This window comes from Lampetra fluviatilis, chromosome 8 (assembly GCF_964198595.1).
Source record: "Lampetra fluviatilis chromosome 8, kcLamFluv1.1, whole genome shotgun sequence".
In the NCBI taxonomy this organism is placed as follows: Eukaryota; Metazoa; Chordata; class Hyperoartia; order Petromyzontiformes; family Petromyzontidae; genus Lampetra; species Lampetra fluviatilis.
In genome coordinates this window covers 7,328,486-7,551,768 of record NC_136282.1, presented here as the reverse complement: position 1 = coordinate 7,551,768, position 223,283 = coordinate 7,328,486, and the positions used below count along the sequence as shown (strand labels likewise).

General features: G+C 43.6%; 3 protein-coding genes across 24 annotated transcripts; 2 read left to right on the top strand and 1 right to left on the bottom strand.

The window, feature by feature from the left end:
* Positions 1 to 1,376: 1,376 nt before the first annotated feature.
* On the bottom strand, positions 1,377 to 40,961 carry LOC144933810 (carnitine O-palmitoyltransferase 1, liver isoform-like). The gene is made up of 19 exons (XM_078858988.1): positions 40,698 to 40,961; positions 32,742 to 32,902; positions 32,023 to 32,162; positions 31,503 to 31,674; positions 30,437 to 30,538; positions 29,692 to 29,829; positions 29,123 to 29,200; positions 28,483 to 28,590; positions 24,053 to 24,140; positions 22,868 to 23,063; positions 20,799 to 20,987; positions 16,453 to 16,558; positions 11,946 to 12,062; positions 10,691 to 10,855; positions 9,187 to 9,321; positions 7,314 to 7,466; positions 6,732 to 6,845; positions 6,069 to 6,161; positions 1,377 to 5,374 (listed from the first exon to the last, which is right to left on the bottom strand). The coding sequence occupies exons 2-19, from the start codon at positions 32,880 to 32,882 to the stop codon at positions 5,291 to 5,293; spliced, it is 2,319 nt and encodes a 772-aa protein (XP_078715114.1). The 5' UTR covers positions 32,883 to 32,902; positions 40,698 to 40,961; the 3' UTR covers positions 1,377 to 5,290.
* An 8,383-nt stretch (positions 40,962 to 49,344) lies between these two features.
* LOC144933724 (uncharacterized) lies at positions 49,345 to 71,989 on the top strand. The gene is made up of 16 exons (XM_078858791.1): positions 49,345 to 49,665; positions 50,769 to 50,835; positions 51,005 to 51,082; positions 52,302 to 52,417; positions 55,688 to 55,806; positions 57,197 to 57,333; positions 58,260 to 58,313; positions 59,171 to 59,283; positions 59,377 to 59,482; positions 60,520 to 60,582; positions 61,640 to 61,761; positions 62,350 to 62,456; positions 63,929 to 64,062; positions 64,598 to 64,651; positions 66,094 to 66,206; positions 70,281 to 71,989. The coding sequence occupies exons 2-16, from the start codon at positions 50,779 to 50,781 to the stop codon at positions 70,297 to 70,299; spliced, it is 1,392 nt and encodes a 463-aa protein (XP_078714917.1). The 5' UTR covers positions 49,345 to 49,665; positions 50,769 to 50,778; the 3' UTR covers positions 70,300 to 71,989.
* A 13,224-nt stretch (positions 71,990 to 85,213) lies between these two features.
* On the top strand, positions 85,214 to 222,583 carry MICAL3 (microtubule associated monooxygenase, calponin and LIM domain containing 3). 22 transcript variants are annotated; one of them, XM_078858987.1, is made up of 43 exons: positions 85,341 to 85,573; positions 109,678 to 110,072; positions 123,764 to 123,971; positions 129,096 to 129,212; positions 129,879 to 129,980; positions 130,430 to 130,585; positions 134,947 to 135,047; positions 136,520 to 136,777; positions 137,727 to 137,842; positions 137,982 to 138,108; positions 139,724 to 139,814; positions 140,686 to 140,833; positions 142,343 to 142,539; positions 143,922 to 144,037; positions 144,773 to 144,841; positions 145,515 to 145,676; positions 146,543 to 146,638; positions 147,408 to 147,500; positions 149,857 to 149,922; positions 150,953 to 151,075; positions 154,641 to 154,754; positions 160,294 to 160,480; positions 161,247 to 161,338; positions 164,375 to 164,507; positions 171,860 to 172,178; positions 177,452 to 178,266; positions 183,888 to 183,974; positions 185,424 to 185,552; positions 186,794 to 186,850; positions 189,262 to 189,486; positions 196,502 to 196,630; positions 198,736 to 198,827; positions 198,971 to 201,533; positions 202,104 to 202,222; positions 204,337 to 204,390; positions 204,900 to 204,950; positions 206,749 to 206,856; positions 207,407 to 207,500; positions 210,531 to 210,584; positions 213,760 to 213,831; positions 217,759 to 217,858; positions 218,518 to 218,591; positions 219,428 to 222,583. In XM_078858987.1, exons 2-43 carry the CDS (start codon positions 109,809 to 109,811, stop codon positions 219,610 to 219,612), a joined length of 8,463 nt encoding a protein of 2,820 aa, XP_078715113.1. In that variant the 5' UTR covers positions 85,341 to 85,573; positions 109,678 to 109,808; the 3' UTR covers positions 219,613 to 222,583. The 22 variants fall into 22 exon arrangements, 21 of the variants coding, with proteins under 21 accessions (XP_078715093.1, XP_078715113.1, XP_078715091.1 ...); XM_078858967.1 differs by lacking the exons at positions 85,341 to 85,573; positions 154,641 to 154,754; positions 183,888 to 183,974 and adding an exon at positions 85,214 to 85,330; XM_078858965.1 differs by lacking the exons at positions 154,641 to 154,754; positions 183,888 to 183,974.
* The last annotated feature ends 700 nt before the right edge of the window (positions 222,584 to 223,283 follow it).

Genomic DNA, 223,283 nt, shown 5'->3' with positions numbered 1-223,283 from the left:
GCCGAGACACACTTTTCTGCAGCGTGCCACTCATTGACATGCTAATTTCTCTAACCCCTCCCTCTCTCTCCGCCCCCTCTCTCTATTTAAGGCCTCGACACAGAGGCGTGGTTTCTCTGTGTGTCTATCTATCTCTGTGATATCTGTCTCTACTTATATGTCTGTCTATATGTCTCTGGTCCTGTGTTTTATCTCTCTCTCAAATTTAGCATTCTCAGGAAGAACGTAATCAACCAGGTTGGGTGTTGACTGTTATGTTATCAGACTCTCTGTTGTATTACATTACATTTCTAAGTTTACTAGATTTGTGTTTCTATTTCGTTTATACCTGATGATGATTGCTTGTGTTGCAATCGAAACGTCGTATGCTAGTATTTAATTTATTATTTTCTCTTTATACGTGACTTTACCGAAATAACCAAAGAGTAATTCCCGCAGTCACGAAAGCTCCAAATTAAGAATGAAGGTTATGATTGACATCGAATTAACTTTTTCAGGGAATATTAAAGTCTGCCCTTCATGTGGATACAGAGGTCTATTGATGGGACCACAAGTACTTTTATAACATCTTCCTCATACAATTTATGACAAGGTGGACAACTGCTTGTTTTACAATTTTTAAAGTGCATGAAATATCAATGCCGACACTAAAACTACCTCAAGCATCAAATGCTTAAAAAAATTAACCCGTAAAAACAAAGTTTTTCACTATAAATCCTTTATATGCATGGCATCGGTTTTATTTTATTATTCATTTCTGTTTTTCTTGAGTAAGAGTTTCATTTTTATCACGTTGGTATTTTAAATTAAATATGAAATTTTTTTTCCTAAAAAGTGGAAAATTTTGGAAAATGTTTTCACGAAAATAAATTGTCACGTACAACGAGTCTGTGTGCAAAATGTCAGCTCGATTGGATCACGGGAAGTGGGTTAAAAAACGACCGAAAGATTTGCACGGTCGTAAGCGTGCAAGCAAGCACGCGAAATTAATATAAAGGATTTAACAAGTAAACCCGTAAAAACAAAGTTTTTCACTATAAATCCTTTATATGCGTGGCGGCTAGAGTCCTCTCGTCCTCTGGCTTGAGATGGCTGCCACCTATGGGTCAGATGATTGCATTGTACCATTAAGCAATTGGTAATTAAATATATTTTTGTCCTAAAAAGTATAAAATTTTGGAAAAAAATTTCACGAACATTAATTGTCACGCACAACGAGTCTGTGTACAAAATGTCAGCTCGATTGGATCACGGGAAGTGGGTTAAAAAACGACCGAAAGATTTTCACGGTCGTAAGCGTGCAAGCAAGTGAACTTGCTACCCTCAAAATTGTGTTCTCATTAAAGTTAATCTTAAATGACGAAAACAAGCACAACTTTCGTGATCACAAACACCATAAGTTTATTCCCAACATTGCTAAATAATGCCACAGTTCACAATTGCATTGATCAGACAGTTAAACAACACAAAACACCCCATGTGATGATCTCAGTAGCTTCAAGGAAGTAACCTATAACTTGAGGACAGGAAAGCACACAAGCCAAATATGATGTGTTCTATTATCATGTTTCTTTTATCAACAGCGTCACGTATGGTCAAACATCCCTCACAGCCAGAAAGTTGTAGGGGTGGCTCATGTTGCAGTGGAATGCTGATAAAATGGGCCGGGCACGATCTATTGTTACCTGCATCACAAAGCTTCAGCAGGAGGTATCAACTTTGAATTATCACTGCACAGGTAGTTGTGGTCCTGGCCCTAGGTTACAGTGCATGGTAAAGCATTGAATGGAAACACCAAAAGCACCAAACACCATTCTATTCCTCCACCTTAAAATTCACAAACATAGCATGAGTAGCATGAGTGGACTTAAAACGGGGCAACGCAGAAAGTGTGCAAAAAAAGAGTCCGGTTGCTTTAATATTACAACTATATTGTGTTAAACACTAGAAAACTACTTTCAGTCGATGCGTTAATATTTCCGATGTTGAACCTTTTCTTAAGCAAGCACAATTCAATCTGATGTAATTTTGCTTAGAAATGGGATTTTAACTATGGGTGTCAACACAACTGTAAATAGTATTACAGGAATTAACCATTTACACATTTTATATTTACGCGGTATATTAACGTGTTCATGTCCATCTCAGTGAATATGCGAGTCATGTTCAAGGAGACACACTGCTGTTAATGTTATCATCTATTACACCCTTGAGATTGGAATGAGGTGGCAGCATGGTATTTGCTGTCAAGACAAAATTTGAAAAATACCATAGAAATTGTGATAAAATTCCATGTAAATGTAGCATGGGAACCTAAATAAAATAAATCTATTGTACAAGCGAAAATATAAATCAAGCCATGGTCAAATCAGTCCGTATCTTCACTTGCATTGTTGTTTTCTTCTGTGCACATCTAACATTGTTCAAGATTACAGGATCTTCGAATCATGCAAGCCACGGGAATAACTCAACTTTGCACACACTGCACGACTTTGCTTTAAGACAAAACACCCATCAGAAATCCAAGTCTTTGCATTGCTCTTGCATCACAATAACACACACATTTATATAACATCTAGGAATGGACACTACTCGTCGCTTGCATTGAACGGCTTTTCTTGTGCGTCGGCGATGTGAATAGCTCCAGCAAGGCATGTGTTAGCGAAGTTTAGTCTCTTAACTTACCAACATTCCACTTCAGGTGGAGCTAATTTAGTCCGTGCGATCATTCAGTAACTTCAAATAGCTTTAAGAGTAGCATGAATGGTAGTAAAGACAGACAGTACTCCCCCTCCTATATGACTTCTAACTAAATGCAATCGAATGGCTACATCTCAATGTGGCTCTCAGCGAAGTGTACATTTTCTTCATTGAAACTCTGCGTGCACTGGGAGAGATGTTTTGCCAAGTCAGCCAAACGATGACATTTAAAGCATAGCAATACAATTTATGATTTTATATGCCGAGTGTGTTTCATAAAAATGCAATTCTTTAGTGGGGAAAATGCATATGGGATTAGCATTGTTTACATCGAGTAAAATATTTAGTTCTTAAAACGTGGAAGTTTGTATAAGTTACATTTACTTTAGGTTCTCATCCAAATTTTACAATATGGTAACTGTGGAAGACCACAAAATTCAAACACCGCATTTTTTCGAAAACATTCCCTTTAAATTAAGTTTGTTGTTTTAAAACAGGACCACTGGGGAGTTCCTGGAAGCCTGATTCACATCAGTTTGCATCGTGTCTAAAATATAGGAGTGTGTCTCCAAATGTAAATCTTCAGGGCAATCATCGAAGTTTAAAAAGAGAAAATATAATGACCAACATAAGTACAAAACTATAAATGTATAAACATTAAATCTGTTGAGTCCGAAAGAGTTATTTATAAATTTATAATAATCGCAGTATAACCCCAAGTTGAGTGACATTCTTTTGATGTTTAACAACAGAAGGCATCTATGAGATGACGCATTTGTATAGACACCCAAACAGTGTATATACACTTGAAATGAAAGTACTACAAAATAAAACATTTCCTGCTAAAATGTTCATGTTGCATTCACCAACAGGATGCTGGTATTATTACATTACCTGTATACAACAAAGTTTTGAAGCAATAAGAACACTTTACAATTATAAACGTCAACATTAAATTTGTTAAACATCCATAAAAAAGTATGCTTTACGTAACAAGTTAGCATTGCATACAACTGGATTTTCTTCCAATGAATGTTCAAACAAAACTTGCACACGGATGTTTATTATGCATGTCTATTTCCACTGGTGGTAAAGAAAAGATGCTACGTCATTATTGCGTTCCTATTGGATGTATATAGAAGTTATTTCGCACCATACGTAGCCAACTGTGCGGAACAAACCGTCTGCTGAAATTACATGCAACCCTCGCCTATCCACCCTGGAAAGGCAGCATTCAACCATATTCAGTCACAAGCTCCAGAAGCCTACAAGGAGAGGCTGGGAGTTTGCCGACAGATGGTATTGCAATACAAAAGGGGCCAATACTGCGATAAAAAACTGAAAGCCATCAGTGCTGGCAGAAACATTTCAAAATTGAAGCATTGACAGCAGAAACATTTGGGATAAGAATACACAAGTAGGATTATACATCATATGCCGAAATACTAAAAAATTGGCAAGTACATAGTAATTATGTGGTGGTGTAATTTTGTTTTGCACTAAAGTGCCACAACGACCATTACAAGTTGTGCTCTGTAACGCTCTTGCAACATTTCTAAACCCAGTTTCACAAAAGTACCAACTATCAAGCAGCTACACAATCACAGGACTATTGGGTGCATCCCGGGATGTGCATGATATAGACTGCATGCCGTTGGTGTTGATGATATGCAAAAAAAAAAAAGTCCCGAGTGTTTATTTGGAGACACCTCTCGACAATATGAAAATTACATTTTTATAGAACCATTGCATTTCCACCACACAGACCAACAACCGGGCTAGAACCAGTGCCCGTATCGCTAAATATGTTCACGAGGGATGCGTGGACGCTAGAAGGCAATCACGATGTGCAAGGGTTTACCAAGTGCTGTTAGGTGCTCGCTAACAGCATTGCCCCAACAGCCTGTCAACAGTCTATCCGGGAGATCTTTGTATTTGTAGCACAAACCTGTTGCCATCTAAATCGTCGCACCCTGTAGCCATGGTTGTGTATTTTGGCTCAATTTTTTACAAAAAACTAACTTGGTTCCATATGAAAAAAATCTATTTTGTAAACTTTTATTTAGCATTCTCAGCTTTAAAAGATACAGCATAACCAAAACCGAAGGCACAATGCGTTTTAATAAATGCATTGAACAAGCAGTGAATTAATTTAAAAAGATAAAATATTTTATAACATGAATAATGCCCACTTCCCCCACTGAAGCAAGAGAGAAGAACTCTATGCACTGTTAGTATAGTGAGTGTTGTATTATATGCTGATGTGGATAAATAAATGTACGTGTACATTTGTGTCATCACTGCTTAGATGCCCACCTGCTTATATGGAACTTTACCGAAAACACATATATCGTTATTATGTACTGGCAATTCTACTTTAATGCCATATTAATGCCCAATGAATGTAACACTCCTCATCTCACCAGTAACCAGTCATGCCCACCTACGCTAAAGTTTTGGCATTCATTCTGTATTTGAGATATATTTAAGTTTAAAAAAACTACAAAGTGGCCCTTCTCTGTGAGCACTGGGGATCTGCATGCTAACAAGGGGTGCATGTGGGTATGCAGCAGACAGGCTGCTCACACCCCTACTTAGACTTTAGCTCCGATTCGATCATGTCCTTCAATTCCTGGAGCACCTTGCGGATGTTCTGTCCGAACCGGCTCGAATCCTGTAACAAAAAACACACAAAGTCTGTTCCACAAATGCTCTCACAGTCCCTTATTCTCACAAGTAATAACTGCTTTAAGTGCCTGCACAAAGGCCAAGATCACCCATATGGTCATACAAACTGCTAGGGCACCTTCTCTTTAGTGAGAACCTACCAAGGCTGATATGGCACAGAATGAGGTTGGACAGCACCACGCCAGAGATGATATGTACACTGTGCACGAGATACTCATTGAAGGCTGGCTAAATGTTGACCTCAAGAGAGGTCAAAAATATGTTCAGACATCACTTGCACCACCCACTCTTACCCTATTCTAATTCTGGGCCAAGTGCTCAACAATTATCTATTTATATAATTGGGATTTTTCCATGATTAAATTTAGGGTGTACGGTGTCATTAAAGAAATTACATTAGCAGGAATATTAATTCAGGAAAATTTATAAACAGGCTCAAGACCGAGAATATTTAAACCAGTCTTTAAAAAAAAAATATACAGTATATATACACACCAACTTCCCCCACCCCACCCACGATGCACATCCCGCTATTTTGTAAATAATTTTCAGATACGGTTGTATTTAGATGTGTTATAAATACAAAGTGGAGTTTAAATAGCATCAGTCAACACACATCCACAAGCAGCACATTGGCATGTAAGCAAAATCAATGCCATTTACATTCCTCAAATACTCACAGTTTCCTTGCAGGAGTTCTTGCTGGAGATGTGAAAGTTGATCATGTTTTCTCCAATGATGATGTAAGAGACACCATACCCATCATCAGCAACCTATATACAACATAAAATAACGTTAGTAAATCCATTACCACTGCATGCTGCTTTGCACAATACATGAAAGCACAACTGCTTCGAAATAATCGGTGGAAAAAAATGGGGAAACCAAACATTAACTGAAAAAATCACCACTTCTTTTTGAAGCACACTTTTATCACAAGCATTTTACCATTACCCATCTGACATTTAATAAAGGACATTTTACAAAGATTTGAAACTTGAAAAAGCAAGGACATCCAGAGAATCCTAATGTTAACCATCTTGATTAATCTACTCGCAAATTAATAAAGTGAAGACAACTTTTGAGTATAAACAGGATCATAGCTGGTAAGCAACGAGCATTCAAGGATGCCTCTTACCGCCACCGTTTGCGACCGAACCAGTCCCTTCCCTCAAATTTTCCCCACCAATCATCTCTCTTTTCCCAAGTTCTTATCCCCCCTGCTCAATTCAAGAAACATTATAACTATTATCGATTACACCTTCAACAGTGCCGCTTATTGCGTTCCGCTGAGCGTTTTGGGAACGCGCTCTGCAACCGTGATTTAAAAACATAAAACTTACAGGGCCAAATCCTCCACCGCACGTGACGTAATCCGGCTTCTGGTTGGGGTCAAACATCTTGGTTTGCTGCAGTGGCGTTTGGCTTGTGGACAGACGCCAAGGCTCAGATAGGACCTGCAGCACATGTACACACACCATTACGAACGTGGTTTCTTTTATACGTCATCGTATTTCATTTAACTAATCCACTCTCGCACAAAGTTACATTTCCTCAAGACACCACCAACTTACGTTTTATTTTGAAACTGCCACTTTAACAATGCCTCCATGTCAGACACTGCGTGAACAAACTTTTAATGATAATTGGTTTTTTACCCTTCTATCTGGCAACAAAACTGACACCTTTTTTACAAGGAGTCATGTTTACATAGACCACAAAAAAGGTGTCAGTTTTGTTGCCAGATAGAAGGGTAAAAAACCAATTATCATATTTTTACTGGCAAATGAGGTTCCAATGGTGAAACGTTTAATGAACAAATAAATGGTGTCATCAAGTTTGCGCAACCTTATAAACAGAGCGATAAAAACAAGGCACAAAAGACTTGCTGGAAACAGTTCGTTCAACGTCCACAGGCATCGCACCTCCTTGAGGAAGGGCGACTCCAGGCCGAGGTAGCGCGACACGACGTAGAGGCAGAAGAGATGGCGGTCGATGCCCGCACCTGTCATGGCCAGCAGGTACATGCTCTGGTGCTTATCCATGGCGGTGCGGAACAAGGCCACCCGCTCCGCTGCCTGCACAACCACACAGTCCACCGGAAACACCATCACCAGTGTTGGCATTCAAATTTTTCTCACTGAATTTATCTCTGTTGTGCTCTCAGGTTACGCGGTGTGCGGTAGAAAGCAGGGGCCTTGTCAAGTTGCACGGTTAGCTACGTACGGTGCAAAAGAAGTTCAACAAACAACAAGCCCCATTCGCCACTAAGTGGCAGTGACGTCACCACGGCGCTTGTGCCAGGCTGTGTGTACTTTTAAGCCACGTGAAGTGTCGAACCCCCGCTGGCAGGAGGTCAAAGGACAAACTCAGGTGCCACGAGTTGACTGAATGAGATGACTACATAGAAACCACTGTCACCGTTGGAATTAATTATGAATGTGGCACAATCATACAATGATCATTTTCACAATATCTCCCTTAAGAGACTTCTGGTATCATTGGGCTCTTACCTAGTCATAAGCAAAAATAATATAGCAAGATATAAAAGAAGACATGCTTGGATAACACACTACAGCACCACTGACTCCAAAGTAGGATGAATAAACGTTTGCGTAAATACTGACCACTACGTAAATACCAGTCCCATTTCCATCCTAATGGTTTCATCATGGCACTAAACCTATATGTGGGTTTTGGTAAAAAAAAAAAGGGTTGTCAAAATCAAATATAGCACTTGTTTTTCTGCCCAATTTTGTACAATAACTTTAAATGATCAGTGCTTATTTTAAATACAAATGAGGTGATTTAGACAGCACTTAGTATAGAAAACAAAGATGACAATTCATCACAATAGCATGTAGAGTGCTGACATGCAAGCACACACAAGCTTTATTAAGTCCATGACAAATTCTGAGTGCTTTGGGGAATTGGTAATGATATACCACCAAGCTACTAAAATAAAAATAAAACACACTAACTTCATTGCTGCCCATGCCAAAATAGAAAGATGAGATCAGGCAGACACTTGGTTAATCACGCGACACTTTTTAAATCCTTTATATTAAGTTCACTTGCTTGCTTGCGACCATGCAAATCTTTCGGTCGTTTTTTAACCCACTTCCCGTGATCCAATCGAGCTGACATTTTGCACACAGACTCGTTGTGCGTGACAATTTATTTTCGTGAAAATGTTTGTTTCTCCAAAATTTTCAACATTTTAGGAATTTTTTAAAAATATTTAATTACCAATTGCTTAATGGTGACAGGCAATTATCTGACCCATAGGTGGCAGCCATCTCAAGCCAGAGGACGAGAGGACTCTAGCCGCCCGTTTCGAAGACCAATGTGGGCTGGGGGTTGTGGCCCATTGAACACGTACTGTAATTTATTTGCCACGCATATAAAGGATTTATAGTGAAAAACTTTGTTTTTACGGGTTAATTTTTTTTAAACTTCGATTGGATGCTGTCTTAGCGGCATTGAATGAATTTGCTTGTAGGTGCGACTGCAATCACCAATCCCGAACCATGGATCACATTGCACATCACTGGCCACTTCGATAATTCACTGGCAGCATTTCAGATATTTACCAGGTTACTCCTGAAGTCATCCTATTTATTTACCAACCTCATCAGGAACATAAACATTGCCAATCAATTCCCCCACCTGACGAAAGAAGACAAAGACATGCAGCTGCTGTTTGAAAAAACTTTTGGTGGGCCATGGATGTCTTTGTTGTGGCATTGTGCGTGAACCTGCTGCAGCAGCAGCATGTGGGGAAAAAAAACAACTCACAGGGATGTTGGGGTCCTGCATGGAGTGAACAAATGCGCAGGCCTCGCTCGTGCAGGATCTGACGGTCTCCGTGCGGCCCTCCCTGAACAGCCGCGTCATAGACGCCTCGTACGTCAGGCAGAACTTTCCCATGTCCTGCGAGCAAACACGTGGGTTTTACTCAAAGCGACAATGTGTTGCGATTGGCGGTCGCTTAAAATGGTATCGTTCGAGTCAAAGCAATTCCCCTGCTCAAACGAGCGTTACGGCGGTGCTCATCTCCTGTTTATAGCCATCAGCGAGTGGTAAATATTTTATATTCCTATGGTGGGCAGCGAGTCTATCCATAGTATAGCCACTCTTGACATCATCAAAGTGGTTAATCACTTTATTGACCCCAAAGAGATGATGGGCCGAGTTAACCACCAACCAGAATTTGTACTCGCAGCCTTATATTTTATTGTAAGCCACCGAGACACCCTCCTAGCTTGGTCTAATAATGATAGAATCTGCAACGCTGTACTCGGCGCGCTTTGACACCATAACTTGATATCACTTGCACTGCAGCCACCACCGTAGATACCTAACGGACACATACAGCACTGGAAGTTAATCATTATATGGTTCACTATCCCAAGCAAGCAAACAGGCATCAGCGTCCAATGGGAGGTGCCGAATGTGTAATTATGGTCTCTCCGCCTATGTTGACGGTTTACCGTGTGGGTGAGATGCTAACTATCTCTCCTGGTATACAGGAGTTGGTGGGTTCCATCTCGCCCTGACGCCTCTACGTTTGGGGTTTGCATGTTCTCCTCAGTGGTCGTGTGAATTTTTCTCTGGGTCCTCCTGTTTCTCCCTCCACATTTAGAAACGTGCGTTTAAAAAGTATTTGCCTGCTCTCCATTTCCACGTAACAATACTCCTCGTTGTTGAGCTGTCACTTGTGGCCAGGTCTCTTCTGAAGAAGAGCTATACAGTAATCCCTCGCCACTTCGCGGTTCAAGTTTCGCGGCCTCAGTGCATCGCGGATTTTTCGAACTGATTTAAAGGCCTCATTATACCTGTGCAGTAACACCATCATCATCATCATTCATCATCACATTCATCGAACTGCACAGGTCTGTCATCGTCGTCATTGTCATCGTCATTGTCATCGTCGTCGTCGTCATTACTGGAGTCAAGTCTCAAGATACTACTGTCATTGGTGAGTGTAGAACACCATAATACGTATCGTATGAGAGAGAGGGTGAATGTATAATATTAAGGTTTTATAATTAAATAGATTTAAGTAAAATATGTATATAAAGTATAATTATACATATTTTAAACATTCTGGTACCCACACACACATATACGGAAATTCCTAGGGGGCCAATCCTACTTCGCGGATTTTCACCTATCGCGAGGGGTTCCGGTCCCCATTAACCGCGATAAACGAGGGATCACTGTATATAGCTCAGTGGGCATTAACTGGTCAAATAAATTGTCTATAATTTTGCATGTTTAGACGTGTGCGAGAGCATACCCTGAAGTGTGCCAGCTGGAGCACAACTTGCACGAAGGCGTCTGGGCTCGTGCGGCACTTCTTGATGAAGCCCTTGCCAAAGTCGGTGAACGCAAAGGTGCAGCAGTCGACGTCATCGGCAAGCGCCTGGGCCACGCGCATCGAGTCCTCCACCACCTCCTGGCACTGTGAGCCGGAAATAAACACGATATGAAACAAGCTGGCAGTGTAGACTGCAGGTAGCGAAGCGCGTATGCCAATCAGCAAAGTTTTTCAACCCCTAATACCCGTGTCAACTCTAGGACTTGTTATTAGCAATATTTTACCTCTAAATACGATTTAATGTGTAACCTGGCCAGCCAGAGGCTATAGCGAATAGCAGGGGCTGTTCTTGGTGCACAAATGCACAACAGGCAAAACAAGATGGAAATATACATTTTGGGTTGATTAATTTTGCTCGTTCATCAGAGAAACTACTACTTTATATAAACACACAATGAAAATAAAATTTGTACCCGTAAAAATCGATGTTATCTAGCCACAATCAGCATACACAGTATATATAAGTTGGTAAAGGTCAAGTCCTGCAAGTATTTTGCTCACTACTTCTGGAAGGGCCTCCAAAAGAGGAAATTCTAAGTGCCCTTCAAGAGAATATTTGGCCTAATCTTCAACTCTCATCGAACATCCTGGTGTATATAATATACAATGTGTGTATTGCACACTTACTCACTTCCATCATTGACAAGACCATAAAAATTAGCCCAAAACATAACTCAACGAGGCGAATATTACAAACGCACACCAGAGTAAGTTTTCATATTTCTGTGGTTAAATGCAGTCATTCACATGAGAAGCGGTTACCTACAAACTGGGAGAAAAAAACCTCTGCAGTGTGCGAATGTGGTCATCCAGAACAGAGCGTTTAACATAATGACACAATGCCCAATCCACAAATACAAATGAGACATTACAGCAATACTCTGCTGATAGAAACATTATTTTCGATGATTTGGCTGCATACATTTAATGGGATAAACCACTTAATTGAGTGATCAGTTGTGGCCAGGTCACTTGTGAAAAAAAAGAGCTATATCTCAGTGAGCCTTACCTGGTAAATAAAAACGTTTTTGTTTTCATGGTTCCTGATGCAGTTATTTGTCTTGACCACCTGAATGTAAAATTGTAGTTGTTGCTATGCATATACATCAGCCATACAAAAGGAGAAGATTGACATCCCTACAAGTGAACTACAGGCAATGTCTCTGCCACTTGCCTCTTCTGGGATGTCCCACTGGAGGCGACGTGGGGGCGGCAGGCCCATCTCCGTGTCTCCGTGGCAGTTCCCCTCCACCGTGTAGCCCATGTTGAGCGCATCAGTCACCATCACGTACTGTACGGTGCCAACACGACCCATCGAGAGACGTTAAAGAAACCACTTTTTAGGGATCGGCAAACATGCACAAGACCTCTTCGTTCAACCCGAAGGACTGTGACGTGGAGCTCGGATAAATTAATGTCATTGCTATAGAGCAAAGATTCACACACGGGTCCATCGCAGCAATGTACGATCAGAAGTATGCAAATCAATTCTGTAAAAAAATATTTTCCATTCCTTGTTTTAGTAACCGCTCATGCCAAATCGGATTGCCTCGACAGACCTGGTCTTCACCTGAGGACGGCTGCTTGCGTTGTGACCGAAACGTCGTGAGAATTATTTTATTATGTTTTATTTTTATTATTTTATTACTTCCCTTCTACATGACTTTACCGAAAGAACCAAGAAGATAAAAGTTCTTGTATACGTATAGTTACCTCGACTTACAACACATGTGGCACGAGTAAACACATGCAGTGGATGTCCCAGGGCTTAACTTAAATTGTGCTATGAATGTCATTCACATTGCTCACCAAGGTTTAAATAAACACTAAACCTGTCAACATGATATTGAGAGCTACATGGAACTTTGCAATCCATCACTCCAAACAGAGCCACATTTTTGTACAGGTAAACGATCTCTTCTGGGTGGCTTGGTTTGGGTCTTTCAGCCCAAGGCGTTTCTTATCTGGAACCTACGAATCCAACTGACGCATGAGTGGCACAGTGGTGGCTGCTTTGCCACGGGGTGGCGCTATAATATGCACTTTAACTGGGTAATATGGCCTGAAGGGGGTTTGAAAATATCCAGCACTTTATTAATCTTTGTAGCCCCACATTAGTCCCCATCATATGTTGCACTGCCAACACGATCCCTGTCAAAACATGTTGAGGGAATCACATTGTGGTGTTCAGAAAACAAGCTTAATACCTATTCATTCAAACCAAAAGACTGGGTTACTGTGACCCAGTCAGTCATGTCAGCAGAATGAGCAGGGATTAATGTCAAAGAGTGAAAATGCAGTGTTAATGAGGCCAAAAAGGTTCTCGTTGGCAAAAGTTTTTTTTAATTAGTGTCAGAACAAGACACTTCCCAAAATAGAAATGAATGCACCGTTCAGGAGCAGGATATGGAAGTGTCTGGGACTTCATTTCGGGGAAACTTTGTATTCTTTGTGTTGGTGAATCACCCATGCCAGGTCCATCCAATTGGATTCACGTGAAAGCAGAAGTTAGCGGTGTACGAGCATTGGTGACTTCAACTTTCATTACACGCATTGTGACAGATTCAGTTTCAGTTTAATTTATTTGGTATAGGCCTGTGAGCCATTCGGTTCTTGAATCGGGTGCAACCGCAACAAACAACACTCAGCGGATGACAGCGTTTTTGGAAACTTAACTCCAGCATGTACTATAATGCCTGTCATGTTGCTAGTAAGAATTTGATTTACAAATGTGAGCTAAACCTGTTGAACATGACATTATGAGACCCATGCAACCTTGGTCTAAACTGGGCCACTGTTTTAATGTTTAAACAAATCTCTTTTGCATGCCTTGGCTCTTCTAGCCGTACGTGCTTATCTGGAACCTGTCCACCCCACACGTACTCGGGCATGTAACATCGGTAGGTGTTTGGCCACCAGGTGGCGCTGTGATAAGTAGCGGCGTAACTGGGTGAAAGGGCTTGAAGATGGTCCAAACATCGACCTCATTATACAGTCCAACGCGACAATAGGAATGCAATGGGATTAATGGTACTCTACAAAAAAAAATTCTGGTTATGAATGCATAGACATGTGGAGGTGGAGAGGAAGCTCCAACATGGTGCTCAACAGTTCTCCTGTCTGAAAGGACTCAAAAAGTATATATAATCCAATCCATCTTTTCCCATCAACCGTGTCTCCTCCATTGATGTGGATGTTACACAACAAGCATTAAATAGCCTCTTAGTTGGTGTACATGAAAATCCGGTCTGGATTCAGCTCCCAGGAAAAGGAGTTGAATCGCTACTTTATAGTGAAAATGTACAGGGATAACCATGTTTTGTCCTGACATGCGATGGCTCCTGCGTGACAAAAACTGCTATTTAAAATAGCCAGACCAAAATCTGTGGCAGCAGAGTAGCTGATCCCTTATCAGGATTAAACCAATACAGCTGCCTTGCTGCTTTACTGTCACAATCGTTCAAGGTGGCATCAGTGACCAGATGCGGATGGCCATGATCAGGCTGCGAGATTCCAGGTAAACTTGATTTATGCAAGAGTGACCTCGTAGTGGCCTAGGCCAGGTTCAGGTGCCAAATGGAAAACGTGTGGGGCATGGCCAGGAATCAAGCCTTGGTCGTTGGGACTGTAGTCAATTGCTCTGCTGCCAATATCACTACACAACCCCGGAGAGTGTACATATTTGGGGTCGGGGGGAGGGGGTATTTTTAGTTTCTACTGAATCCTCGAGAACCCACCATGAAGGCTTGATGTGCATTAACATAACCTTTGTATCCACCACATGCTCGACGGCGATTAGATCTTAATTTCACCACAGTTAGTGTTGTAAGCTTCTTTAAATGGGCAGGGCTGGTAGGGAGAAATGAAAGTAACATATTCTTGAGTCTAGCAGTGTGCAACATTACACCCCCCCCCCACCCCACAAATGGGCAGCGTTTCGCCAGGTAAAGCAATATTTGCCGACATGCCAAACACTCATTAATTGTAATTAGCCAAATATTCCCATGCAGGACCCTCCTGTAAAAGGTAGGATACTCATTATGAGTAGGGCAAGCTTCTATTCATTTATCCTTTCACAAAAGCTGATTGATAGTTCAGATTCAGGCACTGGATCGATGCAAATTACATTTTAACAACAAATGTCTCCCGGAACATTTCTGCCACCATTGTTTCGTCAACAAGCTGTAGTATACATAACTGCAGGTTCTTGTAAGTTGAGCCAAAGTAAATAATTGAGCAGGGGGCTTGGTAGAATTGGCGACGTGTCACTGACCCATGAGATGCTGTAAAACATCACCATAAAACGGTATTTGACGCCTCACTCCACACTACTCCAGCAGTATGGACATAACTTCAATACCTAATTCAAGTGATGCATAATTGCTTTTATACGCTAAAAGGATGCAGCCACCATAAAAACCTTCCAAATTTAAAGCCCACTTTCAGTCTTCTCTTAACATCCGCAAACCCTAAAACAGTTGCCGAATATTTACCGAGGGCTTTACGAGTGGCAATGACGTCACTTCAAGGAAAGTTTGAATCATCTCGAATAGTTGCCATCCTTGCAGGATGGACTCTTACGTCCATGGCGGTGGTGGTTTATTGCAGACCAAGCAAGCGTGCTGTGCTCCTTGTGCAATGCAATGGCTGAATGCCCAGACACGGGGGGGAGGGGGGGGGCTTGAACCTCTACAGCCGCCAAGTGGGTCTATCCAGTCCAGTAACGATGGTCACCGTGCGTGTGTTGCAGTGGTCAGCGCACTGCGCTACAAACCCGGTGACCAGGGTTTGACTGTCGGCCATGGCTAGAATAAATGGCTAATCATATCTGAGCCAGCTATGGGCTCTCCAGCTATTGTAGGTCGAACGAGCCTTAAACTAGTACCTGGTTCAGGATGTAAACATCACGACTGGAGACAAATATGATTGGGTGTGGTTCTGGCCAAACTCTCCCCCTTTTGTGCCATGCCGACGTGAACAGGTGCTTGTTAACAGCACTTGCCCCAGTCTGTTACAAATCGAGATGAAATGACTGTCAGTCTTGTACGGGACCAATAAAAGTGTGGTGGTGGCGGTGGTGGTTAGCTTAGTGTGCTTACTATACCACCGATACAAAATAAGTACAGTAAAAACAAGGACAGTATTGCGTGGGAGGTGCGTTGACTCAGGTGCTAAGGAAACAAAGGCAAATAGCTGGGTGTGGTGTTGGCCACACCAATGCCATTGCGTGCTGTAACAGCCAAGGGGAGTGCCAGCAGTCTGTTTTTCTCGGGTAAAATGAGGACCTTTTTTATTAAATCCTTTATATTAAGTTCGCTTGCGTGCTTGCTTGCTTACGACCGTGCAAATCTTTCGGTCGTTTTTTAACCCACTTCCCGTGATCCAATCGAGCTGACATTTTCCACACAGACTCGTTGTCTCGTTGTGTGTGACAATTAATTTTCGTGAAAAAAAAATTCCAAAATTTTACACTGTTTAGGGAAATTTTTTTAAATATTTAATTACCAATTGCTTAATGCTGGCAGACAATCATCTGACCCATAAGTGGCAGCCATCTCAAGCCAGAGGACGAGAGGACTCTAGCCGCCACGCATATAAAGGATTTAGAGTGAAAAACTTTGTTTTTACGGGTAAATTTTTTTAACAATGTAGTTGTGATGGTTGCTCACACACACACGTACCTCAAACATGTGAGCCACAATCGGGGCGTCTGCCCAAGAATGTTCGGCGTTAATACCCGTCTTGCCATTTTTGAAAATCACCAGGCCGAAAGATTTATCAAACCACCTGCAACACAGCACCCAACAAACAAGCGTGAAGAATGAACTGGCTTAGCCACATTCTACTATGCTGCCTCACACAAAAAGCATCTAAATAAAATAATTAACGGAGCTTATGCGAATTTTACAACATTTGCACGAAATAGGCCAGCTTTAAAGCATAAGAGCTGTTTTGGGTTAGATCGCGTAAATATATAAAAGTGTCACTAGTACAGCAAGCTCTCCAACACACCGGTGTGCTCTACTAGTGACGAAATGTCCCGTTCTGTTTACGTGACAACCCTTACTAGTTGGCTGTGTCGTGTGGTGGCGGGTTTTAACGACACTTTTATATATTTACGCGATCCAACCCAAAAAACCTCGATTATGGATATTGGCCGCGAAAGCCTATGCGTTAAATCAGTCTTAAAGCAAACAATTGTTACATTCTCTGTTAATTGAATGGAAATGAAATACAAAATTTAGTACAGTTGTAAAAAAACACAACAGGCATCTGCTAATAACGTGGAGCAGGGTGATCTGCATGCGGATGGCCTAAGGTGACCAATATGACATTGCTAAGGGAAACTGCAGGCGCTTTGTGCCACTCAACCATCAGCCGATGCAACATCAGTGCTGACTTCTGGAGACGATGGTCGACGTGCAAGACAAAAATGATCAATTATCTCTAACGGATAGGAGGACATGTAAAGAATGAGCAACCCAAAACCGAACAGCTGTTATCCTGTAGATACGCACTTCGGCTGTGCATCCCAGGATGTCCGGCAACAGTTAAGCTTCATTAGCGAGGGGAAATATTACTTGCGGGTCGACTCAGAAACGTTTGAGTGACATCACTTCCAAAAAATGTAATACAAAAAAACTACAGTGACTTCACTAGCACATTCCATTAATGGACTTGAAAGCCGATGCCCCATCTCTGTACCCCTACTGATAAATATTCGCATCTCCGCTGGCCAACTCCAAACATACGGCCAAGGTACTACTTACAAGATGAGATCTGTGTATTTGTTGGGTTGCATCTGCCTTCTTTAAGTCAAGCGAAAGTAAATATAGCAGCCTCATGCTAGCCGCTCACAACAGGAATTGTTTCGCAGATTTCTTCTACAGAACACAAGTGGGTGTTGTCATATTGTAAGCAATGTCGTGTTTGCGTACAGATTCACAATCTTTTTCCGGTATAATAAACACTATTTTCTGTCGCAAACACCGTTTGACTTGTTTGTTTTGGATACAAGCATTTTATTTACATTTTATTTTAAATACACAATGACACGCTTTGAATGCCAATTTTGGCTCCGTAGCTATATTCTGAAACAAACATAAAAGGTCCAAACTAGAAATTCTTGCAATGATAGAACTACATTACCACCCAATACAATTTCATAAAAAAGCACTCAAACAAAATGAATCAACTTCTTGGTTCTTTCGGTAAAGTCACGTAGAAGGGAAATAATAAAAATACAACATAATAAAATACAATTCTCACGATGTTTCGGCCACAAAGCAAGCAGCCGTCCTCAGGTGAAGAACAGGGCTGTCGGAAAGACAGCATCTGAATGGCCATTTTTATTATTTTATTATTTCCCTTCTACGTGACTTTACCGAAATAAATTTCGATTTAAAGCTTTCGTGACTGCAGGAATTCATCTTCTTGGTTTTTTCGGTAAAGTCACGTAGAAGGGAAATAATAAAATAATAAAAATAAAACATTATAAAATACAAAGAACCAAGAAGATGAATCCCTGCAGTCACGAAAGCTTTAAATCGAAATTGCTTCACATGAACTCAAGATTCGCGCAATGCCAGACGCTGTGAAAGAGGCTGACCAATGCTGACTCCACTGACTTTTGGGTAACTGACAATATCCTTAATAGATTAAGTTTCAAGGTGTGCAAATTCCAGCGATAGCTTACACTGCCCTCCAGAAGAACCCATGGGCTTCTCCTCTTAAGTTGGCCTCTTCTTCATATACCATCAATTGTTATCCATAGTCTGTCCAGCCACTGCTCAGAGTGAGACCCCTTACACAGAAGTTTCCACTTCCATCATTCTGTTGATCAGGGTTGGCCGACCCAACCTTGACTCCATCTCTAGCAATGCAGACTGGACCACAACCCATGGGCCTTATCCAGTCTTTATCACCACCCAACACTGTTGTAATGGGCTATCGTATTAGCAATATAATTCAAGGGCAATGGTTTTGCTTTACAACAGTACACCTCTACCTGACCCTAACACAAGTCTCCCAGCTGCTTCACCCAGATAAGCACTCACAATGATCTCAGTGGACGCCACCTGGATTTCTATTCTTCCCACTGCAGCCATGGTTTGCCATTAAACATCAAACAACTTGAAGGACACCCCCTCTAATTAGGACTTTCTTCCTGGTGTCATTCTCAATTCTTCTAATGCAAGAATCGCTGTTATGGCCTTCGTTCCTTTGGGCACCCAAAAGAAGTGTTAGCGTGAGCTCTCCATGGGGGAGAAGGTGGCTTTGATGGTTCGTCATGCCGTGTCCCTGGGCGTTCCACGATTTTTCTAGGACCCCAGGTATATCTTGGGGTCCGATGTCTCCACACCAGCCAGTGATTTCTGTCTTCTCTTCCTTGATGGCGGACGTCGTGGTGTTTTTTTTTTATTCCGGGAGTGTGACCATTATGTGAACTAGTATCAGTACATGTGTCTTCATGCTTTCTGCGTAGTCCAATACAATCTGTCAGTATCTACTTCCCTTTCCCACAATGCACTTCCATTCAATTTGCACCCTGTTGCAGTAAATTTTGGTCGTTTTAACTCTACTGCTCTCTCATGTGGTTTCATTATTTCAAAATGATCCGTCCCTTGCGGTACGTTATTTTAATCTACTGCATGCGTGTGGCACTCCCTTAAATCCAATCTTTAGTCCACGAAGATTCATGATGTTTCTTTGGTTTTTCTCTCATTGCCACCGAATCAGATCACTTTACTTTTTTCATCTTGTCCTATGCTTCAAAGCCTTCAATGAAATGTGTCCATTTTATGCCACTTCTCCATGCCACTTATTTCAGTGACACAATACGCAATGAATGGTTTCATGTAGCTACAAGTGAGGTTGGTTTCATGTAGCTACAAGTGAGGTCACCTATGGGTAAACCGAAATTAACAGCTCACCACACCTCTCTAGACTTACACACATGGCATCTTATCTTCCTGCGTCGTTTCCTCTGATAATGCACCAGCCTACCTCTTGTGCAACAGGTTGAAAAGTTGAGCAGATTACACAACCGTTTGCAAACACCATAAAGGCGGTGGTAAATATCACTGGCAAATGAAAAACCTGACGTCGGTGTGTATAAAGTACCAATGGTATAAAGTGCCAATGGAAGCAGAAGCAGCCCGTGGAAAAACAAATTGAAACAAATGGTTATTGTTGAAAGAGCCAAAGCTTTCTGTTTGGGTGAGTCTGTGTGTTAGAAAATAGAGAAACAACTTGCCAATGGCAAACACACAACAGCTTGTGACCCAAACAAACAAAAAAAGAGGCATCCCTTTAACCTGAACGCTCAAACACATTTTGTTCTGCTAGCTTGGCTAAACCATAGGACGGCAATGCATCCGATTTATGAACAACCCTTGGAGCTGAGGCAACGCAGGACTTTCTCGTCATCTGCCTCAATACATTTTATACAATCTGGTTTTGGGTTGTCTTGTAAAACACCATTTCCATTCCACTTATTTTTACACCATCACAAGTGACTACAAATAAAACAAATGCATGCGTCACTGAGTGCTATGTTTGCACAATCTTAGCTCAATGGTCTCAGACAACCAAACAGACTCTTTTTCGGAGCCCAAGATGAATGAGTGTTTGCGAAGGAAAAGAAACGGAGGTAAAGTCGAGGTGCGAGGAGGGGTGGTTTCGACGGCCGTCACCAGTGGCAGATTTCATCACTGAAATTAGCGTCAAACATTTTCATCGCCAACAACTAAAACTACCCACCAAAGCGTGACTATGACGAGACAAAAATTAACGAGTCTGCACGAAGACGCAATCTAAGATCATTGTTACAGTATTATAATGCACCAAGGTAAGAGCTATATAGTAATTGGCTATAAAATTAAAATTACTGATTGGCTAACGTGACAATCGAGGGCAGGGGATGGAATTGCAGATCTCCTCCACCAACAATTAACAAAATCGAGGGCAGGGGATGGAATTGCAGATCTCCTCCACCAACAATTAACAACCCAAGAGTGGCACCCACCTGTCATAGCACTTCCCATGCAGCAGCGACTTGGAGTAGTCATTAAGCGAGCGCTCGGGGTCGTCGGGCCGGTAGCCCTGCTCGTCGTCAGACAGCGTCAGGAAGAAGGCAGCCTGCTCCACTGCGTCCAGCGATGCGCGGTTCACGCCGCTGCGGAAGAAGGCATGCCGAGCCTTCGCCCAGGGAACCCTGCGAACAAAATGACACGAAAAATAACATGCGCACTCGAGACGCGATTGATGTTCGATCGTATCGTGAGGTCTTGGAAGGTGAGCAAATGAGTGCTTGTATTGGTGACCATCAAGCACAACACAGGCTGCCAGGGCTGCAGCGCTGCACCAAGAGAAGTGCAGCTAAATGTAATTGTTGTACTGTTTTTACAATCTCCCACATCTATGCTCCCTGCCTTCACCAATACAAACCAGAAAGCAGCAGCCAAGTAAAAGAAAACCTGCAGGGGCATAAGGTAGCCCTCATCCAGCAGTGGATTAACAAAACAAATGTATATATACACATAATTTTCCGTGTCTTCATCAATCGAATGCACGATCAATTAAAGGTGCTTGAGAAATGTATTTAAAAATGTTCTACTTAACTTTGTGAACCATACTTATGCTAATATGTACCATCCCCACATTCTTACGAAGCAGTTGATGCATATCTACCCAAGTCTTTTCCCATAATGGCAGTGGATAGAATATTCTCGAAATTAATATTTTAAAATGGAGTTAATTGCATTACCTCCTATATTTTATCCATGAAAAGTTATAACGAGAATGTGTTTTTCCTATAACATTTTCTTGAAATGTTCTGTAAATATTAACATTAATAAACAGCATATAAAGCAATGGGGCATGGATTACACAAATATGAAGTTAACAAAAATTATATATTTTTTAAACTGTTAGCTTTGCCTTTTAGCTATAAACTGCTGTGCATTGCATGTTAATTACATTGTATGATGCTTAAAACCTTTGCTAAACAGCCCCCTACAGATTTCCAAAACCTAGATCCCGTAAGCCACGTAAAAACCACAGTGGGATTACACTGGATTTAAACAATTAAAGTATAGTTAACAACTTCACTTGTACAACTACATTTATCTACTGGTACCGCTTAAAAGTAATTTGCTAAAGTAAACCTCAATCACACGGTTAGATGTAATGACCGACATTATGCTCAACCTCAAATCCGAGGCAAATGGGACAAATCAACGTGTGCCAAAAGAGCAGCATGGAGAAATGATTGATGCAATGCGACGTGCAGAGCCCAGCCAATATAAGGATTCTAACATGTACGGTCATGTTAACATCGCAGAGTATTGCAAAAACTGACCAACGCTATTTTAAACTAAAATATTTTTTTCTTTTACCAGGTAAAGGCCCACAGTAGGCACAAACGTCAGTCGTACTATATTTGCAATATAATCCTATACTATAGCATACACATCTTGCGATTCTGCGATAGCAATTGTGGTGCACAAGCATAAACAACACAACCCTTTAATTCGCCTTAAAGTGAAAAGTTTAAGACTGCTCTTTCAACACATTCATCACTAACACAACCACCGTTTGTTATTAATTGAAATCAGGTCAATGGGTTCATAGCAAGTGCACTAATCACAGCTCTCCATAAGGACCTCAGTTTGATGATAATAACAACTCTGAGGTCATGACTAACAGTGTGTTCAAGTTATATTCTGAGGATGCAGCACACGAAAAGCAAAGAAAAAAATCCCACATATAGCCCGAACAGATTGTTGGGGCAAGCGCTGTTAGCGAGCACCTACGAAGGTCGGCAGGGCACATGAGAGGGTTGGGTGGTCAGCACCACGCCCTGCCACCTTTGTCTCTCTAGTGATGATGTTTACACAACGCACCAGGTACTCATTTCAGGCGAGTCGACCTAGAAGAGGCCCAGGACCGGTTCAAATAATCGTCACTGGTGTTGGCCATGAGCGTAAATCGAATTCGGGTTCGTAGCACAGCGCGTGAACCACTGCGCCACCGAAGCACGCACACACGCTCACACCATCACGACAAGCGCAGCAAACGACACGTGGCACGCACCGATCCCCGGCCGTGAGCGCCGCCAGCTTCTCCTCGCCGGTTTGTGGGGAGGAGGGGTCGTCCAGAATGCGCTGAAACTGTTTCTGGAGCTCGCGGGGACCCAGCAGGCGCTCGCCGTGGTATATCCAGACGCGGAAGAAGCGCCCGCGATGGTACACCACCAAGTGCTTGCTGTCATTCAGGTGCTGCAACGTGTCTGCACACCACGGACGAAAATAACCAGGTTAATTTGGACTAAAATGTGTTTTTTTTTTAAGTAGAGCAACTTATCCTTTTCCAAAAGTGAATTGTTTATTTTTAATGGCCAAATAACAACTGTGCTGACACAGGTATATAGTACTTTTTCAAATTTTCTTGCTGTGGTTTTCACACCTGATGATGATTGCTTGTGTTGCAATCGAAATGTTGTGGGAATTTTATTGTTTTATATTTTTATTATTTTATTGTTTCCCTTCTACGTGACTTTACCGAAAGAACCGAGAATATGAATCCCTGCAGTCGCGAAAGCTTTAAATCAAAAGGTATACAGTAGTTTCCACAGCAAGATCCTGATTAGAGCCATCTGGATGGAATTTGCCACATGTAGCTTGCTTTTTTTTCCTCATTCACTGCATCTTAAAGACACGAATTAAAACATATTCAGAATGTGTCTATTGTATTTTTATATCCTGGTTGTGAGAACACAATTTTTTAAAGAATATATATAATTTTACATCAGGGCTATGTAATGGATTTGACAACTTTGTATCAAATAAATGGATATCGAATACGTAAAAGTCTTAAACACTTTATCGTAACTTCTAAACAACCGCCACCACCATGCAGTGCCAATATACTGCCGGAGTTATGAAGGCCACTCACAGCAAGATAAAAAAAAAATTTTATTTATACCGTTGATAACTGGGGCACAGAGGCAAACTTATGGAACTAAACCATACTAACATATACACTCATGCACAAAACCTAATTTCAGCTTCAGGCAAGATCGAAAAGCAAAAATCGAATGAACATGATGCAGTGATTACTTCTTTAAAAACATTCTGTTAAGGGGGAATACAATGCGCGAGTACAGACATGAACATATGCATGCAAGCACACAATTCAGTATAGCTTAAATGTAATGCCGCCACCACCTCTTGAATACGGTGTAGGATAGGCATGTGTGCGTTGAAACACAATGCATACCCGTCTCTATGCCTGGGATTCGTGTGGTGTTGAACATCCTTTCCCACTGGGCTGAGCACAGAGGGATACAACTGTTTGGCAATGTAAGCTGCAAACAACACACAGAAAAAGAATACAACAATAAATTAATGAACCAATGGTAAACTAAAATCACATTCCACTAACCCATAACCAACTAAGTAATAGTAATTCGGCATGGCAGTTTGCTCCAAACCAACGAGAAATATCGACTGAGGAAATGCTTTATATTTCTAGATTTGAAGCTTTCGTGACTGCAACGATTCATACTCTTAGGTTTTTTCGGTAAAGTCACGTAGGTAAAAAAATAATAAATAATAAATAAATAACAAATATAATAGACGGAATAATAGAAATTAAATAATAATAGAAGAAATAATACAAATAATATTTATTCTAGTATTTTTATTATTTACCTACGTGACTTTACCGAAAAAACCTAAGAGTATGAGTAGAAATGCTCTACAGCTGAATAATTCTCCTGCTTTGTCAACTTTTTTGAACACCACCAACCCTTTACGCACAGCTCTTATATATATTTTTTACAACTGCTTTCCAAGAATAGTTATAACATATTATGGCTGCCAAGCAAGAGGAGATCAAATTAACTCTCACCCGTCGCTGTATATGAACAAACCGAGCGCGTGCCGATATTGCGCACTCCACTTTGGACTCCTTCCAGTACGAAACATGCCCCGTCAACATATACGTGATAAAACAGGCTGCCATGCTCAATAATTTGTACTTGAATTAGTTACCGATGCAGAATGTTGCGGCCGAAGTTCTTGAAACGGACAACAGTTACTATGGTTTGACGAATATTTGCGCTTATTGTGTACGTTGAAAACAGATGTTCTCCAATTTTAACGCATTGCTTGTTACGAACTGCTGTGGATCAATGAACAGTTATGGCCACACCTGAAGCACTGTATGTACTTGGCATAGCAAAAAGCAATGTTTTTTTTCAATGAATCACTGAAAGGAATTAATAGGTTTGCTCGCCATGCCACGATATGTACTCCATGACTGAGCTCACTAAAGCCCTGTGAAGATAGATTGATTACGTTCCATCTGATTAGTCACAAATATGCAGCGTGGATAAGCAAATGTGGCACAAGAACACCCTAGCAACCCCAATCCCTTTGCCTCGTGTTGAATGAAACCCTTGTAGGGTGGGAAGTGGATGGCATTGTGGGCCACAGAGGAGGACAGGCAGTCCTGTGCAACCACCACAAGCATTACGCAAATGGCTTTCAAACGCCCCCCCCCCTCCCATTCCACACTTAGTGAGGAAAGCGTGACATCAGCAGCTATTTCAACATCACCTCATTCACGTTGGTTTTGCGCTGCTTGGAAAGTCACATGCTGCTAAGTTACAGTCTTAAGTACTTTCGAGAATTAAAACGCTGTGCTTATTCTTCTGATCATTTCCAGCCCATTGTCAGTTGACTGCTGGATGAAAGGCCTCCCCCCCATGCCTTCCCCCATCCCTTATTGTCTAATGATGCAACAATCCATCCAGATTCTGCACATGAGATTGTCTCTCAAATGCAATGGATATCCTCCCGAACTTGTTTCCCGTTTGGCTGCCACTCTTGCTTGTCATAACAGTCAATATAGTGTCTCTCACTTGCATGTGCTTAAAGCAAGCAAAATAATTCATCAGTAGAGGTTTAACAAACACCTCCCTTTAATCACCCCAGTGCCTAGCGATGGAAATGAAATGTAGCGATTCAGTCACAATTAAATAATACGTTATATTTTTAACAGTGCTGAAAATAGGGGCCCACAGGTGGCTGTTTCTATTCTATTCTTGCTTAGGAGCCAAGCGCCAATGTCGAGGTATGCTAGCCGCGAGAGGGCTTCAGGAGAAGAGTTGGTGTAGCGTTTTTATTCCTCCATTGAAGGATCGCAGACTACAGTCGTTTCCTATACGGTCGATACAATATGGGTGGAAGACGTGAGCCTTCTTGCAGCCCACCTGTTACATGTGTCTGGGTTACTACCTTAACACAACTAATGCGGTCACCTCAGCAAAATTGACTTATTCAAATCCAGACATGATCGGTCAGTTGAGGTCATGAGAAGCAGTTACATACAACATATATACGAATATAATATACATCAATTCTTACGTGCAATTAAATGCACGTATATATTAACGCAGTCATCCATATTATATTGACCAATTGATCCATCTTTCTACCTCTAATAAGAAACAAGTTTCCGCAACAATTTAATTCTGCATGGACACACTGCCCATCAGATCTATTTAGAAAAAAAATGTCAGGACATTTTTTTAAAAATAGGGCCTTGCAAAGTGGTCCCAACTGTGCTGGCCTGGCCGAAAATCTCAGATCTCCACACCATTTGTTTTTTCATCATGTTTTAGTTTAGGAACGTACAGGAGTGCAGTGGCTGTAGGCAATAGGTTATAAGTGAAGATGTGTTAAATTAGAGGGATGGGAAATGCATTGCCGATCCTATCCACAATCTCCTTAGGTCACCTTGCACGTCTTCACCTATAACATGCCTTCAGCCACTGTTCAAAAAGACACTAAGTTACACCCAGAATGATTGTACACCTAAAACACGCACTCAGCAACTTGCTCCCTTCTAATAGTCATACGCTCACAACAAAATAAAAACGTGCAAAAATCCACTTGAGCTACACCGAGATTGCAGGAAGAACGTGAACAAAATACACATTGGAGAAGCAAAATCTGGCAATGAGATATTTTTCCTTAACGTTACATTCAAAAACAATATCACAAACAAAAACAAGTGTCAATCTTGATTTGAAGCTTTCGTGACTGCAGGAATCCATACTATTTGGTTCTTTCGGTAAAGTCACGTAGACAAAAAATTAATAGATCACGACGTTTCGATCGCAACACAAACAACCGTCATCAGGTTAGACAAACACAGCAGAAGAACTGCTGACGCACTATTATTATCTATCTATTAATTTTCTATCTACGCGACTTTACCGAAAGAGCCAGAGTATAAAAGCAAGTGTGTTGCTTTTTTCATGTAATGTGTGAAATGCTTCCAAGGGCGCTATGGGGTGGGTTCACAAGAGAGAAAGGACACTTCTTCATATACAAAAATATTTCGGCCTAGAAAAGCACACAATGAACTGGAACAAAATGTTTTCAAAAGGACACAATATATATGTTACAAATAAAGCTTTAGCTACACTGCTTCTCGCCGGGTGCAAAAGAGAAGAAAATATTTAGACAAACATGCCCTGCCAGCGCAATGAAAACAACATTGCTCTCAAGTGCACAGGCGTTGTCGCCCATTTACACTTTCCAAATACGTCCAAAGGCCAATCCACATTCACCCACATTATTCTGTGCTGCAATGTCAGCTGTACTGGCATACCACAATGATATTGAGGGTTGAGTCACCTAATTCGCAACCGAAGGAAACGTCACAATAAACCCGAGTTTCCACCTACCGATTATATAGTTATGAACAGAGGTAATGAGATTCCAAGTCATTTGCGAAATGTTGAGTCAATATTGACAAACATTACAACACTAATTTCCCCTTCATTTATTGGGAACGGGTGTTATTTCATAAGTGTGGGCAGGGGGAGGTGTTTGTAACAGATATTTTTAATTACATGAGTAATGTAATAAAAACGGAGTTGTACACTACATGAGTGTAGCATATTACATTTGCTAATGAAGTCAAATATAGGTGACACACATGAGTGGCCTGTGTTTATGAATAGACAAAAGGACAATGAATAAATATGGGTGGCAATGAAGAAGAATAGAAGATAATGCTTCATCATTTTCCAGAGGGTCATCGAGTCCATTTGGTTTCTCTTATGTATCTGACCGTTCTGTTCATTGCATAAACTAACTCAGCCAATCCCACACAATGCCTATTGCCAAGAACTTATTCAGCTGCTTCAGCTCATGATATTTATAAGTAAAATACTTCCAAGCAATCTTCGACGATCTTACAATTGTCCAATATGTTTTCGGGTTGTACCACGTGGTTTGCTATGATGTTCAACGTTTGGTCCCACGTGATGGGAACTTTTTAAATACAAGCTGCCAGCATATGGAGCGAAACGTCTGATATCATGTCAAACAACACGTCACAACCCGGAAACACATCCGACAGCTACACAGCACATACACAAAAACCTACGCAGCAATATCAAATTCTCCATAAACAAAAGAATGGTCAGAGAAAACAAAGTAAGCGGTAAACGAAAGGGGAAATGATAGAGGGGACAAGAAATAAGCAGCTATGAAAACAATAGAGGGGACAACAAGAGGAAAAAAAGGAGACAATTAGAGGCTGGCAGAGAAGAGGGCACCAGCAGATAAGTGAATGAATAATGTAGAACACAAGGAGCAAGAGAAGGAGAGTATGTATGAGCCACAAACCGGTTGGAGTTCCTCCAGTTCCAGCTTTTTGCGGTACATGAGAATGGCATACACCACATTTCCAGCACGTGCAGCCTGGATGCTCGTTGGTGTCACATACAGGAAGTCCTGTGGCAGTAAAGGGGAAGAGGGATGCATGTCAAATACGCTGCCTCCTGAATGGACAACTATATTTCAGACGCAATGCTGCAATTCCTTTATTTGATATCACCAGTGCTGTTTTCAGATTATAAAATGTAATACTACGAACTTTCAAAATTCAGGCTCGATGCGTTATTATTTCTTATTGTTTTTGATACAATTATGTTCATTTAATGCTATGATAATAGCGCATAACTTATTAAAGATACTCATTAACATTATATTACAGTGCATGTTCACTTTCATGTAATTACTATGATTGATTTGCTGATGAGCATTGACGTAGTCAAATGCCACACAAGTGTATATCATTTGAATGTTACCTCTCCCATGTGAATTCTTATGAGACTAAGTGCTCAACAACTATTATTATTTCCAAGCAAGCCCATTTATTGCTTAATTTTACTTTGGTAGTCACATAGATTTGGTCACAGCACTTGTATACATCTGCCCGACCATGCCACCAGGTGCACTAAAAGGTCAGCGAGTGTGCAGTCACCATGCCATAGTAGTTGCTGTTGACCATGATGGGTCCACGGCCACGGAGGTAGATGTACTCCTCCCACCAGTCACTCACCTAGATGAAACATCATGTACAAAAACAGCCCATTCCACTCTATGACAATAAACCACTGTTAGCCAAAGTACACTTTTTTTTAATACAAGAAAAACACTGCCACTGCCTTTTGCCGGTATATAAATAAACACGCTTTCATGAAATGTACTAGTAATGGCAGAACTCCACGACTCCAGGAAGTGGCCCGAGGCTTGCCATAACGTAAGGGACCGTGGCCAATTACAGCCAACGTCAGTTGACCGTGGACAATTAGACCCAAGCCGAAACATAATATATAAAAAAGAATGTTTAAAAAAATCTATATTTTCTTTTTTTTATGATAGAATATAGTATTGTCATCAGTATGACGTAAGTATACCAAGTTTGCAGTCGATACCACATTGGGAAGTGGGTTAAAATTGAGTTACAAGATTTGAGGATACAACAACGACAACAGACAGAGTGAGTTAAAAGAAAGCGTGTAAAATAAACGCAATGATGCCGAGACTCACGTAGTTGGAGGCCCACCAGGACTTCAGCTTGAGGTACCACTGCAGTTTGGGCGCCAGGGTGTTCTGAAAATCTGTCGCCAGTGCCTGCGTTCGCTCAAACTTCTCATCGTCCATCAGCGGACGCACAGACTCGAGGTACTGCAGGAGACCAGTAAGACACAGCACACACAACACTTGTGTCACATGATGTTAACAAGGAAACTCCATGCTTGCAAAACCAAAACTTTGCCTCGTCTCCTACCATTTTCTGTTTAACTGTTGAAGCCAAAACAAGCAAATAATATTACAGTACATAAATAAATGGGCTTTCTATAACAATGCATTAATTCCTACAACCATAATTATGCATGTAACTAAACAGCATAAAGACAGTGGATGAAGATGGTTAAAAACTGCAGTTTGATAAAAAATGTTAAGTTGATAATGAACTACATTTTCTATTGGCAAACGAATTGTTACCACAACCCTAAGCAACAGTTGAAAAGAAGCCTTGCATTTCCACGGCTTCGTTTATCATGAATATAGGTTAGCACATTTCACAACAGGTTTCAAAATATTTTACTCTGCCACTAGCTGCAAATGAAGTGATCAAATAGATTGGCTTGCCTCAAAAAAAATCAGGGATACTGGTTGAATAACCAGCAAATATCCATGTAGAAGCAGTAATGCCTGTGCGTATGTAGCAAATGCAGCTATCTAAAATAGCTCATCCCACAGACGTTGGATTTAAGGCAAGTGTTCTTACACGGCGCATGGTGTCAGGGATGGTGGGAACGAAGAGCCGTGGGAGTGATGCCTGGTGGCTGTACAGCATGGCCTTTCGGGAGCAGAACAGTTGAACCAATCCCTGCAAGAAAACGCAGTTAGCATCAGCCCCATCAACTACCCCCCCCCCCGTGTAGCCTTTAACCCAATAGCAATGTTTTCACACGTGGAAAATGTCTAGACAAGGTGATATGTCAGTCACGTTTTTGGCCTACAATAAAATGTTTGCACCTGGTGAATAGCTGGCAAACCTTTCTCTGGTTGCACACGTTTTTAATGATAAATTATGCATTAGCTTGAGTGCACTCAAACTCGTACATACATGTACAAGCCGTTTATCCATATGTAATGACAGGGTGCCACCTATCGGCCTGAAGGGGTAATCGGGCTTGTGGGTACATTACATAATGCCTAATTATGAGGAGGGCATATCTGGGGTAAAGGTGAAAGGCGGAGTCAGTCGAGAAGCTCCGGGAACCTGCTCGACGGTTCTAGAAGGGGGCGTGGCCAGAGGCGGGGCTTGGCCACGCTGGAGCGTATATAAGGGGGAACTATCCAAAGGTTCGGTGCTGTTGCGGGTCCTGGCTGTGTCACTGCTCGCCGTCATCTCTCTACGTCATCCGACCACGTGGCCGATCTCCTGCAAGGCTCTCACCATCGCAGTCTCTGCGCTAGTCCGGCAGCTGCGTAGTCATGCTCCTTTGATGCAAAGTTCTGTTCTATTCAATACTAAATTCAGCAGTAAGTTCATAAATAAAGCACTGCACTCTACAGTAATAGAGGGAGTTGTCAAGGTAAGGTCAAGGCTGATTATATCCTTTACCAATGTAATAGTACCTGGATAGCAAAGAAAACTGATGGCGCAACAAGTGGATTCATTATTTCATATGAACAGCCAGTGTATTCTTACCAAATGCTAAAATAACACTGCTTCTTCATAACAAAGCAATAACATTAAACTCAAATGCATGCAGGCAGTTATTATATTGCCCATATGCAGTTGAGATGTATTTAATTGAAGCAAGTGTCAAAGATGAACTACCCACCATCCAGATTTTAGTGGAAAGAGACATTTTTTTGTGTCTCTGCAGCATCCAGCTGTGGTAGGAGAGCAGCAGCTTGAGGAACTGTCTGAGAGCTATAATAAGCCCCATCCACAGTCCAGTAGCCAACAGGAGCCCACTGAGCACATCCTTGCTGTCCCGAGACAGATATTCGCTGCTCACAAAACAGCAAGAAATGACAGCATCAAAATATACTTGAGATTACAAAAATAAGATTGGCTTATTTTCAATAACATTAACACATCAGTGGAACATTTGCAAACTACAATATCTTACGATGATCAATGTATCCACAAACATCAAGGACACAGCAATGTTTTTTTAAAATTGTAACCCCGAAAATGCCAGTTCACCTTTGGAACATCAGTTGGGTTTGAACAATGCCATATATTTAGTATCAAGTAAAAAGCCCATTTAGTACCATAGTGTTTTCACAACCAGTTATGGAGAGCAGACTTGTGTAGTTTGTAACATGATTCGCGTGGTGCATGATGTCACTGACGTGGTGGGAAGGCTCTGCTGGATGGTGTCAATCATGCCCAGGGAAGGCTCCATCCGTGCGTACTTGGTGGCCATGATTGCCACCACCACGAACAGCCAGCTGGATGGAGTTGCTGGATACATTCCTGACACAATGTTGTTCTGTTGTGGAAAGTGATAAATCAAGACAGAAACGTGGACTCAGTCGCAGTGTCCTATTATTAATGAATTATGTCGTCAAAGGGTAATTAACCTCTGCTTTATAGCAGACAGCTTACTTTCATTGACAGTCAACACCATGCTCACTCAATGGATGACACAAAACCCAGTACTGTATATAGAGATGGTCCTCTGTTTATATAACAAAGCTACGTGCCGATTTAAAGAAACCTGCATTTATTTCCAGCATTCTCTCATATATATCTTATCACGAGCTATCGAAAATGCTAATTCACTTATAATACTTTCAGGCAGAAGTTACACCAAGCCTCGTCTGAATGCCCTCATTTGAATTACAATGACTGTTAAATAGCCATCTGTACTTTTCAAATTTAAGCTTGCGTTACTAAAAACATTGATCTGTAATTGTGAACTTACAGGCAGTACACTACATAATCCATTACAAAACCATTTTATTTAACATACACCTAAACTTAATGCTTTAAAGATTTCAACCTTATCCTCATTGTCAATTTCCGATATATATGTTTTACTTTGGGAACCTTATCTTCAATGGCTCACCTTGAGGCGAAGAGCACGTTTTTTCCAGGAGCGCACCCCAGACTTGAAGACCTGATTGAGGGCCTCATGGCTCAGACGTAGGTCAATACCCTCAGGGGTCACCGTAAACTGGAACGCCACGGCCTGATGGGCCTCCGCCATTATGACAAAGCACGCTGGCCCTGCATGGCAATGGGGACGACAATGAACACCAACTCTCTCCCTCACAAAAACCCGGGCAACGTCTACTGTTAAGAAAAGTTCTGGAAGTTCCCAGAACTACAACCAAAACATTATTCTGAGTTATAATTATCCGGCCAACTTTTAATCGTTATCTGACCAAAGTTCAAGTGAAAATACCACGAGAATAAAGTTACACTTAAAACTTAAATGTTGGTGAAAACTACAGTACGAAAGAATATATCTCATGAATGTTGACTGGTTGGGAAATACACAACCGTTTTATAGAACCAGTACAGGTATGGTACTTAACTATTTTTTGGTCTTCACATAGTGCACACGTAATAATGCAACTCCATGATACCATCGAATGGATCAAATTAAATGCAAAAGAATAAGTGCATAAATCTCTCGTTTTGAATAGTTATACAAGTGGATGAAAATATGAATTGGCTCCTCCATATGGCTGTCAATCCTCAATATGGCTGTGCCAACTGTATCGACTTTCCCTTCCCCCCAACCTCACCCCTTGTCACCTTCTCACCCTTACCACGACTGCTTTAAAGTTTACAGTTAAATGCACCTCCAACGTGCAATTCTGTAAAGTCTCAGTCATATGTCAAAAGAACCCAAGTTTTGCATGAGAATGCAGCTGATGTGAAAGATAGTTTTTTCAATGAAACACAAACAGAAAACTGATCTTTATCCCTCATTACCACCATTAGATTGAAAACTCATTTCTTTCTAACTGCTTTGTGTTGTTTGTTGTCATTCCCCCGCACCTCCGATTAGCATGGTTTGTTAGCATGGTTTGCTACGTACGGCGCGAAAGAAGATCAAAGATATTACAGTACATCATGATTTTTCACTTTGAAAATCAATGCATCTACACTCATGGTTGGCCATGTCTTACTTCACGATTGTTGCTACGGTTCAAATAATAATGCGGAGCAACAGTACTACAATTGAATGTCACAGTGGGTCTAATTGGGTGTTCCTGAAGCCACCTTATATAAGATATCAATTCTCCAAACACGAAACATAATACCGTACAGTAAGTTAAACAGATTTTTTTTATCGTCTATGAACGTCACAAATGAAACTAAGGCTGAATTGAAATATGCAAGGCTGCGGTTTATACCAAAATGTTTGACGGTTTTGCTGGGAAACGTGGATTAAACTTAACCGTCGGAGCATATTGCTTGTTAAAATATTAAAGTAGAAAAATATGCGAAATAAAATTCACACAGGACATTAGCTCTCTTGATATCTAAATATCAAGTCACTTACCCTACAATTAATTAACTCACAATCTCCATCACAATAATATACTGTACAGACCACACATTTTCAGCACTTAAATGAAAAAGTAATACACTAAACTGTTTATTTTAACAGGTAAGGCCCACTGAGCTATAACGGTTCTTTTTCAGAAGCGACCTGGCCACAAATAATAGCTCAACAAAGTGGATTATCACGTGGAAATCTATAGCAACCAAATACTCTAAACGCATGTTGCTTAATGCGGAGTGAAAAACCGTAGGACCTGGAGTCAAATCCACATGACCACAGGGAAAACATGCAAACTCCAAATATACAGCAGGCGTCAGGGTTGGGATCGAACCCATGACCTCCTGTATACCAGGCGAGGCAGTTAACATCTCGCACCATGGCACCTTAAAGTGTCAACCCACTGGTGGCACACCATGCTGTTTCAAATGTTTCAACAATGCAATGAAACAGTGGAAATGGCAATATTCCAAAACAAAGAAAATCTACATATTTATGAGCTCCGTAACGCTTTCCAACATGCGTTTGTCCTCAATGGTCTATTTTTGTTAATATAGCCGTCGTTTGGACATCATATTTGACTGTTAAGACGCGTTACTCTTGATCGTCCGCCATCAATCTTTCTTGAGAAGGAACTACGAAGGAGTGGTGGCCAAGGAAATGGAATGCATCGACAGTACGTCAACGAGGTGTTGGTCTTAAGATATCACTCAAGCATAACAGCTACAACATACAGCCCAGGCAAGTACAGGGTGGTCCAGATGTCTTGTGACCCCCCATTTAATTCTCCAAAAAGTAATATTTTTTTTGGTATACCAATGGGTGTGAAAACAGAAATGAATACGCAAAGGGAAAAAATTCGGGGTCAATTAATTGTGGGGGTTAGAAGACATCTGGAGTACCCTGTGCTGTAAATGCCCGAATCTTGGGAGGGTATATGGGGGAGGGTATGGCTACATGGCCTAAATTACCAAAACTGGCACTAACTCGGCCATTTTCGTCCACAATGTTTAAAGAACACGTCAGCATGAAGAGCATGATTACGGCGAGCAAAGTAGCAGCACACCATTCAAGCTGTTTGTGCAGAAGCATTTAGCAGTAAGGTATGGGGAGAATGTGGAAAGGCTGGCTGAGCCAGCCGGGGCCAATGATCACAATCAGGTGGGCAGGGCACCGAGTTTGGAATGTACACATTGTTTGTAAACTGAAGTTTCCTTTCTTATTAGCATTAAAGCATTCTCTTTAGATGCTACAGCAGTCGGCATATACATTACAACATCTCAGAATGCATTTACAATATCTGAGAATGCATTTCAAGTGTTAAATGTCCTGAAATGCTGAGTGATACCGCACGAGATATTATATTCGGGTCTATGGTGCTGTACAGGGGACACATCCCCTTCTCACATCCCCTGCTGATGACGAGGGTGACCTTCTCGCGGATCGCATCATTCGGAGAAAACATTAGTCGCAAAGTTACCTGCGGATGAACACGAATGAGGAGGGATTTTGCTGCCACTTTGAGGTCTCAGAAAGAGGAGTGTCACTTAAAACTTCCATTTTGTCTGGTGGGGTTTCGTTATGAACGCTTTAACGATTCAGTGCCCGTGGCTGTTACACTCAAGAACAACTCCATTGCACAACTCCCTTGTTGTATTTGTATGTTGGGCTCGCTTATAGCTGTTGCATTGTTAATTTCATTGTTGACACAAGGGAATCGAGGTTCCCGTGCCTTGCAGAGAACTGCACGCTTGTAATAATGCCATATGCTTGTTAATGTTGAATACGAGCACAAACGCAACGACCCACCAGGAACGGTTCATTTTCTTTACACAATCACCAATGTACCAGTCATTGCTAAAGACACATCAATGACTGCATAAGCACGGTGTGCTGTATTACCAGAGCAGATGTTCGCTACTAAACTTTATTCTTCATATTCACTGTCCGTATTTGGATCATAAACGGGTCCCGGTATTTGGATTATAAACAGCAATAATGCCACACCTGAAGGGGAAGTGAACGTTTAAGGTTGAAAAAGCACGTGTCACTTTTACATACCCTAATTCTTTAAACCACTACACAGCAAAATATTCACTGGGAGACGATAACCCGTCAAACCCGTTTAAAAAATAAAGAAATAATGGTTATCTTGACATAGCAAGCAAGTTACGTAATTGGATTCCTTTTTTTGGGCCCAACAAGCATCGTCTTTAAATCATGCCAATGGATTTCAAAGATGCGGCTTGAAAACAATGGGACTTTAATCACTGTACAGTGTTAATCTATAGTCGATAAGACAGCCGAGCAGCTTAGCACCGGCATATACTGTCACCTTGCCAGATTCACAGCACTTCGAATTTCATATAAATGCCCTTTTTAAAAGCCACTCCTTACAACGTTCGCCAAAACCACGGTGTTTTTGGACCACGTTTCATTCCGGATAACCGAATACGCCACGCATCGTTTAGTTCATAACGTGGTTTCGCACCAAAAAATATATTTTTGCCCCCTTTGCGAGATGTATCGTGAAAAGCAAAATACACAACACAATGCCACATGGCACATCACGTGTGTGTGCCTGCTACAGGATGTGGTGGAACGGTGGCGCAGTGGTTAGCGCGTTGAACTACGAACCCGGCCACCCGAGGTTGATTCTAGCTCACGGCCACCAACACCACCGGTCCTGGGCCTTTTCCCCTAGGTCGACTCGGCCTAAAATGAGTGTCTGGTGCGGTGCGTCAAAAAAACATCGACATTGGGGGGAGACAAAGGCGGTCGGGTGTGGTGCTGGCCACCCACCCCCCTCGTGTGCCACAGTGCCGGCCTTCATAGGTGCTCGCTAACAGCACTTGCCCCTACAGTCTGTTAAGGCTATACGGAGGGGAGGGATCTTTCTCTTTACAAAATGTCTTTGGGCACGCAGGGGACAATGTGGTTTCTTCATTTCTCCAATTCGGCAAAAGCCAATTTCAACCATACGGTTATCATGTTTTATTTTAAAAATCCACATTAAAATCCTGGAATCCACCAACACCCTGGTTGGTGTGGCGTTCATTGTTTATTGGGGTTCAAATCGGAGCCTTGCCCAAGTCCCTTTAGGCTCAACATGGGACCTTTTTTTCCAGTATCAAAGTATAAAAAAAAAATGTGAATAGGTTTATACCCTATCTGGCAATAAAGCACGTGTTAAGACGTTCAAACACCAAATAGAAACCCTTTTGCAAGGATACATGCCTGCATTAACCACACACGCGTCTTGTGATGAACATGCCAATAAAAACATGCTCTAAAAATGATAAATGCAAAGTCTTGCAAACAGATTGGCCTGCGTCAGAGAACAGCCTTCTTTAGGGCCCAGGTCTCACCAGTGCCAGACCAGACAATGGCAAAAAGGCGAACAGTAGAAAGAGAACACGGGATCTTTCTTGCCAATTCTCTGGTCTAACACTAGTAGTGAGACTAGACCCCCAAGAAGAATAAGGCCGTCTCTGGTGATGACCAATCAGTTTCAAAGACAATGCCATACACATTGCCAGAGCATGTTTTTTTTTTGCATGTTCATTACAAGACGCGTGTGTGGTTAATGCAGACGTGATTACTCGCCAAAAGGTTTCTATTTGGTGCTTGAACATCTTAACACCTACTGTTTTATTGCCAAAAAGGGTTAAACCTATTCTTATAGTACCAAAAGACAATGCACTAACAGAGCATTTACAGCTCTGGGCGTGAGCAGCTCCATCATGGGATCTTTGGCTCATCCAAGAGGATAAATGACAGTAAACGTTCTGTGCTGCGTATGCCAAGCACTGTAAGTGTACTGCGATGAAAACACTGTATGCACATGCCATTACAGCACTGTGTTGATACAATATTGTATTAGTGTTAATTATATAAACCTAAGAAACGGATTATCGCAGCACTTAAATACTGTAGCACTGTACAGGATCGGTCCACATGTCTTGTGACCCTCCCCCCTACCCCATGAATTGACCCTAACATTTTGATTTAAAGCTTTCGTGACTGCAGGGATTCATATTCTTGGTTCTTTCGGTAAAGTCACGTAGAAGCGAAACAATAAAAGAAGAAAAAAAAATATTGTTTTATAAAAAAATATATATTGTTTACATTTTTATTATTTTATTGTTTCCCTTCTACGTGACTTTACCGAAAGAACCAAGAATATGACCCTAACATGTTTTCCCTTTAAATTATTCATTTGTTTTAAATAAACCTTACTTTAAAAAATATATTAAGTTTTAGATAATTAAATGGGGGAGGGGGGGGTCACAAGACATCTGGAGCACCCTGTACATACACACACACAAGATTGTTCTAGAATATACACCGTGTTAATAACACACATGCAATGTGTACACCACCTATGTAAGTCTCCCCGCCACCCTTGTTCCATCCACTGCTGGATGAAGGGCTCCTTCCCAAGGTCAGCCTGACAGTGGGGGGGGGGTTCTGTGACCATACTTCACCACGCTGGTCAGTGCGGATTGCGAGACCCAGGGCCGTTTCAGATGTACTCGCCACCGATATTTGCCGTGACAGGCAATCGAACTAGGGTCGCTTGGTTCAAAGCAGCATGCTTCACCCATCAATATCCTTCACCCACCAATATGCTTCACCCATCAATATCCTTCACCCACCAATATGCTTCACCCATCAATATGCTGATACCACCAAAATCCTTCACCCATCAATATGCTGATACCACCAATATCCTTCACCCATAAATATGCTGATACCACCAATATCCTTCACCCATCAATATCCTTCACCCACCAATATGCTTCACCCATCAATATCCTTCACCCATCAATTTGCTTCACCCATCACTATGCTGATACCATCCATACGCACAGTACTGTGGTGACACAACCGGGCTTTCGTTAGCACGCGCTTGCACTTTTTTGTTGAAAGAATCACGACTCAATTTCGTTACACAGTCGTACACATCACTGCAGCAAGCTTCATGCCATTGTTTTCTAAGTTAACGATATTGCACGACCTATTTTTCTTCACCAGGAACATGACATATACATTCTCCAATGCACCTTTTGCTATGGAAAGACAACCACCACGTGGGTGTGTGGATCCACACAGTCGATTCGCAGGACAACACAAACGTGCTACTACCATTATCCTTACACACAACACATACACACACATCTCTATAGAGAGATAAGCCACGCAGAGTTCCACACGCTTAATGAATGAAACCCACCTAGAGACCTCGCCAGAATGTGGAATTATCTACAATTGTGGCGAGGTTCTCGTGTAGCTTGGGGAAGGGAGGCAAGAGAGGGCTTCCCTTGGCTACTTTGGTGAACAATGGGAATGGCTGTGATGTTTTATCCGAACAAAACTGGGTTGCCTTTGCGGGCACAAAGACAAAGATCCTCCGCCGTGTAGCCTTGACAGACAGTAGGGGCAAGTGCTGTTAGCTAGCAGCACCTAAGACCGGCACGGTCACACGAGGAGGTGGGTGGTCAGCACCACGCCGGGCCGCCTTTGTCTCCCCCACTGGCCATGTTTACACATCGCACCGGGTACTCATTTGAGGCTGAGTCGACCTAGGGGAGGCCCGGGACCGGTTCCGATAATCGTCACTGTGATGTTGGTCGTGAGCGAGAATCGAACCTGGGTGGCCGGGTTCGTAGCGCGCTAACCGCTGCACCACCGCTCCCCACTACACACACGAACATAGCGCAAACGTCGTTTTAGTTGTCGCGTTAAGCTTTTGTAATGAAATAGGTGGTTATTAAACAACACACACATTGTGTCTACAATGAACAGCTTCCGACCATTGGGGCCTTCAATGCACAAGGAGATGCACCCCCCCCATCCCATCATGTGTAAGGAATTATTGTGTCCAGCTGTGCATCGCTTGGAACAGCTGCTAAGGGTTGATTCTTCTCTTCTCTCTCTCGAATCGTCCACGTGTCCTCCTCTTACTGTCATTTGGAGATATTTACCAACGCGCATGTCTCGTGTTGATGTCAATAATTCAGCAGCTGTATGCGTTAATGACTAAACGTACTCTGGATGATTTCGGTAAAGTCACGGAGATAGAAAATATTTTTTACATTTTATTTTTTATTTTATTTTCTAATCTACGTGACTTTACCGAAAGAACCAGGAAATATTAATTCCTGCGGTTACGAAAGTTAAAAGTCAAAATTTAATGACTAAATATGGCAACAACCCGCCGGTTTGAACCCGTGCTACTCATTATCGATAGGCTTTGAAATACCAACAAAGTAGTCCATTCACATCTGTTGAGACACGCAGTTATGTAACCAACGCAAAGTACATCATTAACCCATTGTCTATATTCTCAATTACAGTGATGTTGACATCACACATTAACTCAACAGTACCGTTCCAACCATTTCGTCCAAAAACGTGTTGAAAATCGTACTCTTGCCAGTAACAGTATCAACTTTACAGCACGTATGATCCAAGTTAATATTGTAGAAACATTAAAACACTTACCAGCACTTTACGCACGATGTAGTTGGATACGATTCAGAGAAGAAGCCCCCACACACACACAAATGTCACTCAAAAAAAGCCTTAAACTAGAGCTTCACTGGCACTTGAGTTGTAGCACAACAACGTAGACAACTTCGTCTCTTGCATGTGCACAGCTCAATAACAGGAGAGCAGCAAGCCGGGCAGTATCACCTGCCCAACAAAGCCCAGGGAGGTCCTCCCTCTGGCTCCTGCTCACTGCCTGCCGGCTGCTGGGACCATGTGCGGTGTGAGCCACGCCCCCAAGTGGCTGGAGCCACGCCCCCAAGTAGCTGGGGCCACGCCCCCAAATGGCTGGAGCCACGCCCCCAAGTAGCTGGAGCCACGCCCCTTGTCTGTGTGTCATCATCATAGTGGTGGTGGGGCTGGGACTCTTCGGGAAGGAGGGGGGTGGGGGAGCTCCACTCCCTTGCTGGTGGTGGTGGTGGGGTTGTGGTTATTGGGGAAGGAGGGGGTGGGGGAGCTCCACTCCCTTGCTTGTGGTGGTGGTGATGGTGGTGATGGGGTTGTGGTTATTGGGGGAGTAGGGGGGGTGGGGGAGCTCCCCTCCCTTGCTGGTGGTGGTGGTGGGGTTGTGGTTATTGGGGAAGGAGGGGGTGGGGGAGCTCCACTCCCTTGCTTGTGGTGGTGGTGATGGTGGTGATGGGGTTGTAGTTATTGGGGAAGGAGGGGGTGGGGGAGCTCCACTCCCTTGCTTGTGGTGGTGGTGATGGTGGTGATGGGGTTGTGGTTATTGGGGAAGGAGGGGGTGGGGGAGCTCCACTCCCCTGCTTGTGGTGGTGGTGATGGTGGTGATGGGGTTGTGGTTATTGGGGGGAGGAGGGGGGGTGGGGGAGCTCCACTCCCCTTGCTGGTGGTGATGGTGGTGAGGGGGTTGTGGTTATTGGGGATGGAGGAGCTCCACTCCCCTGCTTGTGTGATTGTGATGGTGGTGGGGTTGTGGCTATTGGGCAAAAGGAGTTGGGGGAGCTCCACTCCCCTGCTTGTGTGATGGTGGTGATGGTGGTGGTGGCTATTAGGGAAGGAGTGTCAGCTCCACTCCCTTGCTTGTGTGGTGGTGGTGGAGCTGTAGCTATTGGAGAAGAAGGGGTGGGGGAACGCCACTCCCATTCTTGTGTGGTGGTGGTGGCTATTGGGGAAGGAGGAGCTCCACTCCCCTGCTTGTGTGGTGGTGATGGTGGTGGTGGGGTTGTGGCTCTCAGGGAAGGAGAGGATAGGAGGTCAATGGCTGCTCGCCGTCGGCAATGGGGGTGGGGTTGATGGTCGTCTCACATGGGTGTGCAAGAATGCGGGGCCTGTGTGCTTGCTGCTGCTTCAAGAAGAAGGGGGAAATGTGATTGATGATGCATTTATTACTTAGGTACGTACGTACCGTATATGTTTTGGGAGACATAAATGCATGTTTGGTTAAACGCCCAACACAATTCTTAACATCTAATCCCCATTGTATAAATGTTTGGGGATTTAGCATCATATGTATGGGGAATCTAGCTTAAGCATCATATGCATTAGTACTTACTCTGCATGTAAGATTATATGTTGCAGAGGATATTTAAGATGCATTATGAGTCGTTATTGTCTATACAGTGCACTATCCGTAGAAATGTAGATATATTTTTGTAGGCAGAAGGCAGTACAGACAAATCCCATGTTGTACTGTAGTGTATATGCTCCCACGTCTCTACTCCCCGCCTTCACTATGTTGGTATTCAGCATGGTGAAGTCATTGTCATCAGGCGTTGCCTATCCACTGCTGAATTGCAAGTGCTGCCTACGCTGTTTATCCCTCAGTTCAGTTCTGCTACCATCCATCTCACTGGACATTAACTGCTCTCTCATGGCTCTACATGTCCGCTCATAGAATGTCGTCCTGGTTGCGTTTTCTTTGGTTGAAATTCCATGCAGTGTTGGTCGTTTAATCCCCCACAACCCACGGCGCGTGAGGAGGCCCTCATTCACAGCAGTGGATTGATAAAGGAAAGATGAAATAATAAAATAAAATAATTCTCACGACGTTTCAGCCACAACGCAAGCAGCCGTCCTCAGGTGAAGAACAGGTCTGTCGTTGAAGACAGATTCATTCATACTCTGTCTTCTCGACAGACCTGTTCTTCACCTGACGACGGCTGCTTACGTTGTGGCCGAAACGTCGTGAGAATTATTTTATTGTTTTATTTTTTATTATTTTATTATTTCCATTCTACGTGACTTTACCGAAAGAACCAAGAAGATGAATCCCTGCAGTCACGAAAGCTTTACATCGAAATTTAAAGGAAAGATGCACAACAATTCAATGTGCTACAGAACAATTAGCAAATATAAACAGAAAAAATCATGAGCAGGAATACCAAATAATACAAATAAAGTTGTTATATGTAATAATATACGTGCAGTACTTTCCAGTATTACATAGTTTAAGTGTGGAGTCTGTATGGAAATCCAAAGATAGGGTAAGGCATGTGTACATACCTTTAACCTTTAGCCCACATACACATAGGAATGTGGGTTAGAGGTCAAAAGCAGTGACTGCCATAATTATGTAACCGTCCCAACATTGCTATGTTTACACATGATGTCCACCAATTTTCTATGGAAATTGTGCATTTTGGAAAGCATTCCAGCTAAATTGTCTTGTTAAAAGCAATAATGTTTACATGGCACACCGAGTATGTACTCGTATGGACTTATACATACGGCATTGAAAAGAAAGTTAATTATGGCACATTCTATAATGTCCTGTGATTTGAAATCAAAAGTTTCCCTGTTCACATCAATAGACACCCCCAATTTTTAGTTAATTTTGTTGGAATGAGTGATTGACATGTCCTTTTTCTTCACAGCATAGATACACTATTGTGTGCATTTAGTATTTCATAAGTATAGTAAAAGACCGTAAATTTAAACTTCTCATAAATCGTGACTCTTAAATTCTGTTGTCCTATTCTTATTTGCGATTATCCTGTTTTCCCCCATTCTAAATGGCTTCCGATTACAAGATCTGCAGAACGGCCTCCTATTCACGTGTTTTTACTCACAAAAACCAGGAGTTGCACGGTTAATTCATCCATTTTTCAGAGCGGTGCCAATTCAGCATATTGACCTTTGAACCACCCTCAATTTATATTACTGTATTCTTTGGTTATTTCGGTAAAGTCATATAGATAGAACATATGAATTCCTGCAGTCACGAAAGTTTTAAGTCGAAATGTATATTATCGTATCTAATACATTGTATTGTAAGCTAAAATAGCATAATTTATGCGACAACATTACGATCTGAGTATTCCTTCCTGCTTTTATGGGCACACATTGATCGCATCGCAATATCTAATTGAGGCCCAAGATTGCAGTACATTAAAACAATTCTGGATTCTGCCTGATGATGCTGGTTGTAACTATCAGCAAAACGTCGTACCCAATTGTTAAATGCTGTGATATTGCTCTCCAACGTATGAATGTTGAACTGCTTTGGCACCGTACGTAGCCAATCGTGGTAATCGGAGGTGCGGGGGGCAAGGACAACAAGCTAAACACATAAAGCAGTTCTAAAGACATGATCCTCAACGCGACGCAGCCTGACCACGGAAAGCGTTCTACAGACCACGAGATACATGTACATGACTACATACCGTACCCGGTCGCGTTTACATACTCGCTCGTCAGCATCGACGCACGACTCGAGACAGCCTGGCGTGCTGGTACACGTGCATGAATACAATTGGCAAGTTCACGTGACAATTTTTTCAATTGGCTGTGTCGGGTGGAGGAGGTTTAACGACACACATTTTACACAATCTGCCATCATAATGTATTATTATTCAAGCTAAGCATGCCCTAAAACTGTTGGGATGGTACTCAGGTTTCTTTTCACGTGCCAAGAACTAAAATGTAACCGACCAAACATCATAATCCAGGACTCTACCTTGGAGAATCAAGGCAAACATTATAGTACAGTAGAGTAATATTGTTACCACAGTAACGTGGTAATTATTTCCTGGGCAACAAGGTGGTTGACTTAATGGAGAAGACCAAAAAGGTTATGTGTGAGAAAAGGTAATATGTCGATTAATACGTACATTCAGAAACAGTATCACAACTCTAAGGACTTCCAAGTACATTACTGCACCACATCGCCACCGACAAATATGCAGTAATCCTGCACGCACTGTTATCGCCAAATATTTTAAGGCCCCTTGTATCCAATTTCATAAAGTGTAAAAAAAACGTATGCAATACAGTACTCCAGCATAATGCACAAATGATAGACTCTGCAGTTTACATTGTTTAGCACTTAGACATGCTTTCACAACCACTCTTTACTTTATAAAGATACATGTATACGAGTTTACTATATAAAGATACATGTATACGAGTTTACTATATTGGTGTGTGGTCTTTGTTGAAAATGGGTAATGTTGATGCGGTATACTTTATATACTGAAGTCATAGGAATACTGTTTTTAAAATTATCAATCACTGTGTTTATGAGGGCGGGAGGGGTTTTTTGGAAAGACAAAATAAGTACCATACCTCTAAACTCAACACCGGCGCCTACAGCTTAAACCAACATCTAATCCATGCAGAGATTGTTGTTGAACTGATTTTAAACACTGTAGTAAAACGAAAGGACACTGCATCTTTGTACTTCAGCAAATCCCCATAGCAATGGAAGTCAACCCACTATAAAGGGTCAACTCAACATGTATGACCTGTATGAGTCTTTTTAACAAGCCTTTTTTTGTATAGCCAATAAAGTCACACTTTCATAACATGTACGCACATGCCCAAGGTGCAATCACCGATATGGCTCTTATCCATACCTAAACATGTTGTGGGAGCTTGGACACCCACGACACCAGCAGTGACTGCAATGCCCTTGGTGCCGGGTACAGAGCAAACACGTGTCCCACCCAACACAGTTAAACACTGGAGCATGGGGCTTAGTGAGCACAGGAATTAACACGAAAGGTTATATATACATCCAGGGAGGCCGGATTTATCTCTGACTCTGAGATACCAAATCAGAGGAGACACCCACACCCCCGTCCCCTTACATAAGTTAACAAGGGGATTAAAAAAGCATAATCTAAGTGTACGTACTACAATATAGTAAATTATACCATGAATAAACAGTCCTGATAACATTCTTAAACATTTTATTTACATGCAGTCAAATTACCGAGGCCGCTCTGATTTCCTGTGTTGAGAGTGCGAGATCAGTTTAATTTTGAGAAGTACAGCATCGTCGTGAAATCATATCACTCACAAAACTTTCAATAGTATTTTTGTTGCAATACACGCCCTATCTAAAGGATACATGTGAACGGTAACAATTATTACAATTGACTCCGGAAATCCTAAAGTTATCCAAACCTCTTTTGGTGAGGATACTGCCTGAGATATTCGGCCACTTGACGAGAAAGATGCAGTATTGGCATGTGTAAAAAGGAAGTAGAAACAACAGTGTCATGAGAAAACGTATTCATAATAACAAAGATGATACTGCAAGTCCTGTACTGGGATAAGGTCATACTTTTGCTGATTTGGATGCCACAAAAAGGGTAACAACCAAGTCCAGTACCGTGTTTATTTTTTTTTGTTCTAAGTGACAGACTGCCAGAGGTGTGGACTCGAGTCATGTGACTTGGACTCGAGTCAGACTCGAGTCATGAATTTGATGACTTGCGACTCGACTTGGACTTGCATAACAATGACTTTGTCCCACCTATGAGATGTGGACTCGAGTCATGTGACTTGGACTCGAGTCAGACTCGAGTTATGAATTTGATGACTTGCGACTCGACTTGGACTTGCATAACAATGACTTTGTCCCACCTATGAGATGTGGACTCGAGTCATGTGACTTGGACTCGAGTCAGACTCGAGTCATGAATTTGATGACTTGCGACTCGACTTGGACTTGCATATCAATGACTTTGTCCCACCTATGAGATGTGGACTCGAGTCATGTGACTTGGACTCGAGTCAGACTCGAGTCATGAATTTGATGACTTGCGACTCGACTTGGACTTGCATAACAATGACTTTGTCCCACCTATGAGATGTGGACTCGAGTCATGTGACTTGGACTCGAGTCAGACTCGAGTCATGAATTTGATGACTTACGACTCGACTTGGACTTGCATAACAATGACTTTGTCCCACCTATGAGATGTGGACTCGAGTCATGTGACTTGGACTCGAGTCAGACTCGAGTCATGAATTTGATGACTTGCGACTCGACTTGGACTTGCATAACAATGACTTTGTCCCACCTATGAGATGTGGACTCGAGTCATGTGACTTGGACTCGAGTCAGACTCGAGTCATGAATTTGATGACTTACGACTCGACTTGGACTTGCATAACAATGACTTTGTCCCACCTCTGCAGACTGCCCTGGAGTATCAACACATCTCTTAAAACCAGGTCACGTTGCATAAGCTGCTTGGAAAATGTGTATCCATTCCACTTGCGTGTGCTTAATATCAGGAGCATTAATTAACGCATGGAATTTGCAAGCCTAATAGCACTGTATGAAATTTGCAAAACTTCCTTGAGTATACGCTGTTTGTTTCGAATACAAAAATGCATGTGGTATTTCTTTTTGCCTTGCCAATATGCCTTTTATTGTGTTATCATGTTTGTGTGTAGTATATATTATCATCAAACATAATATTGAACTCAAACTTTGCTACCAATGTTATGCCATAAGTTTCGCCATTTTTTTTGCACGAGTCCATGAAGTGGTTCTCAACAGTGGGATTGCAAAAGCCATTGCAGGGCAGGGCCATAAATGTCGAACGTCAGCGCCACGTTGGGACGACAACACATTCCTGCGGAGGGAGCTGGTAGGAACGTTTGGTTGCTCGGTCAATGGCCAGGGTCAACGGCGGCGTGGTTTATTCCGCAAATATGCCCGACTGTGAGGGCGGGCACAAGCCGGCGTGAGTAGGTTAAATGTTGAGTTTTATAAGGGCACCACGGGGTGACCAACCCAACCCCACCCAGCCCCACCCCTCCCACCCCCCACCCAGCCCCACCCTCCCCACCCAGCCCCTCCCCACCCAGCCCCTCCCACCCCCACCCAACCCCACCCCCAACCCAGCCCCTCCCCTCCCACCCCCCCACCCAGCCCCTCCCTCCCCACCCAGCCCATCCCTGCACGACGGACACAATCCCATGTGGGCTGGTGTAACCAGGAGGTTCCTACCAGTAAAACACACTTATTCACAACGCCAGTGGCGTGGAAAATGTGATATCTCGCTCTGCTATAGTGCCATAGTTGTATTGATCAGGGTGGGTGGGGGACGCAGTGGTTCTCAAACGAAAGGATTTGACATTCAACTGCGCTCGATCACGAAGCAAGGCAAGAATGGCAGGCATGGATGTATGTACCTAGTCAGCGGTCCATAAAGCTGAAGCTTGGGTTTCAAACGCGTGCAACCACGTGTTGGTTGTTGTGTAAGGTCTGAAATGCTCAACCCAACCAGGATGGTGCGTGTGACACACGAATTGATGTGTTCTCTCGGTGACATGGTGCCCCCTGGTGTTGCACACATGGTGTAGGGCATTTAGAGTCAGTGGGGAGCGTTAGTGCCAACGTTTAGCACGCTGCGATACGAACCAAACAACCCGAGTTCGATTCCCACTCACGGCCAACACCGGTGACGATTATTTATCTGAACCGGTCGTGGGCCTCCCTTAGGTCTACTCAGCCTCAAATGAGTACCTGGTGCGATCTGTGAACATCGCCACTGGGGGAGACAAAGGCGGGCTCGGGTGTGGTGCTGGCCACCCACCATCCCATAGATGTTCGCTAACAGCACATGCCCCAACAATCCGTCAAGGCTATATAACACGTGATCTTTGTCTCTGAGTCAGTGACAACTACAGTGCAGATGGTAATTCCACTCTCCGTGCCTCTCGACAATCCACATGAATATTTTAACAACCAACAGATGCGCACAATGTATAAAGTATTGTAACAGGCTTGCTTCAATAATAAGAGGACATTGGGTAAGAAAACCTTGAATTCACATCACGAGTTCTCCCCTATTCAACGCTAATTATAATACAATAAATATGCTCCTAGGTTTTTTTCGGTAAAGTCACGTATGAAAAAATAATTAATAAAAGTAAAAATCATATAAATAGTAGAAATAAAATTATTTCTATTATTTTAACGTGTATTATTCATTTTTAATTAATAATAAAAGTACAACTTACAGAAATAATAATAGAAATACAATTATTTATATTATTTTTACTTTTATTATTTATTTTTACCTACGTGACTTTACCGAAAAAACCCTAAGAGTATGAATCCTTGCAGTCACGAAAGCTTCAAATCTAGAATGCAATAAATATGCCACGTAAATGTGCCCCGTGTATCACCACTGCCACAATTGGAACTTCAACAAATAATTATTTGCGCACCTGCCAGAGGATTACATACAACCGGCTTGGACGTACAAGGTGCCTCGCCAGCTAGCTGGCTTACTATTGTGGCTGCAGCGATGGATAATGACTCTACACACACAAACCCTTCCCCTTCCTACTCAACATCCACCCACTTGAGCTTGGGTTTCACGCAACGTATCGCACCCTGTTTGTTCACAGCAAGCCTTTGCACGCACGAGTGATGGGAGCGTGTCATTTGGACGGAGGGAATTTGTTGTGATAATCGTTACTGGGTTGATAAGCGAGCTTTTCCTTTGGGTTTGTTGTTGATTTTGACCCACGTTTCTCGGTGTCTCCTCCCCACCAACCCATCTCTCTTCTGTTTTTGGGGGGGGGGTGGGGGTGGAGAGTTTGTTCATGCGCGTGTGCGTATATTTCTCCTTGACATCTGGAAGGAATTATTTTGGGTTCTTCGTACAGTCGACAACAGAAGTACGGAGAGAGAGATCAGCTTGAATAAGCAGAGGTAAGCAGTCTGCATTTAATACACTCTACTACTACTGTATGCGTGCTGTTTAGTGTACGTTTATATTGTTTGTGTTCATGAATGGTACACTTTGAAAATGTATATTTTGGAGGCAATGTTGCAAAACCTACAGAATTGTCTTTTGTTGAACTACTGTATACCAAATTCAAGTTACGCTTTATGCCATGTAAGATACAAATGTAAAAGCACACGATGGTGATTACAATCTAACAATTACAGCGGTTTTATTCAATTTCCTTCTTATAACTGGCAGATGCAACGCCTTGAACATGCCAGACGAGTTCCATTAAAAGTGGCTTCAAAAGAACGCAACACGAATTGTTCACAATGACACTCTTGATTAATCTTCGTTACCCACCGCTGAACGCAATGTTTGCTGCGTAGTGGGAGGCGACAACCACGTTGTGGGTCTGTGCTGAGCAACGTGTTTCCTGTGAGAGCAATGATGCCCGTTGTACTGCGAGCAAAGCTATTTTTGTGGCAGTAATGAGTAATCATGGCATGTGACAGTTCGGACGTGTGGGTGTCCCGTGTCCCCAATGGTGCCATGACCTGGCACGGTGGCCAACCATATACCCTGTGCCACTCATCATAGACACTTAATTACTGTACACGTGCGTGTGCGATCTCTTGTGTTTCGTTGAAAATAAACAACTGAATTAATGTGCCGTGCAGTGTTCTACAACTATTCTGTCTGCGGTCATTCTGGCATTGTAAACTAATCTCACGCGGGATATATTTAGTTGCAGTGGGGGCTCACAGAGATGTCCATTAGCACTGACCCAGAGGTTCTCAACTTTACGCACTACAACACTCTTTCTCTCAAGGTTCATCATGCCCTATATGATTTTCAACAAGGTAGATGATGCAATACAAATTATAGTGCTGTACAGGTATCAAAGCTTTATCGCAATAATTTGTCAACTCTTTTTTTGGCCTGGGACAGTTAGCCAAATACAACGTGGATTTGTCAGTGTCATTATTATGGACCGTTTTACCCGCAATTAAATTGTCATTTCTAGAAGTGTTTGTTTTAGAACTAACGTTGTGTAATACATTATACAATATTTGTTTTTTGACAGAATATATATCATGAGTCACGAGGGAGTGTCAGTAAGCACGATCAACACATCAGATAATAATATAAAGGTAAGAAAGCCTCACCATGCGAAATAATTAATACTGTAATCCATTACAGCATTCCGAAGTGATGTTTACAATAATAACACACTGTTATTAGCATTGCATTATATTTTACATTCAGGAATACAGTATTACAATATTGTTATCTTATTCATGCTCTTGTATTTATATTCAGACGGATGAAATGTTTGACAAAAGACAAGATAATTTGTGTAAAGTCAAACTTTACCAGTTTTCATTGACAAGTGAGGAGGTAAGAACGTGCATCATATTTTCAACTCGCTTTCTAAATACTTTACGGTGCTTTGAGAGCGTTGGAAAGAATATTGTTGTACGGTAATGTGTTTTTACGAAGTCCACCAAATTATGTAAGAAAATACTAAACGCTTTTTTTTGCATACTTATACATATTTTTAAACCATAATTCTCACGCGAGGTGCGGTTGTCAGAGGTATGAGGGGTGTTTGGAATGTTGCCAATGTGTTGATATGATAGAATACAATGTTTACAATGCTAAGAGCTTCATATAGTTTTATGAGAATAAGTTTTCCCCTTTTTTATAGCAACAAAACAGGTGACAAGATGTTAAAACACCAAACTGAAATCTTTTACAAGGAATCATGTCTGCATTAACCACAATACTTGTCAGAATTCAAACAAAAACATACTCCAGAGACAGCTTTCTTTCGAGCCTAGTCTCAAATGGTGTGAGACCAGAGGACACCAAAAGGCGTACAGCACAAAGACATCTTAACACCTGTTTTGTTGCCAGAAAAAATGGGAAACCCTATTCTCATATTTTGGTACTGGCAAAGGAGGTCCCATGATGTAGTTGCTCACCCCGAGCTCTCATTACTTTGATAGTGCGTTGTCTTTGTGCTGTACGCCTTTTGGCGTCCTCTGGTCTAACACCGTTTGAGTCTAGACTCAAAAGAAAGCTGTTTCTGGTGTGGACCAATCAGTTTCAAAGACAATGCATATATTATAAGTGTGTTTTTTTGCATTTTGACAAGTATTGTGGTTAATGCAGACATGATTCCTTGTAATAGGTTTCAGTTTGGTGTTTTAACATCTTAACACCTGTTTTGTTGCCAGAAAAAAGGGGAAACCCTATTCTCATTTTCACATCGTTTTCTTTCAAAAAATGTTTGTATTCGGTCTTCGCAACTTTGATAGTCTATTTCGGTTTGCACCGCAATATACTTTTTCTTGCAATTAAGTAGCTGCAATGTTTAACTTATGAGGGGCAGATGGCTAGGAAAGGTGCTCTTTTTACCCGAATGCCTCTTCAAGGGAAAATATTTCACCACGTGGAAAAATGCGTCGTGAAACTTGGTGAGGCTAATTCAAAAGCTAACATGAGCCTCTTTCGAAAGTTCTAAGGGTAGTAGCGGTGAAGTGTCAGCTGCCGTGATGTTATTTTCAATGACACTCCGCTCTCACTTTGTCACTTTGCCCCTACCTGCACACAGCCCTGTCGGTTCCTGTGCGAGTTCACATTCAAAAGTGGGAGCACGGTGCAGATGTGCAAGCAGAAACTCCTGCCAGGCCTCAGGCAAAGCCTCGATCCACAGCTCACCACAGACAGGTTGGCAACATACCTCCAGTTTTACGTGCCACCAGTAAATCACATTTCAACCGTACCCCTGGGGATGTGCCTAACAGCCGCCATTCGCGTGTTTTAATGGGCAGATGCCTTCTGAGCTCACTTAACTTTGGCACATAAATTCCAATGTGAGCTGAAGTCGTTTTAAAAACTTGTTTTTCATTCCTTCTGGTATAGCCTGTAATCTCATACATACTGCCGTGTGTTTACTTCTTAAATTGTCTGGCTGTATATTGTTATAAAATGCACATTTATGACTGGTAATTGTATAGATATGGACTGGGATACCTTATTGAAACATTTTAAGAGGTAAAACACTTTTTTGTAGAAAGTCAATCCTCAGCAGATCCTGTAAAACGTTGCTTACAGCAAGGAAGCATCTCTAACTGTACAGTATTTTATGAACAAAAACAATATTGTACAACTTTTTGATGTTTACAAAACTCCCATCGTGGCCACAGCTGCATTCCCACACACCGCTCTCACCTAAGTTTCTCACATTGCTTGTAGTGTGGTGGCCCCTAATCTCTGGAATAACTGAGTGAAAATGTTTGGTATAAAAACATTCTAGATTTGAAGTTTTCGTGACTGCAAGGATCCATACTGTTTGGGTTTTTCGGTAAAGTCACGTAGGTAAAAAAGGAAAATAAATGAAATCACGACGTTTCGGAGGCAACACAAGCCTCCGTCTTCAGCTGTGTCAGTAATTTTTCTGTGACGGTTCCACCTGAAGACGGAAGCTTGTGTTGCCTCCGAAACGTCGTGATTTAATTAATTTTCCTTTTTTTACCTACGTGACTTTACCGAAAAAACAAACAGTATAAACACATTACCGTCCTCATCCTACTTTGAATCACTCTTGGATCTCAGACTTTCTTTCAAGTGCACGTGCAATTGATTACTCTTGCTTTGCAAACTTCACTTTATGAATGTTATTGTTTCTGTACGGAATCTGTTCTATTAGGCTTGTATTTTTTTGTGCTTGTTGTACCATGTTGATGCACGACTTTGCTATTTGCAACTTGATCATGTACAATTGTATTTTGATAGTTTTGTTAGTTGATTTTTTTTTTGCTGTAACCAGGTTTCTGTAAGCAGGTCCCCATAGAAATTTAGCATGTGTTGTCTAATGAGTTTTACCTGTGCCAAGATGCTTTCAGACCTCTGAGATTGCCCTCCAGCACTGAAAAGTATCCATTGTATGCAAAACAAATCCACATTCACCTTTCTAAATTAATAATGCCTGATTTAGAAACCTAACAGACGTTTAACCCTTTATGTAGTATATCTTGTACATTAGTCGTAAACTTTTATTTCATCAGGAGAGGGAAAAGAACCAATGAAGACAACATGATACACGTTCTTACAGTCAGGGTGTTCTGGGTTTAATTTAACGTTTGTTTTCAAAATCATGCAGGTGAAACAAAACATCAATAAGACAAATATGAACAACAACAAACCCTATAAACAAATGTTGAATCGCAAATTGAATTCGGAATACATGATAATTATAATCCAGTATTACATCACATTTAATTCGTAAAAATGTTCAAAGTTCAGTATACAATATGTAGAAAATGTATAAGCAGTTGCATTTAGAATACATAATAATTTATAATCAAGATGATCGTTTGAGGGAATTATTTAACGATGGAATTTGGATGCAAAGTTAGTTATTGCAAAAGAGTGGCTGAAATATGAGAAGGATTTGATTTGAAGCTTTAGTGACTGCAGGAATCACTCTTTGGTTATACTTTGGTTCTTTCGGTAAAGTCACGTAGGTAGAAAAATAATACAATAAAACGAAACATAATATCTCACGACGTTTCGATCGCAACACAAGCGGTCGTCCTCAGGCGGAAAAAATAATCCAGCAGTGGAACTACTGAACCAACGAGAGATCTGTTACAACACAGAGAGAGAGACACAGGTTTCTGTAAGCAGGTCCCCATAGAAAATTATGGTATCTAGTGTACATTAGTCGTAAACATAGACACACTGTGTGTCTATGTTGTGTATCTCTCTCTGTGTGTCTCTGTTGTCTCTCTCTGCTTGTGTGTCTGTATGTCTGTCTGTGTGTCTATGTTGTGTGTCTCTGTCTCTGTGTGTCTGTGTGTCTGTGTGTCTGTGTTGTCTCTCTCTGCTTGTGTGTCTGTCTGTGTCTGTGTTGTTTCTCTCTGCTTGTGTGTCTGTCTGTGTGTCTCTGTGTGTCTATGCGTGTCTATGTTGTGTGTCTCTCTCTGTGTGTCTGTGTTGTCTCTCTCTGCTTGTGTGTCTGTCTGTGTGTCTCTGTGTGTCTATGTGTGTCTATGTTGTGTGTCTCTCTCTGTGTGTCTGTGTTGTCTCTCTCTCTGTTTGTGTGTCTGTCTGTGTCTGTGTTGTCTCTCTCTGCTTGTGTGTCTGTCTGTGTGTCTCTGTGTGTCTATGTTGTGTGTCTCTGTCTCTGTGTGTCTGTGTTGTCTCTCTCTGCTTGTGTGTCTGTCTGTGTGTCTGTCTGTGTGTCTCTGTGTGTCTATGTTGTGTCTCTGTGTGTCTATGTTGTGTGTCTCTCTCTGTGTGTCTATGTTGTGTCTCTCTCTGTGTGTCTCTGTGTTGTCTCCCTCTCTCTGCTTGTGTGTCTGTCTGTGTGTCTCCGTGTCTGTGTTTTGTCTCTCTCTCAAATTTAGTTCTACCTGATGACGATTGCTTGTGTTGCAATCCAAACGTCGTCTTCTATTATTTAATTGATTTTCTTTCTAAGTGACTTTACCGAAAGGACCAAAGAGTATGAGAAGGATGTTTAACCAAAATGGTTCATGCCCTTTGGAATAGGACATTTAAATGGAGTATTTTCTCCTTGCTGGTTCTTCCTGTTTACCAGACTGCTCAGACATCCATTAACCAGCCCTTGATACCACCTAGATGTTATCTTGAGTTACAGCAGTGTTGTTCGGAGTGTCTGGAGCTTATTCCCAGACTTTCTGTTTTTTTAATTGACCGACTTTGTATCTCTTTACGTGTGTTTTCAAATAATGTTTGTATTTATGTGTGAGCATCAATCAATAGATTATGGACCGTTTTCAGTACGCCCCAATATATACTCATAACCTATGCATCTACAGTACGGTACAAAAATAATGCTTGTTATTGATGATCAAAATAAATGCAAAGAGGAGGATAAAGCACAGGTGAATGTATTATATGCTGAAATCAAGTGTTTTGGACTCCAATATTATTGTCTTGTATTCTTTTTTATGTCCATGACAATCACAGGTTTTGGCTGAGGAGCAAAATGGGACTGAAGCCGGGAACCATATTCCTGGAAAGTGACGTCTTTGGGAAAAATATAATTTTGATGGAGGATCGTGAGTTCTTCCTGGAGCTTTGGACCGGTAAAAGGCTTGACGAACAGAGCATTTAGATTGTGCACTCGTAAATGCCTCAGGTTTACACCAATACAAGGCTACATTCTCTTGGCAAAAATAAAAGAACTCTTGTAAAAACAAAGACTTGCATGTGGTGTAGAAATAGGACGTAACGTATCCCACAATACACTTTTCAAATGCATGTGTTGGCATGTTTGCTGATTGCCAAAGAGTATATGTTTACATGCTTGAATGTATTTCAGTCTCAATATGTAATGTTATATAAGTCGTATATTATTATCATTGTATGTTTTGCCAATGGTTAACTCCACCACTGTTACATGTGAGCTGACGAACATCCATTCATATATTACACAATTTGCTTAACATCAATTACGAATATATTAATGATATAAAAAGTAACATAGAATGTGATATTCAACACAAGATACTACTTCAGTATATTGAGAACTGGCACAGTAACTGTACAGTATTTCCTGTGGAAACTGGCTAATTTCCTGAATCACACTTTCGAACGCACGCACTGTTGCCGTTCAAAATGTGTTCCAGATGGATTTGGACGAAACCAACTTGAACATATACCGATGGAGGGATTGGTTTAGTTCTTCCATTAATGAGCACTTCGTTTTGAATTATCCTATAGTGTTACATCTTACATCCCTGTCATTACAGGTCACTTCTGTCCATGAGACTATTCTCGTCACTTCAGTTGTCACCCGGTTCAACAAAATAAACCATGAAACGTGAACTGTCATAAGACTGGGATTAGCTGATTGTGTGATCTGGCACAGGGCTTATTGATTTCCCACAATATTTGTGGCAAACAGTATTGACAAAAAACTGAACAGTTAATTCACGATATTCACGTGGATATAGTGCTCTTTACTATGATACATAACAAAGCATTGTGGAAAATAAAATAAAAACCTTCCCATAGTTACCTATCCGTTTAAAAAAAACTTAAGTATTTTTTTACACAATTCATCAGTTGGAGTGCATCTTATCAGCAGCATTGGTTCAATAACATGCAACCTCTGGACTGTTTTTTTCATTTAGTGCCTCATCAAGAAAGTGAATCTTGCTTGAGCCAATGCTGGGGAATGAGGACTATATCGTATGATCCAAATTCAGAAATGTACCTTACCACTTAAACCACGACAGAGAGGACCGCATACAGTCTGTATGCATGTTTAACTTCTTTCTCACCGTACGTAGCCAACGGTGATATCTTGAGGTGCGGACAGACCACACTTGAAGTCTTTCAGGAAGGAACAGCACCTCCGAGAATGTTCACACCCAAGGCCAGACAATGTTGTTTGTCTCTGCTCTCCAGCACTGAGTGTTAGTTATATAGTATTTACACTCTCCATTGAACTCTGCTCTGCCTGGTGTGCAGGGCCTGCCAAACGGAAGGATAGCGTTCTCAACCTCATGCTGCTGGTAAGGAGGTGGAGACCCTCCATCCTCCAGCTTGAGCCGATCCAAGAGGCACTCACTGTTCAAGTGGGAGATGTGGAAGCACTCAAGAAACAGGTTTTTTAGTTTTGTTAGCATTTAAAACAATGCCTATAGATGATGATAAGAGGTTTGGCTGCCTCGAGGACTGATCCTTGTGGCGGCTTCTTTGAGGCCTTGCATCGATGTCCCAGGTGGCCACGGGGTGGGGGTAAAATGTCTCAAGGTGCATCGACTTTGATGGTCTTAGACCAGTCAACAATGAATTCTAAAATCCATCAATCATTGATTTGTGGCGTTGAGGTGCCAATGATTACAAACTCTAGGAGGAACTGTTGTATTCCAGGCCAACTCCTTGTAATGCTGTGGTTATGGAAAGTGTACAAAGTTACATCGTGTCAGTAGAGATGGGTGCGTAACTTCGGATTGGGCATTTACAAATCGTTGTTGGTAAAATCAGATATGTTTCAGTCGTGAGATGACAGATACAATTGGAAAACCGCGAAGAACTCTGTGAAATCACAGTGCAAATACAATGATGCAAACATTTGGTGTATTCTGATCGAAAATTATCAAAGTACTGGAAAAAATGGCTGGGTGCAGTGGAGGGGTGAATAGAATGGGTACAGCAAAGGAGAAAGGCAAGGAAGATGCAGGCTGATGCTACAGGGATTCCTGCAATTGCAGTCGAGGTTTGTAAGCGTGTGTGTATTGTACATGCGTCTGTGTGCTGTATAGTATTTGGTGTGCTGTAAAGAAAACACTTCAGCCCTGGGGAGGCAAAGGCGGTTAGATGTGGGGCTAGCCACATTCACCCCCTTGTGTGCTGTTCCAGTTTAATAGATTAATTAAAACCACTTTCCCCGGCATCTTGTGTAGGCTGTAGGGTGGATCTTTGTCTCGTGTAATTATACGCACCTAAGATTCTCACTTTGAAAATGTCCTCTTTTGATTAATGATGCAGCATATCTTGTACAACTGATGATTGTTCTGCTTTTACTCAGATCAGTAAACTCAGTGAAATACAGCACGAAGATATACAGCTGGTCATGCTGAAGGTATTTGTGGTTATTCAATTTCACAATCAATTGTTGCAATTTAGAATCAAGAAATGCTTTACAATGTAAACATTCTTAACAATCTCAAAATGCTGTACAAGGACGGGGTACATATGAAGTTGCAAAAAAAGGGTGTAGTCAAGAATGAATGGAAACTTGAATTGCTATCAGGCACTTAAGTAAGTTATCCTGTGCATAAAAACTAATGGGTCTACACATATGTACACTGCTTGGGCGAGAACGGTGTCCTTGTATTTTCACGAAGCCTTAAAATACATTTATTTAGTTTGGAATAAGTTTTCGTGGACTAACATATCTTACAATAACACGCAGCAGGGTACATAGCCAGGCGTCATCGCTATGCCATTTAAATGTGTGAATAACCCTGTAAAGTATGTCAAAAAAATTAACCCGTAAAAACAACGTTTTTCACTATAAATCCTTTATATGCGTGGCGGCTAGAGTCCTCTCGTCCTCTGGCTTGAGATGGCTGCCACCTATGGGTCAGATGATTGCCTGCCACCATTAAGCAATTGGTAATTAAATATAATTTATTTTTTCCTAAAAAGTGTACAATTTTGGAAAAAAAAATTCACGAAAATAAATTGCCACGCACAACGAGTCTGTGTGCAAAATGTCAGCTCGATTGGATCACGGGAAGTGGGTTAAAAAACGACCGAAAGATTTGTGCGGTCGTAAGTGCGCAAGCAAGCAAGCAAGTGAAGTTAATATAAAGGATTTAAAAAGAACCACGCCAACCGTGAAGAGAAGAAGAATACATGTGACATTTCCCCAATAACTGGCTCATTGTGCCGTGTGTGTGTGTGCGTGCGAATCGCGCCCCCTGCTGCTGTGAGGATGTGGCGAGCTCTCTGGACGGGCAAGGAGCTGCCGCCCTTCAGCAGCTCGGCTGGGCTGGCGACCTGCACAATCTGAGTGACTGGGATGATGGAGATCTCGTTCTGTACAGGTCCGACATTTCGCCAGGCACGTGCCAAAGTTGCGGTCACAGCGTTGCAAAGCCGGCTTCGATTCGTTTCTTTGTGTCGTTCATCTCTGTCAGGGACAAGACGGAGCGCCTTCCCAGCCGGATTGACAAGCACGCGGATGAACTATTACTCAAGGAGATGCGTTACACAACGCAGATATTCCTTCCAGAAAACACCCAGGTAGAAAATAAGGCAAAAAAACAAACTTTGTTTTACAATTACAATTTTTATTTTTTTATGACCTTGTGCTATTGACTTGGGGACCTGGTACAAGGCATACAATGGTGACATCTGATTAATTTCCCCCCTCTTCTTAGCCCAGCACATTAAATCCCTCCAGTGCAGTTGCATCACCACGGTGCAGTTGCACCGCCTACACACTCGATAGCTATGCCACCAAATTCAATATTGCATTGCTATAACCAAGTGTGTTTAATGGTTTGTGGCATTTTAATAGTTAATGCTGCGTGGTAATTTGAGAGCAGTGGGTTTTAAGCATCCAGAGCCGGTGGTCTGTACGTTATAGGTATCCAAGCAACACTCATGAGTAGATGTACAGTACACAATGTAGGATATTCCCAGTATTTCACATATACATTTTATTGAGAACTGCCTTACATCAAAATAAAGCTGAAGACATTCATATACTTTATACATAACCAGGTACGGACCCATTGAGACTATTCATGTAATTTTCATAGAAGGCATTGGTTGACCAAAGCTATACAGAAAACATTCAAAAAGGTCAATGACATGAGTACATGTAGAGCCCAATGGTAAATCCATGACTGGATGAGGGCCTCGGCATGCCATGTCAATCGCGAGAGTATATTGACCAGACTTCATCACGCTGGCCAGCGCGGGTTAATGGTAGTTTATAGAACCTTAAAATAATTATTTTCCACATAAAACAACAACAATAACAACAAAGCCTAAGATGATAATACAGCTTCATATTTAAGCAAATGTGTTTTAACATTTAAATGATTTGTGGACTTGGGAGCTCTGCAAGTGTACTCTTGTGTTACGCGTGGGTTTTCGCAGCCACTCGTAATCGTCAGGAATCAACTGACTATTGATTGTGCGCGTAGCCGTGCATACCGAAAGCTTGAAAAAAGAAATGCTTAATACGGACTCGAACACAGGAGACCACAATTGTCGAGAGGGTGATCATCACACCCACGTGTTGTGGCGTTTGTCTTCCTCGTTGTGGCCAGAATGAGCAGAGAGTGCACGAGTGCACCGTGAACTTCCACCTCCTAGAGGGTGACCATCTGCAGGTGAGCTATTGGGAAGCCATTGGAGCTATGCACTTTTCAATCTAGATTTAAAACACAATTCTCTATAAGTGCTTTCTGCGTTTACTTTGTTATCCTTCTGATTAGCACGGTTGGCTACATCCTCCTGCCTCTGGACTCATTACATTTCCCTGTAATTCTTACCATAGCCATGTTTGTTTGTTGTAGTACAGAGTTAGACTGATGGCCTTAATCTAAGTTGTCTTGTGGTTGTTGTTGTTGTTGACTGGCATCCCACTGCGATTTTTGCACACAGCGTTGGTCTACGGTGTTTTTTCTGCAATATTTTGCTGTCTTTTCTTGGATTTTCTGTTTGCACTCAGTCACATATTCACTTTAAGATGTTTTTTTGTTCATGTTTTTGTTTTTTGTTTGTTGCGGTTGCACCCAATTCAAGAGCCGAATGGCTCACAGGGCTATACCTAATAAATGAACTTGAACAACACAACGTGATTATGTTCATCATTTTAATAATACTGATTATACCAATAGTACGTGCATTTACATCGCGCTGATAATGTAACAAAACGTTTCAGAAGGCAGTGTTTAGCCTCCGCCCACAATGCAAGCAATCTCTCTGTGCGGCACAAGGTGAACACAGCAGTCGCTTGCAAGGCATTATTTGGCCAGTAGGGGGGGTGGTGGCGATGGTTGCTCTACGTGATCCCAATTGAGTAATTGGGCCCGGTTGCTTTGTGTAGGGCATCTATTGGTCTCTTCAGGCAACGTCAGCCCGTAGCATCATAGGGACTTGGAGGGGACTGGGTTTGCAGCAGAGGGGCTCAGCCCCACCAGCTAAATTCTTAAATTCAAGTAAAAAATTGTTGCTGCACTGGATAATATATCATATTCTTACTCAGTCCGTTTCGCAATTGTTTAAAGATTGTTTAACATTGATTTTGTTGTGTGCGTGTCCCACCTGAATTTTGTACGGCCCACCTTTAAACAAGTTAATTGCTATATGGGTGGGCTACATCCTTGTGAGGTCCCTTCCTGTTTAATTGATCTCATGTCCTATTAGCATTCATATATTTAACAGATGCAGCTGGGCAGACTGATGCACAGCGGCCTGCTGAGTGAGGGAACCACAGTGGCACAGGTCAAAGAGCAGCTGCTGCCCTCCCTGCGAGTTCAAGGCTTCCCCCACCTCACAGGCGACAGGTCAGCACAAGGCTCTGCCTGTTCATTCACAGCTCGCAATTGAAGGCTTGGTTATTCTTTACTGAATGGTGCAGGTGTGAGTGTTTCTTACTGTACAGTGAGCCTAATATTCATAAATTAACATATTGACCGGTTTAGACTGATTCCCCAGCTTGTCAAGTATTTGTTTTATTTTCCATCACTAGGTGTTGTCAATAAAGAGAAGATTATTTTAAACATGATTTCATAATCATAATTTCTTGTGTAAAATGTTTAATCTCTAAAGTTAACTAACCAAACCACAAATATACAATGAGTAGATAGATCACTTTCTGTTTACTTCCAGGAATGAGATTATCACTCAATTTTTTGTATGTATTTTTTTCAATTCCTAAGTTCATTAACCACATTCACCTGAGGAATGAACAACATATTGTGGACTTCTCTGCCCCCCTGAATTGTTACTTCCCCCAATGCTCCTATCGATATATCAGCACATTTCCTCCATATCTTGTGCAGTTTGTGTCTCTCAAGTCCTGTGTGTTATTGACGCATCATCCTTCAGCATTCCTGAAAATGTCATGAGCAATGTTCTGTCCTGCTTTGCAGCTTCTGTCTGTGCAAGAAGAATGGGGAGATCCTTGTCGATTACGAGGTGTTTGGCCGTTCCGTGTGCCTCTGGAATGACAGGGATTTCTATATCGAGATTGTCTCTGGTGAATGCACTATATATATTTTAACTATAAGTACGAGGGAATTCTTGTATAATGATGTTATTAGTAATTTTATAAGGGCATTACTCTTCATTGAACAAATACATGGGGTGATCATGCTTTTGCCAGTGCAACTCCCAGACTATGGAAAGTTTTGCCTTTGGTAATAATACAGAGTCGTTAAATCTATGTATATATGTCTTAAAAACTCACCGCTTTAAACTGGCATTTAGCTCATAGTTCTGGCCATTAACCCAGGTTCTATTTATTTCCTGCTTTCCATACATGGTGCAATTGGGATATATGGATGGAATGACCTTTACAATTGGAAATAATTATTAATTACTTTTATAGATATTGATGTACACATGTCTACTAAAGCTGTGGCTTAAGTGGAAGCAGGCTTATTTGAAGGGCCATCTGGAAATATTTAGTGGCTAATTTCTTCAAGCCGAGACGACAGCCATTCGTCTGATGCAACTGTTCTCCGCTGAAGTCCTTATATGGTTCTATTTTGATTTATAAATTTTTCATATACAATCACTAAAATTGTGAAGGTGGCTCTCACCTCCAATTTCTGTATGTTGAATTTATTCCGGTTGCGGAAGAAATTCAACATACTTACAGGGGTCAGGGTGCTGTAATCAGGCACCACTTTACTTTAGGCCCTGGGATTGAATCCGGGCAGGTGTTTGTAATTGACATAAGGCTCTCCAGTGTAGTGAGTTGATGGTCGTTGTTCAGTGACCAATAATACAAACAAAAACTCTATCACATTGGGTTTTCTACGCGATTTGGCTAAATAACAGCTCAGAAAAAATATCAGTTTTAATTTCATGTGACAAATTGGACAAAAAGGCCACTTGAACATTTTTTCAGAGGTCCTGTGAAAAAAAAGATTCCAGGGGTTTGTTCTCTGATACATGGGGCACACTGTTCTGAGGTTTCCAAACAGATTCCTCTCGTGACATGCCATCCAAATAGGAATTGAAATAAAAGCAAAAATACCCAATAATCTTTTGAACGTAAAAAGTTGGACCATAATGCAAGAGACACAAACGTTTTGAAACCACTGCCTTGAGTGTTTGTTATCACTGTTCGCACGTTATTAGCATTATAACGCGTTTAATAGTGGGTTCCTTAGTGGCATAAGTATCTGTTCGACTATCTTAAAATGAAAGCTTTTGCGAGAGAGTGTCAATTTTTAACATGGAACAAACCTGGTGTATATGGCCTCGTGTATATACTGCTGTTCTCATTTTCTGACCAGCTTTGTTTCCAAGCCCTGAGGGCTGGATGCAGTCCACCTTTTCACGTCCAGCAGTGTAAACACGCGATATTTTATGAGCATTACATGAATGTAGGTGACAACAAGGTGACTTGTGCGATGCTCACGGCACTTGTTATGTAGGAGGGTGATGACGCCTTCCCAATGATCGTTTCTATTCTGAGTCGCTGTGTTGTGGTCCCGGCAGACCCTTCCAAGCTGAAGCGCAGTGTGCTGCAGGTGCGTCTGCACTTGGGCTCGGTGCAGCCAGCAGATCGGGTGCCAGGTCCCTTCCAGGACCTTCTGTGGGATATCCATGGCATGCACAAGCTACCTGGCAAGGTGCAGTCAAACAACCATTGCTACTTCTAGATTTGAAGCTTTCGTGACTGCAAGGATTCATACTCTTAGTTCTTTCGATAAAGTCACGTAGGTAAAAAATGAAATAAAAATTTATAAAAATTAAACAATAAAATCACGACGTTTCGGAGGCAACACAAGTCTGCAGAAAATCTGGCTGTGATGGTCCCACCTGATGACGGAGACTTGTGTTGCCTCCGAAACGTCGTGATTTTATTGTTTTATTTTTATTAATTTTAATTTAATTTTTTACCTACGTGACTTTACCGAAAGAACTAATAGTATGAACCACTGCTACACCAACACTTTTACACTGCACGATGTTCTAAACCATTGTCACCAGTGACTCTAAATTTTGATAGCCTGGTTTAACTTCATGTTTATATAATTGCGAATAATTAACTGTCCCAATTGAATGAATACATGAATGCATTTGCAAATGTAATGTGACACTGTGAAATATAAAACGTGTTTTGGATTTTAAGCATCTCATGCAAATGTTTTCTCTTCTTTTTAGATCAGTGACTTGAGCGGAATTCCTAAGGAGAACCTAATATTTTCGTACTTGAAGGTATTTTTTTACATGCTTTTCCTACCTTATTAATATTTTCAACTTGTAATGCGCACGGTATTCGCTCACTCTCAGAGAGAGAGAACGACTCAGAGGCGCGAGGTAGAACCACTGACAAGCAGGAAGGCAGCCATGTATTGAGCTGGCGCCGACAATTACCCAAGCTTTGTGGTCCTCTATATATGAAGGTGGTATCGGCCAATTAATGGGTGCTTAAATGTGAGAAGAATCCAGAGCACCCAGAGAAGTTCAAGTTGAGCCATTCGGCTATTGAATCGGGTGAAACCGCAACAAACAAAAAAACAAAAACATGAACAAAAAACATCTTAAAGTGAATATGTGACTAAGTGCAAACAGAAAATCCAAGAAAAGACAGCAAAATATTGCAGGAAAAACACCGTACACCAACGCTGTGTGCAAAAATCCCAGTGGGATGCAAGTCAAACAACAACAATAACCACAAGACAACTTAGATTAAGGCCATCAGTCTAACTCTGTACTACAACAAACAAACATGGCTAAACCAATACACTTTTCGAAATCACCAAAATAAAGCTATGAAAAAGCAATCATAGGAACTGTGACAGAATTTTCACAAAACCCACGCGTGCGAGAGTAGAACACAGACGACATAGGTGGAGTCCACATTTTGACTGGACTGCGTTTCCCTGGCAAGCCAGGGCATGGCACCTCCTTAACGCCCACGGGAAAGGAGTTTCTCAAATTTTGTGCGATCCACAAACCCTCGCTTCTACAGTGCTGCATTAGAGGCATGCGTCACCACCACCTGGCTAAACTGACATTTAATATTAAAAGGCAAATGCAATTGACAGATAGTCATATGTCTCATGTTTGTGAAAGTTGCGTTGTGGTTTTTATCAGTGTTACGGTTGTATGCATGTGCACATAGTTCTATGTCATATATTAAATTATGCCCTACAGTGTGCCATGTATGATTATTGCTTTGTTCTCATTACCCAAATCCGGCTCTCACCTGTTTTTTTATGGTCTTTATCCCTTTCGTTAAAAATGTAAAATTAGCATATGAGACAATATGGAACATATCACTGTGGAGAGGAATGTTTAGTTTGCTGAATTTATTATGTGCATGGAGGGCGGGGGGGTGCGCAAGGATGGCACCTTGCCCCGGCCGCCAATAGTTCTAAATGCGGCTCTGATAGTTCACATTACATGATGCCGTGGCGGAATGGGTTGCAAACTGGACGTACAATCGAGAGGTCGCCAGTGCGACCTTCTGGCACTAGAGTTGAAACGATAGGCGAGCCACATCTGGCCAGGAGGGAAGAGCAGGCCAAATTCCCTCTGGAGGGAGTCCAGTGGAGGCGATTCTGCCAACGTTGGCGTGAGCAAGACATTGCAGGGCTGCAACTTTCCTCTTCTTTCTTTTATAATATACATATTTGTCTGCATTCTGGATACAGGGGCTGCATCCGTTTGAAAGCCTCAGCCAAGAGGTGGTGGCAAGGCTCAGCTGGATTCAGGGGTTTGAGGACTTGGCTACACACATGGATGATGGTGACATCATTTTATACAAGTGAGCACAAACACCAACAAAAGCTGCCTGGTTTTAGGACCGTATTATGTCCACGTTAAGGTGACATGTTGCGTTACGTGATGGTGGCATTATTATCTCTGGTTGTTTCGGTAAAGTCACGTAGATAGAAAAAATTATAAAAGAACACGACGTTTCGGTCAATATCCCTGGTCTTTTTAAAATAAAAACAATTCCATTATTTGTGCATTTGGCTGTAATGCAGGATTAGTCTTTATGCTGGAGTTTGAAACGTACAGTATTACATTCCAATAATTAATATTTTGCTCCAATGAAAAAAATAAGGCCAATGTGCCAGCACATTTTCATTAAAACATTATCGATGCTTCCATTTTTATGCCCACACTGAAAGTCACTGTTTGGCTAACATGAAACAGGACTGAAGGCTTAAAGCCACATATTAACATACATGCATTTACGCAACTGTATTATACAGTACTTGTAGTCTTTTTAAATATCAAACAGCAAACCTTATTACTCAGCTAGATTAAAATGTAACAAGGTTTTTTTTTCACTTTAAAAAAGGCAGGAAAAGTTGTTGCAGATTCTTTAGGACTGTGATAATTGGAGTATATTAGTAACACACACAGTCCTTGTAATAAAAATACAATGGGTGTCTGTTATGTGGCTGAAACAGCAGTCTTGTCTTTTGTGCACCCATGATAAAATCTAAATTCAACGTCTTCACAGCAATGAGGTTTTCTGAGAAGCCTAAGCAAACACATAATAAAGAAGGTTACATAGTGCATATGATTTGTACTTTGTAGCATAGGTTATGGTTTTGGATGATATCATTATGGTTCTAAGGGGGCATAAGCCCTAAATTTGCTTCGTAAGGCAACACAAAGCCACTTTGTAAAAAAAAAAAAATGTTTTATAAGTTTAAGATTCAGTCCAGTGTGTGTACTTTGATGGACTTCTTGGACTTTTTAAAGTAATTTAAAGGGTATCAATGTTGTTTTCATTGGGTAATTGTGGGCGATTATTTAATAATTATTTTTCTATTTTAGTGTTTGATAAAGTGCATGATAATTGTCATATTGGTATCGGGTCATAAGGTGAATAAAGTTAAATTCGGATCACTTACAGAGAGCATTAAATTAGACAATGTTACAGACAGCCTCTTGAAGATGATCCCATAGAACCAGATGTGAGGTCTCTAGTTGGTTATTATCGACACTATGGATCTATCTTCTGACATGTCCTACTATTTCTAGATTTGAAGCTTTCGTGACTGCAAGGAATCATCTTCTTAGGTTTTTTCGGTAAAGTTACGTAGAAAGTAAAATAAAATAAAAACAAAAATCACGACGTTTCGGAGGCAACACAAGTCTCCGTCATCAGGTGGGACCGTCACAGCCAGATTAGCTGTATCAAGTGAGGCAATGATTCAAGATGTAATCCCTTAAAAGCGAGTTGAGGGGGGAGGGAGAGGGAGGGGGGAGCTCATCAGACTATGGTAGCCAATGAAAGGAACGTATCGGGAGGGAGGGGGGGCGAGGCCAAAAGGATGGGCGATGGACGTGGAAGCGCTTGTGCGCAAGCGGCCAATTACTGCACACGCCAACACAATGGAGCGATTGTGCGCAAGCGGCCAGCCACTGCACCCGCCAACACAATGGGCAGAGAGGAGGAGGGGAGGTCTAATACACATGATAGACAAAAGAACGAAAATGATGATGGGCACAAACTTAGGGGGAGCTCATCAGACTATGGTAGCCAATGAATGGAACGTATCGGGAGGGAGGGGGGGCGGGGGGGGGGGGCGAGGCCAAAAGGGTGGGCGACGGACGTGGAAGCGCTTGTGCGCAAGCGGCCAATTACTGCACACGCCAACACAATGGAGAGAGAGGGGGAGGGGGGGTCTGATACACATGATAGAGAGCCCACCGAGTTGTAGCAATGAGTTGTAGCAATGATCGGCCACGGCAGAAGAATCAGTTCTGCCGTGTTTCAGATCTGACTTGTGCTCGCGGACACGATCAGAAACATGACTTACAGTATCCTGGAGTCTACAAATTGAGTTGCATTTGTGGTGATTGCTACATTGGAGAAACGAAACGTCATGTTTCTGATCGTGTCCGCGAGCACAAGTCAGATCTGAAACACGGCAGAACTGATTCTTCTGCCGTGGCCGATCATTGCTACAACTCGGTGGGCTCTCATGAAATTGTCTTTTCCGAGACCAAGGTTCTCTGCAAACCTCCCGGCTACCATCAAAGGTTTGTACACGAAGCCATACAAATATACAAACACATACATAATTTCAACCGTGATGATGGGTACAAACTTAGTAATCATTGGAAAGATGTTATCAACCACGCAAAAAAGACTTAATCACAAATTTTTTGGACCATCTTATATGACAGGCACTATTTTACTGTACTTTACCGAGTGTTAACATCCCCAGTTATTTTAACAGTACTCTCTTCATTGTTCAGCCAGCATTGGTATAAACATGGGCATTTTCGTTCTTTTGTCTATCATGTGTATCAGACCCCCCCTCCCCCTCTCTCTCCATTGTGTTGGCGTGTGCAGTAATTGGCCGCTTGCGCACAAGCGCTTCCACGTCCGTCGCCCACCCTTTTGGCCTCGCCCCCCCCCCCCGCCCCCCCCCTCCCTCCCGATACGTTCCATTCATTGGCTACCATAGTCTGATGAGCTCCCCCTAAGTTTGTGCCCATCATCATTTTCGTTCTTTTGTCTATCATGTGTATTAGACCTCCCCTCCTCCTCTCTGCCCATTGTGTTGGCGGGTGCAGTGGCTGGCCGCTTGCGCACAATCGCTCCATTGTGTTGGCGTGTGCAGTAATTGGCCGCTTGCGCACAAGCGCTTCCACGTCCATCGCCCACCCTTTTGGCCTCGCCCCCCCTCCCTCCCGATACGTTCCTTTCATTGGCTACCATAGTCTGATGAGCTCCCCCCTCCCTCTCCCTCCCCCCTCAACTCGCTTTTAAGGGATTACATCTTGAATCATTGCCTCACTTGATACAGCTAATCTGGCTGTGACGGTCCCACCTGATGACGGAGACTTGTGTTGCCTCCGAAACGTCGTGATTTTTGTTTTTATTTTATTTTACTTTCTACGTGACTTTACCGAAAAAACCTAAGAAGATGTCCTACTATAAATAAATGTGTTTCATGGCAATAATATTGAAAATTCTCAAACGCTAGAATAAGCCAAATTCAGGGAAGATCATATTTAATGATTTTTGTGTGCATTATTGCTGGCCAAGCTGAGGTTTTCTATTTGCTCAGTTTAAAACAAAGGACTTAAGTGGTGCTGGTTCAGTAAGAATCACCCAGCAATCTCCAGATGCCTGTTGTTAACCATCTTGGCAAGATAGGTAATTGAGTAAATCCTGACACATTTTTGTCTTAATAAAAAAAATATGCAAATGATTTCACTATAAATAACATGTTTTTGATAAGCATTGCGACCCAACACTTCGTCTTCTTGAAATGTTGTTGCCTAACTTTAAAACCTGTGTTTTATTTCCAGTCATTGCTATAACATTTGGTAAATTGTATAGTTTATATTTCTTGATTTTAAAAAAATCGTCAAACTCCATTTATATTGTATAAATAAGGGGATATATACGCCGTTTCAAATTATTCGGGCTCCCAATCAGAGATTCACTCGTTTATCTGGGGTACGTGACAACAGATTTGTGTTTCTATTTCATTTATACCTGATGATGATTGCTTGTGTTGCAATCGAAACGTCGTATGCTAGTATTTAATTTATTATTTTATCTTTATACGTGACTTTACCGAAAGAACCAAAGAGTAATTCCTGCAGTCACGAAAGCTCCAAATTAAGATACAACAGATAAACCCAGATAATTTGAAGTATTTGCCGAATAACTCCATTCAACGGTGATCTCGACCCTGGATATTTGGATGGCTACACCCCCTGGATAATTGGTAGAGAGAACCAGGTTTTGCTGAGCGAGCGACCTTGGGGCATACCATGATATGGTTGATATATGTGTAAGGTTAGTTTTTAATTCTGAATTAATATAGATTTGATGTATTATTCGTGTTGCTTGCAGAGATCAACAGAGATGCTGAATGGATGATGTGACATGGAAGATACCAAGCTGGGGCTCAAGGAACTTCATATTCAAATGTTATATGTTGTTAAGACTAATACAGGTACTATGCCGTTAAGGCCAGTAGAACGTTAACTTTAGCAAAAAATATATTTGAGCAAAGTATTACTGAAGGGCATTTATGCATGTAAAAATGAAATAAAATGTTTATTTTTGGATACTTTAAGTTTTGGATATTGTAGTGACTTTACAATGTAGTTTAACTAAAATAGAGCATGTAAAACTGCTACATATACAAAAATATGAATAACTTAACCAACCCAGCTTAAATATACGCTGCCAAGCCTGGTGGTGCCCATTCAGACGCTGTCTTTCCGACAGACCTGTTCTTCACCTGAGGACGGCTGCTTGCGTTGTGGCCGAAACGTCGTGAGAATTGTTTTATTATGTTTTATTTTTATTATTTTATTATTTCCCTTCTACGTGACTTTACCGAAAGAACCAAGAAGATTAAACAAAATGTACTGTGTGTTTTATGAACCTCTCTCTGACTGCTCTGAGACAAGATAGCATTTGTCCCCATGCATCATCTGCCTATTTTCCGGCCTTACAATGCCGCACTGACATTTGCGATATAGTCATTACAATCCAAACACTTATATTCAAAAAACCTTTCATGGACTAATATTCCCAACAAATGCTTCCAAATCCTTGCCTGGAAGCTGTATAGCTGGAATTATATTACATTTTTATTCGATGTGTGATTGGGAAGAAAATAATTGTAAGGCTTTAATGCCAAGGTAGAAAATGTGGCAGGCATTTGATGTTACTGGTGGATCCGTTTTCAGTGGACATCATTGACCAAATACACCTGTTAGCAGGTGTAGTTAATAGGTATGTAACAACGCAAGGTTATGTTTGAACCAATTCTTACTCTCGTGATTCATGAATTGTGTGAGGAAGCATTGATTACATATTATATACAATGAATGCAAATTGTATGCTGATTTTACATTTCGACTAATAGAGCAAACAAATTGCACAAACATGAGAACACACAAATATGGTTAAAGTACATTTTATAATTGTACCCTCATTTGGTGACACTTGTGCAAATCACTTGGGGGGGGGGGGGTACATTGGTACGTGCCTAATAATTACCAAGTGATGTTATGGACTGCTAGAAATCAATTTGTGATATTCTATACCTTGAAGTATAATGGGGTGCCCCGGTGGGGAGATGTTAACTGCCTCGCCTGGTATACAGGAGCTTGTGGGTTCGATCCCCACCCTGACGCCTGCTGCTGTTGTATATTTGGCGTTTGCGTGTTCTCCCCGTGTTCACGTGGATTTTTACTCCTGGTTCTCTGGTTTTTCCCTGCACATTTAGAAACATGCATTTCGAGTAATTTGGTGCTATAAATTTCCACACGATAAGCCGCTTCGTTGAGCTAGCATGTGTAGCCAGGTCGCTCCTGAAAAAGAGCTGGATAGCTCAGTTACAATCATAATCCCTGCACTGTTGCATGCAGACAAAGTGGCACCTGGGTTCAGCCTGGTTGGTGTCCTACCCTCTCCCACTGTTAAAAGCTTTGGCTGCCCTATGTGGCCCCCAACCCCCACCCCTTCTCATAATCTCTGCCTAAGCTGACTGTAACAGATTACACTGCATAAATACACTTGTGTTCCAGACTTAATAAATAATTGTATCCGTGTACAGGTTGCCGTATGCAGGACCAAAATGTGCATTTACATTAAATGGTGGCGTTGCTGAACGTGTGTGTCGTGTAAATCATTATTTTGCGTAAGGTGTTCATTAACCACGTTTAGTCTCAAGTCTAAATTAAACAACAGGTGGCAACATCAATGCAAATGGAAACCAAGATATACCACGGGACTTCTGCAAAGGTAATTCGTTGGGATTTTTTTTCTCAGCCACAACCAATACATTGTTTCGGCTAAACAGATGCATTTCACGGGACTAAAGTTAAGTTAAGATTTTCCTGAAATTTATGAATTTTGTGTCACTAGATAATATACAAGTGGAGATTGGGGAATGATTGTTATGGGGTAAATATGGAAGGCATTCCACTCTGCTCTGTTTTGACAAATCCATTCTACTGTACTTATTTTTCTAAAAGAATAGGATTGCTCGACAGGGATTTTAAAAGTTATAACGGTGAGGTTTAAAGATCCGGCCATAAAATCTAATGGTTTAGAATGCACTCCAGATTCTACATTAATTTAATATTAAAGCCAATTATCTTAATATGTGGTGCCATGGTATTGCCAGGTAATCACAAATAACTGAGGCTATTAGCAAATGCCTTTATAGACTAGATGTAGACATGCCTTTATGTATAATTAATGTACCAGCATTAGATGAGTTTGTAAAATGTGTTACGATTTTTTTTATATCTGAAAACTGTCGGCTAGCCATTATATCATGAGGAAGGATGATGAGTCGTAAGGACTCAATAGAGGTTGGAGGCGATTAAAACGTGTTCATGTGTGATACAGGGATCATCGGTGATGGACGGGATCTGGTTCCCCTTTGTAGATTTACAACAGACTTATTTGATTTTCCCCTGTCACCATGTTATCTTTTGCTTTCAGTTCAACTCTGTCTTAGCCTCCTCGCCTTTCTCAGTTTCCCTGCACTCACAAAAGGGTAACGCCGATTTCATACATCTATATTGGACGTATATAATCAAGAAAAATAACGGAGCGGCAGCTAAGGAATGGAATGCATCCGAGAGGACGTCCATCTCGTCGATGGAGGGATGCATCAGTTCATGTGCTGGATGGGGGAGACCATGAAGCAGTGGAATAATGTTTGATGACGCAGGTGGCCATTTGTTGTTTACTCTGGCTTTGCCGGCTTCTGTTGTGAAAAAGATAAAATATATTTTTAAAAACATTCACTTGAAATGAAAACGAAGATAAAAATGGGGGAAATACTGTACAATACAATATAATAAGTATTGGCCTGGTTGGTTAACATATCAAGGTATAGTCAAACATTATTTTGGGAAATTAAACGGCAAGGAATGTGAATAAACCACTTTAGGTGGATCAATGTTGAGCTGGAAACAGTCCCGCAATTACAATTATTTGCTGATAGTCCGTTGGCAGTGCGGCACAATCACAAAACAACACATTTGTCAATAACAGACTTAAAAATGTAAACTGTTAATCCTAAAATGTTGCTACTGTTATGCCAGGTGGCTGCTTTAAACGACACACTCTATTTAAATATATCTCACAAACATTGCACACTTACCATATAATGCATTCTCTTTGGTAACATGACACTTTTTAAGTTTTGAAACAAACACAAAAACAGATAAAAGGCACCCAGCCTTTGCACATTATGCAAAAAAAAACAGCAGTACTTGAGTGTGTGTGTTTTCTCGTCATTTAAATCTTTTCACAAAACCTTTAACCAAACAACTATCAGACTCGGCAAGCTTGTTCACAGTGCTGTGACCACATCGTTCCGAGAACACTCTCAGAGACACATCAGTGCTCTCTGTAAAGCCACTCTCTTCTCAGGATGTCGCTACTCATGTTGCTGATGCTGCTTACATGTGTCCACCATTTGAATGAAAAAGGGGGCAACGGGCATCTTCTGTTTGAAATCCCCGCCCAGTGCTCCCTGGGTCCATATCAGGGCAGGGCTTAGTGACGGCTGCTGCCATTGGAAGTTCCCAAGTAAATGTGCAAGCTGTGTCAATAGAAGCACTCACTCAACACAAGCCAGCAATGTGTGGTCCGTGGCTTGGGCGAGTCTCAGGGTCAACAGCAGCCTCCGTGGTAAGAAAGCATTGACTGTTAGCTGGTCTAGAAGGCGTGCACCTTTTTGCTTGTGTGTGTTATTCGTTTGTACATGGGCTGTGTTTAGAGGCACGGCCCACTTTGTTACTCTTGTATCATCAACACCATGACTCGAAGCTTGCGAGGCCGGTAAGTGAATGGATACTGCAATGTGTACGTTTCTAAAATCGTTTGCAGATTTTAAAAAATACGGAATATTCCCCACCCAGTACTACTGCGAACGTCCGGCTCGCGAAATTAATTGGCAGTTCTACCCATCACATTGGGGGTGAGTTAATTAAATGTTTGACCAAATATCACAGGTTAATCTTTAAGTTGATACTTTTGTATGGCCCGCGAATGGTGGTATACATGTCCAATTGCAACTTAAAAGCAAATTGGGTAAGGTTTTAAGTGACGAGTTTTGAAACCCCACAAACTTTAAAGCAAGGGAACAAATTGATACAAATAATAAGAATAGATGTTACCCTTTCCGGCAATAATTACAGGTGTTAATATATTCAAACACCAAATAGACAAACCTATCGCGAAGTATCGAGTCTGTTTGAACAACGTAACGTCTGTATAATTACCATAAATGGTAAAGCATATTCCCTTTTTTCGTCATCTTGATAAAAAACGGGCCCCATAGATAAGAGAATAAATGATTCGTTGATGATGCTGCTGCGTTGGCAGTGGTGTACAAGCATTAAGTAAAATGGACATTCGTCAATACCACTGTGTATGGCCTTAACATAAACATTTTAAAAGGGGACGTTTAGAGCAATTAAACCTCTTCATAGCACGTAAATTACAAATGAGTTAACAGTATTTTGGGAAGGGAACTACTGTAGTTCTAGAAGGATCCGCATTTTTTTTTACAAACCACAGCCATCTTCTTGGTTCTTTCGGTAAAGTCACGTAGAAGGGAAATAATAAAATAATAAAAATAAAACATAATAAAATAATTCTCACGACGTTTCGGCCACAACGCAAGCAGCCGTCTTCAGGTGGAGAACAGGTCTGCCTTCTCGACATACAAATAATAAGAATATATGTTACCCTTTCCGGCAATAATTACAGGTGTTAATATATTCAAACACCAAATAGACAAACCTATCGCAGCCGTCTTCAGGTGGAGAACAGGTCTGCCTTCTCGACAGACCTGTTCTCCACCTGAAGACGGCTGCTTGCGTTGTGGCCGAAACGTCGTGAGAATTATTTTATTATGTTTTATTTTTAGTATTATTTTCCTTCTACGTAACTTTACCGAAAGAACTAAGAAGATGAATCCCTGCAGTCACGAAAGCTTTAAATCGAAAACCACAGCCACTCGACTGTGCCCGGCTCCTGGTAGAGAGGGCCGTCGTGTTGTGGCACTGAATGTGTAGGGCCCTCTTCATGTGCATGGATTATTGTGTGCATTTAATCTGGACTAGTTGAGGCTGCTCAACGAGTGTATATATTGAACAATTCCTGTTGACTTTTCCACGAAGTGGTGTTGGTGTTTATCGACCTCGGGTGATGATTGGCCGAGTCATTCCCCAAACAAGATTTGAACTCGCGACCTTCTGATTGAGAGGCATGCTCTCTGGAGGCTATATAATGATTTGTTGTTGTATTGGCAGTCCCATGACCACATCTGGAAGCTCTAAGCAGGTTTGAGCCTGGGGTCGGGTGACCACTATGCTTCCCACCTTTAGCCCTCTGACCAGCGTGAAGTATGGTCAGATAATCCTCATCACTACACGGTGATAGGATGCCCTCATCCAGCAGTGGACACTCAAGTTCGTGGTGTGAAGATGACGTCATGGAGTGAAATTACTGGTTTAGAAATGTAAAACTTTAGAATTAGTTGGTGAAATATGGAGGGATGTACAGTCATGATAATATAAAGTAGGTGTGTGATGCCCAAATTAAGTTACTTTTGCTGTGTGATTGCCCATATAAGGAGTTATGGAACAAGAAATGATAGAAATAATAGCGATTTCGATTCTATGTTCAACCCCATTCTAGTTACCCATGATCTAGCTCAGGGGTCCTCAAACTTTTTAAACAGGGGGCCAGTTCACTGTCCCTCAGACCGTTGGAGGGCCGGACTATAGTTAAAAAAAAAACTATGAACAAATTCCTATGCACACTGCATATATCTTATTTTGAAGTGAAGAAACATAACGGGAACAAATACAATATTTAAAATGAAGAACAAGTAAAGTTAAATCAACAAACTTGCCAGTATTTCAATGGGAACTATGGGCCTGCTTTTGGCTAATGAGATGGTCAATGTCCGGTTCCATATTTGTCACTGCTAGTCGTAACAAGTGATGCAAGTGTGCATCCGTTAGTCTAGATCTGGTTGGAGATTTCAAATGTTTCATTCTGGAAAAAGTCTGTTCACAGACATAAGTGCTGCCAAAGATGGTTGCCATTTTGAGTGCATGGTTCCTGAGATGAGGATATGTCTCAGAGGGGAGAGATGCATAGAAATTATGAAGGTTGCTTGACTTGAATGCGTTTTTCAGAGTCACAATTCTGCAGTTCAGCCAGTTCCATTTGGTAAATTGTATCCACATTTTCAATGTCAATAGAAAATGGGTTACGGAAAAGCTGTATGTCCTGTTCATGGAGATGAAGCTCTTTAAATCTAAATTGGAACTCCTTTTGCAATTTTTCCAGTGAATCCACACATGTTTTGTTTGGGAATTGCAACCAATGGTTTTTCCGCTAACAGATTTTGAGTTGTGGGGAGATGGCAGAAGTTTTCCTCCTTAACTTGTTTGATGAGGAGGCCTAATTTTACTTCAAATGCTTTGACATGTGATTGCATATCACAGATGAGCTTCCCCTTTCCTTGAAGTTGCACATTGAAACTGTTGAGTAGATCTGTTACATCTGTCAGAAAGGCAAGGTGCCATTTCCATTCTGCATCATTGAGCTCTGGTACTTCTTTGATTTTTGAAAGAAGAAAAGCTGTAATCTGTGGAAGTAAGTCATAGAAACGTTTCAAAACTCTCCCTCGACTCAGCCAACGGACTTCTGTGTGGTACAGAACATCTTCATAGTCAACATTTAGTTCAGACAGAAATTCCTGAAATTGTCTGTGGTTTAGTGCATGAGCTCTAATGAAGTTAACACAAGATACCACAATTTTCATAACAGAGTCCCACTTCAGTGATTTACTACACAGCACTTGTTGGTGGATGAGGCAGTGTATGCCTATTGGATGAGAATGGTTATGTTTGTCCATCTCTTGGTTAATGCGAGCAATTACTCCTTTCTTAGACCCCACCATGCTAGGAGCACCATCAGTTGTCACACTGGCTAGTTTAGCCCAGTTCAGCTCCAAACCATTCACAGTTTGGCAAACTTTTTCATAGATATCCTCTCCTGTAGTTGTTCCTTTGATGCTTTGCAGTGCAGCAAGCTCTTCTGTGACTTTGAAATAGTCATTCGTCCCACGAATAAAAATTAGAAGTTGTGCAGAATCACGAACATCATTGCTTTCGTCGAGTGCCAAGGAAAAATAGGAACGTTTTTTTGTGGAGTTTTGCAAATGCTGATGCAAATTGTCTCCCATTTCTTCAATCCTCCGTGTAATTGTAGGTCCTGAAAGACTCACTGTACTAAATAAATCGGCATTCTTTAACAAATTCTCCCTCCACGAATGGTCTGCCAGTGCACGCTATTAGCTTGGCAACTTTAAAACTTGCTCGCAGTGATGAAATATGTAGCTGCTTCTGCTTCACAAAAGTATTTAGCAGAGTTGTTAATGTATTTTTCAGTTTTAATATTTTATCTTTTCTCACTTCTCCGACCAAACAATCATTTGTATCTTTATGTTGAGTTTCATAGTGTCGACGTAAATTGTATTCTTTGAACACAGACACTATATTCTGGCATATCAGACACACAGCTCTTTCCTTGTACTGCATGAAAAAGTAATCATAAGTCCACTGTTCTTTGAATATCCTACACTCCGAGTCAATTTTTCTCTTTCTTGACATCATTGTTTCCTAGGGAGTCAAAATTGCTATTGGTAAAATACCAATATATATACAGCGCTACAAAAACAATATACCAGCAATAACTTTGCCCACACAGAGACATACAGACTGCACTGCCCATCAATGCAGTCTGATTGGGGGAACTCCGCTTTTACCCCAGGCTCACACTGGTGCGGGTGGTGCCATTAAAAAGTTAATTACACCTGCAGTTTTGTTCACAGATTGCAGTACATCCCCAGCACACAGGAATATCACTGGGAGTGGAGCCGAGGGGCAAGTGAGGGAGCTGAGGGAGAGCCAGTCAAGCGCAGCCAGGGGAGGGCTGGCAGCCTTAGGCCTGGGGGGCAAGTCCAGTCAATTGGCCCATTGAACCATTCACCAGCGCAGCCCAATGAGTGCCCACCGCCGCAGCTCAATCAGTGCCCACGGCCGCAGCCCAATGAGTGCCCACCAGCGCAGCCAAATCAGTGCTCGCCACCGCAGCCCAATCAGTGCCCACCACCGCAGCCCAATGAGTGCTCACCAGCGCAGCCCAATTAGTGCTCACCAGCGCAGCCCAATTAGTGCTCACAAGCGCAGCCCAATTAGCGACCATGGGCCGGATAAATGTCCTCGGCGGGCCGTAGTTTGAGGACCCCTGATCTAGCTCATAACAGCTCGATCCAAAGTTCGACCCCATGCTAGATCCATAATCCTTCCATATTTCACAGGCTCATTCTGGCGTGCCACAGTGCCAACCCAGTAAACGTACCAACATTGGAATGCGTTTGGAACCGTTGGCCCGACGTTTCACATTTACCGCGTAGAGAGAAAACAGTTCAAGAGTGGAACACCAATAGGACGTTGCTGCAATTCAATTCTCTTTCTACTGCTGTCTCCCTCTGTCTCCGTGTTTGTAGAGTACTGAACTGGTGTCCACGTGTGACACGGCAGTTGTTATGACCCTATTCATTATTCTGGGCACAATTGTTTTGCATTCGCGTGCAGGACTTAATCTTGCTACTGTGGTTCCGAGTGTCACGTTTTTCACATAACATCCACCTGCAAAGCAGTTTAAGCTCCACAGCTGGAGACCGAGAACGCCATGACTTGTTGTAATCTAGCAATTGTGCAGTTTATAATTCTGGTTCACGTTAATAAGCTACAGTAGTTTATTTAATTTCATAACGAGGAAAGTGGTGTTTAAGGAATTGTCTGAAAGACATTACGTCTCGTTTTTATTTGACTAATTTTCGTTGAATGTGCCACCTTTAGAATATTGAACATTTTAATTCTATATGGATTTAATAATAACAGAATTGTGTCCTATAACTGATTGACTTGGGTTTATAATTTTGCAATCCTGTTTTTTTCTCATTATTAAAGTGCATGGATACTACTGTACTACGAGGAATGCAGCTTCATAATTCGGTTATTGATGTTTGAAAGATACTTGTCAAATGTAGTCTCAAGATGATCAATTCACCAAAAATCTTAAGAAAATATTCTTTCCATAGGTGCAAGTTTATTTTTTCAGGGCATGAGCTGATCCATTTTGGTTTAATGGACCAAACGGTTGGCCACAGTTCATCGCTAGAGGCACATATTAATGGATGGCTGAATTACAATTAAAAAAAAATATATCATCCTACTATATTACAATATCGATGTGTTGAAAACTAGTTGTCGTTCCGATTTTAACGCAAACCAAAAATAGTACCAACATGGGCCCCCATGTACACCGCAGACTTCCTGTGTGCACGGCTATAATGGGCACCTTCGAAGCTTGTTACAACCTATACGGAATTACTTTTGTTACACGGTAGCAATATCCAGTGCTAATAGCACATGTAATAACAGTAAAACCTAAGCATATTCCAGCCAGTCATTTGATTTATTTAGACCTCGTGACCAAGCTCTTCCATGAATATAGTTCTGTGTGTGCTTGATCCGTTGTGCCCAGGCAAAGAGGACAAGGGCAACTGTCTCCGCCACATCTGTCCCAAGATAGGCAATAGCCCCAAGCCCAGACCTCACGCTGACACTCTCGTCTTGGTGGCCAGAACCCAGACGAAGCCACCACAGCTTTTGCCGGTAAGCCCAGGCACAGACATTCCCACAACCACCGCACACGCTGGACCACACTCTTGCCAAAACCCTTGTACATCTACATACCGCTACCCACAACAGTGCAGTATATTGTAATAAGGCCATTGACAGAATTATCCAGAATGTGCCTGATACCATCGGATGTCACAGACAGCTAAACAGGGTTGAGGTCAGATGATGGAGGGCGAGCGCGTGCAGTAAACAAGTGTTTAAAGTTAATTAAAGTAAAATAAAAAATAAAATAAAAATCAGGACGTTTCGGAGGCAACACAAGCTTCCGTCTTCAGGTGGAACCGTCACAGCACGATAGCTGTATCGTGCTGTGACAGTTCCACCTGAAGACGGAAGCTTGTGTTGATACGGCTATCGTGCTGTGACGGTTCCACCTGAAGACGGAAGCTTGTGTTGCCTCCGAAACGTCGTGATTTTTATTTTATTTTTTATTTTACTTTCATTAATTATTTTTTTTTACCTACGTGACTTTACCGAAAAAAACCTAAGAATATGAATCCTTGCAGTCACGAAAGCTTCAAATCTAGAATTAAGTGTTTAAAGGCTGTTGTGGGTCAACGTTGTGGTAAGCAGAGGGCTTTGCAGTACAATCCATCATTGTACTGTCTTTTGCTCCCATGTTTGAGCTCTCCGCCTCCACCAACCTGCACAGACCAGCGTGGTGAAGTATGATCGAATAACGCCCTAGATCCACACTGTGTCGGAAGACCCTCATCCAGCGGTGAAATGTACATTGTGATGGGGGAGGGGTTTATTCCACAGTTGGGCACTATGTGAGACTAAAGCATACAATAAATTATTATTGTCGATGTTATGATATAATTTTTTATATTGTGGGCTTATCACAAGTTGGCCTGATAAAACAACGGGGGAGTCCTTTGTTTGTGTGTGTTTAGAAATGCATCCGTGCGCGCAGTCAATCTCGGTGTAAGGTAATTCCTGGCCTCGACGTACCGCACACAAATCATGCTTCTACTTCTAGAAATGGTAATGAGCACATCCGTAATGCTATCTATCACATTGCGTACACATTTTGCAACATACAGACTTGGCATGAGACGGTTGTATGGGTGGCAGCCAACTCAAAATTTCAAAGGTGCAAGTGTGTGTTTTTTTATCCACAAATATTATTTTCATTTGACTACTAAAAGCATCACTGCAGTGTGACATATTTTAATAATTAAGCAATTATGCTTATACACTGCATGTTTATCGTTGTGGGGGTGTTTTCACTCCTCTTCTGTTCATAATGTATTGTTAACCAATGCCCCCTGGCCATGTCCGTGAACTTAACTGAAAAATACGAAACTCAAAGAGATTCCTGTTGGATTGACTACGAGGCGACATTTATCTCCTGTTTGCAATCCTAAGCCAGAGTTGGAAATTCCACATTCATTTGGTGGCAGTGAGCCTCTCCATACTGTTCACTTCCCTACAGAGTGGCACGATACTTATTTTATTGACTCCAGACAGACGAAGGGCTTAGTTGACCTCCGACTGGAATTTGAATGCTCTTACTTCTGATTGCAAACATCATGCTTTATCCATGCGTGATTCTGTTGGACATATTGCACAAGCCAGGGCTGTAATCCTCCGTCTTACCAGTGGAATGATTGTGGTGCTCTGTAGTGCTATGAAAAATGCAATTAAGTGATGTAATAATGTGTGCATTGTGATTAATTTAGATAAATAATGTTCATTTAATGGGATATTTTTCAAAGCAGCTGTACTGCATTGTTAATTTAAATGTTAGGTTTTTAAAGATGCTGTCAGATTTTTCAAATGCTATGTTTAAGTAAAAAAAGGCCTCATCGTCCTGCAGGTAGTATTATTGTTTTACGTTTTACAAGGACGACTTTACACTACAGTACTGTATTACATATCGGTGTTTGTACATCAAGCTATGCCTTGCTGATGATTCAAAACAGCATACATAATTTCCATTGACAAATATTGACATTGACGACAATATTATTTCTCCTTTGAAATGAATACATGCTTCAATCTTGTACTGAGCTTAACATTCCATTGGGAGTACTGCTTTGCGCAGTACTGTATTCATTAAACCATGATCAGCTGGCCTGTTTCAAACGCAGTGCATGTGGATAACTATATTCCATTTTTAGTGGGGAGCGGTAGTGTAGCGGTTAGCGTGCTGCGCTATGAACCTGACGACCCGGGTTCGATTCCCGCTCACGGCTAACACCAGTGACGATTATCTGAACCGGTCCTGGGCCTCCCCTAGGTCGACTCAGCCTTAAATGAGTACCTGGTGCGGTGTGTAAACATCGCCACTGGGGAGACAAAGGCGGTCGGGCGTGGTGCTGGCCCACCCACCCCCTCGTGTACCGTTTCGGCCTTCATAGGTGCTCGCTAACAGCACTTGCCCCTACAGTCTGTTAAGGCTATATGTGGGGATCTTTGATCTTTGATTCCATTTTGACGTGCTAAAGTACAGCCCCCGAACAGTCGTGAGCAGCGTGGCTCATTCAGGCCAGATTTATGCCGCCCAATAAAAGGCTGCATGGTTTGGCCTGAGCAGTTTTCAGATGATCGGTGCTGCCCTGAGGTGCCGGGCGCGTAAATCTGCTCGTGCCTCCACTGCTTGCATAAACATATGATTGTTTGTGAATAATGAAATACAAAGCCACGTGCGAGTCTATATGTATGTGGATTCTGTGCGTTTCGGTTTTATTTTGTATGTGCATACTTAACCTCGGAGTTGCAGTTTATTGCGGTGGTGGGGGGTGGAGGGGAATGAATTGCATCGCTTTCAGTGTGTTGTGAAAATGTATTCATAGGAAACGGGAAAATTTAGCATGATTCTGTTGTGTCTACTGTGTTTATCACAGCATCATACAAATGTTTATTCGTGTGAATATAGTACGATGTATACTATAATGAAATTGACACTAAAAGGCCGAATGGATATACCCAGTAAGGGATGGTGTGCGTGTTTGACAATCTTTCCTTTATGTCGGTACTGAGCCAGGCACTTAAATCAACTGGCAGACAAGCAATAAATCTACAGTAACCCATAATATCTTCCCAACATATGCAGTACTGTAATGGAAAGCTAATGACATTGCAGGTAGCGGAGCCGTGGCACAGTGGTGAGAAACACTGCCCAGTGAACTCGAGTTTGATTTCAGGGCATGGCTAACGTCAATGGCGAGGTGATATCTGAACCAGTCCTGAGGTTCTCGCTTAACTAACTCGCACTGTGAGGTATGGCCAAACAACCCCCATGACCTCATCTTCTTGGTTCTTTCGGTAAAGTCACGTAGAAGGGAAATAATAAAATAATAAAAATTAAACATAATTAAATAATTCTCACGACGTTTCGGCCACAACGCAAGCAGCCATCCTCAGGTGAAGAACAGGTTTGTCGGGAAGACAGCGTCTGAATGAAACACCCCAGGCTTGTAGCGTATATTTAAGCTGGGTTGGAGGGGGAAGAGCGCCTTGGCAAAAGAATCCTGCATAATGCACGGGCATAATATTCAGACCTGTTCTTCACCTGAGGACGGCTGCTTGCGTTGTGGCCGAAACGTCGTGAGAATTGTATTTTATTATGTTTTATTTTTATTATTTTATTACTTCCCTTCTACGTGACTTTACCGAAAGAACCAAGAAGATGAATCCCTGCAGTCACGAAAGCTTTAAATCGAAATGTAACCCCCATGACAAACATGGTATGAGGAGGCGCTCATCCAGCAGTGGGTTGAAAAAGAGCAAAGCATATTAGATTGGAGCATTAGGTTCTTGTAGGCTTTTATAGGTTTCGCTTCAATAATTATTAACAAAGACATGTTGAATGTGCACCGTCGCAATGTGGTTGTGAATATGATATACGCATCGGATTATTTTATTTGTTATGTAATAAAAAAAATTCCGCTGCGATTTATTTTATTTTTAGGGCATTTACATTCCACATTCCAGTATTGTGCAGAGAAGCGTGACATTTGGGATTAACCAAAGTTTGTCCCAATTGTGTAAGCTGCCAAAGCCCATTGTGCAAACTAGTAAACGTGTTTGTGTTGCTTGTGCGTAGAAGAAATCCGATTTATTAGAGTCTCATGTTTTCTGCTCATTCATTGGTAGGGCATATTTGTTGTGCTTCATTGACAAATCTCAAATCAATGGCATGCCCTGCATACTTAACGGTGGGCCCAACTTCATTATCACAAATATAATAGCTCTTGGAAAGTTCTTGGAAAGGAGAAAATGGGAGAATGATTATCGCTCCTGATGGTCAGAACGTCTTGGCTCCGGAATCAAGGATAATGATTGTGTTGTTGAATATGACTGCGTTATTTAAAGTCTGAGGCGTGAAAAATTGTAACCACTGAACGTAATTGTTTAAATCTGCCTGCGCCACAGACTAAATGTAGCACATGTTGTACATGCATCTAGTACAGCCAAACCCAGAGGCTGTGTAAGCATGTCATGATTTTGTGCGGAGATTATATTGCTACGTTTATGCACATTTATGCCGACATCCTCTTCGGCTACAAATAACTTCCCCAATATCTGGAGGAGAAAAAAAAATAATGTCGTTAAGCAGCTTTTGTCTTGGCATACATTTTGGCTTAATTACGCTATGCTGATTAATTATCAGCATATACAGATGCATTTAACGAAAGCATATTTTCCATACCGGTGTTGTGTGAGATCTCGACACGTATATTATGTGCAAATAAATACATGAAGCAATACCAAATGACGGGCAAGTCTGCGCAATGCAAGACGCTATGAGCCTTCTGCATGAACCTGGCCACCCGAGTTCGATTCCCGCGCACGGCCCACCAACACCAAGTGACGATTATCAGAACCGGTCCTGGGACCTCTTCCTCCCCTAGGTCGACTGGGCCTCAAATGAGCACCCGGTGCGATCCGTGGTAAACATCGCCACTGGGGGAGACAAAGGCGGCCGCCTTTGTCTCCCCCAGTGGCGATGTAGTGCTGCCCTCCCCCACCCACCTCCCCCATCTACTCCGTGTGCCGTTCCAGCCTTCGCAGGTGCTGCTCGCGAACAGCACTTGCCCCAAGTCTGCCGCAGGCTACACGGGCACGGGGGACACCTTTGTATTTGTGAGCACGCCACTTGTTCATGCAGCTCAAGCAGCGGTGAGAGCCATCACGGTCAGCGCGCCGCGTTCTTCCTGTAGCAGCAGCAGCAGCGTTTGCTTGTCTGCGTTGGGGCTTTATGAGATCTTGGGCCCCCAATGGCACGGTTTTGACATTTGAGTCGAACCGCGGCTTCATTTCACCGGGAGGTTTCGAATAAAAGGGGGTGATTCCAGCTCCGGGGAGACGGCAGAGAGAGAGAGCGACGGGAGAGAGCGACGAATCTTCCCAAAGGCGATCGAGGTATTGCTGCGATGCCGGCCTCCTTAATTTGTAAATGTGGTTTAAAAAAAAAAAATCCATTATTTTGTGTTGTGCTGCTGCTGTTGTTGTATTCCTTCCCTTTTTTTGTGGGTTGTGTTCACCCACAATGGTTGTTGGGGTGTGGCTTGTATGTGCAGTCTGGTATTTGTGTATTTGTGTGTCTGTGTATAAATGCGTACGCTGCACTAACGCTGTTTAATTGTTATCGCGTTTATCGGTGCATTTTCTGCAATGCACGTTAACCCTTGTAGGTATTTTTTTGGGGGGGTGTATTTATTATACAAACGTGTTTTTGTTGTTGTTATGCGGTCTACATTAAGCGTGTAGATTTTTCGACATCTGAATACATTTTGTGACGTAATATTGCATATTGATCTCAGGCCATTTGTTGTGTCTGTGTATATATATTCAACGTACGGGCACTGTGTGTGTGTATACTGTGCATGCACAACATGCTTTATATGCACCCCTTGTCATGTACTGTATAACACACAAGATTGCATTATGTCACAGAACGAATTGCATGCAAACGCGTGTACAGCCATTCCCGATGAAGACGTATCAAGGTCACACGCGGCACAGAATGCGTGAATTATTCAGGTCTATTTCTGCCTTTTTGACGTCTGTAACAGTTTTGATTCTTTCGTCGTTCTCCACCCAATGTGTGGGGTGGGAGTGCATTGTTGCCAATCGCCCTTGTCACCTGCAAAGAGCCCTTGGTTTAAACGTTGCGCGTTCTTTCTCTGTGCGTGTGTGCGTGCGTTTTCCATTCACCCCGGGGGGCGGTGGGAGCTGGACAGCGTGGCGAGGTTGTGGATGTACACGTTGTGCGCACAAACCACCGGGTAGCGAGCGATCTGACCGGTCTTGAGATGAGCGGTGTTGTGCGTGAACAACAACATCAACACCATCGTCGGCAACAACATTTCTGGACTGTCAAGCGGTGGGAAATTCGATTTTTGAGAATTCATTTTGCAGCTGGCCAGAAGAGCGAGCCCGGTGTTTGTGTTTGCGTGATGCGTTTTGTCGCTTTTTGGTTTTTATGTCTTCTGATTGTACACAGACAAAGATTCTCCCCCCCTGTACAGCCTTAACCGACTGTTGGGGCAAGTGCTGTTAGCGAGCAGCACCTAATGAAGGCCAGGAATAGCACAGGAAGGGTGGTGAGTGGCCTGCATCACGCCCGGCCACCCCAGTGGCGAGGTTTAACACTGCCATGCCAGGTACTCATTTGAGGTTGAGTCGACTTAGGGGAGGCCCAAGACCGGTTCAGATAATCGTCACTGGTGTTGACCACGGGCAGGAGTTGGAACTCGGGTCTCCGGGTTCGTAGCGCAACACACTATCCCTTACGCTACCGCACCCCATGTACAAAGACACACAAACGAAAAGATCGAGACAACGTGGCCGGATTGCCACGTTCAGACTGTTTAGGTTAGCCTTGTTATTGTGCATCTAATAGGGCCGGTACAATAAATGAGAGTATCAGCCCTGCCTGCCTTTGTCTCCAGCAGTGTTAGGCACGCATGTATCTGTGTTTTGCTTAGAACTGCAATCACGTCCATTTGTGTTAACCTCCGAGTTCTTGACTTTGCGACATAACAGATGGACTGTGGGTAGTGGAGGGAGTATACGTACACTATAAATTTACTGTGCTGCCTTCCTCCACATTCACATTTATGACCATTCAAGACGTAATAATTGGTCTACTTTACCGTGACGGCCACCCCTTTGAAACAGATGCATTGTGCCACTTACAAACTACACGCGCATGTGTTTATTGTGGTTATTAAATCAACGTGGCTTTACACAAATCTGCTTAAACGGGCAAGATTTTGATGTGGCTATCAACAAAGGAAGGATTTTATTCCCTTGTAATTGAACAACTCCGGTTTAGCAAAATACTGGAGCTGCTCGTGCTGCCTGTCTCGGCCCATTGCCCAATATCCGGCGTTGCCTGTCAAGTTCATGAGATTTGCAATGAGCTGTAACGTCATTCATTCAATTAACCTTATGACCCCGCCTCGTGTGCTAGCGCTGCTACAATTCTTGGATATTTATTGACTTTGCTTGGTTAGGAGGCGTTGCCGGACGACATCTCTGGCTTACCCCGACGTAAAATGTTGCGAGGGTTTGTGAACAATCTCGCGTAATAAGTTGTGCTTGGAATTAGAAACAGGTATACCCGTCGATTGAACGAGGCAGGAAACTTAGGATTGGTAAGGTTAGATTCTTAATTCTGTGAGTTCAATTTCAGGTCAGGGTTGATGCACCGCGATATCAGTCTCGGATGGGTACGATTAGAGCAGCACCAGCAGAGATTATTGCCGTCCGTTGGCAAGTTAAAAAAAATCGTCCATCTGTGAGTTGTGTCAACCTGATTTTCAACTAGAGTCCAAATAAAACATTCAAGAGTTTATAACTGTTTTGAAGTGCACCCTCTCGAAACTTGCGTTGGTAGTAATGAAAAAAACATACACATGGATATCGCGATGGGTTTGTATATTTTAACGTGTTTTATATCCAGTCTGTGGCTCCTGACATTTGTGGCACACAGATGTTATTGCATAACACCGATGCTTATAAATGAACAGCTATGTTTATAGAACGTATAGCTTAACATTATCTACCTAACAAAAAATAATTGCATTAACATACTGACGTCATACTGCTTTAAGTACAGATGGGGAGCCTTCATATACATGTTTTTTAACCAATCTTCCACACCTGCATCTTATTACCGTGTGATGCAGCCTAAATGGCACTCCGTTATAGCCGTGTTCGTTTCTTGTGGTAAGTGCGCTAAGTCCAAGGACATAAAGTCGATCTGCTGTAGCAGTAACCTTTGAGATGCAGTGTGCTGCCCTTCAAGTCGTCAAGGATTGCCGAGGTTAAACATTTTTACATCGATCATATTTCATAAATGTTTCACTACCGGTATTCCTTTGGCTCTGTAGTGCGTATCACTGAAATTGCGGTCGCGACAATGAGCTTCTCACGTGAGCCTCTATTGTGAGGTCGGCACGGATAAATATGTATCTTTGGTCAGAGATGTTTGGGACAGATATCTCCAAAGGCACCAGTTGAATGTCTTACCTCTCTCTATAGGTCGGCACACTTGATGTTTTACCTTTCATATTTTCTGCTGAGATTTCGCTATTTACTTCCCCACCCCACCCCCTCTCTGCTCAGTGGGTGCTGACCTTTCGAGCAGTCTATATGCGTTTGGGAATCGGAAAAGAGTCCCAGAGTTATTTGAAAATGCACGCAAATAATTGCATGACATTCAGATTAAATGTGAGTCTTTAATGATTCACCCAAGTCCGTCCTGTACAGGAATGCAGGGGAAGGGTGTTGTTTGGCCTTGTTAGACTCATTTGGATGTCTGCAATTTGCAGCCTGATCACCAGAGGTCAGCAGACATCAATTTGACACTTTTATTTGTCTTGGTACTGTACATTGTGTGATGTGCAGACACCCTTCCCCTGCATTCCTGTACAGGACGGACTTGGGTGAATCATTAACAACTCACATTTAATCTGAATGTCATGCAATTATTTGCGTGCATTTTCAAATAACTCTCGGACTTTTTTCCGATTCCCAAATGCATATAGACTGCTCGAAAGGTCAGCACCCACTGAGCAGAGAGGGGGTGGGATGGGGAAGTAAATAGCGAAATTTCAGCAGAAATATGAAAGGTAAAACATCAAGTGTGCCGACCTATAGAGAGAGGCAAAACATTCAATTGGTGCCTTTGGAGATATCTGTCCCAAACATCTCTGACCAAAGATACATATTTAGCCGTGCCGACCTCACAATAGAGGTCCACGTGAGCAGCTCATTGTCGACGGCAATTTCAGTGATACGCACTGCAGAGCCAGAGGAATACCGGTAGTGAAACATTTGAATGAAATATGATCGATGTAAAAATGTGTCCATACACTGCTGGATGAAGGTTCCCCATGGCACGTGCCATGTCACTTGTGGGAATTGTTTGACTTTACAATGCTGCTCAGTGCTTGTTGTTGAAGGGGTGTGTGTTCCTGGGCCGTCACTGATGTTAGCTGTTGCTGGCATTCGAACCCATATTGCAGGGTTCATGGCCCAGTGTGCTAACCGCTATGCCAGTGCGCCATCCAAGGGTACGTTGCTTGGGTAAAATTGTTTAACAAGGGAACTCATTCACCAATCTGTAACCTGTATAAACAGGTGACAGGGCAGTGTGATTTGAGATTTTTTTGAGTGAAGCATTTTTTGTTAAAGAATGAGTGAGACTCTAGAAGCTATCATAACGTATTGCTCACACCACTACTGGCAGAAAGGCCTCCACTACAGGAAGCTCAAGAGAGCATTTTCAGCCTCCTCTTCCACGATGGTCAGACATCGAAGAAGAGTTGGGAGTACCTGCGCTTTACCACACTGCACGTGACCTGCTATTTGCCCCACTGTGCTGTCTTCATTTAGACGTCTGATTTTCTTGCCTTTTCTATACTTTGCACACCTATTGTGTTTTTTTTTGTATTGTTGTAACTTTCTGACCCGCCCCTTACTGGGCATCTGTGAAAGAGAGCTTTTCAGCTCATCGTATTCCTCCAGTATAAATAAAGATTCTGCTTCTGGCTGCAGCAGGGTGGAAAAACGTGCGCTTTGTCGGTAAGAGCCTCGTGAAATAATGAGCGGATGCGAATACAGCGTTTTGCTAAAGTATTAAAAACCAAAACAGGGTTTTTGTTTATTTTGGTATGACAGGCACAGGATGGTGATTTTAAGTTGTGATCGTCGTTTATACAATCTCGCCATAGATGTAATCAAACATTTTTAAAATAATTTCTTCCAATATTAACTTGTAACAAAAAAAAGTAGCACTTGTACATTTGAATCCCCTTAGCAGATTAGTAGGTGCAGGTGCCAATTAAATAAAATGGCAATCCTCACACAGGGTGAACAAGTTTTCCTGTGGAGCAAGTTGAGGCGTTGGGCTGGTACACTGACTGTCATCCGACTCGCCTCGGGTTGGTTTTTAATCGGCCAAATAAGGCGAGCCACTGGCAGTGACGCACCTACTTGGCCTCCGTGACGTTTGCACAAGAAGTTATTTTTCCAAAAGTAATCGATGGCGACTTCACAAGCCTTTTTAAGTGTTCCAAAAAATTATGTAACGTACTGTAACTTTTTTTTAGTTGCGTTTTGGGAGAAAATGCTACGTGCAGTGTTTTCTCTCCTAAATTTGCGCTCGCTCCTTTGAGTCGCCTTGTTTATTTATTTGTAAATACATTATAAAAAAAAACAAGTGTGTAGTTGAATGTTTGTAATTAGACGTCGTTTGCATTGGCACACGGCAAGTAACACGTGCAGTGTGTGTCGATCATTTTTCACCTGCTCTGCCTCGTGGTTGAAAACAATAATGTTTGAGTCTTTTTTTTACTTTTTCCAAATCTTGTGTTGTTTGTGCTATCGCCTTGGTGTCGTGAGATTAATAATTAATTCGAGACGCTAGTAAAGCAGTGCATTGCCCTTTGTTAGAGAACGGCTCGTGGAAGGAGATAATGCAGAACCGCTTATGAAATCCCCGAAAGTAACCACTTATCCTTTGTGTTGAACAATCCTTTAAACCCACTCTTCTATAGGAATTGTTCGTCGGATGTTCGGTAAATCAATATTTGTAATTTTCAGAACTATAAATTGTCCACGTTAATAGAAAAAGCAAAGTTAATGTGTTGAGGTTGTTTGCGTAGTCATATGAAACTGGGCTGGAATCACATGTCTGTATTGACTCAGCCCTGCAGGATTGTTCGTCAAATACTTTCTCAGTGCTTGGCTGGCAATCCTTTCAATGCTATACTTGTATTATTATACATATTCCAGATTAAATATGGTCCCTGTTTTAAATGAACTGATCATTGAAATTCATTGTGCTGTTAAGAGTCTGGTGCTTTTCTTCTACTGTTTTTTGTTGTTTTGTTTTAAATATTTCCGTTCTTATCGTACTGCCTCGTGGACTTGGAGGACTTCAAATGTTATTGAATTTTCAACATGCTTCAGATAACACTTGGCCAAGAATGCCTTCATAACCTTGACTTGATAAGCCATTCAGTGACACTCAAGACGGATGCAGCCTTATCGCCCCCACGTGATTTCTCATCTCCGTGCTAGCAGAAGCATTACGGTTGGCGTGATAGAAAGCACCAAATGAAATGCTTCAGGACAACTGCTCATTTCAGCGGTCGTTTACTTAGTTTAAGGTTACTGGGTCACCCTGCTGGCATCTGAGCACGGGTTGCACCAAGCCAATAAGCCACTGTAATGCTCGAAAAGAAAAGGCAAAAAAAAATATTTAGTCATTGTGATTGTGTTTTTTTTAATAGCTAAAAAATAGCCGCAAGGAGTGGTCATCTTTTGAGAACCACAATATAGAAAAGCATCGCCTTATTTGAAACATTTCTATATTCAGGTAGTTATCCAACGACACTTAAAATATAAAATAAACTATGAAAGAAATAATAATCTCTTGTTAGTCTATTATGCTTTTCACCCCTCTGTTCTACAAAAATAATAGGTGGAAGTAAAACAACAGAAATACTGTCCAAAGAACTATTTGATCAATTCTGGAATTCAATCCATGATTAATGTTTACTTTCTTCCAGTGCCTTGTGTGATGAATTCTTGGCATCCCGTTGTTGCGTTCTACCCCAGAGATGGTCTGGTCTGGGACTATTCGCTTGTTGAGCCCCAGGATGCGGTTTTGAAAAACGAAGCCCTCCCCGCTCGCTTTCGCAGCCAATGGGACCCAGAGCAGTGATGTCACCTGGCAGGCGAGCTGGGTCCGGCCCTCTCTTGGAAGAGACCAATTTTGGCAGGGACACGGGTGGGAGGGGGGGTGTCCGGTGTTCTCTTACAATGACGTGTGTGCCAGCATCAACAGCAGCTGCAGGCAGCTTCTGTCTGCCCCCCTCCACTGCTCTCGCATCTAAATAATTCACGGTGCATCACTTTAGCGTTCCCCCACCCCTCCCGTAGCCATGGGGAAAACCAAGGCACGCTCTAAAACGGACACCAAAACGCACGCAGCTACTCGCCAACACCAAAAAAAACTACGCGGCGAGTTGCCGTCAATTCGTGGCTTCGAGCGTGTAGGACGTGTTTTGTTTTTGTAGTCGCAGCGTTAAAGAGTTGAGGGTGTGTGTGCGTGAGAGTTACACACACACTGCGGGGCGAAGTTGTGTGTGGTGTGTTTTGTTTGTGAGCGCGTTTGCTTCCAAGTGGGGGGGAGGAGCCCCCCCCTCCCACGTGGTACCCCCTCCCCCCCGTGGTACCCCCCCAACCCTCGTGGTACCCCCCCTCGTGGCACCCCCCCCCTCCCTCGTGGTACCCCCCCCCCTCCCACGTGGTACCCCCTCCCCCCCGTGGTACCCCCCCCAACCCTCGTGGTACCCCCCCTCGTGGCACCCCCCCCCCCCTCGTGGTACCCCCCCCCCCCACGTGTCACCCCCCCCCCTCCCTCTCCGTACCCCCCCTCCCTGCTGTAACCCCCCCTCCCACGTGGTTCCCCCCTCCCCCTAACGGACACACGTGGGGGGGGGAGTGGGCGTCACCAACCCCCCCCACCCCCTCCCCACCACCACCCAGCGGACGGCGTCGTGAGATCCTCTCTCATTCAGTGCTGAGCGGTGGTGCTTGTCGGGTCGAGCGAGAGAGCGAGCGAGCGAGCGATGACTGCCCAAGGTTAAGAGGAGGTGGAGGGGGGGAGGTGGAGGAGGGGGGCAGCCGCGCCTTGAGCACAACGACAACACGGGACGCGCCTGTACCGGGTAGGAGACAACGACGACAAACTCTTGTTTCAAACGGGGAGCGGCTGTTACAAATTCAAATTCCATAACCCACTACTCCCTCCTCCAGCCCGGCACGCCTCTCACACCACCACCACCACCCACCACCATCGCCGTCTTCTCGAGTTCGCTTCGTGAGTTGTCAAACTCTCTCCGTTGTTGGGAGAAACGAGCGCCACGGGGAGTTTGTCCACTCGGGCAACCGGCGGCCGTGCGTCCCAACACGTGGAGGAGGAGGTGGTGGTGAAGGAGGTGGTGAAGGAGGAGGTGGTGGAGGTGGTGGTGGTGGAGGTAAAGGAGGTGGTGGAGGAGGTGGAGGGGTCCCCGCTTCTTCTCCTGTGGAGTTGTCCGTGAACAACGTGAAGAGCCCCCTCCCCCCCAGTGCTTCTCTCGTGCCCAGGTGGGTTGGGGTGCTGCCGGCTTGGGGAGTTTACCGGCGGCGTGTGCGGCTACGGCACGCGGGGGTGTCGTGTTCCTCGATGATGTTTCCAATGATGCGTGCGAGTGAGTGAGTGATTTATTCACTTAGCAGTGGGTACGTGGTCCGTGCACGGTGCTATGTGGGCTGTGATGACCCCGGTGACCTGGGGTTCGTTCCTGCCCGTGATGGTGTACATTGTCACCAGTCATTAGTGGCCCAAGTTGTTATCTTGCTTGGACTTTACCAAGTTGTTGGTCTGATCATCATCATCATCAGGCACTGCTGAAGGTCTCAACCCCAAGCGCTTGACATCCCAGAGTCTTGCGATGTCACCTGGTTTCATTGCTCCATCTCCATGGTTGAACATCCCGTCGGGCACGTTCACTCATTTGGCTGTCACTGCCTTTGTTAGTCTTGATCCTTCCTTGCTCAAAGTCTTTTCATGTGACGTGTGTTCCCCTGTTGAACTTCTTTCGCATCGTACGTAGCCAACCGTGCTAACATTCCACATGATGTCTCTAATGTGTGTGTGTGCGTCTATCTTTATCAGTAATCCCAATCACGCACCACTCCACGCTTTTATATTGTGTTCCATCTTATTTCGTCAATTATCCAGCCCTCTGATCCACAATGTCACAGCAGGTAATCGACTGTATACTCGATTAAACACATTCTTCTTTAGCCAACATTGGTACGTTGCTTTTCATGATTCGCATCTTCTCTCTCTTGTGTCTGTGTGGTAATGAACACTGGTATTAGGAAACAAAACATGAGATGCTAGCTTCATTAACCCTCCCCCTTCGTGTCTCACACACTGGCCTGAGTTGATGTTCACTGAAATAGAGTTTCCTGGCTGTGTGTGGGGTTAAATGAGATGCTATTGTTTCACCGTTTGATAGCGAGTTTAACTTGGGCTGTGCTATTTGGATAACCTTTTTCCTGTTTTGGGACCTTAGAAATTGTGAATGTTTCTCAGATGCGTGGGTTAATGCAAGGTAAAACAAGTTCGGTTACATGAAGTGTTGTCAAAATGTCTCTTGTGCCTTATAACATTACCATTATGGTGGCGTGTTATAGGATGAGGAGTGTTTTCCTCCCCCCCCCCCCATGTTATCTCTGTCTTGCATACACGGGACGATTAGTTGTAAGCATCCCATGTTATCAGCGCCGTTAATAGATCATCCCAGTCCAATAGTCCGTTTTGACATTTTAAATAATGTTTTACCCGACGATTTCTTTGTCTCGCTTGTTGACAAATTCATATTATGGGGATCGAGTACACAACAATAAAGTCGTCGTAGAGTCAATGAAAGTGCTCTTTCGAAGGTGCCCTTAGTGCCATTTCTATGCAAAGGAACTTCGTGACGTGCAGTATTCGTGTAAAGATTGACGTCGTTATGCGGTCAGTGGTTATGGACAGGTTTCGGCAACCAAAATAACAAGAAGAGCCATTAAAATATCGGTAAAAAAATGTCACAAGAGTCGCAATGCACGTGAATACGAGACCGGTGGTCCTTCATACAATAACGCCACGAATCAGTGCTTAAAGTTGTCCGACTCCTCGTTATGGCCAAACTTTGCTCTTCCATTGCAGAAGAAAATTTTAAAAGACCCATTACCCCTTGAAGATAATCTCTAACAACACACGACAGCCATAATACCATGGTAACATCATGAGTGTGTGTGAGACCAAGCTCTCTGTAACAGTCTAGAATCGGGAGTGGGTGTGTTGATTTGGAGGGGGAAGACAGGCAGCAGTGGCGGTGGCATGTGTTGGGGTGAGTGAGTGAGTGGTTTGTGGGATGGCCTGGTAAGTGGTGGTGTCGGCTCTTTGCCTGGCTCTTGTGAGCCGCGCAGGCAGTGCACATATGTGGCTTGAAGGCCGCCTCTGGCAGACGGAATGTTTACTTATATCGGAGTGGGGCAGGCAGTCGTCGCACTTAATGACTAAAAATAGCCGGGTAATTGCACGGGAGCAAAACTGTGCCCAGTGTCCACCGGGCGGCAGTGGCTTTTGTTGATGCTGACGAGTGGCGATTTTGTTTTAATGTAACGGGGCAGTTTGCACCCCAGTGTGACCGGTGGGTGCTTACACAGCTCGCTCTCTGCTTAGGGTGGGTTGTTCCACATACGTTACGCTTGTGTATGGGTGTGTTTATATACGTAATGAATTTTCCATGTCAAATAAATATATGTACTTAGGCGCCTATCCAAACATACAGTTAGATACATAAAGAGTCGGTCAACGTTGTGCGAGTGTGATGTTCAAAGTATACACCAACTCGTTACTTGATTGTTTGTATTTCAATGTGGACTTATAAAAATCGTTAAACTTAAAGTCTTATAAATAATCCTATTGTCAGGTCGTTTTTTTTTCTCGTACTGTGGTCATTCGCAGACTTTTTCTGCAATATTGTGTGTGTGTAACTATGTTGAGCATTGCAGCAGTGTTTTTGTGTTGCACCATGAACCCAGCAACCAAAGTGTGATTCTGAGCCACACATAACACGAGACAAGTGGTATCAGAACTGGCCTTGGACCAATACCCATAGAGGTGCTGTTCTAATCTTAATGCGTGGTCACTAACATTACTTCCTCCCAAAGGTCTCGAAAGCCATAGGGATACTGTATTGTATATGGACGACGGTAACACCATTTATCAAACACAGTAGTGAGCTGGGATCGTTTAGGCATCAGAAAAACGTTCTGCTGTGTGAGAATATATCACATTGGTTCTTTCGGTAAAGTCACGTAGAAATAAATTAAATTAAATAATAGAAGACGACGTTTCGCTTGCAACACATGCAATCGTCATCAGGTAGAACTAAATTTGAGAGAGAGACAAAACACAGACACGGAGACACACAGACATGGAGACACACAGACACGGAGACACACAGACACACAGACAAACACACAAGCAGAGAGAGACAACACAGTCACACATACAACATAGACACACAGAGACTATGTTGTGTGTGTCTCTCTCTGTGTCTCTGTGTTGTCTCTCTCTCTGCTTGTGTGTCTATCTGTGTGTCTCCGTGTCTGTGTTTTGTCTCTCTTTCAAATGTAGTTCTACCTGATGACGACTGCTTGTGTAGCAATCGAAACGTCGTATTCTATTATTTATTTTTGTTCTACGTGACTTTACTGAAAGATCCAAAGAGTAATTCCTGCAGTCACGAAAGCTTCAAATTAAAATCTAATTTGTTTGCAAATTATGTTTAGGTTACATTTTGTGATTCCAGTACGGTGTAAGGTTCCGTGTGCCATGCTCTAACTCTACCATGACACTACATATGTACATGTCAGGTCATTTTTGTCAATTCACTGCTGAATGAGGGCCTCCCTCCCCATGCCGTGCGGGTTCCACAGGTTGTTTGACCATATTTCACGCCGCTCAGTGCGGGTTAGTGAAAAATAAATCGCCCTTCCGATTAGCACGGTTTGGTACGTAGGGTGCGAAAGAAGTTCAGCATACCTACACAGATATAAAGTACAACAATGGGTTTTATATTTCTGCACTTGCGCTGCTGCTCACATTGTAGCCGGCATGTGTCAGCTGTTTTTGGTGATCTCTCTCACTATTCGCATCTGCGTTAATCCATGTGTGGGGCCCGGCATGGTCGAGGGAATGGGACCGTGCATGCTGGGTCAGCGGGGAAAGAAGGGCACGATAGGGGTGAGTGCACTCGCTTCCCATGTGGGGATATCGGGTTGTCTTCTTTCTTTAAAAATAGCCACGCGGCAGCACAGTGCGTCTGCCGCAATTGTCACATGCCCTTGGTGCCGGTTTGAGATAAGATGGTAGCTTTGCATGCATGGAACAATGCCTGACGTCTCGGCGCTGTTGTCAATCTAGTGGCATTTGCGGTTGGAGACACTGCAATCAACAGAGATAGCCTGGCGTTTTAATTCTTGCCTTGTCGTGCACGAGCGAGGTGGATTGTTCCATCACGTGACACTGAGGGTTGGTTGATGGCATAGAGGGGGAGCCCTTCATTCAGCAGTGGCTAGCTATTGGCTGATGATCTTTAAAATGACTACTAGTGCTGTCAAGAGTAATAGTTTAACACCCCGGTCCCTCCTTAGTTCAGGAACATAGTTTAATTAAATAATATATTTTAATTTGCCTCTAGTGGCTGCAGGGCTCACATGAATCTTTTGCATTTTACATATACCGATGGAAAGCGCCCAAGTCATACAAGCGCGAATCAACACATCTAGAGTGCATTAAGAGAATCGATTATTGACGGTCTGTCAGCCATAGCACAGTGATGCATGTGTCAGAGGTGATTGCAAAACATTGTTTACATTGAGTATACTGAATAGTCTGGAGGGAGGTTCCAAGGTCCAATCTGTTTTGAGACGCGAATGACGCTAGTTATTGCCTAACATTTGTTGTTGCGTAGAGTGCAAATATACAAGAGATTGTATGATATGCATGACAGATGTAGGATTTTAGCCATGAACTGCATCAAACTCCTCCATGAGTCGGTATCCGCCAATTTAATGAGCATCAGTTTGTGCTCATCACGGATGTAGGTCCCGAGCTAGAGGATAGCTTTTGTCGCTTTTAAAGTACTACTTATTGTGCTGCCACCAAAAAGATGGTGGCCTGAGTTAACCTCTCATTCACATTTCACAACCCGCTGATGTAAAAGATGGGCACCATCACTGCACCACCAGGCCATCTATCAGTCAATCTGCGAATATATAATTTAATAAATACGGTACTGCACTGTAATTGTAGCATCGAAGGTTTACTTTGAAATTAAGCTACTGTATATGCATTGGATGAATGGCCACCATGCACGCACAGACAGGTTGTTATAGGCTTGCAGGACCGTGTTGTGTGTAACGGAGGGCAGTGCAACAAAATCCAGCTCCGATTCGCGTGGTTGGTTACGTACGGTGCAAAATAAGTTCAACATTCATACATACATAACATTCTCCCATGCCTATGTTCCATGCCTTCTCCAACCCGCAATGACCAGCGTGGAGAAGTATGGTCAAACACCACCAAAGAACATGCACGGTTTGGGGTGGTGCTCATCCAGCAGTAGACTAACAAAATAATTGTTTGTGTAGATGCATTGAGATTCGCCATGGTATTTATCGCGATCAAGTGTGAATTAATTAAGCTTGGAACAGCTGCTTGTATAAATTGGCATTTTAAGCGAGTGACTTGCCTCTGGTGCCCAGACGCTGCTTAATTTTGATTGCTTTTAAATGACAAACAAGGCACACACACACACCCTGCTGCTTAGCGCCTGTTATTTTCACGGGCACGTTTTCAAGGGTCACCTCCCTGCACAACCCACATTCCAGGGCAGGTTTGCAATTGCGTTCTTTGGTCCCCCCCCCCCGCTTTACAGGTCGAAGGAGTGCCGTGTTGGCACCTCCTGTGAGTTCTCTGACGTAGTAGGTACGAGTACCTTAAGCCTCTGGTTGTTAGGCTGATTTTTTTCCCCACATTTAGAGTTGCTAGAGAGAAGTACATTCCTAAAGGTTGGAGGGAAGAAAGTGCACACGTAATGCTATACATGCGGTGGTTTGTGGACTGCGTTTTTTGTCTTTCGAGTTACAAGAGTTGGAGCATTTTGGCCTTCTTGAGTAGTTCATGGTAGCAGCTCTCTCCCCTGGTGTGTTTTCACATTGTGCCGCTTGCTGTGTTCAGCATCACGTCTGACATTTCGGTCCAAACCACACTGGAGATCGATACAGCACAACCGTGAAAATCTGCAGTAGCTCTGGTTTGAATTGTGTTCGGAACATTTTGAACAACGCAACCTCCACACATTGTGAGATGGAGGGGAGGGGGGGGCATTTTTGTCCTCCATTGAGTGAGTATTATTCATTGTTATTAACAGAAATGCATCGGCAATTTTCTTTTTCTTCTAGCTGTTATCTCCAAATACGAGGCAAATTGTGGAACAATAGTCGCTGTCCATTACATACTGAATACATGGATGTCTGTTCAGTATATATATTTTGAACACTTCGTGACGTACATGTCTTGAGTTTAGGCCATTGGATCAAACCCCTAAACTGATGAGTGCCTGGTAAGAGCCGGCAATCTGACCAGTCTCCTGTGCATTGTAAATGTGTGCTAAAAAAAAACTGGCACTCGTGTGGAGTTATGATGATTCACCATCCTTAGAATTTCCTGCTGCACTTATTCAAACTGCAACCCTCCCCAAAATGAGCTTAAAATACATACCCTGTGATATACATTGCAGGTGGGACATGTGGGACGGTAGACGAGGCTTGGAGTGTTCCGTGTTTGAACCGAAGGGCAAACTTTAGATGTAAAACACATGTCTCTGTCGCCCCCCCATTGCTCCCTCTACCTAGCCACTGCTTCCAGCCTCTTCCTCCTCCCCTCACTTGTCCTCGCAAAACTATGAGGTCATAATAGTAATACATCATTACCAATGCAAAAACAGCAGACCTATACATTTTATATGGATGTATGTTGAACTTCTTTCGCATAGTTTTGATGGAAGTGAGATTTTATTGGCCGTAGACTTGAGATTCGTCATACAGAACCTAACTTGTTGCACTTCTTTTTAAAGCAATACCCTTTTTAATTAGGGATTACATAAATCCATTTGTTTGAGATGTGACAGATTTTGCCTAAGAAATTCTCCTTTTTGCCTGAACAGCTCTGCTAACCATTTTCATTACCCTCAACCGAGCTCAACCCCTCCTGGCTTCCATAAAAAAAACCCAAGCATGCATCCACATTCCACATTCCGATTTAGAAATATTTAATCTCGGCCACACAAATGCCAAGAATGAAGTCAACTGTAATACCCACCAGGCTGCAGCGCCGCCGTTGTACTTCTGAGATTCCTGTTACAGAGTCCCACAGGTTGATTTAAGGGCTTGTAACATTAAGACTCAAAGAACACGTTCCTGTGTTCACATTGTGAGCCTGTCTGGAATTTTGTTTGGACCATTTCAGGTCATGGCTGCCAGGGCAAGCCTTTGTGATGGCATGTTTTGTCATGCCTGCCGGGGTCTACACACAACGAGCTGGCACCCATGTGAATTCATCAGCGATTGCAGTTTTCTGCAATTGTCTGCTGATAAATAGTTTTGCCACCTGCACTTTTGACTGGCACCACAATGTGTGGCATAGCCTTTAAGGCCCTTTGCTGGCCATAACCAATGCAGGACCAGGGCAACACTCTTACGAACACCGCTTATTTGAGTCCACATGGTTTACAAGGCGGATGGCGATAGTGGAGCCAGAGGCATGGGAAGGGCTCACTATGGCTTGCTTTGGGTCAGAGTGACCTTAATCTGGATTTTTTAAAGTAAATCAGCTTGAGGCGACTGGCTCTCACGCCACTACGCACAGAGAACCCTCTCCTCTTTAACGCTGTCTGGTTATCAATTTGTCACTGGTCAGACAGAGTATACGTGGCAGGGGAAACCCACACTTTATCCCACCCGACTTGTTGTGGTCGCATTCCTATGAGGAGTGAACAGGCAAAAAAAGCTGGATTAAGAACTTTCCCCAGCCTCTGTGCACCCTTGAAAATTTAAAACCCGAGATCTATTGAAAGTGAAAGCATGCACAGTAAATTGTACACTTTACATACACCGTACGTGTTATTACATAGTACTGTAACATAGGCATAGGGTTATGCCGCCGTCAATCGATTGACGACCCCCATGATACACGCATCAAATTGTCTAAAACCCGATGTTTACAGTTTGTGGAGATTATAGGAGTTTCAGCACTCTCCACATCTCCCACAGATATTCGGAGTAGTAGTTCATAGGGCCATGGATAGGACTAATTCTACTGTGTTGTAATGTTCGCAGCATTGTTCGTGAATATGCCTAGGCACCTTTTTACCCAGGGAGTTTCCACCCAATAGCCTTTTGGCTATGGTGGCGATTGCTATTGCACATTGGTCATAGGATATTTTATGTTGGTCGGTCAGCGGACAGGATGTGCTTCCTGAAAAAGAATGGTATGCTCGATTTGTAAAGCACTAATTTATTTTAGGGATCTGTTCACTCAGTATTGTATGGTGTGTGTATGAATGCAGGGATTGCAATGAGGTTTGATGCACTTGTTTAAGTTCTAACGTCGTTTATTTATAGGGTGAGGGTGGGGGGACTTGTAATTATGAATACAAATATAGTTACAGCATTTGCTCATTTTATCTTTCGATCCATTCATCTAATTTTCAGGAATGTTTCTTAAGGGAGGCAATCCTTATTTATGGTTTGGCACTCCACATTTCACTAAGATATAGCTGCACAATGTCCTGCGCCTTGGAAGACCCCATGGGATCTTGAATGTCTCCAAAAAGCAGAAGGAAAAAAACTCCCATCACGCATATATATATTTTCGAGAGCTGTTAAGCCACGTCATTTGAGCTGGCAAGTTTGTAATGCACATGTTTTGCTGATATAACTATGGTACCTTTGTCCACCATTTGTAAATGTGAGTAATTTTATGGACTCTATAAGAAAACAAACCTGGAGTACAGTATGCAGGTTTTGAGTGCTTTTTAGTGTTTAGTTATAGCTCTGGAATATTTACATGTTCTCCCTGAGCCAGAGCACCATCAGATTATTCCTTCCGACCTCTCACACGGGCTATTGTAGACTGAATGCTGCGAATATGAAGTGGAATGGAAAAGGCAAGGCCAAAGTAGCTGGCATGAGACCTCGGATTTGTTTTATAGCGCGAGTAGACTCAATCGGCGGTCTCTTTTGTTTGACTTCTTGCTAGACATTTTCACAAATCCTAGAATTTAAAAAGTAGGACGAATGACTGAGTGACTGTTAAATGGATGGAGATTTTCACGTAAAAATGTAGTGGCATTGCAATCCACCAAAAATACTTTGAGAGACGACACGAAGAACGGGAGTAAAAATGAGCGAGAGCAAGTCTATAAGATTCAGAAGGAAAGAGTGGTTGGACAAAAAAATCAGAAGATGATACAAAAAAATAGAGAAGTAATTGATGTATGTAAAAAAATAAATGACCTCTTTTCCAACAATTAAAGACTAACTGCTGCTGACATAGTGTGGTATCTATGCCAATAGTGGTTGTTTTATGGTGTTCATCTAGAGGTTGATGCATGTTCTAACACCAGATGCTTGAAGAAGGCTCTATGCGTCCCTTGCTCTGGTAGCCCACCGTTTGAGTTTCCGTCCCTCTGAAGTGTGCGCCTACGGTCGGTGGGGGAGTTTTAAGCACTGCCCGGTTTTATTATCACAGAGAGACGGCTGGCCAGGGGTTCATGTGACCCTTGGGATGTTGACGTTGTTACCCTCCCAGGCCCATCGCTAATGTTCATTACGCTATAAAATAAATACTAAGTGACGTGTGTATGCTTACTTGCGTGTGTGTTATCAATATGAGTTACGTTTGCTTTCCTCGAATTAGGAAATCTCAGAGGATGATGCTGTTTGCAGATGTTTCAGCTTTGTTCGTGTTTGTAAGCGAGTGTTACACTCGCACATACAGGCATGGGGAGGCAGAGAAGGTTTGAGGCAGGAAAGACTTTGCATTGTGTCATGCAATGGTCCCCAGACCTGTGGTCTGTGCAACCAATGGTGGTCTACAAGGGAGTAGGTCTGTGGAAGTCTTGTGGACACTCCAGTTTGGAGTAGTTTTAAGTTTGAAATATTTTGTAAGTGCATGGTGCAGCGAATTTTTCTTGTTTTTGACATCGTTCCACCGAATTAGACTATCTGAGAAGCACTGGTGAAGTGAATTGTACCTGCAGTTGTTAACCAGCATTGTTTCAATCGATGAAGCAATCCTGACTGAATGTCAAAACCACTCCAGGCGTTTGCTTGTGCCAACTTTGCTGATAAGATGCACTCCGAAAATGCCATGTGGCTGTGTAAAGTAAAGCATATATATTTAATTTGGAGAGACAGTGGGAAGGAGGCTTCACTTATTTTGTTACCTGCACTTGGGTTGTCCCCCCCCCCGCCCCCCGATTTGATGTTGACAGCTAACCGTGGCCTTCTGTCACGCGGCACAAATTGCCCATGCACAGTGGCCACCGTGAGTGTGCAGCCTTGAATGCCTCTCGCGCACACACTCCGCAAATCTGCTGGCATTGTCCTGCACAATCCCCGAGGTCACGTGACGGGACTCGGCACACGTGCACGCTGGTGTTTTCTTTTCTCCTCTCACCTTCTGTTTGCGGGGTGAATCTCATTGTTCACCGCTGGAGAGGAGCTGCCTTTGCCCTCGGTGCCGCCACGCGCACGCACGTGCGTGTGTGTGTACAGCCATTCCCCACACCGTGTGGATTACGCTGGATTAGTTCAGGTCGGTGAAGACTTGGAGCATGGACGTTGGAGCACGGTGCAGTACCGTACAACAATGGATTTTGTCGCACTGCCCCCCGCTGATGACAGAGCCCTGTAGTGGCCTATATATCAGTTGTGTGCTTGCTAGTTGTTCATCCAAGCACTTTCTACGCTTCCCATGATTAGCACTTTGAGATAATGACGAGATCGTGTGTATTTTGGGTGATATGATTATGCGCTGATGCGCGTGTTGGTGAAATTTTATTCATGTGCCAAACAATGTAATTCTGCTGAGATTTAGTTTACGGCTTTCTTTCATGGCAGTGTCGTTGTTTTTTTACGTTTATTTAAAGTCCCTGGCTGTTTGCTGACGCAGCCATGCGTGTGTCACGCACAATAAAAAACAAAACGCAACCACCGAAATTAAATCTCTTGTCACATAGTTGGAAGCTTCTAAGCAGAAAAAATGTACCAGTTCCACTATTGCTGCATTTCCTAACTCTGCTTTCTCATTGAATTGACTGATGATGAATGAGAACATTTTTTTACCTTTAGACTACCTAGCTTCTAGCTGTGACCTTTTTCAGAGTTATTTGCTATTTGATGCCCTTTTCACCGGGTGCTGTTGTGATGGGTGGAGGAGAGGCTCCTTATAAGGAGATCTCTGGCTGCCCAGGAGCGAGCGTGGCCTGGCGGTGAAACTGAAATCCTTCCTGTCACTCATGATAATTCCATATTTGCTTTGAAGACACCCAAAACATGAGGGCTCGAACATGAAAATTCAAACAGAATTTTGATCTCAAGGTGGTTATGAATGTTTGTATGCGTTTGTAAAGTCAGATTCAAAATGTTTTCTCCGGATTTGCAGTTAATTCGTCTTTTTGTAATTACTAAAATTAACCACACCTTCATATTTAAATTTGGATGAAACTTATATATTTATAACTATTTAGCAAAATTTATTTAATTAATGTGTGCATTGCATTATCAAAATAAATAAATCCGAATGTAATCATGTCTATTTTGGTTGCTATGTGTTGTCTTTGTGACGTAATAAGGTTTACATTTCCATGGCAGTGGCCTGTGTACAGTAGCTTGTATTGCTGCTCAGGTATTTAATGGGCAAACCGATGTGACTGGGAGCTGTTTTCAATTAATAAAGATGGCATTTGCGTGAAGCATTTCGAGAGCAGTTTCCATGGAACACACTAAATAATACATTCAATTAATGAGCAGTTGTCCTTTCCCAGAACCAAAAGCACCCACAGTGTGCCCCAGAGGTGACCATGTGCTTACAGAAGCGATTATAACCACATATATATTTGAGCATTTTAAAAACATCCTTACTCTGATGTGAGGAAAATAGTGCAATTAAGGTTAATATAGTCGTTTTACGTTAGAAAAAATCATTTGACTGGATGAGTGTCACTGTTAACTGTTTATTAATGAAACCTAATGGCACTTGTTTAAACATTTATATTTTGCATCGGATTAAAACACATGGAAAGGTGTGCCATCGAATGTAAGATATTTTTTTTTATTTCTGTCAAACAATTTGGTGAACGTGGTCTTTTGACGAAGCATTAAAACTCATTTCATGGGGCAGCCAAGGACAATGCCTGCGTTATTTTGGTGTCTGCATAAAATAGTTTTGGCTTCCAGAGAGAGCACCCTGCACAAAGAGTTACGTTCTACCCTTATTTTTACCTTAATCTCTTTTAAGAATAATTTGTTTTGGTGGGCGAGCTGTGGACCAGACATCCCTGAGATGTCTGAAAATCCTTGGATTCCCACTGCCCCAGCCTGCTGAGATACAACCAAGTAAACATGTATATCCCTGTAAAATATTTCATGCCGGACTGCTATATTTCTGCAGGCTTCCTTTGACCCAAGCGGTGGGATGAAAGTCATAATCGAATCGGAGGCTAATGATGCACAGGTGGCTTTTGCCGCCCCAAAAAATATAAAAAGCACATTTGTACCATTGGAACCTCATTTGCCATTAAAAAATATGATCATTGTTTTTTTACCCTTCTATCTGGCAACAAAACTGACACCTTTTTTACAAGGAGTCATGCTTGCATAGACCACAATACCTGCAGTCATAATGCAAACAAAATCATAACTCTAATAATGTGCACTGTCCTTGAAGTTGATTGGTCCACACCCGAGACAGCTTTCCTTGGAGCCTAGTCTCACATGGGTTGGACCAGATGACGGGTGTGGACCAATCAACTTCAAGGACAGTGCACATTATCAGAGTTATGCTTTTTGTTTGCATTATGACTGCAGGTATTGTGGTCTATGCAAGCGTGACTCCTTGTAAAAAAGGTGTCAGTTTTGTTGCCAGATAGAAGGGTAAAAAAACCAATTATCAAACACATTTGTGTCGGTTGGGGGGATGGATCGTCAAGCGCGTTGGAGTGCAACAACCTCTTGCTGTCCCGCAGACCTTGTTTTAAAATGGGGAGATCGTGGCTTGGGCGTGCCATGGCTGCCTGTCCTGTCTGGCCAGAAAGGTTTTTCTCAGAATCCGTGCTTGCTTCAAAGAATGCAGAAATATTAATGTTTTTGCCAGTGTGCTTTGCAAGTGGTATGTTATTGACTGGCATGGCTGCAGGGTTGTTTTTGGAAGTTGGCATGCATTGCTCGGAGTCTGAGTTACTAACTTAATCCACGAGTCATGAGACCTTTACAAAATATGAATTTTTATAACATATGGACCAATTGTGATTTCCTGTTAAGCAATGCCTTTGAAGTTATTGTTCCAAGTTTGAATGTGTTATTTGTTTAGTGCCTCAACCACCAAAATAAACATCTGTGTTGGAATTGTGACCAGACTTCTTATAAATATGGACTCAACTTTTCACCTTTGCTAAAAACGGATCGGTCCCAAGTTCAACATTATACATGTGGCCTTAATGTTGCCCTTCCTAGTCTGGGTATTTAATATGGTGCATTCCATTTCAGGTGGGGGTGCTGCAGGACTTGACTCAAAAGTTATGGCCAGTTTGGGACCCTTTCGGAAACTGCAATACAGTGCCCTGTGTAATCATCACCTATGCCACAGTGGCTTTGGTTAATAAGTTTACACGTTATCGCAATGCGGTAACAATTTCCTGTAAGGCTACCAAACTTGGGCATGACCAAAAGCAGTGGCTTTATGGCTTCAAATGATAATCCGTAGACGTTATCAGAAGTACAACACCTTAAACTACCAAACTTGGGCAAAAACTGAGCAATCACTATGTGGCGCATGTTAATGTGTTTGCGTCTTTTACGTTTACAATATGACTTGGTTCTGTAGAGTTTGCCAAACTTGGGCAGTACTGAAGTGTCTCAATATTGGGGGTTTTGATTGCCTAAATGCTAATTGGCCGATATAACTGGCACGAGTCCAGTCGTTTGGCCATTTGCATTTATTCCGTTCTGCTCTGCACATCGATCTGCTTGGTTCTCCAGCTGTCGGACACTTTGCCAACAACAGCTGGGAGTATTCACGGGGAGATCTCTTCCGTTGTTATCCAAGTATTGCTCTGTGCATTACAGGTATTGCTCTGTGCATTACAGGTATTGCTCTGTGCATTGCGACAACTTTTAATATACTAGAAAAAAAGGCCAGTACACAGGTGTTGAACTTTGAAAATATTTCAGAAGTGTTTTAATTTTTTTTATAACAGCTAACTAAGAAAACTACAAGAGCCCATGAGTTTTGAATTTGTCATCGTGAGATGTATTCTATTCTAAATTAAATTACACAAAAGCTCTGTTGGTTATTTATTGAGGTGGTCTTCTAATTATCGGCTGCCTGCGAAATTGCAGGCTGTGTGGCACGGGTTGCGAGTGTGGGTCGAAAGTAGACTTCAGCTCCTTTGTTTAAGCGATTTTAAAGGATGCAATTTTATAACCGAGTGCTTTAAGATTGTTAAAATGAGAGTTTTGTTTGGATATTTATTGGATTCACTTGATTTGTTAAACTGATCGTAAAGTAAGCATTTTAATTCTGAGTACCGCGTGCGTGCATATTATGACGCGGAAAACATTCTGTCTAGACAAAACTACGCTGAGTAAAGCAGGTCGGTACGTGCGTGAGCGCCAAATGTAAATGAGGTAAGCTCGGACACGTGTCGACATGTGCGGTGGTTCTCAAGGTGTCTTTGCAGACGGGACGTCGAAATGGCAGCAACGCATTGCTAGGTTTACCGCGTGAACTTGCCTTGAGCCCAGAGGTCACAAACGGGTTTTGATTCCTTACCCGTACCCGGCCGCACCAGGGTCGCAAACGGCTACCCGTACCCGTACCCGGCAGGGTACGGGTAGCCGGGTATCGGGTAGGGTACGGGTATCGGGTACCCGGTTGCGACCTCTGCTTGAGCCGATTTACCCAGGTACAGGCACACGCTGGAAATTAAACAATCTCTCGCCCGTCGTTGGCGGAGTGCGGTAGCGTGCTCGTAAATGTTCACGTGATATTTTTGGTTGCCACCGAACTCCAAGGCTGGGGGGGGGGGGCTGGGCAACGGAGGCCGAATTAAATAAAAACAGCTCAGAGTTATAATTATCAGACACGCGTGCGGTGGTGATTGACGCGAGGGTGCTGGCTCTTTGAGGGCTCTCGCCGAGGTGTGATGTGGAAGTTTAGGCGCAAACGATACTCTTTGCCAGGCTGCGTATACGTTGATTTCAGGCGCTTTGACTTTACAGTCGGTTCAGAGCTTTCTATCTCTTCCAACTATATTTATTTATGCGTTTAATCGTGGCATCAAAGATGTTTCTGAACATCATAGTTTTATTCAAGTTCTGTGTTGGGGAGAAAAAAACAAACATTCGTATCATTGTCATGCACACATTTACTCAGCCTTGTCTACAATTGTAAACATTTTTTTTTCTTATTTTGCATTCGTATCCGTTTTGTGGGCTTCTGCGCATGATCCTGTGTGCATCCATGTTGGGCATGCTGAATGCGTAGACATGCGTTTCCCTCCCGCTGCTCTGGTGACTATAGCTTCCCCATGTGTCCCTTAAGCATTATTGGTTATTAAGTCTGGACCCGTCCTCAGGGATGGACTAAAACAACTGAGAAAGATCCCCCGTGAGCCGACAGAGGCTGTTTGGGCAAGTGGTGTTTGCGAACACCTAATGAAGGCTGCACGGCGTATGAGGCGGTGATGTGCGCAGCATGGCGATCGGCCCTTTTTTGTTTCCTCAGTGCTGATATTTACACACTGCACCAGGTACTCATTTAAGGTTGAGTTCATCTAGGGCAAGCCCAGGATCTATTCAGATATTCGCAATTCAGCGTTGGCCATGAGCGGGAATCGTACTTGGGTCGGCGGGTTCGTAGCATCGTGCATTATGTATGTATGTTGAACTTGTTTCACACTGTACGTAGCCAACCATGCTGATCGGAGGTGCGTTAACCGCAAGGCTACCACTCCCCACGTTCATCTTCAGGGACACGCACGCACCCCGCCTCTCCACTGGCAGCCACGTCCTTGCGGCGGGACCTAACCGGACGCTCGCTCCTTTTGCAGGACCGATGCTCGGGGACCCAAGCAGCCAGCCCTGGACGAGGTGATGGTTCCACCGCTCCCGTCAGCATAGCGACGCCGCAGCTGGGAAGCGGGGGTGCGGGGAGGCAGCGCTCACGCGTCCCGGCCACACAATGGGGGACGTCGCCGGCGAGAAGAACAGCGGAGCGTGCGCGCTCTTTGACCGCTTCGTGCAGGCGGGCACCTGCAAGGGCACGCTGCGTGCCTACCAGGACCTGTGCGAGCTCGTGGACCTCAAGCCCAGTGACTTCAGGACCTTCTACCCCAAGCTCAAGTCAAAGCTCAATTACTGGAAGGCCAAGGGCCTGTGGAGCAAGATCGACAAGCGGGCCGCGCACAAGGACTACAAGAAGGGCAAGCAGTGCAGCAATGTGAAGGTACGCAGAGGGGGGGGGGGCCCACGCAGATTATGCCCACATTGGGTGATTGATTTGACATTTGCACCGCGCTCCGCGTGGCTTTCACCTTCCGTGTATTTTTTTGAACATTTATTTTGTGCGTCTGGTAACAGTGTGTACATTTCTGTGTAGAGCTTGGTGCCTACATTTTTTGGTGGCTACATCGATTTTATACGCCCACTGTGGCAGTTCTCGACATTGTAAATTACAGTTTAGAGTGATTGTATTACTTGCAAAGTGGATACATTAATCAAAGGCGAGAAGTCTACAAAACGCACGGCAAACGTTAGCCCCACTGCCCACTCTATCAATGCGGAGTTGATCTAGGGCAGGGGTCGGCAACCAAAATAACAAGAAGAGCCATTTCTTTCCAATTCGGTACAAAATTCAGTATTTCAAGAGCCGCAATGCATCTGAGTACATACTGTACATACATACATATTGTCAAGAAGCAGCCCGTAAAGAGCCGCATGCGGCTCCGGAGCCGTAGGTTGCCGACCCCTGATCTAGGGGATAAACCTGAGGCCCTGAGAGAAAACGTGGGGAGAAAACTGCCCCACGTGTGACAACCTCACCCTATTGTGTCCAGCTTGTTAGTGTTTCCTTGGAGAATGTGCCTGCAACACCGGTGCATGGCAGCCGATCTGTAACTTAAGACTCTTTTTTTTGAAGGACGGCAAGTTATTATTCAAGCCACACTTTGGTTCATGTAGGTTAAACCCACCGGGTGTAGGCTACAGTACATGTCAATGAATGTGAGCTTTTTTTTTATTCCAAATTTCACTTCTCATTTAATAAAAAAACATTAGCCTTTTGCCATTTTGTTTCTCCACCCATGTTATTACATTTGTGCTATTGGCACAAGACAGTATCTGTTTGGAGCTGAACATCACGTTGTGTTCGAGATAGTCCATGGAAAGTGATATTGTATAACTACTTCTGAGATCCTTTTAGTGACTTCATATCGACACTAGGGCCACAGCGCCTTTCCCAGTACCCTGCGGTCCTGATTGGACTCTTCAGCCACCAAAGGTCGCAAAGTGCAACAAACACGACTTCTCCGAGCAGTCATCGTGGAATACGATGCGACAGTCAACATAAAAAATGTACAGATGATGCCTCGCAAGTCAAGCCGAAGTTATTACATGTCGGTTTAGTTTTATTGTCTCTTTTGATACGGTGACCAAACTATGACCAATAACTTGCTTGAGCTGAGAACACGGTTTCAGCAGGGGTGGCTGAAACCCAGGTTAGAACCTGCATTGTTACATTTTCTTGTTGATTTTATTCATTTTGTTATCCAGAGGATGACTAGTTAAAAAATGTGAAACCGATTATATATTTTCTACATGCTGTGTAAATTAGCAGCATAACTGTGTTGGCATGCAGCCCGAGGTGATATGAAGGTTTGCTTGCATATGACGTACAGCGCTCTGAGACATGAAAGCATAATTTTGGCTTCAATCCTCTTGTATCATGTGACCACAGATACGTGTGAAGCAATGCCTCATGCAGTGATGTAGAAGCATTGCTTTGCAAATTGCAAAAGTAAAAAAACCTCCTATGACAACTAACTGCGATTAGTTGATGTGACAATAATCTCAAATTGTCCTACAATCGTGTACAGGATCCTGTGAATAATACTTCCAAGTTGTGCTTAATAAGGGGAAGATTTACTGGTGTGTTATTATTTATACACCCGCATGACTAGCTGTGTGTATGGGTATTTTCAATATTATATAACAATTTCTTGATGTGTCAACCTAAGTTTGTTTTAACCATTACATGTATACTCTGGTTCTTTCAGTAAAGTCACGTAGGTGAAATAAAAAAAATTGAAATAACTAAATTAAATGATTACATGTAGGCTAGAGTCTGAGATGCAGATGTTCTTTTATAACCGTACAAATTGGCTCATATCTCCCATTAGACATGAAGTTAATGAAGATAATAAAAGTAGCACTACTCAATGATTCTTCTTGGTTCTTTCGGTAAAGTCACGTAGAATGGAAATAATAAAAGAATAAAAATAAAACATAATAAAATAATTCTCACGACGTTTCGGCCACAACGCAAGCAGCTGTCCTCCGTCCTCAGGTGAAGAACAGGTCTGTCGGGGAGACAGCGTCTCGTCTGACGCTGTCTCCCCGACAGACCTGGTCTTCACCTGAGGACGGCTGCTTGCGTTGTGGCCGAAACGTCGTGAGAATTATTTTATTATGTTTTATTTTTATTATTTTATTATTTCCCTTCTACGTGACTTTACCGAAAGAACCAAGAAGATGAATCCCTGCAGTCACGAAAGCTTTAAATCGAAATTTACTCGATGTTTTTTACCCATTTTAAACATTCTCAGAATATTCATTCTCCTGGACAATTTCTCACCAATGAAAATTATTGGCAAGAGAAGGGACGAGTTCACTTGATTTGTGCAGTTTTTTATGTGTTTTTGTTTCTCTAATGTCCCAGCCAATTTTGGTTAATGTAGCTTTAATTTATGACATACAACGTACTTTAAAGTAGACGACATCATCTATCTATTTGCAACACCTGGCATTTATAAAAATAGTGAGCAGTGGACGGCACCAAAGAGCCGAGCGGAACTCGCACACATGGCTCGCTTAAAAGTATATTTATTTATATCCTCAGTGTTTTAAACCTCCTCCCCCTATATCTAATTAAGCGGATTGGAAATGCTGAGAGATTCATCGGCGCAGCCAACAGGGACGCGTGTAGTCAGCAGCTTAAAGCGTTACTTGGAAGATCAGAGGTGTTAATGGGAATTCTTCCCTTCAGCACTTCTGCCCTATTTCCCAGCTTGTAACCGTGAAATATCAAAGGTCCAGTGGTGACAGATGTTGGCAGAAGGTGACACGGCTAAATTAGTGACGGCTATTCTCGGCGTTGCCGAAAAGAGAAGAGGTAGTTTGACCTGACTTGCCCGGTCAACCCAGGAAGAGGTTCCTTCCCTGGGTCATAGCTGAATGGAGCCAGGCACTCTGGCCAGAATGATTTCCATAAAATAAATGTTAATGAGAAAATAACACCCGGTATGATGTGAACGGGTGGAGATTCTCTATTCTGTTTTTCATGAAGAAGCATTCTGTAATTTAAACGACTAATGTTACGGCCATTAGAGTTACAATTACTGGAGCAAATCGATGCCAAAAATACATGTGTAATGTCATTTACAATAATAGGGAGATATGTGACAGTGTAACAACTGCAATATACCAATTTTGCAAATGTATCTGTAATTGGGAGAGATTAACAGGTCAATAGATTTTGAGATATTTTATTAGAGTGGTTCCACACCTGTTGTTGAATGAAAGTGTTCAAACGAAAACAAATTTGAATTGCCAACACCAAGCCATAATAATGAATATAAAATCGCGAATGTCACGCGATTTAAAGGGAGACAGTTCTCAATTTACAATGCGGCCGCTGCAATTCTGCACAGCGGCGGCTTGCGCGTCTGCTGCTCCTGCACGGGCCGTGGCAGTGTTCCAAACGTGGCTGCCCCCCCCACCCCTGCTGATGGGAGCTGTCACCCCAATTATTTATAGAAATGCCGTGGAATCTGTAATGACCACTGCGATTGGGAGGGGCTGCTCGGATTACGTGAAGTTGGATAATCGCCCGTAAACACAGCAGCCCATTAGCCCAGACGCTCATGGGGACCCCCCCCCACTTACATCCACCTAGTTGACACGAGGAGCGTTTCAAAACACTCTTCACGACGACGCGATATCGCTGTAATTGTGGCGTTATTTGGACATTCACGCGGCGGTAACTCTGACTCGGCATGGGAGCGCGGTGCTGTAATTTGTGTTTGGCCAAAATGACACACAAGGGAGGGGGGCAGTGTGCGTGAGAGTGTGGCTGCTGCAGAGACGGAGCGATTGAAATCACCTCTTGTACCGGTGTTCGGTGGATTGTTACTGTACAGGACGGCGAGGCATACAGAGGGCATAATCGGATTGATCATAGCTGATGAAATGCCGCTTGGCAAGGTTAATGTTTAATAATCATTCTTCTGGAATGTCATGCGCGTGTGTGTGCGTGTGCTAAGTTTAAAGTTGGTTTTCACGAACTGACACGTGATTTAGATGTCGGTCAAGCTGAATGATCGACACAGGTGTTCGCTGCAACAGAAAGGCTGACAGTTTAGCAACCAGAGGTGTGTGTTTGCTGCTGTTCTATCGGATGCGTTCTTACATGTTGAAGATTGGCTTTTAGGTGCGCTCAGCTTCACCACTCTACTGCAGATATCGGCATTTCCTTTAAAGAGCTGAACGCTTAATTGGTAAAGCACATCTCATGTGAGCCTGATTCGAGTTGTTAAGCAGGCGGCTAATTTACAGTGTAGCCTCAGGGGGTGACATTGCCTGTTTATGTAAAAAATACGTGTAGATTGCTGGGTGCATGTGGCAAATGTAACCTTCATTGCAGATGTGACATTTGATTCACAGGAATGTCAAGTCACGTAATCCTCCCACTGCATGTTTGGAAATGCAACAGTTTTAATTCGACCAGAAAATGGGAGCTTATACTCGCTTGCAATACTGTAAATTTGATCGTTAACCATAAGTCACTCAAATGTTTTCATTTTGAGAGGTTCCTTTCAGAAAATCTGTAAATAATATTATTTGATGGGTCTTTTAGTTTGATGTTTATTAAGTTACGAAACCCAATAACGTTTGAACAAATAATACGTTAAATTTCGATTTAAAGCTTTCGTGACTGCAGGGATTCATCTTCTTGGTTCTTTCGGTAAAGTCACGTAGAATGGAAATAATATTTTTTTTATTGTATTATTATATTATTTTATTATGTTTCATTTTTATTATTTTATAATTTCCATTCTACGTGACTTTACCGAAAGAACCAAGAAGAGAAATAATACGTTGATAAACATGTGTGTTTTTGCATTGTTATCCTACCCATAAGCTATATGCCGCAAAACACTGCCACAAGACCCATGTTTTAGGTGAACATTTTACAGATTTAGGATGAATTTTGTGTTTGCTGGAGACAACTTCCTGTTACTTAATTTAACTGCGGATCAGAGGAGGAATCTGCTGTGCCTATCCTCTAATGTGTGTCCTTGCATGCCCGCAATAGGTTGACTTTTTAGCACCTGCTCTGACCCCTTCTGAGTGCGGAGGCGTTTATGCTCAGATTAACATGGATAAGAGGATGGATTTGCCAGACAAACTCCACTTATCGGCGGCAGAGAAAAAAAACCCACTGGAATTTTTTTTTTCATGGCTTGGTTTGTGGCCACAAATTACAGGAATATCAGATCACAGATGAGATTCCATTTAAGGTAATCCCTTTACAAACATAATGTAACTCTTGAGAGTTGCTCGTGAGCAAGGGTGGTGTCTGTACCCAGCCCAGAGTCGCGCTGATATGTGAAGGCGGGTTTCCCATCCACGTGCACACTTAGACACCATTTTGCATCCACTGAGAACTTTGTTCCAGTGAAATTTGTCCAAGTCGAGGTCTAACTTAACGAGGCTGCTGTTTTGTCCGGCGAACATGCTGAAATTCACAGATGTCACAGCCTAGTACACTTTGTGTTTTTCCTGATGATATTTTGCTCTCATGGCTGCTAACTAGAACCTATTGGGTGAAAACATTCCATTGAACATTTCTTTAGCCGTTTGTTTACTGTCAATGCCATTAAACTACATTGTGCCCTGGGACGTAGAGGGATGAGTCGCTCTCAAATAAATATATATACTTCTCTGTATACCACTTGTGAAACACCATACCACTTGTGTTTTGGGCCCCACTCACCTCTTTCGAAATGATATTGTATTTTTAACAACAGCACAGTGAACGGCAGGATTACACACGCGCCACTTGCGCACGGCTTGCGCTGTTTTAAAACACTCAACAGTGTATCGGCAGCATCCCCCGCGATGCTGCCGGTAATGAGCACAAACGACGCTTGAATGAAGGCGTTTGCGGTACCACGCCTTGAGGAGGGGGGGGCGCCCTTTGAAACGTGGCCCAGCACGAGGCAGCGCCACTCCTTGGTGCCCTTTTGAACGGCGCGTGCTCACCGCCCAGCCGTCAAGCGACTGCCCTCCGCCACCGGACAGCAGAGAACCTATTGATTTTGGACAAGCTAGCATCTGAAGAATAAGATGCCAGGAGTCGCTAATGGTAACACGAGCTGTGCGGCCGCGATGAAAGCCACACTGGACGCTGCACCGGGCGAGTTTTAGGACCCTTCTATTGATTTTGCTGACGGCCACTCAGGGCGTCGCAGGGCATTTATGTATAATTGACATTGTGCTCATGGCAAGGATCACGTCATTTTGCGCAGATAATGTTGCACCTGCCAAAAGTTTATTAGATTCATCATTGGCTGAACACATCTTAATATAGAGAGATGGACTGTAGAGCTTGGGTGATTGTTGGTGCTGGCTCACCGACCCGGCTGTCTCCTTGTTTTGTCTATGAGTTCTCAGGGAGATTGAGATGCAATTTGCATGAAACGACGCTATATAAAATACTAATATAATTTATAAATGACGTCACATGAAGCGAGTTACCAAATGATCGGTTTGTGTTGGAACAAGAGGAATGGTAGATGGAGTTAGCCCGAGGCGAACTTGAATGATTGACTTTCTGGTTAAGCTCTCTAATACTGTACCCATTGGCTGATCGGGCTGTTTCATCGAGTAACACCATTTATTACCCTCTCGATGCGTGGAATCGAATCATGCACGTGAGAATCGGTTATTTATAATTCATGCGTTTATGTTGTGGGTTCACGTGACCGCAGATGCTGCTCGGGACACTGCATGCATCACAATATTAGAAACAAAAAAAAATCGATTGTTGAATCGAATCCTGAGCCTGAAATCATGGCAGTTCATGAATTCACAAGGGGGTGAAGTGGTACATGTCTGGTGTATAGTTAAATTATAATTAAAAGCACAAGTCTCTACACTTCTGCCATTGGTGAAGAACTCTTGCTGTAGATGTCCGCATTGTAATTTCGAGTAATTACAAGTCCACACAGCTCGGGGAAACCCATGTTCAGGCAAATCTATGAAGGGGACTTTGTTATATTACCGGCCGGCACGCTTGCTTACCTACGTGTTCGCAAGGCCGCCCAGTTGGCAGCGTTAACCGTTTATACGAACGGGGGTGGGGAGGGGGTGGGGCGTGTTTGATTTCTCGAAAGTTGTTGCTTGTTTTTTTTAGGTTTCATAATGTGGCTTTGTTGCGGTATTCTTTTGCTAGGAAACATCTGAGCCACAGTCGGAGCGTATGGATATTACTGGATGCCGGGGAGGAAGTCTGTGGCTTTCCCAGGGTGACAGTTTTCAATAACAATCGACGAATGGCCATTGGTGTTTTCTAGCATCCAGGCTGCCAAGATATATCAGCAGCGCTGCTTTTGTTATTTTGGGCAGTGGTATGTGTAAACGTTTTATGAAAAATAAGGCCGTATTGAGGCCCGATTGCCAGGTTAGGATGCACGTTAATAGGCAAACATTTGTGAGAGCCTTTACAATTCAAGACGCTACCAGCTGAGCTGCTGTTTTAACCAACGATATATGTTATGTAAACATTCTGCGTAATTCTCCTGATTCTTGCAGCCATCTAATGAAATACACCACCACTGGGAAGTACTGATATTGACATTGGAATTCTGATTCTATGGCTTATTTAAGTAATGTCAAAATGATGCCCATCTCATAAGTAATACAATTGTTAATTGCACCATATTAAGTTGAGGGTCCCATCATAATGTGTGCCTTGATTGGATATTATTTTTTTGCTTGAGAAACGTTTTTTGATAGCCCTTCCCATGACCCACTTTTACATTTTTCACCAGATCGTCTTATGTTTCATATCCTCCAGCACTTTCTTGATTTAATCACGTTGTTGACGACAATAGACCCTTTCAGAATGGTGACCCAGAATGCTTTGTGCATTTTGGCTCAATCCCTGCCGTTTTATGGGCCACCGTCACAAAAAAAGCTCTTGTCGGCTGTCCCGGCACGACGTTTTCGTCCAAACAAGGCCACCCCATGTCGAGGAGGAGGAGGAGACCATGCCTCATGTGTTTGTGGACTGGGGGGGGGGGCACATAGACGCTGGCCGCCGTCTTGCGTTCTTTGGCTAATTGATGGTGGGACGCTGGCACGTCGATGCTCCGCGTTGGCCCCAGGACACGACGGTGTCGTTGTTGGCGAGCTCCCCAGGGTGGATGGTTTTCTGTCTCCACAGGCATCTCCTGGACTCGGTGGCACCAACTATATTTTGTCATGTGAACGTTGAAATGCCTTGAGCCTTGGCTTAAACGTTTGGTTTCGCACGTTTTGTTTACTCGTGCAATATTATTGAAGCTTAATATTTTAAAAAAATGTCTTGTTAGCTTATGTCGTTGGCTGTTACAAGCTTTGTCTAAACAAAATCCTGTACTTTGGATTTATATTGCGTCTCCTATCACAGTAGTTAAACAATGGGGCAGATCTTTTTAAATCCCCTGCCCCTCTCCCCCCACCACGTCTGTCCACCCATCAGTGTAAATGGTTACACCACAGCTAGTCGATTGGTGGGGTAAAGTGTGGGTACTCGCACCTTTTATTATAATACGTCTGGGGCTCTCTAGCACTGCCAGCACCTTCTGAAGCGCTCGCTCGTCACCGTGGCGTGTGCGATGACCACCACCACGTGACTTTTCTCTTGTATTGTGCGTGTTGCTTTTAGCGTCACAGCGCGTCGATTTGTAGCGTTTATTTTTATTTGTTTGCTGGTGACTTTGTGTATTTCATATCGAAATCGCCTCCAGTGCTTTTGCTGCTGGCGGCAATAAAAGTTGTTTAAAAGTTTAGCACTGCCAGCAGTAGCGTATGCAAAGATTTGCACGGCTGCAACTAACGTACGCAACGTCACCTTCAGTTGCCGTACACAACGGGGAAAAAGGTGCATGACAGGGGGAAAGGAAGTGTATGTACAGTGTACAATTATTACAATCTCAAGATTGAGGAGATTCTTGCTTTGGGAACTCAAGCCACTTGCTTATTGAATCTGGCTGCCCGCCTGATAATGCTCGTTGTAATTACTGGCGAAACGTCGTACTCATTGTAAATGTTGTGGATTTGTTGTCCAACACACCGGTGTGCTGTACTCGTAACACATTGGCACGTTCTGTTTACGTGACAAACCTTACTAATTGGCTGTGTCGTGTGGTGGCGGCTTTAACGACACTTTTTATTTACGCGATCTAAACAAAAAAAACTGTATTATGGATGATATTGGTCGCGAAAGCCTTCGCGTTAAACTGAGTGTTTTTGAATGTGGGAAACAAAAAACGGAGAGTGCTTGGAGAAAACCCACACATACCCAAGGGATAACATCAGGGACAAACACCACACAAATCTGTTTATAACCTTCTTGCTCTCCTGCCTCCTACAGACAGTCCACTGCCTCTTTTGGGATGGGTGTCATGTTCACACTATCTCAGCAGGATTCACCAACCACAACTACAAATCGCTCGACTATCGGCTTTCACCGCCACACCAGGCAACCTTTACATCGATATATTCGTCACATATCTTCCCATGTGTTTTTTGTAAATTTTAAGTGCTCATTCAATATGCTTCCATGTCATGATGTTCAAAACTGTATTGCTTTGAGCAGTGAAACTCGAGAGAGTAAAAGTGGATAATTTTTATTCTTAGGTTTTTTCGGTAAAGCCACGTAAGAAAACCTAAGAATATGAATCCTTGCAGTCACGAAAGCTTCAAATCTAGAATTAAGTGGATAATTTTGATGAACCCACGCATTTACAGTTGGGGAACGCCTGAGTTGTAAGCTGAAGGCATTCCTCATTAATGCACGGTCGTATCTCAACACTAATCGAAAAGTGTTTTTTTCTTGCGTAGCCGGGTGAAGCATTGGACTAAGCTCTGGCTGTCTACTTTCCACTGGAGACGGTGTATAAAGACTGATTGCTGACAATAAAGCATCGCCCTGGTCTCGTTTACTCATTGAGCAGTATTTACAGGCACTGCTTTTTTTGTGTGGGTGGTGTGTGTGTGTATGCGGGGCATTGATGACCGGCTGCCAAACCTTAAATTCTCATGCTACGATGAGCCCTTTGTCTACTGCGTGCACTGCTCCCTCGTTCGGCTTAATCCTGGTTCTCATCACCACATCAGTGGGACGCTCACAACATTATTAATCACAGCAGTGCAGATTTTCTTATTAATAGCAGACATAAAACCAATTTTTATTTCGCTATTTTCTAATATTTTAATAAATGCTGCATTCATTTTTTACCGTAGTTACATTTCAACGCCAAAGGTTTTCGTGATTGAAATGGAGGTCATCGTGTGTGCAATATAGTTTGCATAATTGAACAATGCCATGGTTCGACTGAAACCATCATTTTCAGCCATTGGAAGGATTGTTTTTTTACCACAATTGTAAACTGATATGAATCAACCAAATTCAGATTTATTTTTTAGGGTAACGTAATTATTCTACCCACAGTACTTTGCAAAACCCCAAAATGGTGGCTGCTGCCTGGAAAGTTCTTTGTTGTGCAGCATTATGAAATTGTATATTAAATTTCGATTGGAAATTAAATTTTCCATTCCATTGTGCGCATGTTCCAGCAAAACCCCACATCCATTTGCTTCAGCAACATCTAATAATCTGTAGTTTGTGGACGTGATTGCCTGGACTGATAGATTTTACATTGTACAGTTGTAATAGTGCTTTCCACCTACCTTTGACACCGCTAACTTCTTCCACATCTACTCTTACGGAGCTTTTCCGAGAGCCGTGACTTCTCTTTTACGACGCATAAATTGAATACGGTGTAATCACCAATGGCGCTGACCTAATAGTTGGCGCTTAAAAAAACGCTGCCTTCTTACTCGCTCATTTTTTGCGCACTCGTGATTTTATTCGGCAGTGCTGCGTGAATTGTTACGTTTTCCTAAACGCACTGTATTAGGTAATTGCGTATTTATTTTACTTACACAATTTATGGGGGACTTTAGCAGGTATCATTGGAGGCTGCTGTTTCCTGTTGAACCCATCTCTGGCAAGGTTCCATCGGTCTGACCGCCGAGATAGTCTCTGGAAAACAGACGTCACGTCCTACCATGGCCAAGTTGGCGCCAGGCTTGCGTGGCACGCCATGCCGCACGCAACATCTGCTGACCTTTTCCTCCCCTGGATACAGGTCTACTTGAAAAAAGAAACAAAAATATGAAAGCAGTGTAAAATAAAATAATAATACCCACACCTAAAAAACCCCTCCATCTCTTCGGTGTCTGGTTGGCCGATTGGTGCAAAAATTTTGCCCATATTTTATTGAACAACACATGGTGTAAACATAGCTTTTTTTCCCCCTTCATTCCCCGTTACAGTAGCTGAGGCTTGCAGATGAAAGCGGCACTTTTGCATCGTTCACGCTATTTAGGTACTGTAGATGCATTAATTTTTTTGCCAATTGCTGGGTTTTTTTCCCGGCGAATAGCTCCATTAAGTTAATTGAATGTCATTAGAGGAATGCACTGGATGTTTACGCATTGCAAATTATGCCCGATTGCAGTTGTGCTGAATGGAGACACCATGTTTGTTCTCTTTTACAGTGAAGCTCTTACCCCTGCCATATTACCCTCGACTCCTGTTAGCTCAGATCACAGGAAACCCCAGTCATCTGGGTGTTTTCATTTCACAGATAAGACATTTCTTTTTTTTAGGCGAAGCATGCTTGAGCCTGGATTCTGCTGGGACGGATGATCACTATGCTCCCTAAGACGTGATAGGTTGCTGCAGGCCTGCTACCAAGTGATCAGCAGAGGATCGGAGCAGCAAAATAAATAGTCGTACCGTACTTCTATACCCTAATGCTCCCTGCTTTTATCAATCCGCACTGACCAGCAAGTGCGAAGGATGGTCACATTACCCCCCGCGACCCGTTTGACATTGGATTGACAATAGTACACACGCAAGAGGTGTTGCACGACAAATACTTTTATCTTGAGAGCAGTTGTATTGCGGAGAAGGCGAGTGACCTAGAAATAGCGGAAAACGAATCCTTTCACTGCATCTTCTCGTGGGGTCTGCGGCCACCTGGAAACACTCGGATCCTTCCGTGCTGGCTTGGAATCGAAAGCCTGCTTCGTATCCTCAATTTTACCAGGCGCCTTTTCTGTTGACCTTGTGTGCGTGTGTGTTTTTCTCTCTCTCATCCACCGGCACACAGATGTCTATTTTTCTGAATGCTTATCTAAGAAGTATGAATAATATTTATCGAAAACCAAAGCGCAGTGCAGTCATTTCGGTTATTTCTTGTTTATTGTTTTTGAATATAACCGTGACACTGGTAACTGTAGTTTTTTTTTAAAGTCTGGGGCTGTATGTAATGCTGTCGTGTACTGATTAAACCACAGGAGGGGAATGCATTTTGTTGAAAGAATGATTTTAGTGTGGGATTGAATCGTAATATAAATAAGTACTGTATTGCTCCGATAGCTATAACGTCAAGATAATTACTTCTGCCTTTTAGTTTGCAATGTTGCATATCACGTGCAAATTAACACTCCATAATTAATATATATTTTTATTTTCCATCATGAATTTTACGAAGTAAATTAGATATTTTTAAAATAAATATATTATTTCAGAAGCCATGTGATAAGTGCATTCAATTGCATAAGACTCAATGTTTTTCAATTTGTATATTTCATCTAAGTGCATCAACCACTAGAGGTGCAAATGTTCACTGCAATGTTAGAAAAAAAATATTGAGTTTAATTGTGACGGTAAAATAATTCAATAACCGGGTGGATGAAGCCACCCATTTATGTTTGACTTCTTTCGCAGCATTCTTAGCCATGTGTCCTGCGTTGTTCACTTTTCGGTATCGAGTATAAACGTTTGTGTGCACAAGGAAATGATGAATTCTAAATGACCTCAAGTTGACAAGGAAAGAACTGGCACGCACATTCAAAAAAATATTTCTACCCCCGGACATATTTCTCACAAAATTGTGCAAAATTCCCTTTAGGAATATTGAATTTTTGTTTTTCTCACAACCGTGGAGATATATGGTATATAATGCAATACACCATGTAATAAATATTTTCCCGCCGTTCGTTAATAGTCTGTTTGATAAAGAAGGGGGGAGGGGGTGTTGTTGTGGGGGAAGAGGGCGGGGAGTATTACTGGGTCAGATACCACTTGACATTGTTAGTCATGTACGGGACGCTAACTTGATTTGCTTGTTTTCAAAGTGCAGTGCGCTAACCACTCCGCCACCCCCTGTGAATAAATCGTGCATGTTTTTGCGTGCAACGGAGTGATCAAGCCCTTGCATCTACATCGATAGACTATGCACACCAAGTGTAGAAACATACTGTTTCCATACTGCACAAAGTGAGCATCTAAACACAGCCTGCATTTAACATCTCAGCTTTGTGACATTGGACCAATATTGGGCAACGTAGAATGAACCACACCGAGATGCCAGTGGTGTACATCTGTAATGCATGGTAAATAAAATACACTGCCTATTAATCTGACGTCATGGGTAATATATAATCCCATAAGGCCGAGGTCATGCGGATTGATGACTGCGCGTGCTGTTGCCCCTTGTCACCCTCCCCTACCCGTAGTGTCTGATAATCGGCGCTGGGCCTTGTGGCCTGCGCTCGGCCATCGAGCTGGCCTTGCTGGGGGCCAAGGTGGTGGTCGTTGAGAAGCGAGATGCCTTCTCCCGCAACAACGTGCTGCATCTGTGGCCCTACACCATCCACGACCTCAAGGCTCTCGGCGCCAAGAAGTTCCACGGCAAATTTTGCGCCGGTGCCATCGATCACATCAGTAAGTGGCACACTGCGTGCGACCCAACACGCTGCTTTTAACTCCACGTGATGATAGGAAGGTTGTAACCTTGGCAGGCTTCTCAGGATTTATCTGAGTTTGTTCTCGCTTAAACTCCCAAACCTACTGGGCTGTGATATGTGCGGGTTTATAACAGCACCTCAAATGGCTTCCTGACTGTGCAGCTCTGTGAGTGCTGTCCTGTCAAATGTGTGTTTTCTGAGCACTCCGGTTTCCTCCTACACGTAAAAATAATTCCTTAAAAGGCAATGACTGAACACCGATGTAAGACCCTCTGGTAAAACATTAATTTTGTCCCTATGGGACTCTCTCGGAAAAATAAATTACATTATTGTGGCATTACGGTATTTAAATTAGTGCTCCTGCTCACTAGATTGTCCGCCTGATTTTTTTGTGAAACTGATGACCATTCGAGACTACGAACCCGATGAAAAATAAATGACATTATTGTGGCATTACGGTATTTAAATTAGTGGCCCTGCTCACGAGATTGTCTGATGACCATTCGAGACGACTAACCCGATGATTCTATTGTCTCATGTCTGTCTATAAATGCCTTGAATATCAAAATGCTGTTTAACTGACAATTATCATTCATAATGATTCCTTAAGGCAGGAGTAAAGTATGATGGTGATGGCCCATCGGCTAGCTGACCACCATCTGCAGTGCTGAGGTTTGCCTGGTTTACTGTTATTGAAGGCACAGTGGAAGTGTAGTGCACTTTTATAATTGTCTACAAAACCATACTCGTTTTCCCCTGGAGGCCAGTGTGCAAAGGAACAAATGTCAAGGGAGTATCGAGCTATTGTGTTAAATATGTTCCTCCAAGCCTCCTTAGAGAGCCCCTCGGTCTTAAATGCAACAAATCTTTGCCAGCGCAAATGTTTACTGTCTTTCTGTTACCACATTATAATATTAATTCCGATTTATAATGCGCATTACATTTTCGATCACAATGCACAATGCATGGAAAGCAGGAAACAAAACCGGAACCAGGGTAACCGACCAAACTAAAGAGGGAAGGCCACTTTAAACAGATGGGTTTTCAAAGCAGACTTAAATATATCTCCCGTCTGATTTCCTGATTTCAAGTGGCAAGGCGTTCCATAGCTTGGGTGCCATGCTAACAAAAGCCCGATCATCAAAATAGCATTAGCTAGACCTGGGAGTGCTTAGCAGTTAGAGATGAGAAGATCTAAGGACCTTGATGGAATTTATGAATGTATTAGTTTATGCACGTAATGGGATATTACGCAGTTTTTTTCCCACTCCCGTGCATTTTACAGTAATTTATGATGGTGAAACAATAATTTGTCTCGCGATTCGTAATTATTACAACCCATTCACTGTGCACGCATTTCGTCATGTCATATGTTGGTAGCTAAGCAGTGTTGAGCCTGGCAACTATGGATGGGAGGCTGCCTGAGAATATCCAGGTAATGTAGGCTTAGGCTGCAAGGTAGCTGAAAGATGGTACGACGGCAATTAATTCTTGAATCTATCCTTAGAGGGATTTTGAGTATTTTCCCTTTGTATGCAAGAGTTGTTTCCAGGGCCTCGGGCTTCCACCCACACACCAAACTCGCATTAATGGAACTGTCCATAAATCCCAAGGCAGAGAGCTTCGTGAAAGGTCTGGTAAATCAGTGCGACCTATCTGGGTAAATAAAGGGCATTGTTGTTATAGTTATACACAATAACCACTGCCTTGCGCTCAAGAAAGTGTGCACACTGAGTATTTGATGTCAGTTTGGCCCATGTTAATTCTACACTCTGATGCCAACTGCCACATGGCAGCCTGTCATGTCCTCGGCAACCTTCGCCCAAATCTCTCAGCAACTGTAATTAAGACATGGTGATTACTTGATAATCACAATGAGTTATTATAGGCCATCAATCAGTTGCGTTCTTTTCTTTATTTTCTTTACAATCACTTTCATATTGGCACATGACTGAGGTGTGTATTTGTGCCTGGTGTGAAAAACAACTCTGGAGTACAGGGTCATGTGGCTGTTTGTGACAAAAGCTCGTGTCTACTGCAATAATTTTTGTAGCACTGCCAGCTGGAGGACCGCGTTTATTCAATTACATTGTTGTGTTTTCACCAGCAAATGTATGATTTGCCACTAGGCAAATTCCAAAATTATGCCAAGATTCATGTGCAATGATAGTGTGGCAGATAATGTTTCTCCCCAAGTACAAAAAAAATAGCCTCGCACAGAATCCCTTGATTTTTCACGCCAAGTTTTCTGCAGGAATTTGTGACACGGATGTCTGTGCTTGCGCTGCAAATTTCTGAGGCATCTTGGGACATTGGTCGGGTGATAGCGAAGCGTAGAAATGAGCTTTCAGCATTCCACCAGCTGCGGCTGACTGCCATGGTCACAAGTCCAAGGGATGACTGTAAATTATGTCTATGCGGTGGTGTTTGAACCGATTTGTATATAAAGTTGGACATTTGCAACCAATGAATGGGCCGAGTGTGCAGCCGTTGTTGTTGAGCTCTGCTGCGGAGCGATTGTTACTGAAGGGAGAAGTATTCGTCGGTCTTCTTGGGAAACGCGTGCTGATTTGTGTTGCGCTGCATTTTAACCTCTTTGGCGGAGCGACCGTTGAGCAGGAACAGTGGTGCACTGTCGTGCAGCCAAAACGGCGCACTGGAAATTCAGATGTTGCATACATGCCCGGCTCGCAAATCTGCCTTCTCCTCTGCCGAGACAAACCAGAATGCGCTAATTTACAAATTCATATATTCTTTGAGCTCCATGTGAAATTCGCATTGGTATTGAAAACTATCCATACCAAGCCATGCTGCACATTTGAGTTAATCGCGTAAGATTTTTTTCACTCCACTGCGATGGTGCATTGAGGTGCAAGTGTCAGTGTTTATTCATCTTGCTATTTCATATTTTCGATTGAACTTTTAACCTGCATCAATATAATATTGATTTACATCATACACATTAGGCCTGTAATGATTGATCTATTGTGAGGAATGTAGAGGCATCTTGTAGCAATATGGATAACATTAACCCATCACATACAACCATTACAAATTGAAAATACAACATCCTTCCACACTCTATTTGCAGCATGTATCGTGAGTGTAATAATTAAATTATAATCACGTAATTTGTGCAACATTACACAATTGGTATTGGCATTATTTACTTCTGTAATTTCCATGTGTTTTCGTAAAGACTTGCTAAATATGGTCATTGATGTATAGAAGTAAAGACGGTTCGGATAATATTCTCCAAATAAAGGACACTGGTCGTCTGACGCATGAATGCTTGCAAACTGACGAGGGCAAATCCATTTCCGAGAGGGCAGAGATCGTGAGGCAAAGGGCAGGGCACGGCACAAGACCCGCGGACCTGTGGCAGAGACAGCAGCTTCTCTCACAAAGCCCAGTTATTGAACTCTTAAAGACCGTGCACTAATGATGAAAGTTTATTGTGAATTCATGAGCATATTATCTGCATAGCCGTCAATGCGACTTCATTCGACGCAGGAGGTGTACCACGACTACGTTTTATTTTGAGCCTGCTCATGCCACCTCTTGAAGAAATAAAAGGATCGATGAATAGGGCCACCCAATGCCTAGAATGTACGGATTTTATTACTTTATTGATGATAACTTGCAGAACATTTTGTGTACTATTGTAACAGACCATTGGCCGGACCAAGAAAATGTGCTTCATGGCTATGTTTAGTCATCGGTTTATTTAATTTGTATTGCAAACTTGGCCACTTGGACTCTGTGTCCATGTGGCATTTATTGCAACCAAGCTAGTGGTGATGTCATAGTTACTTCATTGTGAAATAGTGACTCTTAGGGCGTGATGCGTGGGTGGTTAAATCAAATGACCCTTATACTGAAGTGTAAGTATGTGTCAGATACATACTTGGGGTTGTGATTGGGAATACTTTGTCGAAATGACGATGTAGGTGCTGGCGGTGCCATGAATTGCAAAACAGGGCCCTGTTTGCGCACAAATATGATTGTGAAGGTTGATTAATTTCTCGCGAATACATCAACGAGTTATGGTCAATTTGGCATCAGCTGATCTTGTTACATCTTCTGTTCACTATGAGATCTCTTTTTCAGTTTTGTACCAGTTTAAAAGGGTAAAAACCTACTACTATATTTTGCCACTGGTAAAAGAGATATCATAGTGTAAATGCTTACCCCGAGCTCTCAATACTCTGATATTGCACTGTGTTTGAGTTGTACGCCTTCTGGTGTCATCTGGTCCAACACCAATGGGGGGACTAGGCTCTAAAGAAAGCCGTCTCGGGTGTGGACCAATCAACTTCAAGGACAGTGCATATGATTATCATTATCAGAGTTGCTTCTTTTTGTTTGCTTTTTTGACTACTTGTGTTGTGGTTATTGCAAACATGATGCCTTGAATAAAGGTGTCAGTTTTGTACCAGTTTAAAAGGGTAAAAACCTACTACTACATCTTCTGTTCTTATTGACACTTTCGCTTGGCACCAAGATCAGCTTCTCATGAATGTTATCCAGCTTGGGAACAGCTGACCAACGTAAAATTACAAATGGGAGTGTTGATCAACAAGTTTCCCGACACTGATCGCACTACCTACTCTTGTTCCGCATTATAACAAGACTCACTCTTCGTGGTTTATGGTGGCGCCAAACATTAATGATCTCAGGTCGTCTCAGTAATGGGCAACAAAATTGATGAGGCATAAACCACCTTTCGAATGCGATACGTGGTACACGTAGAAAAGTGGCAGTACTCATAAATTGTTATCTTATCAGGAGATGGAACACAACCGCATCAAGACAGCATGAGATACAGTCTCATTCGCAAAGGTGGTCCTGGCATCAATTGTACGCTTGATATTAAAATCATACAGGTGAAACAAATGCATAAATAACACAAATCTAAACAACAACAAAACTTAAAAACTAAGGTGAAATAACACCTCAAATTTGAAATAAATAACAATCGTAATCAACTATTTATCTGTGAGATGTGTTAAAAGGTGTTTGGGAGGTTTTGTGTGTTTCTGTAACTCGTGTTGACCGTATCGTGCTGCGTGCATGTTGCTTGTCTTGTTGTGCTGCTCAGGCATCCGCCAGCTGCAGCTCATCCTGCTGAAAGTTTCCCTCCTCCTGGGTGTGGAAATTCACGTCAATGTGGAGTTCAAGGGCATTATGGAGCCACCTGAGGACCAGGAGAATGATCGTACGCCTGCCTTTACCAACCGTTCACGCACATACACACACATCAGCCAGCTTAGCCCGATTCGGACAGATTTTTGACAATCCCTATTCGCCAGAATCTGTTTTGTTTTCAACTGTGGTGAATGAGGTCATGGAGCAGTAGTCCAGTGGTTAGTGTCTTGAAGAATAAGCTAATAGCTTCACGGGCCTTTTTTATCTGGTAAAATAAAAATTGGGTTTACTTGTGATTTGATTAATTTCCAATGCTTTGCAATCCTATAATGTTGTTGTATTGTTTGTTGTTGTAACTGTGATCTTCCCCCTACTGGACATCTTTTAAAAAGAGCCGGAACAGCTCATCGGATTCCTTCAGTCTACATAAAGATTCTGATTCTGATTCATGCCCAGCTGACATCGGTAGCAAGTGATACCATCACCAGTCCAGCCGTGCCCTGCCACGCAACCCCACACCCCCCCCTCCCTCCCTTCACCAAGCCGCAATAAAAAGCTTGGTGCATAGTGTGGGGTGGCTTTCAACCATTGAGTAATGGAATGACATCACACCTGGTTGGCTTTGCTTCCAGAAACGTTTACTCTTGATGTGGATGCGTAGCTGGCGCACACACGTTACGGATTCTTTCGCTGCACCAGACCTAATACCCCCCCCCCCCCGCCAACTGCCTTGCAGGGATCGGATGGAGGGCAGAGATCGTTCCCAACACACATCCCGTCGCTGAGTACGAGTTTGACGTCATCATCGGGGCTGACGGACATCGCAATACGTTGCAAGGTGGGAACACTCAAATGTTACAATTCTGCTTGTGAGACCAGTTTTGTAAGAGCCGACTATGGCTGGTAATGATGAGGTTGGCAATTCGATGCACTCAGCCACTCTTGTCTATCCAGAGCTGACATTTACAATACATCATCTGGCAGACATTTTTAGGTTGAGCTCACTTAGATGATGCTCTAATAAAGCATAGATAACAATTGCCTCTATTGTGTACAGCCAAGAAGGGCATCCAGGCATTTTGGTCTTGCAGCAGCTGCTCTTCCATCATTTTGTACACAAACATGCAAACACCTGGCATCCTTTGATTCTGCGGTCGCCCTTTGATTTTGCAATGGCCGTCCCCGTTAAGTTTCGGAATCCAATGCGTTTTGCAGGTTCATCTCGGTTGTCGATGCCTCAGACTGTGTCCTGTCCTTCCCTTGACGTGACGCTCTGTTTTGGCGCAGGCTTCCGGAGGAAGGAGTTCCGGGGGAAGCTGGCAATCGCCATCACGGCAAACTTCATCAACCGCAACACGACTGCTGAGGCAAAGGTGGAGGAGCTCAGTGGCGTCGCCTTCATCTTCAACCAGAAGTTCTTCACTGACCTCAGGGCCTCCAAGGGTACGTGTGTCCCATGGAGTCTAGCGCCAGCAGACCGGCGTGGAATAGAACTCCCCGAGGGGGCCTGCTGATTGATGTGTGTTCATCTGTATGTATGTATGTTTAACTTATTTTGCACTGTACGTAGCCAACCGTGCTAATAGGAGGTTTTGGGGTAAGGACAACTAGCAAAATACCAAGGGCAGTTCTAAAGAAATGGATTTTCAACCTAGATTTAAAAGTGCATAGCTCCAGTGGCTTCGTAATATCGGAAGTAAGATCATTCTTAGACGGCTGCAGAAGCGCATCTGAAAGCGCGCGATGGAGTGACCATCTTTGTTTGATTTTGAGCCAAAATCCACTGCAAGGATAACCGGAATTCGCATGAATTCCGGTCATCCTTCCACCACTAGGTGAGATTTCACACAGCAGGCAGCTTGGCCTGCATCTTGTGTTTTATTTTGGCTCCCTGGTTCGCGAATGTGCGTCGGAACACCTCGCCAATATCACTGGTCTGGAAATGTACATGGAAAGGGATTTGAGGGTTTGGCCTGTAAAGGTAATGACATTGTAATTTTATGAGATGCATTGTGGAGATTAAATATCGTTGTTAGAATACATAGCTTGGTGTCATGTAAAATGGGGGTGTATATTATTAATTAATTACGTATTGGAATTAGAGGGTTTCATTAACTGTGTTCTTTCATTAAGCTGGGATAATCTTTAATTATAATTTTTAAATAGTTTGTAAAAATGTAAGTAAATAAATCGTCGGAGTTTTATTTGTTGTTACGGAGAACTTTCCAAATCTCGGTTATTTTTGGTTGCATGCACATTATGAGAAATGCGATAATCCTTAGCTTCAGATGGGAAATAGAGTGGGTCTTGGAGTCTTGTGAATCCCTGCAGAGCTGAACAGTGACAGTGAAATAATGGATTTACTTTAATGTTTGCTGGCAGAAGTGGCGGAAAGCCACGGGAGGGAGGGTGAAGTTGCGGCTTTTGGAGAAGCTGGGTCTGCACACATCTTCACAATGACCCAAATTCCTAGATTGACATTTGGGCCCCTTGGAGACGACATGGCAGATTCTTGCCATAAACATCAGAGGGGCTTCTTAAAATCCAAACAGATCCCGTAATTCTTTCGGTTATTGCGAACTGCATGTATGCAGCATTTGGTTGACATTAACTCAAAACCACAAACGTCAGTGATTCTATATTGAGCCCATTCATTCTCGCCTTCTGCATTTCCGATTTATGCGTTCCATGTGTTAATGTGCGGTAGCGATGGAGCATTTTCCCTACGTTGTTGGCAGCGACGTATCCATCTTTGAGCTTTTTCTCCCCGGTGTACAGTTAGGTCGTGGTCTCTGAATTAAACATTGGCATAACATTTTGCGGTGGATCCATGCGAACTTTGTCCTCGCGCACGTGATATCTAAGCGATTCGTCATGCAATCCACTGGCCACATCTCGGCAACGAGAATTGGGCACCCGCGCACCGTTTACTCGGTGGTTGTTGATCGAGGTCTAGTTTCCTCACGTTGCTCTCTCCCCCTCTGTCTGCTTGACGCTGTGCGATGAGCTCGATTAATGACGCAGTGCTGACGGCCAATGGCGGCTGGCTTGTCGTCTGTCACTACCTCGCGCTTATTTTTAACGCTGGAAAGAGATGTTGAGCGGAATGTCCGTGACTTTCGGAATTCGCCAAGGGCTGAGCCCCACCAGCGATTGCCACTTTTTGATTGATTTGCCCGTTCTGGTAACCAAGTCTGATGTTCTGTGACAATGAGAATTATGGTCTTAACTTTTGGCGTTTCACTCTTTTGTATGTGATACAGCTCATGCTGAATAGGGTATGTGTGATAACCCTTTATTCCACTTGTGCATGTAACTACAACTATATTAAATCTTGACTTAAAGCTTTCGTGACTGCAGGAAATCATATTTTTTGGGTCTTTCGGTAAAGTCACGTAGATAGGTTCTTCCTGAAGATGAGCGCTTGTGTTGCGATCGAAACGTCGTAGTTTTTATCTTGATTTGAAGCTTTCGTGACTGCAGGAATCCATACTCTTTGGTTCTTTCGGTAAAGTCACGTAGGTAGAAATAAAATAAAATAAATCGCGACGTTTCGATTGCAACACAAGCAACCATCATCAGGTAAGAATGAATGATAAAACACAGACACGGAAACAACATAGGCAGACACACGTGCAGAGAGAGACAAAGAGGGAGCAGCGTGGAATTCCGGACCACAGTGGCCGGAGGAGAGACACTGGTTTAGAGTAAGAAATCAAACTTTAAGAAAGCACACGTCGTAAAATTAAGAAGTGTAATGCAATGCAACACAGAGGGTCTGTTAACACACAGTTAACGCATAACCTAGTTGATTAACGTTCTGCCAAAGATTGCAAAATTAGAAGTTAAGTGTGGAACATGTGTGTCTGCCTATGTTGTTTCCGTGTCTGTGTTTATCATTCATTCTTACCTGCTGATGGTTGCTTGTTGCAATCGAAACTTCGTATTCTATTATTATTCGATTTTATTTTCTACGTGACTTTACCGAAAGAACCAAAGAGTAATTCTTGCAGTCACGAAAGCTTCGAATCTAGTTTTTATATTAATACAGGGCCGGAGATGTTTTAATATTAATAAGCAAATGCCCGAGGTAATAAAGCTTTTTTGGTGGACGAAAAAATGTGGTAATGAAAAAGAACAACATTCCTTGCCTTGATTGAAATACGAGAGAACCTGTTTTGATCCAGACGCTATATATTTTATTCCTTTAAACAAGGTATGGGAGGGTATGCTCCTGTGCTGTGGACATTTTCACCACTTGAAACCGGTACAGTAGATTCATCATGCAGCTTGGCATAGATAATCTCATTTGTCCCAGACCAATAAAATTTGATTTCATTAAAGCCAGAGTATTTATGGGCAGCAGCCATAGCTGGGCAGATATCAACATTTATTTATGATGTATTCTGATTTTACTGCTGACCATTATTTAAGGTTGCTGAGGTCAGCATTTTTATGGTGATGCTGCTTACTTGCTTGGGCAATTCTTAATTTGTATTCCCCTTGCCTTATTTATACGCCCACACCGGCAGCCATTATTTATTTAATTAATAATGCAACTGCCACACAATACATTTTCGCGTAATGGAACCTCAACACAAACCGGCTGGCGAACATGTGGATTTAAGGGCGACTGCGTTGGTCCAGGCTGCCCCCAGGAGGTGTAGTACGGGGGAGGCGGTGGGTCGTGCTCGCAGCTCTTGGCTTGCTTCGACGTGGAACGAGGACACGTGGGGTCCCGCCTGTCCACTTTTGGCCCTGCAGAGTCAGCGGTGGTTGTTGCACAAATTGACTCCACATCTCTCGGGGGCGAGCTCACGCCGTGCCCGTGCGCACAGCTGTGGGAGTTGGCGAGCTAATTGACGAGATGTTGTATTTTTACTGGTAGGAACCTCCTGGTTACACCAGCCCACATGGGATTATTGTGTCCGTCCGTCGTGCATCCAAAAATGGGAGGGGTGGGGCTGGGTGGGGAGGGGCTGGGTGGGGAGGGGCTGGGTGGGGAGGGGCTGGGTGGGGAGGGGCTGGGTGGGGAGGGGAGGGTGGGGAGGGGCTGGGTGGGGCTGGGTGGGGGGTGGGAGGGGTGGGGCTGAGTTGGGAGGGGCTGATCACCCCGTGGTGCCCTTATAAAACTCAACGTTTAACCTACTCACACCGGCTTGTGCCCACCCTTACAGTCGGCCATATTTGCGGAATACACCACGCCTGGCCATTGACCGAGCAACCCAACGTTCCTACCAGCTCCCTCCGCAGGAATGTGTTTTAGGAGTGCACCATCGAGGTAGTCGGGTGTGGCTCCCGCGTGCGTGCAGTAGGAACTTGACTTGCGTCTGACGTTGGGAGTTGTGCCATTGCAGCGACGGCGTGTTTGAAGGTGTGTCGAGTAAACGTGTGACATCAACGAGGTTGTTTCAAATAAAAAATGCTGCGCTGCCTGTCAGATATGCTGGGCACCCGGGGGGGATGCAACTCTAAACAGGATGGCTCGTTTCTCCCACTTTGCATGCCACATGAGTCCTCTCAGTTGCTCAGCTTCCTTGCATGTTTTCTTTTTTTCCATCGAAAGATAAAAACGGTTGTTCTCAAAGCTGTGTCTACTAAAACTGTCAATCATAAAACAAGATCTATCCATTACTGGATGAAGGCCTCCAAAAGTCATCACCATCTCTCACTGTCTTGCAATGTCACAGATTTCAGTGGTTTTCATAATACTGAAAAACTAAAAATACATAATTTTTCAATTCTCGACTTTTAACTTTGTCTGACATCTATTTATTTGTATTTGCGTGATCTTGCCCTTCCAGGTATTGACTTGGAGAACATTGTGTACTATAAGGATGACACACACTACTTTGTCATGACGGCCAAGAAGCAGAGCCTCCTGGAGAAGGGAGTCATCTTACAGGTGGGGTCTCCTCCTCCTCCCTCTTGAAAGATTCCAGAAGCGGGTCTGTAAATTCATAATGAAGGTTTTTGGGTTAGATCGCGTTATTTATAAATGCGTCTGTTAAGTTATCATCCGAGGCCATTCCTTGCCAAAGTGTGAGGCTCTCCTTGTGCAAGGGATTCCATCATCGTTATCGTTTGTTTCGACTCCATTAGTAATGGAATTGCAACGGAGTATATCAAAGGCTGCCTGATGTCTTGCGCTCCACTGTGGAATGTAGGGCTCTCTGCGATGGGACGATTCTCGGTTGCAGGACATCGTCTCCTAACTAAACTATTTTAAAGCTTTTTTTTATTTTACCATGTACGGCCCACTGAGCTATATCGCTCTTTTTCAGAAGCGATCTAGCCACAAGTGATAGCTCAACGAAAGTGGCTTATGTGGAAATGTATAGCAGCCAAATACTCTAAAGGCATGTTTATTCTAAATGTGGAGGGAAAAACTGGAGGACCCGGAGAAAAACCCACGCGACCACGGGGAGAGAGAACATGCAAACTCCAGATATACAGGCGTCAGGGTCGGGCTCGAACCCACGACTTCCTGTATATCAAGCGGGGTAGTTTATATCTCGCCACCATGGCACCTCCAAAGGGCTGTGGCCCATGCCTTCTGCGCGGAAAGACAAAGCCCCAAAGCTCCCTGCTGGCTGAGATGCATATTGCTCTTGCTCTGCTGTGCTTGAGGCTTTCTCTAACCCAGGCATATAGGCGAAAGGTGTGGTGGACAAGACTGTTGTTTCATAAAATGTATGTGATTTATGTCGAGCGCTCCGAAGCCCGAAACCGCATAAACCAGCTGCTAATATCACTTACTTGCTGACCCGCCCATACTGGACACCCGTGAAAAAGAGCTTCATAGCTCATCGGATTCCTGCAGTGTAAATAAAGATTCTGATTCTATTCACAGTGAATTCTCCTGTTTGTGTTAATGCATATGGCACTGTTGGCAGATCTTATCATCCTTGGCTATCAGCAAAAATTATTGCAGATATCCACGCACTTACCCGCAGATAAATACATGCGTTAGCATCGATCGATCCACTGTTGGATGAAAACCTCCCAAGGCTGTGTGGATTTTTTATTTGACTTATCACTTCACCACTCTGGTTTGTGTAGATTTGTGCAGATCAGGAATGCATACATAGGAGCATAGAAGTACAGTACAACAAATTTATTTTGATGCACTCTCCTTTCCTATCCACAATGTAGCCATCCAATGCGCTATCCAGGCTCATACCTTGCTTAGCTTGCGAGATCCGATGGACCTGAGCGCAGAGCCTCCTGGATAAGGGAGATTTGGCCTTGGGCATGAATCAGACATTGTGTAAAAAAAACAAAATCCCAAGCTTGAGGACAGAGACGTCCAACAGAAGAGAAGCCGCCCGAGTCCCTGACGTGTGCCCTCTGGGTGTGTGTCTGCGTCCGCCGCAGGACTACCCCGACACGGAGATGCTGCTGTCCCGCGAGAACGTCGACCAGGAGGCGCTGCAGGAGTACGCGCGCGGCGCCGCCGACTTCTCTACCAACCACCAGCTGCCCTCGCTCGACTTTGCCATCAACCACTACGGGCAGCCCGATGTCGCCATGTTCGACTTCACGTGCATGTACGCGTCGGAGAACGCGGCCCTCGTGCGCGAGCGTCACGGCCACCGGCTGCTCGTCGCCCTCGTCGGTGACAGCCTGCTGGAGGTGAGACGCTCGGCGATGCGGCACATGGCGCGTCGTGGCACAGGACGGTTCCTCCTTAAGAAGATCATGATTATGATGATGTCGTTACGAGGTTATTTATAAACCCGCTTGGATAAGCCCCGTTATTCAATTCACACCAAGGGAACATCGCATGCAACAGATTTCATTTTTTACACATTGCAGGAATAAGCCAATTTAAGTGAAACATTTTTTGGTGGTGTTCATTCAGACGCTGTCTTTGCGACAGCCCTGTTCTTCACCTGAGGACGGCTGCTTGCGTTGTGGCCGAAACGTCGTGAGAATTGTATTTTATTATGTTTGATTTTTATTATTTTATTATTTCCCTTCTACGTGACTTTACCGAAAAAACCAAGAAGAAGATTAAGTGACATTGTTTTTTATTTGAGCAGCCATGTTGCGTCGGCCGAGACAATCAGCTTACTACATCAATATTACTTTGTGGGAAATCAAAAGTGGATGTGCAAATATTTGAATGGAATCACTGCTGTCAGAGGAATTCTCACCACCTGATGAAGATTATAAACGATTTGAGCGCTGCCCCACACATTTAATTGCAGTGCAGTACAATGTATTTATATGGCAGCTAAATGCGACTACATTTCAGATTGCTAAACAGACATAGTGGGCTAATTTATTTTACAGAGAGATGGAGGCAGTCAATCATAGGTAGAGGGAAAGGGAGGGTTTTGAGCCTGGACTTGGACAAGGGCAGGGAGTTGATGGATGACTGTGGAGGGGAAGGGAGTTCCAGAATGAGGGCACCGAAGTAGAGTGAGTAACCTCCCACACAGAGTGGTTGTGTTATACAAATTCTTCGTGAGTTTTCTGCATTTAGTGTGGATTTCACCACTGTGCTTGCTCTATATCCGATGATTGTGTTGCATGGCTGTAATTCAACCATGTCCCTCCTGTGTGGTTGTGCTGCCAGCCTTTCTGGCCGATGGGCACAGGCTGTGCCCGAGGGTTTCTTGCTGCATTCGATTCCGCCTGGATGATCCGAAGTTGGGCCCAAGGCACCCCACCACTGGAGGTTTTAGCTGAAAGGTACGAAGATGCCTCGAACTCCGTGTTCGCGCACGTTTTTTGTTTTCTCCCCATTCGTAACGATTTGGATGTACCTTGCCTGCACGTTGTAAATGTTACTGTTATTGTTGTTAAAAGGTGTCTGTTTATCCCCGTGCAGAGAAAGCATTTATCGACTCTTGCCTCAAACAACGCCTGAGAACATAAACAAGAACTTCAGCCAGTACAGTATCGATCCCACCACGCGCTACCCCAACGTCAACCTGAACTTCCTGCGAGCCAGCCAGGTAAACGCATTGCAATGTTCTACTTAACATGTGCGGCGCTTTAAACATTAAATATAGAACACTGGATGTGAAACCAGTCTACTGAATGTGTTTTCCTCTGTTAAGCGTTACACACGATGAGTCGCGTGGGAAATGCGTGTTAACACGCATTTATTTTTGTACACGGCGCATTGAATATATGTGTAATAACAGCCATAGAGGGTTCACGTGGGGATTGGCTTGCCGGTCCTGCTTGTAGCCAATAAGGGTTGAGATAGGGACCATGGCCCATGCGTCATCACGACAGGTCATCAGGAGTGATTGGCCTAGCCATTCGGGGCCCCAGCTAATGGGGAGCCGGATGAGGGGCGTGGTCCCGGGATTGACAGGGAACCATCGAGAATGGTCGAAGCTGTCCATGAACGATTGGCTGGGGGAACCACGTGACGAAGGTATTAAGAGCGAGTGAGAGAGAACGATCGGGAGCAGACTGAAACTGACAAGAGCAGGGTCACGCGCGGACGGGGGCTGGGGTTGCCACGTGCGCGGTGGGAACTTGGTGCGTGGTCTGTCCTCTCTCCGTTGTCTGCCAGCAACGGAGAGTGAGTGAGCAAAGTGTATTGTGGAGTGGAAATAAAAGGACCGATTCCGAAGCCGTCTCTGGAAGGATTATTACATATGTACAGTTGGCGTGATAAAGACTTGTTTAAACAGGTCCGATTTTCTAATTCAAAATCCGTGAAGTGCAATGCAATATTGGTGATCCTCGTAGCCCATGCGCAGTGTGGAATGCTCATTTAGAATGAACGAGCTTTGCTTTGGTTCCACATCCCATGAGCTGGTGGCACGTGACGTGGGCAGCGTGGACAATCGTTATGAGCCCAATACAAGCCACGTGTCGGGTTATCAAGCAGTTCCTGTTTCAAAGCCACAAGTGTTTTTCATCAATACCTCCCAAGTTGTGGCGCTCAATGTGTATACACTGTCGACTTCGTATGTTCTCGTTCACACTTTACATGTCTTTGTTTTGTACAGGATCTTGAGGTGCATATTGTATCCATATTGTATGTAAGCCCCGTCTATTACTGCATCATATATCATACCTCTAACCAAATCATCTGGAATGCAGCCCAATCTTTTCAGGCATCAGATGGTAAGAACGGTTGAGGCTAGATAGATCGTGGATGGGCTATCGCCGTGCATAACAGGCATTATAGGTTGTTGTGGGGCTGCATTGTTCTCTTGACAGAAGAGGACAATGCAGCCAATACATTTTTGTTCTGTGCTTCGATGCTCCCACTTCTATACATCTCACCTTCACCAACCTACATTAACCAAAGTGGTCAAAGTATCCCTACTACCCGCATGGTGCGAGGAAACCGTCATCCAATCGTGAATTGCTTCTGTTTGTGTTGGGTATTGATGCTTGTTAATGCAGCCTTGTTGAAGGGAATAAACCTCAAGTGTGATGGGATTGTGTTTTAGTAAAAAAAAAGTGCTTTAAATCACATTCCAGTTGTCAGAATATAATCCGTGGGGATTACCGTTCTGGGCAGGAAGTTTTGCTTTAAAAGGCCACACCGAGTGAAACAGAAGTGAGGGTTTGTGTTAAGAGACCGGTGGCTTCCTCCCCCAGGTGCGGCACCTGTACGACACGGGCGAGGCGCGGGAGACCGCTATGGACGTGGAAAGTGCGCTGGGGGCCGATTCTCGGCTCACGAGGCACGGTGAGCGAGCGGTCGAGCAAGACAACAGTTCCCTTCGGATGCTGCTGTTCTCCATTGTCAAGCAAGAGTTTTGTCGAACGCTCATTTAGAGTGAACGAGCGTTGCTTGTGTTCCACATCGCATGAGCTAGTAGTACGTGACGGAATATTGGGCCGTTCCCGTTTGAAAAATAAAAGTGTTTTCCATCAATACTAGCCAAAGTGTGGTGCTCGATGTGTGCATTTCCTCTGCCATGGGAAATCTATCGACTGAACTATATGCTCTGAACTGAATTTTTGAAGCAAGAATTATATTTCTTCGAATGTTGTGTCAAAGAAAATCAATTAAAACTCTGTAGAAGTGCCTCTACACTGGTTGCTAAGTTAGCAATCTGACTCACGGAGGTGGCTGTATCTCCGAGTGAAATATTTAATGAATGTCAAGCTTCAGCTACTAAGACACAATAGAATAGCTAAACTAAGGCACTACGATAAGGACGCCTTCTGGTCCAACACCGTTTGAGACGAGGCTCAAAAGAAAGCTGTCTCTGGTGTGGACCAATCAGTTTCAAAGACAATGCATATATTATCAGAGTGTTTTTTTTGCATTCTGACCACAAGCATTGTGGTTAATGCAGACATGATTCCTTGTAAAAGGGGTTTCAGTTTGGTGTTTTAACATCTTAACACCTGTTTTTGTTGCCCGAAAAAAGGGGAAACCCCTATTATCAGTACATTAATTGGCTGACCTGATAATATTAGGGGGGTGGAATTGCGTCCGTCACATCACCATTTAATAACTAAGAGCGTTTGACTCAATCGATGACTGCTTTAGTCAACAAGACCAAGAGTGACTGTATGGCCCGTTGGTCCGCGTTGATTGTTCCCTGCAGACTCGATCGTGCGTTCCAGCAAGCTGCTGAACTGGTGCCAGCGGCAGACCGAGGGCTACCGCAGCGTGCGTGTCGTCGACTTCACCGGCTCGTGGAAGAGCGGCCTGGCCCTCTGCGCCATCATCCACCGCTACCGGCCCGACCTCATGTGAGGCCTCGTCCGCACACTGCACCGATGAACATCGGTCAAATTTGATCGTATTTATACATATATATGTTGTCTATATATAATTAGTTTGTATGGTCATTCCAGTGATCATTTTATATAATGGATTTGAGAAACTGGTCGGTGTTTGCTTGGATGGGTGACAACCAGGGCTTGATAGGCATTGTAGGGTTGGGCTGTGGGACAGTGGGGAGATGGTATTCTAAGCATTATCTCTCTCGTATGGGTGGTGGGTTTTGTTCAAGTGCTCCCATTTCCCTCCCACATACCCAAAACTCATGAATATAAGTGTCTCAAAATTATGGATATGGAAAGTTAGTGATTTGTTATTTACATCATTAGACCTCCTTTGCCAGTACCAAAATATGATAATAGGATTTTTCCCCTTTTTTTCTGGCAACAAAACTGAAACCTTTTTACAAGAATTCATGTCTGCATTAACCACAATACTTGCAGTCAAAATGCAAACAAAAAACACACTCTGATAATATATGCATTGTCCTTGAAACTGATTGGTCAAAGACAATGCACTCGATAGTGCACTTGATGATAGTGCATTGACTTTGAGCTGTACTCCTTTTGGCATCATCTGGTCGAGCACCATTTAAGACTAGGCTCAAAAGAAAGCTGTCTCTGGTGTGGACCAATCAGTTTCAAGGACAATGCATATATTATCAGAGTGTGTTTTTTGTTTGCATTTTGACTGCAAATATTGTGCTTAATGCAGACATGAATCCTTGTAAAAAGGTTTCAGTTTTGTTGCCAGAAAAAAGGGGAAAAACCCTTATGATTTGTTATTTGTTACCCAGAATGCTCTCACCTCAGCATTGGTGATGTTGTGTACTAATCGTTTTATACAGCAGATGTGACTATTAAATACGAGAGTAAGATGAGGAATATGAAGATGAGGAATATGAAATCGATATATATTATTAAACACTGTCCATCGAGGTGGGTGGTTGGTTTAAGGCTCTGAGCACTGAGCCGCATCCTGTGAAATAGAGGTTTCTAATTCTGTCAGCTACGCCATTATGAAGCCAGTTTCTCATGTATATTGAGTTTGTTGGTCTCAGTCCTCTAATGATTTCATAAAAAAAATATGTGTTAAACTTAGGGTTTCCATTTCGATAAGAAATAAATTGATAAAAAGTAACTTAACCCAAAGTAACATGAAGACATCTTGGCAGCGGTTTTGTGATCTCTGATTCCACGAGGCATTCTCTAACGCACAGGTTGGTGCACTGCTCATGAGCATTCCAAATGAGTACGTTGACTCACGGCGCGAATTTGAGAACACGGTCGAAGTAAAGTTTTGGGGGAAAAGATCGAACAAACAAATATCATCCACGAATCGGGAAACGGGATTTAACGGGCATTGTATTTCATCCTTCGCAGTGACTTCGAGGGAAAAAAATGATTACTTAAGAAAAACCCTTGGCACAAACCGTGGAGTGGGCGTGTGAAGGCATCGCGTGCTCTGTTCGTCAGCAGTGACTTCGACTCCCTGGATGAGCGCAACGTCGCTGGGAACAACCAGCTGGCTTTCGACGTGGCGGAGCGCGAGTTCGGCATCTCCCCCATCATCACGGGGCAGGAGGTGGCGGGTGTGGCCGACCCTGACAAGCTCAGCATGGTCATGTACCTCTCGCAGTTCTACGAGATGTTCCGTGACACGCTACCTCCCGCTGGTGCGTGGTACAGTCCACTTCCATTTATTTTTCCAACGCATCCCTGTCTCAATATGGAGTGGCGCTCTCCCTCCTAAGTGTCCCTACAGCAGCATCTGTGTGTGCGTGTTAATACGCTTTTTTAATTCTTCTTTGAGCATATGGCCAGTTCTATATTTGAAGCTTTCGTGATTGCAAGGATCCATACTCTTTGGTTTTTTCGGTAAAGTCACGTAGAAAAAACAAATAAATTAAATCGTGACGTTTCGAAGGCAACACAAGCCTCCGTCTTCAGGTGTAATCGTCACAGCACGATAGCTGTATCAAGTAAGAGAAATTCCAAGAAAACAGTCCTTGTATATATACTGGTTGAGGGTGGGAGGAGCCAAGGTAGGCCCTGGATATTATTATTGTGAGGTTCGGTGCGGCTGAAGCATGCTGTTAGGAATGAGCCTTTGTTGTGTAGACTGGTTGAATATATACAAGGACCGTTTTTTTGGAATTTCTCTTACTTGATACAGCTATCGTGCTGTGACGGTTCCACCTGAAGACGGAAGCTTGTGTTGCCCCCGAAACGTCGTGATTTTTATTTTTTATTTAACTTTTATTAATTTTTATTTTTTACCTACGTGACTTTACAGAAAAAACCTAAGAATATGAATCCTTGCAGTCACGAAAGCTTCAAATCTAGAATATGGCAAACTGTTGGATGTGGTTTAAAAGCGCATACAGGAAATGTGATTGGGGCGTGTTTGTTACCTCGTTTCTGCTCATGCAGCCTATTTACATATCAATTGATTCTCTAATTTGACATTGTTTTTATGGCACCACATAGCCAAATGCTGTCTCCAACTACATGGTGGGAGTAATGATCCTCTTGCAGCTCCTCGGAAGTCGGATTATTGTCTGAAAAATTGTCTCTTACACATTTTCGTGTCAGAATGTTTGCCAATGACTGGTTTTAAAAAGTTTTCATTCCATTAGAATAATGTGGTTTTAGTGAAGTAATAAAACTTAGTAGTAGAAAAATTAAATCACATTCATACCATTCTACTCCAAGGCACATTACTGTACGAATATCCTTCACAAATATTGTAAACTATACTCAGCTAGTCGTAACAATATACCCAGGCACCAGTCAACCACTGCCAAGCACAAACACTTTTTTTAAACAGGGCTCGCGTCCAGATGTCCTTCCAAAAATGTAAGTTTTAAGGCTTGAACTAAAACGAAACAAGAGTGGTGCACGACCAAAATCGTGATGGAGATTGCTCTTTAACGGCAGAGCGAGAATGATGTAAGCCCCGGCGCCGGCTGGACAACGATTAAACGAAGACGACCGTGATCGACGCTTGGCTGTGACATTGTTACCATGTGACCCCCTCACTCCCGCACACATCCAGAGTACAACAAGCTCATGGGTGAGGATGACAGGTCGGCGGCGCTGCTCTCCACCAAGTCTCCCATCTCCTTCCTGAGCAAGCTGGGCCAGACAATCTCCCGCAAGCGCACGCCACGGGTAACTCGCCAGCCGCCCCCCCCCCTCCCTTGTGTACCCCCGCGGCCCCCCGCTGGCGTGTGAGAGAGAGAGAGAGAGATCCCGCTCGGGCACGCCCGGGGATCTGAGAGCACCTGTTAAAGAATCCAGGTAATGAGAGCGAGTGAAGGCTGCCCGTGAAAGTTGTGTGCTCTGCCAGCACATTCAAGGTGGGGAGTAGTGGTGGCTTTCATTCGGATTGGCCGGAAGGCAAATTACAGACGGCTTTGTCGGAAGCTCGAGGAAGTGCAGTGGCACAAGGCATTTAATAGCGGTTAACGAGGGTTTACAGTAGGTGGCAGGTAGGATTATGTATGTAATTTGACCGATATCTATTATGTTGTAGTTTTTGTATAAATTCTAATGTTGGAACAAAAGGGACGCAGCTGAAAAACACAACAGAATATGTGTATATGGGGAAAAAGTATTGAAAGCGGCCATTTGGCTCAAATTTTTTAAAAATTAACACACTGCTTGTGCAGATAGAAAAAAAGTGTTTGATTTTGCTTGACATTGAAAGGTAAAGTCATGAGCACGTCCAAAGTTCATGGAAGTGCATTTTCTGAAATAAATTTGGACCAAATTGCTTGCATGGCATGTGGGAGATTCGTAAAGAGAAACCATCGCAGGCACTTCTGCTAACCACTGAGCTTGCGTTTACTGAAGAGGTCAGAAATGAACCTGCATCGCAAACAATGCTTGTGACGTGTTTCCCAGGACAAGAAGGAGAAGGAGGTTGATGGGCTCGGCAAACGACGCAGAACGGGACAAAAGGCTTCCGATGAGGTGTGTCAACGATAACGAGTGTGTCAAGGATGGTGGAAATATGTACTGCGCTTTGGTTGAACAGTTATCGCGATGGATGTTTATAAGAGAGAGATGGCTTACAAGATGTTGGATATTTACGTCGACATTGAATCATGACCATTTTGTTTGGATGATTAATTTCCATTGTGTACCTGGTTTTTGAAAGCCAGGCATAAAGAATGAATAGTCTGAATGTCTTTACGTCATTAAATTTGTTCAATGACTTTGCAAATTACAATACATCTAAGAAGTGTTTGAATTAACAATCTTCAAAGGATTAGAACATGTGCGAGAACATGGGAGGGGAAAGTCTGTGTGATGTTAGGTTTAGTCAAAGGTTGAGGAATAAAGGGATGTCTGGCGTTTGCACTTAAGAGGGGAGAAGGCATTGGCAGTGCAGAGGCCCAGGGGAAGGGAGTTCCAGGCAGCACAGGCAGCACAGACAGCAACAACCACGTGAAAACACTGAAAAACAATCGGTCACGAGTGCAAAAACTGTTGATAGCAGCTGTGGAGCTTTGAACCAATCTCAGCTGGCACAGGAGTACCGACTGCAATCTAGTACACTAGCAGGCAGGGTGGAGTCATTCGTTCTGTTTGATCCGCGCTTGCCAAGTGCGTGACTCCCTGTGGTTGGCGCGAACTTTCACAGGAGGAGATGCAGGCCAGGCGGGAGGACCGTTGGGGGGTTGGCAACGGAGAGAGGCGTGCCGACGCGGTGTCCGGAAATCAGAACAAAGTCAAGTCCATGGCCAACCAGCTCCTGGCCAAGTTTGAGGAGAATGCTCCACTGCAGTCAAACCTGAAGCGACAGGTGGGTGAGACATCGAACGAGAGTCGGGTCACGTGCACAAGAGAGGACCTTGGAGGTCCGCAAGATTCTATCTTGGATGTGATTTTGTGCGAGGCCAATGTGGCCCTGCCTGTGAGTACAGTTCTAGCATGTTCATTTCCACAACACCCCCCACCCCCCCACCAGGTCGCATGTTGTTGTCTCTCCATGTCTCGCATTCATACTTCAGTGAATTGTTTTAGATGTTCCACTTTAAAGCATGGAATGGCTTGGTATTTTTGATGGATCACTGTTCTGCCACTAGGTTGTGGCTTATTTAGTTGTATGCGACAGTAAGATGGCGACATTCAGATGATGATAAGAAGGTGGCTGATTTTAATAATTCTGTATTTGTTTGCTTGAGGAATTGTGGGTGGGGGGGGGAAATCGACAATTATTTTGATAGACCGACAACACATTTAAATCTACATATTCACACACACTTGTGCCCCTTTCTCCTGAAATCCACCCTGGGTTGTCACAGCACTGTCAGGCTTGGCAGATTAAGTAAATGGCAGCCAATAACATAGCTCTAAGCAAGTGCTGCATGCCCTAAGCCTGCGCTTCATAAGCATGCACCACTGACATATTCTCAGTGGTCGCTTGGCTGAAAGATGATCTACAGCAACTAGGAGGAACTTGTGTCGCCTTTCAGTTGTATCGGAGCGATGTTTTTGTTTGACGTCCCATGTCCCTGCCGCATTGCTCTGTCGTCTGCTCGTGCCCTTTACGGTTCTGTTGCCCTGACTGTTGCTCTTGAAAGGGGACGTGCTTCTCTGCTGCTGCTGCTACTCTGCGCTTTAATCTCCCCGGCCCGTCCTCCCTTCCTCTGCTGGTCTCTGGACTAGAGCATAATGCTGCCCTACATGGAGCGCGTAGCTCCGCCTCCTTCTACTCGGCGCAAGGAGCTATCTCGGGCAAACTCTCTGCCTGTGTGCCATCAGGTAAGGTGATTTTGATCAAACGGCCTGAAATAAAATCATTGGTTCATTCATTAACTCATTATCCATGAATGGGCTCCCCTTGGCAGTCTTGTTAGTGACTTTGTTTCTCTTTACCTTACACTTCTCTTGTGCCTTTCCAATCTTGCCATTAGTGAGGAGGCCTTTGCTGTGATGTTGAATGCTCATGAAGTCACCCCCCCCCCATCTTTTCCCATCCACCGCCTGACCAGATGCATGCTCATTGTCAATGTCCACATTGAATAAATACATTTGTAGTTTATTACATGAAAACAAAAAACGTGCCAACAATGTGTGTTTGCTCAAAAAGAACACTGGGATTTGTTTATCGTTTAGAATTAGAAAAGTCGTGTTTTTTTGTTAGTCATGATACGATTTGCAGGAGTTTCACAATCTTGGCGCTGGATTCAGTCAGCAGAGTTCTAAAAGTTTGCTCGGAAATAATTTTTTTTGCCAAGAATGTTTTAACAGAACTAAATAAAAACATTCAGTTTTATGGCGCTGTGTAATGTCAATGTCATGTTGTTTAGCAATTAATGTGTGTTGAGAAGTGTTACGAGCAAAAGCTCTGGGTCTACTGCACTCGAACCGTGTGATTGTTCACGCGGTTCTGGAGCTGTGTATTTGGAATATGGAGACATTTTGCCCTTGATGGCAACTTGGTGTTGAGTCGCGCTCGCGTGCGTGCGTGCGTGCCAATACGGGGCACCACTCACACTTGTCTCTCTCACCGCTCTCTTGCGATGTGAAGGGCATCTATGCCCGGGCTCCTCGCGTGTGTCCCAAGAAAATCATCATGCTGGGCGCCTCCCCCGCCGCCACTCCTCCCGAGGCTCGGAGCCAGGTTCTGCCTGTCCCAGCATGAGTTTTGGTTCTACCCTAACGTGCTGTGGTATTAACAGAGACGTCTGCTGTCCTCTGCGTGTGTGCACGTGTGTTTGTTGAATAACATTTTTTTTAATTTGTTTTGCCAAAGTTATTCCAATAGTCCCATCATCATGTCTTGAGACAAAGTGTAGTTTCCGAGTGTACACCAAGCTGTGTGTTGTTACCCTGTGTTGAAGAAATGGCTTGTGGAAGGTGATATTACTGAACTACTTCTGAGATCCCTTCAAATGATGTCCTATTTGCACTGAGGGTGCTGCCCTTTCAACTTGCCTTGTTGCAGAGATGCTTTTGGAATGGTTGTCAGACTAAATTGTTATCAATTCTCCAAACTAGAATTTTTGCCATAATATTTGGGTAGTCATTGGTGATTGGCCGAAACCATCATGACTGCTACCGAAACCATCAACTTACTACACTCGAGCACCTAGTTTTGTAATGGGTAACTGCCTGTATTCATAAAACCAGCACCTGCTCATTGCTATAATTCCTGGGCCACCCAGCCATCTCTATGTGCTCATGTTTTGAAGGACTACCAGTGTAAAATAGTACACCAAAATACCAGTGAACCCAGGCAAAAATAAATGTACAACGTAACTGGTATTGGACAAACATTCCAATGTTCAACAGTCGCTTGCAAATTATTCATCTAGGATTAAACAGAGTAACACCGTACCCTTCTGCAAAAACGTAGCAGGACCCTAAAAAAAGCATCTTGAGACTCGGCAAGACTTGCGTAGAGAAACGAACATAATTAATTGCTCGGCAGTGCAGCCAGTATTTCCATTTGCCTGTGTTCGAGCTATATACATATCATGTCGACTGTATCAGGTGGCCTTTATGGCAATTGGCCGGCACACCTGGAACCACTATACATGACGATTCTTGTATGTCAGGTTGTCTACAACAGGTGCCCAGTAAGACCAGTAGTCTGCGTCACAGTTTACCTTGACACCTGACATTTGTGCCAGGTGAGCTGATTTACAGGTGCTCGATACACAATGCGTTCTGCCATTATCAGCTTGCAGTGAAACATCACAAGGACATAATAGTTCTGGAAATCATGTTCCTTCTCCTGCAAATCTCACATGTCTGTAATTGAATCCAGGGGAGTTTGCCAGGACAAAGAGCAATACATTCCGTGACTAATCAGGCACATGTCTGTTCCGACATGATCATCAAAAATGTGTCAGTGGCAACTGTGGAATGCTTTGTTCTTTCAAGTGGAAATTATTCGTTTTGGAAATCACTCAAAGACAAGCCGACTTTCTTGGGCTAGACGAGTTAGTTTTTAGGCAGAGCATGCTTGTATTAACAACACCACTTTAAGGAAGAGACTGGACAAATTCAAATTTCAGTTTTCTATTCATGAATAATCATTCGTGTCCGTCTTTAGAAGGCCGTATGGTTCCCTTGTGTGCCTGGAGCAGTGGTGTTGTTTACTCTCCCTGCTGTGCATGAAGACCCCACAGTAACCAGTGTTACTAACAGCTGGCACTCATGTCTTATTGTGTTTAAATGTTTATTTTTGTTCGTATCCCCTTTTGGTGACAGATAATAATTTATTATTTTTATCACTTAAAAAAAAGCGTTTTGTGTCGGTTAAATATTGACGCTTGCAATCGTAATGTGTTTATTGTTGGAGTTGTGCACATGGTGTGTGCGTCTGCTGCACGGCTGCATGTGAATGCGCTGCTTTGAGATCCTACTTTGAGTATCGCCGTGACACTGCGTGAGATTACTGCCAACCTCTGCGTCCCGTTCCCACAAGTTCAGTTAAAGAACGGAGATGGGCATTGTCTGACCTGTGAGCGTGATTTGGTGTTGAAGTTGTCCAAGTTGTGAATGTGCAGAGATTGTGACTTTCCCTGTCTCTTATGTATAGAGGCATAAGTAAGTGGGGCACCATCTGCCTCTCCACACATTAAACAGATTTTTCATAATATTGGCCTATTGACTTTCCAGACAGACAGCGGTATTTGTATAATTAAGAAACTCTGCACCAGTTTCCGCCTTTGGAGTATCATCGGCACAGCCAAGGTTGTTTAAACACATGCTGCTGTGTTACCTGATGTTAATGGGAAGAGCACTCCATCTTTAAGCCATAATGCTCCACAACAATGCAAAATTAGTTTGTATCTGATCTTTAGTAAATGCATGGTCATAGTCGTGTTGAGCTGTAAGTGTGCACATTAGTGTGTGTTCACAAACTCCTTGTGCCTTTGCTTGGCCCGTGTGAATGATACATTTTAAATGAATTCCACAATACTGCTTTTTAAGAGCCTTGTCCTTATTTACTTTTGGTCTGTGTTTAGAAACTGAGTAAATACTTTCTCAGAAAGTGGGAAAAGGACTTCAAAAGGAGTGAGAAGACAAGGCCGGTAAATGCGTTGTTTGTGACCCGAGTTACATAATTGTGAATTCTTCAGCATTGAGATCACTTTCAGGGAATGTGTAACAGCATGCGGTTTTATTTATGCCGATGTAATGTCTTTGTGTCCATCGGGACGTAGCGAGGCTACTAATCCGTCATGCAGTATCTCTACTAATGTTAGGAGGCTAGTCTGAATTGAACATCTGATTATACATAGTGCTACTCATCTGCACTTTGTGCTATGTGCAGGACACTGCATGTTATACACACACATGCTTGAACAAGCGCAGTGTGTCGCTGTGTGTGTGTGTAGATGTACTTATAAGTATTCTGTACCTGATATATATTTTATAGTCTTATGTGTAAATTCGTCATGTTTACCTGATGGAATGCACTTCAAAACATTGTTTCCAACCTTGAAAATAGGTATTACATAAAAAATTGATGTACAGTATTTAGATATTAAATTAACGCACAGTGAAGGATACCAATGCCTTTTTGTATTTCCAGTAATTTGAAAATGTACTGGAATGTGGTCCTCCTCACATGAATGCAAAACATTACAAAATTGGTACAGTCGTAATTATACACCCCATTTAGTTAGAAACACATGTAGTTTTGTGTGTTTTTCTATGGATGAGTCATCTTAGGATGCTTCCATTTTTGGATGCGTTCTGTGGAGTTCATCGGCACCGTCAGTTTGTTCCAACGCCCAGGAAAAGCAGATCCAGAAATTTGAACTCGCTGGCATGCCACATTTTGTCCTCTTCAATAGATAATGTATTAAAATATATGCTCATAATTCATGGTGACCAATGCTTAGATCACAATCTCTGTGTTAGGGGAGAATGTGGCCATTCCGATTTTCCAAACATGCATTTCTCCCTGCAGCACTCCTGAAAAGCCCTTTGCATCTTATAGTTCTTTGTCCTCAAATAAATGTGGCATTTTGCTTGAATCAAAGTTAATCAGTTTTCCACGGGTCCCCACACTCATCCGCCGCCCTGACCCCTTTGCTCGTTGCGTCGACCCGCCAGCACGAGCAGCTGCCTGCTGTGATTAGCTCTTACGATCAGCTGCCTGCCGAGCAGCAGCCCAGCATCAGCGAGCGCGCATCTCACCTGGCCGCCCTCTTCCAGGGGCAGTCGGACAAGTCGCAGGTGACCCGGCATGCGTGTGAAGGAAGTGTGCCGCACTGCCCCGCGCGTGGCTCCCGCCGCCAGGCAAAGTGTTCATCCCCTTCCCTTGCCGTCTCTCGCAGGAAGTGGTTAAGTCACTGAAAGGGGCAACTCAAGATCATCTTTATTTGCAGAGTACATGTACATTTATTTCGAACCTCTTGTCAATCGGCTGCTGGATGATGGCTTCCCGTTGCCGTGCGTTGAGGGATATTTGACCCTACTTCACCATGCTGGTCAGTGCGGGTTGGTGAAGGCGGGTAGTGGAGATGTGGCGCCATAGATGTAGAGAACAATATACATGTCAGGGTCGCAACAAATTGCGACCCTGACATCGAAGGTTCCCTGACACGAGCATGCAAGACATTGTTTTTGGTGCCGTAGTCTCTTTGTCACTCCCGTTCTTGTAAAAGAGATGAGGAATGTCATTCGTGGTTGTCACTGGGATAAATACAATTTGTTGAATTCCTATTGACACCAATTTTGGAAATAAAGATAATGCAGACAATTGAACAACGTTTTGAGATCAGAGTTGCCTTTTCACCAACCGTAGTGCACTGCACCCTCTGAGAGACTCCAATAACTCGCTTATCCTTGCAGTAACAGTACTGGCTCCATCACATCGTGACTGTTTTGAAGTTGTTGTGGAACTTACAGTCATACATGCGTAACAGTCGTCTGCATATTTAACAGTAATTTGTGTCATGTTAGAGGTCCTAAGGTAAATAATCACAGTAACATTTTCAGACATTTTGTGTTCAACACTTGTATATCTTTTTAATTTGGTTGTCGGTGGGTTGGATTATGTTTACGGGTATTTTAATAACGGATTACAAGTGACTTAGAATGAATTTGATGCGTCGTTGAATGGCTCCGAAAACAAACGAACGTATGGGGGCGTTTGTTATTGTTTTCTTGATGAACAGAAACGTTTCTCTCCCAATGAAAGCACGGTCGCCACTGCCGCCACCCGCAGACAGGTAGCAGTCATATTGGAAGTGCTTGCTTGGGTGTTCCGTGTTTGTTCAGGAATGGCACCGGTGGAGATTAATGGAATGGCCAAATTACGCGAGGAGCTCTGTAGTGATGCATTCGCCAAGTCTTCGACTTCCTCTTGACACTTTACTTTAAAGGACGTGGTATTTTCTGATTCTGCCTCGTCTGATGTCACTCAATGGAAATTGCCAATTTTGTGGATTTTTTTTTATTTAAGGCAAATTTATTTAAAAAATTGGTCCTGTTTCTGTTATTTATAATGTCATATTGATATAATAGTAACATTCTCTAGGATTATTTAGAACAGTGTGTACATATAACATTCTAAAATTACTATTTGACTGATTGACCAAACATACATTTTTTGTATTAGGCTATTGAGATGGCCTAAGAACGTGGCAATAATAACACTAAATCTTGTTTCACAAAAAATAATAATGTTTAATTCTTTCAAACATCAATTGACTTTTAAATCCAGCTTTCTTAAATAACAACTGCCAAATGTCAGGCATTTATAGCAGTTTATATATATAACGGCTTTATTTAAAAGCTTTATTTTTATCACTTGACCTGGAATTCATTTTTGAGGTGTTATGGGAGTTATTGTAGGGAAAGCGAATGGAGGTGTTTACAGTTTATTTTTATTTGCCAATGCTCTTTTTAATCGGTGCGATTCTTGCACGCTGCCACAGCAGATCTCCCTGCTGCTATGGAATGAAATATAATCTATACAGAATACAAATGGCCCTGTCTGTGTGACTGTTTACCTTTTTAAAGTTATCTTTAAGTGAAATGAGTCAACTTATTAACTCTAGCCAGCATGGGCTTCTTGTTGGAATATATCGAACTCCTCTGTGCGGTGTATTACTCTGTGTTGGTTTAATTTAATCTCTTGAATAAATAAGTAGACAATTGCCTCAGTTAACCTTTTTCCAGTGTTACCCTGAACATAAGTCTGAATAGTTTGTGTCAGACACAACTGGCGTGGGCAGGGCAGACTCCTTCAGCGTGCCGTGCCGTGTACAACGTTGAGTTTCGGATCGAGCCTTGCGCTGCACGGTGGAGTCTTGGCTTGCAAGGGAATGAACTGGTTTGAACTGCACCTGGCCAAGCCGAACGTGCGCGCGTGAGGTTTTGCATGATGCTCAAAAATAGCAGTGGCTATTATCCTGAAAGCAACATTATCTCTGGTTTGTGTCATATTTCATTCTTTAATTTACCAAGTACTGTATGTACCGACTGTGATGTCGAGATGTCACGAGCAATTTTTACAAGCATTTGGGACTCCCAGCAAGCATTGACCATTTCTCAAATGATATCACAGAACCACTTATGGAGTCACTGCTGTAGGCCTCTTGCCCATACCGATTGGTGCACCTTCCCACATTCCCCGCATAGTGTACAGTAATGGAACTGATTTTTGTTATAATTCTAAAAACTGAAAAAAGCCCCAAAAAAACTCATGAAACCTGATGATTTTCGTTTTTGCTCATTCATTAGTGACTGAGGTTAAACACATGAGAAACCAGTTTAACCATAGACGGATGAAACCTGGGTTAGATTCCAGCGCCCCAGCGTTACCGGCTCTGGCGTAGTATTGTACCCCCTTGAGCCACCTGGCCACCTCCATTGTTCAGTGATTTTGTTATTTTCTAGCCTTCCAGTCATTGTTTTAACTTTAGTTTTCCTCTTCCCTGGTAGATTTGTAATGGGGGGGGGTAGGGGTGTTTCGTGAGATTCTGGAACAAAAAAAGCTCCCCATAATAGGTGGTGAATATTTGACACCTATGCTCAAGGTAGCAGCCTCTGTTGAATCACTGATAGGCATTGGGTGAGCCTGACCTCGTAGTATTTTACAGTGGCAATTAAACCCTTCAGTATGCTTTGCTCCATAAATCCATTGGCTCATTTGCAATGCGACCTACATGCATCTGTCATAAGTCGGTGTGGTATGTACTCCGTAGGTTTTATGGTTTGCCGTGCTGCGTGCGTATACTTGGCAAGACAACACAAAAGCAATTTGACAATGTCAGTCGGCCTGAAAATAATATCGAGGCATGTTCTTGTGAAAATAAATACCATGTCAGGCCCCCTATCATGCAGCCAAATTTAATTTATTTTTGTGACCATGCTCATTAGTGTTTTGTGTGTATTTGTTACTTACTAATTCCCTTGGACTGCACTGAGTCTTCATTAATATCTAACCAGCATCAAGTCTGTTCCCATCACTGAATACTATATGCTTGTATTATCACATTTTTATGGTTGTGTGTAATGTCTGTGAGTTAAAAAAATATATATTTTAAAGTTTCTGATCTATTTATGTTTTGTCGTGTTTATCTTTGATTCAAGCATCAATAATTCTTTGTTCAGTCTGCACACACTTTACGCTTTTCTATTGTTTGCATTGTATTTTTTCCTTTGCCTTGTTTTATCCCACTCTGCTCTCTGTGATTTTTTTCCCTTTTCCTGCCCCCCCCCCTTTCCTCCTGATGAACATCCTCCACCTTGGCTTTTCCTCCTATTTGGGGCTGGTGTTCGGCGAGGCCAGTCGTACATTCGGATGTACTCGACGGGCGTTAGCGAGAGGGCGGCACAGCTTGTTAGCCAGATGCAGCCCGCTGGGCCCAGGCCCCTCCTAGACAAGAGGGAGCTGAAGCACTTGGTAAGAATTTCCAGCAAAGGACGGCTGAATTGAGCTCGATTCCTCACTGCCGGCGTTCCACACCACGTACGCATGCACCGGTGTGTCGGATGCCTGCATGCTCTTTGCATTGTGTGTACCGTATATCCCACTGTGGTTTTGAGCAGGCAAAGCCTCGCCACAAACTTTGACTCGCGCCTAATTTATTAAAGGGTGGCCGGGGACGCTTTATGAGTGTGACACTTGGCAGGAATTTTAATTTCATTTTTTATTATTGTCTTTCAGTAATGCAATTTATCACGGCGGTGTAAAGTGCGTCTGACAGAATGAGGCACTTTGTGAAATGTCACGCGACTCTGCTTAGGACTTGTTTGGGCTGTGTCAGCCTGATGTTACCTGGCATGATCACCAATGTCCTTCGTGAATGTTTGTCATGCCACATATACTTGTACCCAAACAGTGAAGACATTTACCTTTTTGTTTCAAAAATAAGTTGAAATTTCATTTTTTACATAATACAACTTTTAAAACGGCACATTTAATCTCAACTCTCGGGGTTAGTTTGTTGAAAATGTAACCTGCTTTCGCTAGCTTTGGTGGTGCATATCTGCAAAAACATTGACAGAATTGGTCACAGATATTCAGCGTAATTTACGCTGTTTCCATGCAAGACAACAACAAGCGTAATATTTTATTTGTTTAAATTTAACCGCAGCATTACGCTATACTTCATTAAGCAAACACTGGAGTGATTACAGAGAGTGGCGACACGGAGTCCCGAGTGGATGCGGCCACAACCGCTGCTGCTCTTCGGAAATGAACGTAATTCTTCCCACATGGCGGTTGGTTGGCCGACACCACTTCAAACAGGGATCTTGTCCTTTCTCCCCGGCTGGAAGCTGCAAGCTGCAGAGCTGTTTGTCTGTGTTTGTGACGGTTGCCATGGTGGGACAGTTGCTAAAGGAACATGAAAATAGGTGGATATAATCTGCCGTCAAAGTTCCAAAAAAGGCCAGGACTTATGAAAGCATACATTTGAAAATACTTTTCACTGGCACGCACATCGCTCTACAGCCAAATCACTCCAGAGTACTGTACTTATCTATAACCTGGCATGCCTTGACAATGTCAGGGAATAGACATACAATATATCACCCTTTCATTTTATAAAATGGCCCCTGTTGTGCCTGCAGGTTGAAGAATTATCGTGGTTTCCCTTCAAACGGTTAATGGTTGGATACAAGACATATTTTGTCCGGTGATATTAACCAATGCTCTTAAAAAATATTACACCAAATGAGATACTGGATACAATAACCCAGCTTTTATAAACACAACGCAGGTCACTGCAGCAACAGTTTTCGTTTTTTTAAACTGATCTCTTGTTAAAATTACAAATTTAATATATATTTTTACAATAAATCATTGAAGCTAATATTTATAAGAGTCACCAAAGCCATACAACAAACATAGCAAAAGTGATTTTATATGCTGCCTTGAGCCCTGAAATCCTGGCATAGCTTTGCCCGATATGTCATGCTTCAACATTAATTTAATTTAATAGTGATGCATAGTTATACGATGTTAAATGGCCAATCCTTGCCTTTGTAGAAAATAAAACAGTTTGTCAGCTATACCAGTCTTCTTGGTTCTTTCGGTAAAGTCACGTAGAAGGGAAATAATACAATAATACAAATAAAACATAATAAAATTATTCTCACGACATTTCGGCCACAACGCAAGCAGCCGTTGTGGCCGAAACATCGTGAGAATTATTTTATTATGTTTTATTTGTATTATTTTATTATTTCCCTTCTACATGACTTTACCGATAGAACCAATAAGATGAATCCCTGCAGTTACGAAAGCTATACCAGTGGCATATATTGGCAGATCAATGAGAGCTCGAAGTGCTGATGAGTTTGATCTCCTGCCTTTGATCCCCATCTGCTTTGTTCACTTGACATTTGATGCTCTGAACTGCAGAGTAACTGTTCTTCCAGGGTTAAGCTGGTGTCATATCCTAAGAGAGACCGTCTATAAACCACTCGGCTGATCATCTCCGCATTTATGTAAATTCTGATCTCACCATAAACTAGATATCTATTTTTATTAAATGACAAGCTGAACTGTTGTGCGTGTTACTAAAAGCTAATTTGGATACAATGAGAGCTGGCATTTTAAAATTCAGCTGGGCGTGTATTAATCTATTTCTGATGTAAATACATTAAAAGACAAGTCCATCTCTCCACATTACAAGACATGTTTTTCTTGTCCAGACAAATGGGCGTTTCTGATTAATCTTTCAAAACAGCACTTGCATAAGCAAGCAAACTCACGTCCGGTTTTGACCTTCTGCATCTGTTGAAGAGTCATTCATGTTAAAACAATGTTGTTATGTTACCACTATCGTACGCAGGAACCATCTATTTCAGCTCCGATGAGTTTGCATTTATTATATTCTACTGCATGCATCCGTACAATGCCGTCTAAATGTTTTTACGGTACTGAATTGTAAATCGCGAAAAAATGTCCTGCTAGGCATAATGAATGTTGTGGTAGTAAGTCATCGCAACGGGAATTAGTCCCATGTTGTGTTTGCATTGAGTCTCGTTTGCGCAATGCATATATTTTTCTGAACGTTAGCTTTTAAAAAATATTAACTCGTGGGTTGGAATGTTTATTAAGATGTTTTCTTTCACACAGACCGTTTGTACTGTTTGCAATCATTCCAAAGAAAAACATGAATTGTTTAATGTGGTCTAGCGATGAGTTCCTTGGCTTACATTCAGGCCTGACACTTGAGTCGCTTGGTGGCGTCTGTTTGGCCTGCTGTAAGCTGTTGAAGGCGTCTTGTTTGAGCAAGCTTCAGCACGCACTGGCAGACTTTAGTGACATGTCCTGCTCAAATAAACTAGCACAATAAGTTGTGTTTACAGTTAACTTGGTGCTAGCGCTCGTTTCCATGGTACAGAAACGTTTTAACAGTTGAGTCGCTGGATTATTCCACAGACAATGGTTGTGAAAGGCCAGTCTTAACTTGCTGTACATCCACGTGGTAGTCTGTTCTCATGCTTAATACCACATGTTTTTTCAGGCTTGTGGTGTAAAGTGGGGTGTGTGTGACAAATGCTGGTTGCAAGCTCACAATGCAGTAGTTTAGTGCGGTATGTTGAGCTTTTTCCCAGATGTACATGCATTTAGTATAATCTTGATATTGTAACCATGATGCCTTCATGTTGAGCAATGTAACAAAAAACCTGACTGCATGTTTGTGGACACACTTATGTAAGTGTATGTCAAAGCAGTTGATGCATCATCACGTTTCAATACCAGCAAGTGTGCGTTAATTCCTGCCTCATCACAACAGAAGTGGCAATTGGTTTTAACCTTCTCGGGCATGTGTTGCAGACATCTATTTATTTTTCCTACACATTGGGCAAAATCCCAGTACAAAACAGAAATAACTTAATGCCGGTATTCCTGTTATTCTTTGGAATTTTTAAATCCTTTATATTAAGTTCGATTGCTTGCTTAGGACCGTGCAAATCTTTCGGTCGTTTTTTAACCCACTTCCCGTGATCCAATCGAGCTAGCATTTTGCACACAGACTCGTTGTGCGTGACAATGCATTTTCGTTAAAAAAAAATCCAAAATTTTACACTGTTTAGGGGAAAATTTTAAATATTTAATTACCAATTGTTTAATGCTGCCAGACAATCATCTGACCCATAGGTGGCAGCCATCTCAAGCCAGAGGACGAGAGGACTCTAGCCGCCCCGATGCCACGCATATAAAGGATTTATAGTGAAAAACTTTGTTTTTACGGGTTTACTTGTTAAGGAATACGTATTGGTACATTGGTCAAGGTAGTTTTCAAGGCTTGTGGCACATGAATGGCACGATGACCCAAAGGAATGGAGTTGACTCTATTTTATCTGGTCAGATTATCTGGGTTGCAGATTAACAGTGCCTTAGAATGTTTTTTTGTCATAAATGTTTACACCCGTGCTGGTTTAATCATTTGGGGCCCCTCACCCATCTAAGGTCTATGACTACGTGCCAAAGTGACAGCTGAAAAGCCAGCAAGTAAAACAATTACTTTAAAGAGCAATACAGGCAACACATTCTAAGGTTTAATCTCCACCCTATGTAGGTAAACAATAACTTTTATTTAACATGTAGACTTTCGCAGCCAAAACGAACAGTTATATGTTTTAATAGCCTAGTTAATATTTGTATTATTATTTTTTGTGTTTTATTTTCTCCAAATTACTTGTCTGCCCTTTACCAGGGCTTCCCTGTGGCCTCGGGAAAGTACCACATGAGGCCCTCCTTATTCATTAGTGGCAGTCAAAAATAGTCCTCAAGGCGCTCTTCCCCTTCCAACCCAGCTTAGATAGATGCTCTAAGCGTGGTGGTGTTTCATTCAGATGCTGTCTCCCCAACAGACCTGGTCTTCACCTGAGGACGGCTGCTTGCGTTGTGGCCGAAACGTCGTGAGAATTATTTTATGATGTTTTATTTTTATTATTTTATTATTTCCCTTTTACGTGACTTTACCGAAAGAACCAAGAAGAAGAAAAATAGTCCTGTTGTGAGGCCCTCTTGTGTGAGGCCCTCTCTTGTCTGAGGCCCTCTCTTGTCTGAGGCCTTTGGCAAATTACCCTTTTTGCCACCTCTTTGGGCAGCCTGGCCCCATTACCTCAGATAATCGAGAGTTAAATCTAGTTATTATTTTATGTATAAAAAGGGCAGCTTCTTTTGAATTTCTAGTATAAGAGATATGTTTGAGCAACTTTGTAATGGCTTGCAATGTTTACAGCGCTTTAGAGGTTGGCATTATTATTATGTTGAGATGAGTGGAGATTGCATTGAGAAGCAGTGATGGGGCGATGCTTCTATCTCATCTGCAACCTTTTCAGGTACATTTCTTTTGCACTATTGCTTGTACGACTGAGCTTCTAAACAAATATCAGGACAAATGCCAACCTAAGATCTATTTGTCCCTTACCTATATAGCAAATAAGCTATGGCCTTTGTATACAGGTGCATGCAGAGGATGCTAGGAATTTCACAGCAGATGTAGATGTAATCAGGCAGCGGATTTCACGGTGGATGGGGAAGGTGTGCATGGGGAAGGTGTGTGTAATGGAGGAATGCAGATTACTGAGAGAGGCCTTAGAGAGGCACTCAGAGGTCAACGACCAAAGTGAAGACCGACATTCAGATGGTGGGCTACTGTAAGAGAGTGTAGCAAGATGTTTGGTTCCAGGATTTGCCTTATCAGCCATCTGCTAACCCACAAACTCTGACCATCATCGCTGACCATGGACGATCATCATACTCGAGCTCGAGGGATCACAGATGATGGTGACTGTAAGAGTGGATCTTGTTGGTGAAGTGCTTACTTTGTAAAACTACAGGATCTGGAAGAAGGGAAATGATGACGAGGTGCGGCGACATCAATAACGTTGGCTGTAATCAGGTCTTCGTTGATATAATTATTCACATGTTTTCTCGTGATTTTTCCTCCCTGTTGTACGTGTGCACACGGAAGGGCTCCCTGCGGAAGGAGTTTCCCCAGAATCTGGGTGGTAGCGACACGTGCTACTTCTGCGGGCGGCGAGTCTACGTGATGGAGCGTCTGAGCGCCGAGGGGAAGTTCTTCCACCGCGGCTGCTTCAAGTGCAACTACTGCGATGTCACATTACGCCTGGGAGCATTCGCATTCGACGTGGAAGACGGTACGTCGGTCGGAATGCTTTGCTCAAATCATTGTCGTCCTAGATATTGCGTGGCCAGGTTGTGCAACGTTTTTGTCCAAAGTAGAACAGGGGAGATTAATTCGTTTAATTGATACCATTTTTTTTATAATCTACTACTTTTTTTGTGGTCAAATACTCGGGCCCTATTAAAAATACGTGGCCACTCCGGCATCCTGCCTCCTCCCTCGTCAGTGATGCTGATAACATCACCAAGCCCTGCTCATTACTCCTGTCCAGCGGCACATGTGGGAAGTGAGGTGAGACTTTAAAAAATGTTATCTTTGTGTTATCAGATTAGTCGCGTAATCGAACCAATAATTCAATGAGATGATTATTGCTTAAATAATCGGATAGCCCAGATCTGGTTTAACGCCATCATGAGAAGCAGTGATGGGGCGATGCTTCTATCTCATCTGCAACCTTTTCAGGTACATTGCTTTTCCACTATTGCTTGTACGACTGAGCTTCTAAACAAATATCAGGACAAATGCCAACCTAACATTTATTTGTCCCTTACCTATATAGCAAATAAGCTATGGCCTTTGTAAAATTGTCATTGTTGCTCTGCATCTACACCAGCCGTACGAAAGAATAAGCAGAAGAAGAAGGACGGACGATGTGATCACGCTTGTGGTGTTGAAGTGACTCGTCCGAGTTCCATTTGCTGGATTTGCATTGTCGTGTTGGTCTTTATTGTCATGTTGGTCTTTATTCAGCTCTGTGTTTTTTGTTGTTTTTGCTTTAGGAAAATTTTACTGCAAGCCTCACTACTGCTACCGCCTGTCAGGGTTCATGCAGAGGAAGATGCAGCGCAATGAGATGGCCCTTGACGTGGAGGTATAGCACTGCTTCTGGACACCGTCCTGCCAATTCACCAGTGACACGTCCTTTCTCCAAAGGGGAGATGACCGTTCAAATGCATTTATTCTGCTCCAAAATTTGCGTGTACATTTCCAGACATTTTGTCAATCCACCGCTTGATGAGGGCCTCTCTATGCCATGCGGGTCGTGGGGGTTATTCGACTTCACTGCATTACGAGCGCATAGACGTTGGACGATTGTACAGTGCAAACATGAATTTCGCTGCACTGCCCTCAGCTCCCCATAATGTACCCCCTCCCCCACAGCCGCCTGCTGCACGTGTATGTATGAACCTGTTCACTTTCATTTAATTCACATTGACCCTGGTGAATTGTTTTTTTTTGCTTTTTTAACGCGCACTTCATTGCTCACCGGGCAGTCAGATTGGTTGGCTCCGATTATCCACTTGGGCAGGGTTGGCAAAGCAGCCTTTACTTTGGTGCTGTATGGATGATGCACGTGTCTTGATGTGTTGATAATAGTACGGCGAGTGCATCCAGACGTGGCCCCCAAGTAGGCCGAGCTGAGTAACTCTGATAAGTCTAGTGATCGCATGACAACATTGTGTCTTAGGAGTTGCTAAAGCTTAAATATGTGCATCCTTAGCATTTTGGTACTTTACATTGACATCAAAATGATAAATAATTATTAATATGCCTTGCAGAAAATGTTAATTTATGTAAGACATCATTGGCAAAACACATTAATGTCTGTTGAGAATGCTTTAAGAATATAGTGTGTGTTTCTACATTTAAATAAATAGACATAAATAAACACGCATACAACAGTGATTGTCTGTATAGCAACTCATCCACCAATGTTATAGAAGTGTGGACCTTTCTACAACGGGCTCAGAGCTGTAAAGAGATGAGCTTTCCCCATGCATGTTTGAGCTGGAGTCCACTTTGGCTTCATCTTCTGACTTTATCTTGTGACTTAAACTCACTGAGCCTTTGAGGGCCTTGTCCAAACATGCACTGTTGTGTGGTGTGTGCGCTCATATTTTTCTCGGTGTCTAATGCTTTGCAACTTGCAGATGGACACTGAGAAGGTGGTCACTGAGCTGTTAGTTCCCCTGCATGAAACTTTTTGCTCGCTTCCCGGGTCAAGCCACCCCCTCTCAAAAAACAAACTTGTAGTTTTGAAATGTGGACATCTGGTGATTTCGGTCTAATATGAGTCAAATGATTCAGTGAAGGACAAACAATGTCATTCAATTGCTCCATCACTTATGCGCTAGGGGACTCCAATGGCTGGCAAAACTGTACAGAAAAACCATGAAAACCGGATGCATCCTAAAAGCATGGCGCGAGGCGATGGTCATTGCCATATCCAAACCGGGCAAGCCAACCGACAACCCAGAAAGCTATAGGCAAATATCACTCCTGTCCACGACCTATAAACGCCTGGAACGCATCATCCAGAGAATCAGGTCCCTCGTCGAGTCGGTGATCCCCGAAGAACAAGCGGGATTCCGGTCTGGATGAAGCTGCTGTAACCAAGTTTTGGCCCTTGCGACACACATCGAGGCCGGTTTCCAGAACAAATCCAAGACCGGCGCAGCCTTTGTCGACTTGTCATCGGCCTGTGACACAGTCTGAATTAAGGGCTTGATGTTGCAGCTCGCGAGGACCATTCCCTGCCTCGAAACAATATGCCTGATATGGATGATGCTGAGCAATAGGCGACTGCGTGTTTATATGGGTAACAAATCCAGCTCAACCCAGTTCCTCAAGAATGGATTGCCACAAGGTTCAGTACTCCCGCCAATGCTCTTCAATGTCTATGCGAGTGACATGCACCAACCAGGTCACGCAAATTTGTATTTGCGGATGACTTTGCCCTAGCAACGCAAGCAGGCACTTTCAACAACATCGAATCCACTCTGAATCAAGACCTAGAAACCATGGGGGATTATGTCTGGAAATGGAGGCTCAAGCCAAATCTCCCCACAAGACAACAGCCACTGCATTTCATCTCAACAATAGGAGCGCCAAGCGCACTCTGAAAGTGAACTTCTGCGGCAACACTGTGCCAGACCCTACGCTAACCTTCCACGACCACCTGAAAGAAGTAGCTGCCAAGAGCAAAACAAGGTCAACCTGGTCCAGAAACTAGCAAGCACAAGCTGGGGGGCATCAGCACCAGTGCAACGGACATCAACGATGGCCCTTTTGTACTCGGTATCTGAGTACTGTGCAACAGTATGGACCAGAAGTAGTCCTACTCAACTTGATGCCCAACTGAACACTGCAATGTGGTGTATCACTGAATGCCTCAAGTCGACCCCAACACGCTGGCTGCCCGTGCTTTCACACATCTCTCCTTGACCCATCCGCCACAGTGCTGCAACCCTCCAGAAAGTCGTGCGAATCGAGGAAAACAGTCGCCTTCCCATTCATCAGGACCTCAATAATGTCCCTCGCCATTTCTTAAAGTCATGCAAGCCCTTTTTGACCTATGCGCTTAACATTCAACAATGCGAGTTTAACCCCGATGAAGCTTGGAAAGCTGAATGCAGTTTTAAAGAACTCGCAAACAAACAGCACCTTGTGAAAGACCCAACGCAGAAGATCCCTCTGGGTTTGATCTTCCCCGAAGCTCATGCTCCACCCTAAACTGTATCCACACAAACCAAGGCAGATGCGGATACCTGATACACAAATGGAAACTTAAAAACTCTCCAGTAGTGTGCGACTGTGGTCACCCAGAACAAGACCGTGCAGCGTATAACGATGCAATGCCCGATCCACAAAGCGAAGGAGACATCACAGCGATGTTCCACTCCGCTACTCCTGACGCAGTTATCTGGCTTGTGACCACCTGAATGTGAAATTGTAGTTGTTGCTCTGCATCTAGATCAGCCATAAGAAAGAAGAAGAAGAAGATTGTGCAATGAAAATCTGTATGATTCACACACATATCTGTCTTTGTTGCAGACCATCTTGACGTGTGTTTTACATTTCGACGCTGCGTACATTAAAATTCCCCTTGTCGATGTCTGTTTGTCAGGTTGGAGACGAGGAGGAGAAGCCTCCGACGCGTTCACCCTCCTCCTCGCAGCCAGCGCCGCGCTCGCCGCTCCGCGAACCGGTCCCCGGCTCCCCAAACCGAGATGCCCTTCTCCTCTCCGGCTCCGCCGCAGGTAGTGGCAGCAGCAGCAGCAACAGCAGTACCGACAGGGTCCCGTGCCTTTCCCTCCTCAGGCACGCGGCGGGAATGCCGTGGCGGCGGGCACGTGAGCTGTGCGGGCGCGCGGGGGACGCGGGGCGCGCCCTGCGCCACCACGTGGCGCGCCACCACCCGAGCTACACGTATGCGTGCGCGCTGCTCGGAGTAGGCCTCCCGCTGCTGTGCGCTCAGGCCGAGGTGCTGGCGCAGATGGCGGGCGAGGTCAGGGCGTCATTCCCCGAGGTTCTCGGCTGGGAGTCGCTGGCCCAGTGGCTGCGTGAGCAGCGACCGTAAGAGGTGTCCCCTGCCTGCCTGCACGTGTGGAGTGCGCAGTCGGTTGCTCGCCATGAGGAAATCGCTCGCCGAATTCTATTGGGTGAAATCACTTTATGCAGTGGGGGAGAATCACTACCTTACCATTGCAGAGGGGTTTATATAATCGTTTGATGTTTTATTGAAGTTGGATAACAAATGACTTGCACATTTTTTTTGAGCATCCAAATATGAAACAACGTTGATTGTGAATGCCACTTTTAGGTAGACATTGTGAATCGTTTAAATACAATAAGGCCACTTTGAAGGAAATTAATGGCCTAATTTGTACAGTGAAAGTTTTTTCTAAGCTTGCTCATCAAATGCCACCTTTGCAAAAACATTTGTGGCATCATTAGTGTGCTCAGACCAAACTCCTTTTTGGGGGCTAATTTAGCTTAAAAATGAATGTTGCAGACACGCGTGGCCTTGAACCTTCAAATTACCGTGTAACAATTCCTTGTTACCCGTGCCCTATTTGAAATGTTTTTATACACTGTTTTACATTATAAAAGGGCTATGAGTTAAGTGCATTTGAGCAGAACATTGCTTGGTGCATCTTGCCAACATACTGGACACGTGTAAAGACGTTTATTTTGTTTACGTTTTACAAGAACGTTTTGTGCGCGTGGTAATTCAAAAGTTGGTATCTTTAGTTTTAACGGTTTGAATCGGCTTAAACTGTTCACATCTCTCACGTGTCCAGACATGCTTGGCTTCGTGTATGGGGCTCTCTTGTGTCAAGTCAAGTACCATTGTTGCATAAAAAACCAAAGGGGCCTTAAGAATGTGACTGCAATGTATGAGACTTGATGATGGTGGTGGAGCCACCAGTGGTTCGTCCGTATTAGAGAAAGAATGAAAAGAGCCGAGTAATAATGGAATCGTTTTTCCTTGAAATTTTATTTTATAAGTGGCACGTTTCATACTTTGTAAACCACCGTGGTTTACATTTTGAAATTGACATTGCAAGCAGCCGCGTTGCTGCCGATTTTCTACTAATGTAGTTCTTAAAAACATATCAGCAATTTATAGGCTGGTGTTTGGCTAGGAGCAACCCCACTGTTTTAACGCTCACACTTAGTTGAGCCAAACAGGTGGAAAATACAGGAATAAAGTGGAGGAACATTGTCACGGTTAAGCGAGTCTACATCCTACATTGCAAACCATTTTCTCCTTATGATATAATAATACTTGCTCGAACACTGCTAACGATTGAATGTGGACAGTGAATTGTACTACCAAAGATTTTTAGTTGACATGAAAAAACATGTTTTTTTTTTATTGCAGAATTCTGTGAAGGTTCTGGCTGAGTGTGGTTTTTGTAGGTTTTAGTATTTGAAATATTTGACACTTGCTTATCTACATGCGTGGAATAAAGAAAAATGCTTAATGTCACAATGTAACAAAAATCCTCCGACATGACGGGGAAGCGCCGAGATTTAAAAGGCACGTTTGTTAGAAAGTTTGTTTCATGTGTGAAGTGGAAATGTGTTGTTGTTTGTTGGCGGGGACATTTTTCCCCAACCCTCAAGTTGTTTTGATTCCTTCAGGAAATTGGAATTTAAGTCATTGGGACCCCCAGACAAGGCAGTGGCGGTGCAGGAGATAACGAATTCAAATTGAGAGCCATACCACAGCTATAATCAACTCGAGTACGTAATACTTTGTCTTACTTTGCACTTGTCTGTTGAGCATTGTGGTGGGCCATTTACACCTTTTTCCACCTCATTTAATGCCGACTTTTGGGACTTGAAACGAGTGTTGCTGTGCACTATTACTTATTTGCACAAATCGGCCACGGAGTCGCAGACACAGCTTTCACTGCCGCTCCTGCGAGTCAGTATTGCACGTGAAGTGAAGTACGCAGTCGAGCAGCACTATTAGTGGAATGCTTCTTCTACACGCTTTGGTAATGTTCCTGTGTTCACGTATTTCCTTTGAAGATTATAACCTTGTTTAATTGCACCAAGTTTTATATGAAGAAGGAACTTTGTTTATTCGTTTTTTTTATAATTATAGTGCTGTCGCTTTTTTTAACCCCGTTAAGATGTTAACAAGTTCCTGACGTTGATGGGGGAACACAGTGTAAAGCGAAAGAAAACCTGCGTATGTGGAATTCTTAACTTATTGCCACCACTTGAGCGAACATTTGTTACGTATTTTATATTTGGAAAGGTTTTTTTTTTTTAAGAGATGTGTTTGGAAACTCAAATGTTCTAGTTTTTTTTCTGTTTAATAAATTGCTAATTTTACATCTGATGGATTTTGTGGTTTTTTGATACAAAAAGCACTTGTTTCGTATCAATAGATCCCTAAAAATATTACAAACACCTTACTGCTGCGGAAATGATCGCAAAGTTCAAACTTGAGCAGTCCATACAAAGCTCTATCATGAGAATAATCATTTACATTTCTGAGGCCGATTTCATCCGTATATCCCAACGTGCCGTGTATAGAGAGCAGGAAATAAACATTACCAGTGTAAACGGCCAAAACTAGGGGGTGAAGGCCACTTTAAAGAGGAGGGTTTTCAAGACGGACTTAAATATAACCCACGATTCTGATTGTCTTACTGGCAGAGGCAAAGCGTTCCAAAACTTGGGAGCTTCCCTGGTGGGAAAGAGGTTAATTTTGGCCTTTATCTCCGTTGAAAGTTCAACAAATACAACCCGGTCCTTGACGCTGTCTAGGGGCTCATGAAACAAAATGAAATAGTTAAGACCCTTGACACTTAAAAAGAAAATTACTATAGTTTTCATAATTATTATAATTTTGAGCCACCGTAACACATGTTTAACCGAGCAATTCAATATAATTGGACTCGGGCATGTTGACAACTTGAGGATTTTTTGTTTAGGAAAAATATCCTTAATTAAATAAGCAAAACAAGCAAACCTTTCGGACGAAAAAATATTGCCATGTTTACGAGCGTGTATAAATATTTATATGCCCAGTCTATCTATATATATGCACACATACGTACACACTTGATGATATGCGTTAGTGCGGGGGCGGTCTTAGTCTGCAGTTATAGCAGGGGGGGGGGGTTATGCGTTTGAGGTTGTGTCGACTGGTCGTGGTGGGAGGGGTTGGGTGGTAATCGCAGAGTGAGGTCTCACAGAAGTGTTCTCTGGGCTATTTACTTAGCGGGCGTGGGGCAAGCTCTTCCTGAGACTCTGACGTGCACGCGCGCGTGTTTCGAGAACCAAACGTGACTCACAGATCAAAGGAAACGGTCTAGACAGTATTTTTTGGGAACGTGTTCCAAATTCCAAATCTTCACACGAAAAAAATCCAGCCGTGAGAGACGATATTATCAGGCACCGGCTTTACTTTCACAGCTCCAATATCTCGTGTATCTGGCCAATTGAGCGTTAATGGGAAATGTAAAAGCAATGCTTTGCACACTTTTGGAATTCTTATGAGCATTGTTTTTTGTTAAGTCAAATGTAATTAAACTATACGCCGATTATTTAAAAACACAAGACAGTAGCGTGTAGGCATCACGATATCTCCTGCCCTTTTAAAAAAAAAATACAAATCTTTAATGAGACAAATGGAAGCCCTATTGAGACTGAGCTTATAGAAATGCTCTTCTCACCTTACCAAACCACCCCATTGCCTGGGGACAAAAATAAATATCATCATTCCTGCAACACAATCTCAAACAACGTTAAATAATAATAAAAATGAGTTGAGTTACACCAGCCTCCTTGTCTTGGTTTGGCATGATTACCCAGAATGCTGTGTGTCTTTAAAAAAAGTTAGAAGGTTGGGAGGGTTTAGAGGTTTGGGCCAGCACAGGGGACAGAGGGAGGGGTGGTTGGGGGGGGGGTACACATGGGGATAAGAGAGGGGGAGGAGGCTGGAGGCTGGTTTGACTCGGACAAGCATGCAAGGGTGGTTGCGTGAGAGGATTTGGCCAAGATCTCACTGACGGGGCTTACTGGATAGAGGCGGAACACAGCCGTGGCATCTGTGCAGTGCAGATGGGGCACTGGAAATAGGGTTTCATAATACAGCAACCATGGCTGCCCATAGAGCAGCCAACTGTCTGGCCGATGACACCCGATTACCAAGTTTGTTCCAAGTACGAATTGGACCAGCATGTTCTTTAAAACAAAATAAAAAATCTAATTTTCAGTATTATATATGCTTGAGCTTAGCGTTATTTATTTACTTATATGTGTGAAATACCTTTTGAAATAAAATGTTAAGGTATTGATTTGCGGAAAGATGTAGCGTGTGTTTCCGTAATTCGTGTGGTGTTTTCTTTTACGCTTGACAGCCCTTGCTGCTGATAATAATTATTTGTATTCTTCGCAAGCGTCTGGGGCAAAACATTTAAAAGCATTCAAGTGTGAGTTCCTCCTCTCCCCAACCCCACCGTGAAAACACGCGTCTACATTATTTACCGTTCCTATATGGCCCTCTTTCCTTTAGCAGTTTGAAAGATAATCATTGTACAAATCAGCGCGTCTTATTCACACAAGCTGTCCACACACACGGCCACGTGAGGACTCTGTCCAAGTCGGCTGATGAATAAATCCTAGCTCATTGTCTTGGGCCACGACCGTGAGAGGTGGTCTCACTCGGGAGTCAGGTGCAACCACTTCCCTGCCCTCGTGTCCCGCAGAGCGAGTGGCTGGATATTAAGCAGGCGGGAAGACGGTCGAGGCTGTGCGTTTGCGTCATTTTGAACGAATGCGTGTGGCATGTTGCTCATTTCCGACCATATCCCCCATAGACTTTGATGGAGGTGTGCGTGTGTTGCCGTGTGACTGACGTGTCTGCTGGCTCGAGGATTTTCGAGGCTTTAAACTAGGACCCTCGACATTTGAAATGGTCATAATTTCAGGGTTGTCTTTGCATTGTCATTGTCTCATCAATAACGAAAAGCATATTCTTGGTTCTTTCGGTAAAGTCACGTAGAAGGGAAATAATAAAATAATATTAATATAAAACAATACAAATTTTCACGACGTTTCGACTGCAATTGTTTTATATAAATACTATTTTATTATTTCCCTTCTACGTGACTTTACCGAAAGAACCAGGAATATGAATCCCTGCAGTCACGAAAGCTTTAAATCAACGAAAGGCATGTTCGTGCTGCAATGAGACCCAATGTTCACGTGAAATTATATTTCCATTACCATTTTATACGTTTCAGAGTTCATCCTTGTAAAATAAATTGCAACTTACCTATTATGATTCCAGTATTTGTATCCAAATTAAATAAAACAAAACACCCATAGTATATTTTGCCTTTTGGTGTTAAAATATAAATAAACACAACACATTCCTCTGTATGCGTGAATGCACCGTGCTTCACTGACTCACGCCACCGCCTTGGTCGATACGTTGCGGGTTCTTGGGGTGAGAGAAATTTGTCCTTTTATAGTCACATAGGAGAGCAACGTTTGAATGTATTGGCAAGGAGGGCAGTGCTTAATACCAGTGAAATGATCTCATGTGCTTTTGTCAATGACGCCCTGAAAAGGACTCATGTTGTAAAGCTAAAGGATCAAGCAGCGTCTCAATCCAAATCAGAGATAACAATGACCCCGTGCTTGTAGTTGTTCCAACCACAAGCATACGACGCGCATTGAATGGAGACCCCCAGCTATGCCAGACCACTCATTCTGGCTTGGCCTGTATCAAACGAATGTTTGACAGATAGATTAAAAAAACTACCATGTATTCCCCATTTTTCAATCATGGGCCAGAGTAAGTGCGTGGGGCTTCGCGGGCATTGAGTCGGCTCTGCGTGTGTTTTTTTGTGAAGTGGATAAACAAGAAAGCTCACCTTGATGTTAAACCTCTGCCTTGCTGGTTTCTCTTCTGATGAAAGCAAGCGCAAGCAAGGAGAGAGAGAGAGCGGGTTCTGGAGGTTGTAGAATGTGTTTGCAATTGGAGGGGAGAAATTAGAACTCGGGCATTCTGATGCAAATCGGTGTCCGCTTGCGTTCAGAAAAACTGAAAATGTGTCTCGCGTGTCTGGATCCCGTTTCCCTCTGACGCATGAATAATACAGATGTTTTTACTTCAGGCGTGTGGTGACAACGAACTTACGCTTCTTTGTTTGAACCACAAAATCAAATTCCTACAATATTTTCCAAGTTTAATTTCATAATTCGTATGAATGTATGTTGAACTTCCTTCGCATTGTACGCAGCCAACTGTGCTAAGTCATGCCTCGTGCTGCAATTGTTGTTTTTTTATTCTTCAATAATGCAAGTGTTGTGTCATGATGGGTTTGAATAACAAATGATAAAATGCATCTCATAATGTCAGGACATTGAACAAAATTGTGTACATTGCTTTCATCCATGTATAAGACTTGTATGTTTCCTGCACATTCGTGACATGTATTGCTGGGTGTTATAAATGTTGAATAATTAAGCCAATGACCTGTGCCTAGGTATAACTTTGTTGTGTTTACATTATCAGTAAGGCGTCTCTTCAAATGTGATCACCGGGATTGTGTTCAACAACAGTGCTGTGTATCGCAATCTCATTGTGTAAATCACTTACCTGTCTTGTGTTTTTCATTAAAAGAAACACGTTAATTGTTCTGTGTATTAGATTACTGTCAGTGCCAGTATATTACAAACTCACACTTGTAACAACAGCTGTCACTTTTGATAATAAGTTAAGAATTGATCAGAATATGTATTTATTTATCCGATGAGCTATAAAGCTAAAGCGGGTCAAGTCTGATGACGTCTCTTGACGAAGTTTCTTGTACATCAACTTCTTAAAAACAATTAATAAAAGTGACAGCTGTACTTTACTGCCATCGTAACTCTTTACCCAATTTACTGGCTGTTAAAAGTGACTTCCCATTAGCTAAAGTGAGCATCACTCAACTCGATTCCACAATCACGATGCTGAGAATTCATCTCCGTCCGCGCCGTAAAACTGGTGGCTCTCTTGCCGATCTCAATCGATGCTCGTTTCTAACTCGCGCTCCGTCGCCCCTTGTCCCCGTGTGTCTGCATTCCGCAGCGATGGCAGCACTCGCCAGCGTTCCCAGCGCGGGCACCGCAGGCGCATCGGCGCTCCAGCCAGCGGGCGCAGCGGCAACGGCAGCATTGGAGGAGGACGACGCCGCTGGCGGTGGTAGCAGCAGCACCGGTGGCGGTGGCAGCGTGCCCAAGCGCACGTGGGTGACGCCCGAACGCATCGAGCTGGAGAGCGGGCGACTGTCGGCACGGCTCGTGGAGCTGGTGGAGGTGCCCGAGGAGACGCTGGCACAGCACAACCTGAGCGGGACGCTGGAGCGCTACGCCGACATGGGTTTGGGTCTCGGAGACGAGGAGAGCAGGTGGGGTGGGCACGGCCGCAACCACAACGCTCGTCCCAGGAACGCCGCTATGTGCTCCTTGCTCACTAAGCACCCGCGCTCCTTACCTCTCCTCTACACTCACAGCCTCCAATTGCAGGAATGTTCCGAACCCGCAAAGCCAAAGATGAAAATCCCCTGTGTATCCTGCATACGATTTTTGGGACAAGTGCTGTTTGCGAGCATATATTGAGCTGACACGGCATACGAGGGGGTTGTGTGGCTGCCACTGTGCCTGCCCGCCTTTGTCTATCCTATGTTGATGTTTACACATCGCACCAGGTACTGTACTCATTTAAGGCTGAGTCTGTCAGGGCAATAAAGCACACGTACTTCTGAAGTCTCCTCTGCAGTTGCACTGTCCAATCACACTTGATGATATGTAGGTGCATACTGTTAAGGCTATGCTGGTCATTGCACCAATTTAAAGTGTCACCACTATGTTTGCAAATATGCATTGTGAAAATAAACGCACCGTCCACTTTAGGGCCTGAATCACATCCTGAAAAATGTACATTTGCTTTTGATTATTTTTTGCAAAAATGAGCCAATGTCTCCATGACCAACAATGGGTCTATAATCGACGAGGCATGAGCGTTTTAGCAACTTTGTCAAAATGCGAATCGAGCTCTTAATTTGCTCAACAATACTAATAATTGTTATCCAGCACAATTGATAAAAATCCAACATATAACGCAAGCTATGGAAAGCACAGGAGCAATTGTTGCGACGTTTAATGTCACTTGATACAGGATTAAGAAGGCACAGCGAGTCTCAAATACACAAACGGTTACTGCATTAGAACAGGTTCCAGTTCGAAAACTCTACGCACTCACCTTGATTTAGAAGTTATTCTCGAATTAAGATTTACAGAACATTATTATCATCATCGGCGATCATTAGCATCATCATCAATATCAACACAACGCAATAAGTTATTTTATTTAGTTTTTAGATGAAATTTACGTTGTCTTCAAATTTGGTTTATTCTAGCAATACAAAACAGAATTTCACAATTTTACTTAAATGTTTCAAAAGCACACACACATTCCTATTTTATTAGTAACAAGAAACCAGACATCATATTAATTCAAGTACTGCCACACTTTGTGGGTGTGTATATATATAACACACTTAAAGCCAGGATCTCAAACTCTCTAACAAATGAATCTGCTTGAAAGCCTAAGACAATTACGTGACGGTAAGTCATCCTGACATCGCACAGTAATGCTACCTGCTGAAATACAAGAGAATCACATCCCACTTACTTGTCGCAGCATGCTATCTGATGTGCCGACTCGCTTTGGGCAAACCTTTTCTCATTCAAACTCTCGTACCAAGGAGGGACTTGTAGCCGATCTGAGCACCAGATCTAGAAGTGGTGTGGGAAATGGGAAGAGAAAATGATTCCACCTGGGGCAAAACAAACTATTAGTGCGTCATCTTTATCTCATCGTGCTCCAACGAATGTGCTGTCTTTCCATGACTTAATACGCATTCTTTCCTGCTTATTGTCTATATATAGCAACACCAATTAAAGTTTGTGGTGTGTGCGCGTATATGGAATGGCTTGGAGTGGGTTTGCTTTGGAGTGGTGGTGCAGTGGTTAGTGCACTGCAGTATGAAAGTAAGGAACCTGAGTTCGATTTCTGGCCAAGGCTCACATAAGTGGTGTGTGATTATCTGAACCAGTCCTGGGCCTCCCACTCACCCAACAGACACCGATGGGCTTGGTGAAGTATGGTCAAACAACCCCCACGAGCAATGTGGGGAGACCTTTATCTAGCGGCAGTGGATTGACGGAGGGCTGCGATTGATTATTTAGAATTTTAACATGTAATTTATTGCATAACAGGAACATTACCACGAACTGACCATAGGATTTGACCATTTTTTCACAGGAAAGTACGTATGTGTATATGTTGAACTTCTTACGCACCGTACATAACCAGCCGTGCTAATGGAAGATTAATTAGTAATATGTAAATTTCTATTTGAAGTTTTCGTGACTGCAGGGATTCATCTTCTTGGTTCTTTCGGTAAAGTCACGTAGAAGGGAAATAATAAAATAATAAAAATAAAACATAATAAAATACAATTCTCACGACGTTTCGGCCACAACGCAAGCAGCCGTCCTCAGGTGAAGAACAGGTCTGTCGGAAAGACAGACCTGAAAGACAGACCTCATTCAGACACTGTCTTTCCGACAGACCTGTTCTTCACCTGAGGATGGCTGCTTGCGTTGTGGCCGAAACGTCGTGAGAATTGTATTTTATTATGTTTTATTTTAATTTTATTACTTCCCTTCTACGTGACTTTACCGAAAGAACCAAGAAGTAGTAATATGTAGTCCATCAGAAGAATTGTGACGCAAAATGAGAGGTTGTATTACACTTTAATGCATTGGCTTATATTCTGCAGAAGTTTATGTAGTTTGCTGTTTAGAATCTCCACAATCATTGCTAACCATGCTTTGCATCGGGTTTTGAAATTCCTTTCCTTTAAAAGTTTAAAGGGGCTCTCTTAGCACTGGCTTGCCCAGCTTTTCTTAATTGCAGTTCAGTTTTAGCATTAGGTTGTTAAATTGCAGGAAGTGCTATTTTCCAATTATAATAACTTGAATAATATTTATTTTTTAGATTTTTCTAGAGTGTTAAATTAAACATTCTTGGACACATAATTGAGAAACAGTCCTTTTAAAATAAAGTTTAACCAGTAAAACGTGGAATGAATGTCCATTTGGAATTACTTTTCGAATCACGTGCATATTCATGAATATTTTTGGCAATACTGCTTTGTTGACAGTGGCGTGCAAGCACAAAAAACTAAAAAAAACTGAATATTTGTAAATAACACTGCCCTAAAAGGATAACATATATAACAGGCGAAGTTTCAGGCATCGGCCATTTTTCATAACCATGGCAATGACCATACTGCTATGAAGAAAGTGTCATTTCTCTAAACATCAAACTATTATAAACATTCATTCCTTTTAAGAGTTATTGACAAGAAACGTATCTAGTTTCTATTACATTATTTAGCTTTTTTGTCAATCACACACATTGAAGTCATTGTTCTTTTTTTGTCGTTGCCATTAAGAGCTCTACATCACTCGAGTGGTTTTTTGTGCTCATCAAGTGTGAATTACGCCAACAGCGTAAAAAAAAAACACGCACTTTTATTCCTGATGAGAACCGTATGCTCGGAGGCATTCGTGTTTGGCACTGTTTTCTGTCCAAGTTCACTTGACACCGTATAAAGTTTTAACATTCTGTTCCCATGCATTACGTTGGACCTGGTGCGAAAAAAATTGGCTCTTCCAAAAAAAACCTGCAAAACACATGCTTCTTTGGCAGCAAAGCCCGCAACTGTGAAGTGATAAAACCTTGCTCCGATTGTGCCAGATATTCTGTTCAAGGGCGGTATGCTCCTGTTGCACGAGACGAGATTTGATGGAGCACTTTTGATATTAACTGTACCGTCTGATTGCATCACAGCAACACATTTGTAGTCCCCTCAACCGCTCTTCCTTTATCCCACACATAGATACACACACCGGGTGGTCCATTTCTAAATACCCCACTGATTTCGAATGACTCAGTTGATTCTGTGGCAGGGACAGCTCCTTATCTTACAGAGGAGAGTGTTGAATGATTGCTTGGAATTTTGAGATTGGAGGAAGATGCATAGAGGCTTTAAATGAAATGTCTCTGTAATTTTTCTGTAATTTTTTGCAGAGTTTCTAGAAACGTATCACCCTTTAAGTTGCTGAGGAACTTGCGCAATATATATATGCAAGCATTACTATCGTTGTTATTACATATCTATACACAACGTCGGCGCAGTGGTTTGCACACACTGCGTTATGGATCGGGCGACCTGTGTTTGATTTATGGCCGTGGAAAACGTACACCAGTGGTGGGTGCTATCTGAACCAGTCATGGGCCCTCAAGCCCCCCCCTCCCATCCCGCACTGGCCAGCACAATAAAAGTATGGTCGAATAAATCGACATGGTGTGGAGCAGCCCTTCATCCAGCAGTGGATCAGGCTGTAAAGCACGCACACACACACGACGTTCGCACACATCTGATAGAGATGATTATGACCAAGCCTTTATTTAACCACACCTTTAAGGCTCACTTAGCCAGCCGTCGTTACTTTTGTTGGCTTCTGATTTTATCTTCAGTGGAAAACGTAGTTGGTAAAGATAGCATCTCGGAGCCGAAGCTGGGGCACCATAATTACCGTGGTTATATACATATTACGAATCCCAATAGTTGAACGAGTTAGGAGAGAGGAAGGTCAGGAGCTTGTGGAGGGAGTGGGTGTTTTGGGGGCTTAAGATGATGATGGAGGATCAGTGTCTCTTCCAACCCTGAGAAAATATTTGCGGCTTTCGGCGCTCGCTAGAAAATCATTGTTTATAAAATGGATTTGTTAAAAGCATGGAAGAGAGCCATCACTGATTTTTGTTGAAGATCTTCGTCGTTTTTTGGACAGAAAACATGTTTTGCTGTAGCACTGCCAACACAAGCACCTGCACTGTTATGTTCACACCTGCGCCCTGATATTAAAACTAGACCCCCTTCCTTTTTTTTATCGCAAAGCTCGAACCGGCAGTCAGCCACCTGTTAAAACAATCCGTTTCGTCAGAAATGTGAAGTCAAAGCAAGTTTACATGCAGTATTACACTAAAGCTGACACCTGGATTAGGTAAAACATTTCTGTATACAATTTAAAACATCTCAGAGTGCTGGCCAGGTTTTTCAAGAGTCAGATTACTGAGATGGCAATGCTGAGTTCCCAAGTTCGAACCCGGGCAGTAGCCCGTCATGAAACTGGGTTCTCACGTTGGAAGGAGTTGATGGTCTCATCTCCATCACCAGTGTTTGCTTGGGAAAAACCATCAGATTCAATATGGGTTTTCATCTTATTTGGATATTTCCTCTGAATGTTCAAAACGAAAATGTCAGCTTGACTGCCATGTGATGAGCACCTCTACATCAGGGCAAGTGGGACGGTGCATCACCACAAGTGTGGATAAGAGGTCTCAGAAGTAGTTCTTTATTATCTTCTTTCGCAAAATCATCTCTGATGCAGTTTAAGTAACACAAGTTGAGTAAAATTGTGAGAAAAGAAGAGGAAAACATGACATTAATAACAAGAGTACCTGTATATGAAAACTAATGGCTATAAACGAATGAGTGACACTGACCACTCACCATGACTTGGTGGTCTCCTCTTCTCCCCTCAGCTCCGATTCAGACCTGTCGGGGGGAGAGCCGGACTGCGACGAAGATGTCGACGACGTGCCGCTGGGAGCGTCCGCCGGCCCAGCCCGCGGCTCGGCGTGGAGTAGCCCCCCACGGCTGGACCGCACCCCCTCGCCTGAGCCCCTCGAGTGGAAGGCGAATCCCTTGGTTGACGACCGCGTGGCGCCATCAGATGAGGCGGCCGGCCCGTGGGGTGGCGGGTTCCCGACGGCGGCCGCCACCGCCGCCAGTTTCACCGGGGATCGATGGAGGGAGACGACGAAACAAGGCCCCACCTCCCCGACCGCCGGCGCGTGGGCCGATGCGGCACGAGAGAGAGCGGTGCCACCGGCTGCCTCGGTGGACAACGATGTCGCGAAGCCTCCCTCGGAGGCGAATGGCACAGCAGTGGCTGGGGGTTCCGCGGAACCAAAGCCCAATGGTGGAGCCTTGGAGCCCTCAAACTCGAGAGAGAGGTGTCTGCGGTTGAGTGTGGAGACGGAGGATCAGGAGGAGGAGGAGGAAGAAGAGGCGGAGGAGGAGGGTTTTAGCGACGATGATTCTGGGTCGGACCTGGGCGGCATGCCGTGGAAGGAGGCTGTGAAGCGGCACGAGATCCTGCGGGGACGCACAGCGGAGGAGGCGGAGCGCGAGGCCCAACGGCTCGCGGAGGAGGAGGCGCGAAATCTGGCCGAGGCCGGGGAGGCGATTGCGCTGGGGCTGGTGGACGGTTACGAGGACGGAGATGAGGAGTACGACGACGACGACGAGGAGGAGGAGGAAGAGGAGGGAGATGAGGAGGATGAATCGAGCGACGGTAAGGGAAACACGGAGGGGCGAGCGGGTGGGATTTGGAGGAGTTACCGGTTAATGCTTCGAAGCACGGCGCACTGTTGGCTTACGGTCAGGTCTCACTTCATTACGTGATGTCAGTGCAATGGGGTCCCAGCCCCCCCCACCGAGTTGTTTTGTTGGCAAGCTTTAATGTTGATGTTATGCAAAAGTTGAGCCTTGCTCAAAATGTTTAGACCGAGCTGGGGGCTCCAGTGGAGCATCTTTGGTGACAATTTTGTTCCCCACCTCATGACCTTATTGTGAGATGTTGTTCGTGAATCATTTTTCGTGGTCGTTAAGAAGATTTCTTCACAAATTGGAACACTTTTAAGTTACATCAAGTGATCTACATCAAGTGAAATGTCAACATTAGAATTGAAAGACTAAATAGGAATTGTACCTGCCCAGTTCGCTGGGATTAATTATTTGCTGCCCTTGTTAAAAATGTTGCCAATTTTTTTAATTTCTACTCCTACAGGATGTATTATATGATAAAATGACAAAACATTTAACTTTTCAAAAGTTTAACTTAAAAAATACATGCAACAAAAATAGTTTTACAGTGATTCAAGGTAAAGGTACTGCCCTGCATTTGCCTGTTCATGCCACTGCTGGGCAGAAGGGCCTTCACCAGTGGGAGTTCTAGAGAGTCCTTCCAGAGGGTATATTTGGCCTACTCTTCCACATAGGCCAGATGTCTTGGAAGGTGGTGGGAGTTGCCACATTTCACACCACCACACGCGACCACCTGCTAATCGAATCTAACTGTTGTGTGCCCATTTGTACTGCTTTGTGGACAGACGAGAGGAAGGGCTTTAAGAAACGTGCCACATTGTTACCATGAAGCTCTGTAGCAAATACCAAAGATCGTATTTGCAGCGGCAAAGAATATCATTCGGCTTCAATAATATTTATACGAGTGAGATTAACATTGCGGATGAAGAAATGTATTCGATTCCAGTTCCAACTCGAGTGGCAATTCACGTTATTGCTGGAAAAAACGGTTCACTCTGCCAGTAGCATTCCTTGCGAGCTATGGCGGAATGTGCCGATGGATCTTGCTTGGATGGCTTTACCATGCAGACGATTGCCCACATTGCAATCTATCTCGGCCAGATTGTAAATTCTCAAGTTTTGGTGAATTAAGGCTTGCCTTGGATGCATAGTTCTAAATGACTTTTAAACATTTCACATCAGTTCGATATTTATCATTGTTATATATTTTTATTATTTTGCATCCCTCAGAGATTAAACGCGAGATCTGGTTAAAATATCTACATTTTTCTCCTCTAGATATCGTAACCAGCCATGCAGTTGTAATACAATCCTTCACATACACGAACGTGCCTGAACAAGCGGTGCATTCTCATCCGTTGAGCTTTAATGAGTTTCATTGTTCCCAGTGAATTTTTTTTTTAACGAGAAATGTTCCCAGACCGGACATTCAGTGTGACAGACTAATCGCGTATTCTTAGATCATCCGCAAGAACAGAGCCTTTATTTCAGTAATTTTCAGCTGTGAATAAGCAATTGTTCACATAAAATCGTTTTAATTCCATCAGCCATTGTTCCTTCCAGACCAATATTATTGATCACTAATTAAACAATCAAACTATGGCCAAATTTTGACATTTTTGGGTCTCATCAGCAGTCAGGGTCATTCTACAAATACCTTGGTTCTTTCGGTAAAGTCACGTAGAAGGGAAGTAATACAATAATAATAAAAAAATAAAACATAATAAAATAATTCTCACGACGTTTCGGCCACAACGCAAGCAGCCGAAACGTCGTGAGAATTATTTTATTATGTTTTTTTATTATTATTTTATTATTTCCCTTCTACGTGACTTTACCGAAAGAACTAAGAAGATGAATCCCTGCAGTCACGAAAGCTTTAAATCGAAATATACAAACACTGCTGAAAGTTTTCTTCCACATTTCACTGTGCACAATGCTCCAGAATGACGAGTCTGCATTGAACAGTTGTGCAATTCTTCTGCTCTGTGACAAATATATGTCACTGTGGCTAAAATGGCACCTGCTGAAGGGAAAATCTCTTTGAGGAGAGAGCAGGAAATGTCCTGCGGGGGTTTATGCCATCCCCCCCCCACCAGGCCGAGCGTTCTCATCAGGATGCGCGCAACAAATGGGACCTAACAAGTATAACCCGTAAAAACAAAGTTTTTCCCTGTAAATCCTTTATATGCGTGGCGGCTAGAGTCCTCTCGTCCTCTGACTTGAGATGGCTGCCACCTATGGGTCAGATGATTGCATTGTACCATTAAGCAATTGGTAATTAAATATAATATTTTTGTCTTAAAAAGTGGAACATTTTGGAAAAAAATTTTCACGAAAATAAATTGTCACGCACAACGAGTCTGTGTGGAAAATGTCAGCTCGATTGGATCACAGGAAGTGGGTTAAAAAAACGACCGAAAGATTTGCACGGTCGTAAGCAAGCAAGCGAACTTAATATAAAGGATTTAAAAACCTCCACAGTTGTCAGAGCGCTTCGGACGACTTTGCACAATTGAGAAAAAAAGTGACGTGGGGATTTTTTTGCAGTTTGCGTTTGTGAATGTGTTGAATTTGTTTACTCGATTTGTGTTTTTTGCCACATGGATCATCGTCTCCACGCAGTGTTCTGATGAAATACCTCTTGACCTGGGTTTAGTTGGAATTCACTAAGATTCACCGTTAAGCAGGATGAGTGCCCGGCAGTATTGTGAACACACACACACAGATCTCATTTAAGCCGCAGTGGCTCTTTAACAGTTACAGTATATATATTTACAATTGTCAGATAAGTGTGAGAGAGGATCGTAAAGTAGCCTGGGAAAAGTATGTTTGATCGTTAAAGGGGATTTTAATGGCATTGCTTATCTGAAGCTTTAAACGGAGAAGGACGACAGTAACAGTCACAAGTGCAAGGTTTTACACAATTTTTCCTCCGTTGATTCAGCCGGCTCGTTGCCCGTGTTGTTCTCCCACCGCCTTCCGTGCTGAAGTTTGATGGCTCCACATTTTATTTTGTTGCGTTTCTTTTTTCAGAGATATCTCTTTTGAAGGGAAAGCGAGGATAATTTAATCTTCTTGGTTCTTTCGGTAAAGTCCCTTCTACGTGACTTTACCGAAAGAACCAAGAAGATGAATCCCTGCAGTCACGAAAGCTTAAAATCGATAATTTAATCGCTGAAAATTTTTCGTATAATTTAATTAGGCCATGTGGAGCTTTCTTCAGTGATTAAATGAAAATGAATGTTCATGGTACTTACGTATGGTGCCCATGCTAAGTTGCTAAGAACATTTAGCCACCCGTTGCGCATGCATGTAAAATACACGCGTGTCATATGTTCTACAACACCCAAATATCATGGGACCTTTCATACCCAACCATCGTAAGGAACGTGAGCATTTTTTCTGTTGTGTCGCAAGTAAATAGATAGATACATAAATGAAATGTTGAGCCAGCAGTCACAAAGCGCTCGATATGAACTGTGACCCCTAGAGCTGACCTCTACCCCAGGGCCCCCAGCTGCATGCGGTAACTGATGACGGACAATTGTGTGTGCCTGTCTGGCTGCCTGTGGCTGTCTTCCCAGCAGCCTAGTAATGACTATGGGAGGGCGGCTGTCCTGGAATGCTAAAGCCTTCTGCTAATTTATGTCCACCGGTAACAGGGAAAGGAGATTAGTGGAATTGCGTCCGAGCGTAATTCACGATGCTCGCTGCGAGAAACTGGTAGCGGATACCTTCGGTGAGACCTATTTACTGTGAGAATGTCCAGAAGACGATTTGAGGAATTAATTCCCCTGGCTCAATATAGGCAATGCAATTTAAGTTTGATGAATGGAAAAGGTTTTAGTCAACTCTGTTTTGCTGAAGAGATAGTCGTTATAACAAATAACGAACATTAATGAGAGGAAATTATTGAAGAACTTTACAGTGCCTTACAAATAAATATTGGAAAAAAACTAATTTACGTTACAACCAGTTTACGAATCAATATAATTATTGGATGGATACAACTGGAATCTACAGTAAGATTTATACTTGAGAAGTTAAGTGAAAGAAGGTTGAGATCGAGATGATGAAATAAATTATGAAACAGGAATAGAAGGAAGAGTATCTTTGGGAACATTTAATTATAAAAGTAGCATCCCGTTGTGCCTGAGGGGAAACGTTTTTAAACATTGCACAGATCCAGCTATAATTGATGAACCAGAAGCCTGGACACTCACAAAGAACCTTATAGAAAGCTGAGAAGGGTGTGGAGAAACCGAGAGAGATGTGTGCTTGGAATTATACTGAGAGACATAAAGAGGAACATCCGGATCGGGGCAGAAAACCAAATGAGAGATGATATATTATATTGACATTGAGGAAAAGTAGGCTTGGGCAGGATGATGACCGATGGGGGCGACTGGTGATGCCACGGCAGACAAAGGTGAAGGCATGACCCAGAGGACAACCCCAGTGGAGATGGAGCGATGTGAGTTGATGTGCAGGAGCGATGTGGATTCTGGCAGCGCAGTGGATAGACAATGGTTGATGTTGAATTTTTATTTAATCCCTAAACATGGGGCTAATTGTTATATATATATCCACCTGCATAGTTTTACAATATACTTAAGTACAGGATGTATGTGCCATATTACTGAGCAATGTATTGAACTGTCTATACGCTTTCTATTGCTGAAGTCTCATCCATTTTGGGTGACGCATTGATTAGTCTGTCATTTATTTAAAAATTTAAGTAGTTACCTCATATTTATTCTACTATATAAAAGATAAATATTGATGTGTCAAAAACAAATTAATAGCCTATCTATTAATGATTTGTAATCAACTGGAACATTAGTGGTGAACACATTGTACACCCTGAGATGCATCATTAATAGCCAGACACCTTAGGGACACCCATGCACGTGGGACAAGTTAATGGATTTCCCATCTACATGCTGCTATAGAATGGGATGTTAGGAATGTGGAGATGTGTTTACGGACAATCAGCCTCATTTCCTAGGCAAACAATAGCTGCAGCCCCAAGCGCCAGTGCCAGGAAACCAACTCATTGCCTCCTGGTCCCATTGCGTGCCACGCAGGACCTTGTGCTCGCTGTGACATTGGCAAGGCCCTTTGCCGATGCAGCTTTTGTGAAGGCGTATTAGTGTAAGGCTCCCAAAAGGTCCATGGTTTGCCTGAGACAGTCCCAGAAATGCTGATTAGGTGCCCCGTAGCTTTTGTAAAAATCAGAGTTTTGTTCCAGATGATCACATTTTGGTTTCATGTATGGTTCAAAGGACAGGGCATTCTGATTAAGTGGGTATGGTTCGACAGGCTTATCCGAGGCCTATGAGCAGTCGGCAGGGCCAGTGAGGCCACTCACTGTATAGACAGGGCTCACAAGTCGGTCTCATGCATGAGTGCACGGTCTTTCCGTCCTGTCCATCCATCTGTATTTCTGCCCACCCAACTGGAATTTCCATCCGTCTGTCTTTCCGTCCGTTCGTCTTTCTGTCTTGTCCTTCAAATCGTCTGTCCCTCCACCCATCCGCCCATCAGTCAAAGCATTTTCGGCCGTGTTTTGCCCACTTTTCCCAGAGGGAGAGTATTACCCCTGGGAGAGGGAGTTGCAATCCGGCCGGTGGTGGTGTCTGCAGAGCCCTGAGCGTGACCTAACCAGTGCAGGTACCGCTGTTGGGCATGGTGTGATGGTGACACACAAAGCGTCACCAGCCCTGTGTGACGCCGGCAAGAAGCACTCCCCAATAATTACTCGCCCTTCACCAACTAGTGGCGGGGATGGAGGAGGGCATAACCAAGGAGGGGGGTGACGATTATGTTGGAGGGGAGAAAGTGGAGAGGAAGGTTGATTCAAACTTCCATCATCACTTGCATATAAAAACAATTAAACCAAGTCTCCACATCCTTACAGCCACACCAGCCAACCTGATAAGTTGTGCTCGTGTACATGCAAAGCTTAGGTAATGCCATGCACGAGCCTCACTTTCTGTACTTAAGGGAGCGAATGGCAAATATTTTCCAATATCTCTGTTCAACTTGATCCCACCTCACACCCTCCTTCTCCTCTCCTATGGTGTTAGGCTCTGGCCTAGCTGCACCCACTGGCAGAGTTAGCGTGTGTCCGCGTGTCCCACGGTGTGCACCCAGTCCAGCCCGCGTAACCTCAGTCATAAACTGCTTAGACAGTGCCTTGTCCTCTCAACATGGCTTCATTTTGGCAGGAGGTTGCTCAGCTCGTGGTTTCTTTTTGTTCTTCTTCTTGGGGTCGGCTGCTGTGCTCTCAGCTGCCATTTGTTTTCAACGGGCAAATAAAAGGACCATTCAGTAGAACGCTGTGAAAATGGATTGGCTGGTGGCTTGATGTGCGCCACCTCGTAACCGAATGAGACACAGCTGACGAGCCAGGCTGGGGGGTGGGGGGTGAGCACCTTTGCCCAAAATGAAGATGCGTTGACAGCAGTATCGCACACAACACTCCCTCGCATTATGACTGAGTTTAAACAAAGAAATAAATACAGGCATGAGTAATACTGACCGTAATCAAAGTTTGGATTGAGAGTTCACAGGAAACAGTTTGTTGGTGCCTTTGTATAACCATTAACGTGGCTGCCGTTTAAGGTGTTGGGTGACTAACGTTGAAGGTGTTGGGTGACTAACATGAGTCTTTGCGAGTTGCCTTGGGAGTGTTCACGATTAAGCACGTGGGGCTGGAGTGGGGAACACAGAATCAAGTCGGCATGCAGATGCAACTACGGCAGCTTTGATGTTTGACTTTCCACGATGAAACTGCTCGCAATCTCTTTGCCAAGATCACTTCTATTTATGTTAATCTCGCAGTGTCCTTTGCGAGTCTCTGATTGTCAGGCCACATTTCTGCAGTCTCTTTCTAACGCAACAGTTCACGATGAGGGGAGTCTTGTTCTAAAGATTTTCTGCTGTGCTTCTCTTGATGTGAATGTTTACCGTCTCTGTCTCTCTCTCTCATTTCTCCCTCTCCTACCTACCCTGCCCTCCCCTTCCTTCCTCCCATACATCCCTTATTTCCCCTCTTTCCATTCCTCGGTCTGGTACGTTAACCCTCTCCCCCCCCCCACCCTTTGTTGGCGAACAAAGTTTCCCGACTGAAGTTAAGGGATAAGGCGAAGCCGACACCAGTGCTAGACGTTCAGGAACCTTTGTCCGCAAAGCCGCCCATCCCGGGGTCCTTGCAGGCATCGCCTACTGCCGCCACCGTGGCAGAAGGTACTGTGGGCGTGCGCACACGCTGCGAATCCACAACGACTTAAGGCACCATAAACGCAGTCCCTGGACAAATAGAAACTCTTACACAAACACTCCGCCATTATTTTTAAGTGCGGGCCGCCGTTATTTACTCAGTCGATCACCTCTCCAGGGTCTGTACCGTAAGCACCACCTGGTGAGGCCGCACTGCTTGATGGACCTCAGGACAGAAGACGGTTTCTCGATGAAGAGTGTGGTCCCCGTCATAGGAACGTGGACATTTTCACAGTTGGCTGAGGTCCACCACTGGAGATAAACAGGAAGTGCTTAATGCTCACTTTGACGTTTTTCAAACTTTGGAGCGGTAATTTTTAAAAATGTATATGCAAGCTAAATTATTTCTTGAAAAGTTTGCAAGTTGGGTTTAAAGTGAATAAATTATATACTTTTCCATGCCAATGTGTGCATACCATCTGACAAGTAAATTCATAAATTCACAACTTGTGTAAATATCACAAAAGCTGCGCAAGAAATTGTGAGGGTTTTCTTTGTTCTACTGTGGCTGCACATTGGCGTACGCTGTATGTTCGGGGTTAGCCAGACATCACAGGTGCTGACAGCTTTAGGAACTTTTTATTCGTAGCTCCGGGCCAAGTATTCACTTTTGGAGAACAGTGAGACTTAGTTATAGGTTCGTTGCATATCCTATTTGGCTCAATTCTCACACACACACAGATGTCCTTGGCTCATCACAGTGAAGAGGAAATGTATATGCAGCCCCTTATGGAATTATTACTGTCGGATATAAAACCACGTGCCATATATCCCCATTTCCGTAAATTCTCCACTCTTTGGACATATTATTGCATTGTGCTTTATACGTTGGTTTCTGAATTCATATTTGCACGTTTGTCATGAGGCTGAAATCATGTGGTTAGAGGTGCTGAATGTTGTGAATCTTGCACATTGCTGGTTGCAAATGATTGGCAGGTTCACCGTTCCACATTCACCAGCGTGCCCACTGTGTTGACCGCATTCTTGACTCGTGATTCTGAGCCAAGGTCTACACGTCTGCTTGCCTCCCTCCCTCCCTCTCCACCCATCCCCTTTACAGCCACTGGAACGAAGATGCGCTGGGACTTTAGTTTGTGCAAGATGTTGCTCCCGTTGTACACGTGTGGCAGGTTTTCTGCTAAACCCCACACAAAATACAAACGTGCATGCATATCTGAATCTTGTGTTCTTGCACCCTTCGACCACAGAGATGACGTCTTCACGGAACCACGCGGTCATGGCATGGTTGCGGGCAACCAACGGAGGTAGCCTTCTCTGTCCGCGTCTCCCGCTGTACCTTGCCGTCCGCTTTGACGTGTGTGTGTGTGTGCGCGTGCGCATTGAGCTCGCACGCTTGTCCGCGCACGTGCGTCGATGGCGTTCAACCGCCTCCACCCGGTGCCGTAAATGTCAGCAGCAGAAGAGCAGACTCCATTGCGTTTTAGATTTCATCTTTACAAATTCCATCGGCTAACTGCACAGTGGCCATGGATGAATTTGTATTCACAGTGTTGAATACAATTCTTGCCTTACATATGCACCGAATTCGGTAAAGCCACAAAGCAACAACGCCCTCTGCTGTGAAACTACACAGACTCTCATCGTTTGTGAATCGTATAGCGCCTTCGTGATAGCCTTTTGTGCTCTACAAATGGTCAAATACTAAATTATTTGATTTGATTCGATGTGATCACGACACCGTGTTTTGGAAGCGATGGAGTTGCTCTTGGCTCAGCTGGAGGCTGCACGCTGGGGGGGGTGCAGGACTATGCCTGTGAGCGGTGCACACACGTGTGTGTACGCACGTGCGTTTGCATGTGCCCCCCCCCCCCCGTGGTCCTGTCTCTCCGTTCTGCCTGTCCTTTCTTGTGCGTTCATTGGTCGGCCGTGGGGGCCCCTCCTATTGCATGCTGGGATGCTGTGCCGGGTGCTGCGCGGAGATAAGCGTGCGTTGCATGGGGCCGAGCTCGCGCTGCCGGGTTTCGGGTCGCTCGCTGCTGGGTGGAGGCCCATATGTGGGCGTCAGTGTCTAACCTTCCTGAGTCCATAACCCCTTTTGTCCTTTGCCAGGTTTTTGTTTCTTATTTGAATCTTTCCTGTCGAAATGTAAAAAAAATCCATTTGTTATGTCGCCATTCATGGCTGCAAATGAATGCCTTTTAAACGCAGCAGCTCCCAACAAACGGTGCTATGCATTTATTAGTAAGTTTCCATTGAGTCTCTTTTTTTCACCTAAGGCCACCTGGTTTGGTTCACTCAAATGCTGGGGTGTGTGCATCACTAAATGCTTCCCGGCTAGCTTGCTGTCCCACCGTCACTCACACTCGCCGGGCAGTGGCTTGGGGCTGAAGCCCCGTGGGGAGTCCTGCAGTTTGCCTGTCTGCCACATGACCGCCACTGCTGCTGCTGGTACTGCCACTGCTGGTGCTGCGTGTACTCATCTGTGTGTGTGTGTGGGGGGTGGCTGGGCTTCTCGGTTTGCAGTGGCTACGCGACTCCTGCTTGGCTGACGGCGAGCTCCGATGGCTTTCTGTGCCTCGTTCACGTCTATCAACTCGTGTTTTTCACGTCGTTTTTACTCCGATAAGCGGAACGGTCCCACTGACAGCAATGGGCGTAACAATGCGTGGCTTATGAAGAGGCCCCAGCACACTTGGCTTGCCCTAACCGGCCGCGGTGCGACGTACGTGCACTAACATTGCGTGTGTGGCAGATAACACAGGCTTATTGACGAATGGGGAAAATGTCCGGTGGACGCTGTGACTGGGCAGCGTGGGCCCCAAAATCGACGCGGCACAAAATAACTCTGCATTAACAGCATCTGTTAACCTTGCTTTCAACATATACCTTTATTATATATGGTCCCTGTGTACATACAAGGAGCTGTCAGGAGGGTTCAAGAAAGTCTTTTCTACATGTAATATATTTGTAACCTGTGACGTCAGTGCATTTAATATCATTTTCTTACATCAAATCGCTTAATAATAATAATGATAAGACAGCCTTTTTTCAACCCACTGCTGCGTGAAGGCCTCCCCTTGCTGTGTTGGTTGTGATTCACCACGCGGGCAAGTGCAGGATATTGAAGGCAGTGCTCAGAACCAGGACAGATTTCGCTCACCGCTGATGTTTGCCACGGACGAGGATCGAACTCGCATTGCTACTGACGTTCGTAGGCGCACTGTGCTCGCCACTGCGCCACCGCTCCCCTGAATGCATTCATATGAAGTCAATAATACAGCAGGTACAGGCAGCACTAAATAAGCGCAAGATGATTTTGGTGAGCTTTAGTATCTCGGCTTCTACACCTCTTGACCTCTCCTTGTATGTAGACGACAACATTCAAAGCGTCTGTGTTAATGCCATGTGTGTCTACAGTATATGAGGTGCATAATGTTTATATATTTTTCCCACGAGTTAAGTTATCACTTATTGTTATTTGCCGAGTGCAATACAAGTGATAGCATTGCACCGAATGGGCACCTAGTGTTTGGTCACGAAGCACGGTTAACGAACGCGGCATGGCCACTGTACCAGATCGGGACACCACTCTGACCGTCGGCGGGGGCCGACGCATCTCAGGTGCCGGCCACCCTGGCCACGTTGGCGGCGGCTTCACGCCGCGTCGCCTCTCCTCGCTCGCCGCGCGGTGACGAACCTCACCTGTGTCTCGCAGCGGAAACGACGGCGACAACGGCGGCGGCAACGGCGGCGGCCACGGCGGGTGCTGCTGGTGCGTCCAACAGGAAGGCGGACGAGGAACCACGGTCCGCTTTGCCGTCGCCTGGAAGTGACCTTCGCTCCGGGGGACAGGCCGCACCCTGGACAAAACACGCGGACGCCACCGCACCTGTGAACGATTCGATGTCGCCGCCGCCCTTGCCGCAATCGCAGTCAGCAGGTGCCGTGCTCAGCCCAGATTCTAGATGTGCAAAAGTGCGCGGGTGTTTCATCTTTTGCAGAAAGCGTTCAATTTGGTTTACGGCGGTGAACCTGCTGCGGTCTGTTCGCCACGCGCCAGTTGTGTCTTTGTGACTGAGCGAGTGGAACATGCGTCAGGAGGGGCAGCTCCGCTCGTGTTGAATGGCGATGCCGTTGAGGCGATGCGTTTACTCTCTTTGTGGAATTCGCATTTTAAGGCAGTTGTCGCTATTTAAATACTGGCCATCATCCAGAAGCACCTGGTTACCCTAAGACCGTGACAACATTGCACATTGGCCTGCAGTGCGTGCATCTCTTCAATTCGAGGTAGACTTTGAAGCATTACGAGCCACAGTGTTACCGATGTTAATTTACGTGTTTACATTTGAATTGTCCCTTCAGCTATACTTTATTGTGTTGGACTGTGCTTTGTTGATGCTTAATTGAGGCCAGGGCTAACGACACAGTAAAGTGTCATTTAACTTTAGAAGCTCAAACCACGTTTGATCAGCACCTAGCTACTGGCAAGAAGGCGGCTGTTTGTGTGTTTTACTGGGTGCCCAAACAGTAATTTAGGTTGTGGGCAGCAGTCAAACTACAGGTCAAACATTAAGGGCAAATATTGGTTCCTGAAAGCAGTTGTGCAACACCGGGACCCCTCCCTGGGTTGGGCTTTCAACGCTTAGCCGTTATGAACTGTGAATACACAATTGTGTTTGTGTCAAGGCTAGCACTGAAGGTAGAGATAATTGAATTGGGGGTGTGTTGCCAGTGTGGATTCAATAGCTGATAACTTACCACCAGCTCATTTCCCCGTGGTCAAACGTCACCAACAAAATGTGTGCGTCAAGTTGGGAAATCTTGTGACATTTAAAATCTGCGGGTATTTTTTGTCAGGATATTTTCCACCGTGTCGTCTGCTTTACCAGTTGGTAATTGGTGAACGTTTTTCTTTTTCTGTTTCGAGCAAAGTACCTGGCATTATAGATTAAGCTAAGCCAATTATTAATTATCGTTATTTAGTGATTATGGCAAGGCCGGAGAGCCAGGTTACAGTTAAACTGTATGTTAAGCTGTATGTTTTAGATCTGGTGAACAAGTGACTCATTAACGCAAAAAGTAGCGTACTTTGGTACAATGCAGCAGTGAAGAGTCATTTTTATTACATCCTTAGTACAGCCTTGCCATGGCTTTCAGTTATATTCCAGCAAAAAACCCACAACCCTTATCAATATCCAAGGGAGGCAATATCATCCTGTCACCCACACATAATATGTGCTGGGGGATAAATAGTATAATGGGGTGCAGTGATGGGTGACATGGTTCATGTTACAGTACTCTGCTATGAACCTGGCCACTTAAGTTAAACTCCCAGATAGGGCTAACATCCGTGCGGAGTGATATCTGAGCTGTCCTGGGCCTTGCCCCCCCCACACCCCCTTCACAAACCCACAATGACCAGCATGGTGAAGTATGGTCAAACAAAGTTAAAAGTGCATTTATTAGGTATAGCCCTGTGAGCCATTCGGCTCTTGAATCGGGTGCAACCGCAACAAACAAAAAAACAAAACATGAACAAGAAAACATCTTAAAGTGACTATGTGCAAACAGAAAATCCAAGAAAAGACAGCAATATATTGCAGAAAAAATCACCGTACACCAACCCTGTGCAAATATCCCAGTGGGGTGCAAGTCAAGCAACAACAACCACAAGACAACTTAGATTAAGGCCATCAGTCTAACTCTGTACTAAAACAAAGAAACATGGCCAAACCAAAAAACTTTTCGAAAATCACCAAAATAAAGCCATAAAAGCAATGAAACAGTGGTCATAGGAACTGTGACCGAATTTTCACAATAAACGACGTAAACAACATGTACTACCAAACTCTGCAGCTATAGCTGGCTGCGTGAGTCACTCCACAACAGTAGGAGCAATACCCATGACATAGGGAGTCCATCCTCTAGCAGTTGGTTGGAAAAGGGCTGCATGTTATTTGTATGCAACACATTGCACATGATGTCGTTTTACTTAAATAATGAATCAATGTGAGGAGACAGACAGGAGCATCTGGATGCCAGTCAGAAGTTAATTATCCGCAGTTGGCTCTAGAATTACCTCAACACAAGCCTTTTTCGAGTGAAATAAGAAACCAGTTTACTAACTGCAGCCAGTTTGATTAAACTGTTCACGTAAAACCAAGTGAACTAAGTCCTCAAAATGTTGCTCATTGTAGTTCACCTCAAGGAGGTATAAATTTTGATTTAAAGCTTTCGTGACTGCAGGGATTCATATTCTCGGTTCTTTCGGTAAAGTCACGTAGAAGGGAAATAATAATAATTCTCACGACGTTTTGACTGCAACACAAGCAATCATCATCAGGTGTGAAATCCACAGCAAGAAAATTTGAAAAAAAAAATTCTTGCTGTGGATTTCACACCTGATGACGATTGCTTGTGTTGCAGTCGAAACGTCGTGAGAATTATTATTATTATTTTCCCTCAAGGAGGTAGTTGTTTTTAAACATTTTGGGGGAAAAAGGGTTGCATTAACCTTCCATAAATGGGAGGTTGCTTCTTCTCTGCATGTGTCCGTGTTGTCTGAAACGCCCTTCCTCTGGCAGTGGGAAACGGCGAGACTCCTGAAATCCTTCCTCTGCCTGTGACTGTCTCTCTCGCTGAATTGGTTTCAATAGCTCACATCTCTGCCACATACCGCCTTCCGTCCTACCCTGCTTTGATAGTCTCTCACGATTTAGTGCCTTCCTAAAAGGTTCCTTCAAATGAGCTGCACTCTCGCGTCACTCGATTTTCTACGACGTTTTGAGATGCGGTTGTATTTAGACACTTTATGAATCAAACCTGTGTTGTAGGTTTTGTTATTTTAACGAAGCTGTAGTATTTCCTGTAAAAGGGCGACAGTCCATTCATTATTTTTATTAGCCACATTTGTGTTCAACTTGAATTTAACATAAAAGCCACCTCCAACTTGGGCTTTTGCCAAAATGCTCTTTAGGTGGCTAGAAAAGACCATAGACCCAATTCAGCTGCAAGGTTTAGTTCTTTATTGTCTTTTTGGCACGACAAAAAAACATGCCCTTATCAACGTATCTATTACCACCATTCGAGCAAATTCACCGAGGCGCCATGCGTTTCCACACACTCTTGTCAAGCTGCGAATCTGGCCGTCGTATCTCCTAGACCCTGTGTTTGCACAGCCGCTGGTTCTATGAGGATTGCCGGCACGGCACCTGTGCACACACACACAGTCCGATCAGCCGCTGGCCGCGCAGCGAACGTGCCGTCATGATCACAGCCACCCTCACCGTGTATCCACATGCAGCCGCCCCCCCCCCCACACTGCTCACGGAGAGCCGGGCAAAACGCGAGGGGCCCTCTCGGGACCACATGGGTTGACTGCGCCCTTGTAGAGGGGGAGGGCCTTGGGGCATTTCAAGCAGCAGTCTCTGACTCAGCACAGCTGCACTTGTTTTTGTGCGTTTCCAACGTTCACCCGCTGCGGAGTCAAATTGTAAGGCGGTGTAATGTATCACGTTGATATTTTGGCGTGTGTTTAACCAGAGGGACAGCTGCACCTCGCTGATGAGACCCGAAATGTCAAAACACCGTCCCCTTCGTTGCTATTTTGAACAAAACACTTTGAAATGTTAAACAGTGATTTAACGTGCTACAAATGAGTATGAATTGTATTTATACGTGTGCGCACACATGGGTGCTTCTGACTAGAGGAGTAAAATATTATAAAAAAATGTAATATCATCACTGCTTATAGCTCCTTCTTGGTTTTTTCGGTAAAGTCATGTAGAAGGGAAATAATAAAATAATACAAATAAAATAATGAAAAGAAAACATAATAAAATATTATGTCCTTCTTGGTTCTTTTGGTAAAGTCACGTAGAAGGGAAATAATAAAATAATAAAAAATAAAATCATGAAAAGAAAACATAATAAAATATAATGTTTTATTTTTATTATTTTATTATTTCCCTTCTACGTGACTTTACCGAAAGAACCAAGAAGATGAATCCCTGCAGTCACGAAAGCTTTAAATCGAAACACTACTTATAGGTCGATGTTTTTTTTTTTCGCCTTAGTTATTCAACTGGGACTCAACTGTAGCCAATTATCAATTCATAGTTCAAATGAACTTCCTTGTATTGCCAGGGAATTGCTAATTCTCACTGTGAAACTGAACAGTCTTCGTGCCTCTGGTGACTACAGCACAAGCAAATTGCTTGGATACTTTATCCAGGCAGCCGTTTGGAAGTGCGTCCCAGTTGCCACCATCAGCTGAGGTTATTTAATCCCTTTCTTAGAAGCAGGCTGCTTCCAACTCCATTTAGAGGCAGATTAGTGAGCTCCTGCTGGCTTTTACCATTCTACCGCAGCAGTCACGGCCAAAATAGGTTATTTACAGTGTAACTACATACTGGTGCTTTGAAAATACTCGCCACCTGGTTTTACAATATATATCTATTTTTTAAATCCGTGTGATAATATCAGATTATTCCCGAACTTCTAAACGGGGTCACAGGGCTGACCCTGAGATAACGTGAAGATCTCTTTATTGGTCGTTGAAATATTCAAAGCCCACCATCGGTGCAATGCCTTCTGGGCAAGGCGGCCCTCATTTTCATCATGGCAGTGGAGCTGTCCCTGTGGAGAACGGGGCCTTAAAATAATGTACTGTAAGGAACGTCCATCGCCTTGGCAGTGGAGTGCTTGTCAAGCGCGGGCCACACTGCCACCCAGTGTTAGCAATGAGACAGAGGCAGGGCAACTGGATTTGGCCTATTGAAATAATTTCAACAATGCTGTAACTGCTAAGTAGTTAAATGAAAGATGGAAAACACAATTACATGATATTCCACAATGTTGGACTCACTGAATCCATAACAAGGTATGAAACAGTCATTACAAGGTAAATCAATTCTTCCGAGTAATTCACAGTGACCGGAATTCACAGGGCCTGAGAGCCAACAGCTTTTTACATACAAGAGTGGCCTAAAAGTCAGAGTTATTATATGTATTTTAACAAATCACGTAGGGTTTCTTTAATTTATTTGAACAAATGATCAAAATGACTGTCATTAACATGCATGCACGCATGAATGCTATTTAAAAGTAATGTAGGACTTATTTTAAACATTTCAGGTGTAAACTTTAAACATTCATCAAATTTGTTCCGTCTGAATTCGTTTTCAAATGGCATCTGAAAAAGAAATAGATCAAAATAGATATTAATAATGATAATAGATAAAATATCACTGTTCACCTTGAGGCGTTCTCTGGTCTGACACTGGTGAGACTAGGCCACAAATAAAGAAGGCTGTCTCTGGTGTAGGCCACTCAGTTTCAAAGACAATGTATTTATTATCAGAGCATGTTTTTTGTTTGCATGTTCACCACAAGTAGTGTGTGTATTTAATGCAGACTTGATTCCTTGCAAAAATATATCTTAACGCCTCCTGTTTCATTCCCAGAAAGGGTACAATCTATTCTTGTTTTTTATTCTTTGATACTGGCAAAAAGGTCCCATGATAAAATATGAACTTAAATAATAAACAATATAAAAATTTTAATGCCAGTGTTAAAATAAATACAATAACCCTATGTTTCCTGACTTTTGCGCCACCCTGTACATCTGTGTAAGCGAACGCCTTATTGAGTCAGGAAGGTCACATGAAGGTGGGCTGATTGAAAGCCATAGCGATTTGTTGAAACCAGACTGAAAAGTAAATGTTTCTAATATTCCTCTAGTTTTTAAATGTATGACATCATCGTCCAGGCATATTTTTTTGTTTCAGTTAATGCTATTCCATGTTTTTACATTTAAAATTATATTCTACATTTGGCCTCATTTACAAAGGAGTCAGTGAAATCTCATACAAGACTTACGCATGCCTGCAGCTTATTCACAAAGTGATGCTCCAGTTGAATTGAGTGCAATGATTGACATTTAACTGAAAACAATTGTCAACGTAGTTTTTGCATTAACGAGTTGCAACGGCCTTTTTGTATGAAGAATCAAGACACGTGGTCATTTAGATGACCGCATTGTTGAAACACGCATTCCAAGGCACTGACGCTTGTCCCCGGACTTGAGAGGCCAAATGCAGTCTGCATTCTCCATGTCTCAATGAAGGAGGAGGCCTTACTTCTGAATGCAAATTTATCCCAGCGTTGTTATGTTTTTACCCTGCCAACTTCTCAAAGCACGTCTTCCGATTAGATGTTCCTTGTCATATTTGCTCATTGGTGACTAGAGATTATGTTTATCACTTGGTTCCAGTATGATCCTATAAGGGGTATCTCGAATATTACTTCAACGATCCTCTATGGGGACGTTCCACAAATTCGATGACCTCATTATCCTAATAATGCATATGGGGTATTATTTTTTAAGTACTTGTCTATTCTATACTCTTTGGTTCTTCCGGTAATGCATATGCTGGATTATTTTTTCCACCCGAGGACGACCGCTTGTGTTGCGATCGAAACGTCGTGATATATTATTTTTATTTAATTTTTCTACCTACGTGACTTAACTGAAAGAACCAAAGAGTATGGATTCGTGCAGTCACGAAAGCTTCAAATCAAGATTACTTGTCTATTGTTTAAAACAAATATGGAGTATTCCATGAGTCAAAGAAATGACACACGCACATGGGAAACTGAATACACCGTCACTGTGGATGAACAAGTCCGCTCATCCAAGCACGTCCGATTCCGTGGTATTTCAGGAGATATTTATCCTCATAAAAAAAGATGGACATGAATTGCAGTCCTAACTGGTCGACGACATGCTGTGCCAAAGCAAAAATCCATGATTATACCCACAATGACTCCCATCTTTCCTGTGTTTGAAATGTCTTGGGAATCGCAGACCCCCGCCGTGGCTTCAGACGTTATGTGCGTTGGCAAAACAATGCTCGCATTCAAACCTGAGCACGTGTCTTCTGCTCTCCCCGCAGAGCCCCAAGGCGAAGCTGCCGAGAGTCCTCACGCCCCGGTGCCCGGTCCTCACGACGAAAAGGCGACGTTCGGGGGCAATGCCCACGGACGTCGATTCCAGGGAGATGATATCTTGGCTCGAGGAACAGGTGAGATACAGGGAACTTGGATGCAGGGACCAAACCTGCGTCATGTGTAATGCATTAAACAAATTAGAAGATATTTCTTTAAGTGTCCACGGGGTTATTGGATTGGTTGGGTAGCGTGCTGAAAGCCAAACCTCACAGGATTCACAGTGAATCAGGGGTGGTAATGCCGAGCTGTGATTTTAATTGTAAACTTGTATTCGGACGACGGGCGAGTAGAAAAACCATTTACAAAGAAACCAAACGGCGGACCCATAGAGTAATGTTATAGTTACATGCTAAAAGCAATGTATTCTTCCATGCATGTATTTACAACCCCCCAGTCTACATGTGTAGGAAACAAGGGTTTACACTCTCCCACACCACACCTTCACACAGCAATCACGGTCGTGCGGTGTACGAATCAGTCTAACTTTCAGTCCCTTACTTACTCAGACCCCATGGTTCCTGCACCCTTACGGATAAGAAACCACACCTCGGTATCTCTTGCCAACTAAATGTGCACTTGCGATGCGCGTGGCTGCTGCGAATATCGGTGCATCCCTGACACGACCTGGTCTCCTGAAGTTTGAGCTCCCTTGAGCCATCCATGGCAGCCACACTCCAGGAGGTGGTGGCTCCCGGCTTGGCCACACCTTTACAGTAGCCACCAGACTCTGCTCATGCAGAAACACCCAGTCGATTTAAAGCTTTCGTGACTGCAGGGATTCATCTTCTTGGTTCTTTCGGTAAAGTCACGTAGAATCGACAGACCTGCTCTCCACCTGAGGACGGCTGCTTGCATTGTGGCCGAAACGTCGTGAGAATTATTTTATTATGTTTTATTTTTGTTATTTTATTATTTCTATTCTACGTGACTTTACCGAAAGAACCAAGAAGATAAACACCCAGTCGTTACTAGCTTCACTAACCGTGCGTGATTTTCAATTGATTGTATGTGTGCACTTTAAAACTTAGTTAGAAACTCGATCCCCCCCCCTCCCCCCGTTCAAACGTGTTTCTTGCCCAAACAAGCATCCGCAAGAGCGGCTCCACACTAGACATCTGCTTCACACATCCATGCTAACGCACTGAGAGCTTGTCTTTATTTAGTCAGCATCTTGGGTGTTGCCAGCTCCTTCCCCCCAGTAAATTAATAATTCAATTGAGGAGCCTACGCATGCTTTCCCCTGTATTTTGGCACATGTCAACCCAGTCAAACCATTGTGTCTCCACTGTGGCCCACTTAATTAAAAGTTGAAAGCCGCATGCACAAGTGCTTCTTCCACGAAAAACCCTGTCAATTCAGTGGCAGCCATGACAAGGACCAACTCATTCATCAAAATTTTGGGTGGCACCACCACCAGTGGTGGTGCCACCCAAAACTCAATAGCCAGCTGCGGCTAGCGTCAGGTACGAATGATATCTGCACCGGTCCTGGATCCAGTCACCCTTGACCAACACCCCCACTGACCAGTCTGGTGAAGTATGGTCAAACAAATTCCCATTGCTGACTCGGTGTTGGGATGTCTTCATCCAGCAGTGGATGTTCAATGATGTACACACACACACATATATATTTGGTAGTTCAAATTTTGGGGCTGACTGAAAACTTTATCAGTGGTATCGAATGGGGCCACAAAATAACTCCCATGGCTTTCTATAAAGAGTCTGAAGGTGTTATGGGGGGGGAGGCGGATGAACGTGATCTTTTTTCTCCAACGTAATTAAAGGTCAGAGGTGCAGGATTCAAAGAATGGTCCCAAGACGTGTTGCAGACCACCGTGCTCGCGCTCTTCATTAGGCGTTCACAGGAGACTCCCAAACACAACAGCTGATCGGCCAAGCCACTTGAGCTTTTGCCTTGTAGCAATTAGAGTGCATGTTATTTTGAGATTTTATTACAGTTTTGGCCTCAAAATTCCATACAATTTAATTCAACAGCTGCTCCTCGAGTGCAAGAGTAACATTCCTCATATTTCACGTCATTCATCACTGTAATAAGTCTATTTGTCTCATACCGACACTGCTTGTAAAGTTATGGTGTTTTTATAAGTTGTTGACAAAATGTTTTGAATGGAGGCACAACAACAAACAACAACAAAGTGACTTATATGTTTCTTTTCCAGCTACGCCAGCCTTGCCACACCTGAATGGATTACCTTCCGTGTGGGCTGAGCTCCCACTGAATATTCCATCCTCTAAAACAGACCAAGCGCAGGTACCAGCATTTAAACCATGCCCATTGGTATTTGGCTACGTTGGCTTTGGCATTTCGCCGATGTACAAATGCATCCCTTCATTTTACAAAAGACATATTTGGTAATTGTTCAACTAACAATTCGATATTTTTTGTTTTTGCAGAGCCTCGGCAGAAAGTTACAGTGCCCAGACTTGGCGAAGGGGCCTCCGCTCACCTTGCCACTGCTGCCTGTGAGCACCCAGCCCAAAGCAGACAGCGGCTCGAACTGTCTGCCCTCCAAGCCTCTCTTCGCTCCATCCCCACCCCCCGTCTCTTCGCCAAATGCGACGTCCGCCGCAGCCTCCAAAGGCCACGAAGCGTCACCCAGAGCATTCTTCAGCCACTCTCCACTCGGGCCTCCCCCATCAAAGTACGACTTGCTGCTCTGGGGTCTGGAGAATCCTTCTTCGGTAATCCCACCTCTTCCACCTCAGCCTCCCTCGTCTTCCTTCCAGCCATCTTGGTTGTTGGATGCCAACAAGTCTCCCTTGGCACCAGCAAAGGAGCTGGCGTCGACTGGGGTAGCGGCGCAGCCTCATTCGCCGTTGGGTTTGGCGGCTCTGCAGTCGCCGGTGACTTCTCACGCAGCTCAGACAACGCCATCGCTCTCCAAGTCTTTATTCTATCAGTCGCCACTGCTCTCGCCGCTGTCTCCGATCCCTTCCACGCAGTCTCCCAGTGTCATCCTTGGGCTGTCGCAGGTGTCCTTGATATCTCCCAAGTCTTTTGCAGACCAAGCCTCCCCACGGTCTCTGCAGTCGCCCAATGGGAATCTGGAGCAGCCTCGGATGACCGCGGCTTCACCAGCCGCTACCAAACCCCAGCTCGGCACCGTGTCACCGTCGGCTTATTTTACGCCATCCACCAGGCCAATTCCATCCCCGAGGACTCAGCTGTCTCCTGGTTTGGTGTCAGGTTTACCCCAGGTTCCCATCGTCACCCCAAGGTCATTCATGCAGAGAGCTGGTGTGTCGTGGGAGCAGCCCAGCAACACCCAGAAAACCGTGACAGCCACCGAAAAAAATGAAAAGCCAAAGTCTGAGATGACGCACGCGAAGGACATTTCGGCCGGTGATGCAGGCGGCGTTTTCGGTTCGACGGCAGCTGAGGAAAAGGACACCATCGACCGGCACCGGCTGGAAGCGGAGCTGAGCTGGGCACGGTTCGGCATTGGTGGGCAGGAGAGGCGACAGTCTCCCACCGCGTCCGACTCGAGTGGTACAATCTCCACACCCGAGTCGGCGCGTGCCCGCTCGCCCGCGCCAAGAGCAGAGCCAGGCGCTGGGAGTGGCACCGTGGAGCCCAGACCAGAAAACCAGATGTCGATCCCCGCACGCCCAGTGGTCAAGTCGGCCGCGGCGAGCAAAGCCGAGTGGCTGAACACACCGAGTAGTTTACCTGCGAGCGATTCACTTTCTACCGCCTTGTCACGGAACCATGTCGCCAAAACTGTGGGCAACGGGGAGGAGCTCAACCACGTCGATATCCTGCACCCCGAGGACGTGAGCGTGTGTTTGGTGGAAGACGTCCACCCCGGGGCCGAGGGGGAAGACGACCCGAACACATCCACGTCCCTCTTGCTGACTCCGCCCTCAAGTCCTCCGCCGCCCCCGCCCCCCAACGAGGAGCCTGCGTCGCTCTTCGTGTACCGGCCTCACACGACGCCACCGCGGGCACGTCCGCTCTCCCTGGACGCACACCTCACCCCCAAGAGGTCCGCACCTTCGCGTCTCCAGGACACCCTGCGGCAGAAGTCCCTGGAGGAGAGTATCGACGAGATCCCCTTCGCGGACGAGGAGGAGGATGGCGACGACGACGAGGGCGGTTCCTGCGCAGACTTCCGGTCGCCGGGCTCAAGCGTGTTTTTGGACGAGTCGTTCCACACGCCGCCCACAAGCCGTCCGGCAGGCAGGACGAGACCCGTGTTCGACCGTGACAGCAGCTCGCGCAAGACCACGCCCTGCTCCAAGATCTCTCCTGAGGCCAAGGAGGTGGCAGAGAGCAGGCTGCGGGAGCGCGAGCAGGTGGTGAAGAGCAACGTGCTGCGTGACGCAATGGCGCAGCAACGTGAGAAGCTCAAGGGCCGGCTCGCAGGAGAGGCCTCGTTCTTCAGCAGCCCCGCATACGCCCCCCACGGCAAGAAGCCCTCGACGTCGGCGGCGGAGGCGGCGACGAAACCGCCATCCCTTATGCCGAGCGACCGCCACGTGGACAGCGAGCCGGCGCGACGAAAGCACGAGTCGGCGAAGGGCTCCAAGTCCGTGAAGCTTGTTGACGGCGACGCTCTGAAGGAAGAGTCTCAGGTGGACGATCTGCCCCTGAGGCCCAAGAAGAAAATCCCAGCGAAGGACCTGGGCAGCGAGACGTCGCACACGTCTAGCGAGGACGTGCCGGGCAAGAGCAAGAAGCGCGCCTCGCTTTTCTCGCCGAGGAAAAACAAGAAGGACAAGGCGGCCAAGATGGAGAGCCAGCGCGCGGCGGACGCGGCCGCCCTTGCGAACGAGAGCAACGCGAGCATCGCGAAATCTCGCTCGCCGCTCTGGAAGGTGTTCTCGCACGGATACAGGAAGGAGCGCAGGAAGGAGAAGGAGCTGGAGGAGAGGACGAGGTCGAGCACCACGTCCAGCGTGGGCACGGTGGACTCAGCCACGGAGCAGCCAATCATCACAGCCACCCCCAAGCCAAGTAAGGGCGGGGCAGCAGCATCTCCAGTGTTCATTCGTCATAGCCCCCTGCCAAATTTGTTGTGAACTGTTGCAGTGCGATGTTAGCACGTTTTCAATTATGACAGCCAGGCTTGTAATGATACGTTCATAACTTAATCAATTAACGTCGATTATTATTCTCATGATGAATGCATCGATTCGGTTGTGAATTAATGGCGATTTGTGACCACTGACTTTATTTCAATATCTCACCATTATGCCTTCCATTTTACTGTCCTGATTTCCGTGGTGCTTTTTAAATGTCTTACCTGTGAGCGTGCATACTTACTTAGCCTGTGTAACCTGTTTAACACGTAGGCTTCGCCTCACAAATCACTCGCACACCCTTTCACCCACCTCCCGAACTCACTCCCCACTCGCTCACTCACGCACCTACTTACTTACTCGACCACTCACTTGGCCACAAACTCACTCACGTACCAAACTGCTCGCCCACCACGTAACCCACTCACAACTAAACGGACTCGGCAAGCGAAGACACGGCACCCGCAACCGATCCCGTAACCCGTGTGCGGTGCGCAACGTCTAGTGGCGCTGCACCCTGTGCTGGCCATGCGGAGGCAAGCCAGCCAGACAGAGGACGACTCGGAGCTGTCGAGCGAAGAGGTGCTCAACGATCCATCCTGCCAGCGTGGGCGACGGCGCGAGGTACGTCCCCACGACTACGGCGCGGCGGTCGGTGTTGCCCGCCTCCCGAGCCAAGCCCCACGGGGCCGGTGGTTTGCGTTACCGTCGCGGAGTAGGCCGCTAATTGCTGCAATTGATCCACAAAATACGTCCGCCTGCTGAAAAATGGGCATGGGGACAATGTGACAGTGTGTGCCGGTGCGTGCCAGGTGTGTCATGTCTCAAATGTACACGCAGCCTGCAACAAAATTACAAGTTGAGTGACTGAACTTACACGGCACGATATTCCTCGTTAAAGGATATGGTGTCTCACCGAGCTTTCACCTGGCTCTATCACTCTAAAGGATCATTAATTATTGACTTCACTCACTGCCAGCTTTAACCCCGCTTTTTGCTGACTCACACACTCATCGGGTATCTCTGAAGGATAAACGCCGGTCACCCTTATACTCGGACATAGTCATCCTTTGCATGTGCAGACGCCAACTATTTTGCTTTTAACGCATATGCTACGCATGCTGCACTGTTAATGTATTAATTCCGGTGTCGTTTATTAATATTGTTTTGCTGACTCTAACATTTCGAAGCTGTATTTAAATGTTGTGTTTTTTGGCACGTATGCTGGAGCATGCCACTGAACTTCTCGTTTTGCCTGTCGTGAACACATTGTTGGCTTTAACGCTTTGACGCGTGTAACATGTATAACAAGCATGAAGGTGGAAAGGTACTTTGACATGGGCAGTCTGTTCACTTTGGCCGTGTCCCCTGACTTCAGTGCGGCTGCTTCATAGACAATCGCATTGCCGTGTGCACGAATTTTATTTAATGTGGCTGGGGCACATTAAAGTTTTTTGCAATTTGTATTCAAGTCGTACAGAGCATTAAGTGGCTTTGTGGGAATATTACAAGTGGAACTACATTGGAAGAAATTGGCCATCCGTGCACGGCAAGCCACATAAATTGGGTTGAGTAATGGTTGCCTTAAAACTGTCTTCTCTCGGTAACCTTTTAAACGTGCACTAGAACCATGATTATAAGGTGTAGGCTCAGGGAATTATGCAAATATATTATAATAGTAATTATATATCTTCTTGGTTCTTTTGGTAAAGTCACGTAGAAGGGAAGTAATAAAATAATAAAAATAAAACATAATTAAATAATTCTCACGACGTTTCGGCCACAACGCAAGCAGCCGTCCTCAGGTGAAGACCAGGTCTGTCGGGGAGACAGCGTCTGAATGAAACACCACCACGCTTGGAGCGTATATTTAAGCTGGGTTGGAAGGGGGGAAGGGCGCCTTGACAAAATAATTTGCATATCAAGAGGAATTATATAGTTTTTATATACGGTAGCATCATCATTCATGCAAAGTTCGTCTTACAATAGTGCACTATCCGCGAACACTGCGGTGCATATAGATGAGGGAGGTATCAGACGATTAGTGAGTGTTTATACGTGGGAGGAACCAGGAGAAAATCCACACATGCCATGGGGTAACACTCTGAAACAATCTGACACCTAATCAAAATGTGCACTGTCCAATATAACAGACGTTAATGCTGTTCTCTTTATTGTCAGCATTAAAAATAAGACGGCAGGTTTTGCAATGAAAGGGCCTTTTGTGGCAGTGTTCTTTGAAGAAATAATGACATATTCTTGGTTCTTTCGGTAAAGTCACGTAGATAGAAAAGAATAACATTAACATTTAAATGAATAGAAAAGAATAAAAGCAAAAAGCAAAAAAATTACCTGCTGCAAGTTTTCACTTGAAACATAGAGAACCATCTTCTGGACAAGCCATAGGCATTTGGGTAGAAACACATCTATGTTGTAACAGTGTTGATTAATACTTTTTTTACAAAGTAATTGGATAGTCTACTTTCCTACTCCAATCTCAAATAATGATGTGATAGTGCATTTTGTTATCAGCTGTTGTATCTGTCACCCATTCGTTATCAATTGCACATTCTTAGGACAGGGTTCAGAGTATCCATAGAAAACCCAATTAATTAGTGAGTTGCTATTCCTACAATCATGGTTCTTCTGCAACACCACCTCATGCTGGCTTTGTGCGGTATCCATCGCCCATCTAACATTGCACCCCTGTGTTCACCCACGACCCATGGCATGCACAGACCCGCGATATTTTTGACCGTGTTCAGCCCCTGCTAAGAGAAGGGCAGTTACAGGTAGGACCGTTGGAGACGGATCTCTTCGTTATCCAGGCCACCTCCTGTGAAACGAGCAATGTCAACAAACACGATTGCATTTCGTTTTTTTTCCTTCTTTGTGTCTTTGTTATAGCATGCAGACATAACCATTAGAATATTTCACAATTGAACATGCATTGTTATATTTTTATTTTAGTTCTGGAAATTGATTATGCATTTCAATTCAAAATCACACCAAACTTGTTTGAGCATTTCACAATTAAAGTACACATAATGAGTGAATTGCTGCACAATATAATGTTCGTGTCCCTTCTAGCCAGTGAAGTGATTTATGTCAGACCTATTCATGAAAGAAATCGCTTAAGAACACTTATTAACTCACTTATTCTGGTGTTATTACGGATGGCGCAATCTGCACTGACACACTCATTTTACCAGATGCGTGTCCATCCATTGCTTCCATGGTTTCCCCTCCCGTTCACCACCTCCGTTTATTTACTGACCTCTCTCGTTCCTTGTGTTTGAAGTTCACTTATGTTCCGCATGCCTTGGCCTTCAAGAGCTCGTTTGTGCTCAAGGTAGTACTAAAGCACGCCCTCCCGCCAAGTTTGTGCTTGACTGCCTGTGGCCTAATGCCAGATGTGGTCACTGCTTCCCATGTGGTGCTGTCGCGTGTGTTCACGATTGCATTCTGCAGGTTTGCTCTTAAACTGCGTGATCTCCGCAGGTGCCACACATGATGACAGCCCTCCCAGAGCTGTAGAGGACATCTCTAACACAGTGTAATGTTCATGTCCTGTCATCGATTGATTTTTACCAGATCTATTCATGAAAGTACAAATTTTACGTTAAATAAAATAAGATTTTGGGCATTCCTATTGATACAGAGTATATCACGAATAACAGACATGTTCTATATTAACGTTATATCCGATTATGTCTATCGCTTCATGACAGGACATTTTTTTATTTTTGTTCTGCTGGTATCTGGGATGGCTGTCCTCAGCTTATGAATCAATGTAGGTTTAGTGTTTCAGCTTTAGATGTGTTTTAAAATGTGTGCCGGTGAGTGGGGGAAGATGTGTGCAAAGCTAATTGATGGAATAATCTCGATTTGAAGTTTTCGTGACTGCAGGGATCCATACTCTTTGGTTCTTTCGGAATAATGTGCGAGTCACTTTGAATGTCGGTTTCAATTTTGTGATTAGCGCCGCTATTTTCCATGTATTTACAAAACAGCATCATGTGAGATTTTTGGGAGGGATAATGTCATTAATAAGCAAGCGCGATGAATCAACCGGGATCTCTGAAACACAACGTTTGATTTCTGAGGATCGTTTTAAATATTTGAATGCTTCACTTGTATCCGTATGCCTCTCGCTCTCCGCTTAAGGGAGGCTTCTTGTCGGAGTCCAGCAGAGGGCGACCTCTGCATTCAATTATAAAACACCTTTCCCGTCCACAGTGTAAAAGACGCAATAAATAAATAAAAGTGAACACTAACATGCAAAGTCGAGTTACACACGATTGCATTGCAATGCTTCTTATTCCTTTCGGTCATACAAGTTTAGTTGTTATTTTTGATTAGGGACAATATAACAGTTAGTAGGCTACAGCCCCTTTGTCAAGCCACTGCTGAGTGAGGGGCACACCATACCATGTCACTCATGTAGGTTGTTTGACCATACTTCACCATAATGGTTAGTACAAGTTGGTCAAGGGAGGATCCCTAGGACTGGCTCGGATTTCACTTGGTAATTGAACTCGCGTCACTAAGTTCACAGGGCAGTGCAGTAACTGCTGAGTCTGCACTCTGTCCACTGTATTTGTATTTACTACGCAGCTGTAAAAGACGAGGGTGGGAAATCCCAATACTCATGTCTTAAAAGTTCTGCTGGACCCGTAGGCATAGAGAGATATTGGGACTTCATCTTATATATAAACGTAGTGTAGGATCCATTTAATTACGTCCATAATAGAGGGTTTTTTTGGGTTAGATCGCGAATATACAAATGTGACGTTAAACCCGCCACCACCCGACACAACCAATTAGTAAAGTTTGTCACGTAAACAAAACATGCTAATTCGTCACTAGTTCAGCACACCGATGTGTTGGAGAGTAACCCCACACCATTTCGCGATCTAATCCAAAAAACCTCTATTATGGATTATATTGATCGCAAAAGCCTACGTCATTAAATTACGTTTGCACCAAGTAAATAAAACTCATTGCCCAAAGAAGAATATGTTTGGAAATCGGTAGTGTGCCGAGTGCAACCCGTTTTATACCCGGATATGACAAACGTGAAGTGGATGGCTCGCCGAGCCATCCTCTGCACCGTGCCTGCCTTCACCAGTCGCTGTGTGTGACCCCAGAAGCCGTACACGGAGGAGGAGCTGAATGAGAAGCTGACGCGCAGGGTGCAGCGTGCGGCGCGCAAACAGGCCAAGCAGGAGGAACTCAAACGGCTGCACCGTGCACAGGTGCTCGCCGCGCCACATCCGCCACGCACGGCACAGCACGGCACAGCACGGCACAGCACGGCACATTTCGTGATTTATGTAGAGTCTGTGAGCAGATTATTTTTTTACACCCTTTCCCATTCCGATGACGTGCATGTACAACGTTAGTTTTTCTTACGATTCCGTTCCACATTGGAACCGGAAGAAAAACGAAAATAAAATAACTTTATCGGTACCGTGGCTCTCACAAATCCATGCGGAAGGGTGTGTCGTGCAGTTTGGCGCCATCTGTTATAAAATGTGGTCGTGTCGCTACAGTTCTTTGCGGTGAGTACAACGTTGTTAAAATAACAGCATTATGCTTCTATAAAGACATTTTTCCGTGATTTTAGTGATTTGCTTACCTTTCCTATACTTTGCACTCCTATCGTGTTCTTGTGTTGTATGTTGTTGTAACGTTGCGACCCGCCCCCAACTGGACATCTGCGAAAAATTGCTTGCTTTATCACTCATCCGATTCCTCCAGTATAAAGATTCTGATTCAGCTGGCCATGTCGTGTGTCTGCTGCAGATCATCCAGCGGCAGCTGGAGGAGGTGGAGGAGAAGCAGCGAGCCCTGGAGGAGCGCGGCGTGGCCGTGGAGAAGGCCCTGCGTGGGGAGGCAGGTAGGCACTCGCCGGAGCTGCCCACCACCGCCACCCTCGTCGCTCCCGCCGGCGAATTATCCACGCTCGTGTGACGCTCCGCCGGCCGTCGGTCGTTTACCGATGCCCCGTTGACGCATCTAGGGGGGGAAGATGGTCAGAGATTGCTGGAAACGGAACCGTGGAAACCAAAGTTTGTGTATTAGAAAAGCGATTTGATCGTGGATATTGATCCTGCCACAGCCAGGGCTCTCTGGCAAGGATAAAATCATAATTCTGAAACAGCTGCAAGTGTGAGCATTGCAAAATTGATACGGGAGATGGATATTTCACTCGGGCTGAAAAACGCCTCACCATCACTATCATTCACACTAACTTATAAAAGGAAAATCACGAGCTCATGTTTCAGTTTTTTCTGTTTTTAGTCATTATGAATGCAGACTGTGTTTATTGGCCCGTGTGTGTATCTCACTGCCAGTAAAAAAACCCTTCATTTGAAATTTGTATCTTTAAATTGGTTTCCAGCAATTACATTGACCCCCAAGAGTATTGCTCATCTCTTGTTGAGGCTGTGATGTTGAACAGCCTCACGCTACTTTTAACTGAATCTAAGAGAATATACAAGTAGCACTGTATGCCCTCATGCACTGATCTGAACTATGCCATAATGACTGCCTAATTGTTTGCCTGATGTTAATTCTTTTGAAGCCAAGTGATCTCCACGATTGTGCTCAATGCTTCTTCATGTTGTAAAGTATTTGGTGCAGTAAATGTGTTTACTTGCTTCAATTGTAAAATAGACACTGTTATAGTCATGGCCTTGAACTGTGTAAATATATAAAGTGTAATGGACACTCGGGGCATTTGAAATCCTTTGAGAGATAGTTCCTTTTTACAAAAATTCTCACCAACCTAATTTCGCATTACAGTAGAAGCCCGATATAGCACGGCTCATGACACCATTCGGATATATACTGTGGGTCAACTCATGCCCCCCGAAAAAACAAATATAACTCGTTAATTGGCTGATCCATACCCCGAACCCTACACCACCTGCCCTCCCCTCTCCATTCTCTCCATTGGTAGCACATGCGTAGTTGGGCAAAATAGACGCAAAAAAGACAAAGATCTCCCATATAACCTTTAACATACTTTTAGGGCAAGTGCTGTTAGCGAGCACCTATGAAGGCCTACACAGCACACGAGAGGGTGGGTGTCCAACACCACGCCCTGCCACCTTTGTCTTCCCTAGTTATGTTTACACACCACACCAAGTATTCATTTGAGGCTGAGTCTACCTAGGGGAGGTCCAGGACCGGTTCAGATAATTGTCACTGGTGTTGGCCTTGAGCGGGAATTGATCTCGGGTCGCCCGGATTCAAAGTGCAGTGCGTTAACTGCTATGCTACCAGTCCGCACAACTAGGCACGGAGGCACACATACAGACACAGACACGGGGACACAGAGACATGGATGCATTTCTCATTATAAAGCGGTTAGTCTATCATCTCTATGCCCTGCTCTGGTGTCATAGACTAAATGTGCTTGACAGTGTAAAACAGTGTAAAACATGTAAAGCTGCTTGATTTTTTATCATCCAGTCTCAAAACGTTTCACTGCCTCTCATACTTGATGTTGGTGTCCACTTGTTTTGCTTTGTAAGGCACTTCTGATTGCCGTCCATCGTCAGTCAGCCAATTCTCTCTCGTGTGCATTTTGTTGATGTTTTTTCGTTGTTCAAGAAACTGTGATTTCTTTCTTCCGTCCACACTCAAACTGGCAGGTCCTCTCAGTGACTAACAGACAGGCCTAAATGGGGTTGATTGGTGTAGGACGATAATTCTTACAAATCAATCCTAAACTCAATTTAAAACCGTGCAACTACTGTATGTACAATATTGACGGAATGAGACTGTTTTTGCACTAAATAGATTGTAAAATATACGCATATACTCGTATACTCCGTACCAATAACTATGTGCCTGCTCTCTGTTGGAAAGCCAATGCACCCACGTGCGTAGCAGACGTCCGCTAAAAACAAAACGGCTGTTGTCCCATCACGTGTAATATCAGAGTTACACATCGACAGTCGTTCCTGTTTAAGTTGGCCACCGTTGAAGCTAATTCCCTCGGTGTTTAACCACAATAGGCAGAGCCAACTGCAGCCTTCAAGGCCACATGCAATCTATTTTACCCGAGATCAATTGACGTGTTTAATGCATGTCACCCAGTTAATTTGCAAATGCAATCTGCCCTCTGCTGACGACGGCAAGAATTGGTCTTCTTCCAATGCAGTCTGATGGCACGGAATGCTTTTTTTTTCCCCCAGATCTCAAAATGTATTTTTTTCTCTCTCTCTCTCCCCCCACCGAATGCAGGCACATAATGCGTACACGTTACGTAATCATACTTAATGAAAGCTATCGCGTATTGATTGGCAGTTTGATGGTGCATCCAAATTCAATGACTTGGGCCCTGCCTCTCTGTGCTCTGTCTTCTGTGCCTCCTGCCACATTGCATGGAGCGTTTCCCGGTTGTTTCACCTGATGCCAGATGTTTTTGATAAAAACACGATTTCAGATATTTTAAAAAATGAATACAATTATCATTTCATTGCCTGTTACCATGCAGCTTTCTTTGCCTCAAAGGTAAAGCGGCAAACTTTTTTTTAGTGTAGTGCATGATTACAAACTTTCTGATTGTTTACGATTTCTGTTTTTTTTCTCATACGTTGACGCCAAGCCAATCGATGTAGACTATTTTCTTATTTACTAAATCATGTTTTAAAACACTGCGGAATAATGCCTGGCTCATATCGCATTTCAGTAAAAACCCCATCGGCTTTTGTCTATGCTTCTGTGATCTTGCTGGTTGTCAAATGGCGGCGTTGCGTTGTGTCCGCCAAGTGCTAACTCACGTATGTCTGCAGCTTTATGCCTCCTGCGGCCTCTGCTCGTGCTTTGTGTTTGCCTGGTCGAGACCTCGGTCATTGCATTGGGAGTGCACTGTGTAATGCAGCATCACTAACTCTCTCTCTGCTCCCTCCTGTAGACTACTGGGGAGACACTAGTAACACTGTAGATATCTACGGATTGCAGCTGGTTGGTATGTATGCTGTTAAGGCTGCTTTCTGTCCGTGTGATAGACACTCTGTCCTGTTCAAAGTGGTGATTTGGCTTGTTTTTCTTTTCTGGTGAGCCTTGTGTTTCAGTTTAGTTGTGGGCGATTTCGTAGATGTAGCATTTAATGAACCCACTTTAATCTGATCACCATCAATCTAATGGATGTTGCAACAAAGCCACTTCCTCACCCACTGGAGGCTTAAAAGTGTTACAACAAAGTCAAGGTGGCCGTTCAAAATACAGGCAGCATCTCCTGTAATTAAAACTCGTATGGCACCGCGTCGTTCAGTTCAATCAGAAAAATCGACAAATTGCAATACGTTAATTATTGGAATGTTCAAAATATCGCTATAGTTGCACATTTGTGCAATCGGGGATCAATGTTTTTAAACAAATATTTCTGGCAATGTATTGCACGTAAGTTAAATAATAGCCTCTAGTATGAACGAAGTGTCTTTGACTACATCCATTATTAGGCTGATGGTGACTGCAAGTCTCACACTGTCTGAAGGTGGTATTACTGGGGCATGAACTAGACTGAGTTTTTCAATCCCTCGATTGAATGGGCCTTGCGCATTTAATAACATTTCATTTAATGTATAAGGGATTCATTTTTGAGTTCTGCGTTATAAGCATTCACCTCATTGCCACATCAGTCTGGTTGGAGGCTTGCATGTTTGATCTCATGAAAAGCATCTGGAAAAGACTGCGCTTATGTCTGTGTTTAACTTGCACCGCATTCCCTTAAACTGGACGTAACCGCAGTTGTAGTCCAGTTGTTTTCAAGTGGGTTGCCTCACTATGTTCCCTTTCTCATGAGTTGCATAAAAACAATGCATGTAAAGCAAATGGAAATTCCTATCAGCATTTATGCAATCACTGCCACTGTCTGGTTGATTGTTTTTTTTCTCTCACCCATTGTCCTCTTCCACTTTCCTATGAATTTTTTTCTGTACTGAAAAGTGGGGGTCGTTATTATTTCGGGTAACTGCAATGATGACTGCTTCACATTTCAGGATTGTCACAGCTTGCCAGCTATTCTCAAGGATGACACTTTGCATTTCTGTACTGTTAGTAAAACATCATCATCGAATTGTGTCATTTTAATTACCAGTCAGTAATTTTTCCTTTTCGGTAACTTGTTTTGTCAATAGATATATGCATAATTGGAATTGAAGACACCCATTTTCAATGTCCTGAATGTGTTCTGTCACACAATTTTACGAAAAGAAAATTCCTGAAAAAGCATTATTACAGTCTAATTGTAATTACCCTGATTTTAAAAGACCCTGAATATGCTTAATGTAGTTGTGAATTACTTCTAAGTGTTTAATTTTGATTAAATGCGCTTATTATTTAAAATGTCAACCACGGAAAAATGGACAACGGGTAATTTTTCTTGACATTCATCGCCACCGAATACAAAATAAGGCCACGTTGTCGATTATGAACTTGAGCCTCGCTCACCTAAACACATTTCAACGCGGACCGTGAAGCGGGTTTTCAGGTGGTCGTGTCATACGCAATCGCCGCTTTCACCTCGCGTGGCGTGGCGCCTGGTTCTGTAGCCAATTGTGTCGTGCGTGGAATCTGCTTCGTGCCGCCGTCACCAGTAGAGTGGTGGCACGACGTTCACATCTCAGTGCCTCTTCCCCCATTCGAGGTGCCTCCGTTGATTTCTCCAACAGCGTAGCCCCAGAAGCGTTAAGCGGTTCGCTTTGATTCGCATCAACGTGAACAAAAATGGCGTATGGTTACAATGTAATAGCTCGTTCATGACCACTATTCAGTCTGGTATGTATGTATGTATGTTCAACTTCTTTCAGACCATACGTAGCCAGCCGTGCTAATCGGAGGTGCGGGGGAAGGACAACAAATTAAACACAAAAGGCAGTTATAAAGAAATGCGTTTTCAATCTAGATTTAAAAGTACATGGCTCCAATGTCTTCCTAATGTCAGAAGGAAAAGTGTTCCAGACGGCCGCAGAAGTGCATCTGAAAGTGCGCGATGCAGTGACCGTCTTTGTTTGATGGTTAGCCAAAAGCCGGTGCAGGGATGAGACGGAGTTTGTGTGATGTTTAGTACATTGATTATGACGTCGCAGAAGCTTATCACAATTAAAACTTCAAAAATCTTGGTTACGCTCTGATTGAGATGAATTACGTTTTCGTAAACTTCCTTGTTTATAATGGTTACATATTTGGTGGAATCCAAACTGCTCTCTTAATGTTGTTTTTGTTTTGTGTCATTATGTTTGTTATGAATTTTTTTGTCTCTCCAAAATGTCCGGTCACTACATATGCATACATACTACATGTATGTTACATAGTGTGGTGTGTATGTATATTTATACGAGTATGTATGAGTGCGTGTCTATTTATATACGTTATCATTTCCTTCCCTGCGTGACTGCATAACGGAATATGAAATAAATTAAGTTGCAAAAAGAAAGGAAAACGCCAGACGAAAGTCTTTCCGTGTTCTGATCTTAAACTCACTCTCCGAGCCTCGAGTTCTGTGCGGTTGCATCGGACACAAGTGGGCGCCGTGCACCCGGTTTGCAGTAAACGTGCAGCAGTAGCATTCCTTGTGGGGGTCTCTAAGCTTAGTGGCTGTGGGCTTCATGCCGGCGCATGCTTTTAAGCCCATCTCCACCGGAGCTGAATCATTCGCTGGGAATCCACTGCTTTAGCTTGAGGGTCCCTACGATTCAGAAGCACTGCCACTGCACCCATAAATTTACTTGCGCGTGGTATTTTTCTCCACCTGATTTCTTATTACGTACATTGTTTTCTCACTTTATTTCCTCGCCTGTTTTTTTGTACGAGTTAAAACAAAAAAATCCAATCCATTTTGCGTTGGTCACATTCTTCATGCGGCTGTCACCTGTACCTTCCTGTTGGCATTGATTGCCCGCACCCCTCAGCCGTCATTGCTCTTGAGCCACCACGGGCTTGCCTCTGCTCACACCTCCACCTTGCCCACCACCCCCCACCCCTCCGGACCTCCTACCCCCCCTGCTGTCCTCCTCCCCTTGCCCGTACCACCCCTTGCCCCCCACTACCTCCTTACACACGGCTCCCACTACCTCTTCCCCGACCCCCCCCCCCACACGCCTCGACCACTCTCCTGCTCTCTGTGTCCTCTGCTCCTCAAGTCGAGTCAATAGCTGGACCCCCACAACGGCGCGCTCTTTCCTTCTGTCCTTGCTGTTCTCCGAAACGAGGAGGTAAAGTATCTTGCTGACGGCGCAGGCAGTGGGCCTTCAGCCCCAAGGTGCTTTTACCGGGGTGGGGGGTGGGGGGTGGGGGGCGGGGGGTGGGGGGTGGGGGGTGGGGGGCGGGGGTTAGGTGTCCCGCACCCAGAGCGGCGGAGAGAGGTTTTACATTTTTTAGTTGCCACCTTGTTTGACTTTGTTCGAGGAAAAGTGTCTTTTGCTTGTTTTTGAGCTTCTTGGTTCAAATCTTAAGCCGACGGGATAGGTAGGCATGAGAGAACACGACACGCCATATCAATATTTGCCCATTAACAAATTGAAAGCTTCTTCTTGTAAGCCTCAAGTCACATTATTACCACAAAATTATTACCACAAATAAAAGATCAGAAATTGGTACTTGAATAAATCCTATAAGACAATTCTAACTGTAAAGCAGTGTTTTGTAAAAAATATCCTCAGCATGCCTTAATTCTTCCCCTGTGGCCTGATGATTCACATCATGTAGCATTAACCACAATAATTTTTAAAAACTCATAAATTACATAACACTGGTTCTTCCAGTGCAAAGCCAAATTTGTTATGATTTCCTGGAGGGCATTACCGTAACTCCTATAATTTGACATTTCCTTAACGAACCTAAATAAAATCTTGTAAAACATTTCTCAGGCGTCTCACTAATTCAGGGTAGGGTGTGGGGACACAGTGGTTGTATGTATGATGTATGGTTGAAGTTCTAGTGCATAGCGCTGTGAATATGGCAACCTGAGTCCAAACCCCACCTATGGCTAGTGTCAGTGGTGAGTATCGAACTAGTCCGGGCCCCTTCACAAACCCACACTGATGGTGAAGTATGGTTGAACAACTCACAATGCTGACACGACGTGGGGAGGCCTCCATTGAACGGTGTCTTGAGTGAAGGGGTTTCAATTGTTAAATTTTTTCGGGCTTTTAGTTTTTTCTGTGCCGCTTCCTAACGACACATCCACCGGTACAGCCTTCACGTCCTTCCCAAGGCCTTGGCTTAACCATTGATTTCGGGTCAAGACTGGCTGCAATGGTCTGCCGTGTATTTTAACCGCCGCATGTGAGCGTCTAAACTATTACCATCCAGAATGCTGATGGCAATGTGCTCGCGTTGTCTCTAAACCCCCATCTGAAGACTTGTCTGCCACCCACGTGTTTCGTGCCCATGGAACGTTTAAAAAAACAACATATTTTTCATCATTTAACAGCATGTGTATTTTCCGTTGGAGTGTATTTTAATACGACTGTCTTGTTTTTGCATCCTTTTCTCGAGTACTGTGTGTGTCTGCTATTTAAAACGTGCTTCTGTCTATCTCACTTAAGAATTGCCTTATGCTGAGTCTCGTCTCGGATGGAAGTCCGTGGAAGTCATTCCTGTTTACTATAAACATCATTTCAATAATGCGATCATGAAAAACTATTAACACAGTCCATAATTGCTTCTGCTACATCTCTGCATTCAAATCTTTGCGCTGCCACATTTTTGCAATATAAATGCAAAATGTTATGCAGTACCAAAGTGGTGCCTTCCACACATTTCCTTTTTTCATGCGAATCTGATTGCGAACGTTAAATACGCTTGTACCATGTTAATGTGCTTGTTGAGCCTTCATCTGCAGACCTCTGCTCTCAGCAGCTCTCGTTGCATTGTGTAAACATTTCATGCGAAGGGGCGCACGTGGTCATTGCTAATGCAGTCGGCGCGACTGCTTCTGTGGATCCTTTGAGCCTTTCTTGTTCCCGTTTGAGCGTAGGTTTCTAGTCCCGTGTAAACCGCACTAGAACCGTCACATCTACAGATAAGGGTTAGACTCGGGTTAAGGAGTCTTCTCATTTTTTAAAAATCCTTCACTTACAGGTGTTTTGTAACAGAGGACCTGTTACTCCCCGAGTCATAAATGATCAAATTGCGATTCATATTTCCATATTCCCCGGATTATATCGACACTCCAGAAAGTAAGACGCACCCCCAATCCTTGCAGTGGGTGTTCATGTTAAATACATCTGGTCGCATGTGCACACACACATCGACTGGATTACAAGGTGCACCCCAAACCTTTGTTTTAAAACATAGGAAGACGTCGCGTCATAGTCCCGGAGAATACGGTAATTGTTACATTTCTGTCCACTCCAGCAATGTCTATATTTGGGCAGTTGCCGTTATCCGTAATTTTTCTTTGTATCATCACAAGGTCATGTGAAATGTTCTGGGGGGGGCGGGGGGGGGGGTAACAATTTGTCTTATTTGCGTGTTTGCTTGTTTTATAAAATAACTTATCTTACTTTTGATAACAAACATCGCACCAGCAATTTGAAGTAAAAAATACTTAAATGCATCACAAGCTATAGCAATATCAAGTTGTAATAACATATTTAAAGTATTTTTTCATTTTTTATACACACCACACTTTGGTAACAAAAAAAGGTCCTTCATTTACGAACAAGCAAACAACGCAGAGCATTTCAAGTGGTGGCGTAACCCATGTTTCGGGATGATTTAATGCAATCATTTACCAATCACTTCTTAACAGTCGTTCTAAAACCCTTCCGCAGCAGGAATTATAAATTACCTGCAACATGTGCCTCTCATTCATTTTCTGTACACAACACATCACTGCTTGTCACGTCGGTCGGCATGCGTTTCGCGCAGTGGAGCCCGCTTGCACACGACATGATGGCCACTGTTGCCGAGAACGCACGCAGCTTGGAGGGGTGGTTGGATCCGGGGTGGGGGGCACTGCTCTCTCTCTCTGCTCGAGCAATTGAAGCGGCAGAATCAGGAGCACATTTCCCACTGAGTCAAGCTCATTTGAGCTCTAAGAAGCTTTCTTTCAAGGGCGACTCAGCTGGCGGCAGACAATTTCAGTCTAAATACACTCCCCCTCGCTGCCCCCCCCCCCAAGTTTTAAAGTTCTGAAAGAAAAATGTAAGCGATAAATAATGTTGAAAACAACACTGTCGTGTTTAATGATTCATAAAATAGGATGATACAATTTGGGTGCTGAAAACCATACTTTGCGATCCAGATGAGCATCATTGCCCACCACATCCAGTTGCGTGTGCTTTTGAGTATTTTTACACCACATCGTGTCCTGGTCTGTGGTGATTGCCAAGTGGGTTCCACTGTGATGTCATTTGCATTCAATGTGCCACCAGGATGAGTAGTGATGCGATGTTTAATCCAAGGTACAGGTTGCATGAGCTGTGCATTTCATTCATGCATGTTTGCCTGCATGCCAGGAGCGTGCGTTTTAAAATCTTCATGCGATGTTCAAACCGGACTTCCTTCACCGCCAGAGTCTTGGCGCTGGGTTGACTCTCACCTTGCGCAGCTATAGAGCGTGAGCACCATCCAATCTCTGCACCACCAGGAATGGTGACAGATCACGGGATTGGACCATCAGGCCCTTAAGGGTAAGGGAAGGAAAGGGAGTGACTCATAACATTGGGATGAATGTGAAATGTGAGGAAATGTGTGTTTTGTTCCAACACTCAGAGGTGTGATTCCAATAATAGTTGTTTTAATCATTTGACAAATGGTAGCACTTGGAGTCATACCTGTTGAGAACATTTACACTTTGCTCACATTCCACTCCACTTTGAGTTACGTTACCCCAAAGCAAATTGGTGCAGGACATTCCAATAGAGAATGCCATCCCTGGAAATTGTACATTTAAATAACCATTCCACTTGTTCAGATGTATTGGTGGGGGGGGGGGGGTCGCGGGGGGGGAGTGGTTAATGTTTAATTCCCATTTTCACTGCGGCGAGGAGCAAAGTGATGACCAAGCACAGTGAGAGGGGATGGAGGCGGCAGGGTGGCTCTCCCGGCGGTGAGGCGTGGTCCGGTTTGGCGCGCTGTGGCCATGGCTGTCCGGCCGCTGAACGCCTGCTGCACTCTGCTGTGTGTCGCAGGACTGGGGAAGAAAGACGACCCGCGCCTCATGCAGGAGTGGTTCAAGCTGGTGCAGGAGAAGAACACCATGGTTCGCTACGAGTCCGAGCTCATGATCTTGTGAGTGGCCACGTGTATATATTTGTACCCATACATGTTTCTGATGGTTTAGTGGTCCGCGGTATAACTTTGATTTTCTTGGATGTGAAATTCACTGTCAGTTGGCAGCTCTCATTGCTTGGATCTTAATTATTGTAACTGGTTAATGTGTTCATCTGGTGGAGCGGTGGCACAGTAGTTGGCACACTATGCTTTACATTTACAGTCGCTCACGAGAAGATAAGTGGCGAGTGATATCTAAACCTTTCCCAGTTATTCCCCCCCCCCTCCCGCCTGCACTCAACAGCACTGATCAGCACAGTGAAATATGGTCACAGAACTTCCAAGACCTACATGGTGTGGGCAGGCTTCCATCCACCAGTTCATTTCTGAAGAGCCATCTAATATATATAATCAATCAACTGGCATTTAGTATCAGAGTAAAAATATCCTTGGAGGACAAAGGCATTGAGTGTGGTACTACTTACAGCTTTCTCACGTCACAGTAGGTTGGTGTTCTCCGGTGAAACTATGTTGAAGGGAGTGGTGTTTGTGTGTGTGGTGTTTTGTGTGTTTTACTGGACATCTGTGAAAAAGAGCTGTATAGCTCATCGGACCCCTCCAGTCTAAATACATGTTCTGATTCTCTGATTCTGTGTGCACGCATGGTTGCATTACAGTGCCAGAGAGCTGGAGCTTGAGGATCGACAGAGTCGCTTGCAGCAGGACCTGCGTGAACGGATGGCTGTCGACGGTACTGACACCACTGGTCCCCACTACATCCCTCCACACAGAAGTCCCCCCTTCTCCATCCTTCAGACCCTCCACAAACCGAATGGGAACCTTCATAGGTCAGGACTGGGGCTACAAATGTCTAAGTAAATTCTTTGGAGATTTACTTAAAAAATTGCAATTTGAGTAGTCATAGCCAGTCCACAGTGGCTCCATGGTTTTGAATATTGTTTTTGTCTGAAGACATTTTTACAGCCGCGATCAAAATTTCAGAGAAGCCCTTTGCTGAGCACGGTTTCTGTATTTATGAATGTGGATTTGCAGACCCTGAATGATGCTTGCGGTCCAAATGGTCGGGACCCCCATTTGATAACTTGTACAATGTCTTGCAGATTCACCGAGTATCGGGCGTTTTTAGGAGGGTCCTGCATTGAATTGTTTGGCGGGTTTAGATTTTAAATGGGTGTCTTGTTTTACGTGGGGAAACCAGATTACTCAGAGAAAAGCCACACATACGGCTGGTTAACACTCAAAGATCAGCATAGATCCACCAACCCTTGCCTCAGGCTGCTATGGAACCTATGTCGTGGGCAGCAGAGGGCAGTGCATAAAAATCTATTATTATCATTGTGCTGTACACCGCTTCCACGTCTGTACTCCTCGCCTCCACAAATCCTCGTGGACCGACGGTGGCGAGGTTCAGTCAAACAATCCACTATGGCCACACATCGCGGGCGGGGACCCTCTTCCCGCGGTGGATTGGCAACATGGCCATGCGCGTGCGTCGCGGGCGACCGCATCCCTGACGCTTCCGCTTTCCGCTCCCTGACCCCGCCGCCGGTGCGGGCTCGCGAGCAGACGCGCAGAAGAGCGAGGCGGAGCTTTCGGAGGAGAAGCGGATCCTGAGCGAGATGCTGGACGTGGTGGAGCAGCGCGACTCGCTCGTGGCGCTGCTGGAGGAGCAACGACTGCGCGAGCGCGAGGAGGACCGTGACATCGAGGCCATCATGCTGTCACGTGGCTACACCTTCAACTGGACGTGAGCGCCGCTGGCCCCCTCCGCTCCCGGCCGCTGCATTGAGGGCGGTTCTTTGCCGGCTGAATGTCGAGTGCGGGCCTCGCGGCCGCACTTGAGGAAAGAAGGAGGGGAAGTGTAGCTCGTAGGCTGCTGGCTCAATGGCCTAACAGTGCCAGCCCTCCTGCACTACAGTGCGTCTTCCCGTCTCCTTCCTCTCTTGTTTATTTAACAAATTCTTAAATTTCCTCCTGTCTCGATTTTTGCGGTCATCTTTTTTGTTATCGTGCAGGGTAGCTTCACTGAGCTGTGAGCAGCTCGTTTTGTAAGTAGGCCCATGCTTCCTTTCAACTGGGCACTCGTGCTAAAGAAGCTTTTCCATGGTAATACCGGCACGCGACGATGGGCCTGCTCCTCCGAACAATGTCGCAGGGGTCAGCAAAATGGAAACAGGCATGGGGGCATGCCCCCGCATTCGGCACACCGGCGTTTTTTTCGCCGAGGTGAACCTCCTGCCTCTTGCCGTCCACCTGTGACGCCTGCTGCCATATTAAATGCGGCACCCCAAATTCCTGAATTGCTGCAGACGTCGCTCAACGACGGCGTGATCCTGCGAAGTGAACATCTCATCGCTGCAATGTACGCTTCATGCTCGGAATTCGTCGGAGCTGAACGTTCGGGAAAAAAAGGCGCCCTCCCCAAGCTTTTGGCTGTCTTAACGCATCATTCCCACTTGGTTGTCTGAAAAAGCCATAACACCGCATCCGCGACTGCTTTGCGGTCATCAGCGCCGCCGGTTGCAGCTTTGATAGCCCCAGGTGGCACAGGGTGGACTAAGTGTTGTGGAGTGCGCTCTCTCACTTTTTAATAGAGTGGGAATTTGTACATTCTTTGGGAGATTTTTTTTTTGTTCCAGCCAACTACAGGCTGATGTTAGGTTTTTAAGGCAGGTCACTTTCATCATCCTCATCATCATTGAAACTTCAAAAGGGTGTATGTAATGTTTTTGTTACGTGTTTAATGTTTAGATTTTATAAACTGAGTTATGCATATTTCACCCACTGCCATTTTCTTGTTGATTTTTCTCTCACTAAATTTGTATGAACTTTTCAAAAAGTATTATTTAAAAATTCACTGAAACCCAACACCTCTGTTTAAGAATCAGAAGGAAACCATTACATCTCAAGACCCCAAGCCATCATATGAGCACATAAATTCTGACACCAGCTTCTGATGACTCCTATTTGTTGATCATTTACACTGGCATCATTGACTTTTATTTAACGCAGTTATGCTCATCAGATATTTCTCCAGGACGTAACTCTTGTCGGGTCTGTGACCCATCGATCCCAGCATTGCTTCAAACCACATGGTTCTGAGTCTGACTTCCCTTGACAGCACTTAAGAATTCGGTGGATTTATTTGCCTTGCCTGGAGGAATGTCCGTACGCAGTTCATAGGTCATATCTCACTCCTCCACTCCACCTGCGCGCCGAACAAATGTATCCTTCGTGGAAACACCTGAACACTTTCCGCATTCACTCCGTGCACGATCAACACGTGTGAGTGGTAACTGGAAGAGCTCAAAAGGAAACATTCTGCACTGGGAGGATCTGCCGTAAAGATACTGTTCGTCAAGATTCTCAAATGTGTAAGGATCGTCATGTTCAGTTGACAACGAACACGGCCAAGGTTACCTAGAGGCGGCGTTGTCCATGCAAGAAAGCGTGTGTATCCATATATACACTATATAATGACACCGTTGTAAATATATATTTACACAAACTATATGTTCACTTTATGTTGTTAATGAATATAAACTGTGTGTGTGTGCGCGCGAGTGCGAGGTGGAGTGTACATACAAAACACAGTTGGCAAGTTGTCCCACATGTATGCATGTGTAGGCTTCACGTGTGTGTATTTTAACAGGGCTTTTAATGAGCCGTGTGCGTTTATAAGGATCAAGGACTGAACTAAAAAAGTAAAAATGTGCATTCCCTGCTCCTGCGCATTAACTTATCAAAATGCTGCAATGCTGTACGCAATACTTTATATTGTACGTCGATTTTAGCTGTGAGGAAGGTCAATTTTACAACCTTATATTGTTTTCTTAAAATGATGTAACTTATCATTTTGATACACTGTTACCCACCGGTTTACATAAATGAAAAGAAAAAAAGAACTTTTCGTTTCAAAAAAATTCACAAAGTACCATCACTGATTTATGTGCATTTACCATAACATAAAATACAGCACATACAAAATACCCTGAGAGTGAATGGTTAATTGCACAGAGGTTGAATGTGCAGTTGCAATCTTAGTCTTTTTCTGTCACACAAACTGACATTGATGTGTTGCTACAGGTCAAGTGATGCAGCAGTCTCTCCGTGTTTAAGTTAGCTTTGGTAATTCAGCACCAACCATTTGATTATCACAATTGCTACAATCTCATTCACCCACCTCGGTTAACATTAATGCTCTCCCGATGTTTAAAATTCAACAGTTCGCATTCACAAAGCTTTACCTGCTATTATCTGCTAATCGCAATGTTAATACATTGCGAAGTTGACGTACGCAGTTAAAGTTGCATTTGATATTGTTATTCATACTCTCTTGTTATTGTTGCACTGTTGTAGGATAAGCCACGCGTGCGTGCCGCTGTTGTATACAAGGTCGTATGTTTTGACTCGTGTGAATGTAAATGACGCTCACTCTGACCCGACACCGCATACCGTGGCGGTGAGGTGAAGCCCGGTGCTGGGGTCTTGGTGGCCCTCGGTGCGACACTGGGCCGTGATGACACAGTGGCTGTCGTGGGTTATTTATTTGTTGCACATTGCGTGGCGTCAGGAATCTTGAGTGGGGTCCATTTTGCCATTGAACCCTCTGGGGTGGTTTCCCATTTGTTCGTTCATAAGTGTTCTTACTGCAAGCTCACACACCTGTTTAAAATTAGGCTTTTTTTGTTAAAGTCACTCCAATAAAACTGGTAGTTAATGTATGTTGTGAACGTGCAATAATTTTGTCATTATGGGAAAGCTTTCAACTGAACAAGGTGCTGTTTTGCGCTTCTGCGGACGTCTGGAATGCTCTCTCCTTCAGATATTAGGAAGCCATTGTAGCTATAAACTTTTAAATCATATAGCTTGATAAGCTATTTCTTTAGACCTGAATTTTGTGTTTAGTTTGTTGTCCTTCCCCCGCACCTCCGATGAGCATGGTTGGCTACGTACGGTGCGAAAAAAGTTCAACATACACACTTTAGTCGTCGGTGTTTTATGTTCTGGACAGTTGAACATCATTGCACCTCAGTTAAAAGGTTTATATGGATCGCTAACATTCAGCAGTACTGCGTTTAGAGTGAACAGAAAATGCATGGGATCGGATAGTGAGCTAACCTCAATGCAGCTTATTTGATTTTAAAGAAGCTTAACATTGAATCGTAGCCAGAGATATACAAAATAATTTTGTAAAATAGTTACTATATTAACATATGCCACAATGGCTAATTACACAAAAGCTAATTCGGTATTTAATGAGGGATATGTAAAAAAAAAAGAGGTTAGAAATTAGTTACTGCGCAGAAAAACTAAACCAGCAGGAGTATTTAACGCAAAACATAGAGATGTAGGCGTATCTGGTTTGGGTGCGTCAACAGAATGGAGAACAAAGAACGACCGTCAGTGACCTCACCCTGCT

Excerpts from the sequence above, each read along its gene's own strand:
- LOC144933810 (XM_078858988.1), bottom strand. The coding sequence starts at position 32,882 with ATGGCGGAGGCCCATCAGGCCGTGGCGTTCCAGTTTACGGTGACCCCT. Across the intron at positions 9,322-10,690 it reads TCCAGCTGGCACACTTCAGG|GACATGGGAAAGTTCTGCCT; the intron begins GTATGCTCTCGC and ends GTTTGCTCGCAG. Across the intron at positions 7,467-9,186 it reads TGCAGGACCCCAACATCCCT|GCAGCGGAGCGGGTGGCCTT; the intron begins GTGAGTTGTTTT and ends GTGGTTGTGCAG.
- LOC144933724 (XM_078858791.1), top strand. The coding sequence starts at position 50,779 with ATGAGTCACGAGGGAGTGTCAGTAAGCACGATCAACACATCAGATAAT. Across the intron at positions 60,583-61,639 it reads TAGAGGGTGACCATCTGCAG|ATGCAGCTGGGCAGACTGAT; the intron begins GTGAGCTATTGG and ends TATATTTAACAG. Across the intron at positions 64,063-64,597 it reads TGCACAAGCTACCTGGCAAG|ATCAGTGACTTGAGCGGAAT; the intron begins GTGCAGTCAAAC and ends TCTTCTTTTTAG.
- MICAL3 (XM_078858987.1), top strand. The coding sequence starts at position 109,809 with ATGGGGGACGTCGCCGGCGAGAAGAACAGCGGAGCGTGCGCGCTCTTT. Across the intron at positions 146,639-147,407 it reads CTCTGCCTGTGTGCCATCAG|GGCATCTATGCCCGGGCTCC; the intron begins GTAAGGTGATTT and ends TGCGATGTGAAG. Across the intron at positions 206,857-207,406 it reads AACGGCTGCACCGTGCACAG|ATCATCCAGCGGCAGCTGGA; the intron begins GTGCTCGCCGCG and ends TGTCTGCTGCAG.